The sequence below is a fragment of the Syzygium oleosum genome, unplaced genomic scaffold (assembly GCF_021117445.2).
Source record: "Syzygium oleosum isolate NSW1041296 unplaced genomic scaffold, Sole_v2.1 Sole_v2.12, whole genome shotgun sequence".
NCBI lineage: Eukaryota > Viridiplantae > Streptophyta > Magnoliopsida > Myrtales > Myrtaceae > Syzygium > Syzygium oleosum.
In genome coordinates this window covers 1,737,647-1,975,172 of record NW_026607496.1, presented here as the reverse complement: position 1 = coordinate 1,975,172, position 237,526 = coordinate 1,737,647, and the positions used below count along the sequence as shown (strand labels likewise).

The window sequence follows — 237,526 nt, the reverse complement described above, 5'->3', positions numbered from 1 at the left end:
TTGGCACTTATTCTCCTAATAGTCAAAGCCGAGCTCTTGGCTGTGCTGATACAAGGGGGGAAGAACAGCATTGGTGCCAAAACTTGTGTACGGAGGCCACTTTGGTGCCAAAACTTTCATTTGGATCACTTAAGTGCCAAAAGTTTACGCCGCGATCACTTAAGTGCCAAATCGGAGAAAAACGATCACTTAAGTGCCAACGGCGAGAAATTCGATCAAATTTAATACGTGGCTTTTATATTTAAATTTTAATGACACGTGGCATTTCCATGTGTATAATTCAATTTTTTAAATATTTTTTCTGATTTTCTTCTTTCTTTTCTTGTTTTTTTCTTTTCTTTCTTCTTATTTCCGATGGCGGCGTCCGGCCACCTTCCATGGCCGGCCTCGCCGGCACGCCTTCCTCCGGGCGAGGCCGGCCATGGCCGGTGGCCGGACGCCGGCCATCGGAAATAAGAAGAAAGAAAAGAAAAAAAGAAAAGAAAGGAAAAAAAAAAGAAAAGGAAAAAAAGAAAAGAAATGCCACATCAGCCTCCGGCGAGCCACATCGGCCTCCGGCGAGCCACATCAGCTTGAGAAATTAATAAAAAAATGCCACATCGGATTTCCGGCGAAGTGACACTTAAGAGATCGTTTTTTACAACTTTTAGCACTTAAGTGATCCGATTGAAAGTTTTGGCACCAAAGTGACCTCCGTACATAAGTTTTGGCACCAATGCTGTTCTTTCCCCCTGATACAAGGAATCATTGACAATCCTTTAACCAATTTCATCATCTGCACTCGTCATGATAAACATTAGTACTTAAGATAGTTTTTGTATCATCAAAATTCCATAATGATATTTTTCCAACAAGATTGATCTACAAAAATCTCATCTTTGGAAACCACATAGTCAAGGATTATGATGCTTGGAGAGAAGAATTGACACTTTTCCATCTTGGCGTAAAGCTTTTGTTTTCTCAATACTTCTTAGATTTGTCTTAAGTGAGACAAGTGTTTTTCGTTGCTCTTGCTATAAACGAGGATATCATCAAAGCAGGCAACGACAAAGTGACCCATAAAAGGGCGAAGAACTTCATTCATTAGGCTCATGAAAGTGCTTGGAGCATTAGAAAAACCGAATGGCATAACTAGCCACTCATAGAAGCCTGCTTTGGTTTTGAATGTTGTTTTATGCTAGTTCCCTTCTTTCATACTAATTTGATGATAGCCGCTTCTCAAATCAATCTTTGAAAATATGGTAGAGCCATGCAATTTATCAAACATGTCATCAAGTGTAGGTATGGGTAATTGTACTTAATGGTTATATCGTTGATGGCTGGACCATCCACTCATATTTTGAAAGAACCATCCTTCTTCAGCACAAGTAGCGCTGGAACTGAACAAGGAATCATGTTTTCCCTTAAGTATTTTCTAAAAATTAGCTTATCCACCTGCCTTTGTAACTCTTTCATTTCCTCCCGATTGCATCGATGGGCAACCTTGTTAGGAAGCGACGCGCCAGGAAGTAAGTCGATTTGATGCTCAATTCCATTTTTTTTTTTGTCGGTCCTACTCTATCTCTCACTCACGATACACACTTAGACTTGCACCCCACCTCTTGCAGGGCGTGGGCGTCGAAACCCACATCTTAAACTACACGGCCCCACCCTACCCCCCTGCGAAGGTGGGGATTCGAACTCCCCACCTTTCCATTCAAAGGTGGTAAACCACAAGGTAAATCTTCAAGGAATACATCCCCAAACTCAATAACCAAGGAGCACATCTTAGGACGCAGGGGATTCTCTTCCACACTCTTTTAACTTTTAACCTCGAGTAGGGCAAAAATAGTCTTTTGCTTATAAATGGCTCTCTCAACCCGCATTCCACTCAAGAAAAGACTTTTCCTATTTGTGTTTTCCACCCTAGGTTGACTTTTGTGGATCATGGATGGGCTTAAAGGTGCAAGAGTGATGTATTTCTCCCCCCCTGTGAAAAGAGTAGGTGTTTTTATGGCCATCATGCACAGCCTCCTTATCAAATTGCCAAGGCCTCTCCAACAACAAGTTGCATACATCCATAGGAATATCATCACAAAGAATCTTATCCTGATAACTTTTTTACAATTGAAAACTATATGAGAGCTCGCTTAGTTACCTGGAGATCGCCTCCCTTTCTAAACCATTGAAGCTATTGAAGTAACAAAGCAAAAGGTAAATAATCAAATGGTTGCAGTGCAAAATCTTTTACAAATGAGCATGAAGATAGTATATCAAGCAGAGTATCCACGAGTTGATCATTTGGAGATTTTTAATTTATATACAAGAAATGTTCTGTCTAGATTAAACCGCTATGACTCTTGTTGATCTAGAAAATTGCTCATCTATTAAATCATATGTGAAAATCTATGAGATTTTCGGCTGGCAAGGAACAATTTGACTTTTCCATTTGGAATCTTACTAGAATATCCCGTACTAGAAAGGAGATGGTTATTTTAAGTCTCGATATTCATGAGGAAATGCTTTAGGAAAATCCGCACGCAAGACAAGCAACTTTAACTAACTATTTCGACCGCGTAAGCATTCGCTTTTTTGCTATACTCATTCTCAGTGCGACCTCTAATTGACCTCTATTTGATTGATTCAATCCAACGTCATCTAACCCTAAATGAACTGAATATATAGTGCACTTCTTTTTTCATTGCGACCCATTCCCTGATCTTATGCTCAAATCCATGTCGAAAATTCCGACATCTTCTTTGATCTCGCGCTTAGACCCATGTCGGCCTCGCCTTATGAGAAAACAAGAAGAGAGGAGGAAACGAGGGTCGAATTGGTGACACAAAAGATGCAAGAAAAATTCAAGAACTATCACAATAATGGTATATGGGGACAATAACATGTCCCAATTATGACAACGATGACAAAGAAAATGTGTGACCGTCTCTCATGGGATAAGCTGTCGGTGAAGACGGTGTCACGTATAAGAATGAATGGGTCTGGATATGGTCCGCGATCAGCTTTCATTTTTTAGTGACATAAAGTCTTTTGAAGGTATGGGCTTTATGTGAACCCAACATTTTCACTTTTTTTTCCCATTCTTTTGATGTTCCAAGTTTCTACATCGCTACTTTGATAAATTCATTTGATAGAGAAATGAAGAAAAAAATTTGAACAGTATTAGATTCTTGATATTTATCTTTATGCCATGTAGTAGTAAAAAATCACAACCCTGTTAAGGCAACGACCTTTCTATTAGCATCACATGCACATTCAGTTATGTTCCATTAAACACCTACCATACTCTTTGAAGTGTTGGCGATGATACTATTATTCTCAAGCAGTCCATAATTCACCAAACAACAAATTAGGCAGCAATCCGTTCGTGAATTCCAAACTATATGAATGAGCTAGGGTGTGAAAGCACCCGGAAATCAAGAGAGAATCTTAATCATTAATGAATTGGAAACTACATGTAAGAGCTATCATATGAAAGCACATGGAAATAAAGCGAGATTCTCAATCAGACAAATAGAAGTCTCTTTACTATAGCAGAACTTATTTTTCTCCGAGGTACTCTTCAGTCTGAAAGACAAAATTCCCAACCACCTCCACTTTAAGGTCCAACCAAGTTTGACACATGAAAGCCGGGTGGAGGAAGGGCCACGTTTTGACCAGTTAATGGGTTCCATACAAAAAAAAAATCTTATTGTCAAAAGCGGATAAACAAACGATTCAATGCACGAACCAACTAAATGGACCTTCTCGTGATCTTGGATAAATGAAGTTTTTGAGATTAGATAGTTCACTTCAGGAAAATAACGCATCTGCACTCTCCAAAGGTTGTCCAAGTCACTTAACGATATCGAATTTTCGCAACCCGGTTGATCTCTCGAGATAAGCTTTGATGAAGAGATACTAGAAAGACGAAGATTCCACGATTAACATACACACCTAAATCGAACCAGACGTCTTGCTAGGAGACTCGATAAGATCTCCATTAGAAGGTCCACAGGAAAGCTCTCCACTGTTCTTGTAGAGTTGTTCAAGTATCAAATATCTTTTTAAACTCCATAATTGCTTTGATTTCGATGTACATAGTGATGCATTTTCATTGGGCGTAACGATGCCTTTTGGCTTACCTAAAAGACGTCTTTTTCGCCCTCTGGAATTGTTATATCTTTATAAAAGGTCTTTGTCAATTCAGGGTTACCAAAGGAAAATAATATAATGGATACATGTGGTGTTTTATCTTGAACTAGTCAATGCAAAAAGTAAATGTCTAGGAGATATTTATATGTTTTGCAATATGACAATCTAAAATAACAAAATTTTACGATATCAATTATAATCAATCATGATCAATCAAGGATATGCACAAGGGAGATAATGCACAATCCCGAGAGATAAGGAGTTTAGTGTTATTAATCATGTGCTTAGAATTGCGAAAATAATGAGAAATTTTCTGAACTATATATACTCGATTCACTTTCTCTTGTCCCTAAACCATAATATTCCTGTTATTTTCTTGGCAATTGGCAATTGGACGTCGATTGTCTTACATGGCTCATCAAAATATGTTCGATCATATTCACAGTCGCTTTAATTGGTGTTGGGGCACGCACTACATGCGTGTTTGAAGTTGAGCAATTGTCTATGAAAGGAAAGGGGTAATTACATGCTTGAGAAAGCAAATGAAATTGATAGTTATTAGAATGTGCTAATTATATCCTTCTTCTGTATTTTTATTATTTATTTCGGGAGTAATTTCGGAATAGATCCATGTTCTTTTGTTGGGGGTAATATTTGAAGTAATGAAAAGGAGAGGCAAAAAAATTTGAATATTCAGAATAGATCCATTTTCTTTCATTGTCTTGACATATAGATATCACATATGACTGATTGAAAAATTTTAAAATTTATAAAATGATTAAAAAAACTTGAAAAATTTTGATTTACGTATATCAGCATGTTTACGAATAATTTGGTTAATGAATATCAATTACTTAAGGGATCGAATCCAAATCCAACCAAGTTGGACACGTGATGGCTGGGTTGAGGAAGGGCTATGTTTTCACGAGTTGACGGGTTCCATAGAAAGATCTTTGAGTGGTGAGGAGGATTTTCACTGTCAAAAGTGGATAAACAATTCCATTGCATGAACCAACTAATTTGAAATTTTTGCCATCTTTGACAAATGATGTATCGAGATCAGATAGTTCGTTTTTGCGAGAATGGCGAACCTGTACTTACTCTTGAAACGTTGTCCAAGTCATACTTAAGAAGATCAAATTTGTGCAATTTGATCGGTCTCTCAAGAAAAGCTTTGATGAAAAAGGTACCGGTGAGAAGGGAGTTCCAAGATTTGCATACACACCTAAATCGGACCAAAGATCTTGGGGAGAGCCTCAAGAAGATCTCAATTAGAATGTCGACCAGAAAGCTTGCCATTGATCTTGCACACTTGTTCAAGTGCCTAGCATCTCTTCGAACTTCACGAATCGCTTCTGATTTTAATGTAAATAGTGGTGAACTTCTTTGAATGCGACGATGCCTTTTGACTTTATCTGGCACATCTTTGGCCTTGTTCATTGTTCTATTCCAAGAACAGGACGTTGTAAATTATTTTTGAGATATGTTCACTAGAAGTCCTAAAAGTTATCACGAAAGTACAATTGAGTCCTAAAACTTGCAAAAAGTGCAATCAAGTCATAAACTTGTCAAGTTGGTTCAATCGAATCCTAATGTTAACACCGTCAAACTAGGCTAATAGAAAATGCTAACGTGTCTTATTTTATCATTTTTTGAGACATGTGGTAATGATACGGCATCCAACAAGCGCCAAATCATAAAAAAAATTAAAAAAAAATAAATTAAATTGGATAAAAAAGCAAAAAGTAAAAAAAAAATGAAGAGGCACAACCGGCGGCTATGGCCAAACCCTCGCCGTCGCCGGTGGCAATCGCCACAACCGCCGAAAAGGCCCGGCGAAGGTCGCCTAGGCCTTCCCGAAGCCCAGCGACCCTCGCCGGCCCCGAGCGAGGCCCCGGCGAGGGCCTACAAGCCCCAATCTGGGGGAGGGCGCGACCCTCGCCCCAGATCTGAGCGAGGGTCGCAAGCCCTCACCTAATGTCAGCCACCCCAAGCGAGGCCTCACCGGCCCTCGCCGGCCCCAGGCGAGCCCGACGACCCTCGCTCAAATCTAGGGCGAGGGTCGTGCCCTCCCCCAGATCAGGACTTGTAGGCCCTCGCCAGGGCCTTGCCTGGCACCGGCGAGGGTCGCCAAGCTTCGGGAAGGCCCAGGCGACCTCCACCGGCCCTTCCCGGCGGCCACCGGCGACGGCGAGGGCTTGGCCACAATCGTCGTGGGTCGTCTCCTTCTTCTTTTTAATTATTTAGTTTATTTTTTAAAATTAATTTAAATAAAATTTGAAAATTAAAAGAAGCCACCTAGAAAAGAGAAAATATTAAAATAAGCCACGTCAGCGTTTTTGGTTAATAAGTTTGACAGTATTAACTTTAAGACTCAATCAAACCAACTTGATAAGTTTTAGGACTTGATTGCACTTTTTGCAAGTTTTAGGATTCAATTGCACTTTCGTAACAAGTTTTAAGACTTCTAGTAAACATATCCCATTATTTTTTTTAAATTATGACTATTTACAAATGTTAACGATGTCGCCCAGAGGAGAACTTTGTAAGTTCCGATTTGGGAAAAACCACCAAAAACCCCAAACTTTGTCACTTGTGACACATTTACCCTCGAACTTTTTTTTGTGACACCAAAAACCCCAAACTATGCTATTTGTGACACATTTACCCCAATGTACTTTAGTCCATGGGCATTTTCGTCTTTTTTGCTTTTTCTTTTTTTTTTCCCTTTTTTTTTCCTTTCCGGCGAGGGGGCCCTAGCCGGCCGGGCGAGGGCGGCCCTCGCCGGATCCGGCGAGGGCCACCCTTGCCGGCGCTGAGCCGGGCGGCTCGCCGATCCGGCGAGGCCGCCTCGCCGGCCGTGAGGCCGCCTTGCCCAGCGAGGGTCGCCGCCCGGGCGAGCGAGGCGCCCGCCCGACTCAGCAGGGCGAGCGAGGGCGGCCCTCGCCCGACTCAGCGAGGGCGACCTCGCCCAACTCCAAAGGGCGACCCTCGCCCAACTCAAGCGAGGCGACCTCGCCCAACTCAACGGAGGGCGACCTCGCCCGACGCCGCGAGGGTCGCTCTTGCTCGAGTCCGCGAGGGCCGCCTCCTCGCTGACGCCGCGCGAGGGGGCCTCGCGGAAGGAAAAAAAGGAAAAAAAAAAAAAAAAGCAAAAAGACAAAAATGCCCATGGACTAAAGTACATCAGGTAAATGCACAAATAAGATAGCTTGTTTTTGTGTCACAAAAAAAAGTTCAGTAAATGTGTCACAAGTGATAAAGTTTGGGATTTTTGGTGGTTTTTTCCCTTCCGATTTTATGAAATTACCACGGTTTACAATTGTTTGTGGTGGTCCACTGTAACCAAGACTAGAACATCATAAATTTGGATTTCATTAATTACGACGATTTACAAAGGTTTACAACGATAAGTGGTAACCGAGAATAAATGACACAAACATGGATTTTGTTTAGTTATTGAAATTTCAAAAAGTTACGATGTCTTCCAGATAAGTCAGAAGGCATCGTTACGTCCAATGAAAAAACATCATAATTTACGTCAAGTTAGAAGCAATTATGGAGTTTAAAGACATTAGCCACTTGAACAATTTACAGAAAGAAGGATGAGCATTCTAGTTGACCTTCTAATGGAGATATTCAGGAGTCTCCCAGCAAGACCTTTAGTTCTATTCAGTTACAGATTTTGAAATGTTCTTCTTTTTTTTTTTTTTTGGTCAGAAATATAAACTGCTCATTAATAACTTGTAAATAAAGAACCCACAGGCGGGGTCTCAAAACAGAGCAAATCTCTAAGGGCCTGCGGAGGGCGGGTCAACCAGTTTTCGGTGAGTACTTTTTTCTGTGAGTCTTAGCTACCCAGTCAGCTACACTATTTTTAGCCCTATTACAAAAAATAAGCTTAATATTAGAAAAGCTGGAAACTAGATCACGGGCTTCACTTATCAGTACGTGCTGTTCCCACGGCAGTTTTTCTACAGAATTGACATTTCTCACTAAACCTAGACAATCAGACTCCAGAATAAGTCTTTTCCCCCGCACGTGGAGAGAGGAATTTCAGCGTTTCCACCATAGCTTCGCTTTCTGCTTGTTCGGCGGAGGAGGCGAGGACGATCTTGGCGAAACCATCAATCAGAATTCCAGAAGAGTTGCGGCACACACAGGCAATTGATCCTTCAAACGATCCAAGTTTGTGCGCAGCGTCAATATTCACTTTTGTTTCTCCCCTTTCTGGAGGAACCCATAATTCGTTCTCGTCCTTGTTCGCCGCTGCCCTGTTTTTGTCGAAATTGCTCCATTTGGTGAAGTTTCTGAGCATCTGTAGTCCTCCTTCGACCAGCGACTTCGGATTCGGAAGGCACCTTGTAAATACGAGGCCATTTCTTTCTTTCCAGATTTTCCAGAGCACAACCGTGACCAGTTCAAATTCTGGTTTGTTCTTTCCGCTGGATATGAAATTTAGCATCCATTCATCAATTCTGGAGGTTTGATGCGTAGAGATTTGGATGTTTAGTGCAGGATCATCCCAAACTTCCCTTGTCCACTTGCAGAGAAGGAATAGATGTTCTGGGGTTTCCACATGCGTTCGGCAAATTGGGTAGATGGGATCGGGTACTACCTTCCTTCTATATAAATTTCCTTTGTCGGGAGAGCATTTTGGCATATACTCCAAATAAAATTTCTGATTTTGTGAGGAGTCTCCAATCTCCATATTCTGTTCCAGAGTTGATTTGGTGTTTGATGGGAAGAGGAGGCACGTTCTGTTGATGCTCTGCTTGCATTTTTGCGAAGAGTGTTGTAGCCACTTTTTACAGTGTAGTCCCCTTCTCTTGTCCTAGTCCAGACCAACTTGTCTACATTCACTTGCGGTCTGATACGAACTGTGAGTATTTCATTCACTATCTGTTCCTCGAACAAACTTCGTAAGATTGGTTCCTTCCATGTATTTTCCCTTTGGTTGATCAAATCAGCGACCTTTCTTGGATCTTCAACATTAGCTGGTCCCCCTATGACTCCCCTTTTTAGCCACCTATCTTCCCTGATGTCTATGTTTTTCCCATTCCCTACCGTCCACATGACCGAGCCTTCAATTGTTGTTCTCCCCACTAGTATGCTCAGCCAACCCCAAGATGGTCTAGATCCCTTCTCTGCCTTCCAGAAACTCTTAGTCGGGTAGTAGATTCCTTTTAGGATCTGACTACATAGAGTTGTTGAGTTTTGTGCTAATTTCCAAGCCTATTTCCCAAGCATGGCCTTGTTAAAAGATATTAGATCTCTAAAGCCGAGGCCTCCCATGTCTTTTCTTTGCTTTAGTAGTTCCCATTGAAATGTTCTTCTTAAGAGCACCTTTCATCAAAGCTCTGAGAGATCAACCAGATTGCATAATTCGATCTTATTAACCAAACTGTTGAGCAATAGGTGGTTGCGGAAATTGTCCAATCAGTTATAAACCTATTGTACCGATACCAATCATAGTTCTAAATTTTCGATTTTGCCAATTTGTTTCTAAGCTTTTGTGCGAAATTCCAACGTAATCCTTCAAACTAATTTTCGCCGAAAATTGCTGACATGGCGGTGTACCACGTAAGACGGTTGGTAATAACTGGACCGCTGCATCAGCAATTTCCGACAAAAATTGCCGAATGACTACATTGGAGTTTCGCACAAAGGTTTAGGACTAGATTGATAAAAATTGAAAAATCTAGAGCTAAATTGGCAACCATACAACAGGTTCAAGACTGATCGGGTAATTTTCCCGATTCCAAATGGAACATCCAATTGTTCCTTGCTGGCTGAAAACTTTAGTCAAACTGAACATCTCGAACCAGTCTCTGAAGGAAAAAATTCCACGACCTATAAACGTCCGAGTCATGTTGGCCCCCAACTTAACCATCTATTCACCAGATAATTGCTATCTTCCTTTGGTCAAAGACTCGAGATCACACAATATTATGTTTCTTTTCCAAGTCGCAGAGCCGCAATACAAATAGATTCTTCACACGGTAGAAATGAGTCGCTGCCTCAAGACAAATTCCCCCTATTTACTTTTAAATTAGACCTGTCAAAATGGGTTATAAACCCATTTCTTAACCCATATATCAATAAATGGGTCATAAATGAGCATAAACATAATATGAGTGTTAAATGGATCGTAAATGGATTTACAATTTATTTAAACTCAATTCATCTCTCTCGCCCTCACTCACTCCACATTCTCATCTCAATTTGGGTTCGAGTTTTCCTAGATTTAGTTAAATATATAAGTGTTTTGGTAATATGGGTCGGGTCGGGTCGGGTCGGGTCAGGTATGGGTTGGGTCAGGTATGAGTCATTAGATTTGCATTACATAGAAATGGGTCAAAACGGATTAAATGGATCTATTTGGATCGGATCATTTTCGATCCAACCCATCCATTTGATAAGTCTACTTGAAATCAGAAGCGATTCGCGAAGTTGAAAGAAATGCTATGCGCAAGATCAAATGGAAGGTCTTCCAGATGACATGCTATGGGAGATCTTGAGGCTCCCCGCAAGACCTCTGATGCAATTTAGGTGCATATGCAGATCTTGGAAGTTTCTTATCTCCGAGCCCCTTTTTACGGAAGCTTATCTCGAGAGATCGAACGAGTTGAACAGCTTCGATCTTCTCAAGTATGACCTCAACAACTGTTCGAGAGGACGCCATTCTTCCAGATACGAATCATATGATCTCGATACATCATTTGTCGAAGATAGCAAGAAATTCGAATTAGTTGATTCCTACGGTGGAATTGTTTGTTTATCCACCTTTGACCACAAGAATCCAGACCACTCAAATGATCTTTCTGCGGAATCCATTAACTGGTGACAAGATACCGCTTCCTCGACCCAAACCTGATGTGACTAACTTCGTTGGATTTGGATTAAGTGGTCATCCGGATGATTTTAAAGTAGTTAATGCGAAAATATTGTGAGATTATGTGAGACCACCACATATTGTTCTAAAAGTTTAATTTATTAAATGAATGCGTAATTTAATATTTAATTATTCTAACACTCTCCCTCACGCTTAGTCTGGTCTTTTTGCCTAGTATTAAGTATGGAAATATTTAATTAGATACGCAAATGGAGCCTGGAAATATTTGAACTCGGACCTCCAACTCTAATAGCATGTTAGATTTTGTGGGACCATTGCAAATTTTTCTAAAAGTTTAAGCTTTTGCGGTCATGGCAACTAAACTCAAGGATTGCACTATTACAGGACTTAACCCAACACTTTACGGCACAAGTTAGCAACAGTCATACACCATCTGTGTCCGCATTCCTGAAGGCACACCTTTCTTTCAAGAGAATTTGTGGCATGTTTATCTAAGTGTAAGTGAGCGTGTTATGACGTGGATAAACTGATAGTATTGGAAGAAACCAATTTTGAGTTTATTTTTATTAAGTCATGACTTAAACGTATGGATCTTTATTAAGTAACTGATTAAAAAACTTTACAGTTTCCAATTACATTGATTGTCCTCGTGCTACACACAATCAGTAAGGGTGTGCAAAAGAACCAAGAACCACCCGAACTGACCAAAACCAGAGCGAACCGACCCAGAATCGGCAGTTCCCATGGGGACTAGTCTGGTTCCTGGTTCCAGGCGTGGAACCGCCCACCCGGACCGGACTGGTATATATATATATTTTAAAAAAATTTGCGATTAGGGATGATATTTTCTGAGTGAGCGCGACTGCTGTATGAAAATGGTGACTCTGTAAAGAAGATACAAAGAGGGGGGGAAAGGGCTTGGTTTTTAGTTGGTGCATTTTAACATTATTATTATTATTATTAGATTGATTTTGGTTGGGGGTTTGAAAGTCTCACAACTTGGTTTGATTAGGATTCATTGTTTTCTTTTTGCCCCTTTTTCCACTTTCCTTTACCCCAACGCCAATTGAGGCCACCCCATATTTGTTTTGAATCCGTGTGTATGCAAATTCCGTCATGGGACTGTACGAACCGGTAGATTCCTCCTCCCCCTCTCTTTCTCTCTCTTCATCTTCTGCGAGAGATTCTTGAAGCTGGTCAGATGGGGTGGGGGCCAATCACCCAACACATTCGTTCATTCGTCGAACTTGAGAACCATGATATTAATTGATAAATGAAAATTTGTAGGGATTGGAGACTGGTTCCATGAACCCACCTGAGAACCAGACCGGACCGGTGATCTGGTTCCCAGGTGGTTTCCGATTCCAATTTTTTGGAAGCGGTCCCTAACGGGCAGTTCCCGATTCTAAGGTAGGAACCGCCCACTCAGACCATACTCAACCCTAACAGTCAATGCCTAGAAAAGTTCATTATTCCAAGTCTCGCCTATCTTGCAACAAAAGCACTCCCGCCAAAATTTAGAACGCATCGTGGACAAGGCATCTTGTCGGGCCCACTTGGGTTTAGATCGTGTTCGTTTGCGGAAAAATATTTTTCCGGAAAATATTTTTCGCTTTTCCAGTGTTCGGGCGGAAAATGTTTTCCGTGGGGAAAACATTTTCCTTCCCCACCCCCAAATCCTTCATTGTTTTGAGGAAAATGATTTCCTCTTTTCACAAAGAGGAAATCATTTTCCCTCAAATTGAAGGCAAAATTGCCCATGGGAGGGAAAATATTTTCCGTGGGAGAGGAGTTGATCGCCGGCCACCACCGTTGGCCGCCGTCCGGCGCGGCCGCCGGCCGGCCGCTGCCGCCGCTGTCGCCCGGCCGCGCAGTCGCCGGACGCCACCGCGCCGCCGCCGCCGCAGCTGCCACCGCCGGCCGCTGCGGCCGCCGCGCCGCTGACCGCCGCCGCCGCCGGCGCGCCGCCGCTCCGCCGGTCGCCGGGCCAGCTGATCGCCGGCGCGATGAAAAATATTTTCCAAAACTTTTTAATATTGGTCGCCGAACACCGGAAAATTATGTTCCGGAAAACATTTTCCGAAAATGACTTCGGAAAAATATTTTTCAAAAGGAGAATATTTTCCGCAAATGAACTGTTCTTAGAATGTAAATGAGCGGCCTATGCAAGTCATTTCCTTCTAGTCTGTTCTTTCGTTGATGATGGACCGTCGGAAACGTTCGTTCTTACAAAGAAAATATAATATTTTTAATCAATATGGATGGGCTGGGTATGGCTTTTAGGCCCAACACCAAACCTGATCGTACGTACACAAAAATTGGGCTTGGAATTAAAACACTGAAGAGTTATATGAAAATGAGCTAAGCATTATTTATAGGCACGCGCTAATTTTCAAGTCCTCATCAAGTCCAAAATAAATTTGAATTTTGTAGATTTACAAAGGATTACGATGGCCAAGAAGAAAACGCCGTGAATTTGGATTTTTTTTTCAATTGTAAGGGTTTACAAAGAGTTACGAAGGTTCGTCGTAAACAATGATAAGACGTTATAAGTGTGTACTTTTTCAATTCTCATGCTTTGCGAAGGTTCATAATGGTCCGTCATAATCAAGAGCAAAACATCGTATGATTAGAAAAAATTTTAAATTATGAAGTTCTTACAAATGTTTACAATGTTCTAGTGTAACCAAGAACTCAACATTGTAAATTTGGATCCTTTGAAATTACAAAACGGTTTACCAAGGTTTGCACTATCGAACCGAGAACATAACGTCATTAAACGTCATTAAATTTGAATTTTTTTACAACTATATACAAATCCACTTGTAAAGCATCGTACATTTTACTTTTAGTGTCTCCGACGTCCAATTGCAAATGGGTCGGACATCCAACGATGTGCCGGGATTGAGAACCGGTTGCGACCGGCTCAACTTCCGGCCTAATCTAGCGGCCGACATTCATGGGGGCACGATTCGACATCGTACCACAGAAGTCCCCATTGCATGTGCTACCCAGTCGTGTGCATAAAGGCTTCTCCTCAACAACTAACCTAATCTTTCGAAATCTAGTCATTTGTGGGAATTTTGAAGGTTACACAAGCAAGAAACTTTGGGCAGTTGCATTAGAAGCCACGATGAAACTCACATGCATTTGAGGCTGCTTACTTCATTATATGGAATTATCCCTTTGGCTGCATTAGGTAATGCGGGGAGATGATGTTTGATTAGCTGCTTAAACTATGATTAAGAAAAACATAATCGCGAATTAAAAAGTTCCCCCCCCAAAACCCCACTGCCCCATGTCACAATCCATCCGGTGGCCAAAGATCAAGCCCCAAAGTCGGACCCAACCCCTTCTCTCAAGCAAGACATAAGCAACAAAAACAACAAAAGACACATCGAAGTCCCAAAACAAGAGACGAAGCTTTATAGTATCATTAGTAACCAAATCGTGTGTAAACACAACATCCCAAGAATCCAATGATGACAGCAATTAGGAGGTCGGGATTAGTAGTTTAATCGCGATTATCTCTCCCCACCGTAAACAAACGGACATAACGACATAATCAAACGGAGTACCTAACGAGGATAACCAAAGACCTCGATCCCGCCTTCTAATTTATTCGCTTCGGACAATGACATGTCCGAACTCTCCAAGAGACCAATCAATTCTCGCCTTAATGCGTGGAAAGTAATGATAAAGAATAGGATTAATACTACGAAAAGCTCCAAATTAAGACACCTATAACAAATGTACCCTAGACTAGTTTTTATTATCACCAAAAATCTCAAACCGGTATACATGTAATAAATTTACGCCAAACTAATTTTTTGACCACAAAAAATCACAAACTAATATATTTGTGACAAATTTACTCTTTATTAGTTTCCATTAAATTGAATTAATATCACGAAAAATCACAAATGCTTCAACTGCGACGTGTTTAGACCAAAAAAAAAAAAACTACAATGTGTCATCCAACTAAACAATTTGACGATAAAATTTAACGGAAACTGACGAAAAGTAAATTTGTCGCAGATGTACCAGTTTGGAGTTTTTCGTAATATTAACCCTAAAGAATATTAAGACTAGTGTACCAGATTAATATACGAAACATCACAGTAAATTGCAAGTCGCAGATATACCAGTTTGAAGTTTTTTCGTGGTATTAACCCTAAAGAATATTAAGACTAGTGTACTAGATTAATATACGAAACATCACAGTAAATTGCAAGCGGTTACATAAGTTGGCAAATCGGCATATACCCATCGAATACTAAATAACAATTTGTCACGTCGCCTTATAAATTTAATAAGTATCCCGATAATAGAGAAAATGACACGAATAGTCCCTAAACTCTGAACCCAATGTCATAGAGAGTCGAGTGACTAGATTGAACAAATTCAAAGTTTAGGGACCGGACTGAACATTTAGTAATAATGAAATGGTCATATTGAACGAATCGAAAGTTCGAAAATGCCATTGCGACGGTGCGAAATTCTTTTCGATTGTCCCTCGATAACGATGTCTCGACGATTAATCATGTGTCGATTAATGGAGTAATTATTGGAGCATAGTAGAGCATCAGTGTCACATTTATCATAATTTTTTTTTTTATTTTGTGAGGGGGTTGATATTTACCATTGGAGGAACGATAGGTTGAATTATCAACCCCCCCACATCATTCATCTTCCACCGGCCACCACCACCCATCTCCCTCTCTCTATCTCCCTATCTTCTCCATGTTACAGCTCTGACCCTGACACCAACATCTCTGCAACTCTCTCTGTACAAACTCGGCTTGTCTTTCTCTCCCGGATTTGTTCCTCCCGCCCCACCCCAACACGAAAGCTTCCCCAGAACCTCTTCTTCCCCTCCTTTCGATTCTCTCTCCCTGACAGTTCCCGCTTTTTCTCTCTCTATCCGCACCCACCTCTTTCTCTCTCTAGCACCTTGAGACCCCCACCCCAATCGATCATGCTTCGGAGCTCGCTAGTCCCTCAACCACCCATCACTTCCTCGACCCCGAACCTCCTCCTCCGCCCCTCCTCCTCCTCCCCCTCCTCCACCTCCATGAAGGGGAAGCGCGCCGACCGCGACCGGGACCTCCCCGGCGCCGATACCCCCTCCTCCTCCGCCGACGATCGCCCCCCCTCCAAGCGGCCCAACTTCTCGGGCGCGGACGACGACGCCGCCGCCGGCGCCTCCGCCTCCGGGGAGAAGGCCGCCGAGGAGGCCGACCAGGAGCGGGAGGAGGCGGCGGCGGCGGTGGACGAGGGGGAGTGCGACGGGCTGAGGCTCCTCGGGCTCCTCCTCCAGTGCGCCGAGTGCGTCGCCATGGACAACCTGGACGACGCCAACGACCTCCTCCCGGAGATCTCCGTCCTCTCGTCGCCGTTCGGGTCCTCGCCGGAGCGGGTCGCGGCCTACTTCGCGCACGCGCTGCAGGCGCGCGTGGTCAGCTCGTGCCTCGGGTCCTACGCGCCGCTCGCCGCCCGGGACCTGACCCTCGCCCAGTCGCAGCGGATCTTCCAGGCGCTCCAGGCGTACAACTCCATCTCGCCGCTGGTGAAGTTCTCCCACTTCACCGCCAACCAGGCCATCTTCCAGGCCCTGGACGGCGAGGATCGCGTCCACGTCATCGACCTCGACATAATGCAGGGCCTCCAGTGGCCCGGATTGTTCCACATCCTCGCCTCCCGGACCCGGAAGATCCGGTCCATCCGGATCACCGGGTTCGGGTCCTGCTCCGAGCTGCTCGACTCCACCGGCCGCCGGCTGGCCGACTTCGCGAGCTCCCTCGGCCTGCCCTTCGAGTTCAACCCGGTGGAGGGCAAGATCGGGAGCCTGGCCGACCCGGGCCGCCTCGCCGTCCGCCCGGGGGAGGCCGTGGTGGTGCACTGGATGCACCACTGCCTCTACGACATCACCGGCAGCGACCTGGCCACGCTGCGGCTGCTGACGCTGCTGCGGCCGAAGCTGATCACCACCGTGGAGCAGGACCTCAGCCACGGCGGCAACTTCCTCGGGCGGTTCGTGGAGGCGCTCCACTACTACAGCGCCCTCTTCGACGCGCTCGGCGACGGGCTGGGCGGTGACAGCGTGGAGCGGCACGTGGTGGAGCAGCAGCTGCTGGGGTGCGAGATCAGGAACATCGTGGCCGTCGGCGGGCCGAAGCGGACCGGGGAGGTGAAGGTGGAGCGGTGGGGGGAGGAGCTCCGGCGGGTCGGGTTCCGGCCCGTGTCGCTGGCGGGCAACCCGGCGGCGCAGGCCGGGCTGCTGCTCGGGATGTTCCCGTGGAAGGGCTACACGCTGGTGGAGGAGGGCGGCTGCCTGAAGCTGGGCTGGAAGGACCTCTCGCTGTTGACCGCGTCCGCGTGGCAGCCGTCGGATTGATCTTACCTTTTCCTTCTTCTTGTTTTTTACCCCGAACCCCCGCAAGATCGGACGGCCACGACGGAGTCTCCGCGGGCAATGCTGGAATACGACACGGGCGTTCATTTAAATAAACGAGCGAGCGTCCAACCCCCGTCGATTCCGAAGCTTGTAATAAAGGGCAAGGAAAACCCCGCGAGATTTCGGCTCCGTGATCGGTGATGCGGGCGGCGGTGCATGGACGCTACCGTACGGTCGAGGGCACCCGATAGTTCCTCGGGAGGCTCGAATGGTAGGCGGAATAGCGTACGGACAACGGTGATTCGGAAGCGGGGGATTGGGCCAATCTTGTTCGCTTTTGGTGTTGTAATTCTTTGGAGGAGGAGGAGGGATAGTTTGGCAAATTGTATTTATTTGTCGGGTAAAAAAAAAAAAGAGGAAAGTAAAACCCAATTTTGTGAAAGGCCAAAAGCGTCTTTTTTTATTTTTTATTTATAAATTATTTAATAGCTCCTGAATTTTAGGAATAAAGAATCAAAATTTCTGTTCTTACGTAAAACAAAGAAAGCACACCCCCCCCCCCCCAACTTCCGGGGATTCACAGATTTGGTCCCTTTTCCATATATTTAGGTGGTTAATTTCAAAAAAAAAAAAAAACACCAATTTTAGATCGAGAGACAATTATGGCCCGAATTTTTTTTTTGTCCTGTAAAAATATACCAATTTTAGGTCAAGGGACAATTTTGGCTCGAACCTTTTTTTTGTTCAGTAAAAAAGCACCAACTTTAGGTCGAGGGATAATTCTGGCCCCAACTTTTTTTTATCTCGTAAAAGAGCACCAATTTTCACTTAAATCTCAAATCTTGCTCCCATTGACTTAGAACCATTGATTATCTAACTTAACCATTCCACACTAGCAATAAATCCACATGGATTGCTGACTGGATTTAAAGTAATATTTATTGTCTTATTCTCTAAGCCACAATTTGAAAAATAACGGTGAAACTGTTCGTCTCCTTTACTTCACCGACAAATCAAAAATATCTCCAGATTGAATCTCTCTGGCCAAACGCAATCTGAAACTGACCACAGCCTGTCGACAGACGCCATGAACGAGATTCGCCAAGCTCACCACCATAACCTTCTTTCTCAAACAATGGTGAAAGTCAACGGGGGGCCAGATTTGGGATCATGATGAAAGTCGGTGATTTTTTATGAGACAAAAAAAAATTGAGGCCAGAATTGTCACTCGACCTAAAGTAAGTGTTTTTTTATGGGATAAAAAAAAGTTCGGATCAAAATTGTTTCTTGACATAAAGTTGGTGCTTTTTTTTGGAGTTTGGCCTATATTTAGGGGAGCAATGTGATTGAATTCTCCTTTTTCCTCTCCCTTTTTGTGGGGATTCGTACGATCTTGGAAAAGTAAGGTTGTGCAATCTTTGCTTTCGTCGCAACGGAAGTTCATTATCGAGATTAAACTGGTGCGTGTCCAAGAAATTAGCTATTCAAATTTCAGGTTCGATTGATGGAACGTGTCCGAAGGGAGACAGAGCTTCCGTCTTGATTCGATCGCTCGAGAGTCCACAAACGACACGGGAAAAAAAATAATAATTAATGACTTTATCCTTGGTATGCCCATCGGTGAGCATGATTTCGGGTGTAAGTACTGATGGGATTTGAACATATGACGTCTATGACCCCAAATCGATAAGACAATTGACATTTTCATTCTATACATTTAGTGAACAATTGAGTCTTGGCCCCCTTATATCAGTTATTATTATCAGGCATTTACTCAAAGAATTGACTACCATATGTCAAAATCATCGTTTAGTCCAAACACTTCGAATGTGTCAAGACGTTTCTTCCAAGACGTGCAGGATATTGAGGAGAAACTTCAATTGATTAGCCCTATAAAGTTTGGCCGTGTTCGCAAAGTGCCATTGAAAGAAGACGCAGCGATTGAAGCGGCTTCATTTGTGTCGAGCCTTCAAAAAGACCACTTCTCGATCAATTTCTCTAGTATTTTCGTATCCAAAATAGTGCAAAACAAGACCCTTCTTTGGGTTATTCAAGAAGTGGAATAGTTGCGTTGAGTTTTCTTGATCCGTTCTTAAGAATTTGTCGATTCAATTTTCTAACAGGAGTAGGAATAACAATACAAGTTGGTGACCATATGAAAAGTGGATCTTAGTTATGAATAATATCGCAAAGACCTCGTCCGTCTAATGTTGGAATTGGGGTGTCACAAATTCCCTCTCGAACCATTGACGTCCTCGTCAAGGTTGACACATTTCGTCTAGCAGCACTCCCCTTATTCGATGTTCAACTTGATCCATTCCCACACCTTTACCGTCCTAGAAGCCCATTAGGTTGCACCTTTTTCGAGCTCTCTAGCCTCATCAATCACTTCTCGATTTCATCGAATTTGTTATGGGCCTATTTTGGGAAAAGTACAAAAAAAAAAGTGCTTGACCTACTATATTAATACAAATTTAGTCATAAACATTTCAATCGGTCAATTTAGTTGTAAGCTTTTTTACATTAATATAAATTCATCCGTCAGACCAATTTGAGCTCGCCATGCCATGGCGAGCGGCCGTCGGGCGTCCTCGCGTGGACGTCGATCGTCCTCACGTAGCACGGGGCTGACACAAACATAGATATTATTTAATAATATTTTGAACTTTTTATAATTTTTTTTCTTTTCTTATTATTTTTTCTTTTTTCTTTCTTTTTTTTCCTTCATTTTGCCTAGCAAGGGTCGCCACGACCCTCATGGGCCACTGGGCAAGGGCCAACAAGCCCTTGCCCAAAGCTAGTGGAGCCATGATGGCCCTAGGCAAGGCCATCATAGCCTCATCAGCCGCACCCTCGCCCGGCGACCCTCACCAGCCAAAATAAGAAAAAAAAAAAAAGAAAGAAAAAGTACAAAAAAAAAAGAGAAAAGAAAAAAATTTATTAAAGTATTATTTAAAATGTCTATGTCGGTATCGGCCATATCACGTAAGACGGCAGACATCCACTTCAGTGATTTCCGACCTAAATTGGCTGGATGGACTGAATTAATAGCAATGTGAAAATGTTTATGACTGAATTGGTCAACCGCAAAGGTTTAAGACTTTTTTGATAATTTTCCCTAAGAATTTGTCGATTCAATTTTCTACCAGGAGTAGGAATAACAACACAAGTTGGTGACCATATGAAAAGTGGATCTTAGTTATGAATAATATCGCAAAGACCTCGTCCGTCTAATGTTGGAATTGGGGTGTCACAAATTCCCTCTTGAACCACTGATGTCCTCGTCAAGGTTGACACATTTCGTCTAGCAACACTCCCCTTATTCGATGTTCAACTTGATCCATTCCCACACCTTTACCGTCCTAGAAGCCCATTAGGTTGCACCTTTTCGAGCTCTCTAGCCTCATCAATCACTTCTCGATTTCATCGAATTTGTTATGGGCCTATTTTGGGAAAAGTACAAAAAAAATCATTGACCTCTCAGTATTTGTACAAATTCAGTCATAAACATTTCAATCGGTCAATTTAGTCGTAAGCTTTTTACATTAGTATAAATTCAATCCATCCGACCAATTTAAACAGAAAATCACGCGACGTGGACGTCGATCGTACTACGTGGGCGTGGGTGACACAAACATAGATATTATTTAATAATATTTTGAACTTTTTATAATTTTTTTCTTTTCTTATTATTTTTTTCTTTTTCTTTCTTTTTTTTCCTTCATTTTGCCTAGCAAGGGTCGCCACGACCCTCATGGGCCACTGGGCAAGGGCCAACAAGCCCTTGCCCAAAGCTAGTGGAGCCATGATGGCCCTAGGCAAGGCCATCATAGCCTCATCAGCCGCACCCTCGCCCGGCGACCCTCACCAGCCAAAATAAGAAAGAAAAAAAAAGAAAGAAAGAAGTGCAAAAAAAAAATAGAAAAGAACAAAATTTATTAAAGTATTATTTAAAATGTCTATGTCGATGGCATATCGCGTAAGACGGCAGTCATCCACTCGATTTCCGACCTAAATTGGTGGATGGACAATTAATAGCAATGTGAAAATGTTTATGATTAAATTGGTCCAATTGAAAGGTTAAGATTGAATTTATATCAATACAATAAAAAAAATTTTACTTTTTTGGTGCTTTTCCCAACCTATTTCTCTATGAACCATACATATATTTTGACATCATCTGCAACAACTTAGGCCGTTTTATGTGAGGCAAGTCCTCAAAGTACTCAAATAACCACTAGAGTGAGTGGTTATTTGAGTGTAGATCTTGCTTATGAATAACATTGTAAGATCTCACAAGCATATGATGTGTTACTTGGGATGTCACAAAAGATGTAGTTATCCAAAGCAAATTAAACCTCTGTCCTTCCCTCCTCTTCACGTTATTTATCAAAAAGAAAAATTAAGAAACCCATAAATATTGGACAAAATTAAAAGGAGCGTATAGAGTGACACGAAAGGAAGATAAATAATCCTAGTAACCTCTCAGGAAGAGAAAATATAAGGATTAACACTATGAGCTATTTGGTTGAGAATAGGAGAGTTGAAGGGAAAAGAAAGGAAATGCAATATCTTCTAAAGAAAAAAGAAGACCAACAAAAACGCTAGTTGATCTCAAACCTCTCAAAATCACCTCACTTTTAGAGGGATTTGGGGGATTAAGAAGTTTGCTAAAATAAGCATGTAAAGAAGGTAAATCCCTCCAAACATGCTAATTCATTCAGAGCTCAGCTGCAGGAGTGAGCAAAAGAATCGATTCGGACCCGAACCGGACCGAATTGGTCAGGGGCCGTTCCCAGTTCCAGGCGTGAAACTACCCGCCCGAACTGGATCGAGTATATTAATTCTTATGTATCAAAATCCTAATTACTAGTTAGAGTACCACACTCTCACGCTCTTTCTCGCTACTCGCTCTCGTTGCTCGCAGGTTGCATCCTCGCTCTCCGCTCAGGACACGAATCGCTCCTCTGGCAACCTCACTCGCTCAGAGGGAAATCAAAGCAAGGTTTGGATTTTCGTCAACAATTTCTCGGATTTTTTCTTCCCATCACCCTCAAATCCGCCGTTTGGCCGTCATGGTAAACCCCCCCGTTCGCCCCTATTCTTGGCTGCAGGAACTCGAAGCAAGTTCACATTTGAAGCTTCGTAACCGTTGCTCATCTTCACAAGTGACGCTTCCCGGATCTTGCTTGCGCTAGCTAAATCCATAATTGCTACTAGGAACGCCTCCTGGCAAGATCTCTGTTCGATCTTTATCCGTGACTGAAAATCATGTCTCCGAAGTAGCTGCGACTGGTCTCTCCCGTCTTTCTCTATTTCACGGCCGAAATTTCCGAGTGATATAATGGTCAGCTGTAGCCTCGGTTCCACTCATTAACCATGTAAGAACGAATGTCTTGTTATACTTGGTGTCGTTCTATTTTGGCCGAGAAATCATTTCTCTTCTTTCAGACTATTTCGCTCATGATCGAAGTGTATTTCATAGCTTTCATGCACACCGACTTGTTTCCGTATAAGTTAGGATTCAAAACCGAGTTTGCTAAGGCCTTGTTTTACTCCTCATACAATACACACAGTATGTTTGATGAAATGCCACCTAGAACCGATAATGCGATAATCCTTGAAATGTCACAGCCAGTTCTATGGACCCACCCGAAAACTGGACCGAACCAGTGGTTAGGCTCTTGGGTGGGTTTAGTAACCAGTGAGCGATTCTCATTTTCAAGGTAGGAACCGGCCTAGGAACCAATCACCTCAACTCAGTTGTGAGCTCTTTCTTGTGTTGGAAATCAAAATATAAGAGATAATTATCTAAAAAGTCATAAACTAATTGTACGACGGCCAATTCATTTTAGACTTTTCAATTGAGCCAATTTAGTTCTAAATCTTTCGATGATTTTCCAATGTAGTCCTTCCGGCTGATTTTGTCTGGAGTTCGCTAACTTGGATGCCAATCATCATATGTGACATACCTGGCGCTGACGTGGACGATTTTTGTAATTTTTTCTAGAAAAAAAATCTGATTTTTCCTTTTCTTTTCTTTTCTTTCCTTTCCTTTTTCTTTTTTCCTATTTCCCTCTATTGGTCGTCAAGGCCTTGACGATGACTGGCAAAGGTCCCTGGCAACAAGCGAGGGCTCGCAAGCCCTCGCCAGGGTGATGGCGTCTCGCCTTCCACCTACCATCACCGAGGCCCTACGTCTGGCGGAAGGAAATAGGAAATAAAGAAAAAGGAAAAAAAATTGTAAAAATCGATTCACGTGAGGAGTGTCGGGCCACAACATATAAGATGGTCGATATCCACGTTAGCGAATTCTCGGCCAAGATTGACAAAACCGCCAAAAAATTTTATGATTAAACTGTCCAAATCAAAAAGTTTAGAATGAATTGGCCGTCGTACAGTATGTTTAGGATTTTTTTTGAATAATTTTTTCTAAAATATAATAGTGCTCATGAATCAAATGACCCTTTTAATACAGAAAAATTAATGAAATCATTACTACGGGTGATGGCTCATCAGATGACCTTATCCTTTGGAACAGGCAATAGTTGTACATATATTATGCTTCCAATTATAATTTTCTTTCGTTAAACTAAAGAGCAACACAGGGCGGGGCGGATCCCTTTCCTTAATCACGGACGGCGCCGTGCATGACGTCACCGTGGGATATTCTAAAGTACCCCGGATAACGATGTAGGAACATCCTATTCAAAATAAGCAGGCATACAAGAATTCCATACAAACCTATTTAGTCCATTTAAACCGATGGGCGGGTTCGAATTCATTGCATTTTGCACGACCAAATGGTCGCTTTAACCGTTGCAATCTCGTTTGTGCGGAGCAAGCGGATGGGAAACATTCGCGAAAACATGAACTCAACACGGCGCGATGACAAACGACTCGAAACCCAACACAATTTAAGTCGGTGTCTGAATCCGATTAGATCATCACATGAGCATCTAGCCCTAAACCACTCACAGTGAGGAATTTGAGAGGACTTTGATAAATTCTCTTGGGGTGATTTTAGTTAGTTTCAGCCAGATAGGATGGGGCAGATGGTCCCAGACGGGCACTAGCATCACTGATTAAGCAAAAGGCAACCACCACACAATATCTACTTCCTTTTGAGGTGGGTGTGGGAGTTTGTATGCATGCCTCGGCCACCGAATGGTGTCTCTTACCTCAACTTTATCCAAGAGCCATTTCATGCTTAAAACAAAAACTCTCGTCCATGAGACATATTTGACCGCTTAACTTCGGAATGTCCAAGAGAAGATACAAACTTTTCCATCTAGTGCAAGTGTTACTTTCCTCCATTACAATTCCGTCGGAAATCGCCGTGTAGAAGTTCGTTTTCGGGCTTGTGTCGAACTAAGTTTGACCACATTGGGTATTTGAGGTGTTTGGTTCTTTGGTGATCGCCCTGAAAAGTGAGTTGGGGGTCGACTCCGGACTCGTCGTAAGAAGGTTATTCGATACACCGGTCGAGCTTTAGAAGAAAGGAGATTTGAGAAACCGAAAATGCCACTGAGTAACGATCTTGGTTTTGCAAAATTTCAACACCATACAATAAGCCAGTGGTCATTGCAAAAATCAGACAAGTTTGTGCTGAAATACACGTTAGTTGATGTAATTTGACAAAATTTAGAGTACCCACTTAATTTGGAAAGCATATTCAAATGGATGGCGAAATTTCCAAAATATTAGTTTTATTCTTTTTTTTACTTTTTCTCCATAACTTAACGGATGAAATACTCAAAAAGAACTTAATCACATTCAGGAGAATAATCAGGAAGGGCTACATACAACCAACAGCAATGCATCAATCAAATCCAGGAGAGACCCCTTTCTCTGTGCATTAGGGCGAGGGAAATAAATGAAAAAACAGATTCCCTAACCAGCTTCGACCTTCCGACCAAAAAACAAAAAAAAAAAACCAGCTTCAACGCTACGACTACAAACCATGCGGAAACAGGCTCATCCAGCAACCCGTGCTTACCGAAACAGGCTAAAAACGAAACAATAGAGGAATAAATTCGCAATGAGGAAAACCCAAATATCAAAACTTCAAACCGAGACAGCAAACCTTTCCCGTTTGGCGGGGACGAGTCCGAGCTAGTACCGTTTCCCCAGGATTATCCCGAGGACGACGGAGACGAGGGCGACTCCGAGAATGAACTTGAAGGTCATGGCAGGGGAAGCGTCATGGGCCTGAGCCTGCGTCTGTGAAGAGGTTGAGGCAGCCGGAGAAGAGGATGGTTCGGTCTTTTTCTTGTTCTTCCTTTTGGATGGGGTTGAGACGGGGGATCCAATATCCCTGGACTTTACCTCGACTTCACTACCAGCGGTCTCCTGCAAAAATAAGACGCGATTGTCAGCAAGGAAACCAAACCGAGGTAGTCGGAACACAAACAAATCATTACTGGGACACGGTATGTCAATGCTGACAATCCACACATATTACAAAGAAAGTGCATTGTCGCTCGAGGACGTTATGGAAAGAAGAGGATTTGAGGCCAACTCATATATACTTTCAGTTGCATATGACCCCCTCCTCTTCGGTGTGCAGCAACTTGTTTGAATGCACTTACACTCAGTTTACCGCAGCGTGGCATGAATTTGCACTGAATCGTATTTTTCCTGTTATATTGGATGGCTTCATCCTAAAAAAAATGACTTTTCTTTTCTCGGAAGAAACCGACCTTTTCTAGTAGTTTAGCTTCCGCTTGTCGTAATTTGTGATCGAGCTCGGCGACTTGCTGCTCCAGAGTTACAACCGCTTTGCTTTTCTCTTGAAGTTTTTCAAGGGACTCCTTTAAAGATGCTTCTCGTTCCACGAGTATTTCTGCATCCGCTCGTTCCCTCTGTCCCATTGAATAACACAAACTCCATTTAATACTGGTCCAAATCTCCAGTCAAAAGAGGTACTTTGAAGTATGGCAAAAGACGCCTATTCCTAGCTAACTAGTCTTGCTGGTGGCTTTCTGTGACCTCACGTGAATTAGAAAAAATAAACGGTACTCAGATTTCCTAACCTCTTCAGTAATGGACTTCTCAGCGATCTTCTCTTCAAGTTCCTTGAGACGAGTTTGCAGCGCAGAATTCTCCAGGATCTCAGCCTTAAGATTAACGATTTCACATTTTAAAGTATCTTCACTTGTCTGCTTCTCCTTTACTCGTTCTTCCAGCTGGAACATCAAAGATTCAAGTTCTTTCTTGGAATGGCCATATGTTTCACCAAGCAAGTTCTTCTCTTCCATTAGCGAATTTATCTATAGAATAAAACGAAACAAAACAAAACTTCCGTCACGAAAAACCATTTAAGAAAATTCCTCCCTGGGACCAATTGATATGATATGCTGAGATAAGAACATCAGACCTGAGATTTCAGTGATTGCCCCTCTGTAGTAAGCTGCAGTTCCAACTCTTCCAGTGCTTTTTTTGATGATTGAAGCTGTTCGGAAACTTCATCCTTCTCAGCTACTGCTGCTGAAAATTTCACCTGTAAATCATTGAGTTTACCTTCATAAGCAGCCAATTCCTCAGCAAGCTTTAGGTTGGCCTCAGCTAACCCTTCATTCTCCTTCTGTGCCTGACTTGACTTGGCCTGTAGTTCCTCAACAACATCTTCCGAATGCTTCAACTTCGATAGAGTCTCTTCCAGCTCAACCTTTTGCTTTTCAATAGCTGTAGATACTTCACAAGCTTGTTCTTCAAACGCTTTTATTTGGCCTTCTAGCACAATGAGCTTCTCATTTAACTCTTTAGCTTCTGCATCTTTCTGACTGAACCTGAGTTCAGCTTCTTGCAACTGCTTCTCTGCCCCCACCATGCGAGTTTCGCTAGCTGTATGAAGTTCTATAGCTCTAGAGTGCTGATCTTTCAGGTTGTTAATGTCACTGACATGCGAAACAAGCTGCTGAGCAGTGGCTTCCCTCTCAAAAATTGCTGTATTCAGTAATTCCTGGAGTTCATTCACCCTGTTCTTGAGTTGGACGTTAGTCTCAACCAACAGCTCATTGTCTGAAAGGGATTGTGAAGCCTTATTTTCAGCTTCCACGATCTGCTTTCTGAGTTCCTCAACTGTAACCTCCAAAAGAGCCGCTTTCATCACGCTCTGATCCAATTCTTCCTTCAAAGAGGCTGATTTTCCCGATGCGTCAGCAGCTTGACTTTCATAACCTTTTGCTTGGTCTTCAAGAATTGTCAGTTTCTCAAATAAAGATTTTGCCTCAGAATCTCTACTGGAGAAGCTTGTCATTGCTTCTTGGAGTTTCAGGTCGAAATCCCGAGTTACAGATTGATGCAAGGATTCGAGCTCCGAATGTTTCGATGTAGTTTGTTCCAACAATTTCACTTGTTGCTCCATTTGCTCCTCTGCAAGCCTAAGCTTTTCCAGGACTTCACTCTCTCTAAATCCAGAAGCCTTGAGATCGCTCTCTATGCTCTCTAGCTTCTCCTGTGTCAGACTCAATTCATCCCTCAAAAGCTCTAAAAGATTTTCTGATTCAGCAAGCTTTGTAGCGGAACTGCTTGATGCATCTTCTAACCTTTTCTTCTCCTCTGTAGCCACATTCAAACACTCTATCAGCTCTTTTTCTTTCTCCTGAGCTGTTTGCAGTGCAATTTCCAAGCTTGAAGACCTTGCTTGGAATGCCTCAACTTCTGATGCTAGTTCGGATGCCTTGTCAGAGACTTTCTTGGAATCTGCCTCTGCATCAGCACATTTCTTTTCCAAAGAACTCATCTGTTCTTCAAGCTCCTGAATTCTGTATTTCTCTGTTTCAAGTAACAATTCCAATTCACTTACCTTTTTGCCTGAATCCTCTGCTTTGGAGTGAGAGATCTGAATCAGATCTTCCAACTCAAGGCTACGCTGATGGGTCATTTTGGCACGGTCCTCGTGTTCAGCACATTTTCCCGAAATGCTCTTCAACTCCTCTTCAAGTACGGAATGTCTCGTAGATGAATGGCTCAGGGAAGCTTCTAACTGGTTAATTTTATCCTGGTATTCCTGTATTAAAGTACTTTGTTGTTCCCTTCCCCCCTCCAATTCTCTCAGTGTGGCAGTGAGTTCTGACACCTTAGCAGCAAAGTCTTCCAGTTCTCTCTCTGCATCATTGCTTTTCTGTACTGCCAAATTCAACTGTCCCTCCAGCTCCTTGTTCTTCTGTTCTGCTGCTAGAAAACGCGGCTCTAGCTCTTTCACTTGGGCCTTTGCTTCTTCCGCTGCTGCAGTCGAAGCTTGAACAATACTCTCAAGCTCCACATTCCTCTGTGTAGCTGCTGCTGCTGCATCTACAGAAGCACTATGGAGCTCTTCCAAGGATTTCAACTTCTGCTCAAGTTCTCCATTATTTGACAATGCCTGAGACAGAAGAGAATCTGCTTTGGAGAAGTTGTCTTCTGATAGCTTCAATTTGCTTTCGAGTTCTGCACAGAGATCCTTCATGAGTGCCATATTAGCATTGAGATCGCCCATAGTTACCGCAATAGCTTCTTTCTCGGTGACTACTTTCGCCAACTTTTCTTGCACATCTAAAATCTGTACCTCCTGGGCTTTTAACTGACCTTCAAATGTTCCCCTCATATTCATTTCCTCCTCCAGCTTTAATGTCATCTGCTCCAGTTCTTTAACCTTCGCTTGAAGACCATCCTTCGTAGATTCCAAAGTATCCTGAAGGGTTGTAAGATCTCCCTTCAGCTGAGATTCAGAAGCCTTTATAAGGTCCAACTCCTGCGTCAATTCAGTTATAGTAGCTTCCTTCGAAGAAAGTCTCTGCTCAAGTTCCAGCATTTGTGATTTTGAAAGCGTCAGCTCCTGCTGGACAGCAGAAAGTTCTGCTGTCGTTTTCTCAAGCGCTTCTTCCATTTTTTGATTTTCAGCAATCTTGTCATAGAGGCCCTTCATTTCTTCCTGCAGGGAAGTCATCCGATCCTCCATTTCTTTTGCACTCAGCTTTGCTACCTCTAGAAGTCGTTCGAACTCCAAGGCCCTCTTCGTCTGAGACTCAGCATGTGAACCACTTTCTTTGTGCAGCTCCTCAAACTTGCGTGCTTCGCCTGCTGAGCACTGGAGCTCATGCTCCAACTCTAGCAACCTCTTCCTTGAGTGCTCATGCTCAAGTTGAAGACCATCGAAGTCCTCTTTCACCTTGATCAGCTCCTTGTATTTTGCTTCCTGGGCTTCTAATGCCTGCTGCAAAGTGCCAAGTTCAAGACCATATTTCTCTTCAGCTTCAATAATCTGCTGTTGCAATTTCTTGTGATTATGTTCAAGCTCTCCATACTTCTTTCCACTTATCTCCAACTGCTCCTTTGTTTGTGAGACCTTATCCTTCAACTGAATATTCTCAGATTCGGTATGCTTTAATGCCCCAACCACTCTCTCCAATTCAATCTCTAGCTCTTTCATCTTCTCTTGGGTTTCTAGCAATTCACGGACAGAATTACTTGAACTTCTCTCGAGAGAAGATGTATCATGCCGTGACGAAGCTGATTCCACCATGTGGTGACCGTCCTTCCCTTCGAACGACTCTTTCTCTACTTTGATAAATTCACCGTCCAAGGCAGTTTCCTCCTCCTCTTTTTTCCCTTCCTTGGCAACAGGAGGCACGTCTCCATTTAAAGCCTAGAATAAGATCATCATTATTCATAAAAGTACCACTGAATGCATTCACAAAGGTTCCGGTTCAATTTTCTTTGTTTGCACACCATAAATTAATTTATCTCAACCATTTAGAGCTTTATAGTCTTTCATGATCCTCTCCAAACTAAAAGCTCAGAAGTATTGTGGCAACTGTATCTAAGGGACGGTTTGTCCTTGGCAATTCAGTATTTTAATAGAAAGGGAGGAACGTGTCACTTTAAGATTTGTGTTTTCAAGAGTAATTCACAAAAACCTTTGACTAGGAAACGATAGCAATCACCATATTACCATAAATGAAGTTGCAAAGGGCAATAGCTTTACCCATCTTTAGCTTTTTCTGAGAACAGGTGATCAGAACTACAAAGTTAGCCAAAGTATATAAATCCGCAGAATGTTCGGAAGCTCATCCTAAGTACATGCTAAGTGGAAATGAGAGTGAGTGAGTGACTTGAGAAGCCCATATTAAAGTTGGTAAATTCAACAGCAATATATAGTATAAGGCGTATAGCCAAAAAAGGGTGGGGAGGAATGCAGTCTACTAGCTACCTTAACAAGATCAGCATTGATCTCGCTTGCATCAATGGCTTTCGTGACAGGAACAACTGGACTGGTTGTTGTCTCTTCTTCCATTTCTAAGTGAAGCTAGAAGTACCCTTTTTCGTCCAGAGTGCCTGGCAAATTCATTCCAAGGTTACAATTAGCTATGCAAAACATAATTGGAAAACAAGAATAGCAAACTATGGATTCTAGGAGAACTAATAAAGATCTTATATGACCACGAATGATGGCCTTTGATAATTTTGAACAAACAAAACTTGTTACCATGCGGGACATTTGAACATCAGATTGTGGGAATATTCAGTCGAACTATTTCGTAGGCATTTATACAATCTAGATGAGTTGATGGATTGAAAATTGTACATGCACCAAGTCGTACCGAGTTCAGTAAAGATGAGGTGTTAATATTAGCTTCCATGCAATGCAATGCCATGCTAATATAAAATAAGCAAAAGCACAACGAATAAATAGACATTACATTATTCAACTGGATTGAGAGGAGGGCTGACAATATTTCGTACAAGATGACACAATCAGATGTGAAAACAAATAGGCTTTTACATTTATATTTTCTAAAGATGTTCTAAGAAAATCCAAGAAACAAGATAAAGATATAATGTGAGTCTTTTCGGTCCTTAAGAGGTACCATGTTTTATAATCTTTCACCTTTAGATAAAAATGCGAAAAATCACAACCATCAAATCTCAGCCTAGATGGTTGTGATTTTTTTATTTTCGATCCAACTGTTAAAGATTATAAAGGCATGATACCTCTTAGGGATCATAGAATCAGACAAAATCTCAAAAGTTCTCTGATAAAAAAAAAATACTCGGAAGTTTGTTAAAATAAAAGTTAGAGATCCATCTATCTATTTTTAAGCAGAAGTATACAGTGAGAATGATTAAAAGAATCAGATACACACATATATATAGTATACGTAGATTAATATTCTACTTCATTTTATCTTTCTTTAACAATTTTATCGGTAATTCATTAATAAATACAAAAATTCATAGAAATGACAATTTTCAGATTAAATCCATAAATTGTGACGAACATATATAGTAGAACAATTCTAATAATCTATCGCTCCAGTTTCATAGACAAAAAAAATACGCGTTGAGGTATAATATAACTTGCATTTTTGTATAACAGTAATATAATATAATTTGAATTTTGTACACCTGCATTACTCATAAAAAGATGTACACCTGCATCTGGACAATTGAAATAGAAAATAGAAAGAAATTCATTTGTCTCGAATCCCGTGCTTGTTTCGACTTAACCACATCCCACCAAAATATATAATACGGTTCGAATTTCAACAAAAACTACGAAAAAAATTATATATCAAATAATATATCAAATTTTTACATTTTCTGAAAATTTCACATGTTTTGAATTGAAAGAAAAACCAAAGCATGTTTGTCGCACTAAATAACAAATAAGAATCAATTCAAGATCTGTACTCTAAAAATACTATCTTAAAGAACAGAATGATCTCGGCTCATGCAAAATGCACGGATATTTTAGGCACCAACCATGCCAACCATGATTTGTACAGCGTACCGACAACAGCGACGTGGGATCCAAAGCGGGGTCCCTTCAATTTCACACACCCAAATCAGACACACATGCGCAGACCACGATGACACCTCCTCAAGATTCTTAGCTGCCAGTCTCATGTACTTTAAAACTTTAAAGGGTACACCGCTTTAAGATCTGCAACCATTTTCCATCTCCCATCGAAGCCTTTTCACGTACATATTAAAAATCCAAAGCAATTTACAAGCTTGTAAAAGTTTTCTTATAATACTTGAAAGTACAATTAATTTTGCATTTCGAAAGAAAGTTATGCAAATTTTTGGGCAGAAATCTATGTCCTTCAATAACCCAAAAAGACGACTCTATATCTCATGCAATAAGTTACAATGACCAAATCGAGAGCAAATCATGCTAGATAGCAGATGGTCCATGCTAAATTAACGCTACCCTTTTTCCAGACTTTGACCGACGGCAATGTGCGAGGATACCAACTAGACAGCGAGACTAGAGGTGAAAATACGACAAGAGAAAAAAATGGGAAGCAAGCAAGAATTGCTCTCTCTAAATAGGAATGATACGATTAGCATCAATAGAAAATATCCTGAGATCACATGTTGCATCACTATACTCCAGAACATATTTAATAAAATAAAATAAAAAATTCTTGTGATCGCAGACTACCGCAATCTTGTGATCTACGCATACATGTGAAGGGGGATCTCACGTTGTTACCGCGTCTCCTTCCAATTGAATTACCGCTTTTTTTGGTCACCCATGTTAGAAAGTCATTTGGAAATGAAAACTCCACCGTACAGCGTGAGCTACGCGCCATATATGCGCGACAAAAAAAAAAAAACCAAAAAAGGACCGCGGTTATTTCGAACCTAAGACAGGGCCAAGACAGCGACGTACACCTACCACCTTTCTATTTTCAGCAAGAAGATCCATTCCCTACGGCAAATCGATATATCTTACTATCATTTTAACACAGTAGGAAGGGCTTTGCTACTTATCATGATACCAAAACACCAAATGGATCGAAAGAAATACACGGATGGTAAAGCAGCGCTCTCTTTTGGGGAGAGACTCAGCGACGTGGAAAGCACGACTATGGTTTATGTAAACAAATCATAATTCGACCCCCAAAAAAAAAGTTGGATCATAAGCTCGCAGGGGGGTGGCGTGGTCCCAGGGAAAAAGAGAAGGAATAGTCTAAGTAAAACAAGCCCAGGGGTGGCCATCTGTGCAATTTCACCAGATAAACCAAAGAAAGCACGGTAGGCGGAGCCCACAATCAATGGGGGCAGATTCCCCGGTCTCTCTCTTTTTCTTCAGCCCTTTAGCTTTCTCTTTTTCTCGCTCTTCAATGGATTTCGAGATCTCTTCCACCGCGTGGGGACAGCTCCTTTGATTAATTGACCGATTAGCATCGCTTAACCGAAAGAAAAAGTTACTTCTACTGGAGAACAGCTAATCATCGTCACGGCGGAGGCTCTCCGGGACACGCTCGTCCGACGAGCGCAGAAACCGAAAGTGAGTGGCCGCGGCGGATGATTCCGGAAGTAGATGGATGATCTTCGAGGAGAAGCGAGAAATGGCGCGATGCGATTTAATTAGTGACATGCACCTACTACCACGGCGAGTGACTGGATCAGTGAAAAAGGCCGGAGAAAGAAGAAGATCTCGCGCGAGTGTGAAGATCTCCGAGGACTGAATCTGATTTAAGGGGAATCTGTAGATGCGAAGAAGAAGAAGAAGGAGGAGGAGAAAAGCTTCTGAGACTGAAGGATCGGAATCACCGAGATTGATCGTGCGAAGAAGCAGGGGGAAAACTGATTTGGATTCGCAGGGAGTGGCGAAATCGGACCACGACTTCCCGAAGCGAACCGAGAAGGAGAAGCCCAAAAAAAAAAACCACGGAGCAGAAACTGGAGATGGCGAAACCGGCGGCAGATCAGAATCTAGCCGGATAAGCATGCATACATACATACTATACACACACACACACACACACGAACGCCGGAATGAAGCTTAACGAACTACGATCAGCAATCCGTGTTTTAGAAATCCGGCGATTCCGATCGCGACGGGAGATCACACAGAACGCGACGCGATCATTATCCCCGAAGCGGCCAAGGCTCGAGCAGGACGCGGGGGGGGGGACACCAGCACAGACGGACGACGCTCACCGGCCACCGATCGGCACCGGAACCGCGATCGCGCCACCGGATACGGGGACGATACCAAAAGCTCAGCACACAGTGCGCGACGGCGGCAGAAGAGCAGCAGAACGGTCAAAAAAGGCCAAAGCGGAACGAACGAGAGAGAGAGAGATTGCCTGAGAGAGGGAGGATGCCGTTCGTGTCTCGGCCGGCGGTTTCCGATCGGGGCCGTGCTGCTGCCGCCGCGGAGCAGGGGGGAGAGAGATGATGGTGATGGTGTTGGTGAATGGAATTGAATGGAGAGAGAGAGATGAATAAGAAGGAGGGAGGGGAGGGAGTCCACTGCGTTCGTTCGTTCGTAGTGGCTGTGGGGTCACCCGAGCGGGTCCCACGCCCCCCACAGCCCCATCGGAGGGGAGAGGGGGGCCGGGGTCTCTCTGCGCGCTTGCCGCTCTTTTCCATTTGTTTCCTTCTGCGCTTTTACCCATTTGCCCCCCGGCCGGTGGCGTTTCATCCGCCGTCATTCCACCGCCCCTCTCTTTTACTTTTGGGGGAGAAACCCCCGCCCCGATATTGATATGACACTAGGGTGGCTTACAGGTGAACATTTGACTAAAAATCGATGCGCTGAGTGCTCGATAGTAATTAGTCTCTTTCTCTCTCTCTCTCTCTCGCGCTTTTTGGTGCGTTTGGTTCGACTTTTTCGCAAAATGCCCCTACATAAATTCAAAGGATTTTAGGTTAAATGGGTTCCGCAAAATGCCAATCTGTGTTTTGAGTAGACACTATCCTCGTCGACGATAACATATCCATTCTCGGTGCAATTGATGATTGTGATAGACCTCCTAGACGCGAACCTAGAGATGAAGTCGAACCCGTATATCCATCGCCGCGGTACATATTCCTGATGAACAATGGGAGGTATATCGTGCAGAAGATCAAGGGGTTAAGCAAGATACATGAGCTAATAGGGAACACAAGGTGTCGAAGGAGGTCGTCAAACCTCGGCAATCGCTGCTAAAGGGCTAGAACTGAGTTGCTCGACCCTAGACCTCAACCTTGACCCATAGCGATCCTAGACTCTCGACTTGCGCGATCTTGACTTTAACGATCTTTATCTCAGCGCTGTCAACAACCAGCGAACACAAAATAGTGTATGAGGAAGAAAATGAACAGTATTTTTAGAGGATAAGAGTGGAATACGCGATTATCAGTGAGCACAAGATTTGAAGAATAAAAAGTCATTAAACCCCACAATAGCATTCCAAAGATCCAGCCTACCTTAAGCTTTCAGATTTGCCAATGCTGGCATTTCCCCATAGTAGTTGAACAGAAAATTAACCGGACGCCCTATCTTTTTCCCCAAGGATTTCAGAGGCCCAAAGTTCCTTGACAGTTCTTAGGAAAGCTGAGCCAAATACACTCCTTAGATTTATGCCATTTTAACTGGAAATCCCCAAACTTTCCAATGAACCAGTGACGTGGTGAATGCATGGCCAATTTTCCCCGGGCCATGTTTGTGAAACCCTTGGATTAACCCACCAACCCTAATAGTGCTCTCACTTGAGAATGTTTAACATTGGAGTTACAATACTACTAAGTGTTACTGTTACGTTATGTCGAAAGACCTCTCTTATAAGTTAACTTCAGTTTACATACATAATCAAATAAAAAATCTCACCCTGCTCAGTGCGCAATTCGTTTCATTTATACCCATTTCGTCATCCTAAAAGTCAATCGAGAGCTGCTCTTTGTCCGGATCCTCTCGTCCTAGCAATCATTCTCCGCTTTTGTCGAACCAGGTCGTTCCAGTTAGAAAACAGACTACTCCGAGTCGACGTTCTCAATTTACTCCATGGACTGATGGATGGCGAGGAGGACATGTAGGTCATTGGACAATGATGCCAAAATATGAAAATGTTGGCTTTTTGGTCTCAAAGTGGCGGCCACGGGGCTGCCGACCAAAACCGCCCTTCCCCCCATGCGGCCAGAAAGACAGGTCAGGCGGCGACCGTCTTTGGCTTTGGCTGATAAAGACACTCCCTCTGCCCTTTTTGTAATTTGAGCCATTCCTCTATTTTATCGAACTTTCCAATCGAACCCCCCCCCAAAAATCAAGATTATACATAATTCCATTTTGGCCCCGTTTTAAAACATTTTATATGCATTTACACCCTTGCAGCAACCTGAAACCATCATAACTACATTGGTTTTTGACCCAAAATCCACTGCAATGCCAATTATTCTGAAAATAATTATTTTCGCGGCCGGCGCTGAACTCGTGATTATTCATCCGATCGCCGACTTAGTTATTCTTCTTTTATATACAGTGAATTATGGTAATTCACCAATTGCCAATTGAGATTAAGTAATGTTGGTTTTTGGGTGGGAGTCATCTTGTCTTCTGCTTTTAATTTCTTTTAAAGACGTGCTTTAATTTTTTATTTTTTATTTTTATTTTTTTGAGTTGTTTAATCCTCCATTTAAAGATTCAAGATTCTGGATTCATGTGGGAAGATCATTCATCTAACGTCATCGATTTTATTTTATTTTTTTTAATCTTTTAAAGATTTGCACAAACCTTTTAAGTTATCTTCATCTTTCTTCGTTCCGAAGATAAATTCCCAACAAGGTCCGACACACGTTTCGTGGTCAAAACAGTTCGATTGTGCTCATAATGTCTCCATGATGTGGAGCTATAAAAAAGAAAAATCTAAAATTAAAAGTATCTCTTTCACGCCTGTTTTTCCTAGCTTATTTTATATATAAGATATTTCGAAAAAAAAAAAATAGGGCTATTCCATAAATAAATAAATAAAGCACGAACCTTATCTTGAGTGGCAATTCTAGCCCGAACTTTTTTTGATTTCAATAAAAAGCACCAGCTTTTACTCGAGTCCCAAATCTGGCCCCCGTGATGTAAAATTTTCAAATTGGTCGGGCCAGATTTGAGATTTAAGTGAAAATTAGTTTTTATGAGACAAAACAAACTTTCAGGCCAGAATTGACAATCAAGGTAAAGTTGGTGCTTTTTTTTTTTAATTAGGCCAAAAAAAATAATTAAATTTAGCACCGATTTGCTAACGGTGGCAAAAATGTAATAAAATGGATTATTTTTATTTTTTTTTTTTCCATGTGCTGATTTTTCCCTCTTAAATAGGAGAAAAAGAAATAGAAGTTCTATGCGTCTAAGCATCCTTAAAGAGCAATTTTTAAAAGTAGGTTCTTCTCCTAATCACGTACCAAAGAAATTACATGCGTGCACCCAACGCGTGCCTTTCTTCATGTAGCAAAGGCACTTCTCTAAGGAACCAGTCACTTGAAATAAGCTTCGTTCCGTCCGACGATACACTAACCCTTTTGAGACACTAAACTCGACACATCTTCTCAACGCTCCGACATGTAAATAATTATTGGGTTCCATTTAGTCCTGAACCTATTGTACGGGTGTTAATTCGGTTTTAAATTTTTCGATTTTGCCAATTCAGTCATATACCCTCGCACGAAATTGAAATGTAGTCATTCCGGCCAATTTTCGCCGGAAATCGCTGACGTGGCGGTACAGTCGTCGCCGGTCGTCCTACATGGCACACCGCCATGTCAGCGATTTCGGCGAAAATTGACCGGAAGGACTATAATGGAATTTCATGCAAAAGTTCATGACTAACACGGTAAAATTGAAAATTTTAAAATTGAATTGACTTCTGTATAATATGTTTATGACTAATTGGACAATTTCCCTCGATTTTCTGAACGGACCCCAAAATTCAAGACTCGGGATTTGTAAAGGGTACAGATGGCACACTTGAATGTGATGGTAAGGAAATTTTTCAGTGAAATAGTCACCACTTCTTGAAGAATCTGGATGGGGAACTGTTTTTTTCTTTCAACATTGGCTTTGATGGCGTTGAATGCGTGGCGTTTACAAAACTGCAATGTGTATATATGTCAAGAACCCCTGAATTGAACGTTGAATAATGGACTTGGAATTCGGCTGATCGCTGTGTCAAGGGGCCGGCAATGACTCCTGAGAATAGCCAACCGGGCATTCCGCTCAGCAGCGACGCAACCCGGGATCCGAACCCGAGTCTGTCAACTCTAGACCTAGGGAGTTTGGATTACGAAGAAAGAGGGAAAATGACATAAATGATCTCTAAACTTTGGTCTAATGTTTAATGCGATTGCTGAATTTTAAATTTATCCAATACAATTCCTGAATTTTAACCCAATGTACAATGTGGTCCCTGAACTTTTAATTGTTCAATGTGATCCCTTAACTTTTGGTAAATGTTCAATGTAATCATTGAACTATATTGAAATGTTCAATGTTGTCCCTAATCCATTAAACATTTTCATATAGTCCAGGGATTACATTGAACATATATCAAAAGTCTAGGAACCACATTGAACAAATTAAAAGTTCAGGAACCACATTGAACATTGGGTCAAAGTTTAAGGACCACATTGAACAAATCAAAAGTTCGGGGACCATATTGAATATTGAGCCAAAGCTCGGGAACCATTGGCATCATTATCGCTTGTAATTCGCACATGAATATATCTATGATCTAGTGATATTGTGAGAAATTTTTGTCTAGGGAACAGGTATTATGCTGATTACTCCAGTTTAGGCCTAATTCCAAAAAAAAACACCAACTTTATGTTGAGGGACAATTCTGGCCCGAACTTTTTTTTGTTCCATAAAAAAGCACAAACTTTAGGTCGAGAGACAATTCTGGCCCGAACTTTTTTTTGTCCCGTAAAAAAGTACAAACTTTAGGTTGAGTGACAATTTCGGCCCTATTTTTTTTTTTTTTGTCATTAAAAATCACCAACTTTCATCATGATCCCAAATCAGGCCCCCTGTTGATTTTCACCATTGTTTGAGAAAAAAGGTTATGGTGATGAGCTTGGTGAATCTCGTCCATGGCATTTGTTGATAGGCAGTGGTCAGTTTCAGATTACGTTTGACCAGAGAGATTCAATCTGGAGATATTTTCGACTTGTCAGTGAAGTGAAGGAGATGAACAGTTTTACCGTTATTCTTCAAATTGTGGCTTAGAGAATAAGACAATAAATATTGCTTTAAATCCAGTTAGCAAGCCACGTGGATTTATTGCTAATGTGGAATAGTCAAGTTAGATAATCAATGGTTCTAAGTCAATGGGGTCCATATTTGGGATTTAAGTCAAAGTTAGTGCTTTTTTATGAGACAAAAAAAAGTTGAAGCCAGAATTGTCCCTCGACATAAAGTTGGTGCTTTTTTACTGGACAAAAAAAAGTTCGGGCCAAAATTATCCTTTGACCTAAAGTTTGTACTTTTTTATGAGACAAAAAAAAGTTCGGGCCAAAATTGTCCCTATACCTAAAGTTGGTGCTTTTTTTTTTGGAATTAACCCCTCCGGTTTATTAAAACAAAGTTTTTAAATGAAATATTCGGCATGAATGAAAAGTGGGCCCAGATGGGTTTGGGGGGGGCCCCGCAACAGGGCAGAATGTATAGATCTTGACTGGATCTCTCTCCTCTCTGGTTTTAATGCCCACAAAAATTAAGCTGGGACTGGTAGTTTTAAGGTATGGGGCCCAAGTTCAAAAGGTCAAACCTACTCACATGGTCAACCAAGGGCTCTCCCAAATACCGCCCAAAATGACGCCGCCCTAAACCCCTAAATAAAGCAAAAGTAAAGCGTAGGAATGAGTCCCATTGAATAGACAGGAAAAGTTGCAAAAGAAAAGAGAATTTGCTCACTCGTCCCCAACAACATGTCAAATTATATTTTGTCCCCCTCGCCGCCCTTCGAATACTTTTATGATTAAGCGGAAGACACGATTTTTCGAGTCTGTTACCACCATGGTACCTCAAATTCGTGGTACGGCCGCAACTGAAACTGCAGTCGAGTTGCGGCGATGCGGTTGCCATGGCTCTTATGTTTTTACTTTTTTAGTGATACGTGCTTTAAAACCACGCCCGCCTGAAAACTGGGCTGACGCAAATCTCTTAAAATCTGCTGAAAACCGGAGGCGATACCACTCTGAGGTCCAAATACCGTATAAAAAGGGGAAAATTACCAAAATAGTTCTAAATATATTATAATTATGTCAATTTAATCTTACACCTTTTTTTTGGTCAATTTAATCATAAACCTTTTATATTTGTGCTAATTCAATCCATCCGACCGATTTTGGCTGGTTGGGGCTGACGTGAATGCCGGCCGACACGGACGTAACAATTTTTAAATTTTAAAAAACAATCGAATTTTGATTTATTTTTTTTTTCCTCTCCTTCTTCCCCTGGCTAGTTGCCGGCCACTGGTCTGGCGAGGGTGAGCTCGCCCAACCATGGCGAGGGCGAGGTCGGCCATGGCGAGATCAAGCTCACCTCGCCGTCGCTGGACGAGGTCGTCACCCTCGCCATGGCCAACCTCGCCCGTGATGGTGAGGTCGCCCAGCCATGGCCAGATGTGGGCGAGGTGGAGCTCGCCCACATCTGGCAAGGTCGAGCCTCACCATGGCCATGGGCGAGGTCGGCCATGGCAAGGGCGAGCTCGCCCATCCATTGGCGAGGTCGAGCTCGCCAGTCATGGCTAGTTCAACGACCTCGACCGGTGATGGCGAGGTCGTCACCCTCGCCAAACCAGTAGCCGCCGAACCAGCCGGGGGAGAAGGAAAGCCAAAAAAAAAAACAAGAAAAAAATATAAAAAATTCGAAAAAATCTTTTAAAAATTTTAAAATTGCCACATCAGCGTCGGCCGGCGTCCACGTCAGCGCCGGTCGGCCAAAATTGGACGGATAGACTGAATTGGCACAAATGCAAAAGGTTTAAGACTGAATTAGCAAAAAAAAAGTCTAGGATTAAATTGGCACAATACAATAAGTTTAAGATTGTTTTGGTAATTTCCCCTATAAAAACTACAGCATCCTTTTTCACGGTCAAACCTGTTTCGAAAAGCTTTATCGAACGGTCTCGTGTATGAATCGCCCGCCATTTCCTCCGACTGTGAAACTAAATTGGTTTCTCATTGAATCCACCCCTTCTAGTTCTTGCAATGGAGACAAACGGAATGGACAGAAGCAAACGACAGTCAAATGTGTGATGTTGTAGAGGCAGACGGGCACTCGGGGAAACAATGACAATATCTAAGTCAAATCAAACAAAGATAAACCTCATCACTAAAAGGCGAGTTTAAGTTAAAAGGCTTGCCCTTGAACATCAAGAGATCAAATTCACGAACCGGGGCTGAAGATCATGGATGTCTAATTAGATCTGAATTCGCCGTTAGAAAAATCCATCCTCTTAAACCAGTCTTGCGTTTCGAGTTACTTGGTCTTGCATTATATGATGGATTTCATTCACTGTGGATGTTTGCGAGGAGATTTCCGCGTGATCAAGCAGCGAATGCCGAGATTAGATTACTAAAATGCATCAACTCTCAAATCAAGTAACAAATTGGAAAATCAACGAGAACTCGGCGAAAAGTTATTCAGAGAGCCTCCTTCTATTAGGCAAGTAATAAACTAAGCAAGTCATATCAAACACGGGTCCGTGCACGTGAGCTTTTCCAAACCACCCACAACTGGCCTTCAGCCACATTTTTCTTTCAGAGTTTCACATTCAGAAAACCCCCGCCGATTTAACTCGGGTGTTCACCGAGTTCAGATAATCTCACTCAAAAGCTATATCAACAAAGGTCGATCCAACACCAACTTGATTTCCTGAAAGTACGCATGGACACAAACAAGGCTAGCAAAGATTGCCAGTTCAACCATGTCACTATATTGTGGTTTGTAGAATGCTAGGTGAGGGGGAAAATTAGATATTTGGCATACATTATCTAAAGGTGCCCAGACAAATCAGAATAGGCGATCTGACAGATAATGTGATTAATGCTGAGCCAGTGCAAATGAGAATTTGAAATCATCGCTCGAGAATATGCATATTGGGTACACTTGAAGGAACCAAGCAAATGTTGGTCCTAAAGCTGCAGCAAAAGTCGATTAATGGAGTACCAGTTACATTCACGAGGAATAGCCAACCTACACCTATCAGATGAAAGCAGAAGAAGTTCTCCCATGCCTGGATGGGTTGTTCTCTACATGTACAAACAAGATTAAATAGTAAAGACGACAGTCGCACCTGCTCACCAGAGACAAACATAAAACTTGGCCCTGAATATCTCAATGCTGATGACGTTACAACATGCGGCCGCCAAATAACTTCGGTTTGGACGAGGGTAGAAATATCCCCGAGCACTTCCTCATTAACAAATCTGAACAGAGTAAATACATCATGATGCTAACAGATAAATCTGTCAGTAAATGCACCGGAATGAACTGGTCAGCAGCACAAATTGCAATCATCGTGTGTCCGCAAGCAACTTCAGATTTCTCAGCTCACCAAAACTTAATGTTTGGAGGAGGTACCAAGCATTCAGAGTCAGAATCCTATACTTGATCACCTAATCACTACTTTAAACCAGACCCAGATGGAGGATTCTGATCAAGTCCCCCCGGAATGAACACTGGCAACTGCTTTGAAGCCGCATCCCGCTTAAACCGAGATTCACGTGGTAAATTCAGTGCCACTCTCTCGAAAGCCTCTCTAGAACCTTGACTACCTTCGGCTCTCAAATTATCCCTTACTGGGACGCTCAAAAGTGGACCACCAAAGAAGATAGAATCCCCCGTGTATGTAAGTTTCTCTGCCTGCTGCACTGACGATACTGCCTCAGAAGATGAAGATTCCTGCTGCGGAAGCTGTCTTCCATAACTGCTCTTTTCTACTCTAGGATTTGGCTTTGTCAAGGTCTGATTGGATAATCTATTTCGAGCTTCTGAAGCAGATACAGGGACCGAGATGTATCTACCTGCTTCTTGGTCCCAAACAACTGATGTCCTTTTGACATCTCTAAGAATAGAGTGGGCTGGAGCCGATAGAAGTAATGGGTCAGTGCTACTTCCCTTTTGCACCGTTTTATTATCAAATCCTAGTCCAGGATTTGTTACTGGATTGTTCAGACCAGAATAAGTTGCCCCGGAAGTCACAGGCCGATCAGGAACAATTCCAGGAACTGAAACACCCAAACCATAGCTTTGCGGTAGAGGGCTAAGCGTAACAGTCTCGTGAACATGGCTCGGACTGCTCATGCTACTTGCACTTCGAGTATACAATTCACTCTCTTCCTGGCTACCCTGACTAGGAGCAAACGAGTTCCTAACCTGAGGCATCCTCAGATCGTTTTTAATTTCCTTATTGGCCCCCATGTCGGTGCTCACACTACTTCTCACACTAATGTTTTCACTAGAGCTTAAATCAGTATCATGTAAACGCCGACCATCAACAGGTCGCAATACCGAGGACGATGCCCTAGCTCTGGCTGCTGCTCTCATGGCATCATGAGAATCCAATTTGGCGAGCTTCCATGCGCTAATGCGAACTGGCTTTTTCAGAGCCTTCTGCCCTCTGTCTACAATTCCAGCTGCATCTGGGTCCACAGTTGATGGAACCATCCCAGGCTCCAAGTGAGGTATAACTTCGTCCTGAGCGGTATAATAGCTATGTAAGAACGCAACAACTTTGTCGAAGCTTATTACTGGCATATTGGAAAAAAATGCTTTTCTGCAATCAAAGCGAGACACCCACACAAGGGAAAAACCATGCACATGAAGAAGATGGTATGATATAGCATGCCACCAGCCGAATGGTTGGGAGGTTAACGATGAAAAAACGTTGCCTAAGGAAATCTATGACATCCAATACATAAACAAAAAGAGTAACTTCAACTTGCACAAAAGAGGGAGAATGATGATGAAAGATAGAATCAGCACTTAAAGAGGAAAACAGATCATGAAAAGTGCAAGCATATCAGCGTTTTACCGAGAGGGTAACAAACCCTGTAACTGATCAGTAGGGAAAGGCAAAAGCGCATCACGATAGAGAACATAGGACAAAAAGCACTGGACCTTTGTAAAAACGATTCAGTAAATTATTTCTGTGTCAATTAACTTTGGAGACACTTTCAATTTAGTCACATCTCAGCATTTGTCACTTGTTGGACAGATATTTAATCCGATTGAATATTCTAAAAAGATCGGTTAACTTATTGAAAGTGATCTCAAAGTTGAGTAGTCAGCCATCTAAAGCCCTACAGGGACAGGAATCTGCTGCAAAGGATATGCCATGGCGCTCACTTGGATCATTACGTCAAACTAGAATGCACCAAAGTTAATAAAAACATCATAGACACTGAGGAAATACCTGATAGTCCACAAAAACTCTTGGAGGGGTGCACCATGAACCTTTGTACTGCAAACCAAGAGAACTGCCACCACTGAAGCCAGTTGTAGCAGATCCTGATGGAGAATACAGCACATTAGGAATTTCCTCATCTATGGATGCTGCTGCAGGTGCTTCACTCATGGCCCTCATTGCCACCACATACTCGTAAGTTGTAATTCCCTAGGGAAGAAAATGGACCATCAAGTTTAACAAAGAAAAATAATAATTCAATCTCCTATTTCTTTTAAATTCCAGTAGCTTTCTAAAACAGTGGTTTTGAAACCAAATGGAAATGGCAGGTTTAGTCATGAAGCAGGCTATGCCTGGTCCAGTTGATCCTTAAGAAACAAAATTGGTCAAAACATGGATTGGACTGGCATTCCCTGGTTCAATGGATCAAGCTGAACGGTTTTACCACGTTGAACCGATCCAATCATCTGACTCTTCTAATAAAAGACGAAACAATAATCTAGGAATAATAAGCTGAAGTCCATGTCAGCACACTTTCCTGGGATTGTTCAACCATTGGACCAAACATTTGCTCATGGATTGGTATAAACTTTTTACATATCAGGCAAAATGCAGATCTAAACACTAAAAGAAAAAAAAACGACCAAAAAAATTTCCAACATTCAACCTGTTTGTGATTGGGCATTCTACGCCCATCTCAAAATGGATGGCCACTTCGACCTCAATCTTAGGTGGAGAGTTTAAACATTATGTTGAACTGGTGGCTTCACTAGTTTAAGCGGTACGTGAACCAGTCTCTTGACTGGTTCTGACACTAGTCTAGATTTAATTAGACAGTACATAACCTGCATGTTTAACTTCCCCATGGAGTTAAAACTTAGCTTCTCCAGAACAAGAGACTCTACAGCTACAAACGATCAGGATATCTAAAATAGTTGTTTACGATTACACAGTTTATCTGCTCACCTTCCTAATCAGTATCATGTGGAAGAAGAAAAGTTCACCTAAAGGTACACAAGCCAACACAGACACTGCAGTACAAACAGCCTGCACGCAATATAACAGTCAATTAGATTTAGATTTGATGACTAATGCACTGCAGTACAAACAGCCAGCATGCAATGTAACAGTCCATTACATAGATTTGATGAATAGCCTAAGACATTACTGACAAGAAACATACCACCACTGATGCAAAAGGGATCCGAGAAAAACCATTTCCAAGCCTGTCAACAATTTCAGTCTCCATACTTTTCTTATTAACGAAGCAACGTACAAAGATAGCAATTCCAACTCCCGCCTCAATGACAAGCTGAGACAAGCAATGGCATCGTTAGCAGTTGAGAAACAATTTCTTTAAAATGAATATTCACTGTACTCACCCAAAGCAAACTAAAGGCCATGAGAGATATGAAAGTGACATAATTTCTCCGTCCCACACAATTGTTAAGCCACTACAGCAATGCAATATGGGTTGAGATTAGCCAACAGTAAAAATAGGTGAACTTCTAATCATCAAATAAAGTCAAAACCAATTTAAGTTATATACTGTACCCGACAATGGTGATCAAAACCATCCACACATTTATCACAACTTCTGCAATGTTTGCTGAACTTGCGAACCTGCAGGAAAGAATATATGTCTCATCCAGCAGACCAGATAATGGTGGGACAAACCACTTTACACATACGTAAGAGCATACACAAGTGTGTGGAATTTTTCAGCAGATGGCATAGAAGCAGTTCTCATCCTTCTGCAAAGGATATGATCCATGGTGCCAGTGATAGGAGTGGATACTCATTCAAGATAGAGGCTATCGCATTGACTAGCCAACTGATCAATGATAGCAACATCGGTTAATGGATGGAAGTGGCAGCACTGATGGCTAGCATGGCAGTGGTCTTAGAAGGCAACTAGCTGGCACTAGCGGTGCTAGTGCTAGTGCTTGATGCCAATGATGATGGTTTGGTGGGTAAGTGTGGGCGTCTGTTGGGTGTGTGCTTGTGTATCTGCCTAGTGCGACCATGCTGTGAGGCCGCTACCTCAGGCAGCCTCCAACGTGAGGTCACCCAAGGTCCACAACCTCCATAGGGTTGCTGCATATGAGCATGCGGCCACGCAAGAGAGAGGGAAGGGGAAGGTTTGCAGCTTGAAGAGGAGCGCAATCTCATGCTGGAGCAGTTGACCACAGCAGTTGTCGTAAGGTTCTCAAGAGAGAGAGTGAGATGAGACGGGGAAATGGGGAGCTACACATGAGAGAGACACTCAAGCAGGCGAGGCCGACAATGGGGCAGGCAAGTGGTAGCGGGCGCGGTAGGTGGTGGCTGTCGTGAAGAAGAGATTAGTGTATGGGTGTTCAGGCTTTTATGGTTTGTGGTGACTTAGGAATTATGTTACTATTCTTCGCTAATGGCTTGAAAGCATATTATATGAAAACTCAAGAAATCGCATCTCGCTAGGCTATTATTTTATAGACTCATTTTTCAGATTTGTATCCATTTTCTCTGGCCTGGGTGTTTGAATTAAAAAGTAGGTTCTTGACCCACTTTGCCACATCTATTTTAATTCTTTCTCTACCCCTTCAACTTTGTAACTTATATTCATCCATAATCACAACGGAGTTGTGATCAGGAATAGCACACAAGTATGCACAATGGACGGATAAGAGGTTTTACCAAACCTTCTAAGCTATATAATGAAATGGCTCAGAATAAATTCCAACAAACTTTCTCACTAGAACAGATATCCATACAAAAACTGACTATGCATAAGTGCTCATTAAGGAAACTGTGAAGTAATACCAAAATGAAGCCACACGATTTACCTCAGCATTACACAGTGTGCAAAACAAAGCATCTTCAGCAGTGCCCTCTTGCTCAGTCAAACCATTCTCATTTCGACAATCTTCACGCACAAATAAAGCACACAAAATTCCTCCAGTTCTACAACCAGATTTCCTCGCGATGGGGGTGGGATTCGAAGAAGTATCTACTCTCTCCACATCTCCATCCAAGACTTTCTTACTAGTATAAGTTGGCGCTATGGAACTTTTGGAAACTGATGATGGAGAGGAAAGCACACCAGCACCAACTTCATCAAGATTTCCAGAAGGGTCCATTGCAGACAACCCATTATTCTGGTTAGTTTTAGTTCTGGACTGTGGGTCAAATCTTGACATAATGCCAGGATCTGCAGGGTTAATTGCAGTACACCGGACATAAAGAATGAAAACAAGAAGTGCCTGCAATGCCAGCGGGGAAAAACAAGACATATACCTTTGTGAGAACTAAATAACACTTGCAAAGAACTAAATGAAGCAAAATATAATGTACTGGCTATGATAGCAACTACTCAACAGTCCGGTCTTCTCATTGAAAGACCAAAAACAAAAATCCTGAACTCCAAAAGCAAATTAAGAACAGCCCATAAAGGAGGGGTAGAAATATCCAAATAAACTAATATAAAATCACATCAAAAAAATAAAGATAATGAAGATGGGACAAGAAAGCCTCAAAATATAGAGAGAAGAGTTTTACATACCACAGGTGTGTAACTGCCAATCAAGATGTATTCCCACACACGTCCTCCAAGGAAAGGTGCAAAAAAAGCATAGAAGGCGATAACCAGTAAGCAGAACACAGTAATTGCGACAACCTACATAGTGAAAATTCAAGCTCTTAGAATATCATGTCTCAACCATAATATATAAAAGAGCAATCTAGGTGCCAGAGTAAGTTTGGCAATGATGAATGCTTTACAATAGAAAAAGACTAGAGGACCACCAAAGATCTCAATTAACAAGGCCAACTAGAGACAATTTCAAGACATCTAGAAAGTTGTGTTAGATGTTTTAACATATATTTTACCCGAGAGATTGATAAAACATTGTCAAATAACTCAAGGTTCTTTGCCAAGCTGTTGAGACCAGCATACAATTTCATACCCAGCCGTCCTCTCACAAGTCACCACCGCATCTCGGTCTGGTGGCATAGGAGAGAGAAGGGAGGGGTGGTCAATCCCTGGAAATAGCACAGGGCCTGTGGTACTCCAAAAATCTAACCAATCAATAAACAATAACCAGCGCTCCTCTCTAAGAAAGAAAATTTCTTTAACATAAAATCGAGCGGTAATGTGGGCGACAGATATCCAAGCCCCAGCACGAGCATAAAAGAGCAACGGTGGAATCCCCAAAAGAACAAAAGAATGAACGTTGACCAAAAAAATACCACTGCGAATAAAAGACCTCACGCTCCAAAAGAAAATCAAGCATCCGGAAGTAGAACCAAAAGCAGATTGGCAAATCGAAGAGATGCAAGAATCTATCTCATTCCCTCTAGCTACACTTTTTACATATCTTGTTACTTATATATCAAGTTGTCTTGGAGATGGACATGAAATTGTCCAACTCCTTGTCTCGTCACTTTTTGTATAGTTAGCACACAAAAGTTTCCCTAAACGACCAATAAAGGACGACTTTCTCATCCATGTGAGCTATTAAGAGAAATGGTAGTTTGTATTTTTTAGATGGTTATGAGTAACATCCTTTAGAACAAGGAAAGTTGCATATTATTGATTGATGTATGGATCCAATTTACCAAAAACTGTCCCCCCGCAGATCATATAGCTTTGTTTTCTCATATCAGCAAATTTTTTATTTAAAAAAAAAATCATAGAGACTAGAAGATTCCACAATCTCATACTCGCCTGTTTTCGTGTTTCTCAAACTACGAACGAAAGCTCATCTCACCAATTTCTCACAAGCAAACCAACGAAAGCTTCACAGCTCACGGCACTTCTTTCACCCCCAAGAGTTGCCTATGTGAGCTTTAGATATCTGAGTTAGCCAGACTAAAGTTCACAGAAGGTAATTCTCCAAGAACGCATCTTCTTATTTACACACAACTATATCCGAGGAAGCACTAAGCAGGCGGGGATGGGCGATCAAAGGCGGCGATGAGGCAATCAAAATCAGCGGGCAGCAAAGAATCCTTGTGCCCTTTCCTTAGCTATTTCCCACTTCCTTTTCAGCAAGAGCAACACAGACGGCCCATCAGAACCGCGCTAACCGTACTTCAACTTAGAAATTGCAGAAATTCCACCGATGGGTGCTCCATTCGTATGTCCACAAACCCAGTTTCACCACCCCCCCCGGGAGCACGCTCTAAAGGCAGACGAACCACAAACCGGAAACAGCTCGTCGAAATCTACGAACACCACGCGGGACCTCACTCCCTCTCCCATAATGCCTCAGAAAGCAGACACTTCAAAAAAAAAGAGGAGGAGGGGGGGCAAAAAGCGCGCGGGAGGAAGCGAATCACAGTCCAGCTCACACGAACGAGCAAGGAACTTCACCAGAAACGACAATGCGATGGAAGAGAGCCAGCCGGGGGCCAATCAATACCTGCAGAGTGTGGGCGGGCAGCTGCCATCCGTGCTTCCTCGCCATTTCCGCAAGACACAAAAAATCTCCGCCGAACGAACGAACGAACGAACCGAGAACCCTAACACGCCCACCGCGAGCCCCGCCACCGAGCGAGAGAGAGACACACACACACACACACAGAAAGAGAGCTCCTTTACCGAGTCAAAGCCATAATGACCCCTTCGTTGACGGGATAATGCCGTCCGCTCCGGCCACTGAGCAAGCGCCCGCTACTGCAACGCGACGAGGTCCGCCGGCACTACGGCCGTGACGAAGGAGGAGGAGAGGAGCTGCGGATTCATGGAATCAAGAAAGGAGGGGAGCGGTGGAGATGCGGAGTGAGAAGGAAGGAGATGAGAGAGAGAGGGGAGGGGGGACAGCTTTTCTGCGCAAAGTTGCGAGTGACCGAGAAAAAGAAAAGAAGAAGCAAAAAAAAATATATAGGGTTAATTATAAAAGTTTATATATGAATAAAAATATATATATAGATATAAATAAAAACGAACGTTAAGTGGGGGGAAGTTATAGGGTACGGTCTATGTACAGATGAGATGTGTACGAGTATTAGGTGAGCAGGTAAAGTTGTGGGGGTGAGTTATTAATTGTGGCGGGGGTGGGGCTTTTGGTGGGTCCCACTTTTGTCGTTTTATTTGTCTTTCCTTGACGACCTATTTGATCACAAAAATTCGGAAAAAAGAAAAATTTTAGATTAACACCACGAAAAACTCTAAATCGGAACATATGTACCCCAAACTAAATTCAAACTGATTTATCTGTGATAAATTTATCATATGTTAGTTTCCGTTAAATTGCTAATTTTGATGACACGTGGCAGTTAAAGAGTGTACCGGTTTGAGATTTTTTGTGGTAGTAATCCAATTTAACGGAAAATAATGGTAGCTAGATTTGTCACGAACGTACCAGTTTTGGGTTTTTTGTGGTAATTTGATCTAAATTCGTCATAGATCTATTAATTTGGGGTTTTTCGTGGTATTAACCCAAAAAAATATGATCATAAACCATTTGAGAAAATGACACGAATAATCCTTTAATTTTTGCTCAATGTGCAATGCCGTCTCTGAACTCTTAATTTGTTCAACGTGGCATTTGAATTTTAACCCAAAGTGCTGAACTTTTAATTTGTTCAATGTATATCCTGAACTTTTAATATATATTCAATTTAGTTCTCAGACTATTCGATATTTCAAATATTATTGAAAATTCTCGTATGGGCTAAGAACTAGTAGTTCAAGAATTTGGAGATAAAATTGCAAGTTGAGCTAAAGTTCAAAAATTAAATTGAACAAATTAAGTGTTCAAGATCGACTAGTTGAGGGACTATTGTGTAATTGTCGTAAACCATTTTCCTTGTCGGTGATTCCGCATATTCCAAAATCCCGTGGGCTCTTTCGCAAATAATAATGTTTCGGGGCATCTCCAGTGTTCATTTTCGAAGAAACGATGAGCACCGTTGGATCAAGCGAGTGGAATTCTAACGGGCAAGTGGCGTTCAGGATTTTGAGTAAGATTTTCAGCAAAAATGATGACTTTGGACTACTAATTTTATGGAAATTAGACCTATGTTGGGAAATTATTACATCCATAATTGAGAAATTAGAAATCAATGCGGAAGAAAAAAATACTGATCATATTCCTATTTTGTTGAGATTTTCATAAGTTGTCGACTAATTTCGGAAAGTTCTAAATTACTTTTACGTTATGAAATTACTAAGAAATCTTGAAAAATTATGAAGTTTGTCACGGGAGCAAACTTTCCATCATAATCGTTAAAGTAATCTTCTTGTGTAGCGAAGTAGCTTTTAATATGTTTGAGTAACTTATAATAATGGAAAGTAACAGATCACACGCGGTCAGTAACTTCCTATTTATTAGTAATATCCATATATGATCGGTAATTTTATTTTAAGTAGAAATAATTTGAAAGGTTGTAGAGAGAATTTTGAAGTTTAAACTAATAAAGTGACTGCTTCTGTGCTTATATATACTATAATCATCACAGCACAAAAAGAACATACTTCATGGTAGTCTGTCCAGAGATGAACACATCCCTTGTCATTCATGCCCCAACCATGCCCAATGTATGGGCTATAGATCAAATGCATATGGACACTGTATGGGCTATAGACCAAATGCATTTGATCTTATAGCTAGCCGAAACCCGGATCATCCGCAACACGTGAGTTCGACCATAGATGCACGAGATCCGGAATTGTTGTAGAAAAACACCCACATAATCGACCTCCATGTCGTCGCATACAAACTCGAATGGCTACTTGTTTCTACCTTGAAAACATGAGGGCACAACCGCACAATTTATTCGTCATGGAACAAAATATCCACACTGACTTTAGCCCAAGTACCATCATATCCGCAGTAAACATACTTTACCCTGACTACACATAAATTTTGAGTTAAAATGTGTAATTTTCTAGATAAGAGTATTCCATTCTGATCCATTGGGGACATCCCATTTTCTAACAATAGCAGCTGAACAGTTGTAGCTTACATTTGCTTGTCGACACACTAGAATCGACTGCGCATACTATTTAGCCTGAACTTGGCCTTCCAACTCCAAACCATCTTGTTCCCCTTGCAACTATTATAGACCGTGGCAGAGTCGATTTCAATGGTAAGAAAGGCCCATCGTTTCCAGCAGCCAGTGATGCTGCTAACTAAATTGCTTGACAATTAGGCCCTGCCTCTGCAACATTAGCACATCACTGACCCTCTTTAGAGCCTCCAACCAAAGCGTCACCTACTGATATCTGCTTGCCTTCCTAATCAGTACATGCTTGAAAAAGACCAACCCGCCACATGGTCTTCTCTTATCAGTACATGCTTGAAGAAAACTAACCTGCATATTCTTCAGAGTCAAGTCAAAACTGATTCAAGTTTGAAATACCCGACAATGTTGCTAAAAATCATCCACACTTGTGTCACAACTTCTGCTATGCTCGCTGAACTTGCAACCTGCAACATAGAGTATATAGCTCAGCCAGCAAATTAAGTAATGACGTGACAAATCATAATATCCACAAAGCTTGAAGGCCATGAACTTTAAACAGATGGAATGTAGGCAGGTCATCCTATCCTTTTTGCAACGGAGCATATATCCCATGTGCCAGTGATAGTGATTGTTACTTACTGGCTAAAGGTTGAGGCCTTTGCATAGTAGCATCTTCAATTGATAGTAGTGGTGATACCAACTGCTAGCCGTGGTAGTCATTGGTTGTAGAAGGAAGTTAGCTGGAATTGCTCACCTGTTACCAACATCATTGCTCAGTAAGTATAATGAGGAGGAAACTAGTATTAATGAGAAAACAAAACCATTCAACTGCATCAGTAAGAAGGATGTGCGATGGTTTCTGCGAGCTTCTAGTAACAATTGTACCCCTAAGGACTTCGTCCTGCCTTAAAACTGTGTTCGAGGACTTACAGTATTGTGATTACTTTTCACTTATCACCAAGTTTCTGAACGTGCGTCTATCCCTCCGAGACTAGAAGAAGCATCTGCAATCCAAAAGTCTCTCGTCACCCCTTCCCCCAGCAGCTCATCACTTTCATGATCACCGTCAAAATGACTATCCCAATCAGGATCTTCGGACTCAAATAAATTCTCAAAACCATCATCATAAAATTCCCCATAGTCCCTGTATGCCTCCTCGGATTTCATGATAAAATTACTATTGTCATCATTGTTCATTTCACTCTTTCTCCTTTCTCTTCTGATCCTCTTCCCTTCCATAACAAGGTCCATCAGTCGATCCTTAATAACTAAAGACTGGTCCTTCTCCAAAAGTGCACCATTGTCATCAAATCCTTCAACTAGAAAGACCGAATCCCTCTGCCCTTTCAAGCTAACATAGAACAGTTCTCGATGCCTTATAATCATAGATCTCAACTTATTAGGGAGAGCAAAATCCTTCCTGAAATGAGTTAAATGGTCTACTAAAGTCCTCTTTTCAACTGTCATGCCCAAAATCTCACGTACAACACTACATGCTCTCTTCTCTGCCTCAATGGATTCTTTCCTTAGCTCTGATGCAACAGTGGTATAGGGGCATACATCTGGCAACTCCCTGAACCTGATCAAGAAGTCCTGATGGCGTCTCTTCAAATTCAGCCCTTTCTGGAGTTTTAAGCGCTTGAATTTCAATGGCCGATCGACTATGAGCTCACGAGAATCAACTTCTGTGAATGATAGTGGTCTAGCCAACTCTGGATTCCACGAGACGAGCTCAAGAGCACGGCCATAGGATGTATCAACAGTCTTAAATTTATCTGGATGCTCATTGCAAAGGCGAGAACGAAAATTTGGAGGTAGACCCAGATCAGGGGCAAGGTGAGCCAGTTTGGATAAAACAAGGCGATGGTGAGAAGAGAGCATAAGAAGTTTCTGCAGTTTGGCAGCCAGGACATTGGATAGAGCTGACTTGAGATTGGATTCTTGGGCTGCGAGAGCAAATGCAGCTGGCGTGAGACGAACACAGAGCTGCAAGCACGACTTCGTTGCATTAAATGGTGTGGGTGGTGTAGGGATGGTAAAGAGCTCAAAAATAGTTGGATATCGATGTATCATAGAGAGAATAGAGCGAGAATCTGAGAGTGAAAGGTAGGACCGGCATTTGGAAAGAATATGAAGCGGGATGAAGTGTTTGGGTTTAGAGAGGAGCAGTGTTTTCAGTTTCAGAACAAAGCGAATTTTGTTTTGCCTCACCACATGCTTGTCCAATGAAGGATTCTTAACGATCTTCAGCGATGAACGGCAAGGACAACTGTACGCATATTGTTTATCAGTGTGCCTGAAAAGTAAATGATGCCTCGCAAATTTCAAAGGAGAAATTGGAGGAAGGAAGTTGGACTTGAATCCTGGGATGAGCCGATCTTTTTGGGTTGAGACAGGGAGAGAACATTCCATGATTACATCTGATAATGTTTCGATTTATAGGTATTTAACCTCCTGTAGTATTAGAAGCAAACATGAGATTACGACATCGACCCACCCTCCTGCCAATTTCAGCTGGACTTTAGGCAAAAATATATAAACGAGTTCTCCTGAGCCAGTTAAAGCAAAATGATAGCCCTTGATTAGAGCCATCAAGAGCAATGCCAATAAGCCAAATATTAAAAAGAAACGCGAGGATCAGACCTGAATAAAAGCAACAGACATCAACTATGTGACAAACAGAACACTGGAAGAGTCTGTGATATTAAAAGCCTTATTACTTGGCCTGAACATTAAAAGAAAAGGGGATGCAAAGAGTTTCCAAGTGAAAACTCAGAAACCATAGACATCCATCACCACTAAAGGTTAGTGTGGGGAATCAGGATCCAAATAGTCTATATCAGCGCAATTTAACAATGCAAATGAATTTATGCGTCCAAAACACCAGAAGAAACAAGAGACAGCTTTGGTCACAGAAGCTAGATTACAATGATTACAAATAATCATTAGGCATATGTGCATAGCATTAGATGAATTTCATGCAAACTAATTTTGGCATGTCTCCTTTATTTCCTCCTGTGACAACCTTTTTGCTAATTTATATCGTCCGATATTTTTTAAATAAGGCAAATTATATATATCCTTTGCCTGGTATAACTAAATTACACCCTAAAAATCATCAACCCAATGCACCAAACTGCACAAATTTTCATCGAACAAAAATTGCATGCACAAAAGGCCATCACTTATCTGTGCAAGGGCCTGTATGCGCTTAAGCAACCGTCCTTAAGCACATTAGTGATGCAAGTTAATTGATATACATTCCTCATAATGGAACTAATATGGTCTGTAATTTTTCTTGAACTTTTGTGATGTAATCTATGAAAAGCTTGCTCCATAGAGATAACCATACCCTCTATACACAGGCTACCTAAAAGAAATGCAAAATGTCATTCTAGTCATCCATAGATATGTCATTTTTTACAATTATATGGAAAGGATCATGTAGATGGGCATGATCTAAACTCGAGAATAATTTGGAATATAACGTTTTTCTACATCCAGATAATTACTAGACGAGGGATGAGGTAAATTGTTAGACTTCTGTGACAGCCGTAAGTTACAGCTTTTAGAATAGATAATGTGCTGCTTTTAACTGTAAGACCATATATTTAAATGAATATGAATACTCTCTCACTCGAGTTCCTTCTTCTTCTTCTTCTTCTTTTCTTCCTAACTCAAGTTCTTTGTTTACTTTAATTCTATAGCATCCTCGTCAGCTTCTAATCTTTTTCTCCTCGGTTGTCAAATTCAAGTGCTACCTTAGTCCTAGTTCTTGGGTCCTGACACATTCATATATTCCACCAGCAAGTCATAACCATTTCTAATGATTTTATACCTTAGTCATTATCTTCACACCATTGGCCACTGTTACGAAATCGCCCGATACACCATATCAACCGTGTGATTCTAGTTGAGATGCAGACGTTTCCATCCATCTCTCACGGGGAAATCAGTACAGCAAGGGTAATATTTGCACAGTTCAAGAGGGAACCACCACAAGGAATCCCATATCTTTCCGCCTAGCCAGAAGTGCTTGGGATTAATCACCCATTTTGCAGTATCATACCCAATTCCCACAAATTTCTTAAGAAACAAATCGAGAGACCGTATACTTTCTTTATCACAGACTCAACCTCACAAGGAAAACTAAACATATCTGGAGAGGCTACCTGCGGAGATTAAGCAACCCAAAACTCGACATGCAGCATCAGAACATTCGCTACCAGTGAATGCTGTTTCGTTTCCCATCGCTATTCCATCTTCAAAAGGCGACAACAACAGAGAAAATTCAAAGAGGTACGAATCTACAAGCAGCCACACAACTCCAATCCCAAGATTCGTGCACGAAAGCACGCGTACCCACGTAAGAGAAGAGGAAAACAAAAGCCGTGATTTTTGAAGACGGAATCAGCAAGAACCAAAGAACGAAGAAGACGGGTCATGCCGCTTCTCTGCTCACCTTGCGGTTCTGGGCCTTGCCGCACGAAATTGAGCTGTTTACGAAGGCGGAGAGTCGAAGAGCGAAGCTGAGATACGGGAGGTTGAAGAAGAGGGGCGAAATTCCAAAGCTCGTCTTATGGATGAATAAAACGGAGGGAGATATAGTTTGATGGCTAGAGAGAGAGTTTTTGTCTTTTTTTTTTTTCTGAAAGATTATGCTTTGTTTGAGTGGGGAAAATAATGATCGGTCCTTAAATATATCGAGATTACGTGCCTTTTTCAATCAAATTCTTAAATTTTCATTATAAAGTTTTAGAATTCACGTGAATTTTCTAATCAATTCCGTTCAATCCGAGCTGACGTGGCCGTCGGACCATAGGGGAGTAAAAGGTCAAAAAGTTGTACCTCCAAGAAGTAAAGCCACTATTGACTTGATCTTTCCCCTTGGCAAGGAACCAGTCATAGTAATTTTTTTTGGATTAATGACATCATTGGTCCATGAACTTTGGCTCGATATGTAATATGGTCCTTAAACTTTAAATTTATTCAATTTAGTACATGAACTTTACTTCAACGTGCAATGTAATATTTGGACTTTTAATTTGTTCAATATAGTCTTTCAACTTTTTATACGTATTCAATTTAGTCAACGAACTATATGAAGACGTTCGATATTGTCCTTCCATTAATTAAAGCTCAGGGACAACATCGAACATTTTCCTATAGTCTATGGACTAAATTGAACATATACCAAAAATCCATAGACCATATTAAAAATTTTAAAAGTTCAAAGACAACATTACATATTAGGCTAAAGTTCATGGACCATTTGCCTAAGTGCAAAAGATATCACGAAAATGCCTTTTTCAGGTGGTGCGGCTGTGTCAAATTTATATAATTTCAAGGGTTGGTTAAAAAAATAAAAAATTCCAAGAGCTAATTGAAAAAACAACAAAAGTCGGAGATTTAAAATAAAAAGTAAAAACAAAAGTTCAAATAAAGGCCCTTTTTTTTGGAATATTTTTCAGGTACCGGCACTACATTTCCAATGGCCATATTTCCATTATAATTTTCGCCCGTAGGCAAAAACAGGAAGCTTCTTTTTTGGTGGTCTTCCATCAATGTTGATGCGTTGATTGTCGAGCAAGTGGATCAAATTATATGCTTATAATTTATAATACAATAAATTATCAGCATGGGTTTTGTTTTCGACATATTATAGAAAACTTAAAATTTATTAAAACCGCTTTCTCAACTCTTTTACATTTAACTTAAATAAACGCAAATACCAACATAGGAGTCATGATTTGGTATACATTCAAATCCAATTTCATCATAACGCATTTTCGTCCGCTTTCTATACTTTTTTCCTCATTACATATGGTATGAATTTAAATGCATGCAACTACAACGTAGTTCCATACATTTAACATATCTGATCATGTACTTCTTCCCGTATTTCACTGTTGAGAGTAGCCTCGTCACGTGTGCCGAAGGGATTGAGCGATTATTTCGAGAACGAAAACGGGTGTGCAAACCGTTAATTATTTAATACAAAAATAAATTTCGGAAAGTCAAAAAAGCGAGACAAAAGCTATTATACTTCAAATTATGAGATTATCAACTAATATTTCCAAGGGTTATTATAACGAAAAACTCCAAACTGGTACACCCATGACAAATTTATCAAAAACTAATTTTTTGACCACAAAAAATTCAAAACTGGTACACCTGTGACAAACTTATCCTCCGTTAGTTTCTGTTAAATTTTACTGTCAAATTGCTTAGTTAAATGACACGTGACAGTTGACGAATGTACCAGATTAGGGTTTTACCCTTCATTTGTCCTATATGTACGAATTTGTGATTTTTTTTTTGTATTAGTTCAATTTAATAGAGGAGAAATTTGTCATAAATGTACCAGCTTGGGGTTTTTGGTGATCACAAAATTATTTTAGGGTAAATTTGTTATAAATGTACTAATTTAAGATTTTTTATGATCAAAAAATTTGATCGGAGTAAATTTATTGCCGGTACATCTATTTCTAAATCCACGACCAAAAAGAAAAAAAAACTAATATACCTAAATCAAAACCGGGAAAAATAATATCGGCGCGGGAAATTCCCGCTCACAGCTGGCACGCGCCCGTGGGTGAGGGGGCGGCCCTCGGCACGCGCGGGGCGTGCGAGTGCGACCAAAACGCGAGTGGCGAAGGGGGAAGGGGGAGAGAGAGAGAGCCTAGAGAGAGAAAATCGGATGGCAATGGCGAAGGAGCCCTAACGGCGGCAAGTGCGATCAGTGCCCCCTGGCCCTCCTTCCTCCACACCCCACTCGCTCCACCCCGTCGCGTGAGGCGGCCCCTCCCCTCCCCCCCACCCCACTCTCAGAAGTCAGATCCCACGCTCCCTCCCAGAGATTGGAGCTCCAATCGCCGCTTCCGCCTTCCTTCCAGCTCGTCGATGCTCGTAAGCCCAACTTCGCTCTCTCTCTCTCTCTCTCTCTCTCTCTCTATTGCCGATTCTTTTTTCCCCCGCAGTGGATTCCGCAATTTGACGACGACGATCGCGATGGGTCGTCGACGATCGCGCGCGTCGCCATTGATGGACGAACGTAGCTGTAGCGGTGTTGGAACTTGGGAAGTGGCTTTGAATTTGGGTTGGTTGGTGGGTGTGGGGTGGGGTGGGTGCTTGTTGGTGTGTGTGTGTGTGTGTCTTATGTGTAGTATGTAGCGCGCGTAATCGCGGGGGTCGAAGCTTCGCTGGCCCCCCCGGAGCTCGCGTCGGGGCGCGCGCGCGCGCTTCGGGCTCTTTGGGTCGGCGAGTTCTCGGGGCTCGCTCAGCTCTCTCTCTCTCTCTCTCTGGCTCCCGAGGCTTACGTGGGTGACTGTATCGAGTAAGGATTTTTTGGCCGACGCGAGCGGAATTCCGCTGGTTTCTCGAGTTTTTGAGGAGGTCGATTCGGTGGGCTTTGGGTTCTTGCTCCTCCCGGCGTTTTGCTTCTCGTCGGCTTTCGATCGTTTGCCCACTTGTCAATCTCTGGTTTCCTTTTTCTTGTCTTCCTCCAATCCTGCAACAGTCGTGCCTTCAGGATAGGTCGAAGATCGTAATGGGAAAGCTCGGGCATTGGTTTCGGCAAATTAAAATGGTGATGATCATGTTCATTGGCATTTGTAGGGGGGAAATGGGGGGTATTTTCTTTTGTCAGGAAATTCGGAGAACTGGGAGTGAGGCGAAATGGTGGGTTTTGATTCTGGGATGTGTGTAGTGTTCTTCTTCCAACATAATCGACTAGCTCCGAATTCTCTCCTTTTGGGGACGTGCTTCTCTACTTTTTCTTTACAAGTTTTCGGTTTATCATGTGGGAATAAGTATTTCGCTATTTAGAAGCCAATCTTCGATTTGCCTAAGTGAAGCTGGAAATATGTTTGAAAGAGAACCTGCCTCATCTAATTTTGCAAAACAGTAGTAGTGTCATTTGTCCCTTTTTTTTATTTTTTTTTATTTAGAAAGAGATGTATAGGAGCTCATCATTGTAATTGAGAATTGCAAAATGGGCTTATTGTCCATTTTTGCCCATACTAAATGGAGAAATCCACTCCGACCACAAAAAAAAAAAAAAACGAAAGAGAATTCTACCCCAACTGCTGCTGGATGCTCGCTGCAGAACCATTGGATGAACATGAGATAGCCCTGAGCATGCGCAATTTCAACTGGGCTTGACTGCATTTCTAAGTAATGACTTCCTGTCTGAGCTGAGTACAGTGCTCTCATACCAGATTCCATATATCAGACAAGGAACCATTGTATTTATTTTTTGTCATTTCCTTCTTTTTCCTTTATGTTATTCTTTTGGATTCAGAAGGATCATATGCATGTCCCGTTCTTTTTCAAGGTGGTTAAAGATATGAGTCCATTTTCTTTATATTGTGGTCATCCTATGAGATGGGCTGTTGTTTGCTTCTGAAGCTGTGTAATTCCATCACCCTATGCTGATTCTTATGCCACTCTCATGTGAATGCTTGCAATGCAGGCAATAAATGGTTTGAAAATGTGAATGCACTTTGATTGGATCATATAAGAGGTCGATATTGGCAAGAGCATTTGTTATTGATATGGGGCTTGTGTGGTTTGTCATGTCCTTTGTATGCTCTAACTCGAATCAACATGGTTCATATTTTAAGTTGCTTGAACGCCCACTTTTTCTCCACTTTTCAGGTACCGAAGAATAGCATATTCTTGAAGTTTATTGTTTAAAGTCATGGACATTGATCTCAGGCTACCTTCCGGTGGACATGAGAAGGAAGAAGGAGAGCCGCATGGTATTGACAGCATGCTGAATGGCGATGAAAAATTGCAAAATGGCGATATAGTAACTACAACTCTGGCAGATCTTGGAGATGTGTCCCATGCTCCAGATGGAGGTGTTTTGAATCCCCCCACAGCAGATATGATGGAGGTGAAAGAGTATATGAACCTTGAACCGCTTTCAGGTATGGAGTTTGAATCGCATGGAGAAGCCTATTCTTTTTATCAGGAGTACGCTCGGTCTATGGGTTTCAACACTGCAATACAAAACAGCCGTCGTTCGAAAACGTCTAGAGAATTTATTGATGCAAAATTCGCGTGTTCTAGATATGGGACAAAAAGAGAATATGAAAAGTCTTTTAATCGGCCTCGGGCCCGCCAAAGCAAGCAAGATCCAGAAAATGCAACTGGTCGACGAGCTTGTGCTAAGACGGATTGCAAAGCAAGTATGCACGTGAAGAGAAGGTCGGACGGAAAATGGGTTATACATAGCTTTGTTAAGGAGCATAACCATGAACTTTTACCAGCCCAAGCTATCAGCGAACAGACGAGAAAGATGTATGCTGCAATGGCTAGACAGTTTGCTGAATATAAAAATGTGGTTGGTCAGAAGAATGACATGAAAAATCCCTTCGAGAAAGGTCGTAATTTTCTATTAGAAGCTGGAGATGCAAGGATCTTGCTCGAGTTTTTCTCACAGATGCAATGCTCAAATTCAAATTTCTTTCATGCGGTGGACCTGGCTGATGATCAGCGCGTGAGAAGTTTGCTTTGGGTTGATGCGAAGAGTAGGCATGACTACAGTAGTTTCAATGACGTAATCTCCTTCGATACGAGTTACATTAGAAGCAAGTACAAGATGCCTCTTGCCTTATTTGTTGGTGTGAACCAGCACTATCAGTTCATGTTGCTTGGTTGTGCATTATTGTCGGATGAAAGTGCTGCTACATACTCTTGGCTCATGCAAACTTGGTTGAAAGCCGTTGGTGGTCAGCATCCGAAAGTAATAATCACCGATCAAGACACAACCATTAAAACAGTCATTTCAGACGTTTTCCCTAATGCTCGTCATTGCTTCTGTTTGTGGCAAATATGGGGGAAACTTTCTGAAAATCTCGGTCATGTGATAAAAAGGCATGATAATTTTATGGCGAAATTTGAAAAATGTGTCAATAGGTCTTGGACAGAGGTAGAATTCGAGAAAAGGTGGTCTAAGATTATAACCAGATGTGAATTAAGAGACGACGAATGGATGCGCTCATTGTATGAGGATCGCAGGCATTGGGTGCCTACCTTTCTGAAGGATGCTTTCTTTGCTGGAATGTGTAGCATTCAGCGAGCTGATAGTGTAAATGCCTTCTTTGATAAGTATGTGCATAAGAAGACCACCGTGCAAGAGTTTGTGAAACAGTATGAAGCAATTCTGCAAGATAGGTATGAAGAGGAAAGCAAAGGAGAGTCTGATACATGGAGTAAGCAACCTGTACTGAAATCTCCATCTCCGTTTGAGAAGAGTGTTTCGGGATCATACACACATGCGGTTCTTAAGAAGTTTCAAGTTGAGGTTCTGGGTGCAGTTGCTTGTCGTCCCAAAGAGGAAAGACAAGATGAGACTGGCATGACTTTCAGAGTTCAAGATTTTGAGAAGGACCAAGAGTTCATTGTCATGTGGAACGAGATGAAGTCAGAAATTTCTTGTATATGCAGGTTGTTTGAGTCCAAGGGTTATCTGTGTCGACATGCGCTGATTGTTCTACAAATGCGTGGTCTTTCTGCAATTCCATCTTTTTATATTTTGAGGAGATGGACCAAAGATGCAAGGAACAGGCTTTTGATGACAGAGGAATCTGAACAGGTTCAATCGAGAGTACAGAGGTACAATGATTTATGCCAGCGGGCAATGAGATTGAGTGAAGAGGGATCGATGTCCCAGGAGGCTTACAGTCTAGCATTCCATGCAATTGAGGAAGCTTTTGGAAACTGCATTAATCAAAACACTATTAGTAAGAGTCTTGCTGAAGCTGGGACATCAGCAACTCATGGTCTATTGTGTGCAGAAGATGACAACCAAGGCAGAGGAACGAGCAAAACAAATAAAAAGAAGAACCCGACCAAGAAAAGAAAGGTTGGTTGTCAATGCGATCGGTATTGCTTCTTACTGGCATTCTTCCTATCTGATTATGACACCAATTCCTTTCTTTTACAGGTGACCTCTGAGCCAGATATAATGACAATTGGGACACAAGAAAGCTTGCAGCAAATGGTTTGTCCCCGTTCTTCCTCTCGGAGTGATAATCTTTGATCAATCTACTACTTTTGGCCAAGGGGTCCTTTATTTAGACGACTTGCTAAATGCTGTAAAACTTTCGCTAGTATATGCCGAATGGAAAAATGCTGGATGTTCATGTTGTTGAGTTGAGTGCTTCTTTTCTTTCTTTTTTATAGGAGAAACTAAACTCAAGAGCAGTGACCCTTGATAGCTACTATGGCACTCAGCAGAGCGTTCCAGGAATGGTAGGAGGTGTTCTTTATCCTTGCATATGGGGTGCTATTAATTCATTGTATAGCTAATTTTGTGCTGGAACTTTCTTTTAGGTACAACTTAATTTAATGGCACCTACTCGTGATAATTACTATGGGAGTCAGCAGACGATTCAAGGGCTGGTATGTCATGAAGAAAGCGGACAAATATATTATAAATTGTTACCGTGCAGTTTGGGTTATTAACGTAGCTTCTGGATTCCACCGTTGTAGGGGCAACTCAACTCAATAGCACCAAGTCATGATGGATACTACACTCCTCAGCAGAGCATGCATGGGCTGGTAAAGTATCATTGGCTTAGAATAGTTTACGAGGTTCGATAGATCTCTTGCATAACTATTTTATGTGATTATTCTTGCAGGGACAGATGGACTTCTTCAGATCCCCAGGCGGTTTTACTTATAGTATCCGGGTGAGTTTGCCAGATCTAGTCGGATATGGTCGTGTCATTTAAATGGAAACACTTTTATGATGGGTTTTCTGCTCCTCCATTGTACCAGGATGATTCCAATGTCAGAGCAGCGCAGTTGCATGAGGATGCATCGAGACATGCTTAACATCTATTAGATAACAGAGGTGAGAACATGCAGTACATAGATCTTAACTTTTGTTGGATCCTTGTCAATATATGACTTCCATATTTGTGTTCGACAGGAAACAGAAGCTGTAGTCCGCCAAAGGGCGGCAGGTGAACTTATATCTCAAATGGAAGTAATACATAAGTCTCCAATTGTAGTGTTTGTAAGATAGCAGATAGGCTAATGATTTTCATCACCATAGATCGGCTGTTGTATTATTTATGGAATCCTGAGGAAAGTCGAGATATGCTGAGGTAGGGTCATCGTCAGTTGTACAGGCTGTTGTTCTTGTGTATCTTGGATTGTATCCAGGTAAAATAGATAGGATTTCTTGAGAATCAGTCAGTAAATTCTCCATTTGTTCAGTCTCATCTATATTGTCAAAGTTTGCCAGCATGGTTCCTCTCTCTCTCTCTCAATTTTTTTAAACCTCGAATCTCTTAGTTCACAGCCATGCTATGAATTTGGACGTGCATTTAGATTGTCTTCAGGCTGAGATTTTCTGCAGAACAGTAAGTCCTCCTAAGAATTGTGAACTTACAACTCCAGTTGATTGATGGCGGCTTATGGATCATTTTGGGATTGCGTCCATTATCTCAAGCATTTATCGAGCTAATCAATTGGCTTGGCACGAGTAATTTATGCTTTTTGGGAGACATTGATTTACTTGGGTCTTGGAGGATTAGCATGGCAAATTGATGGTTGTCCACTCTACACCCTATGCATTGCAGAATGGAGGGGTATATTGGTGGGGAGTACCGGCAGGCTTTTCCACTTCCAGGGGGAATAAAATTGGCAATCTTGGTATTCTTCTCATGCGACCATAACTTGCAAAGGAGTCGAATGGTTTTATAATGTGCAGTGATGAGTACTTACAAAGGAGCAATCTCAGGAATACTACTAGATTGGTCTATTAAATTGGTCCTAATGATTTGCGTGTAAATTGCTCCGGGTCAGGGCTGCCTGTACAGGGAACTCAATCGATTTATAGGTTTTGGGCTTCTAGGTTGTTAGGTCTTCATGCTCGTGTCCCCGAGTTATCAACTAAAAAAGAAGTAAAAATACATGACTATAATATGTTGCATTCTTTAGCAAACCATTTCTATGTATTCAACATCTGTCAGGGCTGATGATTAATGTATTCTGTTATGCTTGTATCACGTCTTATATCTGTCAACCTTGAACATGATCAGTTCGATAACCTGTCGTAATTTTGAAAAGCCAAACACGATAGATTATCAAATAAGCTCATGTATTATGAAAATGACCTTATTTTATGAAAATGAGCTCTCGGACAAACTGATTAGATGTTTCATAAACGTGCATGCATGTATTTAAACATGTCATATTAATATGATTGACAAGTTAATATATTTCAGTTAAACTGGACCAAATCACACGACTATAAAAATGTCATTTTAATATTGATAGCGAGTTAAAAGAATAGACATGCATGTTTATTAATCGTATTAAAGAAACATGTTTATCACACTAACAGAATTGAGTTTGACACAAACACTCTCAACTGAGGTGACGTTTAAATACGCGGTATAAAATATGATTTGCTCTATTTTGTATAGAAAAATATAACTTTTCCTCTATGTATTACTTAGGACATATTCGATTCGAACCATTTTATTTCTTGCCAAAAATGAACAATAACTCAAGAATAACAAATATATTCAAAATATTGGTTGGTTCAGTTCAGTTTGGGCTTGTCCGGTCCGGTAATACCCCCTTCGGTGTTCCTCGTCTTACAAAAGGCCCATTCGGTTTGGTAGGCTCGCCCTCATTGCCCCTAAAAGCATTTCCTTTTCATGTTCTTCATATATTTATTCTGTTCAAATCATTTCCTTAGAGATTTAAAAGGTTAGGTATAGATTTGGTCCTTATAATTTTAATGGCGGTGCAATTTGGCTCTTTAGCTTTTTTTGGATAGAATTGACTGAGTGGTAGAGTCGCGGAAACACATCTTTATTTCTATTTTGGACCTTAGCTCCACGGAACAATGTGTTACTATTGAAACACGAAAGAGTTTTTGTTCAATGAAGTCCTCTAACTTTTTATAATTGTGTGACTTGGTCTTCTAAGTTATATTTTGTGCAATTAAATCCTCTAATTTTCTCGGCAATCGATTTAACCGATCTCTGTCAAGTTAATTAATGATGTCGCATTTCTTATGTAATAGAAAATGACACGTGATGCTAATTTGACGTCAAATCAGCAGAAAATAAAGTGGAAAAACAAGAAAACAAGAAGCAATTTTTTGATTTGACAGTGTTAGTAACAAAAGCACCTAATTATGCAAATAAAAAACAGTCACCAGATTTGATTGCACAAAATAAAACTTTGAGGTTTTTATTGGACAAATCTAGAAAGTTAGAGGACTTGATTGCATAAAATAAAATTTAAAGGACCAAATTACAAAACTTCCAAAATCTAGGGGACTAAAATCTGCCTTGGACCATATTTAAAGCTCTCCGCAGTGAGCCCTAGTTTTTGCCCCGCGCTCTCGTCGCCAGTGAAGGACCCGCAGGGAAGCTGAAGTTGCCGCCGACCCGTGTCTAATCTCTCTCCGTTCAGTTCTTGCCCTGTGTATGCCTCTCTCTCTCTCTCTCTGTAGCCAGTTCTACGAATTCAAACGATGGTTTATTCGCATGGTGAAACCGTTCTTGTGCATACTAAAAGTTTCAGCTTTGGCTCGTAATGAACCACATGGAAGCTCGCCATCGTAATCTGCTGAAAGTTTCTGGTGGTTATCATAGTTTGAGCTTACTGGGTATTCATTGTTTTGCGTGGATGCTTAGCTTTCGGTTTCTGGAACGTTGATGGTGGACTTATGCCAATCTGGGTCTTTTTCCATTGATTCTGCTCCGATATCTGCAGGTTTCATCGAGCCACGATGTATCTTCAGTTCTACATAAACGATAATGGTGACAAAGTGTACACCACAAAGGTACTGTCTTATTATTTGTTCTAGATATTGAACTGTCGTGTTCATACATGGGTTGTTTGTGGTTCCTGAAATGGTGGTAATGCTACTAATCTCGCTCCTACTGGTTGGATTCATCTGGACGCTGTACTTAGGAAAATAGACGTCGAGTTTAATGCGACACCGTAGTTTTTGCCTGCTACTTCGCTGAATAGATTAGGAAAAAGAGCTCAGCTTTATAATTCTTTGTCTACTGCTTCGCCAAATCAAATAGGTAAAAGAGCTTTTCCTTAGAGTCCCTGTGCAATTGTCTGGGGATTTCGGTATTGGTAATGCCTTGCAGTGATTAAAGGAAAATTATTGTTGAATATTACAATGGTTGGTTCAACTCTCTTACAGCATTCCATAGAATTGGGTAGGGGCATCGGTTTTTTAAATTGTAACATGCGATTGTCCTGCCAGAGAGTGATTTTCGTCCTGTAATTAGACAATTAATTACAAGAATCCAACTTTTTCGCTTTATAAAGTGCATGCTTTGACTAATAATTGATTTTTGTATAGCAGCCAGTGCCCACTTGGGTCCTCTCTCATGAAAATTAACCTTTCACTGGTTAAAAAATGAAATCTTCTGCTTGTACAGTTTATCATATACTCTTCGAACTATTTTACCGATCCATGTTCTGAAATGGCTGTTTGATTGTATGCAGAAAGAAACTCCCTTGGGTCTCGCTACACAATCTGCTCATCCGGGTAAGACCTCACCTCATTTGATCTTTTATTTGCTTTTCTTGAGTTAGGTATTTGGTTGTTATATTTGTTTGGTCCTGGTGGGATTATTGCACTGGACTGAGATGGTTTTTGATAGAATGTAAGGCTGTTACAGTTTTTTAAGTTATCTTCTTTCTCTACCACTGTTAAAGAACATTATTGCCCTTGTGGGAATAGTTGGATTTCCATTTGTTATCTATCCATACATTCTTCTCGTGTGTGGGCTCTGTTGAATCCTGTCTTCATAGTCCATCTTGGCAAAGCTAAAAAGTCTAATGGCAATGATTAGCTTTGAATGCTAGTGGACTTAGATCAAATGTCGCTCTTAACTATCCTGCACTTCCTTCCTCCAATGGAGCTGCAGTTCAGTGGAGATGAAACATATATGTTTCAACCACCTGGTGTTCTTAGTCTATATAATTTGAATCATGCCTCACATATTGCAGCTAATTGTTTGCTGCAGAATATGTTTAATAAGGTTTCTACAGCATAGGGTGTTTTTGTTTATTTATTTATGTTTCGATCATGTTCTTTCCGCAGCTCGCTTCTCGCCTGATGACAAATACTCAAGGCAAAGAGTTCTTCTAAAGAAGCGATTTGGATTGTTGCCGACCCAACAACCGCCTCAGAAATACTAAATGGGGGATATCGTATAGGTGTTCTTTTCCTGCGAAACTAAGATTCCATGTAATAGATTTGGTTAAAGGGTTGAAACTTTTCTAGCACTGTGTGTCCGCACTCGCGTCCCTGTTGCACGTTCCTTAGATTGAGTACTTCACAAAACTCAAGTCTGTCGGATATCCATCTAATGCAGTGCTTTAATAGGACACACAGGAATCTGGGGTAACTATCTTGTAAACTGGAACAGAGCTTCTGTATAAGCTTCATTGTGTTTCAGCATTCTCATCTTTGTCGTTCGTGTATTTCAGCTCTTCGCGTTTTCATGATCATATCATGTGACATCCTAGCTGAGCTGGTTCGTTCTGTTTTCTTCTGTCGGCTCTAGCCCATTTGAGGCTCCGTCCAGAACTGGCTGTTCACTGACCCTTTTTAAAGAAAGAACGTCGTCGGTGCTCGACTCGGTTTTACTTCGCCTTTTGAGATGTTTGCGAATGCGAGTGTGATTTTCTCATTGAAATCCGAAGAGGTTAGCCGGGAAGCAGAAACAACGTGAGGGTATGAGAGGTTCGGTTCTGTTTTCTTGCGGATTTAGGTAATTTCAGCTTGGACGATGGGGTTTAGTTTTTCCCTCGGATGCAAACGTCAAGACTCAAAACACTTGCCGAAGGGCACTAGAACAAATATCGATTGTTTATCGAACATCTTTGAAGTGCTTTCGGGGTACAACATTTTGGGTCGAAAGGTATGTCAGGATACATTGGTGTAAAACGCATTGAGGACGGTGGATTGATCCCTCGAGTGATCATGGGAAACACCTCTTAGGTACGGCATTTTTGTGGGTTCTCACGTTGCTATAGTTACCAAATAATATAAAAACACCTTAGGACTAGTTTAAGGATCAAATCGAACTGATTAAAGTTCAAAAAACAACATCAAAGATTGAACAAAACTTTCAAGTATCCAGTTAAACTAACTGATATATCGAAGACACTATTGACGGTGTCGTTATTCTTAACGCGGTCAACTTTTTTCACTCATCAATCAGATCAATCGAAAGTTCGGAAACCTACATGGACCAATTCAACGTGTAGGGATCGTATTACACTTTAAATAAAATCCAAAGACTAATGCTATCATTTGTCCTCATCGCAATCAAACTTTATCACTCAATCACTTTATCCCCTTAATTTACAATCCTAGGTACGCACATCTTTTTTTCCGCTTAATTTATAATGAAGTATCATGATCGACGATACATTTACAGAAGTCGTGTTAACCCGTGATTCAATTCACTTGTTAAGTATATTTAGTTCGTGGTAATCCAACCCTCAAAATAGTGATTGGGCAAGGCATAGCATTAAAAATAATCGTTGTATTAAAAATTACAATATTATTATCATCATCATTATCATCATCATTGTTATTATTATTATTATTATTTTAGTAAGTGCTGTTGGCACTCATCTCACTAACAAAAATGCATTTAAACAGAAAAAGAGGAAAGTTCACTCTTCCTTCCCACTCCCTCCTTTCTTCCTTCTCAGTCAGTCACCTGCTTCTCCTCTCCTCTCCTCTGCTCTCTCTTCTTCTTCGTCGTCGTCGTCGTCGTCGTCGGTTCAGGACCAACAATCATCAGATCAGACCTGAAGCTTCCGAATTCACCTGCGCAGCCCCAGCTCCGGAACTGAACGATCGCCACTTCGGACGAGGTCTCATGCTATGGCTTCCTCTCTCTTCTGGGTAATCTCCTTTCGGTGCCCCGCTTTCTTCATTCGCTCGGCTCCATGCCCGTCTGGTTCACGTTTCTGGGTCCTCGAGGCTTCGCCCTCGCCCCTCATTCGACCCTCTTTATTGTGTTCGTCCTTGATTCGATGGGATCGGTTGGTAATCCGAGTATTACATTGGGTTGGGACTGCCGCCTCGTGGGTTTTCAAATGGCTCGCGGCTGTGTTCGTCCGTGTCTCAGGCGTCTGATCATCACTTGAGCCAGGGCGGCGCTAGGGCGGAGTTTGTCAGCCGGGGGGAGCGGCTAATGGCATGATGGCGCAAAATGCGTTCATGTAATATAACCTCAATTATCCACGAGGCATACATGAGATAGGGAGAATATGAACAATGGGAGATTATACGTGTAGTCCCAGAGGCTATTGTCTCAATGGTGTCTGCTTTCTTTGAAGATAAAAGAAAAAAGAACGCTAAAGATTTGAACTTTGGACAGGTCGAAAAGTGTCTCTGAAGGCTGTTCTGTTACGTGGCGATAAAGATAACCAAACTTTAGGAAACATAATAGTGTTCCTCATAATACAAGTAGGAAAAATAACTAATAATCAGACTTCTGCATACATGAAAGATTTATATCCATAATTCGCGTCTTTTCTCCGTATTCATGATTAATGGGGCGTAAAAATATCAACTAGGGTCAGGAGGAATTACGTGATAACAACCTCTTACGGTGATTGACATGTTTCCGTGCTTGGAAAGTGTTGTACCGTGACCATCATTTCTTTTTCTATGCCAACTTAAATTTTCTTAGCAAAGTGACTGCAGATTGTTCCTCAACTAATATGCTTCTGTTTGAAATGAGCAGAGTAAATTTAGTTTCTTCCCAAAGTCTGTTAATCATTTACATGAAGATTTGCAACAGTGCACAATGATGTGAGAAAGTATATATATCCAATTCCAATGAGTAAAGAAATACTTTACATTATCGGAGGTACTATTGTTGTATGAGACTTGGATTTTATTTGAATGTAATCTGACCTTGTTAACTTGTAAGGTGAACATGGGTTTAAAGTCATCACGTTACATTGTCCAATGGGGTCAAAGAACAAGTCTATTGGCAATTTTTTAACACAAAAACGATATATTAATTGGAGAATGTTGAAAATGCAGCGGGGGCACTTGCACCCACTGATCATATGGTAGCGCCGTCCCTGACTTGAGCTCTTGGACTGAAGGCTTTGGTGGTTGGTTTTCTAGTGAATTCTCTTTTCTGTATTCGACTCTGAGCGTTACTGTTTAATCGGTCATTGGCTTACAATTGTATGGGTCAGGTCAATCATGTGAAAAAATTTTGTTCAATTTTCGTCAGAGTCTGCGGAAAAATCAACACACACACAAATGATTGATTGAGTTATTTAGTCCTTTAAGTTGATTAAAAGGAATGTAGTGGCTCAGATTGACCTGGCTTGTGGACTATGGTGGATTGGAATACCCATTTTTTTCATCATTCCATAAAAGTTAAAGTTTCTTGAAAGATCCTCGAACGACCAACACTGAATTGATACGTGCATACTAAGTTTGTCTTGAAGTATGTTCAACCTTGGTAGTGTGAATTCTAACCCACAAAAACTAGAATCTTTGGTCATTGCCATATGATTATTCATGAAATATGCTTTCTGGATTTGTCATCTGTAGACAGTTTACGTCTTTGTTTTGCCTGAAGTTTGCGAAAAATTCTTCCCATGTTCTTGCAGGAATCTAAGAGTTCATAAATTAGTACATGGAGATTGATCTTGAATTTCCTTCAGATGGAATAAAGAAGTTAGACTCTGACAAAAATGCAGATTTGGATGTTGCAGAGTCTTCCAGCAAAATGCTTGCTGAGGAAGAGGATGTAAATTCTCTTGATGGTAGTGAAAATATTCTGGTAGCAACCCAGTGTGACGGCGGGGAAAATGTAAATTCTCTTGATGGGAGTGAAACTAGCTGGGGAAATGTAAATTCTCTTAATGGGAGTGGAGATATTATGGTAGCCCCCCAGTACAACAGCGAGGAAAATGGTGTTTGTATTATGAATCAGGCGGAGACAAACTCCATTGTTGATGTTCATCATAGATCGTCGAGTACGGAGCCTTGGATTGGTTTAGAATTTCAAACGAAGGAAGCAGCATACTCTTTCTACAGAGAGTATGCTCGCTCTGTTGGATTTGGCATCACAATAAAAGCTAGTCGTCGCTCTAAGAAATCTGGGAAGTTTATTGATGTAAAGATAGCCTGTTCTAGGTTTGGAAGCAAGCGCGAGTCCAGTTCAACTGTCCATCCACGCCCCTGTATAAAGACGAACTGCAAAGCCGGAATGAATATGAAGAGGAGGGAAGATGGCATATGGATTATATATAGTGTTGTTAAGGAGCATAACCATGACATTGTCCCAGATGACTTCTATAATTCCCTCTGTGGCAGGACCAAGCAAGCTAATGCTTTAGCCTATCAAAAGAAAGGTCTACAAGCTGTCCTAAATGAGGAAGATACACAAGTGATGCTGGAATATTTCATGAGCATGCAGCAGGAGAATCCCAATTTCTTCTATGCAATAGATTTGGGACGTGACAAATGCTTGAGAAGTGTGTTCTGGGTTGATGCTAAAGGTAGGCATGATTATGCCAGTTTCTGTGACGTGGTCTTCTTTGATGTCTTCTATTTTAAAGAAAATTACAGTATTCCTTTTCTTCCTATTGTTGGAGTCAATCACCATGCTCAGTACTTACTGCTTGGATGTGCATTAATTGGGGACGAAGGGAAATCGTCTTATAGTTGGGTAATGCGGGCATGGCTCAATGCAATGGGTCATCAAGCTCCTAAAGTTATCATAACGGATCAAGACAAACAACTGAAAGAAGCTGTGGCAGATGTATTTCCGGATATACGCCATTGTTTTTGCTTGTGGCACATTTTCAGAAATGTTCCTCTAACTTTGGCACATGTTTTAGATAAATATGATAAATTCATGGATAAGTTTAACAAGTGCGTGTATCTGTCTTGGACAGATGAACAGTTTGAAAAGAGATGGCAGAAACTGATTCATAAGTTTGAAATAGGGGAGGATGAATGGGTTCGCTCATTATATAAAGATCGTAAAAAGTGGGTCCCAATTTACATGCAGGATGCCTTTTTAGCTGGAATGTCCACAGCTGATCGAACTAGAAGCATGACAGCTTTTCTTGATAGGTATTTAAATAGGGGACTTTCTTTGAAGGATTTTTTGAAGCAATACAAGGTGTACTTGCAAGAAATGTATGAAAGGGAGGCTGTAGCGGATGCCGAATCACGGTGCAAGTCACCTGTATTAAGGTCTGCCTCAACATTTGAGAAGCAAATGTCAACAATCTATACTAATGCAGTTTTTAAGCAATTTCAGGACGAGGTTCTGGGAGTTGAGTTGTGTCATCTGCAAAGAGAAAACGGAAATGAACCAGCTGCAATCTTTCAAGTTGAAGATTTTAGGGAAAGTCAAAATTTTGTTGTTTCTTGGAAGGAAGCTGACTCAGAAATTTTTTGTTCATGTAAACTATTTGAATACAGAGGTTTCCTTTGTAGACATGCAATGCTTGCTCTTCAAACATCTGGCATTTCTAGCATCCCATGTCAATATATTTTAAAGCGCTGGACTAAGAATGCAAAGATCAGGGAAACTGACGCTGAAAAATCAAGCGAATTGCTTGCTTCCAGAATGCAGCGGTTTAATGATCTTTGTAAGCGAGCAATTAAACTGGGGGAACAGGGGTCTTTATCTCAGGAAGCTTATGATATTGCATTTCAGGCCTTAGAGGAAGTGTCGAGATGGTATTCGAGGCTTAATTCTAGGTGGAGTGTTTCGGAGCCTGGCTTAGTTACCGTTCACCAAAATGCTGAAGCCCCGGAAGAGAATCATGGGAACGTGGTCAAGTCACTTAAGAGAAAGAAAATTAGTAAGAAAAGAAAGGTCAGTTTAGGCTTAGTACTTGACACTTTGAGTGGCAGATGTGTTGCAGCAACTGTCGCCTGATCCAGCCCTTGACCATGACTTTATTCATGTTGCAGGTGGTGCATTTTGAGCAAGGAGGTGCAACTATTAGGACTCAAGATAACTTACATGATATGGTTAGGCTTATTCATTTTAGTTCATTCCGTTATTATGAGTGCTAGCTTGTTCATGGAGAGATGGGGTAACTCAACTAGCTTTGTGCTTAAACTGTAGGAACAAGCAAGTTCGAGAACAGAAGACCAGGATAACCATTGGATTTCCCAACAGGGCATGCAAAACACGGTATCCAGTTTAGAAAGTGTTAATAGACACAATTTCAAGATTATCCTGTGGTTATGGTCTCTCTCATTTCGTTGTCTTTCAATTGTGTAGGAATCAAATTTCAGAACAGCTAGTCTAGATGGCCATGATGAGGCTCATCAAATTATGCAAGGAGTGGTATGGAATCTTATCATCTTTGATAAACGGATTTTGCCTGTCATGGATGGTGGTATTGAGCTCATGTGTTTTACTACATGCGGGGACAACTAGATTCAGCATGTCCCATTCGCAATGGTTATTATGGCAATTTACAGGGTGGCCTGGTTTGTGTGTTACATGCTTGCCTTCTGTCCTTAACTTCTAACGCATAGTTTTCTGTGATACTTTTGGCCACATCTTCTGGTCTTTGATCCTGACCTTGATCTTATTAGGGACATCTACATTCAGTGTCGTCGCGAGTTTTTCACTGTGGGACCCAACAAAGTTTGCAGGAACTGGTACAGAATCTAATTAACCAATGTCTCGATGAGTAGATTTTCTTTCAACAATTAAATTGATGGAGGAAGTTTGTTGATTTCAGGGACAGGTTGGTTTTAGAGCACAAGAAATTCCTGGGTGTTTCACCGTCCAGAGTGATTTCCAAAACACTGTATGCATCTTAACAACTAAATTTGTGCTTTTTCTTTTTGACTTTCTGATTGTATTGGACCGTAAGCTTGGCCCTGTGCAGGGACAGCCTGTCGGTTCGATGCACTTGCAGTTTCGGGGCATTGCATTGAAGAACTTGCAGGATAAGAAATTGCATAGGTGAATTTACCTATTGACCTTCCCGTGTATTCAGTGAAGTTGAGAATGGCAAGAGCATTCTCAATTAGCTACCAACATATATAAGGAAAAAAAGGAGCTCCCAACCTCATGTATATTCACTTTTCTGCAGATTAGCTGAGCATAGTGACAAATTGCCACAAATTATGTATACTCAATTTAGCTGAGCATAGGTGACGACTCACAAGACGTGTAAAGGGATCTTTTTTCGTATCTTAAGGATGTTCTCTCTCTCTCTCTCTCTCTCTCTCTCTTTCTCTCTCTCTCTCTCTCTCTCACGCGCGCATGTTGGTAGTCGTTGTGGCAACCTTCCTTTTCTCTTTTCTGTCATAATCATTCAATCTAGATTCGTGTTGCAAATTGGAATCTCTGTCATCATCTCTCAGTTCAGTGTTGTAGTTGCCAAATCGAGCTAAGAATTGTCAATCGGATACTTAATTTGCTGCAGTGAATCGTATTGGCAATATCTGGTAAAGTGCCTGAAATAACGGTCAGCTCTCCGCTGAAAAAAACGTAAAATATATTGTAAAAGTGAAATTTCAATGGCCACCGGGTTCCCGAATTTTTTTTTTCCAAATGAAGCCGTTCAATTTTTTTTGGTAGCAAACCAATTCTGTCCATGCAACCCACAGACGTCCAAGTTGACGCACGCAACAAGTGCTCATTATGTTTTTCTGCATTTGACTTGCTATTCAAGTCTCATATAACATAAATTCATAGAGAAGTCATTGTTATACAGCACCAGATTCTTGCATCTGATCTCAACTCTAGATAGGGAAAGAGGGGTTTTGCCGGTTGAATCTGTACCGTGCTGGTGAACTCGAGTCTGTGAAAAGAAAACGAATATCTGTCTATCAATAGCAAGATAAAAGATGGAAAGAACAACCCGAGAAAAGGCTGACTTGCCCAACCTTTTGATAGCTTGTAGTGCATTTTGATGATCAGATTTGCGGTTGATCAGATCTCTTCCTCAATTTGCACCACAACCCGTTCTTTGTGTGGATTGTTGCGCCAGTAACAAGTTCCACAGAGTTGGCCGATCCTTTCAGCTCCACATCAAATTTCTGGAGCAGCATAGCCAATGCCACTGTCGACTCCGTCAGGGCAAATTGGTCTCCGACACACTTCCTAGGCCCACCACCAAATGGCAAGAACGCAAAATCCGAGATGATCTGATCATCACAATACACAATTTACATTTGACAGAGGACGTGAGCCATTCTTTTGGCTGAGTAGAATGAGACAAAGTGCTTGAAGCGTGGAGATTCCAATTTAGAAGGTAACCTCGTTCGGATATAGCGCTCCAGGACTCCGAGACGGATCAAAGCCCGCCCAGCCTTCAACCCCCTCATTCTTTCTTCGTGTCAGGAACCTCTCCGGTTCAAATTCATTGGGCCGATCCCAAAAATATGGAGATCGATGAAGGTTATACACCTGAATAATTTAATTTAAAGGTCAAAAGGTTATGCTCACCAGAATGAGCAGAAACGAAAGGGCTAGACATATTTTTAGCTTCACAAAAGTGGCAGTACAAACTGATAAGAACTAATATACAAGCAATGCAATTACTCACAGAAATGAAGATATCTGTGCCAGCAGGAATCGGATAGCCATTTTCGTCACCTCTATAACCTCCTGAAAGACAAAGTTGACAGCAAAATGTAGAATTCTAGTTCATAAATAAGATGAGGACTAGCATAGAAAAAATGATAACAGAAGTCTAACAATGTCTTCATTCCTCGTTGACATGCTGCTACTACAGTGATGCATAGATGAAACACTTTTGTCCCATGGAATAATGCCAACTCAGCTAGAATTGAAGAAACACTTTTGTCCCATGAAATAACTTCACTTGGTCAACTGGATACTCCCTATTGGTTATTACGTGGACTTTCTCTAACAAAAATCATAAGACGTGGGACTTCCCAGGATAGCCCTTTAGCTCATACAGAGAAGAGAACTTGCAGTTAGGCAACTCATCGCAAACCATGTTTATCATTAATTTTAAGGATGACCTACTGGAAAACCATCAAAAGTGGTTCCTTCAAGATGAATTTGAGATGGTAATGCCTGCAGATCAACACGACCCACTCAGACAAGCATCAATTAAGACATAAATTTGTTGAGACTGAGAGTTTTCAAATACATTCTCTCTTATTTGATCCACAAGTGGCTTAATATCTCCTATCACAAGCAGTCATCTCAACCACTGATAGCATTTTTTTCCTGTTATCTGCGATTGCACTGAAATGATCACTGAACTATAGGAGGAGATTAAGCGACAACCGCGCTTTTTATTCCAATGAAGCATCGGTAAAAATTATCGAGTGTAAAACTTAATTAGCAATCATGTTTACGATTTAGTAGCTAGTATCACCTGGCAATCGATCTGATTTGAGGGCACGCCTAATAAGCAAAGGCGGTTGAGGATACAAACGAAGTGCCTCCACAACTATTAGTCTAATGTACCTGAAAGAATGGAAAAGGCATATGGATTTTGAATATCAAGAAAGATATACATAGGCAAGATACAAAACCAATCAATGGAATCGAGGATTAGTGTAGAGAAACCTTCCCATTATTGCATACAGTTCATAAACATGCATGAGCTTGCTACTAACATACTTAGATTTTGATAAGAGAAAACAAAAGCACTTCCAGGAGAACTTTCTTTTCCATGGTCTTTCTGGGGATGTAAATAACAACACTAAGACGAGAAGTTGCAGCTACAGAGCATACAAAAACCATCATTGGAAAAGATCGAGGGTAAATTCTGCAAACAATCTCCCTATCTCTCTCTCTTTCTCTACATTGCAACAGAAATAAACATCTTATAACAAATGCAATCAATTTGAGTTAGCTTTGAGTAGTAAAAGCAGAGAAATTTTATTTTTGGTTGGAAAAGCAGAGAAATTAATATACAGCTTTTTAAGTGCTTCTCACACATGGTGCTGAAAAATTCTCTTAACACAAGATTAACATATACAGATTACTGTCTGCAGAAGTAGCACCAATCACTTCCATTTAGTTAATCCTTGTCTTCAAGAATGAGATTAGGGAACAACGGCTCTGGTTCTGAGCTAAGAATTATTTCCCTTAAAGAGAGAAAAATCTCTAAAAGATGGGCATGGGTCAACTTCGACATCATATATCACTACAGTATTCGCAAATGTATTGATAAACAAGGAAGATCATACATGACTTACTCCAACTTCTTTAGAGATTCAAAAGTTGGCCTCTTTTGACCAAGCACTGAATCAATCTCTACTTGTGCTTTTCTCATTTTCGATGGGTTCTGCATTCAGAAAACTAAAGTCAATAATTCAAATGACAGCTTTAGGCAAGTAAATTTCAAGCAGCACAGACATGTCAAACTCATTCCAACACAATACAAGATTGAAATTGCTCCACAAAGAAGTTGGTGAATGGAAACATACTTGAGCAAGTAAGAAAACAGCCCAGGTAAGAACAGCAGCTGTTGTTTCATGGCCAGCGATGAGCATAGTCATAAGATCGTCCCTCAACTGTTAAAACGAGTTGTTCAGAAAAAGCCAAAGGCGCATGTCTGAACTAAATGTGTGACTCAGGTGATGAGTTTCAGAAGCATAGATGCATTACTATGATAATTTTTTAGAAGCATATGACCCAGTGTAGGCATGAGCAACTTGCATCCACTACGTGTGAGCATACCTCTAACCAGGGATGGATACAGAACTAATATCCTGGGCTTCAGACTTTGCAAGAGATATTAGTTCAGTGTTTAATCACCCTTTAGAGATATGGGCATCTAAAATGATCAGATAGAAACAGTCTCTGAAAATTAAGAGTGGTGAAAGCAAAGAGAAATACGATACTAATAAAGTGCAACTGAACCGAGCGGTATTCTTCAGTTTTATTGGTTAATCGGGCTGGTTGGTTGAGAAAAAAGGAAATTGATTGATTTGGTCTGGTTTCAGAATCACCCCTTCTCAAAAGTAAGCCAAAAAAGATCAACTAAAGACATCCTTACAAATTTTCTCTATATAATTTACTTATGCTTAAATTTATACAAGCACTTATATGCTCGTAGATCTTCAGGTTGAAAAGATGTTTTACATGGAATCGCAGATATTTTATTACCTGAAATTACTTGAAAAATATTACTCAAAATTGTGGACCCAAGACTAATCAGATCAATTGGAATTAAGGACCCTTTAAATATGGCACTAATGGTCAAATAAAAAACGAGACAAATCTTGGCATGACAACGATTTAAAAAAAAACCAAGATGGACAGCGAACAACTCGAGGCACTGTGCGCAGTGTGATATCACATTGTTCGAGGAACCCAATAGCAATTTACTATTAACCCCTGGGGAAACTTCAACTACCTGAAGCTTTGAAAGATTATGAAGTCATAGTTTACCTGGCGATCATCTACATCCACTCCGCGCATATCAACTAGAAAACGTAAAAGACTGGCGTCCTGCAAACTTCAAAAATACATTGCCTGGATTTAATAATTTATATGCTCATTGAATTATGCAAACAACTCTTAAATTGAAAGGAAAAAAGAATTAAAACATGTCTACCCACTTCGAGATTTAAGTAATCCCTCTGTTGCAGCTTTTCAACATCTGTTTCCTGCAGGTTAGTTCCATTAAAGATAATCATCACAATGGTTTAACTTGAAAGTAAGAGAATTAAACAGCAAGGATTCACACAGGCTGCTCCTACTTCACAAAGGTTTGATTCATTTGCATTTTGCAATCCAGGCCTCCGCAAATGGAGTTCTTGCTGCTAATTTTCTCAAAGGGAGGGCGGATTAACTTTCATAGATTACCGCATCCGAGAATACATCTTCAAAATTATTGCGAAAGCCGTCAACAGAGTAAACTCGAGCACTGTGACCAATTACATGAGAATAACTCAACCACCAGCGTTTTAATTGCATCTACTTTTCTATGAATATACGCAGGTTTTATCACGATAACATGAACATCAAAATACTTGAACTTAGGTTGGTCCTTGCTGTTTATGGAGCCTTTATCTGTACTATGACCTAATCATCAGTTACTTTCTTCCAACTCCTGATGTTTTTAATATTGACATCTGCTATCCTGAGCCCTTCCGCTAGAGTGATGGAAAGCTTCTTTCCCTCAATCAAACATAAACTATGTCCAGGTGGAGGTTTTCATTGCCAAGAGAACAAGCTGTACGTATTTTTGAATCTCAACAGCTATATAATATGCACTCTATATAGCGGGTACACTCACCTGTCTGGTCTCCTTTGCATTTTTTATGAGTCCATCAAGACAGTCATTGATAACCTTGATATCTTTCCGGAATTTCCGCTGCCTAGGCACAATCCATGAAGCTAAAGGGACCTTCCAATAAGGGATATAAAAGGTAGATCTATGCTCTGCTTCAAAAAGAGTACCATACACCGCCTACACCAAAATGACAAAAGGTATAGTCGTGTAGCTGACAAAGTGAGATTGGCATCGTGAACTGATAATTTTAAATCATGTCTTTAAGATCCAGAAAACTACCTGTCAATTCTAGGGACATGAATTGTAATAAGAGAATACTGTAAAATGAGATGTTTCAAGCAATGTTGGATGAGACCCGATCAATGTGAAAGTACTTTCCATTAAAATAACTGCTGCAAAACATCGCCACTAAAATACCACCATATCTTAGTCTTTTGCACATATGGTGCAGACGAAAGTCTTAAGTATTTTGTCATAAAGGTTCACAACATAAAAAACAACTATGCACAATATAACATGTGTCATTCAATTATTGCTCCAAGTAAAGAAGATATGTTACTGATGCAAACATAGGAGACAATCCCTATAATTCCTCCTTGTGGAGGAAATATAACTTGAGGTGATCCAATAAACTTACTAAGTGGTCATATGTGAACAGCTGATTAGTAAAGGTTCTTCTACCTCTGTAATACTTGATAGTGTTATTTCTCAACGCCATAGTCAAGTCAAGTCAGCCAGAGCATATCAATCCGATATTACTTGCAGTTATTTGTAAGTTCACAAGTTATAACAGAATGGGTTTATTCAGAAGAACCCTCACTTTTTAGTGAAATTCAATGGATATACCCTGGTTTCCAAAATCTCCTCCACACCCATTGTCAGAGGTCAACCCCTTTTTCAAGAGGCTCGCCTCCTTGTGTCTCAAAACTAAAGGGGTTGACACACTCAAAAAGGGTTCAAGCCTTTACCTTTGATGGTGGTTTACGAAGGATTTTTGGAAAAGTAGGAGGTGCTCATTGAATTTCACTGTATGACACAAGGAGGGGCGGTTTTATTTTTGGAGGGGGCGTTGTGTCAATGAAATTTACTGAAAATTTTGGTCTTTGATAAATCCAAGCGAAAATTCATACGTTCATGCTGAAGCAAACTCAATGCGTCATTATTCTGATATTGTGGTCTGTTGTAAACAGATGCGGAAGAACAAACACAGAACACAGGGATTTACGTGGTTCGATCACAACGTGATCTACGTCCACGGGCGAGGCAAGACAAAATTCCACTATAATCAAAGAGAGTACAGCTTTTGAAGTCGAAAACGACAAAAGCTCACGGCTCACAAAACTCTCGAAAACAAAATTCTCTCGGTGTCTCAATGAGAAAACCTAGCCGCGGTATAAATAGTGCTTCCAAAATTTCCTGGGGCATGGCCCCGAACCCCGAGACATTTGTTCATTGCTTCACTCGGCGGACCGCCATAGAGATTTGTTCACTTGCTACGAGTTGGGCCAAAGGCCCAACTCCGCGTCGCGAACTAAATCTCAATTTTCGGGTCGAACAAAAATATGTCAGGTCGGGTGTTGAACCGGACCGAGAACATAAAATTCAAGACATATTTAACATGGTCCTATGTTGAGCCTTTTTCCTTTAAATGACGGCAGTAAATCAAAACCACACAAGGAACCAAAATTCTAACTGACAAACTTTTGAAGCCTTAAGTTTTTATAGATTTTTTAACTGCAATAGAACTGAGAACAGTATACACGAGAAGGAAGCATCATTAAGAGATTAAACAAAATGAATGCCACTAAAGGAAGAAGACGAGTCACAACTCATCAAACCTTGATGACGGGTGACCCTTTTGTGACTGAACCGAAGTCATAATTGAAGACGCCAAGGCCTATAATATCAAGAGCCAAACTCGAAAACTCTGCTTCAAGATCCAGCTCAATTTTCCCCTCTCCATGTTCATTTGTGCCTTCGGAAAGCTTCTCAAATTTCTGGATGGTCCTCTCCGAACATTTTGTGAACACTTGGGTCATAGTTTCCAAGTATAACGAATGAAACCCAGGAGCAATAACTGTAGTTTTCAAGACAAGTTACGCTAAATTTTAGACAAGACCACATACACTTGCATTACCCATGAATCAAAACAAGAACATTGATAGTTTGTTGATGACCAAGGCAACAAAAGTGATTAAATATACATTAATTGAAATAGACCGAGCACCACACTTCATTACAATAACACTTGATAATTCATGATGTTAGAAAGTCCAACCCAAAAGCTTAAGCTTTTAGAGGGAGACCACATGAATATAAAGAGCATTTGGGACCCGTTGTCAATCGATGTGGGATGATTCTTCAACACATGATTAATATATTCTCATCACACTCTAATAGCTTAAGTTTATTGAATAGCAGGCAATGGTCCAGCCATATTTAACAACAAATAGCTAATGATAGGATGAATGACAAAGAACAGGAAAATAAGATGAAGTATCAACAATGAGGATTTGACAATAAATAGCTTGTTATAAAACAAAAGGTACAGTGCTAAAGGGAATTAATTGAGGTACTAGCATCCAACTTACCATTGTCAACGGAGCAACTCTAATCCAACAAAAGGAATTCTGCTTTGAATCTTAAAGATACTTTCTGAAATCGATGACATTGATGCAAAACAAAATAAGCCATAATAATATTTCTTCCATTGATCTCCTAGACACCCATTTGAAGGAAAAGTACGCAGTTATGATTGTTAAGCCATGACTAAAGCAAGGGTCTGGATCGAGTTGATCATTGTATACTTGTTTTTTCTAAAACAGTTGTGAGCATGCCTCTCAAGATAATGTATACAATGTATTACTTGTAAGCAGGCCAATAACTTTTTCTAAGAAAACATTTAGAATTACATACGAACTACTTCATGTGGAGGAAAGTGCATCATGCTCAAGTTTAAACTAAAATTGATAGGCAGATACTCCAGATTGGTCTAGACCCATGTCCAAAACTGAAAATGGCATAATCTGAACTTGCTCACCTCTTCTCCTTTGCTTCCAAGTGTCAAGGTCGGCAGGTATAAGTCCTTTTCCCATTATTGGCTCTAAAATATCAGCTAGAACTCCCTATATAGCACAAAACACTTGCTTGTGAACCGCTGGAATGGATACTAAGCTATGACGAAACTTTCAAATTGAAGTATGTAGCCTATACTGATCATCCAAAATTTGTAGACTCCATTCTCTTTCTCAAACTTGTGACAGAACTCTTACTTTAGCATATACTCAATCACCAAATTGTCTCTAGATCTAGTTATCCAATCATTTTCACTACCAGATTATCTCAATTACAAAATTGGAAAACTTCACTATTTTATTTTTCAAGCACAAGCAAATAAATGGTACAAGATGAACCTTGACAGGTCATGGGAGCATCCAACTTCATTACCTTATCGTACGAAAACGCATTCTCTCTAAGGATGTGCCTTGCAACTATGGGATCGGATACAACTACAAATGCTTTTGGTCCAAAAGCAAGTTTATAAACAGCTCCGTGCTGCACAGTGAATAAAGTGAGACTAAGTGCCTTCACAACCAGTGCAAGATAGAAGATAAAGTAACTATTGTAATTTTCTTTTTGACATGATTGGCATTATAAAAAATTGCAGGGATATAACAACCGAGAAGGTAGTTCAATTGAACTATGAACCGTCTACACATTTATAAAGACTGGCAAGCAGCAACACGTAATAGTGAACTCCCAAGAAGCCTGGTAGTTTGTTTCAACATCCTTGTCAGACCGCCATAAGTTAATTGGATGTCAACCATCAGCCTTATTGACAAGCAGAAAATAAGAAAATCGACAAAGAACTTCAACGATTTGCATACATACCTCTAAGAACCAATCATACAGTGAGAAGAAGAAAGGCTTGCCAAACAAATCTGTCACTGCACCTTCAGCTATTGGCATCGATCCCGGACTTCCCCCACTCAACAAATTAGTAAGAAGATTGCTGGCATTGTCGAGAAGATTCCTTTTTGTTCTAGGTTCATCTGTACTTGTTGACTGACATCTGTCATTAAAAGTTTTGATAATAAACATTCAAAGTGAAGCTACAATCAATCATGCAATGCTAGCAGAAGCACAAAAAACTGGAACCATTTCTGGTGATTTGGTAATTTAAAATTAGCTTCAGCATGAGAAAAAGTGCAGCTTTCCTACTCCAATAAGTTCGTTTAAACCAAAAGAAGACTCCATACTCTAAATGTAAAATGACCAGAAAGAATTACAGACATTTCTATTAGAGACCAATAGGACTACGCTACAGTTTCCATTTCACCATTTTCACTCCAAGATTCTGCCTCAAAGGAAATCTGTGGGGGTGCTTTCTTAAGATATAAATCAAATTAGTATTAACCTAAGTCCAAAAAAACCCAAGCATTCTTATTGTATCTCTCAACGCAGTTATCCATTCGCTGAATTCAAACTCTCTCAAACAGAACACTCCCTAGACCGTACATTAGCCCATAGCCAAACTTATAAAAACCCAGTTTTCTCTCTCTTTCAGTTTTCTTGCAAGAAGGCAGGGAGGAATTGGGTCTCCATCACCTAAAGCTTCACCACTTTTAGAAACTATACGATTTGTTTTCTTGAAGGTTTCACTTCAGCATGAAAATTTCAACATTCAGTATCATTATGCCAAGACTCAAAAGGCTAAATAACATTCAGAAACTAATCGACGGTTCTTGCATTCGCCCAGAACTTCAAACATTGAACTTCGCAACCTCCACTGAGCTGAAAATCTTCACGATGAATCACCCATCACCGCAGGCCACGGAAGAGCTTCTCCACAGCCAAAACAAGCGCATAACCAGACGAGAAAACAAACGAGAAGAAACGGAAGTTATCTGTTGGTTTGGCATAAGCAGTATTCAAAAAATACCGGACACGAGGCCCTCTTGGCCTAGCAGCGTAAGAGCGAGAGCGATGCGATCTGGAGGCACCCATGAGCCCAAAATCGCTCCTTTTGAAGCCGTCGTCGAAGACGGCAACGGAGAGCGACTGCTGCGAGAGAGGGATGGTAGCCATCGATGGCAAGCTTCGTTTTTCAAGAAGTGAGTGACCAGCTCAGTGCCAACACTGGCCATAAAAGAAACCAAGATAAAGAGGGCAACGTTCGCCATATTTCGGTGGAAACATTTGCTGTTTTTTTGACGAACTTTTCATTATTAGATTACCTTATCTGTCTGGTTTAAATTTGATGCTACAATCGCGTTTTTCCTTCAATGGTGGGTCGGTGCGCCTACCACTATCAAAAGATTGAATATCAAAAAATATAAAAAAAAAATTTAATACCACGAAAATTTCCAAACGTGTACGATTCTATTTTCGATCTCAGAAATTAAAAAGGATGAGTTAGGACTTTGATGTATAGCTAGCTTTGGATTTTCGGTTTGCATTGGGGTGGGGCAAAGTGTCAAGATAGCCTAATGGGAAATGATGTGCACGTTAAATCTGTAGGTTAATACCATGAAAAACTATAAACTGGTATACCTATAATAATTTTATTCCAAATTAATTTTTTTAACCAAAAAAACCTCCCAACTAGTACACATGTGATAAATTTATCCTAAATTAATTTTTTGACCACCAAAAATCCAAAACTGGTATGTTTGTGACAAATTTGTCCTTAGTTAAATTGAATTAATACCACGAAAAATAAAAAATTAGTACACTTATGACAAACGAAGGGTAAAACCTCAAATTAGTACACTCGCCAACTACCAGGTGTCATCCACATCAGAAATTTGACGGTAAAATTTAACGAAAACTAACGGAGGGTAAAATAGTCACATGTATGCCAGTTTGGGGTTTTTAAAAGTCAAGAAATTAATTTGGGGTAAATTTGTTACAGATATACCAGTTTGGGGTTTTCCGTGATATTAACCCTAACTTAATATTCTCTCGTGGGTGGTCTCTGTGTTTGCCGAGGCTGAAATAAGTTTTTGATGGCCTGCTCTAAAGGTTTGAGACCAGACCATGGGACTTCCCCGACCATTCCATGTTTGGTTTCTTGGACTTCTGTAACTTCCACAAGAGCTGGAACCGTCTGCTCATTTGTGGGTTGCCTCTGCATAAAGGAGTTGCAGCTGAGAGTGAGCTTGAGGCGAGGGGAATGCTGGAATCGCCATATCGGTGACATAGAAGTGGAAGTCGATTCGTCAATGTCGGTAAACTTTCGGAGTTTGGCCTATCATTCTTCTCCTCTGATGTGAAATGTTCTGCTGCGAACACGGGGGGCATTAGCTGAGAGGTTCGAGCAGTGCAGCCCGCGGCATGTTCTTGGAGAAGCTGATGTGTGCGCAGACGGAACTTGCTCGTTTTGGGAGGAAGCAAGAAGCTGATGCTGATGATGTATTCAGATCTATTCTTGATTTTGTACACCGGGTCTTTAATTCTGACCTTTGACGTATGGTATTCTGGTTAGAAGGGCTGAATGTAGCCCAAACACCTAGTTTGTATTTTAGATATGTTGTATCAAAGTATGTTTTTCTATGGAAAAAAAAGAACATTTTAGGATCATATTCATAGAAAAAGCCTATTACATGAATACATGGGCGATCAATTTTAGGGTGGATGGTTCGCGATTTTTAGATGAATCGAGCCGACCGGTTTCAAAAGCTGGCTAACGAATCAGGCCTACCTTTCAAGATAACAAACTTTAAATAATAATAATAATAATAATAATAGGAAAACATACCATGTGAAGAATTTGTGATATAAGATGGATTTTTTTTAGGTCTGAAAAGCCAATCTCCAACGTATCTTTATTTTTGTGTTAGACAACGTAAGAAGAAAAAAGAAAGAAGCAAAAAACCGATTAAAAAAACCGGTCCTCGGTTGAACCTGCTCGGTTGCTCACTTGTAAGTAAATGAAATTATTCTTAACCCTAATCCTCTTTGATTTTTCTTTTTATTTTTCTGTTAATTTCTCCGAGCGACTGAGACAGTGAGACTCGCCTCTCTCCCGTCTTTGCCTCTCTCGCCTCCCTCCAACGTCAGCCTTTGGAACGAGCGCACGGCAGCCATTTCCCCCGTCGCCGTCCAAGCAACAACCTCCTCTTCGCCGTCGCAGGAGCGCCGGCAGTTTACACTCCTTCTCCCCCGCCGACGACTCGTTGCGCCCGACTCTCTCGAGGGTCGTCGCCGTCGAGCCTCACCTTCACCGAACCGGGTTCGTTCTCTCTCCCTCTCTATCTCCATGGATTCGGTAGATTCTTCGCAGTTTATAGGCGAACGATCCCGGGTGTTGTCATTCGATTCAGTTCGGCGATGCGCGGTTCGTGAAACGTTTCACACCGCCATTGCCCCTTGACGACGGAGACGGGGGGCTACAGATTCCCGCTTCTTTCGTTGTTATTGTTGGCGTAAGAAGAGAAGTTTCTGATTCTTGCTGTTGGGTTTTTTTGTGTAATGGTGAGAGGAAGATGGGTATTTAGTTTTACCGGCTGAGCTGGTGAATGTATTTTCGTTGAGTTTGTTTGGGCAAGCGAATGTCGTAATGGCATACATGGAGAAAGAAAGAGAGAATTGATAGATGCAGGTCATAGGTATGATGGATTCTTATTGACTTACTTGTTGTTTGAGTATTATGATTTAGATTGTTGATTAAGGATGAGTTGAAGGTGTGGTGATGTGAACCAAGTAACTTGAGCTCAATGAGACTGTAATGACAAAACAGTAGTTGCACAGAGAGAGAGAGAGAGAGAGAGAGAGGTACTAGGGGAAGAACAAAGGAAGGAAAAGATAAATTTTGAGTGAGGGGACATACGTTCCTACTGGTAGTTGGCGGATTCTACATCGTTCAGTAATATACATCTCTTTCTACATTATTCTCCCTCTGCGATCCAAGTGTATTGGCACCTCCTTGGTGCCTCTTTAATGAATTTATCTTTCATACCAAAAAGAAGGGGGTCATTTATATTTTCTCTGTATGATTCATATGAAACTGGTGCTTCTGCATCGTTATTTCCATCGCATCCTGCTCTTTGCTTCTGATGCTACCGGCTTGTACTCCAAACTATTCAACAGTCATAGTTAAACAGTTTACTGCAGCGAAGCTTCATTTCTGACAAGTTACTGACCATAAATCTGGAACTTGTGTCTATAACTGCAGTTCTGCTGGCATGAAGCTTTGATAGCTTTCTCTATCGTCTTAGTCAGCAGCTGAAAAGAAGAGGAGAGGGAGAATATGAGCGCCCGTAGGTTATCCCAGCAAGTAGCAATCTCTTGGTCCAGTCTTATCTTCAAGCCGGGCCTTGCCAAGAGATCAGTACACACTAAACCCTTCCTGTACTCCGATACTTGCTATTCCTCTAGCAGAAAACTCCCTTTCTGTCATCTTCCCAAATGCCATTTCTTCACTTCCCAAGAGGCGGCATCGAGAGCTGTTCACGAACTATTGGCGGAGGTGGAGAAGGAGAAGCAGAGAGAGAGAGAGGCTAGGAGGAGGGCTGGCCTTGATACCAAAGACATTGATGCAGAAGATGAAGAAGACTACATGGGCGTAGGCCCGCTTATCCAAAAGCTCGAGAAGGAGAAGCTGAAGGGCGATGCCTCTGCTGATCTCGATTTTTTTGAGGAGCCCACTGACTCAGAATCCGACGACGACGACGAGCGATTCAGTCCAAACAATCTCAAGAAGAGGTTCGAGCAATTTGAGAAGAAGTGCAAGCGCCACGAGGAGTTGCTCAAGAATTTTGTTGAGTCTGGTACTTGCATTTTGCTTTATTTTATTCCTCTATCTCTTACATGGTTTCAATTCCCTGGTGATTTTTGGCGCTAGTTGAAGGTATGTAGAGTTTTTATCGTCATACTGAGTTGGTACAAAACAGTCTTACCATTCCGATGCAAGAATTTATTTCTGTTGAATTTGTCTTAGTGGGACCAGTGGGATTGATTTAGATTTGCTAAACGGTTATACTTGTTAGTTTAATGTCCACTGCAGTTTGGATTGCTGAAGTTTTCAAGCTTTTATGTTTGGGCTCGAGCAATTAGAAGTTCCTGCGACGAATGCGATTTCTATCGTACTGCTGTATCAATCTTTGTTTCTGTGTGCTTTGTAACAGATACACTTGATGATGCATATAAATGGATGAACAGAATCGATAGGTTTGAGGATAAACATTTCAGGCTTCGTCCAGAGTATCGAGTCATTGGTGAATTGATGAACCGTTTGAAAGTAGCAGAAGGGAAGGAAAAGTTTATTCTTCAGCAGAAACTAAATAGGGCTATGAGATTGGTAGATTGGAAGGAGGCTTATGATCCTAATAATCCTGCCAATTACGGAGTCATTCAACATGGACAAGTGGGTCCCTCAGCTGATCTTTTAGATCGGGCTGGCTTTGAGAGAGAGAGGCAAGTTATACAAGGGGTTGATGATGACGAGGATGAGGAATTTGATGACATGAAAGAGAAGGATGACATGTTGATAGAGAAAATTAATGAAATTGATAAGATGCTTGAAGAGAAGCTGGCACAGTTGGATCATACATTTGGAAAGAAAGGAAAGGGGCTAGAGGAGGAGATCAGGGACCTCGCGGAGGAAAGAAATGCTTTAACTGAAAAGAAGAGAAGGCCTCTTTACAGGAAAGTAAGTAATGGTGGCATTTTCTGCTTTAATTCATGCATAACAGTTGTCTTCTTAGACGAACTAGGATCTCTGGTCTGTGCCGTTTTGTCTTAATGTACTCTTGCAAATAGCAGACTACTATTGGCTGCCATAGGGCATTGGTTTTTTTTCTACAATGTGGTGACAAGTTGACAACTACTGTAGCCTCTGCTATTGGAACAACTTTCAAAGATTCTTGAGTCCTAAATATATTTGCATCTTATTATATGACTTCATTGCCTGTACAATCTACAGAAAGGTAAGACGAAAAAGGCAACCTCATGGAACTTAATCTCTTTAGTGTGTAGAATTCTTTTGCCTCAGACATTAATAGTTTGAGTACATGCCATTATTCTGGCTCAAAGGCTTTTTACCCTTTGAAATCATTTGACTCAATAATAAATAATGATGAAGTTCTGTTATTGATGGCAGGGGTTTGATGTGAAATTGATAGATGTGAATCGGACTTGTAAAGTTACAAAGGTATCATCTGCTTTAGAGCTAAGTAAGTGCTTCGATTCCTTTATTGATATGGAGTGGCTTGAATGAAATTTGTGGCCCTATTCTCAGGGTGGGCAAGTGATCAAGTACACTGCTATGTTGGCATGTGGAAACTACCATGGTGTTGTTGGTTTTGCAAAAGCGAAGGGCCCTGCCGTTCCTATTGCTCTCCAAAAGGTACACTATTGGTTGATTGCAGTTCGAACTCTTGCATGTTTTATCTAGTTAGCTTAGGATTGTTTTTTGAACATTGTCGTTCTTAATGATTGTGGAATTCAAAAGGTTACTCCTTATTTTGCTAAGAGGAATTTGAATTTCAAGGGTTGAATTCATCAACAAAGTATTTGCTGATTGAACAGACACTGGATAGAAATGTCCTGCATAATCTAGAAATACATGGTGTGACTTTGTTTTTGGTGGTAGGGGCATTTCCTGGTTACTCTATGTATGCTTGCTTGAACGTAGGTTCACGTGAAGGCTCTAAAACTACTGTGTTGAAGAGAAATGCTGCTTTAGTTTAATTGTGTCAGATGTTTAATTATCTTGAAAATTTGGGATGGATAAGAAGTCCTTTTCATTTATCTTATGATTTTGTTTGGATCAATCAGGCATACGAAAAATGCTTCCAGAATCTTCATTATGTGGAAAGACATGAAGAGCATACAATTGCACATGCTGTACAGACCAATTACAAAAAAACCAAGGTTTTAAATTTACTCTTACATTGTACTGGGTTTTAAGTACTGTACTTAAATGGTCAAAGATCCTGCGCTTCCCTTGGTTTTTTTTTTTAAATCTATCTGAAGATGGTTGCTTGGTTAGGTATATCTCTGGCCAGCTTCAACCAGGACTGGTATGAAAGCTGGAAGAACTGTTCAAACAATTTTGAATTTAGCCGGTTTCAAGAACGTGAAATCTAAGGTAACAGATCGTGTTACAAATGACAGTTGAAGTGCTTATTCAGTTGTAAGCTCTGTTGTAAACATAAACTCTCTATAGGTCATCGGCTCAAGGAATCCTCATAATACCGTTAAAGCTCTTTTCAAAGCTTTGAATGCGGTAAGTATACCCTGCCTCTTTTACCGGATGGTATTTTTCCTTAATCTTCTCAACATGATGATATGCATAACGATTTAATGTCACAACAGATTGAAACTCCAAAAGACGTTCAAGAAAAGCTTGGCCGGACAGTTGTGGAGAAGTACTTGCTATGAAGTCTCCGACAGCTCCAGTAAACTTTCTTGGATTTTGCAGGCTTCAACTAATTTTCCCTTAGCGTGCTAAAGAAGTTTGGCCGGTGCCGGATCAGTTGTGAGCTAGTTACTGAGAAGTCTTTGCATCTCTAGGCAGTATGTTTTCTTGGGTTTTGGTAGGGTTCGACTATTTTCACCCCTTTGCTCGCTTGACGCATTAGCTGTTCTGAAAGTTTGGCAAAAATTCGAGTTTTTTTCACTGGATGAGTTCAGGCAATGATGGATGTGGTCTTCAGCTATGTTTCTGGATATACCTTGGATTACACAAACAGTGTATTAGTTTAGTTTAACCGAAAATAAGGTACCCGTTTAGATACTTTGACGTCTAAATTTGATTTTAATTTTCCCTGTATCATCCCAACCAATGTCCTGCTGTAAGCTTGAGTTGCATCTTGCATTTGCATCCCTTTAGGTTTTGAATTCTTCTCGGTCTGTTTTTTCTGCTCTTTGATGAATTTGCTACTCGCTGTGCCTCATCATGACCATACGAGGGTGGAAAGCATCAGATAGCCAATATACATACCTGCAAAACATCAGATCATAACGTTTGAGATGAGCCCTTAGCCTGTGGCCTATCGCCTGTCATCACCGATGCTCGGCGATTGGCGGAGGATGAAGAAAGTAAAAAATCGTCCACGTCAGCGTCGGTAATGTCACGACGTGACACGGTCGGTGTCCATATCGGCGATTGTCGTCCAAAATCTGCCGAGGTTTACGACCATCCTTTGATAATTTTTCCCGTGTGTAAAATGTACGCGGCCAATTTGAAATGCGTCGAGAGCCCATTATTCTGCCCGGCGATATCTTGTTTAACATCAAGGTAATCTACAGACAATCGTTTGATTCCCATCGATACAACAGTCGATGACCGACCAATCTCTACTGGGTATGGAGAGCCTAATCGCTCAGCCAATTCGCGGCGATGTCGGTCACACGAGGCAAGCGAATGGCGCCTCGCGCTCGTGCGCGCGCGCGTGCGCGATGTGGGGAAACGGGAAGCACAAGTATCGGCCATCCACATGTCGACCCCAATTTAGTAGAGAAAAAACGAAAGGAAAAAAAAAGCCCAAAAAATAAAAAGGAAGAAAAAAAAACAGAGGAGAAAATTCAAAGCCGAAGGAAAAGGGAAGAGAAGAAGACCCGTTCAACGCTCCAAGCCTCGGGATTCTGAGGTCTTGATGGTTATTTGAAGCGATCTTCGATCGTCGCGGCGATGGCGAACCAGGCGCAAGCAGAGAACGATCCCACCGATCCCATGCCTGCGAGCAAGCCCGTCCGCGTCTACGCCGACGGCATCTACGATCTCTTCCACTTCGGCCACGCCCGCGCCCTCGAGCAAGCCAAGAAATCGTTCGTCCCCGCTTCCCCGTTTCCCTTTTTAATCGCGTTTTTGCCTTAAAGCCTCGATTTTGTTTGATGGGTCTTCGTTTTTTCGCTTCAAATCCTCGATTTTGTTTGATGGGTCTCCGTTTTCTTGCTTCAAATCCTCGATTTTGTTTGATGGGTCTTCGTTTCTTGCCGTATGGCGTGGTGTTGCGGTTTGATTCGCGGCCGCCTCTTCCTCCATTTCCTTAGCGATGTTGATTTCGTGCGGTCGATGCTTGTGAGGTTTGATTGGCTTTCGGGGTTGAGTTTTGCTGGGTGTTGCGCGTTGTGTGGGACTGTCGTCGAAGTAGCTGCTCCGGCTATGTCCTGTGCCTTTTGCTTGATCTGGTATTCGATGCGGGAAATGGGTTATCCCAGTGCTGATTGTTTTTCTGTTTGGCCGTAGGTTCCCAAATACTTATTTGCTCGTCGGATGTTGCAACGATGAGATCACCCACAAGTTCAAAGGCAAGACCGTGATGACAGAAGAGGAGCGCTACGAATCGCTTCGTCATTGCAAGTATGTTGCTTGATCCCTTTGTCCTAAAGCTCGCTCTTCTGTCGATCGCTTGTTATTTGGCGCTCTGTTCTATTAGATGATGAAGCCAAAGATGGGGTTATAATAAAGAAGGTTCTGAGCAGTCTGCATCACAGTTCTGATTCGAAAGAAATCTAACAGAAGGCACCGCGCAGCTATTCATTTATATTTGTACGATCGTGACGATGAGCTTCATTCTCATCATCCATGACTTTCTGATACCTTCGCTCGTTCTAAATATTCCTTATAGAACGGGAAACGCAAACTATTTACTTGTCGATCTATTTACTTTGTCAGATGGGTAGATGAAGTTATTCCTGACGCTCCTTGGGTGGTGACGAAAGAATTTCTTGACAAGCACAACATCGATTTCGTAGCCCATGATGCTCTTCCGTAAGACTACTAAACCAAATACTTGATTTTGTGATGAATGAAGTATACTGGATGATGATGTCAGAGATGAAAAGGCTATGTTTCTGGTGGAATTGTGAGGGCTCTTATTGTAAAAGAGAATGAGTGATATAAACATGAGGGAAAGAAGTGTCCTGTGTTCTAACCTGGACGGCAGTAACCTACTTGCAATGTTGTTGGATAAGAATCGATAAATAGCTAAGTAAGAGTAAATAATGGGAATGCTGTTTGCCTTCTGCTATCTTATGATCCTGTAAGAAGCTAATTACTTGTCGTCCAGGAACAATTAGTATGACACTATCCCTGAATTTTCATTGCTTACCAAATAGTTTGTGCCTCACCGTGAAGCAGTGAAAAACAGTATCCTCGAATTACGTGCTGAAGTACAAGAGATCCATCTTCCTTGTGTGTTATCCAGGCATAACATTCCAGCTGACTCTATAACTTCCGGATGGTTAGTCATTATCCACATTTGTTTGTGGGAAAACTGATTCGAATCCCAGAAAATATAGATGCGATTTCTTGAAGGAAACTCCATATAGTACTCTCCTTATCAGGTAGTGAATACAAATACTAAGTTAGATGCAGTTATTAAATCCCTAAACAATGTTCTTGAGCTATTGAGGATGTGTAGAGGACGGTACTTTTTGTTGTTGTCACACAGTAAGTTCTGTGCTGTTGAAATCTCTCCCATGTCAGGTAGCAGAAAAAGTTTTAGATAGTAGGATGTAGTTTGCCTACCACTTGTAGTGTCTCCATGGGCGTTAGTATGAATTAGGAAATATTGCTGACATTTGACTTGATTCAAGTGCCAAAGGAGATGTAAACAAATTGCTCTAGGCCTTTCACCTGAAAAGAAAAGATAATTTAGTGTTTTCTCATGACTGCGGTAAACGAGTATAATAAGTCATCCTAATACATACATTCCTTAAGGTCTCACCCGTAGGCAGTGCCTATAGATGCATTTCATGTTGTGTTGTCTGTTTTATAAAGGGTACCGCAAATCTTTTTTAGTTCCCATGCACCTATGGTATTAAAATTGCCTGAAACTCTAGAAAGTTGAAAGGTTTTAAGTTGACTTGACAAATATGAAGAAATAAGAGCTGACTTTATGAAAAAATGACCATAATTTTGGCTAGCTATTCCATGGAGGGTGAACTCTATCATCTGATCCAATTCACAAATATGTGAAGGATATCTCTTATGACATTTGGATCAAATGGATGACATGCTAATTGCGGATTACTTGGTGTCCTGGCTGGCACAATCACGTTATGTTAATTCGCTAAAATCCCTTCTCTGGTTCGGGTTGGCAATCAGTCATGCCCACATGCCTGCAAATCCTCATTCATCTATATCTAGTCAGTATACTCAATAGATGGTCGAGTCTGGATGAGCTTGTGCTACGTTTTTAGACAACACCCGAAAGACTGCGCGCCGCCCTGCCCGGTCTTGGGCCTAAAATTTCATACACATATCCATTTATTTAAATCAGGGACTTGTCCAGGCCCCACCCAACTAGCCATGCAACCAGAAATGGTAGATATGTTTGCTTCTAAGATTGAAAGGTCATTTTTAATCTTTCTTCAATATGATAATAACTTAGTCAGCTAAACTTATTGTAAGACATGTTGCCCTTATATACTTTTTCATGAAAATTGCATAGTTATGCTGACACCAGTGGAGCTGGAAACGACGTATATGAATTTGTACGTAAGAGATCTTCTGCTTCTTGTGTTTGCTGTATTTTTTTTCTCCGATTTTCTTAGCAAGAGTTTTACAGGTCAAAGCTATTGGGAAATTCAAAGAAACCAAGCGCACTGAAGGGATTTCTACATCAGACATCATAATGAGGATCGTCAAAGACTACAACCAATATGTGATTCGGAACTTGGACAGGGGTTATTCAAGAAAAGATCTTGGTGTTAGCTTTGTGAAGGCATGACCCTTTTCTTTCATATGAATATGGTCTTTCCGATGTCATGATGTAGCTCCAAATTATTATCTGTGGTTAGGCATTTCTGTGTTTTTGACATTTCACATAGCAATGAATAATCTCTCCGTCATTCAGCGACTTTAGATTTTCGTGCAATGATGTGAGCAGGAAAAGCGACTGCGGGTGAATATGAGACTAAAGAAGCTACATGAAAAAGTGAGGGAACATCAAGAGAGGGTAAGTAGGAGATCAAGCTCTAGTTTGTTTCATTCTTTTGCCCTTAGTTTCTGACGTATTTCACTGTTTATTTTGAATTTCATTTTCCAATCAGTTTATTTGTCTTACTTATATGTGAACTCAGAGTGAAACAGTCTTTCTTGAATTTCCCCATGGGCGAATAACAATTTTTTTTTTCTGAAAAGGAAAATGCCCAACATCGGCGATTACTTACATTTTGTTTCCCCACACGTGTATGATGTTTTTGTGCGTTCTTCATATGTTAGATTCAAACCGTGGCAAAAACTGCTGGCATGCATAGGAATGAGTGGGTTGAAAATGCTGATCGCTGGGTTGCTGGATTTCTCGAAATGTTTGAAGAAGGTTGCCATAAGATGGTAAGTAATCTCAACTTTCGTAGCTTTAATGATTTAATGTGCATTAGTTTTCACTCGCAACTTCTGTATTTCGCTAGGGCACAGCCATCAAGGATCGGATCCAAGAGAGCTTAAGGAGTCAGCTATTGGCTGCAGACCTGTTGCAGAATGGGAAGGACGAAGACGACGACACCGACGAAGACGACGAGTACTTTGATGACTATGGACAGGAAGAGTATTATGATAACAACGAATATTATGAAGAGAAAGCGCAGGAAGTGCAGAAAAAGAGCTAAGCATTTTGACTGCGAGTGCTGGGTATTTTTCGTATTAAGCTTTTGTGTGCTAATATTTTCCATGGAGTGCTATATAGCAAGTGCAAGGTCATATACAGTTAGATGTTTTTGGTGTACACTGTTCTTTTTGTTTAGTTTTATGAATTGAAGCTTTTACATATTTATTATTCTTTTACCATCTTGAATAGCATATTGTGAGCATATGAATTCCTATCTTTTCTTCCTCAATTTCCAAAGACTCCTTTGCCTTTAGGTTAGGCTTTCCCTCTCCATTGCTTATGCAACTCTTAGGGAAGATATAATGGTCCTGTAGGCTTCATTTGTTTCGCGTATCCTCATTTTCTGGTGTTTGGTTGGCTTAAGAAAATGAGTCAACGGAAAATGTTTTTCTAGTCAACGGAAAATCTACGCTTAATTAAGGAATCTTTGAAAAATTGGAAAACATTTTGTAAAATATGAACATGTGTCGGTGCTTGGATCCGAAACTCTACATTCGGGCATGAAAATCCCAAAGTTGGTTCCCGGTCCTCTTCATTCGGGATCAAGTCTCTGGCGCCTAGGCCCGGGTCCATTTAGTCCAAGCCTGGGACCTCGGTACCTCGGTGCCAACTCCCGGGTCCATTGAGGCTGGGCTCGAAGCCCTGGTGACCATGCATGTCCTGGCACTTGGGCTCGGGACCATAAATGTTGTGCTTGGGTCCCTAGTGCTCGAGCTTTAGTCCCCGACACTCGAGCTCGGATGCATGAAGGCAAATTGTGGGTCTTTGGCGCTCGGGTTAGGGTCCTTAGTTGATGAAACATTTGTTCTTATAAAAATATTTTAAAAAAATCGATATTATTATTATTATTATTATTATTATTATTCTTTATTATTCCTTTTCCTTTTTCCTCGGTCGATGGTTGGCCACGGCACTAGTCAGTGGCCGACCATTGCGATAGTTAGTGATCGGCCATAGGTGAGGGGCGGGCTCACCGATTTGGCAAGGTCGAGCTCGCCTAAGGCCGGGGAGCTTGAGCTTGAGCTTGAGCTTGAAGCCTCGCTAGAGGTGGGCGGGCGAGGCCTCTAGCTCGGCGATGAGGCTCGGCTCGGCTTGGCGGAATCGGCTCGGCTACGGCTCGGCCTCGGCTCGGCTCGGCTCGGGCGAGGCTCGAGTCTCGTCCATGGCGAGGCTCGAGCTCGTCCATGGCCGGCGACCGGCCAAAGAAAAAGCAAAAAGAAAAAGAAAAGAAAAGAAAATGAAAAAAAAGAATTTAAAATTCGATTATTTTAAAAGAAAAAAAGAAATAAATAAAAAGAAAAATCATTAAAAGGACATCACAGATGAAAATCAAATAAGATTTTCCATACAAAATGTCGTAAAGCATTTTCTAGTTTATTTTCGTATTTCAGCCAAATACCGAAAAAGTCATTTTCTTGAAAAATGACTTTCTAGAAACATCAGAACGAATGTAGCCGTAACGTGGGCGAGGCTTCAGAGCAAAGTGGTGTAGAAAAGATTTTTATTTTTTAGATACTAATTATATAGAAGATGATTGTCTGTTATTAATTGGCATTTATGATCGTTGGTAAACCCTGTTGTCGGTATTAAGATGCGCCGACGTTGTTGTCTTGTCTCTCACGGGTTGGTGTCCGCCCATGTTGCATCTATAATAATGGTGCGTGGATCTGTCCGTACATATTCCCCGTTATAGAAACAGGAGTTGAGATTTGTGGGACGATTCTATGATTGGATCGCGAACTCCTTGGCCGATGTTCAATTTGGCCTCGGGACTTCAATTTTTGTTCAATTTGATCCTCGAATTTCGCGAATCGGACTGGCTTTTGATCACGGGACTTCAATTTTGTTCAAATCAATTCTTGAATTTCGAGGATTGAGCTGGTTTTTTTTGTCCCGATTCCCGTGTTCGGTCCTACCAGATCATCGAATCCTCGATAGATTGGGATCTTGACAAGAGATAGTGCTGCAACATCAAGATGGCTATTGACAACCTACCGGTTCTAAATTTCAAACTTAGGAGAAGTTTGTCGATATTCCATTGAAAATATCACCATTTCGATATCTTCCGTAGGATATTTTTCTGTTGTAATGTGGCGGTCTTTCTGGATTCAAGTCGCGAAAATTTTAAATGCGAAATAAGTGTGAATTTTATTCAAACGCATTAGCTTGACTATGATCATAGGCTGAACATGGAGACAACATCGGACGTGGAACTTACGGAAGACTTTTCGATGGGAAATATCATAGTCCTGTGTAGAAGAATACGAGATCGGGCCCGTTTGATACGTGCTCTTTTAGATTAAGAGAGAATAAACTTCGACCCCCGAAAATGTACAAACATTTCAGGAAATTACCGATTATAAAGTTGTCGATGTTACTGTTGATCAATGAAAGTTGCAATATGTGATGATAATTACTCACTAGTAGGTTCTTAAATTTACGAACTGTTGGGTGATGTTGCAATTATTGAGGCAAGCTACTAAGATTGGGGAGAAATAGTTAGGATAGGTTCAGGTTGTTTACGATTTTTCTTTTATAGAGATACGAATGTTAGAATATCCAAACTTACGAACCTTTGAGGTAAATTAGGACTGAATTGGGATCTGGATAATAGGTTTATGATTTCTTTTTTGATAATTTTCCCAAATTGTACGTATAAAGAATGCTTACCGATCCATTATTCGCAAGGACTTCTCGGAATATCACAGCTGCTGAGGATCACCTGCGATAATTTGAAGTATATTACCTATGCGATTGCTCAATTATTGAGCGTTAACATTTTCCACGTCATGGACTCTACAATCAAATTACGATCCGTAGAAAGAAATTACTAACCACAAGCGCATATGAAACTTCGGCAATCACAAACTAATTGTGATCTATGGATTACGTTATCGCACGTAGGCGCGATCGACGTGATGATCATTTCGAATACATTTTAACAAATTCATAAAAAAAAATAAAATTAAACGGGAAATATCTTCCTTGTTTTTTTGGTCAGTGTGACACGAGAAGCAAGCTTTACACTGATCCTGCCCATATTCTTGCTTTTGCCTAACTTCAGGCCTAATTGTCAACGCATATGTCCCATCGATCGAGGCCGATGGGCACCCCAAGTTGACCAAATTTTTGCGACTAATTTGAACTGACCCCATTGCAACACTCTTAGCACATATCTTCCCCATGAGGCCATGATATTTTCATACGTTGTCAAGCTTTAGACATAAGATATACTTTTCGCCGCCCGAAAAATCGAAATACTTATTGCGATTTCATTAATTGTAATTCGAATGTCAACTTTCGCACACCGGATTAAATCTTATCCGTAATGTGATCGGAAAGCGCACGATCCAACCTCGCCCTTAGGCGGTAGGGGCATCACGTGTCGCTGACTCGGGGGTCAGGTGTCCTCGTTGAACTTCGGAGTTTCTTTGGTTAAATTTGTATTTCCCACGAAAAGAGCTAATATAGTTAATGGGTTTCCGGATTTTAACCCAAAATCTTTTAATCCTTCTATTTCAGTCACTATCCTATGCATAGATTATGGGAAAAGCACCAAAAAGTCCTAAACTTATTGTATTGGTACAAATTCAGTCCTAAATCTTTCAATTGGACTAATTTAGTACTAAACCTTTTGGCATTGGTTATCAATTCAGTCCATCCGGTCAATTTAGGTCAGAAATCGCTTGCGTGGACGTTGGCCGTCCTACATGGCACGGCCGATGCTCAGGTGGACAATTTAAAATAATTTTTTGAATTTTTGAATATTTTTTCTTTTTTTTCCCTTCCTTCTACGTGGCCGGTCCTCTTGACCGGTGACTGGCCACAGGCCAGGGCCAACAAGGGTGTCACGGCCCTCGCCTTATTTTTGAATATTTTTTCTTTTTTCCCTTCCTTCTACGTGGCCGGTCGCCATGACTGGTGACTGGCCACAGGCGAGGGCCAACGACGGTGTCGCGGCCCTTGTCGGCCAAAGGGGAGGGTCGCCCTCGCCGACGAGGGCAAGGGTTGGACCCTTGCGGCCTAGCGAGGGCGATCCTCACCCAAGCCGCGAGGTTCTAACCCTCGCCATATTTGGTAATGGCCGCCCTTGCCCAGACCGCGAGGGTCTAGCCTTCACCCTCGCTGTCGAGGGCGACCCTCCCCTATAGCTGACGAGGGCCACGACTCCCTCGCTTGTGGCCGGTTGCCGGCCATGGCTAGGTACTGGCCACAGCCCAAGCAAGGAGAAGGAAGGAAAAAAAAAATATATATATATATTAAAAAATTCAAAAAAAATATTAAAAAATTTTACGTCAGTGCTGGCTGTGCCACGTTGGATGGCTAGCATCCACGTCAGCGATTTTTGGCTTAAATTAGCCGGATGAACTGAATTGGTACCAATGTGAAAAGATTTAGGACTGAATTGGTCCAATTGAAATGTTTATAACTAAATTGGTACCAATGTAATAGATTTACGACTTTTTTTTTTGTACTTTTCCTAATAAATTATAGTTTATATGGCCCAAAGTCAGAGAAAAGAAGGGATCTAAAATAATATTAAAAAAACAAAAAAAGGTCAGATCGATATTATGTAGAGAAGTTATATTAATCTTACTTATAATAGAATGACTGGCCATCCAGATGTTTACACAATGAAATGGTAATATCTTCCGGTGTTTCGCTCAATTGCGAAAATGTTAGTTTTCTTTCTCAAACCGACATGCACCATTTGTAAGGTATGAGGGCTACACATGCTGTATCACCAAATTTCAAAAAAGTTTTGTCGGATTATAGAAAAAGGAAGATTTTATTTAAAAAATTTGGATAGAGCAAAGGCAATGCCCCGCATGCCATTATTTAGGTCCCATTGACCAAAAATAAATCAGTTTGGTTCATTTGGAAAATCGGTATCCGTTCATTTCAAGTTTGCAGACTTTCACCATCAAAATCTTATGCAATGATCTCATGATCATTTGTCAAAGTTTTTACTTTTCCAACTTCTTTGATTAATGATGATCGAGAATAAAGAGAGATCCCGTGATGTCACGACACATGCGTGCGTGCGCTCATTTACATAATTTGTCGAGGGAGGGATCAACCTAATTATTATCGATAATGAAAATATTTTCATCATCCATTAAAGTATTTAGATGTAAATTATTATCGATAATGAAAATATTTTTTATCGACTAATTATTTTAAACGGTAAAAACGATCATTTTTGAAAAAATATATATTTTAAATTATTTATTTTATGTGGAATAAACTGACCGAAAGCAAATTGCATGGGAGTAGGGGCGGCATCATTGGAATGAGCATCTGAACCCATGACATAAGACACAGCATCATCAGATCCTTCCGTACATGTCTCCTTAAATTACTCATTTTGCACAGCTTGGATTACGCATCAGAAGTTCGATTTGTCTAAAACATGATTTGGCCGGGACTCTTCCTCCTCTCTTCCGGCTTTGAACCCAATTTAGCTCCACCATTCTTTTTTCTTGAAGTAAATGGAAAAAAATTTCTTCTCTTTTTTGTGCCGCCGGACTACACCCGCCACCTCGTTCCGATTGCAGATGGGGGCAATTCGCATGCGGAACGAGACCGCTCCCTCACTGACCGACCGCAAGTGGCCGGCGGACCGAGCAGGAACCGAACACGAGACGTCACGCTTTTTTTTTTTTTAAAAGCAATTCCCGATCGTCACGATGCTCGTCGAATCCCCCTCGAGATTCGAGCTGAAAACACTTTGCTTCGCTAATTAGATTAGTCGAAACTGGCGGCGGGGGGATAGAAGTGTTGACCGGCCACAGTGCAGATGCGTCCGCACACGAACCGTTGACATTCATCAGGTTTAAGCCACGGCACTGGAATGTCGACATTGTTTCGACACTCGGAAACTGTCGCCGCTTGTTAACTTCCCCAGAAAATTTTTCAAAACCCTCTTCGCGTCGCGAGCTCCCACGTTCTCCTGTCCCTCCCCTCCGACAGAGAAAAGAATCGCCTCCGTCGCGGATAGATATAATAATGCAATTCTGAACCCCGTAACGATCGATGCGACAACTTAAATGCGAACAGAAGAGAGAGTTCAAAATTGAAAACCAGTCTGTCAATGTCAAAACTGGCAAAGAGAGTGTCCTCATGCTAAGCTCCGTTAGGCCGGCCAGCACCTGGTCTCAGATTCCTTTCATGGCAGGCTGAGTCAACGCCTGATCCCCTTATTTAGCTCGCGGACGTGTCTGGAGCCTTACTAGGCTTCTCGTTTTCACTCTTGCCAAGCAAGAACGGTTGCTTTTCTTGATTTCGGGGGATCGAATTGCGATGGCGAACGAGCCGAGCCACGGTCGTCGTAGTTCGCGTCGGTTCCTGGTGCTGTGCGTGCTCGTCCTTCTCCCCTCGCTCGTCCTCGGAGATTGCACGTGCGACAGCACTGGCGCGGGGCGCAACAAGGAGGAGGCTCTCAAGTACAAAGTGGGCGCGCTGGTGGCTATCCTCTTCGCGAGCGCGGTCGGTGTGTGCATCCCGTTGCTCGCCAAGGTCATCCCGGCCCTTCGCCCCGACAAGGACCTGTTCTTCCTAGTCAAGGCGTTCGCGGCCGGCGTGATCCTCTCGACGGGCCTCATCCACGTCCTCCCCGACGCCTTTGACAGCCTGACATCGCCGTGCCTCAACAACAACCCTTGGGGCAAGTTTCCCTTCGCGGGGTTCGTGGCGATGGTCTCAGCGATCATGACGCTGATGGTGGACACCTACGCAACCTCCTACTACACGAGGCTACACTTCAGCAAGGCTCGGCCGGAGGGCGAGGGGGACGAGGAGCACGCCGCTGGTGGAGATCACGCCGGACATGTACACGCGCACACCCATACTGCTCACGGGCACGCCCACGGCTCGGCCTATCAGAATCAAGAACCGGGCACGTCGGAACTCCTTCGCCATAGAGTCGTATCGCAGGTAACGTTAATCTTTCCAAGTTCATTCAAATGGTTCTAAGGTCAACGGGACTCTATAACAGTTGCTGCTCCATTAGCTCTTAATTTGGATTCTCTTCAACTCTTCGCACGGAGGATCTGAATGCAAATCTTTGCGTTTTTGTGGGGGGTGAAATTATAAATAAACAGGTCTTGGAGCTGGGGATCGTGGTGCACTCGGTGATCATAGGGATTTCCCTGGGGACTTCCGGGAGTACAAGCACGGTGAAGACGCTGATGGCTGCTTTGACTTTCCATCAGTTCTTTGAAGGCATGGGACTCGGTGGTTGCATCACTCAGGTAAATAAAGTCATCTCATTTCATTCATTGGGACCTTATGAGTTCCTAAATTGCCATGATAATGTCTCGAGATTTTAATTATTTCGAGTAGCCAAATTTAACTCGGGCTTTATTCGCTGGCAAGAGACCCACTTGTTTCAGTGAGCGGCATCGAGATGTCGGGGTAAGTGCGCAGTAATTAACTCGTACACGGTCGACTAATTTGGTAATGCACGCAGCCGCATTAGTTGATGAGGTTTGTGGAATCAAACACGACATAACATTTGATAGAGGCAATCTTACCTTTTTTTATAGGTTTTATACGTTATTTCAATGAGTTACGGGCAAAACGGGGCTCATTTGATACCACATCGGAGAAGGAAATATTGCACTTTATCTCCCGTAAAGGAGAAAAGTACAAAAAAGAGAGAGTCATTAGCCTATTGAATTTATGCCAATTCGGTCTTAAAGCGTTCAATTACGCCAATTCAGCCAAAATCTTTTGACAACTTGCCAATTAAGTTATAAACCTTTTAATTGTGTCAATTTAGTCATAAACCGTTTTAATGATTTGCCAATTTAGTCTTAAACCTTTTAACGATTTGCCAATTTATTCATTCTTATTTGAAAAAATAAGGGCGCACTTCGTGCCCTTATTGAGATTTTCCCTAAATCTTTTGATAATTTGCCAATTAAGTTCTAAACCTTTCAATTGTGTTAATTTAGTCCAAAACCTTTTAATGATTGCCAATTTAGTCCTAAACAATTTTTTTTTCTTAATTTTTTATAATTTTTTCTTTTCTCTTTTTTCTTAATTTTTTTAATAATTTTTTCTTACCTTTTTCCTCTAGCCAGTCGCCGGGCCTCAGTGATGGTCGGCGAGGTCGACCCAGCGACATCGAGGTCAACCTTGTCGGCTCTCGTTCTAGCCCGTTGCTGGCCATCGTTGAGGTCCGATGACCGTCTAGAGGAAGAAGGGCAGACAAAAAAAAAAAGAAAAATTTCAAAAAATTATTTAAAAATTGCAAAAATTGTCCACTTTAGTGCCGGCTGTACTATGTAGGACGGCCGGTGCTGACTAGATCGTCATGTCAAGGATTTCCAATCAAAATTGCAAAAATTATCCACGTCAGCATCAACCGTCGTAAGCCGTGCCACGTAGGACAGCGACGACTGGTGCTAACTAGACCACCACGTTAGTGATTTTTGGCCAAAATGACTAAATTGATAAATTGTTAAAAGTTTTAGGAGTAAATTGACAAACTATTAAAATGTTTAGGACTAAATTAACATAATTGAAAGGTTTATGACTAAATTAGCAAGTTAACAAAGGTTTATGATTGAATTTGAACGATTGAAATGTTTAAAACTGAATTAACATAAGTGCAATAGATATAGGATTTTTTTGGTACTTTTCCCCCAAAAAGGCATGCAAACGGCACATGCCAACGGAAAAAGGTTAGTCGTGTTGCTAAGTGTAACAAAATGCAAATTCGAGAGAGTGAGGGGGAGTTTGTGAAATGCATCTTTTCAATTTTGGAATTTTAAACATGCACCGAAATTAAGGGAGGTAAAATAAAATTTTCCGTAAAAAAGAATGATTTACGATTGAAAAATAATTAAGTGACAGTCTTTAATCATTGTGAGACTAACAGAATGTTTTGCATGCACCATTATGGCCTACTAAAGCACCTCCGATCACATCAAGTTGAGACCATTCAATCAAATAATTCGCTTTTTTTAATGATTTATATTGTTGGACGATGTCGATTACCTTCGGCCTCCGTTAACTTGAGATCAGGTGCTGATCGGCCCTGGCACATGAATTATTATTATTATTATTATTCAGTAATGAATTGTAATTGTCATTATTTACACATTAATTAATCGCTTTTTCGTCTTCCCTACTTTGCAAGGCCAAGTTCAAGTCAAGAGCCATAATAATAATGGCCCTCTTCTTCTCCCTCACCACGCCGCTCGGGATCGCCATCGGCATCGGGATATCCGACACGTACGACGAGAACAGCCCGAAGGCGCTGATCATCGAGGGCGTCTTCGACGCCGCGTCCGCCGGCATCCTGGTCTACATGGCGCTCGTCGACCTGCTCGCGGTGGACTTCATGAGCGCCAAGGTGCAGGGCAACGGGAGGCTCCTGCTGTCGTGCAATTTCTTCCTCCTGTTCGGCGCTGGGTGTATGGCCTTCTTGGCCAAATGGGCATGAACGAGTCTCAAACGATTTTTGTTCTGCAAAATGTGTTTAATAAGAAGGGCGTTCAATTCTTTTCTTTTAAGGGTTTCACAAAAACACCTAAATTTTGTTCATTGTGACATATTTACTTCGAATCTTTTTTCTTGTTACATCAAAAACCCCGAACTTGTACTCGTGTGACATATTTATCCTTTCCGTCAAATGATTTTCTAGCCAAAACAATGCATCTTTTCTTTCACTTAACTCACGTGGACGTTATGCCAACATTATTTACCTTTTGCCGTACATATACACAAATTTTTAACGGTGTTCATTGATGGGATCTTGACGGAGAGTAAATGTGTCGCACATGCACAGGTTTGAGATTTTTGGTATCTCAGAAAAAGTATAAGTGTATCATAGTGGGCATAGTTTGAGATATGTGGTCACTTTTTTCCTTTTTTTTTTTATTTCTGAATTTGGTGCATTGGATTTTCTTGCTCCCATAACTGTTCTTGTTTTCTGTTTCAAATGAATCTTTCGCTTTTGAACAGAATAAAGGTGGAATTTTGTGTTTTTTTTTTTTGGTAACCGAGGTGTCCGGGCCAGCTTGCGCGCACCTCGACTATTCCTCGGGGGAGACTAGCACAACAACCCACCGCCATGGCCCCCCACTTAAATCACAAGTGTTCAGCTGGGGAATCGAACTTGGGACCACTGCGCCTAACCACACAATCCCAAGTACGCCCTAACCAACTGAGCTACCCATATAAACTACAGAGGACTTGATAAAAGTTAATAAATTTGTAATTGTTGTCGTCATACGACATAGAGAAGTTGTGTAAAATCAAGTACGCCCTAACCAACTGAGCTACCCATGTAAACTACAGAGGACTTGATAAAAGTTAATAAATTTGTAATTGTCGTCGTCATACGACATAGAGAAGTTGTGTAAAATCAACTGCATGATTGTGATATTGAAAGACTATAATAAAATTCTTCCAATGATGTACCTACTAGAAATAGTTAAGAGGGAAGGACGTACATAGTAAAATACTACATCATTGTTGGACGTGAAGAACTTTGCCAATTAAAATACTACGGATCGCCCCAAGAGGACGAAACAATAATAATAATAAAAAATACGGAATATGCCCGTTATTTTTTCGCTTTCCGTTAAAAAAGTATCTTATTATATACCATCCATACAACAATCGCATTGGGAGAGTACGCTTAACGCGTGCGACGTCCGCGAAAGTCCCACATCGAAAGGCCGCTGCCGGGGAAACTGGTATTTAAAGAAGGGAGTGACGGGAAGAGGGCACGACCTTACTTGAACAGGATCTGTTCTATAGGCTCGTACCTCTGTGTCCTTGAGACCAAAGGAGACAGGAACCAAAGTCTGGTGGATGAACCGTGGCCGTGTGACCAGAGCGTGATTAACAGCCCCGATGGGTCCCCTTGGATCCCTCAGGGTTGTAGAGGATCGTTCTCGGTCGGAGTCTCCGGCCGGGGTGGTCACACGGCGGTCTGACAGACTCATCTTTTCTTTCTATTTTCCTTTTAAGCTGTTAAGCAAGAAGTCCAACTCGATCATCATCGCGCAGGACGTGTTGAATACGGCCCAGAGAGCTGAGGCGAGTTGGGGCCCGAGTCGGACTCGGCAAGTACGTGGACCTTACTGGGGTTAAGTCTCGCAAATGGGACTGACCCGAGGGAGATGAAAGAAACGGAAGCAAGCCACGGCCATTGAGTCAGGCAAGCAATCGCCTCGGGTCGTCGATGTCGGTTTGAGACTCGTGTGGCAGCTTCATGATCAGGAGGGTGATCGATAGGCAGGGTGATGATTCTCATAGATGTCGATGCCGATGTCGAAGGTCTTTAGTTCTTGGTCGTCTGATGCCACTCCACGTTACTTGGGGATGTTTATGATGTGGGGGGTTTCGGTGTTCTTACATGCAAGAAGATGGTCGCCCAGGTGGTGGATGAACATTTCAAGAACGGCATGGTTGATCATTGTATTCCCTTTTTCTTCTTTAATAGATATTCGTTCCGATGAGTTATTGTCAATCTGCATTTTTCTTACTGCAAAAATCCAAAATGGAATTCATTTATTGGAGGTCAAGATGGATTATAGTCACAAAAAAATCGACATGGATAACAGTCGCAAGAACACTAGAAGACAGGACACGAGCGAAAGAAAAAACTATAGAATTTATGTATATTTCGATGTATATATTACTAAAGAATACATCAATCAATGTATAGTCTTTATTATAAATAGACCGGTCTTGATCAGTGAACATAATTTTCGAAGCCTTCTTTCCCATAGACTTAAAAAATGCCTCAAATAACCAAATCAATGATTTTGCAGTCTTGTCCAATAAAAATGCACAACTGAACATAATACTTTTCGATGGTGATTAATCCCAACGAAAGGTGCACATATCATGTTATATTTGTTGGTGCGATACGTGGTAACAAACACCATCACATCACCGAAACAGTCGTATCAAATTTGGATAAGCTATCTCTCCAAAATGAATTTGTCAATCTACCATCTTGATTTACCTGTACAACGTAGGATAATATTGGGTTTTGCATCTACACACACTGAAAATGATTTATAAGACTTTAACCAGCTCTCTCATTTATACCATTAAATCTTTTCATCTGCAAATAATTTTGATAATCATGCATGTTGAAACCCAAGTTTTTGTTTCCTCCTGCTTCATTTGCCAAAAACTTATATGTTGTAGCCCCCCAATGCCAGTTTTTATCATGTCAATTAAAACACCCTTACAAGTATCAGATATGATTCTTCCACATCTAATTAAATACTTTTGATCTTCTAGAATGCATGACTATGCTCATAAATATACTCTATGATTTCATAGACACCAATGACAACCTTAAATTCAATACGAGAAAGATAGCCACATTTAACTTCAAATCTCTCATATATCTTTTCTTGATCAGATGAGCTAACATAATGCGCTTCACAATTGCATAGAAAAGACCATTGGATTATTTCCCCTTTATTATTTCTAAACAGATTTCATCTCCTCACTCCAAATCCTTTGCCGATTGCATAGGCCACATACTTATGATATGCTTCAAGTTCATTTGAAAAGACCATTCCTACTGCAAATTCGTAATTTTTTCCATATCAAGATGGGAAATTTCATGTTGCAACTAAATGAGCAGAAGTAATTAACGTTGTGCTTTTACAAGCAAAATAACATCTCGTCCGCTATTAAAGAAAGAAAAATATGTTTCACACAGTATGAGTGAAGAATTACGTCAAATTTAGCCATCCGACAAATTTACACGTGCAAATTTGCGCCCAAATTGATACCAAATTGGAATTAAAATGACACCAAAACAGTCTCGACCATCAAGGTTCAAAGTTAATTCCAACAGATTTATGTTCAGTAATGACCCTACTTGATGAGAAATAGATGTTTATCAATTGTTACGGATGTCCATACTCGTGTTTACGCTCACAAAACTATAATAACAAAACAACTAAGACCAAAACAGCCTTGGTTTCATACAGAATTGAATCTTGCCGGTCTAAGTAAACAATATTGAAATGATTTTAAAAGGCAAAAGAACACTACAAGTGCCATAACTTGTGTACGGCGCTACTTTAGTGCCATAACTTTTTTGGATCACTTTAGTGCTAAAATTTTGAAAACGATCACTTAAGTGCTAAAATTTTTGAAAAACGATCACTTAAGTGCCAACTCCGGTGCCGTACACAATTTTTCGCCGGAAATCTGACGTGGCATTTTTTTTATTAATTTCTGAAGCGGCGTGGCTCGCCGGAGTCTCGCCGAGATTGGCACTTAAGTAATCGTTTTTCAAAAATTTTAGCACTTAAATGATCGTTTTCAAAAATTTTAGCACCGAAGTGATCCAAAAAAAGTTATGACACTTAAGTGATTGTTTTTCCTCCGACTTGGCACCAAAGTGATCCGAAAAAAGTTATGGCACCAAAGTGAGCGCCGTACACAAGTTATGCACTTATAGTATCCTTTTGCCGATTTTAAAAGCATAATACGCTGATGAGGAGGCTTTTCTTATTAACAGAATCAACCATGAGACCTAAAGTACATACAAGCTCAATCAACTCTCGACAATCATCTCAAGGTACTTTACACAAATTGCGAACGACGGGATTTCAGCACATTCAGCAAACGTCGGTTTTATCACTTTCCCTCCCCCGCTTCTCTATCTCCTAATCAAGATCCCATGAGAACAAGTTATTGTAAAAAATGGTTTTCATTCCAGATAAGAAGAAATTGCAACCTATAATTAGAATGGACATGTAGTCCATGATAGCGCTGGCAGAAACATACGTTTATCGAACAAATTACCCCAAATCGTGCCAATTATTCATTCAATCAGCAGCATAAATCACTAAAAACGATCCCAATTCAAACAGAAAAAACATGTACACACAAATTGTACTGTTGATTTGGGATTTCTGGATTGTCCGCAAATTTATGTCCCAAAATTTATAAACGAATGCGAAAACTACACACATTTTGGAGTAAATTAAAAAATATGTACCTTTCGAGATCTCTTCTTTGATTTCCAAGTAAAGAAACGAAAACCAAGCTGGGCAGAAAACTTGAGGGAGAGATGAACGTCAATTTGGAAATATTAAATGGAGGCGATGGCGGAGGCAATGGACGAGGCGGCGGTGGCGTGGTTCGTCAGACGAGAGAGCAGATTCGTCACTGTAAAGAAAAAAAATACCCTTCAAAATATACCCCCAAATTTATATTCAAATGCAAAAATACACACATTTTGGAGTAAATCGGAAAATCTGTACCTTTCAACGTGGAGGCGGCGGCGTGGTAGAGAGCAGAGCGTTGTTGCGTGAGTCGGGAGGGGAAGAGAGAGAGAGAGAGAGGCTAGAACGTCGTCGAAGAAGGCTTTAGAGAGAAAGATGGAGAAGAAGAGATGAGCGGCGATTTGGCGACGGCGGACGCAATGGACAATCCGGAGGCGGTGGCGTGGTTCGTCGGACGAGAGCTCAGTCGTGAGTGGGGAGGGAGAGAGAGCAGAGTCGTCACGTGAGCTGGAGGGAGAGAGAGCATAGAGCGCGAAGAGCGAAGAGCGAAGAGAGAGATCGTGGAGTAGAGAGACGCCCACGAGAATTTAAAATTTTTCTGTCAGGTGGGCTTGCGAGCGGCACATATCACAAGGTGAATGGACTAGGTTTTTTATTGAGTTGGCATCAGAGTTGTACCTAAGACGTACAAAGTACAAACTGAGACTACCATTAGAGCAAGTACCTGTTAAGGAATGCGCCTTTAAGCGGTGACTGAGTTAGTAAGATCAACATGATAAGAAAGCTATTCCCTAAATTTCACAGCACGAGATCTGACCTTCCGCCGGAGTACATTCCCCGACTCAAAGCCTTCTCTCCTAATTTTAAGGAGCTGCTTTGCGGAATCCTCCAAAGTCGCAAAGATCTGTCGGACCAAAAACCACCTGCCCGACACGCACTGACCGGTGCCGTCTTCCCCATAATGTGTGTCCAACAAAAATCATCCCACGGACGTTGACGTGTATCCCGACCGACCAACTTTTGCCTTTGAGGTTTAGAGTTCCTCAGCCGGCTGAGACGGTCGTGCGGAACATGAGCGCAAGCTTTTCCATATTTGATCTGGCGCATGAGTTGCTGCACTTTGTTGGTGGTGAAATGTATAAACTGCCAGCTTCTTGCTTTTCCTAGGAACTGTCGTTGCGTACGTGTCCTGTTGCAGAGACTTGTCTCTTCTATCTGGCATGCTTTTCCATTTGATCTGATGCATGAGTTGTTGCGGTTCGTCGTTTGTTTTATGTAAAAACTGCCAGCTTCTTGCTTTTCCTAGTGATTGCTGTTGGGTACGTGTCTTGTTGCAGAAACTTGTCTGTTCTACTTGGAGTAGACTTGTCTGTGTCAAGTGTTTCTTACCACTAGCACTTACAGAAACATCGGACAATCGACACACCCACCGAACGCCTCCTCGCTTTTAGCCTCATGGGTCGAGAGAAAAGAAAAGGAAAGGATGGATGGGGAGTGAGGAACAAGCAAGTGATATTCAGAGAATTCAGTCGTGAAAGGCTTCTTCCCTAAAGAGCAGTCGGACATGGAGTTGAATGTGGAAGCTCCATCCCACCGCTGACGGCTCGAAGGTAGTGCTGGTGAAGAATCTCTACCTATCCTGCGATCCTTACATGAGGAGTCGAATGTGGAAGCTTCCGCCCACCGCTCAAAGCACCGTCGCCTCCTTCCAACCAGGTTTGGCGAGCCCAGCTCAATTCATTTTTCGTTTGAAATAAGAAACAAGAATGCTTGGGAATTGAGCCGGGCTATCCGATATTACTTTCTTTTATATATCTGGAAAATGAACAACGCTAGGAAAGAAGACTGTCTTCTTCCGATATCTAATTGGAAACTAAATGTTGTCTATAAAACTACCGCAGGAAATAGATCTAATCCAGTTAATGCCGTTTGAAATGGCATTTCGCCTTTTACTTAATCTAAAAATGTTTTATTATATTCCATCCATACGACAATCGCATCGGGAGAGTGCGCTTAAACACGCGCGACTGTTCGCGAAAGACCCACATCGAAAGGCCGCTCCTGGGAAAACTGGTATTTAAAGAAGGGAGTGAGGGGAGTAGGGCACGACCTTACTTGAACAGGATCTGTTCTATAGGCTCGTACCTCTGTATCCTTGAGACATAAGGAGACAGGAACCAAAGTCTGGTGGATGAACCGAGGCCGTGTGACCAGAGCGTGATTAACATCTCTGATGGGTCCCTTTGGATCCATAGGAGTCGTAGAGGATCGTTCTCAGCTGGAGTCTTCGGCGGCTGGGGTGGTCACACGGCGGTCTGACAGACTCCTCCTCTTTTATCGTTTTTTTTTTAAAATCTTTATCCTGCAGCCTCTGGAGATGGAGCATCGGTCCAGGAAAGCCGGACTCAACGTGAAGCACATGTTGAGGCCAGCCCGGTGAGCGAAGGTGAGTTGTGGGACCTCAGTAGGAGTCGGCGAGTACGCTGTAGCCTTCGTTGTAGAGGTTGCGGACCTTGGTGGGGTTGGTCTCGAAAATGGGATGGAACCCAAGGGAGATGATCAAAACAAAAGCAGGCACAGCCATCGAGTTGGCGAGCGATCGCATCCGGTCGTGAATGTCGGGCTGAGACCCGAGCGGCAGCTTCATGATCAGGAGGGTGATCGGTGGGCGAGGTGGTCGCGTTCAAGCAAGAGCTTGGCCATCTCGACCGTCGATTAAGAGATGGCCCGGGCCCCCGGCCCGGTGACGGGACGAACACGAGTTCTGCCTTGACCATGATTAGTTTTTGATACCACTCCACGTTTCTTCACGATGACGTATTTCCTTTTCCCAACAACTTCCTATAATTTGAATCTGGGATTATTCCCATTCACTGAGAGGTGCAAGAACACGGAAATCTCTTTCGGGCTATGTACACTTTTATAAATTGATTATTTATGAACATTTTCTATATCTATTGTGATTTTTGCAAATAACAGACATTTACATAATGAACAGCTGATGGCCAAACCCAAATTGATCTTTTCCCCTTATAACATATTAACATGGATTATGGTCACAAGATCACTATAACACACACACTCCAAGTAATCGAAGATTCAAAATACTAACTCATAAAACCAAGTAAAGAAAAGTAGTCAAACTACCAGTCAACCGGTCTCCTTATCTAAACGAAGGCTCATTGTCTCCGGACATCCTCGATGAAGCCAGCCAAAGACAAGTAAGAGGAGCAACCCTCCATCAAAGCCTTCCTACTCTTCTCACTGGCCTCCTTCACCTTCTTCCTCCTCTCCTCGGCCTCCTCGCCCTCCATTAACTTCCTTATCCCTTCCTCTATCTCGTCTGCCGTCACGGCGTTGCTCCCTTTGGCGAAATCTCTTCGATAATCCATCTTGATCTCTGACACGAGGCCGAACTCCACCACCAGCTCGAACGTTTTTTTGTGTTTTTTTTTCTGGGGGGGGGGGGGGGGGGAGGGGCGCCCCACCCCATGCTCTATGGGGTCTGGTTCTGCACTCCCCAGCGAACCCTACCCGGTCGGGGGGGGGGCTGGTTGTGCGTGGTGGGGGGCCCCCCGTTCCCCCTTCTGCCCCCGCCCGGTTTTCTCGGGCACCCCCCGGGGGGGGGGTCTTTTCCTGTTTTTTTTTGGGGGGGTTTTTTTTTTTTTTTTTTGGGGGGGTGTGGGGGGGGGACGAGGGGGGGGGCGCCCCCCCCCCCGTTCGGGGGGGGTGTATTTTTTTTGGGCCTCTCCTCCTCCCCCACCCCCCCCCCCGCACAAAAAAACCCAAAAAACCACCCCCGGGGGGCCTCCGGTTTTTTTGAGCCCCTCCAAAATCTCGAAACCCCCCCGACTATTATCACCTTCCGGCCCCTTTTTACTCTCAACCCTGAAGTTCACTATGGGACCTACGGGGTACACCGCGGGCACTCCGGAGTAGCCGGCCGACTTCTTTCATGAATATTTCGGAGGGCAAGAGTTTGGCCGCGGGCAGCGGGTTCCTGAAGCACAGGAAGTCCAGCTCGGCGTCTGAGTCCTCAAGCCCGGTCAGGTCCATGTGGTGCTCATCTTGGAGTGACTGGAGGTGCATCATCAAGCCGAGACCTGCAGCACTTGACGTGAAGAACACGTAGGAAGGGATGCCGAGCTCGCTGGCCACTTCGATCAACGTGGTGCAGAACATGTCAACGACGAGCCCAGCGAGCTGTGGGGAGCCGCATGCATGGAGGTCAGCCACGGCTTCTCGGACGTCAGCATCGTGGCTCTGCGAGCAACTCGATGCGGGAGTCAGCCTCCGAGTCGAAGGGCAACTTCATAATAAGGATGGTGATGGAGAGCCAATCATCGCGGTCCACAAGCTTGACGATCTCCACCGTCGACACCTGGTGGCCGAGGCCCGGCGATGGGATGAACATGAGCTCAGATTTAGTACTCATCGCAACGATGATGCCTTCGAAATTTCTTCTTTTCCTTGCCGAGTTGGCTCGGATGCGAAGGATGACAAGGTGGAGGCTCTGATACACCTGAATACGCGAGTCTTTACTTGGTGGGACTGAAAGCAGACAAAAAGATGCGGATGGATCACTAGGACGAGGTGACGACGTCATGTTGCCCGAGTCGCCGTTAGTTTGACTCGAGTCTGTGGGATACTTTGGATTCACATTCATTCGCTACACTCAAGAAGTTGTTCCAAGGAGAAAATATGGGGCAGTTCATATGATGTTACATCATGACAAATTCAGAAGTTATTGCACGGTATATATATAGACACACACACACACACCCTACAATATCTTGTCAAATGAGAAGTTATTGTATAATGGCTGCGTTTGGAATTAGCTTTGCCAAGGGGGCTTTGGATGGGCTAAATTTTGGTGTTTGGCAAGATTTTTTAGAAATCCCATTGAGCTAAAGTTGGCCTTCAAAAGGCCAAAAGCCCAAGGCAACCTTGGAGGTGCCTTGGCATTTGGGCATTCTCGGCAAGCAACAATGCCGGCACGCCGAACCATATGCTCTCTAGGATGGAGTTCCACCCGCAGTGCGAAACGAACCCTCCGATGGCTGGGTGGCCTAGGATCGTGACCTGTGGGGCCCACCCGATCACTCTGCCGACCCCGGCTGTCCTGTCCAGGAACCCCACGGGTAGGACCTCTGCAGGATCTGCATAGTCAGGGGGGCTTCTAGTTTGCCCTTTGCAGGTGGCTGCCGTATGGACCACAGGGAGTGGCGCCCACTCCGCTCCAATGCGCGGGCAATCTCTTTTGCCTGGGCCTCGTCAAAGCTCCCAAAGCTCCCGAAGCACAAGAACACCGCTGACGCGTCCGGCTGCTGTTCGAGCCACTCCAAAATCTCGAAACCCCGCCGACTATTATCACCTTCCGGCCCCTTTTTACTCTCAACCCTGAAGTTCACTATGGGACCTACGGGGTACACCGCGGGCACTCCGAGGACCACTAGGGCCTCCACCGCACGCGGTTCCAGCTCGGTGAATGTATTTGCTAAGATGGCCCTGGTTTCCCTAATCCTCAGGGCATGGCTCAGGAGTAGCCGGCCGACTTCTTTCATGAATATTTCGGAGGGCAAGAGTTTGGCCGCGGGCAGCGGGTTCCTGAAGCACAGGAAGTCCAGCTCGGCGTCTGAGTCCTCAAGCCCGGTCAGGTCCATGTGGTGCTCATCTTGGAGTGACTGGAGGTGCATCATCAAGCCGAGACCTGCAGCACTTGACGTGAAGAACACGTAGGAAGGGATGCCGAGCTCGCTGGCCACTTCGATCAACGTGGTGCAGAACATGTCAACGACGAGCCCAGCGAGCTGTGGGGAGCCGCATGCATGGAGGTCAGCCACGGCTTCTCGGACGTCAGCATCGTGGCTCTCAATGAAGTGATTGAGGAAGGCCACTGGGGACGTATCCGGGGAGGGGTTTCGCCGAGGGAGGATCACAAAACGGACACCTGCAGCGATGGAGGCTGCGAGCAACTCGATGCGGGAGTCAGCCTCCGAGTCGAAGGGCAACTTCATAATAAGGATGGTGATGGAGAGCCAATCATCGCGGTCCACAAGCTTGACGATCTCCACCGTCGACACCCGGTGGCCGAGGCCCGGCGATGGGATGAACATGAGCTCAGATTTAGTACTCATCGCAACGATGATGCCTTCGAAATTTCTTCTTTTCCTTGCCGAGTTGGCTCGGATGCGAAGGATGACAAGGTGGAGGCTCTGATACACCTGAATACGCGAGTCTTTACTTGGTGGGACTGAAAGCAGACAAAAAGATGCGGATGGATCACTAGGACGAGGTGACGACGTCATGTTGCCCGAGTCGCCGTTAGTTTGACTCGAGTCTGTTGGATTCTAAGTTAAGATAGGGGGTTTATTGCTTGCCATCGGTTTATTCCCCGAAAAATGCTTAATGGATCCCACGTGAAACTAACAAAATTTTAAAATCGGGATACTTTGGATTCACATTCATTCGCTACACTCAAGAAGTTGTTCCAAGGAGAAAATATGGGGCAGTTCATATGATGTTACATCATGACAAATTCAGAAGTTATTGCACGGTCTGTAAGTCATTTAGACTCAAAACATCTAAGTCATAAATTATGCGAGCGTTATGTAGAGTCTGCATAATCAACAATTTAGATGAGCTATATATATATAGACACACACACACACACCCTACAATATCTTGTCAAATGAGAAGTTATTGTATAATGGCTGCGTTTGGAATTAGCTTTGCCAAGGGGGCTTTGGATGGGCTAAATTTTGGTGTTTGGCAAGATTTTTTAGAAATCCCATTGAGCCAAAGTTGGCCTTCAAAAGGCCAAAAGCCCAAGGCAACCTTGGAGGTGCCTTGGCATTTGGGCATTCTCGGCAAGCAACAATGCCGAATAAGTGAAAAAAATTTTCTTTCGAAACTATCCTTATCTTTTTTTTGATTTTCCGGTTTTGGCCTCGTCTGTACTGTTCATATTCTTCTTCGCTGAGACCTCAGCAGCATGGCTGTGAGGCGACGGCGACCGGCCGGAGGGGGGCCGGCATGGTCGCGCAACCTAGCGACCTTCGCTTGGGTTTGCACGACCTCCGCGAGGGGCCACGCAACCCAGGCGAGGGCCGCCTGAGGTCGCGCGACCTAGATGACCCTCGAGGGCAGCCGACGACCTAGATCTGGCGCCGCGCGGCGGTCGTCTGAGGCCGAACGACCTCAGGCAGCCTCTGGCGACGTCCACCGACGAGGGCTGCTTGGGGTCAAGCGACTCCCGACGAGGGTCGCGAAACCCAGGCGAGGCCATTGGCGACCTAGATCTGACGCCGCGCGGCCGTCGTTTGAGGCTGCGCGGCCGTCGTTTGAGGCCGAACGGCCTCAGATGACGGCCTCCGGCGCCAGATCTAGGTTGCCGGCGGCCGCCCATCCTTTGCCGGCCGGCGAAGGATTTCAACTTTCCTTTAATAAAAAATGAAAAATTTGCTTTGCAAGTATAATTTTTCCAAACACTATTTTACCCAAAGTTACTTTGCAAGGGACTTTTAAGTTACAACTTACCAAACACAATTTGCATTTTGAAAAACTTTTTTAACTTAGGCTGTGTTCGTTTGCGGAAAAATATTTTTCTGGAAAACATTTTCCGCGTTTTCCGTGAGAAAACATTTTCCTTCCCCACCCCCAAATCCTTCATTGTTTTGAGGAAAATGATTTCCTCTTTTCACAAAGAGGAAATCATTTTCCCTCAAAGTGAAGGCAAAATTGCCCATGGGAGGGAAAATGTTTTCCGTGGGAGAGGAAGTTGATCGCCGGTCACCGCCGTTGGCCGCTCGCCGCCGATCGCGGCCATAGCCGCTGCCGGGTTGTCGGCCGCAACCGCCGCCGCGTCGCCGGGCCGCCGGCGTGGCCTCCGTCTCGCCCGGCCGGGACCGCCGGGACGCCGCCTTCGGCCGGATGATACCACCGCCCGGGCGGCCTACTGCTGCCGCCGCCGGACGCCGCCGCCGACGCCGCCGCCGCCGCCCGGGCCAGCTGGCCGGGCGCGCCGCTGGCCGCCGCCAGCCGCCCGGCTGGCCGCTCCGCCGCCCGCCGTGTCGCCGCCGCCTCGGCCGCCACGCCACCCGCCGGTCGCCGCCGCGGCCGCCGGTCGCCGGCTGCCGCCACAGCCGGCCGCCCGCCGGCCACCGCCGCGCGGTCGCCCGCCGGCGGCCGCCGGTCTCCGGCGAAAAATATTTTCCGAAACTTTTTCATATTGATCGCCGAACACCGGAAAATTATGTTCCGGGAAAACATTTTCCAGGAAAATGACTTCCGGAAAAATATTTTCCAAAAGGAGAATATTTTCCGCCAAACGAACGGAGCCTTAAAGTCCTTTGCATTTTCCCAAAAACTTTCCCCCAAAGTGTTTCCAAACGCAGCCAATGTCTATCTCTTGATTAGACCTATCAAAATGGTCATAAACCCATTTCTTAGCCAATATTTGATGAGTTGAGTTATTATATGTGTTTGCTATATTCAGTAAATTGGTCATGAATAGGTTTAGAATGATAAAGTCTAAAATAATACGGGTATTAAATTGGTTCTAATTTATTTAAATTCAACTCACCTCTATGATTCTCTCTTGCCTTTACTCGATTTCGCTATCGCTTATTTCGTGCTCTCTGATGGGTTATATCCGAAATAGAATCAGAATAATCACACAGATAATAGAAAAATTGACACACGAGTTTACCCAGATTCACCCCAGAATAGGGCTACGTCCTGCAAATGGATTCCACTATGATATTTAGGTTTTACAACCACAACAATTCGTTACAATGATCTCTCATACGAGTACAATATATATAGGACTTAAAATGGGCCCAAAGCCCAAGCCTATCTAAATCCCTTTGATCCCACAACAAACAGGTTAGCAAACCCGATGTTGTTTCGGGGGCGCTACCCTCGAGCCCCTGTCCACCCCCTGCTCGTTGTCCGGGCAGCGGGACCCCTGACATTCCGTGCGTAGGGGTCACATGTCGTCAGTTTATACTTCGATTTTCCGAAGCTCATGTGGGCATGCCTGGTATGAGAAATAAGGGTCCCCGAAGTATTCGCCAACTCCAACATTCTCATCTTAGTTTGGATACGAGTTTTTTTATACTAGATTAAAAATCAAAGTGTTATAGCAATATGGGTCAGATTAAGTATATATCACTAAATTTGTATTACATAGAAATTTGTCAAAACGGGTTAAAATGAGTCAATTTGTGTCGGGCTAATTTCGACCTGACCCAAATCCAGCCTGATTCACCCGTTTGACAGGTCTGTTTTTGACCGACGATTATCATGATAAGTTCTAGTGATCCTTTTTGAGATGTGGCCGTGAATGGCCCCCTTCGGTGTTGATGTCAACACCTAATATGCGAGAAGGAAAAGCGCTAATTGGACCTCGGTACGTAACCGGCTCTGGTAAAGGAAAATTACATTTCCTACTCTATCTTTGAAGACAGCTGGAATCTTTCAAGGTGCAAGCGTTGGTCAAAAGAAAACAATAGAAGAAGGAAAGCAAAGTTCAACTTGTCAACTTGGACTTTGGCTTGAGAATTTCCCTTTCACTTTGGTGTGAAGGACACGAAAATAAGTCGCCAGATGCAAAAGGCGAGCTTCATGAGGAGAGAGACGCGCAGCCCAAGTCGACATAGAGAGAGAGAGAGAGAGAGAGAGAGAGAGAGAGAGAGAGAGAGAGAGAGAGAGAGAGAGAGAGAGAGAGAGAGAGAGAGAGAGTTGCTCCGCTATGAGTGCGAGAGCTAAAGTATTAGCAAGTATTGCTTTGAGAGTTTTGTGCGTGGTGAGAGAAATTATATAGGAATACTTGAGTGAGATTTTTATGTATTGTATTTTGGTATAACGAGTGGGTCTTGAGTAATATATTACAATTCTCTCGTGTTACCACCAAAATACTTCCGCACATTACGCATTCTACATTCGGTATATATATGCCCTTAACTATGAAGAATGTGATTGAGTAGAATAAATAACTTTGTATGCGTCGCGACACTCCAAAACTTATTTTATGCAATCGTTTTGTCGTTTTTTTAATTCTTAAAATGTGTATCAAAATACCCACGCATCAATGTTCAAGCAAATAAAAAATAAACAAATCAATTATCGAACAAATAAAGTATGGGAAAAGAAAAATAACTCGAGCCATGGAAGTAACATTATACAACACCTTGCCCGAGCAGGTATGCTTAAGCTTAAGAACGAGAAATCTAACTAAATCTAAAAATGCTGGGAAAGCCAGCGTCTCGTACATGAGGAATCAATACAGACCTGTTACGCTTAAATCTAACTAGTCGCCTGTTTAGGACTAGGGTCATTGACCCATTTCTTATCCTATTGATGGGTTAAGTTGTTATATAGGTTATTTATATTCTGTAAATGGGTTATAAATGGATTTGGAATGGTAAAACCCAAAAGAATATGAATGTTAAATGAGTTCACAACCTACTTAAACTCAACCTACCTTGATGACGCCCTTATTCAATCTCACACTCGTTTACTCCTTGCTCTCACCTCATTTTGGGTATGGATTTTCCTCAATTGGATTAAATATTAAAGTATTTTAGCAATATGAGTCGATGTAGGTATGGGTTGAGTATGAGTTGGATCGGGCATGGGTTACTAGATTTGTAAAGAAAGAAAAAAATTAATAAAATATTCGAAATGTTAATTATTATTTAAAATTGTCAATTTTAGCGCCGATCGTGCCATGTAGGACGGTTGGTATCTACGTTAGCGATTTCAGGCCAAAATTGGCCGGATGGATTCAATCGGTAAAATGTTAAAATGTTCAGGACTCAATTAGCATAATTAAAATATTTATGCCTGTATTGACAAAAGTGTAATAAGTTACGACTTTTTGGTCGATTTTCCCCTCTTGAATATCATGTCCTTTGTTAAATTATATATGGAGTTTGTGTCCGTGTGAGAAATATCAAGAAATCTATTTAATTAATTGGATTAGGATCAATAGATGATGTAGTTTCCTCAACTGGTTTCCATCGGAGGGGCCAAGGCTATTCGGCTTATTAGGTTTAGGTCAAAAGGAGATGTGTGGTTGTTTGACTCTTATATGTAGCCGCACAGGAGGGAAATAAAAGCTCCCCGAAGAAAGCCACTGCATGACAAAATAAGGGCTCATATATTCTATAATTATATATTTATTGTGGGGGTGAAAAGGTCTTTGTCGAGGAAGGAAAACAAAATTAAATGGGATAAGTGCACTTAGGAAGTGCAATCAACTCCTAAAATTTATCAAGCTAATGCAATCAAGTCCTAATTTTGTTAGCAATTTTCGCGGTTGTCAAGATGGAGTTAATAGAAGGATTTGATTGCACAAATTTGACAAGTTTGAGACTTGATTGCTATGACTCAATTGTACTTTCGTGATAAATTTTAGAAATTGATTGTACTTTTTGAAAGTTTTAGGATTTAGTAATACCTTCGTGATAAGTTTTAGAATTTCTAATACAATTATTTCAAGTAAAATATAGGTGTTTTAACTTTTGCCTCTCTCCTCCTTTTCTCGTGAAAACAACTAGTGGGTTCTCCAGCAGAACACACACTTGAGCCGCAAGGGAACGCTCCAACAAGGAGTAGCATTGAACACACGTTGGATTTTGTGCCGTGAATTTACATCACAATTGAGTTATTTATTTATAAACATTAGGAGATTATGCTTAATCTATGTATGAGAAATACTCTCGAGTATGTGAGCAATTTTAACTCTGATTGTTCGATTATTAATGGATTATTTGTTACTGGCTATTCTCATTGAGTAAGTACAAACAGTTGGACCAAAACACGTAAAACTCTAATGCCCTTTATTATTTATTGTTTATTTTCTCAAGATTTCAATTTAATTTAATTGCAAAATCTTGTCATTTTTCGCGGTAATATGACAACATCCTTAAACTCGAGCATGTTAGATTCTGCCTTTAATTCTGTCTACTGCGTCCCATCAATCTTACGAGATGTTGGCCTTAACGGGATTCTCTCAGCCAATCGTTAAATGCAGCCTTCTTCGTAAAACCGTCACACCTGATGGGCAAGGAGGGGGCGATTAGCACGTCTTATAGTGTTTTATTCGGTCCATGAATCCGTAGGTCCATTGTGTTCCGCATGGGGTCAAATCGAATTTACATTTTCCACTGAAGTTTAATTTTGCTAATTTGCTATATTCCGAAATGCTTTTCACACTCATCTTCTATCACAAGGGAAGCAAGAACAGAGGACCCTAACTTACAGAATCAGGAATGGGAACAGCAAAGGACGCAAGAGAAGAAGTACAACAAACCTTTGGGGGAGGTGAAAGCAAGAGCAATATGGAGTTTCATTTATACTTGAAGATCAAAGAAGTGCAAGTTCACGAAAATCTATCACGTGAAATTTTAGCAATGAGGTCTTTTTGGACACATTCTATATCTGTCGTTGCCTTGCAGATTATAGCTCGTGGGCCGAACCCAAATGACTGGTTCCACTAAAAACACGTCAAGGGTCGACAAAAATCAACATGGATTATGGACTCCTATAGCCACAGAAACCCTTAAACACACGCACTCCAAGTAATCATACAATCAAAATACCAACAGTACTCAGAATACCTTCCAACCCGTCTCCCAGCTAAATGAAGACTCATTGACTCCAGACATCCTCGATGAAGCGAGCCAAAGACAAGGAAGAAGAGCCACCCTCCGTCAAAGCCTTCCTACTCTTCTCGCTCACCTCCTTCACCTTCTTCCTCCTCTCCCCAGCCTCCTCGCCCTCCATTAGCTTCCTTATCCCTCCCTCTATTTCGTCTGCCGTCACGACGAGGTCACTCCCTTTACTGAGATCTCTCCGATAATCCATCTTGATCTCCGCCGCGAGGCCGAGCTCCACCACTAGCTGGAACGCGTTGAACTGTTGCTCCGCGTACTGGGGCCACGCGGCGATCGGCACGCCGAACCATATGCTCTCCAGGGTGGAGTTCCACCCGCAGTGCGACACGAACCCTCCGATGGCCGAGTGGGCCAGGACCGCGACCTGCGGGGCCCACCCGATCACTCGCCCAACCCCGGCTGTCCTGTTTAGGAAGCCCTCGGGTAGGACCTCTGCAGGATCTGCGTAGTCACATGGGGCTTCCAGCTTGCCCTTAGCAGGCGGCCGCCGTAGGGACCACAGGAAGCGGTACCCGCTCTGCTCCAGTGCGTGGGCAATCTCTTTTGCTTGGTGCTCTTCGAAAGTCCCCTTGCTCCCGAAGCACAGGAACACCACCGATCCGTCTGGCTGCTGGTCGAGCCAGTTCAGGATCTCGAAACCCTTTTTGCTCTCGACCTTGATGTTCAGTATGGGGCCCACGGGGTACACCGCGGGCGCTCCAAGGCCGGCCAAGGCCTCTATCGCGCGTGGTTCCAGCTCGGCAAGTGTGTTTACCAAAATTCCCTTGGTTTCCCTAAACCTCTGTGCGCAACGCAATAATAGCTGGCAATCTTCTTCCATAAACACTTCCAAGGGCAAGAACTTGGCGGCGGGCAGCGGGTTAGCAAAGCACGGGAAGTCCAACTCGGTGTCAGAGCCCTTGAGCCTGGTCAGGTCCATGTGTTGCTCGTCTTGGAGAGACTGGAGGTGCAGCATGATTCCGAGGAACGCCGCGCCCGACGTGAAGAACATGTATGAAGGGACATCGAACTCGACGGCCACGTCGATCATCGAGGTGCAAAACATGTCAACGACGAGCCCTGCGAGCCGCGGCGAGCCGCAGGCAGAGATCTTGGCGACGGCTTCTTGGACGTCAGATTTGTGGCTCTCCATGAGGTGATGGATGAAGGCCAGTGGGGACGTCCTCGGGGACAGGTTTCGTCGAGGGAGGAGGACGAAGCGGATGCGGGCAGCGACGGAGGCGACGAGCGACTCGATGTGAGAATCGATCTCGGAGTCGAAGGGGAACTTCACGATAAGGATGGTGACGGAGAGCCGATTGTCGCGGTCGACGAGGAGCTTGGCCATTTCCACCATCGAAGCAAGGTGGCCGGCGCCCGGACATGGGACGAACACGAGCTCGGATGTAGTACTCATGATGACGATGATGCCTTCGAAAATTCTTCCTTTCCTTACTGAGTTCACTGCGAAGATGATAACGAGGTAGTGGATACGAACGAAGCACGCAAAAAGATGTGGATAGATCAATGGGACAAGGTGAGGGAGTGACGACGTGGTGCTTATTGTGGTCTGCGTCGTCGTCTAGTTTGACTCGGGTGTGTTGTACTCTAAGTTTGGTTATTGCTCGCAGTGGGTCTACTCAACGAGAAATTCTAAAATTACCCCGACGCACATCAACTGATGCATGCAATTAAATCAACGTGAAAATAACCGGAGAAAGAAACAAGGAATAATTAAAAAAATCAGAGATTTACTTAATTTGATTTGAATATTGATATCTACTTCACGGAAAAAATCAATGATAAATAATCGTTACAATCACTTAACAAGCTCGAATGTTTTCCACGTTCAGTCAAATCCACGATATTTAGCCTCGTAGAGAATTACCTCACCGTTTGAAACACTCATGTTTCAACAACGAAAATATCACAATTTGGGTGTAGCATCCTTTAGCAAAACCCACGTTTTTTTGCATTTTTCCTTTCCCTCACAAACCCTCTGACCGTACTATTATATATATATATATATATAATATATGAGTCTTTTACTGTACGAAGGATATCAATAATTGACCAATCAAACCCTTGAGTTTCTCCGGTTATAAGTTCACTTCTTTATTTGACCCCACCGCCCAAGTAAGTCCAAGATCATCATTTGAAAGAAAGGCAAGAGAAATCAAAATCGAATTAGGACTCTTTCTCTTACGCCTCACCGAACATGGATCAGTCTACATTATCCAATCCGGTTGGCTCTCCTACACTATTCAAACTCGAGACATTAATGAAAAATGTTAGCGGGTTCATAATATTTAAAATTGGCCTCATATGCATATGATGCGCTCGAGAATCTGTTCCATGTTGAAAATATCGAGTGATTTGTAACTTTATATGATGTTACATCATTGATAGATTAAGAAGTTATTATATAATCTGTGGATTATTTAGACCAATATCGACAGAAGGATGAAGGTAGGATAAGATAAAGACATTAAGGATTGGCGTATTGAGTAGAAAAGACAGCCTTGTATCCTTATATCTTATTACTTGAAGATGTGATCTCTAAGATTCCGAACAAGGGCTTGTACATTTCATGTGGACAAATTTACCGGGAATTTGAAAAGGCGGAAAGGTTTAAGGACGTGGAGGAGTTGTTGACACTTAATTATTGCCTATAAATATCTCTCATGGTTAACAAAAAAAAAATCGTATCGCAGAATTTTGTGGTCATGCTCTATACTGGAGTCACTATGTTTATGGTTAACTTGTCGGCATCGAATAAAGACAGGTCTGACTGTGAATTATACACAAATTGGCCTGACGTGTGAATTATTGATAACATGTGCGATGCGGATGTGGTGTTAAATTTCGGAAAGAAACCGACACAAGATAAAGAATCTGGCCAAAACAGAAAGGAACGGAGAGAAACCTTGACAAGAATTCTTCGATTTGTTTTTTTTTGTTGGTCGTAACAAGAATTCTTCGATTGAAAGGTGGATTTTCACAGTTGGATTGGGCAAGATCTTCTTGGCCATGTGGGATAGATTCGCGGTCGAATATGAGGGGCATATATGGGGCCCGAGGAAGACAAAACAGGAGAAAAAACAAAGAAGAATAGAACTCACTGTATAAAACAACATGGGCAGCACACTCGAGAGAATAAAAAACCGAAAGAAGTGTGCATTCACGAAAGAATCTGGTCGAGCAAGATGCAGAGGTGTGATCGGTGGAAGAACTGAGAAGTCATCAGTTTGTTTCGCGAAAAATGTGAAAATGGATGATTCGGAGTACATTTTCCTAAAAATGATTACTTGTATCACTTACAAAACTAAATGAGGGAAAAATATTTTCATCATTTACGAAAATATTTAGACATAAATTATTATTGATAATAAAAATATTTTTCATTGGCTAGTTACGTCAAGCGATACAAGCGATTCTTTTTTTGGAAAGACGATCGTTTATATCGGTTGAAATAAATAGTCGACCATAAATATTTTCATTATCGACAAAAAATTATGTCTCAATATTTTCGTGGACGATGAAATTTTTTTTGTTTGTTCATATCATTTTTAGGAAAATGTTAATCAAATCATTTATTTTCCGCGAAATAAACGCACTCTTAACGGATGAGCTCTTGTTGCCGCGTCGTTCGCCGGAGTTCATCGGAGCATTCGATGGAAATTGGTCGGCATTCGTGGTGTTTATTGTGCTGAGAACTTGAACTTTTGTTCCCATCTTTCGACTAAATCAATTGTGTGAGCCTACTGATGTTTTACTTCAGTGTCATCCGAGTATTGATCCCTCAATGCCCTCACAATCCGATTTGAAAACACGGAGCAACTTGTCTTGAATATGGTCTAATCCGAACCAATTCACATTGCGTTTGGTTTTAGTTTGATGTTTTCTCGTGAATATCTTGCAATTGATGTCATAACGTGCGCCGTTTAAATTTATATTGATGTTGATAGTTAGTTCATAAATTATTATGTAAAAATATTATTAATCTATCACATCACTACATTGATTGAACTTGTATATCGTAATTAGTATCTTCCTTTGGTGAATAAATCGGTCGGGAAGTAACAACCACTAGCATCCGCATGAATTGTATCATGTTAAGTGAGATTACATTCTTTGAATTATTTGTGCAGTCTTAAACATCATGTCCTAAAATTCGAGCATTTTAAATTTTACCTCTAGTTATTTCTATTGCATTTCATTAATCTTATCATAAGATGGCTACATGTAATTCACTCTGCCAAACATTAAATGCGGCCTTCCTCGTAAAACCGGTCTCATCTGATGGGCAGGGACGGGCGATTAGCACATCTCATATTATTTTAGTGTAAATGAATTTGCAGGCCGCCGGTTTCCTCAATAAAAAAGGTGAAAATCCTTTGCGTTCCATATGGGGTCAAATCAAATTTACATTCCTCAAGTGTGAAGGTTCAATTTTGTCAACTCCCAAATGCTTTTCACACTACACTCTCTAAAGCAGGAATGAGAATAGCACCGGAGGCAGAGAGTTAAAGGATAACACCAAGCTTGGAGGTGAAAGCAAGAGCAAATTGGAATCCATTTATACTTGGAGATCAAGGAGGAATGCTTGCCGGTCCATTAATTCTTTTTGGACACTTTCTATATCTTGTCTTTACCTTTGCATGGTTCCACATAAAACACGTCAAAGGGTCCACAAGAATGAACATGGTTTATAGTCACAAAAACACTAGAACAGTCCTTAAGGATTGGAGCGCTGAAAAACACACCAAGTAATCATAGAATCAAAATAACAACAGTACTCAAAATACCAGGAGGCTCATTGACTCCAGACATCCTCAATGAAGCGACCCAAAGACGAATAAAAAGAGCCACCCTCCATCAAAGCCTTCCTTCTCTTCTCGCTCACCTCCTTCATCTTCATCCTCCTCTCCCCGGCCGGCCCTTTGCCCTCCATTAACTTCCTTATCCCTCCCTCTATTTCATTTGCCGTCACGACGGCGTCACTCCCTTTGATGAGATCTCTCCGATAATCCATCTTGAACTCCACCGCGAGGCCGAGCTCCACCATTAGCTGGAACATGTCGAACTACTGTTCCGCGTACTAGGGCCACATGGCGATTGACACGCCGAACCATATGCTCTCGAGGGTGGAGTTCCACCCGCAATGCGACATAAACCCTCCGATAGATGGGCCAGGACTGCGACCTGCGGGGCCCACCCAATCACTCTCCTGACTCTGGCCGTCCTATTGAGGAACCCTTCGGGCAAGACCTCTGCGAGATCCATGTAGCCACGGGAGGCTTCCAGTTTTCCCTTTGCCGGCGGCCACCGTAGGGATCACAAGAAGAAGTACTTGCTCCGCTCCAACGCACAAGCAATCTCTTTCGCTTGGTCCTCATTGAAGCTCCCGTGGCTCCCGAAGCACAGGAACACCACTGACGCATCAGGCTGCTGGTCGAGCCAGTCCGGGATATCAAAACCGTTTTTGCTCTCGACCTTGATTTTCAGTATGGGGCCCATGGGGTACACCGTGGGCGCTCTCCCCCGGCGAGCCGTGGGGAGCCGCACGCGTGGAGGTCAGCCACGGCTTCTCGGACATCAGCTTTGTGGCTCTCAATGAAGTGACTGAGGAAGGCCACTGAGGACGTATCCGGGGAGGGGCTTCGCCGACGGAGGATCACGAAGCGGATACCTGCAGCGACGGTGGCTGCGAACGACTCGACGCGGGAGTCGGCTTCTGAGTCGAAGGGCAACTTCATGACGAGGATGGTGACGGATTGCGAAAATTCAAATCGGCATTAGCATAAATATTACAAACAATACAGAATTGTAAAGAAACGAAATTGCAATAACAAAGTCGGAATCGATACAAATGAATACCGAGGCTTGTGTTTGACACGATTTCCTTAAAACAGATTCGTTCCCTCCAGACGCGATCGAGGTTTCGTGAACGTCTGTCTCCCGGATACAACGGTTGACAGCGAAGAATAGAGCACGGCACTTCCAAGCTTCCGGCGAACTTGAACAAACTCGAAATGAACACTACCGAAAAACAGTGCAAATGCAGAGAGAGTGTAAAACCTGAGGAAGAATGATTTCGATAAAAAAATAGAACGCAGGGAGAGCATTTCGGGAATAATAACGGCGATTAAATGCAGTCGTTATAAAATCAATACGAATAACGGACGATTAAATCTGCCGTTATAAAATCAATACGAATAACGGATCGTGTACGCGGGATGTGCGCTCGCGCCCAAGTTTCCATCAATTTATCCCATATTTCCAACAAGCCGATCATTGCGGTCCACAAGGAGCTTGGCGATCTCCACCGTTGACACCAGGTGGTCAAGGCCCGGCGATGGGATGAACACGAGATCAGATTTAGTACTCATCACGACGTGGATGCCTTCGAAATTTCTCCTTTTCCTTGCCGAGTTGGCTCGGATGCGAGGGATAACAAGGTGGAGGCTCTTATAGACCTGAATATGCGAGTCTTTAGTTAGTGGGACTGAAGGGAAGCACACAAAAAGATGCGGATAGATCACTACTAGGACGAGGTGACGACGTCATGCTAGTTGTTGCCTGAGTCGCCGTTAGTTTGACTCGAGTCTGTTGGCTTCTAAGTTAAGATAAGGGGTTTTTTCTTGCCGCCGGTTTATTCCACAAAAATGCTTAATGGATCCCACGTGACACCAACAAAATTTAAAAATTTGGGATAAATATACTATGAGTATCACAATATTTGCAAGATGCTCACTTGAGCATCATACTTTTTTTTTCGCTCACTTGAGTGTCGCAAATTTAAAAAATCAATCATTTGAGTGTCATCAGCGATTTACTTTGTCGGAAAAGCCATCGTGGCATTCATTTATAATACATCATCCGATGTTGCGTGTCGAAAAACTAAAGTCAGCACTTGAGAAGGCAAAGGATGTTGCTTGAGTGTCTGATTGAAGGACAACAAAAGTTCCAACAATCAACAATTTAAATGAGCTCAACTTATATAGTTTATAGACCATACAATATCTATTCAATTGAGAAGTTATTGTATGATGTCTATTTCTCGAGTCGACATGTTAAAATGGTTCATAAATCTACTTCTTAACTTATATTTGATGAGTTGTGTTATTATATTGGTTAATTATATTAAGTAAATAGTTCATAAATAGGTTTAGAATTATAAAGCCTAAAATAATGAGTATTAAATGGGTTTTAATTTACTTAAACCCAATCCATCTCTATGACTCTCTCTTTACTTTCTTTTGCTCTTACTTAATCTCCCTATCGTTTACTCCTTGCTCTCACCTCAGTTTGGATATATTGATTGAGTTGGGTCAGGTATAAGTAATACATAGATTTGTATTATATGAAAATTGGTTAAAACAAGTTAAATGAGTTAATTTGCATCGGACTATTTTCGATCCAACTCAAATCCAATCTGATTCATCCGTTTAACAGGACTGCTCTTAATCAATGATCATTATGACAACTTTTGGTGATCCATTTTGAGATGTGGCCGTGGATACCCCCCTTCGGTGTTGGTGTCAACCCCTAATATGAGAGAGAAAAGTACTAATTGGACTTTGGTCCTTAAACCGGCTCTGGTACAGGAAAATTAACTTACCGACTCTATCTTTGAAGACAGCTGGAATCATTCAAGGTGCAGGCTGTTGGTCAAAAGAACGTCAAAAGAAATCAATAGAAGAAGGAAAGCAAAGTTCAACTTGTCAACTTGGACTTTGGCCTGAGAAAAAAAGTCACGGCAACTTCCCTTTCACATCGAAGTCGATTGGACTACAAGAGGCGGTGGAACACCTATAAATAATAAAATTAATATAACGAAAAACTCTAAATTAAAACACTTAAGATAAATTTATCAAAAATTAATTTTTTAACTACAAAAAATCCAAAATTAGTACATCCATGATAACTTTATTCAAAATTAATTTTTTAACCACCAAAAATCCCAAACTGGTACATTTGTGATAAATTTACCCTCTATTAATTTATATTAAATCGGATTAATATCACGAAAAATGACAAACTGGTACACCTGTGGCAAACGGAGGGTAAAACCCAAAGTAGTACACTCGTCAACTATCGCGGGTCATCCAACTAAGCAATTTGATGATAAAATTTAACGAAAATTAATGAAGGGTAAATTTATCCTAGGTGTACCGATTTGGGATTTTTGGTAATAAAAAAATTAGCTTGTGATAAATTTGTCACAAAATAAATCAGTTTTGAGTTTTTTGTAGTATTAACCCTGAAAAATAAGGCTTAGCAATATTAAGATAATTCGCCAGATGCAAAAGGTGAGCTTTCGTAAGGAGAGAGGTAGCGCAGCCTAAGTAGACATAGAGAGAGAGAGAGAGAGAGAGAGAGTTGCTCCTCTATGAGTGTGAGAGTTAAAGTATTAGCAAATATTGCTTTGAGTGTTTTCTGTGTGACGAGAGAAATTATATTAGTAATAGTCGAGTGAGATTTTTATGTACTGTATTTTGGTAAAACGAGTGCGTCTCGAGTTGTTTATTATAATTCTCTCGTGTTATCACCATATCGCTTTTGCATATTGCGCATTTTACATTCGGTATAAGCCCTTGACTATGAAGAATGTTATAGAGTAGACTATATAACTTTGTATGCGTCGCGACCCTCCAAAACTTATTTCATGCAATCTTTTTGTCTTTTTTTTTTATTCTTAAAACGTGTATCTAAATACCCACGCATCAGTGCTTAGGCCAATAAAAAATAAACAAATCGATTATCGAGCAAATAAAGTATGGGAAAAGAAAATAACTTGAGCTATGTGGGTAACATTATACAACGCCTTGCTCGAACAGGTACGCTTAACGTAAGAGTGAGCAATTAACTCGAATTATCTAACTAAATCTAAAAATGCTAGGAAAACCAGCTTCTTGTACATGAGGAATCGATAAGAGTAGTTACGCTTAAATCTAATTAGTCGTATGCTTGGAACTAGGGTCATAGATCTATTTTTTAACCCATATTTAATGGGCTGAGTTGTTATGCGAGTTATTTATATCCTGCAAATGGGTTATAAATGGGTTTTGAATGGTAAAGCCTAAGAGAATATGGGTGTTAAATGGGTTCACAACTTACTTAGACCTAACACACTTTAATATACATATGCGTCTTCATTATAATTGTTGCGGAAGCAAGCGATCGAACAATAAAATTGACAAAATAAGAAAATAAATCGGACGCCAGATTAACGTGGTTCGATCGTAGTGACCTATGTCCACGGGGAGAGCAGCACGAAATTCCACTATAAATCAAGTGATACAACGGAGATTACAACTGCACTCGAGTCACTCAAACACTCTCGGTATTTCCCAAGCCCCAATTACATCCAATAACTCACGTAGTGTTTAGCCCCACAATTTCTTATGAAATAATCTCTCAATCTCACAAAGGAATTACACAAATTTTTACCACAAGATTTAATTGCTACAAATACTTGGATATCTTCATAGTGTAATTCACTAGTAGAAGCTCCTCTTTGATGATCTTCACAATTAACATCCCCTTCTTATTTATAGGCAAGAATTGGATCCAAATTAGGAAACCTCTTTTTAGGAAACCTTCTCCAATTACGAAACATTTTCAACTAGAAAACCATTCAATTAGAAAACTTATTCAAAATAAAAAATCTACTTGAATTAGGAAGCTTTTCTTTTTCGGGCTCAAAATCGAGACATAATTTTAACAATCTCTATCTTGGCTCGACATTTGAGCTAAATCACAATCGCTTCGTCACAACTTCGCTACCACTCTCCCATAGCCCTAATGGGCTCAACCACCATAGATGTCTTTTAAGCTTTGCCATAACCGTGGACCTCATCAAAACACTAACTACACCTGCATCTTTAACTACTTCACAATGATTTTCCGATATAACCTCCTCAACCGCAGATAAAGCAAAACTATTGTTGCATCCATATTTATCAGGAGATCGAATACACACCTTGTCAAATTTAGTATTTACAACAACTGTTGGCTTAACAGGCTCCATCTCGCTACAAGCACCTTCTATGTGGATTATTTCGCTAGTATCCGCTACCTCAAAAGTTTCTTATTGCAACTCCACCTCAAGCTGAACACCGTTACATCCGTATGAACACTGCTATTAACACTCTTGGAGACTCGTCAAGTATAACTTCTTTGCTGATAACAAGTGAATTTAATTTCGAGCACCACAACCGATAGCCCCGCTCACCTTGTGCATAACCTTGGAACATGCACTTTCTTGCCCTTCCATCAAGCTTACCATCACTAACTCGAACATAAAATGGGCAACCAAATATTCTAATATCAGAATAATCAGCAACGTTACCTGACGACACTTCTTTAGGAATCCGACATCTAATCGCAGTCAATGGGGATCTATTCTTCAAGTAGCTCGCCGCACTAAGCGTATCCGCTATGCATCTCCTAGCCATACAAGCACTAGAGAGCATTTTATGGGCCATCTCTAGTAATGTTCTGCTTATTAATTTTGCAACATGTCGTGATTTACTGACACTAGTGTGGTGTCTCACTATGCCGTCCTTCATGCAGAATTCATTTAACAGCTCCGAGCAAAACTCCATGCTACTGTCAGTCCGCACCTACTTGATCGTTTTACCAGTCTCCTTTTCGATCAAACATCTCAACTGTCTGATCCTCACAATAGCATCAAACTTGTGCCTAAGTACAAACACCCATGTCTTCCTTGAGTAGTCATCCACAACTGTTAGCATAAATCTAGTACTCTTCCTTGAAGGAAACTGCGACAATCTGCGAACATCCAAGTGAATTAATTTTGCAGTATCTGTAGTTTCTTTGACAATCTAACTGAACTGCACTTTCCGCCATTGATTTAAATCACAACACCTGCATATATTCAGTTTATCAGCAACATAACCACATAACAGATTTCTTTCACTTAGAACTTTGAGGCTTCTCTCGCTAATGTGCCTCAAATGCATATGCCACAATTCAGACTATCAAACTGATTCATCCGACGTCTCCGCAGTGAATTCTATCACCATCTCACCTTGAAGTTTATACAGGCCATTATGCTTGATTTCTTTCATTATCACCAAGGCACCTCGAACAACCTTCAGAATTCCACATTTTGAAGAATACACACACCCAGCTGAATTTAAGGCACTCAAGGAAATCATATTTTTCTTCAACTTTGGAACATACCTTACTCCAGTTAATGTCCACACAATACCATTATGTATTCTGATTCTAACATCACCAACACCCACAATATTGCACTCAACATTGTCCCCAACTGCACTTTACTACTAGCCATGCACTGATAAGTAGTAAACCAATTCCTATTTGGTGTAGTGTGAAAAGAATCCATAATCCATCCATCAAACGATGAATAATTAGTGACAGACAAGACAAAAGCATTATCCGAATTACTGGTTGCTATAGCTGCAATATCATCCGCAGACTCAACTTTAATTCTCTTACCTTTCTCATTTTTCAGTTTAAGGCAATCCCTTCTAAGATGCCCCCTCTTGTCACAATTCCAACAAACAACATTACTAGCCTTAGACTGACTTTGTCTATTCATGTTTATACCACTTCTGCTAACACATGTACTAGTTTTTCCTCTATTTTCACCTACTAAAGCAGATGATACATGTTTATCAAATTCTCTTCTACAGATGTCCTCACTCAGAATTAAATCTCGAACACCATCAAATGTCAAACTTGTTGACCTAGAGGAATTACTAACAGCAAGAACAATAGTATTTCAACTATCAGATAATGAGGTTAATATAATCAAAGCACATACCTCATCTTCAAAGTCAATATCAACTGAATTTAATTGACTAACGATCACATTGAATTCATTGATATGATCAGCAACTGACACACCTTTGCTCATCTTCAAATTAAATAGACATCGTATCAAATAGACATTGTTAATCGCAGAGGGCTTCTCGTACATGTCCGACAGGTCTTCTATCAAACCCACGGTGATTTTCTCTTTCATGATGTTAAACGTGATGTTATGAGTCAACGTCAGCCGAATAACATCCAAAACTCGTCTATCTAGCAATTCCCAGTCAGCTTGCTTCATCGTCTCTAACTTCTCCCTAGATAAGGGCAAGTGCAGTTTCATCTTATAGAGATGATCCTCAATTTGCATCTTCCAGAAACCAAAATCCGTCCCATCAAATCTGTCCATTCTCACTTTTCCTTCTTCTGCCGACATTGATTCGCTTCAATTTAGCCAAGCCTAGCTCTGATACCAATTGTTACGGAAGCAAGCGATCGAACAATAAAATTGAAATAAGAAAATAAACCGGACACCAAATTTACATGGTTCCTACGTCCACGGAGAGAGCATCACGAAATTCCACTATTGATCAAACGATACAACGGAGATTACAATCACACTCGAGTCACTTAAACACTTTTGGTGTTTCCTAAGCTCTAATTACACCCAATAACTCACGTAGTGTTTAGCCCTACAATTCATCACGAAATAATTTCTCAATCTCACAAAGGAATTACACAAATTCTTACCATAAAATTTAATTGCTACAAACACTTGGATATCTTCAAAGTGTAATTCACTAGCAGAAGCTTCTCTTTGATGATCTTCACAAATAACATCCCCTTCTTATTTAAAGGCAAGAATTGGATTCAAATTAGGAAAGCTCTTTTTAGAAAACCTTCCCCAATTAGGAAACTTTTTCCAACTAGGAAATCATTCAATTAAGAAACCTATTCAAAATAGGAAACCTACTTGAATTACGAAACTTTCATTTTCGGGCTCAAAATCGAGACATAATTTTAACAATAATAACATCAGTAGGTACTAACTTGTTATAACATTTAAGCAAAACATAATGAAATACATGGTCCTGGGAAGAAGGTCAGGTCAACTAGCGCCACTACTCCTACATTAGCCCAAAAGCTAGTCACCATCTAACTCAAGAGTTGATGGCCTCAGGCATCGTCTTGTCCCCTCCAATGTCATATCCAAGGGATCATCCTCCAAACTGAAAAATAAAGAAATGAGCCGAAGCTCAATAAATGAAATCTCTAGTTTTAAGTTAGAACAATCATCTTATCACTTCACTTGGTATCAACAAACAACGAGTGCATAAAAAAACCAATAAAATTTCATAAATTATCCACTCAAATGCAAACAAATGACATATTGTTTCATGATGCATAAATGCCACATAGTATATCACCCATACAAACTTGTGAAATCATGATTGTCACTGGCTAGGACCATCTCGATTCACGAGGCATCGTCACCACCAATTCATCGGGGACGAAATCATTCCTACCCTTTGCCATGCCTCAACCCATTCATCATGGGTGTCCCTTACATTAGCGAGAATAAATATACCACTGTACATTCGTATGATAATAACTATTTTTTAACATCATACCATGACTATAAAAATCATGTCATATCATAGTTATAAAAATCATGTCATACCATGACTACACGAGTCATGTCAACATAGGATATCATATCATCTCAATCTTGTAGAGAACCATCATACACGGTAGAACATCTGCCGAACTCTAGAGTCTTATCCTCAGACTCATACAAGGGAATTCGCTCGATAGCGAATAAGTAATGGCAAATTTATTAATCACATCATTCGCATGCAATTCATAGCAATTGCCATGTTCATCACAATAATCTGCCATTTTCTATTCAATTAATGATAAACAATCATTTACATGCACTTCAATGCACATACTCTTCTTTCCTTCTTATTTGGTTAGACATTTATCAACCTAATGAACTCCATTAGTTACTCAATCAAATAAAGGAACAACATGTGGTTGTACTCAATAAATGGATATACTCAAAAGACAAGTGAATATGTTTAGATTCAGAGAGTAAAATCTACTCGGGTTCATAAGTAAGTATATTCAAATTCAGAAAGTAAAATCTACTCGGGTACAGAAGTAAGTATGTCCAGATTCTGAAAGTAAAATCTACTCGAGTACAGAAGTAAGTATATCCAGATTCGGAAAGTAAAATCTATTCGGGTTCAGAAGTAAGTATGTTCAGATTCGGAGAGTAAAATCTACTCGAGATTAGAAGTAAATCTACTCAAGCTCACAAGTAAATATATTCAGATTCAAAAAATAAAATCTACTCGGGTTCAGAAGCAAATATGTTCAGACTCAGAAAGTAAAATCCACTCGGGTTCAGAAGTAAGTATGTCCAGATTTCGAAAGTAAAATCTACTCGGGTTCAGAAGTAAGTAAGTCCAAATTTAGAAAGTAAATTTTACTCGGATTCAGAAGTAAGTATGTCAATATTCGGAAAGTAAAATCTATTTAGGTTCAGAAGTAAGTATGTTTAGATTCAAAGAGTAAAATCTACTTGGGTTCATAAGCCAGTGTGTTCATACAAGAAAGTAAAATCTACTTGGTTTTAGGAGTAAATGTACTCACGTTCAAATTCATCATTTTTACTTACCAAATATACCACACTTTAAGAAAGCCAATCACACACCTTTTCAACATGTACGAAACCAGCAAAATGAATCAAACAATCACCATATCCAATATATTATAGCACATCAAAATGGCATATCTCAACCAACTAGCTTAAAAGTGTTAGGTAGATTGAACTAATTTAACGTCTAGAGTCTTCACTTACCTCTAACAAAACTTGAATAACCCAAAGCTTAACCGACCTTGTAATTCTTGGATGATGTTACTTTGAATCCTAGGTTCGGAAAGTGATGAAAGTAAAGGATATATTCTTTGAAAGTCTGAAGGTGAAGAAGCATTACGGCAAAAGTGAAAATGAGTTTTATATTACTAAAGTTGTGGTGGTGACTAGAGAGAATTCATATTCAGAAGGGAGATTGCATGTAAATCACATGTGGCCATGTCTCCCGTAGTGGATGGCCAAACGGAAGAAGAATTTGATGATAATGCCTTATGGTGATGACATTTGGTCTTTAGGTGTCAAGAGTATTCCTTTGAGTGAGACACTTGGCCTTGCATATGTTCTTAAATGGCCAAGTGTGTTTAATGTGTCAAAGAGCATGGAAGCATTTCATCCAAGAAAAACAAGTGGCCTTTGATGCTTTAAGAATAAAACAAGTGGCTTCTTAGGTGGCTTAATAAAAAAGATGACTCAAGGATTAGTGATAAAGTTTGAGTACAGAGGAGGCACATGGCCATGCAATTATAAAATGCCACGTGTTGTGTTTGTGTCCTAACCAAAGGAATTTGTGAATAATCACAATAATAACAATATTCTTCCACCTTTGGGGCCATTAATGTAAGTAATAAACTTTTAGTACTAATTAACTAAATTTTAAACAAATAATACCACTTATCAACAACTAAGACGACGTAAATTGATTAACATCGATCTACTATTAATGTATACATCAACATTTATAAATTTTAATTTTCAATATGTTGAACTCGGAATGATTACGTTTGAGAAAATTCATCCTCCGCACCTCACAAAATTTACGATTCGATTAAGATTTCCACATATTCACCCAAATTCTAAGATAAATAATACTTATCTTTATAATCTACGATTTTTTGGATGATTTTTCTCTCTTAAATATCATGTCATTTGTTAAATTATGGCTCGAGTTTGAGTCCGTATGAGAAATATCAAGAAATCCATTTTCTTAATTGGATTAGTATCCATCAGATGATGTAGTTTCCTCGACTGGTTTCCATCGAAGGGGCAAAGGTTATTTGGCTTATTAGGTTTTGGTCAAAGGAGATATGTGGTAGTTGGACTCCCATATGTAGCCGCACACGAGGGAATTAAAAGCTCCCCAAAGAAAGCCACTGCAAGACAAAATAAGGGCTCGTGTATTCAATAAATATATATTTATTACGGGTTGAAAAGGTCTTTGTCGAGGAAAGAAAACAATGTAAAAAAGATTAGTGAATTGGAAGTCCTAAAACTTATCATGAAAGTGCAATTGAGTCTTAAATCTTTTCAAAAAGTGTAATCAAGTCCTTAAATCTGTGCAATTGAGTCATAAACTATCAAAAAGTGTAATTAAGTTCTAAAACTTGTTAATCTGGTGCAATCAAGTCCTAAAACTTGTTATTATTTCCGTTTGTCAAGTTAGACAGAATAAATATAAGGAGTAGATTGCACCAACTTGACAAGCTTGATGAATTGATTGCACTTTTGGATAGTTTAAGAACTAAACTGAACTTTTGTGACAAGTTTTAGAATTTAATTGCACTTTTTAAAAGTTTTAGGACTCAATTCACTATTGTGACAAGTTTTAGGACTTCCATTACACTTATCCCAAATTAAACATAGATTTATTAACTTTGCCTCTCTCGTTCTTTTCTTTTGAAAACAACCAATGGGTTCTCCAATAGAACGCACACTTTGAGCCGCACGAGGGAACGGTCCAACAAGGAGCATTGGACACACGGTGGATTTTGTGCTATGAATTTACATCATCATTGAGTTATTTTTTTATAAACATTGTTGGATTATGCTTAATCTAAGTATGAGAAACACTCGAAAGTTGTCCGATTATCAATGAATTATTTGCTGTTGGGTCTTCCTGTTGAGTAAGTATCAACACTTGGACCGTAGCACGTAAATCTCTGATGTCCATTATTGTTCATCATTTATTTTTCTAGTGATTTCACGTTGATTTAATTTCAAGATCCTAGATAATATTACAACATCCTTAAACTCGAGCATGTTAGATTTTGCCTTTAGTTTTGTCTATTGCGTCCCATCAATCCTACGAGATGTTGGCCTTAATGGGATTCACTCTACCAACCGTTAAATGCAGCCTTCCTCGTAAAATCGTCTCACCTGATGGGCGAGGAGGGGCCGATTACCACGTCTTATAGTGTTTTACTCGGTCCATGAATCCGTGAGTCCTTTGCGTTCCGCACAGGGTCAAATCAAATTTACATCTTCGACTAAAGTTCAATTTCGCTAAATTCGCTGCTCCGAAACGCTTTTCACACTCATCCTCTTCATCACACACTAAGGAAGAACAGAGAGCCCTAACTTTCAGAAGCACGAAGGAGAACAGCAATGGACGCAAGAGAACAAGGACAACAAACCAGGGAGACGAAAAGGCAGGAGCAAAATGGAGTTTTATTTATACTTGGAGATCGAGGAGGTGCAAGTACACGAAAATCTATCATATGGAAATTTATGGATGATGTCTTTTTGAACCCATTCTATATCTGTTGTTACCTTTGCAGATTACAGCTCGTGGGCCAAAGCCAAATGACTGGTTCCACTTAAAAACACGTCAAGGGTAGACGAAAATCAGCATGGATTATGGATTATAGCCACACAAACCCTAAAACACACGCACTCCAAGTAATCATAGAATCAAAATACGAACAGTACCCAGAATACCAGCCAACCCGTCTCCTTGCTAAATGAATGCTCATTGACTCCATACATCCTCGATGAAGCGAGCCAAAGAGGAGTAAGAAGAGCCACCCTCCGTCAAAGCCTTCCTGCTCTTCTCGCTCAACTCCTTCACCTTCTTCCTCCTCTCCCCAGCCTCCTCGCCCTCCATTAGCTTCCTTATCCCTCCCTCTATTTCGTCTGCCATCACAACGAGGTCACTCTCTTTGGCGAGATCTCTCTGATAATCGATCTTGATCTCTGCCGCGAGGCCGAGCTCCACCACTAGCTGGAACGCGTTGAATTGTTGCTCTGCGTACTGGGGCCACACGGCGATCGGGACACCAAACCATATGCTTTCTAGGGTGGAGTTCCACCCGCAGTGCGACACGAACCCTCCAATGGCCGGGTGGGCTAGAACTGTGACCTGCGGGGCCCACCCGATCACTCTCCCGACCCCGGCAGTCCTGTTGAGGAACCCCTCGGGCAGGACCTCTGCAAGATCCGCGTAGTCATGGGGGTCTTCCATCTTGCCCTTCACTGGCGGCTTCCGTAGGGACCACAGGAAGCGGTACCCGCTCCGCTCCAACGCGTGGGCAATCTCTTTTGCTTGGCGCTCGTCGAAGCTCCCCTTGCTCCCGAAGCATAGGAACACCACTGACCCGTTTGGCTGTTGGTCGAGCCAATCCAGGATCTCGAAACCCTTTTTGCTCTCTGCCTTGATGTTTAGTATGGGGCCCACGGGGTACACCTTGGGTGCTCCAAGGTCGGCCAGGGCCTCCACCGCACGCGGTTCCAGCTCGGCAAATGTATTTACCAAAATTCCCTTCGTTTCCCTAAACCTCCGGTAGCAACTCATGAGCATCCGGCAATCTTCTTCCGTAGACTCTACTACCAAGGGCAAGAACTTGGCGACAGGCAGCGGGTTAGCGATGCACGGGAAGTCCAGCTCGGCGTCAGAGCCCTTGAGCCTGGTCAGGTCCATGTGTTGCTCGTCTTGGAGAGACTGGAGGTGCAGCATGATTCCGAGGAACGCCGCGCCCGATGTGAAGAACATGTAGGAAGGGACGCCGAACTCGACGGCCACGTCGATCATCGAGGTGCAAAACATGTCAACGACGAACCCTGCGAGCCGTGGCGTGTTGCAGGCAGAGATCTCGGCAACGGCCTCTCGAACGTCAGGTTTGTGGCTCTCCATGAAGTGATGGATGAAGGCAATACGGGACGTCCTTGGGGGCATGTTTCGCCGAGGGAGGAGGACGAAGCGGATGCGGGCAGTGGTGGAGGCGACGAGCGACTCGACGAGGGTATCGATCTTGGAGTCGAAAGGGAACTTCATGATGAGGACTGTGATAGAGAGCTGATTGTCGCGGTCGATGAGGAACTTGGCCATCTTCACTGTCGACACCACGTGGCCGACGCCCGAACTTGGGATGAACACGAGCTCAGATTTAGCACTCATGATGACGATGATGCCTTCGAAAATTCTTCTTGTCCTTACTGAGTTCACGCGGTTGCGAAGATGATAACGAGGCAGTGGGTATGAAGGAAGCACGCAAAGAGATGCAAATAGATCAACGGGACAAGGTGACGAAGTTGTACTGATTGTGGTCTGCGTCGCTGTATAGTATGACTCGCGTCTGTTGGATTCTAAGCTCAGTTGTTGCTCGCCGTCAGTTTACTCCACGTGAAATTCTAAAATCACCTCGGCACACGTCAACCTAAGGGTCACAGGTTGATCGATCTAGCGTTCTCTTACCCGTGCGACCTTAGGATTTTCTTCCCAAGTCAGCCTTTCCCACACTCACTTATAAGATGTTAGAGAGAGAAATTCTAGAGAGAGAATGAGATGTACAAATAAGGGGAGGAGACCCCTTTATATATAAGTATAGGACTGACTGTATCCATAGATCCCTCCTCGATCTAACGGTGGAGATCATACCTCCCCAAGTACCATGTACCTCCATTTATTACAAGAGAGTACAATTACAGTATAGCCCATCCCTAAGAGTATTCTAGAATATTCGAGAGAACCCTGAGAGTTAGAATCCTCGACGTCCGCCCGCTCATTCATGGATTGGTCACGGTCCTTCGTTCAGAATCCTCGTGAACGATCCAATTCTCAAGGCTATGACATTCTCCCCCACCTATTCGGGCGACGCCCTCATCGCGCATCTTCGGCATGAAATGCATCGATTTGTTTCTTGAACTGCAAAAGAGCTTCTTCGGGCTCCCAACTAACTTCACTCTCCGGAAGACCTTTCCATCGGATCAAATATTCTCGCTTTGACACACGATACCGCTTTCGTATGATTGGATCAACCATTATGAAGTCGACATCTCGATCATATGAAGTTTTTGCTCCAAGTGGCGCCTGTGGCGACTCCCCTCAATTCGCGTCTTCTTCATCTACATGGAAATGTTTAAGCATACTAACGTGGAATATCGGATGTACCTTGAGTTTTGGCGGAAGTTCCAATTTGTATGCGACCTTCCCGACTCGATGCAACACTCAGAACGGCCCTTCCTAGCGACGGCCCGTTGTACACATCTCTATACTGAAGACTAAGTGTAACTTGTGATGCCCCAGAACGTCACGCGTGACACGTGTCTTTGCCAATTTTATCTTTTAATTTATAAATAGCACTCGGAAGCGCAACTAAATTTTTTTCATCATCCCCAACATGAAATCGCACAAGTTTAATAATATATATATATATATATATATATATATATATATATATGCGTCCTCTACTCCCACATTAGCCCAGAAGCGAGTCACATCCAACTCAAGAGTTGATGGCCTCAGGCATCATCTTGTCCCTTTCCATCGTCGTATCCAGGGGATCATTCTACAAATTGAAAAATAAAGGAATGAGCCGAAACCCAATAAATGAAATCTCTAGTTTTGAGTTAGAACAATCATCTCACCACTTCACCTAGTATCAATAAATAATGACTGCACCCGAAAACCACTAACATTTCATAAAATTATCCCCACTCAAATGCAAACACATGACATATTGTTTCATGATGCATAGATGTCTGATGGTAGATCACCTATACACACATGTGAAATCATATTTGTTATTGGTTAGGACCATCTCGATTCACGAGATATCTCGACTAACGAGGCATTGTCACAACTTGTGGGGGACGGAATCATTCGTACCATTTGCCATGCTCAGCCCATTCATGACGGGTATCCTCTACTTTAGCGACGATAAATACACCACTATACATTCGCATGATAATGGCTATTTTTTAACATCATACCATGACTATAAAAAGTCATGTCATCCCATAGTTATAAAAACAATGTCATATCCGGACTATAAAAGTCATGTCATGTCATGACTGCACGAGTCATGTCATCATATGATATCATATCATCTCAACCATGTAGAGAATCGTTACACACGGCAGAACATCTAGCAAACTCCCGAATTCATACTCATACAAGAGAATTCGTTCGATGGCGAATAGGCCATGGCAAAGGTCTTAATCACATCATTTGCATGCAATTCATAACAATCGCCATGTTCATCATAGTAATCTGCCATTTTCTATGCAAATAATGATAAATAATCATTTACATGCACTTTAATACACGTACTCTTCTTCCCTTCTTATTTGGTTACACATTTATCAACATAATGAACTACATTAGTCACTCAATCAAATAAATGAACAACATGTGGTCGTACTCAATAAATGGATATACTCATAAGACGAGTGAATACTTTCAAATTCAGAGAGTAAAATCTATTTGGATTCAAAAGTAAGTATGTTCAAATTCAGAAAGTAAAATCTATTCGGTTTTAGAAGTAGGTATGTCTAGATTTTGAAAGTAAAATCTACTCGGGTTCAGAAGTAAGTACATCCAAATTTCGAAAGTAAAATTTACTCGAGTTCAAAAGTAAGTATGTCCAAATTCGGAAAGTAAAATCTTCTTGGGTTCAGAAGTAAGTATGTCCAGATTCGAAAAGTAAAATCTAATTGGATTAAAAAATGAGTATGTCCAGATTCGGAAAGTAAAATCTATTCGGGTTCAGAAGTAAGTTTGTTCAGATTCAGAGAGTAAAATCTACTCGGGTCCGGAAATCAGTATGTTCAAACTCAGAAAGTAAAATCTACTCGGTTTCGTAATTCTTGGAAGATGGAACTTTGAATCCTAGGTTCGGAAAGTGATGAAAGTAGAGGATATTTTCTTTGAAAGTTTGAAGGTGAAGAAGCATTACGGAAAAAGTGAAAAATGAGTTTTATATTACTAAAGTTAAGGTGGTGACTAGAGAGAATTCATATTCAGATGGTAGATTGCATGTAAATGACATATGGCCATGTCTCACGTACTTCATGGCCAGATTGGAGAAGTATTTGATGATAATGCCTTATTGTTGACACCTAAATTTTGGTACACCATTTAGTGATTAATTGCATGAAAAATTAGGGATTAAATTTTAACCCCTAAACAAAAATATCAAAATCGCATAGCATATAGTTTAGGATCATATAATTTAATTGCATTCCACATTGGACGGGCGGCGGTGAGTAAGCTGAAAATTCATCGCATAAACCGAGCTCGGACACCAAGCATAACTCGGCTCACCTAGGGGATAGGGGCCGAAGATCATGAGTCCAAAAGGCCTTGATTATCTTAATTTGAGCTTAAATTAGCTCATTAAGTTTAATTAAAGAAAAGCCTAAATTAATTCAGCCCATTTAGAATTAAATAAAAATTAAAGGATGAAGCCTAAGCCAAAACCTATTAGGTGTTGAAAGCCCGGCTAATTAACCTAGGGTTGCGATATAAATATGTGATTATACTCCTTAATCAAGGAGGCTCTCATAATTCTCAAATCAGAATTTTTTGGAGAGAGAGAAAGATTGACGGTCCCACGGCGGTTTCTCCTGTGCTTGGCAACCATCCATCATCTCCGCGCCAACACTTCCATCGTTCGAGAGAATTGGCCATTGAAGACCCATTGCCAAAGCAATAAAATCTAGTCAACACTAGACATGGTCAAGCGCACACAGAAATTCACAAAGTGAGAGCAAGTGCAGGGAAAAGTCAAAAGTTGGAGTTTTCTTCACTGTTGCATTGTCTGCCACTCACACCAACGCCATCACTTGGGTCTTGCTGATTCTTGTGCTCTAAATCAGCGGCATCTTACGCTCCAAAACTTCAATTCAGTCCGTGCCATTGCGATTCAGTGTTCCAGCGATTCTTTCAGCAAAATCAGTAAATAGGCGGGCCAGTCCTTGCCTTGCGTCGCTCGATCCAATTTCTCCAGTGTTTGCTTGTTGTTCAACCAAGTCGACGGTCCAGCACAAGCGTAGCCGCACGTCGGACATATCCAGGCGACATCGCAGTAGCCTTCACTCTAGATCAGTGTGTTCCTCGGCTAGGCAAACCACCCCAGCGAGTTCATAGCAAGCATTCCAGCAAGCTCGACTCAACAATTCTTTCCATTGTCTCCCTGCCGTGCCATAGCCGATCCATTATCGAGCTGAGGTTTGCCAAGCATCCCAAGCTGTGATCGAGAATCACGACGACTAGCTTCACCGTTGCCCGCCCGTCTATCGCTGGTCACCCACTGACGACCGGTCCCGATCCGCAATCCCGACGATTCAAATTTGGAAATATCCGTCAAATTAGGTATGATTGATATCCAATATTTTTTCAGAATATTTTAAATTCCTAGTTTAGGTGTTTTAAATATTATGTGAATATTTGATGGATTGCTAGATCTTAGGGATAATGTTTGCTCTATCCGCAATATTCTAAAACAGGAAAAATTGTCAAATCAGTCCTAAACCTATTGTACGGCGGCCAATTCAGTCCTAAACCTTTTAAATTCTTGCCAATTGAGTCCTTCCGGCCAATTTTGGCCGGCCGGCGCTGACTTGGCCGCCGGCCGGCGCCAGCCGTCCGGTCAACGCTGACGTGGCAATTTTTAATTATTTTTTTAATCTTTTTTTTTTCTTTTTCTTCTTTTTTTTTTCTGGTTTCTCCCCTCTGGCCGGTCCGGCCACTGGCGGCTGGCCAGAGGGGAGGGCCGGCGAGGCCTCTGGCAAAGCTCGCCCCGCCGGCCACCGGCGAGGCTCGGCGAGGTGAGGTCGAGCTTCGCCGTCGCTTGGGTCGCGACGGCGAGGGCAAGGCTCGGCGAGGCGAGGTCGAGCCTCGCCGTCGTGACCGGGACGGGCGGGCTCGAGGCCTCGCCGAGCCTCGCCGATCCGGCGAGGCTCAACCTCGCCTCGCGACCCGGCGACGGTGAGGCTCGACTTGCGCCGCTGCTGGGTCGCACGGCGAGGCTCGGGAGGCGAGGTCGAGCCGCCGTCGCGACCCGCGACGGCGAGGCTCAACCTCGCCCTCCGAGCCTCTCCGTCGCCCGGGTCGTGACGGCGAGGTCGAGCCTCGCCGATCGGGCGAGGTTCGACCTCGCCTCGCCGAGCCTCGCCCAACCAGGGCCGGCGGGCGAGCCGCGAGGCCTCGCCCTCCTCTCAGGCCGGCCGGACCGCGAGAAAACTAGAAAAAAAAAGAAGAAAAAGAAAAAAAAATATTAAAAAATTGAAAAAAATAATTAAAATTTGCCACGTCAGCGTTGATCGGACGGCCGGCGGCCACGTCAGCGCCGGCCGGCCAAAATTGGCCGGAAGGACTCAATTGGCAAGAATTTAAAAGGTTTAGGACTGAATTTGCAAACTTAAAAGGTTTAGGATTGAATTGGCCGCCGTACAATAGGTTTAGAACTGATTTGATAATTTTCCCTTCTAAAACACTCGAAATTAGGAATTACTCCTAATTTGGCAACGTATCTGTACGACTATCTGACCTTATCCCTAAGGTACGATATGCGGAGATATGGAAATCGTTATCTCATCCATAACTACTTGGATGCGATAATTGATTTTATCTGCTTTCCAAATTTAAATAATCGGCTCTCCGTCGATATCTATAACCCTATAGATATGACCATTAGCTCGATTCTCTTTCCTAATTCAAGTTTGATAAGAAGAATCTTGCGGATTGCGTGGATTGTTTGAATGAGGTTGTTTTCTTTGTTTGATTGCTTTTTTTTTTTTAAATAAAGAAAATCCAAAAATATGTTAGTTACCTTACCAAAAAAAAATGTTAGTTAGGATTTAAATTATAAGTTTTGCATGTTTAGGGAATCCTAAATGTATCTAGAAGATAGGATAATTATTTAATTTAAATTAGGACTTAAGATAATTTATTTCCTAGTTTAAATTAGGTGTTATTCTAATCCTAAAAGATTATTTAGGTTATTTTAAGATTCCGAATTTCCATGAAAATCCCAAAAAAGAATGAGTTACTTTAGGATAGATTAGGATAGATTATATTCTTAATTTGAGTAATTTTTAATTTCGAATATCATTCAAAAAATACCAAAAAAAAAATATCATTTTCCGTCTTTAGAATTAGGTCACATTGTCGCATGCCATATAATTTGCAAGTTAGGTTGCATTAATCACATGCCGATTTTTGCACGTCATTGCATATGGGTTAGTATGCATTTTAATAAAGCGCAAACCCTAAAAAATGTCTTGAGTGCCTTGCTTTGCTAATTAGAAATCATATTAGGATTGAGTAAGTGTTGACACTCGGACCGAAGCACGTACATCTTTGGTATCCTTTATTGTTCATCGTTTATTTTTCAAGTGATTTCATGTTGATTAATTTCAAGATTCTATCAGTTTCCGCGATAATATTACAACATCCTTAAACTCAAGCATGTTAGATTTTGCCTTCAGTTTTGTCTATTGCGTCCCATCAATCCTATGAGATGTTGGCCTTAATGGGATTCGCTCTGCCAACCGTTAAATGCAGCCTTCCTCGTAAAATTGTCTCACCTGATGGGCAAGGAGGGGCTGATTACCGCGTCTTATAGTGTTTTACTCGGTTCATGAATCCGTGGGTCCTTTACTTTCCGCACGGGGTCAAATCAAATTTACATCTTCGACGAAAGTTCAATTTTGCTAAATTTGCTACTCCGAAATGCTTTTCACACTCATCCTCTCCATCACACGCTACGGAAGAACCGAGAGCCCTAACTTTCAGAAGCACGAATGAGAACAGCAATGGACGCAAGAGAACAAGGACAACAAACCAGGGAGAGGTGAAGGCATGAGCATAATGGAGTTTTGTTTATATCTGGAGATCGAGGAGGTGCAAAGTACACGAAAATCTACCATATGGAAATTTGTGAATGATGTCTTTTTGAACCCATTCTATATCTGTCGTTGCATTTGCAAGTTACAACTCGTGGGCCAAACCCAAATGATTGGTTCCACTTAAAACTCGTCAAGGGTCGACGAAAATCAACATGGATTATGGATTATAGCCACACAAACCCTAAAACACACGCACTCCAAGTAATTGTAGAATCCAAATACCAACAGTACTCAAAATACCAACCAACCCGTCTCGTAGCTAAATGAAGGCTTATTGACTCGAGACATCCTCGATGAAGCGAGCCAAAGACGAGTAAGAAGAGCCACCCTCCGTCAAAGCCTTTCTACCCTTCTCGCTCACCTGCTTCACCTTTTTCCTCCTCTCCCTAGCGAACTTGGCCTGCATTGGCTTCCTTATCCCTCCCTCTATTTCGTCTGCCGTCACAACGAGGTCACTCCCTTTGTCGTGATCTCTCCGATAATCCATCTTAATCTCCGCTGCCAAGCTGAGCTCCACCACCAGCTGGAATGCGTTGAACTGTTGCTCCGCGTATTGAGGCCACGCGGTGACCGACACACCGAACCATATGCTCTCTAGGCTGGAGTTCTACCTGCAGTGCGACACGAACCCTCTGATGGCTCGGTGGGCTAGGATGGCAACCTATGGGGCCCACCCGATCACTCTCCCAACCTCAGCCGTCCTGTTGAGGAACACCTCGGGCAGGACCTCTGCGAGATCCGCGTAGTCATGGGGGGCATCCATCTTGCCCTTTGCCGGCCGCGGCTGTTGGGACCACAGGAAGCGATTCCCGCTCTAATGCACAAGCAATCTCTTTTGCCTGGTGCTCGTCGAAGCTCCCCTTGCTCCTGAAGCACAGGAACACCACTGACGTGTCTGGCTGCCGGTCGAGCCACTCCAGGGTCTCGAGACCCTTTTTGCTCTCAACCTTGATGTTCAGTATGGGGCCCACATGGTAAACCGCGGGCACTCCAAGGCCGGCCAGGGCCTCCACCGCGCGTGGTTCCAACTCGGCGAATGTATTTACCAAAATTCCCTTGATTTCCCTAAACCTCAGGGCGTGGCCCAAGAATATTTGGCAGTCTTCTTTTATAAACACTTCCAAGAGCAAGAACTTGGCGGTGAGCAGTGGACTAACGAAGCATGAGATGTCCAGCTTGGTGTCAGAGCCCTTGAGCCTGGTCAGGTCCATGCGTTGCTCGTCTTGGAGAGACTGAGGGTGCAGCATGATTCTGAGGCACGCCGTGCTCGACGTGAAGAACATGTAGGAAGGGATGCCGAACTCGAGTGCCACATTGATCATCGATGTGCAAGACATGTCAACGACGAGCCCTGCAAGCCATGGCGTGCCACAGGCAGAGATCTTGGCTACGGCTTCTCGTAAGTCGGATTTGAGGCTCTCCATGAAGTAATGGAGGAAGGCCAGTGGGGACGTCCTCGGGGGTGGGTTTCGCCAAGGGAGGAGGACAAAGCGGATGCGGGCAGCAGCGGAGGCAACGAGCAACTCGACGGGGGTATCGATCTCGGAGTCAAAGGGGAACTTCATGATGAGGATAGTATTGGAGAGTAGATCATCGGAGTCGAAGAGAAGCTTGGCCCCTCATATGCATTTGATGCACTCGAGAAGCTATTTCAAGTTGAAAATATCGAGTGGTTTATAACTTTATATGATGTCACATCATTGGTAGATCGATAAGTTATTATATAATCTGTAGATTATTTAGACCAATATCGACAGAAAGAGGAACATAGGATATGATAAGACACTAAGAATTAGCGGATTAAGTAGAAAAAGACAGTCTTGTATCCTTATATCTTATCACTTGAAGATGTGATCTCTAAGATTCCGAACAAGGGCTTGAACATTTCATGTGGACAAATTATCGCCTAAAGATCTCACATGATTAACAAAAAAATATCGATATAACAGGATTTTGAAATCACCTTCTATATACTGTATATTTCCAAGTTTTAGATACTAGAGTCATTATGTTTATGGATAATGTCCGCATCAAATAAACACGTGTCCAATTGTGAATTGTATTCAAATTGGCCCGGCATGCGAAATCAGCTGGAATTTCGAAACCGAGGAAAGATAAGAATATTCAGCTAGTAGAAAATAGGGAATGCGAATCTGGGCAAAACAGAAAGGAACGGAGAGAAACCTTGACAAGAATTCTTCGATCGAAAGGTGGATTTTCACGGTTCGATTGGGCAAGAAATTCTTGGCCATATGGGACAGATTCATGGTTGAATAAGAGGGGCGTATATGGGGCCCGAGGAAGACGAAACAGGAGAAAAAACAAAGAAGAATAGGGTGAACTCATGGAATAAAACAACATGGGCAGCACACTCGAGAGAGAATAAGAAAGCAAGAGAAGTGTGCGTTCACCGAAGAATCTGGTCGAGCAAGATAGACAGGTGCGATCGGTGGAAGCGGCGAAAACAGAAGTTCACCGAAATGAGGAAACGTTGGAATTTGGTACCTGTTAAGATTACATTTATTTAACGAAAAATGAATGATTTGAGAACACATTTTCCTAAAAATGATTGCTTTACAAAAATAAATGAAGAAAAAATATTTTCATCATCCACGAAAATGTTTAGACATAAATTATTATCAATAATGAAAATATTTTTCAATGACTAGTTATGTTAGGCGATACAAGCGATCTTTTTTTTGAAAAAAGGATCATTTATATCGGTCGAAATAAATAGTAAACCAGAAATGTTTTTATTATCGATAACAATTTATGTCTCAATATTTTCGTGGACAATCAATTCTTTTTGTTTGTTCATATCATTTTTAGTAAAATGTTTACCAAATCATTCATTTCTCCGCTAAATAAACTCACCCTTAATGGGCGAGCTCTTGTTGCCACATCGTTCGCCGGAGTTCATCGGAGCATTCAACGGAAACGGGTCGGCATCCGTGGAGTTTATCGTGCTTAGAAGTAAGAACCTGAACTTTTGTTCCCCTCTCAACTAAATCGATTGTGTGAGCCTACTAATGTTTTACTTCAGTTTCATCCGAGTATTGATCCCTCAATGCCCTCACAATCCGAATCGAAAACACGGAGCAACTTGTCTTGAATATGGTCTAATCCGAACCAATTCACATCGCGTTTGGTTTTAGTTTGATGTTTTCTCGTGAATAGCTTATAATTGATGTCATAATGTGCGCTGTTTAAATTTATATCAATGTTGATAAATTATTACGTAATTTGAATTGGTTTACATAATTTTAGTTCGTACTCGCTTTCATAGTAGATATAGAATCCATGTTTTTTGTTTATCTATATTTGCATCATATAACGTGTTTTATTCATGCCAGTGTCATTATTTTTCAAATTCCAGCATGCATTGCATCTTACATCTGCTGATACCGTTTTCCTGCAATACTTTAGGAGTTCCTTGTTCTTAATTATTTTCAGCATTAAATTTTAGTTTTATTCTCACCATGGATGTTTAGATAGTTTTTTTTTTTGCAAAAAATATAAAACAGGATAATAAAATAAAATAAAAATTTGAATTGCTTTTAGATATTTCTTGCATTACATGTATAGGATTAGTTTAGTTTTCGTTTTTATATTATCAGTTTTATTTTTGTCAATTTTAGAATGCATCCATCATCACTTAGATTAAGAAATTTATATTTGACGCACGTCGAATTTCATTTATACTTCACGGTGTCCTGTCCTAGAAGAAGAAGATGTACAATGGTACCCGACATGGCTCGGGTATTTTCTTGTGCATTATTTGTTTTATTATTGATTGACTTAATTTATAATGTTTGAGCATTTATTCATGGATTCTTAGATGAATATTAGGGAATAAAATTGAAAATATTACATGAAATGTTTTTTCACAAAAGAGAAAGAGGTATTAACAACAAGCATTACATGAACCGACCTTAATCAAGCCCTCCGGAGGAAGGACTTTTTCTCCCTTTGGCCCTATCTTAAAGGATATTTTTCACCTCTGGTTCGCAAATGTAAGGTGGGTGGGCTCCTGCATCTTACTTAGACTCCTAACCAGTCTAGATTAGGAGAGGGGCGATATTTGATTAAAAATAAAATGAAATAATTAATGAAAAATCAAGTTGCGATCAGTAGGGTTTTAGAGAGTTCGTACGAAGTGTAAGCACCACCTCATAAGAAGGTTTTCTTGCCCTATTCGCAATCCGTCAAACTCTCTCGAGATTCATTTCAGGAGGGTCAAGATAGAAGCATGTGTAAATTAGGTTAGAGAAGTTATGTGCCGGAGATTTGATGTAGTCTTGAGTTGTTAATATCTCTTAATTGGTTCATAATGCATTAAATTGAACAAAAAGGCTTAGGACTCAATTGGCAAAACGTGAAAATGTTTAGGATTCAATTGGCACAATTGAGAGTTTTATGACTGAATTGACACAAATGCAATAAGTTTATAACTTTTTTTTGGTAATTTTTCCTTTCAAATTACTATATCTACTTAATAGATTGATTGACAATTATTATTTTTGCTAATCCAATTCTCAATTACCAGAATATCTTAGTGTGAGTGTTACAGCAAATGTATTGTCATCGTATATAAATTCAACCGCAATTTTCGACGAATTTCAATAAACTTACCATGAGAACCATGTTATGTTTAAAGTGAAATAAAATTTTACAAAACAATGAAGAATCTTACTGTAAAATGGTTAAGATAGTTATTTCATAATTTGAACGATTGTTCTTAATATAAATTCATCAAATGTTCAAACGTCACTTTCTCTGTCGTTGTACTTAACATTTAAGTTTACTTGATGTGATGAATCACGAGATGTCTCCATCACTATAGGGGACATCAAATTAAGGATTGAAGAAATTTCTTGGTCCCCAATTTATCCCCCATTCTATAAAGTCAAAAGAATACCATGCGCATTGATGAACCAATTTTCAAAAGGAATTTAGTAAAATATAATATTAGATCTATTAAAAATGACATAAAAATTTTATTGATCTGTCACATCACTACAAAGATTGAACTTGTATAACGATATTAGTATTGTATAACGATATTAGTATTTTCCTTTGGTGAATAAATCGGTAGGGAGGTAACAACCACTAGAACAGTCTACATGGATTGGTGTCCCAGGTACGCTGGAACATACGCCATGTAATCATAGAATCAAAATAACAACAGTACTCAAAATACCAGGAGGCTTATTGACTCCAGACATCCTCGATGAAGTGAGCCAAAGACAAGTAAGAAGAGCCACCCTCCATCAAAGCCTGCTTACTTTTTTCGCTCACCTCCTTCACCTTCTTCCTTCTCTCCCCGGCCTCCTCACCCTCCATTAACTTCCTTATCCCTCCGTCTATTTCGTCCGCCGTCACGAAGACGTTACTCCCTTTGGTGAGATCTTTTCGAAAATCCATCTTGATCTCTGCTGCGAGGCCGAGCTCCACCACCAGCTCGAACGCGTTGAATTGTTGCTCTGCATACTGGGGCCACGCGACCATCGGTACGCCGAACCATATGCTCTCTAGGGTGGAGTTCCACCCGCAGTGTGACACGAACCCTCCGATAGCCCGGTGGGCCAGGACCGCGACCTGTGGGGCCCACCCGATCACTCTCCCGACACTAGTCGTCCTCCCAATGAACCCCTTGGGCAGGACCTCCGCAGGATCCGCGTAGTCATAGGGGGCCTCTAGCTTGCCCTTCGTCGGTGGCCGCCGTAGGGACCACAGGAAGCGGTACCCGCTCCGCTCCAATGCACAGGCAATCTCTTTCACCTGGTCCTCCTCGAAGCTCCCATAGCTCCCGAAGCACAGGAACACCACTGACGCATCAGGCTGCTCGTCGAGCCAGTCCTGGATCTCAAAATCCTTTTTGCTCTCGACCTTGATGTTCAGTATGGGGCCAACGGGGTACACCCTGGGCGCTCCAAGGCCGGCCAGGGCCTCCACCGCGCGTGGTTCCAACTCGGCGAATGTATTTACCAAAATTCCCTTGGTTTCCCTAAACCTCTGGGCGTGGCCCAAGAATATCCGGCAGTCTTCTTTCGTAAACACTTCTGAGGGCAAGAATTTGGCGGCGGGCAGCGGATTAGCGAAGCACGGGAAGTCCAGCTCGGCATCAGAGCCCTTGAGCCTTGTCAGGTCCATGTGCTGCTCGTCTTGGAGAGACTGGAGGTACAGCATCAATCCGACGAGCGCCATGCCCGATGGGATGAACACGTACGAAGGGATGCCAAACTCGACGGCCACGTCGACCATCGAGGTGCAGAACATGTCGACGACGAGCCCCTTGAGCCGTGCTGAGCTGGAGGCGGAGAGGTCACGGACGGCTTCTTGGATGTCGGCTTTGTGGCTCTCCATGAACTGTTTGAAGAAGGCCATCGCGGACGCTTCCGGGGAGGGGTTTTGCCGAGGGAGGAGGACGAAGCGGATGCGGGCGGCAACGGAAGTGGTCAACGACTCGACATGGGAGTCGATCTTGGAGTCGAAGGGAAACTTCATGATAAGGACTGTAACGGAGAGCCGATTGTCTCGGTCGACGAGGAGCTTGGCCATCTCCACCATCGACACCAGGTGGCCGAGGATGGGCGGTGGGATGAACACGAGCTCGGATTTAGAACTCATGATGACGATGATGCCTTCGAAATTTTCTTCTTTTTTCCTTACTGAGTTGAATGGTTTGCGGAGATGATAACAAGGTGGCGGAGGCTCTTGTGGACCGCAATTTGTGAATGAGAGCTGCTAGAATGACCGTCTGACAGTGTGACGGTCAAAAGCTAGCCACAAAATTTTCCTTTCTCACACGCAAGCGTGTGGAAATTCTCAAGCAAATGACAAGTCTCTTTCTCTCTCATGAAAATGTGTGGTTGAGGTTTGACCTTCCATTTTCCAAGATGACTATGTGAATCTATAGTTAGTGGGAATAAAGGAAACGCACAAACTGACAAAAGGATGCAGATAGATCAATAGGACGAAGTGATGACGTCATGCAATATAATTATGTGAATATTATGGTAGAGTTTACGTAATGAACAACGTAAAAGAGCTCATTCCATAAAATTTATAGACCAGATAATATTCTTTCAAATGAGAAGCTATTGCATGATATTTACCTTTCAATTAATCACTGTCCCGACAGTATTATTGGTATTCCTTTTTGAGGTGTGCCCGTGAATTCCCGCTTGGGTGTATGCTCTTAACAATGAAGAATTGTCATGGGTCCCTACATGACCTGGAGCGACGTTTGATAGCTTGTATTACCAAATAGAATTGTGATGCAGCCCAACTTCAAGATCAACTCGTTCAGCCAAGAAGATCGGCTCGTATTCAAGACAAACAAATCGACAAGAGTCTTACCGATAAGATCGATAAGAGAAAAGCCTCATTTTTGGCTTTGTCAGTTTATCGACAAGAGTCTTACTTAAAAGTTCGATAAGCGAAAAGCCTCATATTTGACTTTGTCATTTTCCATGCATCGAAGCTTGCATTAAGACTCCTCGAGATGGCCACTAGCATTGAAAATATTGTATATTTAATAGTTCCTAATTTCTAAGTGTTTCTAAAAAAAAAAAATTCTAAGTGTTTCTAGTTTCTATGTACTTTAATAGCTTGTGGTTTCTAGGTTTAGACTTTTGCTTTTTTTTTCTGTTTTTGTATAAAAGGGCTTCAAGTCCATGCAAATAGACAGACTGAATGTGATTAATGAGATTTGCCTATTGCAATTCCCTTGAACCTTGAAGAGTTCAAACCCCTTGAAAACCTAGAAGAGTTTTCACTCCGTCCTTGAAGAGTCGGAGCTTTTCAAGTCTACATCCTTGAAGAGTTGCAGCCATCAATCTAGAAGAATTGATGCCCTTTCAACTTCCTTGGAGGCCTAGAAGAGCATCCTTGAAGTTCCTATCTTTTCCCGCATCTTGACCAGTCACGACCGTCTACTTTCCTTCTGAATTTGACAACTCTGCAGTGCTTATTTGAGAAAGCTCAAAACATAAAAGTTGTAGATCCAGGAGCCCTTGTTCTTTTGGCTTTGGAATCAGGTCATTCCAATTGATTTGACAGAGTTATGCTCATTTTCCTAAACTAGCGCAGAACTGAAATTTCTGCTCGATTTTGCGACGGAGTTTCCGTGTGTGCAAGTCACTCTTCCGATCCTGTTGTTCGAGTAGTCGACCTTGGGGCTACGTCATTTGGTATTAGAGCCTTGGAGGAGAGGACAATGCCTCCAAGACAAGCAAGACGTCGAGGTGGCAGGACCATTCCATTAGGCGAAGTGTATACACTTGCGGCGAACTTGCAACAACGAATTGATGACTTAACCCGAGAAGTTCAACATCTGAGGGTTGAAGCAAACAATCCTCCGCCTCGTTCTAGAACCGGAGAATCCAATGGTGATTCTTCTTCTTCAAAAAGTGTGCAATCTTTTCCCCAAAGGACGAATGCTCCACATAGCGCACAAGAGGTTCGGGAACCAGATTGGGAAAAGGAAATCAAGAGAGATATTCCAGAATTTTCAGGTACCGATTCTACTGATGAAATTGTCGATTGGTTGACACTTGTGAATGAAGATTTCGAGCATAGGAATGTCTCGGATGATTGTCAAGTTGGCATAATTGTTATGCGACTCTGAGGCAAGGCTATAGCTTGGTAGAGACGTGAGAAACAAACCCGCCAATCTATTGGCAAGGCTCCAATCACTTCGCGGAGAAAAATGGAGGACAAGATTCGAAAGTACTTCCTTCCCAAAGGATACAAGAGAGAGCTCTATCAGTGGTATCAAAATCTGAGGCAAGGTACGCGAACGGTAGACCAATACACCAACGAATTCAATGAGCTAGTGATTCGCAACAAGATTCAAGACCCAAAAGAGGTGCTTGTAAACAAGTACTTGAATGGTCTGCAGCTGTATATCCAAGATGCCTTGGAAGTTCTTGACATTTGGGATTTAGGAGATGCACATCAGTGGGCACTCAAAGTGGAGCGTTTTCGCTCTAGGAGGCAACAACCTTCTACCTTACCAAATAGGACAACCCGGACTACCACCAACACCGCCAAAGTTGCTAAACCTACGGCACAATCTACTAGTAAGCCTTCTTCTCAATCCAACATTTCAAAACAACCATCTATAACTGGTATGCATTGTTATTCTTGTGGGGAGATAGGTCATCGTGATAGTAATTGTCAAAACAATAAGAATCGACCAGCCGGTAAAGCTTTATTGGTGGATAATGAGTCTGATGAAAATTTGAATGAACCACGTGATGAAGAATCAAAAGATGATGAAGTTGCTGCGGATGATGAACAAATAATACATACTGATTCCTGAGAGCTTCTAATGGTGAGAAAGATTTTCCTCACTCCTAAAAGATGACACCGGAGATAGGTAGCTACGCACCAATATTTTTCATTCAGCCTGCACCATTTCAAGGAAGGTATGTTAATTAATTATTAACTCTGGTTGTTGTGAAAATGTGATTTCTAACGTGGCGGCAAGCAAGCTAAAATTGAAGTTGAAAGTGCACCCCACACCGTACAAAATGTTGTGGTTGAAGAAAGGTTCCGAGGTAACCGTTTCCAAACGATGCTTTGTCAATTTTTCCATCGGCTCTACCTATTTTGATAAAATATGGTGCGATGTTCTTCCTATGGATGCTAGTCATGTTATTCTTGGCCGACCATGGCAATTTGATAGGAAGAATACTCGTGATGGCTATCATAATACGTATTCTTTTATGTATGGAGGAAAGAAAATTACTTTGGCGCCTAGTAAGGAACCTCTTAAGACTCCTTTGGTTGAGAATTCCTTATCCCCTACTTTGCTCATAATGAAATATGTAAAGGGTGCCATGAAAGATGTTAGTATCGTGTAGGCAAAATGACACTATAAGTGCCATAAGTTGTGTACGGCGCTCACTTTAGTGCCAAAAGTTTTCGCCGGCTCACTTAAATGCCAAATCGGAGGCAAAACGATCACTTAAGTGCCAAAAGTTTTTTTGGATCACTTCAGTACTAAAATTTTTGAAAAACGATCACTTAAGTGCTAAAATTTTTAAAAAAATGATCACTTAAGTGCTAACTCCAGTGAGCCACGTTAGCTTCAGAAATTAATAAAAAAAATGCCACGTCAGATTTCCGACGAAAAATTATGTACAGTACCGGAGTTGACACTTAAGTGATCGTTTTTCAAAAATTTTAGCACATAAGTGATTGTTTTTCAAAAATTTTAGCACTGAAGTGATCAAAAAAATTTTTTTTGCACCAAAGTGACCGCCGTACATAACTTATGGCACTTGTAGTGTTTTTTTGCCGTATTGTGTATGTTTTGTTTAACAAAACAGGTGTGGAGAATGTAATTGTACCTCCCATACCCCATCAAGCTCAGTCTTTGTTAGAAGAATTTAAAGATGTCTTTTTGATTGATTTACCACCTGGTCTTCCTCCTATGAGAGATATTCAGCATCAAATTGACTTGATGCCTAGAGCTTCACTACCCAATCTCGCTCATTACCGAATGAGTCCGGTTGAACATGAAGAATTGCAGCGACAAGTTATGGAACTCTTGAACAAGGGTTTTATAAGGGAGAGTCTCAGCTCACGTGCCATTCCAGCCCTCTTGGTGCCGAAGAAAAATGGCACTTGGAGAATGTGTGTCGACAATAGGGCGATCAACAAGATCACCATCAAGTACCGCTTTCCTATTCCTTGTCTTGATGATCTTTTGGATCAACTTTTGGGTGCAACCATCTTCTTAAAGCTAGATTTAAAGAGCGGTTATCATCAAATCATAATCAAACCCGAAGATGAATGGAAGACCGCATTTAAAACCAAGGATGGATTGTTTGAGTGGCTAGTTATGCCATTCGAATTATCTAATGCACCATCGACTTTCATGAGGTTTATGACTCAAGTTTTGAAGCCATTTCTTGGGAAATTTGTTGTCATTTATTTTGATGATATTCTGATTTTTAGTAAGTCTACTAATGAGCACTTGCAGCACCTTCGAGAAGTAATACAAGTGTTACGGCAAGAGTGCTTGTATGCAGCCCCCGACAAGTGCTACTTCATGGTGTCGCAAATCCTATTCTTGGGATTTCATATCTCAAAAGAAGGGATTTCGGTTGATGATGCCAATATCAAGGTGATAAAAGAATGGCCAACTCCAACGAATGTGCACGAAGTTCGAAGCTTTCATGGTTTAGCTTCTTTCTATCGGCTGTTCATTGCGCATTTTAGCACTATTGCAGCCCCACTCACCTCTTGCATGAAGAAAGGAGTTTTTGAGTGGACAAGTGCAGCCCAAAGAAGTTTTGAACATCTCAAAGAAAAGTTATGTGCGGCACCGGTCCTTGCATTGCCAAACTTTGATCTTGTCTTTGAGGTACATTGTGATGCATCAGGTACTGGCATAGGAGGAGTTCTAAGTCAAGGAGGTCGACCTATTGCCTTCTTTAGTGAGAAATGGAATGGTGCAAAACTTCGTTATAGCAATTATGATTTGGAATTTTATGCACTATTCCTGACACTTGAGCATTGGAGGCAATATCTTATTCATTGAGAGTTTATTTTATACACTGACCATGAAGCTCTCAAGTATATTTCAGGGCAGCAAAAGGTTAATTCCAAGCGTGCCAAATGAGTTGAATATGTTCAAGAATTCACGTTCATTATCAAGCATAAGGCGGGAGTTCAAAATCAAGTTGCCGATGCTCTTAGTTGAAAGAAGAGTTTACTCCATACTATGCATTCTACTGTTCTTGGATTTGACTCTTTTCAAGAGTTGTATCCAGAAGATCCCTATTTCTCCAAAATCATTCTAGATGCATAAGACAAGAAGCTTGCTGATTTTACTCTATATGATGGTTCTCTTTTCAAAGGAAATCGTCTATGTGTGCCGGATTATTCTCTTCAACAAAGGGTGATCGATGAAATTCATCATGATGGACATTTTGGGCACGATAAGACTATGCAACTTGTCTCAGCCAAATACTTTTGGCCCCATATGAAATGAGATGTATATCGACGTGTCATGAGGTGTCGACGATGCTAAGTAGGAAAGGGACAAGCTACCAATGCTGGTCTCTATTTGCCTTTGCCAATACCACAAGCCCCTTGGGAAGATATCTCTATGGACTTTGTCCTCGGACTACCGGGTACACTTAGAGGTATAGATTCAATCTTTGTGGTTGTAGATAGATTTTCTAAGATGGCACATTTCATTCCTTATCGCAAAACTATGGATGCTTCACGAATTGCTGAATTATTCTTCAAAGAAGTCTACAAATTGCATGGCCTTCCTAAAACAATTACTTCTGATCGGGACACCAAGTTTCTTAGTCACTTTTGGCTACAATTATGGAAGAACATTGGTACTAAGCTACAATATAGTACTGTGTTTCACCCCTAAATAAATAGACAAACTAAAGTTGTTAATCGATCCTCAGGAAATCTGTTAAGGACTTTGATTGATGATAATCCCTGCTTGGGAGACACGATTGTCACTTGGAGAATTTGCCTATAATTGTTCGGTGAACCGTACCACTGGATATAGTCCCTTTGTGATTGTGTATGGTCGACAACCGAAGACTGCTCTTGATCTTGTACCTATTCCTTTTGCTGAAAAGGCGATTGATAAGGTGGATGCTACCGTTTCTCAAATGAGGCTAGTTCATGAAGATGTGCGCCAACGGTTGGAGAACAAGGTTGAGTCCTATAAAAAGGATGTCGATAAGCGTTGACGCGTAATCATCTTTGAATCATGAGACTTTGTTTGGGCTTATTTGCCACTGGAGCGTCATCCCATCGGAACCTACAACAAGCTTACTAATCGAAAGCTTGGTCCGCTTGAAGTTCTTGAGCGTATCAATCCTAATGCATATTGACTAAAGTTGCCTTCTCATATGAAGATACATGACATGTTCAATATTTGGCATTTAACACCTTATGTGGGTGATTCTTCGTCTGATGATGATTCGAATTCGGGGTCGAATTCTTTTAAAGAAGGGGGGAATGATGCAGCCCAACTTCAAGATCAACTCGTTCGGCCAAGAAGATCAGCTTGTATTCAAGACAGACAAATTGATAAGAGTCTTACCGATAAGATCGATAAGAGAAAAGCCTCATCTTTGGCTTTATCAGTTTATCAACAAGAGTCTTACCGATAAGTTTGATAAGCGAAAAGCCTCATCTTTGACTTTGTCATTTTCCATGCATCAAAGCTTGCATCAAGGCTCCTCGAGACGGCCACTAGCATTGAAAATATTGTACATTTAATAGTTCGTAGTTTCTAAGTGTTTCTAGTTTCTATGTACTTTAATAGCTTATGGTTTCTAGGTTTAGACTTTTGCTCTTCTTCTGTTTTTGTATAAAAGGGCTTCAAGTCCATGCAAACAGACAGACTGAATGTGATTAACGGAATTTGCCTAGTGCAATTCCCTTGAATCTCGAAGAGTTCAAACCCCTTGAAAACCTAGACGAGTTTTCACTTCGTCCTTGAAGAGTCGGAGCTTTTCAAGTCTGCATTCTTGAAGAGTTTCAGCCATCAATCTAGAAGAATTGATGCCCTATCAACTTCTTTGGAGGCCTAGAAGAGCATCATTGAAGTTCCTATCCTTTCCCGCATCCTGACCAATCACAACCGTCCACTTTCCTTCTGAATTCGACAACTCTGCGGTGCTTATTTGAGAAAGCTCAAAACATAAAAGTTGTAGATCCAGGAGTCCTTGTTCTTTTGGCTTTGGAATCAGGTCATTCCGATCAGATTTAATAGAGTTATGCCCATTTTTCTAAACTAGCGCAGAACTTAAATTTCTGCTCGATTTTGCAACGGAGTTTCTGTGTGTGCAAGTCACTCTCCCGATCCTGTTGTTCGAGTAGTCGACATTGGGGCTACGTCAAATTGGCAGATTGAGTTGAAAGGATAGCCTTTTATCCTATTTCTTGTTACTTGAAGATGTGATCTCCAAGATGCCAAACAAGAGAGCTTGGACATTTCATGTGGACAAACGTACCACGAATTTGAAATGTTGGAAAGGTTTGAGGATGTTGAGGAGCTGTTGACACCTTATTTTCATTTGAAGATCTCTCACGCACTAGATAAAAATGAGGGTTTAAACTTCATCTAAAATGACAGAATTTAATCCCTAGACAAAAATATGGATATCACATAATTTTGTGGTCACATTGATCATTGCATTTAGATACTATAGACAATTTGTTTAGGGATAACATTTCCTCATCTAATGAAATATAGATCAAGTCGGGAATTGCATTCCAATTGATTCGACATGCGAAATGAGATTGAATTTGGAAGAAGGGGGCCCTAACCTCATTTGAATTTTCAAGACTGAGTCCACGCGAGCCCGGCCTCCATTCGAAATTCGGCCACTCTCAATTTTGTTCTTGCTTGGCCAGATGAGCACATGTGCTATGCATGTGTGTGTTAAATTAAATATAAAACAAAAACTAACACAAGATAAGAACAGTTAGTACAAGATACGAAATGTGAATTGAACCCCAAGAATTCTCGGTTGAATCGTGGTTTTCAAGGCTGAATTGGGCAAGATGTTCTGGGCTATACGGGGTATATTCACGGTTAAATCCGAGGGGCATATATACGGCCTGAGAAAGATAAAGCAGGAACAATAAAACACAAAGGGAACGCTCGATCACATATAGACAAATAGAAGCAGGGCGACAAGTAATGACAAGAAATGTGTGCCGTGGTGGAAAAATATGGGTACGTGTACAAACCGGTTATGGTAAAACCTTTAGAAACATGTATGGATTCGGATAAAGGATCTCCCGAATATTGGGTAGCTGTTGTTAAATCAGGTAGAATATTTTATGAAATGGGCGGAGTAACAGAAAATATAGCTAGAAGACTTTTTAAAGCACATGCTGAAACAAGTAAAATCAAAGGGCATTACTTGAATGTTGACGTAGGTACGTGCGAAGAAATGATAAAAAGGGTTATATTTGCTAAAGAATTGGGAATTCCTACTGTCATGCATGACAACTTAATAGGGGGGATTCAATGAAAATACTGGCTTGGCTCATTATTGCTGAGATAATGGTCTACTTCTTCACATTCATCGTGCAATGCATGCAATTATTGATAGACAGAAAAATCATGGTATAAACTTTCAACGGAGAATCAGTTTCGAAATGTTCAACAAAGAAGAATATGGTGAACTCAGCACACTGACGCGCGCAGCAAAGTGAGAATAAGAAGCAAAAAAAAAAAAGTACATGTTCAGTGAAGAATCTGGTCGAACGCGATCCAGAGAGGCGATTGGTTGAAGCAGTGAAATAAAAGTTGCGAGAGGAGGCCATGGGTGATGGCAGGCATAAGTATACAGTATCATAGTATGAAGTTAATAGCCAATGGTGGAAGCTATGTCTAGTTGCGGCTACATTATAACGAAACGGAGATTTGACTTGAGATATGATGATGCAGAAGGAAAAAAAATGTCATGAAATTATATATGTCAGTTGAGATGAGTGAAATTTGTGTATCTTACTTGCTTTGAACTACAAGGCCAAGTCCCTTTATATAGGGAAAGAATGAACAGTAAACCTAAATGAATGAACAGTAAACCTAAATTACATATTATGTTTAACATCCCCCCGCAAACTCAAGATGAGTTGAAACAAGTCAACTGGAGTTTGGAGAGAAGATCTAAGAAGCGCCCAGGTGGATGTGTCTTTGTGAAGATATCGGCAATCTGATTAGCTGATGAAGTAAAGACAAGTCGTAGAGTGCCACGAAGAACATGAGAGCGGATGAAGTGACAATCTATCTCAATGTGTTTGGTGCGTTCGTGGAAAACATCATTATGTGCAATTTGGATAGCACTGCGATTGTCGCAATGAAGGATTGTCCCACTATGATGACGGACTCCCATATCTTCCAGTAGCCATCGCAACCATAATAACTCCGATGTGGTATCAGCAAGAGCTCGATATTCAGCTTCTGTACTAGAACGAGCAATAGTGGATTGTTTCTTGCTACGCCAGGAGATAAGTGAAGTGCCCAAGAAAAAACAATAACCCGTAGTGGAACGACGATCTTGAGGGTCACCGGCCCAGTCAGCATCTGAATAGGCAGTCAACTCCAATGTCGAATGAGCAGAAAAGTGAAGGCCATGAAATAACGTACTTTGACATAGCGAAGAATACGAAGAACTGCAGCAAAGTGAGTTGTACGAGGCGCCGTCATGTACTCGGGCCGACAATATGAACAAAGATGAGCGATGTCGTGGCGAGTAACAGTGAGATATATAAGATCGCCAACTAGCCGTCGATAGAGGTAGGGTTTTGGAGAGGAGTCCCATCACCGGCATCAAATTTGGCATTGATCTCAAGAGGGGTCGTAACGACCTTGGTGTCCGTGAGTCCCGCTCGAGAAAGAAGATCGGTGGCATATTTGGCTTGTGAAAGATAATATCCGGATGTGTCTGAAGTAACCTCCAAGCCTAAAAAATAACTAAGTTGTCCGAGATCCTTCATCTCGAACTGTTGACCAAGATAATGCTTGAGTTTTGAAATTCCGGGACGATCATCTCCAGTAATAACCATATCATCGACATATAGAAGCAGGAGAATAGATCCACGAGAAGTATGTTGAACAAAACGAGCGTGGTCATGGGGACTAGATTTAAAGCCAAGAGATGCCATGGTGGAGCTAAACTTGGAATACCATGCACAAGGAGATTGTTTCAATCCATATAATGCACGACGTAATCGACACACTTGGTGGGAAGAATGAGTGTAGCCAGGAGGAGGTACCATATAAACTTCCTCGGTGAGATCGCCATTTAGGAATGCATTTTTGACATCCATCCTAAATGCGGCCAACGCTAATGTAAGATGGCAAAGAAGAAGATCGCGAATGTAAGTAAGACGTGCAACGGGGGCAAAAGTCTCTTCATAGTCAATGCCATATTCCCGAGTGAAGCCTTTTGCAACGAGCGAGCTTTATAGCGGTCCACACATTTTGCTTTTGTCTTAATCTTGTACACCCATTTACAACCGACATCGGACTTACCAGGAGGCAGAGCAACTAAATCCCAAGTATGAGATTTGTCTAAAGCTTGTAACTCATCGACCATTGCCTTCTGCCAAAGAGGGTTAGTATTAGCTTCTCTGTATGTGCGAGGTTCATGAAGGGAAGCTATTGTAGAATAACAATGGTAATCTCGGCCAAATGAAGGTTGACTTACTCGGTGGGGCGACGATCGAGGATGAAGGAATGACCGCCGGTGGAGAATCACGGGAGGTGCAGACACGTCAGAAGTGGCCAAAGTAGGGTCACCAGAATGTCCTGCTTCAAGATGAGAGAAATGTACATCTGGAATGGAAAAGTCAGATGTGGATGGAGGTGTAGTGTCTTCTGGAAATAAGTCCACGGAAGGATTGGTAAAGAAAGGAACATGAGTAGAGGGGTCGAAGGGATGAATAGAGGAGAACATCTTGTGTTCCCAAAACGTGACATGACGAGACACACGAAGACGATTGGAAGCGGGATCCCAACATCTATACCCTTTATGCTCAATGCCATATCCAAGGAAGCAGCATACATGGGCACGAGGTTCTAATTTCGTGCGCTCATGTGGATGAAGGTGCACAAAACAGGCACTACCAAAAACACGTAGAAGAGTGTAATTTGAGACACTACCATACAAACGCTCGTAAGGAGAGATGTGACCTATAATAGGTGATGGAGTACGATTTATAGTGTAAACAGCGCAGGACAAGCTTCCCCAAAACCGTTCGACAAGAGGCAGAGATGAAAAAGAGTGCGTACAACATCTAAGATATGCCTATGCTTACGTTCACTCTACCATTTTGTTGAGAGGTGCCAGTGGCAAGAGCGATGAATGATAGTACCATTTTGAGAAAGAATCCGAAGAAATTCTATATCTCTATATTCCATAGCATTATCAAGATTTAAAATCTTAATATCTCGTGAAAATTGGGTTTTAACCATAGCAACGAAATCACGATAAATACGAGAAAGTTCGTAACGATTTTTCATAAGATAAACCCAAGTATACCGAGAATGGTCATCCACAAAAATGACAAAATAGCGAGAGCCACCCATGGTGGGAGTGGGGAAGGTCCCCATATATCGCAGTGAATGAGATCAAAAGGAGCATGAGACACGTAATCACTAGTCCTAAACGGTAAAGCATGATGTTTTCCCAACTTACAAGGCAGATAATCAAAATGTTTAGTGTCAACGTAACTTAAATGACCACTCGAAATTAAAGAGCTTAACCTAGAAAAGGAAGCATGACCTAACCTAGAATGCCAAGTTTCAGAGGACACTGTGGCAGCACAAGCAGCAAAAGAGGTCGGAATATTTAGGGAAACAAGCTCAAAGAGACGCCCCACTTTACGGCCTGTCCCAAGTGTCTGTCCCGTCCGAGGATCCTACACACGACAACCATAAGAAGAGAAGTGAATATCAAGACCAAGTTCACACAATTGGCCGACATAGATCAAGTTAAGTGAGAGTTTAGGAACAAGGAATGTGTTAGTTAAAGATAATGTAGATGTGGAAATGTTTCCTGTATGACTAACTCTCATATGTGAATTATCGAAGAAGAATATGAGGTGCATGTAAAGCGGAGGATTTAGACCGAAATAAGGCGTAGTTTGATGTCATGTGATTGCAACAAGCGTAATCAAAGAACCAAGAATCGAAATACCGGAGTAGTAGACATAGTAGAAGTGCTAGGAATAGGAGGAGTAAAGGTACCGATTCTCGAGAATGGTGCGAAGATCCTCTAGAGACACTAAGCTGCGCGGACGATCCATGGGAAGAAGCTTCTACAGTGGTAGCATTGGCAGATGGACCGACAGAGGGACCTCGTGAGGGACCTCGGCTACGAGGCTGAGTGGTCGATCCTGTGGATTGCATAGGTCGTAGCCGATAACAATTTGATGCCATATGACCATGTCGCGACAATGTTTGCAAAATGGACGGCGCATGGAGGAAGAACTCGGCGGCAAGTACCGCATCCGTGGGCATGGATATAGGCACAAGACAGACGTTGCGCTTTCAAGGTAGCTAGCCGAGTCTCCTCATTCAAGAACTGATACAACCTGTCTCAATAGAGGAAAGGGATCTCTATGTAGAATGGAAGCTCTCACAGTTCAAACTCATCATTTAGAGCCATCAAAAATTGCATGACACGAATACGATCACGATGTTCAGCAACTTTGCGAATGTTACTATCCCCTTCCAAGCGTGGTTCACACAAGGTCAACTGATCCCAAATAGCATGCATAGATGATAGAAAATCATTAATGGACTGACCTTGCTCCTGACGCATGTGATATAAAGTCCCTAACAACCGATATTGATGGGCAACATCTGAACTAGAATAACGACGATCAAGAAGGTCCCAAGCTTCCTTGGTCAGTATTAAAAGGCCAAACCTGGAGTCGAATAGATGGGATCGAAGTGTTTGAAACCATGTGAGAATCGATGATTTCTACTATCCCATTCATCCAAACGATCCACAAATTGATCATCGCTTTCTTCAAGAATTCTAGTAGGTTCCCTAATTTGTCCAAGGACATAACGCCAAAGCCGGCCCTTTTAAGAAACTTGATATCTCTTGAGACCATAAAGTATAATTGGAACCATTCAAAATAGTCCGAATTGGCATTGAGACTTCCATTCTATCCATTCTATCCATGAAAGGCACTTTACTACTATAGAATCAACGGAATGTAGTATACTGAAGCGCGATATGGGAAAATAACACCAAAACCAGCTCAGATGTCTAATACCTCAAGAACCGGTTGGAAAGCACCAAAACTCGGTCGAAATGGTCAAACCGGCCGAAAAAAACCGGTATGGTCAACGCAGTCAACGCCGGTCAACGAGAGGTCAACGACCGTGGCGGTGACGTGGCGGTGACGTCACCGGGAGCGTGGTCCGTGCTCGTGTAGGCGTGGGCCGCGGCTCGTGCAGCCAGCGCGTGCCGGCACGTCCCAGCGCTGCGTGCCACGGCCAAAGGCAGGGCTTGCGCGCTGATCTCACGCGCAAGGCTTGAGCGGCGCGCGTGAGGCGCGCGTTCGACTGAGGAATGCGGCGAAATTTGACCGGCCGACTCGACCGAGGGCGGCGAGTTGTGGGTTGGTGTTGGTTTTTGAAAAACACGGTGGAGATGTCCAAAACACCGGTGAACAACTGGTGAACGGCGGTGGACTTCCCGAGTCGAAGGCGCAGGCTGGCGCGGGGCGGCGCAGGCGCGGCGGCGGCCCGGCGGCCGTTGATGATGAAATTTCCGGATGTGGGTCGCCCGAGGGCGGCGAGTCCGCTGTGGTCTCAAGCCCGAAATGAGCAGGAAGTATGCCGAGCGTATACGAAAACTTTGGTCTTGTTGGAGAACCGGACGGCGCGCCGGCAATGGGCGTTGTGGCGAGCAGAGACGAAAAGACTTCGGTCTTGTCGGAGAACCGGGACGGCGCGGCCGGTGCGGGGCCGGCCGTGGCGGCCACGGGGTGGCGGACTCAATGGGCGCTCCTCGTGTAATAACGGCTCGATACCAAGTTGAGATGAGTGAAATTTGTGTATCTTACTTGCTTTGAACTACAAGGCCAAGTCCCTTTATATAGAGAAAGAATGAACAGTAAACCTAAATGAATGAACAGTAAACCTAAATTACATATTATGTTTAACTCGGACAAATTTGACCTCACTTTTCAAATGTCCAAAAAAAGAGTACAAACTCTCACCGGAAAAATATAGCCATTATATCTTTTCGATCCAATCAATGCTTTTGTGACGCTCGATGTGGCTAACGACGTTAGGGAAACGCATAGGGTGGCATTTTTATAATTATGAAGATATCAAATCAATGATTTCAAAATCAAAAGAACATAATTGTCAAAAACTGAGAAGAACCCATGTACGATCTCCGGCTGCTGGTTCCCCCTCTCCGATCGCGTCCCCTTCATGAATGATGTCGTCGCGTCCCCTCGACTCTATGGAGGCCAGACATGGGGCCTGCTTAAGTTTCTTTCCTTTTTTTTTTCTGAATGATTTTTTTTTTCTTTTGATATGAGATCATTTATTTTATTCTTTTTATTTTTTAACGATACAAAAAGCCACATGGTGCGCCAGCTCAGCGTCATTAGCCATGTCGATTGTCCACTGAGGATTCTTTGGGTAGAAAAATAACTGTGGCCATTTTTGTTCCTCAAGTGAGAGTTTGTAATTTTTTTTAAGCACTTGACAAGTGAGTGAGACGCATCACGATCTAAAAATGAAGCTCATATTAGTTGAGAGGCGGCAAAGATGTGGTTAAGGAATACAAATCCTTAGACTCCGAATCGCATAAAGGTCTCAAGATTGTGATTTGTGACTCATCCAGAGAACACACCTTCCTTATGAAACGAAACCTAGTAAAGGAAATTCAACATAGCTTTCACTCAACTTGGCACTCCAAACGTTAGGATAGTTCCACTAGGAAAGTCTAGCCACATAGCTTCCTCTTCAAGTAGGATTGGTTCTGGTTCGGGCGCATATAATGGATGGTCTAACGGAAAACCTATCGGAACAGGATGTGGCAGTGGTAAGATGGTCGGGTCGACGTCAAAAGGGCCAAACCAACGCCCCTCATAGTACGTCTCGCAGTGCATGATCTCCTGTTCCAGCGGATCAGATTCTTCAATGGTGAGTACATATGCGCGACGGTAGGAAGGTATCCACGGTGAAAGGACTAGCAGTTTTATTGTAATTCTAGATTCTTACCATAACACCACTTTTTTTGGATCTCTTCCATGGGAATTAGCACTAGTAGTTTTGTTGGGAACTCACTTGTGATGATTTGAGAGGGTTAAAAACTAATGATTTGTTTATTTTTGAGATAAGAGCACTGAAAGTCCTAAAATTTATCACGAAAGTACAATTGAGTCCTAAAACATACAAAAAATGTAATCAAGTCCCAAAACCTATCAAATTGGTACAATCAAGTTTTTATATTAACCCTGTCCATTAGACAAATGGAAAATGCTGAAGTAGTTTTTCTTTTTTCTTTTTTATTTATATTTTCTCTCTTCTACGAGGCATTGACCTTACTAAAACATGAAATATAAAACTAAAACGACATCATTTTGGCCTAAATCCTAATTTTTAAACCAAAATCTTAATTATATTATATTAAAAATGTATATATTTAAAAAAAAACACAAAAAAGGGGCAAGGCAAGGGCGGTTGGCCCTTGCCGCCACTGCCCAACCGTCGCCGAAAAGCGTTGGAAGGAGCTCGAGAAGGGCCAACGGGGGTTGTTGGGGCCTCGACAAGGGCCGGCACCCCTCATCAACCATAGGCAAGGGCCCAGCGACCCTCGCTCCGTTGTCGTGGCCCTTGGCCAAACCACATCGAGGGCACCTCGCATCGACTAGCGACCCTCGTCTAGATTTGGGTAGAGGGCCGTGACCCTCGCCTGCGATTGGCAAGGGCTAATCCCCAGCAACCCCCGTTGGCCCTTTCTGACGACGGTGGGGTAGCAGTAGCGAGGGCTTGCATCCTTGCCCTTGCCTCTTTTTTTTTTTAAATACGTTTTATATTTTATTTAATTAAGATTTTGGTTAAATATTTGGATTGAGGCCAAAATAGGCTTTTTTGTTTTATATTTCATGTTTTAGTAAGGTCAATGCAACATAGGAAAGAGAATATTAAAAAAAGCCACATCAACATTTTCCTTGGTCTAATTGGACAGAGTTAGTGAAAAGACTCGATTATACTAATTTAACAATTTTAAAGACTTATTTGCACTTTTTGTAAAATTTAGGATTCAGTTACACTTTCTTGACAAATTTTAGGACTTCCAGTGCACTTATCCCTTTATTTTTTTTAATCTTACGACAATTTAGACATTCTTTATAGCTCTTCTCGCATTTATTAATCTTTAAAAAGCTTTTTTTCTATTATGAAGTTTCAAATTGTCATTATCTTGAATCACAATAACATAGATAAAAGGGATAAATACACCAAAAGAGCTAAAATTATCGCAATTGAGTCCTAAATTTTTTAAAAAGTTCAATCAAGTCCTAAAACTATGTAATTAAATCTTTCTGTTAACTTCGTCCAATTTAATGAATAGAAAATGCTACCGTGGTTTTGCTTAGTACTTTTTTTTAAAGACAAGTGGCACCAATATGGTGTCTACCAAACCCCACATCAAAAAAAATTAAAAAAGATAAAAGATAAAAATTAAAAAAGGGAAAAGAGGATAAAAGAAAAAAAAAGATGGAAATTAAAAAAAAACTAAAGAAAGAGGCAAGACAATGCCAGTCGCCGCTAGACCAAGCTCAAGCAGCCATAGCTGCGAGCTCGTATCAATCTTGAGAACTCAACCCCCGTCAAAATCCACAATTAGGAAAAACATGCTTGTAACAGAGTTCTATGAAGAACTCAAAAGTATCGATCTCCATCCATTCCTCAATGCAAAATTGCAATTCTTCTTTCCCACTAGTTCTTCTTCCATTGTCAAGACCCTTTTTTGCTTAATACGGATAGGAACTTTCTCTTATAACCAGCAATTCCCCTCAGCTTTTTGTCGTTTTCTTTTGATTTCTCAAGAATTCATGCACCTGCATTTCACTTTTCGCTGAACATTTCTTCCCGCTTTCCATGATCTTTTTCAAATATTATTATTCGATTCTGTGTTCGATTTATTTATGTCAAGAGCTTTGTTATACCGATGGACCCAATTCGTATTTGCGGGCTGCATCTTACGGCAATTGCAATTTTAACCATGGGGGATGACATAAATAGTCTCTGAACTTTGGCCCGATGTATAATGTGGTCCCTTAACATTTAATTTGTTCCATGTGGTCCCTCAACTTTAGTCCAATGTGCAATGTTGTCCCTGAACTCTCAATTCGTTCAATGTAGTCCATGAATTTTTTATACATGTTCAATTTAGTTCCTGGGCTATAAGTAAATGTTTAATGATGTCTCAGAACTTGAATTAATTGAAAAATAAGATTAAACATTATCATATAGTTTACGGACTAACTTGAACATATACCAAAAATCTAGAGATCATATTGAATAAATTGAAAGTTCAGTGACATCAGTGCACATTCGGGTAAAGTTCATGGACCATATTACACATTGAACCAATGTTTAGAAATTATTTGTCATTATCCCAAAAAAATAGGTTTTTTAGATGATGTTGAGTGTCAATGTACGAATTTGGTGCAAAAGGTCAATGGGCCCGTTTGGTTCAACTTTCGAAATGCTATTTGGGGGAATGCAAATACCTTTATATTAAAGTCTCTTGGGGAAATGCAAGTGGCGTTTGGTAAAAAATCATTTGTAAAGCTACTTTGGCTTAAGTAGTGTTTGGTAAATTTTTTTTCGCAAAAGGGCTTTGGGAATTATCTTTTTTATTTAAAAAAAAAAACCTACTCTACCCTTCGCTGGAGCTGGCGAAGGCCTACAGCCACTGGCGAGCTAGATCTGGCGCCGGCAGCCGTTGCCCAAGGTCGGGCGAGCCCCGACGAGCTACATCTGCCGCCGGCGGTCGTCGCCTGAGGCTAGGTGACCCTCGGCGAGACCCAGGCACCGGCCGCCTGTGGTCGCGCGACCCAGGTGGCAGATGGCCTCGCGCGACCTAGGCGGCAGATGGCCTCGCGTGACTTAGGCCGGTGGCACCTGGGCGGTCGCGCGGCCTCAAGCAGCTGTTGGTTGGGTCGTGCGACCTTGTCGGCCTCTCGCTGACCAGATCCGGTGTCGGCTGCCCTCACCGGCCTCACTCGTCGGCCGCCTCACAAAGAAGATGAATAGTATCAAGAGGGAGAAAATTGGAATAAGCCAAAATAAATGAGGATAGTTTGGGGACAAAAAATTTGGGTTCAACATTTGTGGAATGCCGAAAGCCCAAAACTAGTTTAGCATTTTGAGAAGGGGCATTCGAGGCCGAAAGCCCCTTCCCAAAGCTGAACCAAACAAGGCCAATGTACAGATTCGGTGTAGAAGTTGTTGGATGACAAGGCATGCTCAGTGCCCAGTTACTCCGGATGTTCGAGGCCATACCAAAGATGCATATCTTGATCTCGAATCGGCCCTCATGGCGTCCGAGAAAGAAATAGCTTGCCACACTCCTAAGGATGATGCATTGGATAGCAGGGTCATTGATGGTCGTGACGATGTGCTCATACCCTGTCGAAAGCAAAAGCGTACGGATGAACGGCGAAGCAGCGTCCCCCGTCGGCTTTGTGCCGCCCCCGTCGACCGATGGTTGTCGTGGCAGAATTCGTGGGAGGGACCTTTGCCCATGTTGTAGGACAAGGAGATGTTCCAATCAAATTTAGCAATATTTGCTGGAGGTGATTTTGCTCGAGAAGGCTGAGGATCTTCTAGCCGAAATGTCAAAGGCGAAGGGATTGCGGGACGCCTCCTCCTGGCGATTGCAATTTTAATCATGCTTACCTCTTTTTTCTTTTTATTATTTCTATTTTACCTTTTACAATTCTTTTTTTTTCTTTTATCCTCATTTTCTTTTCTTCTAATTTTTTTTTATCCTTTCTTCTTTTTCTATTTAAATTTTCAACCTTTTTTTTTTTTCTAATTTGGAAATTGGTGGCACCACATCAGCGCCATGTATCTTGAGAAAGTAATAAATAAAGCCAAGTCAGTACTTAAATTAGACAGAGTTAACGGAGGGACTTGATTGTACCAATTTAACAAACTTTAAGATTTAATTGCATTTTTTGAAAGTTACAAAATTCAATTGCACTTTTACGATAAGTTTTAAAACTTTTAGTGCACTTATACCTAGATGATACGATAAACTGTCAAATTTGTGCCTAGTCCCTCTAATTTTCACGGAATAGCTGACACTTCCAATCTAAATGCAATATTATAACTTGCTCTTATGTTTGAAGTAAGCAAGACGTTTAAGTTTAATAATGTCTCTTTTCACTATTCAGCTTGAATTTAAGTATTTTTTTTATATTAATTAACTTGATACTTGCTTCCAAATTGCTTTGCCATGTGTCCAAATAAAATTCTCAGGGGAACCATGTTTTTATTTCTAAGGCGAATTAAAATTTTGCCAAACAATGAAGAAAATTGTAATGTAAAAATGGGTAAGGTTAGTCAACAACACATCACATCCTTCGTCTTCATAATAAACAATCACGAGATGTCTCCATCACTGTAAGGAAAAGCAAATCAAGGACGAAGAAATTTTCTTGATGCCCAAGTCACGATCTTGCCATGCGTAAACAAAACTGCTCCACCTAGTTTGATCGCAGCTACACGCCATCATCCCTCCTTGATCTCCAAGGAAAAACATTTTGCCCCCATTTCTTAAAGTGAAAAAGAATAGCATGTGCATTGACGAATCAAATTTTTTTGCAAAGAATTTACGAAGAGACAAAATTAGATATATTAAGAATTATGTATAAATATATCATTAATTTGTCATATCATTAAATATATTAAATTTGTATATCGATATCAATGTAACCTTTTGTGAATAATACCGTCGGAAAGTAACAGTCACTAGCATTGCCCACTCCCATGTGTATTACCCCGTGGGTGTTTTGCACTAGCCTTTAGATGCGAGTTGTAGTACAGCCGGAGTTATCCGACGCCCGACACGAACCGAACCATTGCCATAGGCCGATCGGGGTTTCTCGAATCCGAGACACGATGAAGGTTTGATTTGAACTTGGGAGAAAGAGACCCGCGGGAGAGTAAGCCTTCTCCAGGTAGTTTAATCACCAGTTGTATACCGGTGTGCGCATATAATCAACAATTGACGCCGCGAATGAAATGCTTATCCACCACGCGGGGGACCACATGGTGACTCCTATAAGTAAACTCAGACCTTCCTCCATCATGAACGTCTCCACAACCAATCCCGAATCAACTTTAATCAGAAGGCACCACCGAGGAAAAAGACCTCCATATCCATCGGAATCATCAGCATGGTCAAAGCGGAGCTCGTGTTCGTTCCGTCACCGGGCTTGGGCCACCTGGTGTCGACGGTGGAGATGGCGAAGCTCCTGGTCGACCGAGACCCCCGCGTGTCCGTCACCCTCCTGATCATTAAGCTGCCGTACGCATCTCACTCCGGCATCGATGACCGGATGCGATCGCTCGCCGACTCGATGGCTGCCCGCTTCCGGTTCGTTCATCTTCCCGAAATCGGCCTGATCTCGGAGACCAACCCCATCAAAAACCGCGATCTGTGCATCGAGAGCTCCAAGCCTCACGTAAAAGAAGCTATCAGGCGGCTCACTGAGTCCGGCTCGGGCCCCGACTCGCCTCGGCTCGCGGGGCTTGTCGTCGACATGTTCTGCACGACGATGATCGACGTGGCGAACGAGCTCCGGGTCCCCTCGTACATGTTCTTCACGTCGAACGCGGCCTTTCTGGGCCTGATGCTCCATCTCCAGAGGCTGCGGGATGAGCACGGAATTGACTCGACCGAGTTCAAGGACTCGGACACCGAATTGTACTTCCCATACTTCACGAACCCACTGCCTGCCAAGGTCTTGCCCGCCATATATCTGGTCAAGGAGGTCGCCCCGGCTTTTATTGGCCACGCCAGGAGGTTCCGGGAAACCAAGGGCATTTTCGTAAACACGTTCGCCGAGCTCGAAACGCATGCGTTGAAGTCCTTGGTTGACGACACAATCCCACCGGTTTATCCAGTTGGACCCATATTGAACCTCGCGAGGTCGACCGGTGGCACAGGACCGTCCAATGGTTTGGAGATCATGAAGTGGCTCGACGATCAACCACAGTCGTCTGTGGTGTTCCTGTGCTTTGGAAGTCGGGGTAGCTTCGACCCGGACGCCGTGAGAGAGTTCGCCACCGCACTCGAGCGTTGTGGGCACCGGTTCCTGTGGTCCCTACGCCAGCCACCACCCAAGGGCAAGGTAGGACCACCGCGAGATTACACAAATCCCGAGGAGATTCTACCCGAAGGGTTCCTCGATCGGACGGTCGAGATAGGGAAAGTGATCGGGTGGGCCCCACAGGTGGACATCCTGTCCCACCCGGCAGTCGGGGGGTTCGTGTCTCATTGCGGTTGGAACTCCACGCTAGAGAGCTTATGGTTCGGCGTGCCAATTGCAGGATTGCCCCTGTATGCGGAGCAACAATTCAATGCTTTTGAGACGGTGGTGGAGTTGGATCTCGCCGTGGAGATTAAGATGGACTATAGGAGTGATGTTTTGATAAAGAGCGAGACAACAGTGACTGCTGAAGAGATAGAGAGGGGAATACGACGCGTGATGGAGGCGGATAGCGAAAAGAGGAAGAAGGTAAAGGAGATGAGCGAGAAGAGCCGGAAGGCCTTGGATGAGGGCGGTTCGTCGTGCTCATCCCTCCGCCGTTTGATCGACGATATCTTCAATAATATGCCCCCGGTAAGAGCTGTATCTTAAGATGAAATTTCGCGTGCCGTGGACGCAATCGCTTGATGTGTCCAAAGGATTTCTCTTGAGTTTGGATGGTCATTGTATCTCTATCCTTATTTGGATTCAGTGCCACCGTATAATAAATTCGAAGGCAGCATTGTAATGGATGTTCCTGGTGAATATGGCTTCTGTAAAGCAGTTCCTTATATGTATACTTGCAATTTGCAACATTGGGAAGACCCAAATTTGCGAGGTTTTGGTTAATTTTCTGCCATGTCAATTAGATCAAATAAAAATCTTTTGACGATAAAAGTCTAACTTGTCGCTAAAGCAATAACCACCGATGCATTTGAAAAGAAAAAATTTTCCTTACTAATTGCGAATGAAGGATGCAGAGAAAAAAGTACACCAGACGAGAAAAAGTTACTATTTACTCGGACGAAGCATGACCGGCAATAGTGCTGTCGTGTGGGAAGGATGGGATAAGACATGGTTGAGAAATGATGAGATGCTGAATGAGGACATATTCTTGCAAATCTAGTATTCGGTGCGTTTTTCGGACGGAATGAGGTCAAAATATAAGATACGGATTAAAAGTTATGCGACGAGATATTATGCTCTCGAGGGTGGAGTTCCGTCCACAGTGCGACACGAATCCCCCGATCGCCGGGTGGGCCAGGACCGCAGCCTGCGGGGTCCACCCAATCACTTTCCCGATGCTAGAAGTCCGGTCCAGGAACCCCTCAGGCAGGATCTTTGTGGAGTCCTCGTAGTCACGCAGGTACCAATTTTTGCCGTTCGGCGGTGGCAACCGTAGGAACCACAGGAAGTGGTGCCCACTCCGCTCCAGTGCGCAGGCCATCTCCTTCACCTGATCGTCGCTGAAGCTACCCCTGCTCCCAAAGCATAGGAAAACCACCGATGAAGGTGGTTGCTCATCGAGCCACTCCATGATGTCATCGCCTCCGCGGCCACCCTTCTTTTTAGTTTCACTCTTCAGATTTAGTATCGGCCCCACGGGGTACACTGCGGGCGCCCCGAGGTCCACCAAGGACCTCACTGCATGCAAATTGAGCTCGTCGAACGTATTTATGACAATGCCCTTGGTTGCTCTCATCCTCTTGGCGTGCTCCAGGAACATTCCGACTGCGTCCTTCATCAGCACCAGGGTGGGTAAGACCTTGGCTGGCAATGGATTCATGAAACTCGGGAAGTCCAGCTCACCAGCCGAGTCCTTGAATTCGGTTATGTCCACGTGGTGCTCGTCTTGGAGCGACTGGAGGTGCAGCATCAAGCCGAGGAACGCGGAGCTCGATGAGAAGAAGACATAGGACGGGAGTCCGAACTCATCCGCCAAGTCGATCACGGTGGTGCAAAACATGTCAAGAACGAACCCTGGGAGCCACCCGGTTGAGCCGGCCGATTTGGCAAGCTTGGTCACGATCTGCTTGACGTGGGGATTGTTGCATTCGATAACGTGTTCGATGAAATTGCCTGAGGAGATCTCGGCCTCAGTGTTCTCATGCGGGAGGTGGACGAAGTGGATGCGGGCGGCGGCCACGGAGGTAGCAGGTGAGTTTGTGTATGAGTCAACGTCGGAGTCGAACGGAAGCTTCATAATGAGGACAGTAACAGAGAGGCGCGGGTCACGATCGACGAGGAGCTTGGCCATCTCGACCATCGAGACGAGATGGCCCATGCCAGTGTTGGAGTTGGCGAATACTTCGGGGACCCTTGTTTCTCACACCGGGTACGCCCACGTGAGCTTAGGGAAACTGAAGTGTTGTCCGACGACATGTGACCCATGCGTGCGGAATGCGGGGGTTCGGGCGGCGCCCTCACACGGTGCCTGCCGCTGGCCAATGGGCGGGGATTCGGGGCGCGCCCCGACGGGGTTCCGTTGCCGGTCGGCCGGGATTTGCCGCCCCCGCTCGCCGGTGAGCGGAGCGGGGGCTCGGGGGCGCGCCCAAACTCAACGGGTTTGGGCTGGCCCGTATAGTGCGAGATTAAGAGATTTCATATAGGTTTAGGTTTTGGGCCCGTTTGGGGCATATATATATTTTGCTCGTTTTCCGATCATTGTAACGAGTTGAGTGGTGTAAACCTAAAAACATAGTGAAATCTCTTTGCGAGACGTAACCCTAATCGAGGGTGAACCTGGGTAAATTCGTGCATCGTCTATTTTCTCTGTTTTCTGCGTGATCGTTCTGTCTCGGTTCTCGACACATCCCTTCAATTGGTATCAGAGCCGGAGTTGTTCGAGGAATTAGGGTTTATTCGAGATGTCAGGAGGATCACGAATTGAGATAGAAAAATTCGATGGGACGCGATTTGATCTGTGGAAGATGAAGATGGAGGATCTTCTCTGTGATCGAGATCTCTGGTCGGCAATCGAAACGGAAAGGCCTGTTGCTGCGCAACCTGGTGTCGTGATAGGCAAGGAAGCGGTGACGGATGGGGATTCAACTTCCAAACCGGCAGATCCGAAGGAGATTGAAGACTGGAATCGGATTGATCGGAGAGCAAAGGGTTTGATTCGGCTTTGTCTCGCACTCGATTCGACAAACGTGATGGGGAACCTACGGCCGGGGACCTATGGCGAAACCGGAGTCGCCGTATCAAAGTAAGTCGTTGGTTAATAAGCTGTTTTTGAGGAAAAAGCTGTATAATCTTCGGATGCATGAGGGCGACTCGTTTTCTGCACATCTGTATAACTTTAACACATTGATTAGTCAACTCGTATCAACCGGTGTTAAGTTCCAAGATGATGATAAGGCAATAACACTGCTCTGTTCACTGCCGGATTCATGGGATAACCTGATTGTGGTGATCGGTGGTGGGGATAAGGAATTATCGTATGAAAGTGTGTGTTCTGCCTTGTTATCGGAGGAGACACGAAGAAAGGGATCGGGAAATTCCGGTAAAGAGGCATTGTCGGCCAGGGGAAGGCCAGCAGAGAAGACTCTGAATCCGAGAGGATCCAGATCCAAATCTCGTGGGCGATCGAAGAGTAGGGAGAGGAGGGTACACGTCTTTGGAAATGTCAAGAATGGGGCCATGTGAAGCGGAATCGTAAAAACAAGCCGCTTTTAAGAAAGAAGCTGAATCATCCTCGGGTAAAAAGGAGGTCGATGCAGGAGATATGTATTTGGCTGCTGCGTGTATGGCGCAGTCAGACAAGGATATATGGTTGATCGATACCGGTGCTTCATACCACATGACGCCTCATAGACACTGGTTTTGTGAATATGAGCAATATAATGGTGGGGATGTCATGCTCGGAGATGATACTGCAGTTCAAATTGTCGGGCGTGGCAGGGTGAAGCTGAGGATGAGTAATGGCACGGTGAAGACTATTCCAGACGTGATGCACATACCCTTGATGAGTAGAAATTTGTTATCAGTCGGTACGATGGCTGATTCGGGGGTTATTTTTAGCTATGATAAGGATTCGTGCAAGATGACTCGAGGTTCTATTGTGATTGCACGAGGAGTCCGTTACGGGACATTATACAAGCTGCTCGGGGAAATAGTGACCGTTGGTAGCGGGTTTGTTTCTGAAGAGGCCAAGGAAGATGGACATGATACGTCCATGTTGTGGCATCGGAGGTTAGGGCATATCGGTGAAAAGGGACTTGTCTACCTTAGCTTCAAGTCGATGGTAGAAGGAATTCCAAAATGCTCTATGGGTTTCGGGTTCCGTGAACACTGTCTCCATGGAAAATGGAACCGAGTTAGCTTCCAACACACTGGTACAAGAGCAACTGAGGTTCTCGAGCTGATTCACAGCGATGTCTTTGGACCTACTCCGACTCCATCTATTGGAGGATCCAGGTACTATGTATCGTTCATAGATGATTTTTCGAGATATAGTTGGATTTATTTTATTAAAAGTAAATCAGATGTATTCGAGAAATTTCGAGAATTTAAGGTTTTGGTTGAAAACCAATTGGGCAGGAAAATCAAGGTCCTTCGTACAGATAACGGAGGTGAATTCTGTTCGGATAAGTTCGAGCAATTTTGTGTGGATAATGGTATTGCAAGGCAGAAGACGACTCCATATACGCCTCAACAGAATGGGGTAGCCGAAAGATTAAATCGGTCACTCATAGAAAAGGCAAGATGCATGCTGAGTTGGGCAGGTTTGGGGACAGAATTTTGGGCAGAAGCTGTAGCCACGGCCAGTTATTTGAAGAACCGGTCACCGACCTCATCAGTGAAGGATCGTACACCATATGAGGCAGTGTTTGGGAAGAAGCCGAATCTGTCGCATGTTCGGGTGTTCGGGTGTGACGCATATGTTCATGTACCCAAGGAGAAGCGGGGTAAGCTTGACAACAAGTCTGAGAAGAACATATTTGTCGGATACAAGGAAGGGGTCAAGGGCTATAAGCTGTGGAATCCAGAATCAAAGACCATTGTATACAGCAGGGATGTTGTCTTTCGTGAATCACAACCCCAGGCTGGCACACAGAAAGGTGATGAGCCCAAGAAAGTGGTAGTGCTTGAAGAAAGTCCTAAAACTGAAACTGTGGAGATGGTTCCACAAGGCACGCTAGTAGAGTCTGATTCTGAATCGGAGCAAGGGGACTCGGTTAATGAAGTCGAGGATGCATATTCAGATGAAGACCTGGATACAGATAGCATGCTGGCTCTCAGGAGATCGACGCGGGAAAGAAAGGTACCACTTCGATACTCACTTAGTGCTTTAAGTACGTTTCATGCTTTGAGCATTACCGGAGATGATCCTAGTTCTGTAAAAGAGGCGAGATCTATGGATGATGCGAATCAGTGGGAGCTCGCAATGATAGATGAGATGCAGTCGCTTGATAAAAATGAAACATGGAGCTTGTGTAAATTGCCTAAGGATAGAAAGGCAATTGGGTGTAAATGGGTGTTCAAGCGAAAGCTGAAACCGGATGGGACTGTAGAGAAGTACAAGGCTAGGCTTGTAGCCAAGGGGTACTCTCAGATTGAGGGAGTTGATTATGACGAGATTTTCTCTCCCGTGGCGAAGTTGACCTCGATACGGTTTGTTCTGTCTATAGCAGCTGCATATGATCTTGAGGTAGAACAGATGGATGTAAAGACGGCATTCCTTCATGGGAACTTGGAGGAGGAGATATATATGAGGCAACCAGAAGGCTTTGAAGTAAGAGGAAAGGAGAATTTGGTGTGCAAATTGAAAAAGTCTTTATATGGGCTGGAAGCATCACCGAGGATGTGGTACCGTAAGTTTGACACGTACATGCTCCAAATTAATTTTGTGCTGTCAAATTCTGACCATTGCGTTTATGTGAAGAGAACTGGCGATCAGTTTGTCATTCTCACGCTATATGTGGATGATATGTTGTTGATCGGGAATAATGTGAAGATGGTGAATTCTGTGAAGAGTTTGCTGGCCAAAAAGTTCGAAATGAAAGACTTGGGGCCTGCAAATTTTATTTTGGGCATGCAGATTAGGAGGGACCGTGAGAAACGGAAGCTGTGGCTAGGGCAGGAGAAATACATAAAAGAAATATTGAAGAAATTCAATATGATAGACTGCAAGCCTGTTGGTACCCCTATACCTTTAGGGACCAAGCTATCTGCGGAACAATGTCCAAAAAACGGATGAAGAAGCTGAAGAGATGGCCCGAATTCCATACGCGAGTGCAGTGGGTAGCTTGATGTATGCTATGGTGTGCACGCGTCCGGATATAGCCCAAGCAGTGGGAGTCTTGAGTCGATACATGTCTAACCCAGGTAGAGAACACTGGAATGCGATCAAAAGAGTTTTCAGGTATCTTCGTGGAACTTTGAATTTTTCTTTATGTTTTGAAGGTACAGGGAATGGAAACATGTTTGATATCGTAGGCCATGTAGATGCTGATTGGGGTGGAGATATTGATAGTAGACGGTCCACTAGCGGATATGTTTTCACATTGTTTGGTGCTGCATTGAGTTGGATGAGCAGGAGGCAAAGCGTGGTAGCGCTTTCTTCTACTGAGGCTGAGTATATGGCTCTTACTCATGCTGGAAAAGAGGCCGTATGGTTACGGCGGTTGTGCTTGGAGCTCGGTTTTGAGCAAGGTGCCATAGAGGTGAGATGTGATAATCAAGGGGCTATTTATTTAGCTAAGAATCCAGCATTTCACTCACGCACAAAGCACATTGATATACAATATCATTTCATCCGAGAAAAGGTAGAGAAGAAAGAGGTTCGGCTTGTAAAGGTCGACACGGTAGAAAATAGTTCTGACTTCCTTACTAAAGCCGTCACAGGTGCGAAGTTTGAATGGTGCTCTACTGCGATTGGATTGAAGAAGAATGATATTGGAAAGGCCCTCATTTGCACGAAGTATTCACCAAGTGGGAGAATGTTGGAGTTGGCGAATACTTCGGGGACCCTTGTTTCTCACACCGGAGTACGCCCCACGTGAGCTAGGGAAACGAAGTGTTGTCCGACGACATGTGACCCATGCGTGCGGAATGCGGGGTTCGGGGCAGCGCCCCGACACGGGTGCCCTGGCCCGGTCGTGGAGCGGGTTCGGGGCGCGCCTCGACGGGGTTCCGCCGCCTTCGGCCAATGGATTTTCGCCCCGCTCGCCGGTGAGCGGGGCGGGGCTCGGGGGCGCCCACAAACCTCAACGGGTTTGGGCTGGCCCGTATAGTGCGAGATTAAGAGATTTCATATAGGTTTAGGTTTTGGGCCCGTTTGGGGCATATATATATTTTGCTCGTTTTTTCTGATCATTGTAACGAGTTAAGTGGCTGTAAACCTAAAAACATAGTGAAATCTCTTTGCAGGACGTAACCCTAATCGAGGGTGAACCTTGGGTAAATTCGTGCATCGTCTATTTTCTCTCGTTTTCATGGTGATCGTTACGTCTCGGTTCCCGACACATCCCTTCAAATGAGGATGTGGACGAATATGAGCTTCGGCATGGGTCATCCCAAAGTAGCTGACTATTTCCAGGACTCAAGTAAGTGTTTTGGAGTACTGTGGTTTGGAAGGACGATGATGAGGCTCGAGGCATTTTATGTTGGCTGGTAACTTCGTGTTGTGAAGTGGGGAAGATTCTTGGTTGAGAAGAGTCATTCTTTTATTTGCTTTGTTTGATTTTTATCTATATTCTATTTGGTGAGACATTTGTGGTTCAATGCATGTGCGCCTTATGCTAGTTGTGAATTTTTCGTCATTGCGGGACGTTTCCTGGGCAGTGTTCTACTGAGGAAGGTGGATGAAGCGCATGCGGGCAGTGACGGACGCGGCGGTCGACTCTATCCGAGAGTCAATCTCAGAGCCGAACGGGAACTTCATGATGAGGACGGTGATAGAGACCCGATCGTCACGGCCGACAAGGAGATTGGCTGTCTACGACATCGACAGGAAATGCCCGATGGCCGGCGATGGGATGAACACGAGCTCGAATTCAGTTCTCATGATGGCGATGATGTGTTCGATTTTTTAACCCTTACTGAGTTAACTCGTTTGAAGTAGGATGAGAGGTTTCTATGCACGTCATGTGTGCGAGTGTTTTACTTATTGTGAAGGGAGCAGAGAACTAGTTGCGGAGACGAAGGCTGCTTTCCTATTCTTGATATGAGTCCCCTTCTCAAGAGCGGGACGGATTTTATGAGAAGACTTGCCGAGTGTCGGGTGAATTGCGGCCTCTTAGCGGACCGGTGCATCCCGAACACGGTTGTTCTGATCAGGGTGGTCTCGGCTTATGAATATGTCAACCTAAACATACGAGTTTTAGTATCTCTAGCATTAGTTGAACGATAATAGAAAACTGACAAGCATTCATGTTTATCCTTGATACCTAAGCCATTCAATTCCCGGAAATTTGATATGGCTTCTCTGCAAATCACACGCGCGCGCAAGAAATCAAGACATCTCCTTGGGATACCAAGGTCAGAGGCTCAAACTATTTCAACATCCCAAACTGTACGTGTGGTAAAACATGTCGATCACTACTAAGGCAATTTGCACGATACTATATTCGTTCCAAATCCCAAATTGTCTTCGTTCACAGGTTCAGGTCATCGATAGGAAAAAAGCTGGGTAACCATCACTAAAATTGTTCATACCCAGAAAATGGTTTAGCCTGTTGACATTTCACAAAACAATTCAAACTCATTCGACTGTGGGTATATTTAAATTCGATTAAAATTATGAAAATTTTCAAGTTTAATGTACGTTGAATTATATATTGGATAGAAAATCATGTTTGAAGTGTCAGACGGACCAACCGATTTAGGCGGAGGATCAAGGAATGTTAGGTTACTCGGAGACATCAAGGTTAGAAGTGAGCAAGATGGACCGCGTAAACCAGGATCGGACTGACCGGTTTGGTCCGGTTCTCGGGAATATTGATCCGGTTCTCGGTTCCTAAAAGTGGAATCGATTTCTGGGAGGTCCGGTTCTCGGTTCGAGGGTGGGAACCGGATCGATAAATATATGTATTTTTCTAATTTTTTCATATATATTTATTTACTTTTTAAAATTTTTGAAAAAAAAAAAAAGCCTAGTCTAATTTCCTCAATTCTCACTTGCCTTTACCAATAAGTGATTGGTCCCATTAAAATCGGTCCACGGTCCCAAGACTAGTTGATCCGATCCCCAGTCCTAAAAACTGAGAATCGATCCTCCCGATTTGATTTTTAGTTTTTGAATTGGACCGGATCAGATCGGGAATCGCTTGACCTAATCAAGGTGATGTGCTCCATACACGAGGAAGACTTGTCAACGAGAGAGACAGAGATATTTTCAAAAGCAATGCACAAAGTGCGAGAAGAAAAGGACAAAGGGAATAGTTGCATCCACACACCAATGCAACCAGACAAGGACAATGGACTGTTCTAATCCACAAATTCGATTAACAAAACATTATCAATAGACTTAAATATATTAAAATAATTAAATATTAAATCAAATTTTCATTTAATAATTTAAATTTTTAAAAAGTTATCAGTGATTCCATAAATTCTCACATGATATCTGAATAAAGTGTCCTGAGTTTGAGTCTTTCCAAGCCCTTATTGATATCCCCAATTACATATTTTCACGTTCAGTACTAGGTAAAAAGACCAGACTAAATGTAAAGGAGAGTACTAAAATAATTAAATAGTAAACAACGCATTCATCAAGTAGTTTAAGCTTAAACACTCGACAAATTCGACACTCTACTGTGTTCATGTTAGGCAAATATTTCACAAAAGAATATTCGCACCATTCATGCACTCTGATTGATTGTAATCATCCAACTGCTCATGAATCAAGCCTATGCTAAAATGAATTTTTTCATACTGCTCTAGAATTAAAATGAGGCTTGTTTAAGAGATGCAATTGATATTCTCAACCATTCAAATTGAGCGCGTATTTTAAAATGAAACATGATAGCATATAGTGCTAGTGCAAATAAAAATTTATACAAACACTCTAATCAAACCTTGATTTGTGAGGATTTTAACTAGCAAATCTCTTAGTAACCATCAGTTCAAGAGTGGATAAGGTCGCTTGGTGAAAAAATATTTTTTTACGCTAACGATGTATTCTAAATTTTCAAGATAACCTGACTTTTATGAGCACAAATTGATGTAGTACAATGAAAGCAACATTTTTTTATTCAACATGCATACACCGGAAATGCTAGGGTTGATCAAGGCACATTATTCCAGATGTCCTCAATCAAACGACCCAAAGATAAGTAAGAAGAGCCACCCTCAACCAATGCCTTCTGACTCTTCTCACTCACCTCTTTCACCTTCTTTCGCCTCTCGCCGCCGACGTCCTCCATTAACTTCCTTATTCCGCCCTCTATTTCCTCTGCCGTCACCACAAAGTCGCTCTCCATCCTGAAATCCCTCCTGTAGTCCATCTTGATCTCCACCGCGAGGCCCAGCTCCACCACCAGCTCGAATGCATTGAACTGTTGCTCCGCGTATAGGGGCCATGTGGCCACTGCCACACCAAACCATATGCTCTCAAGGGTGGAGTTCCATCCGCAGTGCGACACGAACCCCCCAATCGCTGGGTGTGCAAGGACTGCAGCCTGCGGGGCCCACCCAATCACTTTCCCGATGCCAGCCGTCCGATCCAAGAACCCCTCGGGCAAGGCCTCTGCGGGGTCAGTGTAGTCACGCGGACACTCGATCTTGCCCTTTGGTGGCGGTCGCCGTAGGGACCACAGAAATGGGTGCCCGCTCCGCTCCAGCGCGCAGGCCATTTCCTTCACCTGGTTCTCGCGGAAGCTCCCCCAACTCCCGAAGCACAAGAAAACCACCGATGAAGGCGGTTGCTCGTCGAGCCACTCCATGATGCCATCGCCTCGGCGGTCACCGTCAGCCTTCTTTTTAGTCTCCCCCTTCAGATTGAGTATGGGCCCCACGGGGTACACCACGGGCGCCCCGAGGCCCACCAAGGACCCCAGTGCATGTGGTTCAAGCTCGTCGAACGTATTAATGATAATTCCCTTCATCGCTCTTATCCTCTTGGCGTGCTCCATGAATGGTTGGACCGCCTCTTTCGTCAGAACCACGGACGGTAAGACCTTGGCTGGCAGCGGGTTTACGAAACTCGGGAAGTCCAGCTCGGCGACCGAGTCCTTGAATTCGGTTATGTCCACGTGTTGCTCGTCTTGGAGCGACTGGACGTGCAGCATCAGGCCGAGGAATGCCGCGCTCGACGTGAAGAAGACGTAGGAGGGTACTCCGAACTCGTCAGCCAGGTCGTTCATGGTGGTGCAGAACATGTCGATAACGAACCCCGCAAGCCGCCAGGTCGGGCCGGTCGAGTCAGCAAGGTCGGCAACAGCCTGCTTGACGTGGGGCTTGTTGCTTTCCATAAAGTGGGTGAGGAAATTGCCTGAGGAGATCTCGGTGTCTGTGTTCACACGCGGGAGGTGGACGAAGCGGATGCGGGCGGCGGCCACAGAGGAGGCCAGTGAGTTTATGTACAAGTCGACTTCGGAGTCGATCGGAAGCTTCATGATGAGGACGGTGACAAAGAGGCGGGGGTCACGGTCAACGAGGAGCTTGGCCATCTCGACCATCGATACGAGATGGCCCATGCCAGGGGCCGGGACGAGCACGAGCTCGGCACAGGTCATCGCGATGTAGCTGATTGTCTCCCGGGGCTCAAGTGAGAGCTTCGAAGTTTTGGGGCTGGAAAAGGCGGTGATGAAGCTCGAGCCTTCTTGTGTTGATTATTACTTTGTGTTGGGTTTGTGAGGTGGGGAAGGTTCCTGGTTAAATACATATTCTCGCGGCAATTTTGTCATTCTTTAAATGCATGGAACTAAAGAAGAAGAGAAAGCAAAGAGATGCTTGGGCAGCAAGAAGGGAAATGACGTCATGGCTTTGCTGGTTGCGGTAGATTCGAGGAAAGGCGTAGTTTGACTCCAGACAGTACTTGGCAAGACTCGATCCGTCGCGGACCGGATCAATCTCGATCGTTTATTGTTACGCTCACTGCGTGAATTCCACTCCAACATCTCTATGTATAAATTTCTCATCCGTCAAGGGTCACTACTTTCGGTTTAGGAAATCAATTTGTAATATGCCGTTTTAGCTTTCCGTAAGAATGTGTCCCGAGTTTGAACCCGTTAAAAGAAACCCCACCCGATTAAAAATGCGCGGAGCCCGACCACGACCACGTGAAAGTGAGAAGAAACAAAAAGAATAAAAGAAAAAAAAGGAGGAGGAAAGTCCCCGATTGGACTTTGTTTCCCATTCCCGCTTGGTGCGGCCTCCAGCGATCCAACTTTAAGCTTCTTTCGGCGGTGGGATGAATATACATATTCTCTAGGTTTCGTTACATATGTCTTCCTGGTTGAGGAAGAGGACACAAATCTAAGCCAATCTTGATGTGTGCCGCGAGTGTTGAGGTATGGATTTGTGGATTTCTTCATTAGATTAAGAATTTGTTTCGCGAAAAAGTATGCGAGACTAAACACTTTGTGAGTTATTTGGTGTAATTAGTGATTGTAAAATACCGAGAAAGTTTGATTGATTCGAGTGCGGTTATAATCTCCGTTTTATCGCTTGATTGGAATCCTTTGCTACTCTCCCCGTAGAGTGGGACCCATCGTCTAAATCTCGTTAAATTCATTCTTTAGAGGCATATGCAAGATTACGCTATTTATTTAGAAATTGAAGGTGTGAAAATTATATATTTAGTGTTTACTTTATCAAAAGTATGGGTCACTTTTCTTCTGCACCACAAATAATTTTATGAATAACAAAAAGCCCACCAGCCAAAAGAAATAGCTCTCCGCCAAAAAAAGAAAGAAAGAAAGAAAGAAAAGGCGCATATGACAAAGAAGGGTGACGGAAAGTATCATATTTTTTGAACCAATGGACTCGAAAACATTAATAATAGCGACGACGACAGGGACAAGTGCCCAACAAACAAATAGGGGTGAGCGGTTCTCGGTCCGGTCCGATCCAACCTAAGAATTGGGAACCGGATCGGGAGGACCAGTTCCCAGTTTCTAGGACCGGGGACTGGACCGTCTAATCTTGGGACCGTGGACTGGACCGGATCGTCGGTCCGGTTCCAATGGGACCAATTGGTAAAGGTAAGAGGGAACCGGGAAGCATTTTCGGAACCAATATATGAAAGCATTTTTGGGTTGGTCCCATTGGAACCGTATAAAAATGAACTATCAAATGCTTCTTTTGTTATTTAAATATATATTTAAAAAGTAAATAAATATATATATATATGAAAAAATTAGAAGAATATATATATTTATCGGTCCGGTTCGGTTCCCACCCTAGAACCGGGAACCGGACCGCCCGGAAACCGGTTCCACTTTTAGGAACAGGGAACCGGACCGATATTCCCAAGAACCAAACCAAACTGGTCGGTTTGGTCCGATCCTAATTTGGGCGGTCTATCTTGCTCACCCCTACAAACAAAGGCTGTGCATTATCATGTCAATCTCCTTCAAATGCATTGAATGTTTTTGGTTGTTTCGCTCTCATGAATGTTATGTTGCATTTGAATCACTCTCTTTGTTGCAAGCGACCTATTCACAAGTAGGTATTGTACAGTATTGTTGAACCGTTAAATTACACATTGAGAAAAAGGGTCCACTAATTGACAAATCTCAATATGACATAACTAATTGTGCATTATTCTCCGGAAAAACTACCAAAAAAGTCATAAACCTATTGCACTTGTGCCAATTCAATCCCAAACCTTTCAATTTGGCCAATGTAGTAAAAAAACTTTTGACGATTTGTCAATTTAGTCGTAAACCTTTTAACGGTTTGCCAATGTAGTCATTATAGCCAATTTTGAATGGAAATTGCTGATGCGGAGATCTAGCCAACTCTAGGCATCCTACGTGGTACAACCAGCACCGACATGAACAAATTTTTTTAGTTTTTTTTTAAATTTTTCTGAATTTTTTATTATTTTTTTCTTTACTTTTTTTTCCCTAACCCTAGATCGGTGAGGTCATTGATCAATCCTGGTCGGCCACGGGTGAGGGCCAACCCTTGAACAGATCCAGGCGAGGGCTACGACACCATCATTGACCAATGGGCGAGGGTCACGGCCCTCGCTTGAATTTGGGCGGGGGGCCGATGCCCTTGCCTAGGCAAGGATGCGGAGGCCATTGCTCGTGGCTGGCGAGGACCGTGACATCGCCTAGACTAGGCGAGGGTTGGCTAGCAATTGCCGGCCCAAGGTTACATAAAAAAAGAAAAAGGAAAAGAAGAAAAAAAGATAATAAAAAATTCTGAAAATTACAAAAATTATCGATGTTAGCGCTAGCCATGCCATGTAACATGGCTAGTGCAGACTAGACAGTCATGCCAACGATTTCCGGCCAAATTAGCCGGAATGACTAAATTGGCACAATTGAAAGGTTAATGAGTGAATTAACACATTGCAAGAAGGTTTATGATTAAATTGACAAAATTGAAAAGTTTAGTACAGAATTAGCACTAGTGTAATATGTTTGTGACATTTTTGGTAATTTTCCCTTATTGTCTCTTAGAAATTTTAGGACTGCAGAGGATGTACAGGTGATTTCTGGATTTGACCTTCCATGTAACAGTAGGAAAATCGTTCTTCAATGAAGGTCGCCAGCCTTAAACAAGAAGCTAAAGTGTACTTTTTTTTTACGAGAAACTAATGGCGCGAATGATAGCCATTATGTTTCTGTCCAGAACTAGTTTTCTTTTCCCGGAAACAGGTTTGGAACAGAAACCCATTTGGTAACGTAATTCTATTTTTCTATTTTTGGAACAACTTTTTGTTCGAGATCTGGTTTTGGAACAAAAATCAGAACAAAAAAAAGTAGGTTTTCTGTTTCTAGATGAGAAATGAAAACCATTTCTAAAAGAACCTGTCTTCTCTCTTCAAAACACATATCTTCCTAAATTCGGCCTCGGTCTGACCTGGTCATAATAGTCCGAACCGGTTCGGTCCGGTTCATCCCCGGCGGGAAAATAAAAAAAATTATAAAAAAAATTAGAAAAATGAAAAAAAAGGAAAACTCAGAAAAATCAGAAAAAAATCAAAAAATTCAGAAAATTCATAAAAAAATTAGAAAATTCAGAAAATTCCTAAAAATCTCAAATTTTTTTTCCAGAAAATCCATAAAAATTGAAAAATTCCAGAAAAATTCATAAAAATTTCCAGAAAATAAAAAAGTTAGATTTCGGGAAAATAGGAAATTTGGTGAATTTTAAAAAAAAAAAAAAATCAAAAAATCAAAAATTTCAAAACTTCACAGAATGACTTAAAATACCTGCGGCCACCCGCTTCGAGTGAAATTTAAATTTTTTGAGGTGCCCAAGTGATATTTTTGAAGAGTCCTTAGTTTAGGGATTTAAAAGGGGTTTTAACCCCTAAAATAAAAGGGGTTTAACCCCCAAAAGGGGTCTTTACCCCTAAAAAACCCTAAAAAACAACACAATCCATTGAATGAATAAGCCTTTAAGGCTTTACTAGAGTTTGGGTGTTTTGATTGATTTTTATTTTAGAGACAATTTCTAAAACAATGGATTTCTATTTCGGGAGATAGAAATTTGTGTTGTTATCAAACGGGTTTATGTTCCATGAAATAGAAATTTTATGCTGTTATCAAATGGGTTTCTGTTCTAGAAATAGAAATTTTTGATCGTTATCAAACGGGTTTCTTTCCTCAGAAACTCATCTTGGGAACAGAAATAGAAAATTCTATTTCTGTTCCAGGAATTATTTTTGGAACAGAATGGTTATCATTCGCGCCCTAAAGTATACTTTAGCTTTGCTTTGTCCATTAGGACTCTTCGATGCTGGAGCAAGTAAAGAAGCTAAGAGTTTTAGCCAAAAAATAAAAAGAAGGAGAGAGAGAGAGAGAGAGAGAGAGAGAGAGAGAGAGAGAGAGAGAGAGAGAGAGAGAGAGAGAGAGAGAGATATGGCCAGAAAAGAACATCATCACGAACAGTAGGGGTGTCAAAACCAAACAATAAACCCGAACCAGAACGCGAACCGACCCGACCCGATCCGAAATTTTGGGTATTTTCGGGTCGGGTCAACTTCATGTTTGGGTATTAGCTAAGCAAATGGGTATCTCAATGGTTTCGGTTCGGTTCGTGTTTAGAACACGAACCGAACTGAAACACATATATTTTTATTTTTATTTTTTATTTTTAGAACCGAAACACATTTCACTTTGTAGCACTGTCGTTCAACTTCGTCCTCCTCCATAACGTGAAATCGCCCGCCGTCGTCAACTTCGTCCTCCTCGGCGACTCTGCCTCCGTCCTCCTCATCTACTCTGCCGCCGTCATCCGGTCCAAAGAGCTCACAAGTCACCATAGTCCGTCTCGAAGTGGTGTCACTAGATCAACGATTCAACCGGCAAAATTTCAAGTCTTCATTTGCATTTGTGTCTTTGGTAGATAACTTGATAAGTACATCAAGCAAAGATGCATACTTGCATCAAATCCGATAACTTTTAAGCAAATGATGGGACATCATGATGTAATTCCCGGGCAAATCCATGACAGAATCGGTAAAAAGCATGGTTTCGGAGCATCCTGACCCCCATTAAGCAGAAACGTGAGAATGGAGACGAGAGGCAATCAGAATCCCCGAATTCAGAGGCAATCAAAGGCGACGAAAACCGGGATACATGGGAAGCGTCAATTTAGATAAAACAAACAATAAGCACCAACCTTCGAATCAATTGTAACATCGTCAAATATTAGCTTGAACCCAAAAAGACCCGAAACCCGACCCGGCCCTGCCCGACCCGGTTTTTGCGTTTCGGATCATGTTCGGTTTGGGTCAAGAGTCCACATATCTTTTATGATTCGGGTTGAGTCGGGTAGCGTGGAGATTGGACCCAACTCGACCCATTGACACCCATAGGTGTAACTTAACCTTAATTTATAATAAAAATCTAAAATACGAACCCAAACCGACCTGACCCGAACCGGCCCGACCTGATCGTGCGACTATATCATGTTTAGGTCTTGTTTCGGGTTGGGCAAAGTACACATAATCATTGTTTTGGGTTGGGTCGGGTATCATGAAAATCCGACCCGACCCATTGACATCCTTGACGAATAGATGATACAGTGACATTAACGCAAAAAACGACTCCAAAGCATTCTAATCAAATATGAGAAAATAGTACTTTTACAGTTTATTTTCCGGTTCCGAGGAATCTGAATTACCGTACCAAAAGTACTTACCGTTTCCTTTGCACACTCATTCGCATTTTAGAGTACAAAAGTGAGGAGGCATCATCAGTCCGTATACACTAGGCCAAAAGAAAAGGTTTCAACATTAAACTCCAAGCTGATTTAACTCTTGAGGCAAAAATAGCTTGGAGTTAAAATACCAACTTGAGCAACAAACTCATCTGACCGCAAAATTGAGAACTAATGGCGGTGCATCACATGTCGATGAGATGTCACACCTCAACTATGTGAGTATAAAGGAAGTGACACGACCATCCTCCTAGCTAAAGGATGCAGCTTCATGCACATAATTAACATTTACATGTTATGAAAATATATATTCATCTATATATATTGATAAAACAACAAGCTGGTAACGTAACAAATACCTTTTAGAATATTATATACAACTATCTTAATTTATGCTAAAATTCAACTCCCAAAAATTTCCCCTAATACCGCTCTCATCCTATTCGCCGCTCGCTGTAGATAGCAGTGGCAAAATGGGTGGGTTGGGTTGGGTTTGGGTGGATCATAAATGAGTTCGACCCAAATCCACCCATTTAACTCATATTGATCAATTTATTTGTTAAACAAATTATATGACCCATATCCAACCCAATCCAGATCCAACGCAAACCCACCCACATAACTCACTCAAAAAAATAGAGAATAAGCCCATCATATCTCCAAAATCAAATAAATGGAAATAAAAAAAAATCTGCAAAATAAAAGAAATTCAAATTGCTCCAAGCTCAACCTAACGGAAACACCGTCCTCGTGCAATCCCCCAGCGATCGCTCCTCCCTCACTGTCGATGGCGAATATGTGGCTGGAGGCTGGAGCTAAGTTGGAGCAACAACAAAGTGGCTGCGGTCAAGGACAAGCCACTCCAGTTGCCTAGAACCAGGTCGGTCTTTGCGGCGGCGAAGTGGGGAGGTTGAGGACTCTACGATCGCCATTGGTGAAGCTCAATCCTACTAGTCTCGGGCGTTGACGTTGACGCCGGTCTCGAGGAGGTACTTGAGGCGGTCGATATCGCCGGCGTGAGAGGCCTCTAAGATGTCGCCGTTTGGGATCCTCTTGAGGATGATGGAGCAACCAAAGTTAGAGGGGTCGAGGTCAACGCCGTCCATGTTGGGGTCGAGCGTCCAAGAAGAGCGTCGAAGGAGGTGTTCATTTTTTCTTGGGTGGATGTTAATGGTGGTATTTGGATATGAGGAGAGAGAAGGAAGATGAGGAGGCAAAGGAGGAGGGAGAATTTGGACTTTTGGGGTTAGGTAGGATTATAAGAGGAATGGGCTGTAAAATGAAAATAGATTTGAAATGGGTGTATTCCCAACCCATTTAGACCCATATTTAATTAGGCATTTGTTTCTTGGATCCATTTAAACCCGTTTTTAACATTTTAGCCAACCCATTTATGACCTGACCTAAAGAAAGTGAGTTAAAGAATGGGTTTTGGACCCATTTTGACACATTTAGCTGTAAACCTAAAAAGTATTACGATGAATTGTCGAAGCTAACCAACACTCAATTAGTAATGCAAATTTCTTTTAAGCAGATAGAGTATATACTATGCACATTTATAGAAGGCACTAGAGAAATATATATTGAAATCTAGGCTCCGTTCGTTTGGCGGAAAATATTCTCCAGGAAAATATTTTCTGGGTTTTCCGGTGTTCGGGGGGCGGAAAATGTTTTCCGTGGGAAAATATTTTCCTTCCCCCCTCACAAAATAGCCTAAGTCTATGGAAAATGACTTCTGCTTCTTCAAAAGCGGAAATCATTTTCCGGAGCTTCTTCTTCTTCTTTTTCACTAAGGCCGCCGGCCGCCGACTGCAGGCCGCCGACCGCCGGCCGCCGACCGCAGCCGCCGACCGCCGGCCGCCGCCGGACGCCGCCAAACGCCGCGGACGCCGAACATTGGCTGTTGGTCGCCGGCCGCAGCCGCTGCTGCCGCCGGTCGCCGCCCGCCGGTCGCCGCCCGCCGGCCACCGGACGCCGGCAAAAAATATTTTCCGAAACTTTTTCATATTGGTCGCCGAACACCGGAAAATTATGTTCCGGGAAAATATTTTCCAGGAAAATGACTTCCGGGAAAATATTTTCCAAAAGGAGAATATTTTCCGCCAAACGAACGGAGCCCTAATGTATAATATACGTAAAAGATCAAAGATGAGTTATATTACTTTACAAAACTTTATACATATAAAAATACTCATTCAATTATGAATATCAAAGCAAACATCACTTGTTTGGGTTATGAAATGGAATTAAATTTACCAATTGTCAAGCTAATAATTTAGGTTTTAAATGGAAAAGAAAGACTTATGTCCAATTAAATGCATTTACTCGAAAGAAACCAGGGGTAGACTATCTAATTTGCTTCTTTTAATAACAAAAACAATTTTTTTCGACCCAAATAAAATTAACAATAGTCCAAATAGCTAAGCAGTTGATCTCATTGCCAACAAAATGAGGTTTGAAATGTTTATTAACTTTGAAGCATGATGTGATAGTACAATTTCATTAAATCATGTTAAAGAATGACCCGATTTAGATGACTTCTTTGCAAACCACACACACACGAAATCAAGACATCTCCTCTGGAAGTTTCAGTTGTGTTTGTCTTGGGATGCCAAGTTTGGCCAAAGGGTCAAACCATGTCAACATCCCGGTCATATAGTATACTAAAAGAACACTAAATGATATAGTCAAGATAAGCATTGGGCAAAGTCGTTTTCCATCCTTAGCATTACATCCAAGGTCACTTTAGTTTACTAAGACACTCAATGAAATTGTCAAGATAAGCATGAAGGAAAGTCGCTTTCAATCCTTAGCGTTAGATCCTCGGTCACTCGGAGTAGTTGGTAACGTAAGTTTGCCTGGTATTTTCAAAGGAGAATCAACCCTAACATGATTCACGCCTCGATGATGCGAGTGAGGACTAATGCTCATAAATAAGGCGAATTCACGATACTATATTCATACAAAGTCCCAAATTATCTTCGTTCAAGTTTAGGTCATAATTTGGAAAAAAGGCTAGGAAATTGTCATTTCGGTTCACTAAAATTGTTCTTGTGCCCATAAAATAGCTTAGTCTGCCGACATATCAAAAAGTAATTCAAACTCATTCGGACCATGAATAATATATTGGATGGAAAATCATGAATGGAGTATCGGACCAACCAACCAATTTATTAGTCGGAGGATAAAAAATATTAGGTTATTCGGAGATATCAATGTGATGTGTATGAAATTTTGTGAGACTACTGTCAATTGTTCTAAAAATTTATGTTATCAGATGAATATGTTGTTTATTTTTAAATATTCTAACTCATGATCTCTTACTCTGACATCATATAAGATTTTGTGGGACTATCACCAACTATTTTAAAAATTAAACTGTTAAATACAGATGTGATTTATTATTTAAATATTCTGAACATGTACTGTACATGAGCAAGACTTATCTTAGAGAGAGAGAGAGAGAGAGAGAGAGAGAGAGAGAGAGATGTCGGACTCTCTAGATAGATTTCGTTCGCTTTAAGACTAGAACTTCTATCACGATTCACGAGCAATGCACAAAGTGCTACATGAAAAGGACAAAGGGAATAGTTTAGTATCGTTCGAGAATGAGGCCTGCATAAGAGACCGAATTGATATTCTCAACCATTCCAAGTGAACAAGTTTTTTGAAATGAAACATTAGAGCATACTCTGCTCATGTAAATAAAACTTTATGCAAACAGTTTAATCACACTTAGATTTAAGGATTTTAAATATCGAATCTCTCACTAATCATCAAATCAAAAGTGAATAAGGTGCTTATGATGTTTTTTTTACACTGGCGGTATGTGCTAGATTTCCACGATAAGCTTACTTTTATGAGTACAAAATGATCTATTACAATGAAAGCAACCTTGTTTTATTCAACTTGCGTAAACCAGAAATTCTAAATATTCCAACCATTGTAGTCCCTTACATTAAGGCATATTATTCAAGATGTCCTCAATCAAACGACCCAAAGACAAGTAAGAAGAGCCGCCCTCAACCAATGCCTTCCTACTTTTCTCACTCACCTCCTTCACCTGTGACATCCTGAATTTCATCCATTTGGGATTTATGAAATATTTTGTTTTATGGATGTACTCGTAGTTAGTTCTCGCTCGGAACTGATCATTCCTGGGATACTAACCATTAGGGAAAGGCTAACTGGAGATTTAAATTCGTGCGACTAAGAGAAAATTCGATCGTGAATTGATTTTCGATCATAAAATCGCCGAGGTGACATTTTGAGCCATTGTAGGCCAATCCAAGGATAGCTAGGGGTCAGTTCGCCACTGTCATAGTAGTGGATCGCGGGTGATTCTGCTGGACCACGAAATGAATTGACGAACGATCCTGAACCTATACCAAATGATTGTGCCCCTTGGATCTAGTGATTGATCCTCGCGATTTAAATGACAACCGAAGTCGTCACGAGCTGAATGAATCTGCACGTGACTTGATTTATTATCAGTCACAGGTCGAATATGCGAATTTCCCCAAAAAGCCACCCGTTAGTTTGATAAACGCTCGAGTTGCGTTTAATAAAATTTAATTATGTAATTGAGCCCAATTTGGACATCGGAAAATTTGGAAGTCACAACGGGACGTTAGGACGACGTTGTGGTTGGGACATGCAATTTTGGAATGTCCCAAATCCTTCAGAAAAATTCAATTTCGGCAAGAAAATGGAAAAGTGACCGTTTTACCCGTAGAAAGTTATAAAGGGCATGTTTTAAGAGGGAGGGGAATTTTAGTCATTTTGCCCTAACTTTTTGATTGGACATTTTTGCTCTTGGAATTTTATGAAATTCCCAAATTGCCCTTGGATATTTTGGGTAAGATTCGATCTCGGCCGTCGGTTCCAAGATAAGATCGAATCTGGGCCGTCGATTTGGATTGAGAGACAAGGGCATGATTGTCATTTGCCACTTTGGTCAAAAGTTCACTCTTTAGTCCAAGACCTCACTCTCTCTCTCCTCACTCTCTCTCCATCTCTCTCGGCCATCTCCCTCTCCCCCTCACTGAACCGGCCGCCTCTCCCCTTGCGGTCGCCGCCGCCGTACGACCACCGCCCGTACGCCGACCGCCGCACCACCGTCGCCACCCCCACGCCGTCCCTCTCGATTTTCCCTCTCCCCCTTCCTCGTGGCCGTGAGTTGGGCGGCCAAGGAAGCCGCGTCGCCGCTCGCCGTGGTCGTCCGCCCAAGCCGCCAAGCCGCGCCACCGATTGCCGCCGCTTTCCGCTCTAGCCGCGTTAGTCTAAAGTTTGGTAAGTCGCGCTCTAAACCCTATTTAGGATGTCGGGTAACGAAGGATAAATTAGGGTGGATTCGGGTTTATTTAGGCGCGAATTTATACGATTTTAAGGAGCGGAATTATGTAGCGGGCCTTAGGAATTAAATTGGGAATTTTGGTGGAAATTTTGAGGTCAAAAGTGGGCTGTGATTGGCTGATCTAAGTGCTGTGATGCTCGGTTCGGTTCGCAAATTGGATACTTAGATCCGGCTCTGAATTTCGTGAAAATGTCGTGAAGGGCCGGAATTGATTTGACGCAGTTTGGACATGGAAAAATGCCAATTTGTATGTTGGTGGTGTGTTTGTGATGTGGTTGAATTGTAGTGGTGAATTTGGGTGCATTAATGTGCAATTGATTGATTTAAAAATGCTTGTTGTGTGCACGCTCGGACCAGATCGAATTAATTGTCAAATTGGCCATGTCGAATGCTTAGTGAGCACGAAAAATGTATGTGAATTGTTGCGTGCACGGGCCACGTATGATGGGCCAACTGATTGGCAAGTGAGTGTTGAGCATGTAAATGAGAAAAAGATTGTGTACGACGTGGCATGTGTGATTGTAGAAATCCCTGAGGCGGTATCACTACGCGGTGATGTTTCCGTCCTGAGGCGGTACTACTACGCGGGACGATGCCCGGTATTACTGGAGGACAGCCAACCTGAGGCGGTATCATTATGCGGGTTGTGTCGTAGGTGGTAGGTGTTGAGCCTGAGGCGGTACCACTACGCGGGCGAGATACACGGCCTGAGGCTATCATTACGCGGGCCCTGGAGTGTTGTGATGAGTTGGTCGCAGTGAACCTGAGGCGGTACCATTACGCGGGTCATTGGCGAGTGATGTGGGAAAGAATGTGATGAGGCAAGCGGGAATGCGTGAAATGCGATTTGAATATGCATGTGATTGCATATGGTGTGATTATGACTAACGTGCAGGTTGCATGCAGGATAGGCCAGGTAAGAATGAATGATGTGCCTGCTATGTGATGACTGGGTGTATGTGATTGTGCTTTGTGATTATCTAGAGGTACGTGATAGCCTAGGTGGGGTTTATGGGTGTACTTACTGAGATGTAATCTCATGGTTGTTTCAACCAATATTTTCAGAACCCCGACCTGAGCCATGAATCCGCCACCGCCGCCGCCTGAGCGTTTTGGAGTTCCGATGCACACCGAGCATAATGTAGTCGAGTTTCCTATAGATGACCAGACGACCTGGATTAAGCATACAACTATAGTATTTGTAGATATAGGATTACCCATGTGGGAGCCCCATACATACACCGCGAGGTTCTTCCGGGACGGGGTAGATGAGTTCAGTCCCGTCCGAGGTTTTGACGTCCCCTTTGATGGAGTTGGGGACTGGGACCCATCTGCTATACCACCTCCGGATGGCTAGTTGACTAGCTTGGAGACTAGTCTAGCGTAGTCAGGACTGCATCCTGCGTCAGCAGCGCCGGGGTCTTCGGGGGCCGAGGAGGAACCAGAGCCCGAAGGATCGCAAGCGAAGTACGATCCGATGGATGTGGATCTTGAGCCGATCCCAGAGGAAGAACCAGAAGGAGGGGGGCCCGAGGCGGAACCTGAGAACGAGCCTGCTGAGCCAGAAGAAGAACCGGTGTATATTCCCTCGTATGAGCAGTGGATTGACCCTGAGTTTGTACTAGAGTACGGGTCTGATGAGGAGATCGAGTCGGAGGAGCAGGTCGAGGCCCCAGCGGAGTAGGGTGACATAAATCACCCGATTGAGATTGAGGCTGAGCCGGAGTCCTCAGAAGAATAGACCGTCCAGGGGGATTTAGGTTCAGAGGACGAAGAAGCGGACTCGGAATGGACGCCGAGCAAAGGACGTAGGGGCTAGCGTAGGGGTGGAAATTGGACTTTTGGAGGTGTACCATTTTTTAGGATAGAACATCCAGGTCATCTGTCTTTTTTGATATCGGTGGTTGTAGTAAGGTGTGCACATGTATATTGGTGGTTCATAGTTTGGGGTGTTTGTATATGTGGTGGTTTTGTAAATTGTGAATATTGTATAAGTTGGAATGAGAAATGAATATGTGTATTCTCCCTGTTCTCCCCAGTTTTAAATTGTCCGGGTATTTGTGGTCTCCGCTGATTGTTTAAAATCTCTGAAAATTATAAGTGAGGTCGGCGATACCCTGGGATGTCGTATTAATCGACCAAGATGGATGTCATGCGCTCGATGGGGTTCGGGGTGTGACATCCTTGTTTGAATTGGTATCAGAGCATGGTCAGCTCGATCTAAACTGGTCGAAGTTGGAGTGATAAGGAGCAGAGACCCTGGGTAGTATTTTAGGGAGATTTTAGTGAGTTATAGGACGGAATAAGCTACACGTGCCTCCAGATTATTTGTTGTGACTGATTGAGTGACTTGATTGTGGTGATTCTTGAATTGCAGGTGTGTCTGGACCTGAGGTAAGTGTTCAGACCCTATTGATTATGGCATTGTGCTTGTAGGAATGGATTGCCTGCTGAGTGAATTTTTGCGTTAATTCACTGCCTAGGACTAGACTGATCTAGTTGGCCTAGGTTACTAATTCCTGAGTGGAATTATAGCAGGTAGGAGAGTGATAGGAAGCTGATACAATGAGCAGCGAAGGAAGAGGTGTGGGAAGAGTCCCAAGAAGGGGCGCAGGAAGAGGAACAAGAGGTGGAGGTCGTGCTCGAGCTAGAGCTGTAGAGGACCTCGGAATGGGTGTTAGAGCGATAGAAAACCCTGGAATCGATGTTGGAGCTGCAGTGGACCCTAGAGTCGATGTTAGACCTGCAGAGGATCCTAGAATGGAAGCGGTCATGAGGACCCTAGAGCAGATTGGTAATGTAATAGAACAGCAGACTCAAGAACGAGCTGCTACGATTGCCCGAGCTGCCGAGGCCGCTGCTGCTAATAATAATAATGGAAATCAAGGGCAGGGGCCAGTTAATGTGACTAGACCAATGCACCAACTAGTCGAGCAGTTTATGAAGCTAAAACCGCTTAAGTTTTCTGGGAAAGGTGACCCTGAGGCTGCACCTCGATGGGTAGAGGAACTTGAGAAAGCCTTTGAGGTGTTAGAGTGCACCGATAATGAGAAAGTAACCCTGGTAGTATACCAGTTGCAGGATAATGCGAATGATTGGTGGAAGGCCACCAGGGATAGGGTGTTTCCGGAAGGTATAGCTCGGAATTGGGCTGTTTTTATTGAGAGTTTTTATGAAAAGTATTTCTCGGCCAGTGCTAGGGAAAGAAAGCTAGCAGAGTTTATGAGACTCCGCTAAGGTCAGATGACGGTAGATCAATATGAGGCGGAATTTGCTAGATTGTCTAAGTTTGCGCCAAGAATGATAGAGCATCCCGATGACAAGGCGCGAAGGTTTCGAGATGGATTGAAAACTGATATCCGTAGCCAGTTGTTACTAGTGAATCTGAGGACATACGAGGAAATATTTGATAGAGCTCAAGTTCTAGAGCGAGATCAGGTGGATAGGCTGCCGCTTTTGGGTTGAGATTTGTCCAGGGTAGGGACAATCGCAATTTTGGGAAGAGGCCGATGTCGAGTAATAGACGTTTGGTCCCTCCTATTAGAAGGAATATCGGGAAGCCGGCCAGTAATCAGAATGGTCCATGTAGGGTATGTGGGGAAAGGCATGGAAATGGACCTTGTCCGACCCGGGACGGAGCATGTTTTGGGTGTGGCGGATTTGGTCATCATGTGAGGTATTGCCCCAATCTCAGGCAGAATAGGCCACCTGCGTTGCCGCCACCTCGGAACGGGAATCAGACTGGAGCGGCCTAGACAGCAAATCAGAATAGGCCACAGGCACAAGGACGAGTGTATGCCATGGCCAGAAGAGAGGCTGAGAACGCGCCAAGGGTTGTCACAGGTACGATTTCTCTGTGCAACCATGCTGCATATGCTTTATTTGACCCTGGGGCGTCACATTCTTTCATATCGAAGCAGTTTGTTGAGTTGATTGGAATAGAACCGCAATTGCTTGATGTTGTGTTATGCGTGACGACTCCCTTGAATGATAAGATGTTAGTATCAATGGGGTGTCCAGACTGTAAGATTGTGATTGGGGATAGGGAGGAAATGATTGATTTAGCGGTTCTAGCCATGTACGATTTCGATGTGATAGTGGGAATGGACTGGCTGTCTAAGCAGAGGGCCGTAATGGATTGCAGTAGCAGGGTGATCCAATTTAATCATGTTGGACATCCGGAATTCAAATTTGTGGGAAGTCGAGGAGGACCCTCAATTCCATGGATTTCGTCACTGGAAATGACGAAGTGGTTGAGTGAAGGGTGTCAAGGATTTCTAGCGGCTGTAGTTGATTCAACGGCTGAAGAGCCGAGGCTTGAGGATATAATGGTAGTGTGTGAGTATCCTGATGTGTTTCCTCAGGAGTTGCCAGGATTGCCGTCGGAAAGAGAAGTAGAGTTTGTAATCGAGTTGGCACCTGGAACTGAGCCAATCTCGAAGGCACCTTATAGAATGTCATTGTCGGAATTAAAGGAGTTAAAGGTGCAGATGCAAGAATTGTTAGACAAGGGATTTATTCATCCGAGTACGTCTCCGTGGGGAGCGCCGGTTTTATTTGTGAGAAAGAAAGATGGATCGTTGAGGTTATGCATCGATTATAGGCAGCTGAATCAGGTGATGATAAAAAATAAATATCCCTTACCGAGGATTGATGATTTATTTGATCAGTTACAAGGGGTTTCGGTATTCTCTAAAATTGATTTGAGAACGGGATATCATCAGTTGAGAATTAGGAAGGAGGACATACCAAATACAGCATTTAGGACGAGATATGGACATTACGAATTCACGGTAATGCCCTTTGGATTGACGAACGCCCCTGCTGCCTTTATGGATCTAATGAATCGGGTGTTTAAGGAATTCTTAGATCAGTTCGTGATCGTTTTTATAGATGACATATTGGTATATTCGAATAGCCTAGAGGAGCATAAATTTCATTTGAGTCGAGTGTTGCAGACTTTAAGAGAAAACGCACTGTATGCTAAGTTTAGCAAGTGCGAATTTTGGCTCAGTCGAGTAGTATTTCTCGGTCATGTGATTTCTGGGGAAGGAATTTCAGTGGACCCATCGAAAATTGAGGCAGTAATGAAATGGCCTAGACCGACGACGGTAACAGAGGTTAGAAGTTTCCTGGGTCTGGCAGGATATTATCGTCGTTTCGTGGAAGGGTTTTCGGCAATAGGGACGCCGTTGACCCATTTGTTGAAAAAGGAAACGAGGTTTGAATGGACCGACAAATGTGAAAGGAATTTTCAGGAATTAAAGCATAGATTGACAACGGCGCCGGTATTGACTATTCCATCAGGACCAGGAGGATACGAAATTTATAGTGATGCGTCGTTAAAAGGATTGGGGTGCGTACTCATGCAAAATGGACAAGTAGTGGCCTACGCGTCAAGGCAGTTAAGACCGCATGAGTTGAATTATCCGACGCATGACTTGGAATTAGCCGCAATAGTAATCGCCCTGAAGATTTGGCGACATTATTTATGCGGAGAGAAATTTCAGATCTATACAGACCATCAGAGCCTCAAATATTTGTTTTCTCAAAAGGAGTTAAACATGAGGCAGTGTCGGTGGATGGAGTTGCTGAAAGACTACGACTGTGATATATTATATCATCCCGGGAAGGCCAACCGGGTAGCCGATGCTTTGAGTCCGAAGTCGAGCATCGCCCATTTGATGGTCAAATAATGGACATTGTTAGCAAAAGTGCGATACTCGGAGTTTAGATTTGAAGTAAGTCAAGTCTCGAGCTTGCTGGCTACGCTTAGGATTGAACCGAAGATCCAGGCTAAGATTAAGACCTTGCAGTCTGTGGATAAGGAAATCCAAAAGATTCTAGAGATGGAGGAGGCCAAGAGAAAGCCGGACTTCCAGATATCCGAAGATGGGATACTGAAGTTCCGTGGACGTTTATGTGTGCCTGATGATGCGGAGCTTAAGGAAGAAATTTTAACAGAAGTGCATCGTAGCAGTTATAGTATCCACCCAGGCAGTACTAAAATGTATCAGAATTTGAGACAGTACTATTGGTGGAATGGTATGAAGGCAGATATCGCTAAGCACGTAGCTAAGTGCCTGACGTGTCAGCAAGTGAAAGCGTAACACTGTAAGCCTGGAGGATTGTTGCGACCATTGGAAATCCCAGAATGGAAATGGGAGCATATAACTATGGACTTTGTGATGGGGTTGCCAAGGAGCCAAAGAGGCCGTGATACTATTTGGGTGATTGTCGACAGGTTGACCAAGTCGGCACACTTTTTGGCTGTGCGAAAGGATTTCGCGTTAGACCGGTATGCTGAATTGTATGTGCAGCAGATAGTTCGATTGCATGGGGTGCCAGTGACTATTACCTCAGATCGTGATCCTAGATTTACCGCCAATTTTTGGAAAAGTCTGCAGACGGCATTAGGATCCAAGTTGCAGTTTAGCACAGCTTACCATCCTCAGACAGATGGCCAGTCTGAAAGGACAATTTAGACTTTAGAGGATATGCTTCGGGCATGTGTGCTGGATTTTCAGGGTAAGTGGGAAGAGCAACTGCCCTTAGTGGAATTCGCTTATAATAATAGTTTTCAGCAGAGCATATGAATGGCGCCCTTTGAAGCGCTTTATGGCAGGGCTTGTAGGACGCCCATGTGCTGGGACGAGGTAGGAGAAAGAAGTATAACTGGGCCAGAGTTAGTCGAACAATCGATTGAGGCGGTTAAGGTAATTCGTGGAAGGCTGAAAACAGCTCAAAGCCGTCAGAAAAGTTATGCAGACAAAAGGCGAAGGCCTTTAGAGTTTCAAGTGGGGGATCACGTATTTCTTAAGGTGTCGCCCATGAGAGGACTATCCAGGTTCGGTAAGAAAGGGAAGCTGAGTCCGCGGTACGTGAGACCTTTTGAGGTTTTAGAAAAGATCAGGGATTTAGCGTATCGCCTTGCGCTTCCACCGAATTTGTCGCAAGTGCATAATGTGTTCCACGTATCAATGTTGAGGAAATATGAACCGGACCCAACTCATGTGTTAAATTATGAGGAGATAGAAGTTGATGACAAGGTGTCCTATGTTGAGAGACCGGTAAGAATCGAAGATCGGAAGGAGCGAGTTTTGAGAAACAAGATGATCCCGATGGTCAAGGTTATTTGGGAGCACCACGGGACTGAAGGCGCAACTTGGGAAAGTGAAGAGATGATGCAACGTCAATACCCCCAGTTGTTTGAATAGTGGTAGGATTTGTAAATTTCGAGGACGAAATTTTCGTAAAGGGGGAAAAGTTGTGACATCCTGAATTTCATCCATTTGGGATATATGAAATATTTAGTTTTATGGATGTACTCGTAGTTAGTTCTTGCCCGGAACTGATCATTCCTAGGATACTAATCATTAGGGAAAGGCTAACTGGAGATTTAAATTCGTGCGACTAAGAGAAAATTCGATCGTGAATTGATTTTCGATTATAAAATCGCCGAGGTGACATTTTGAGCCATTGTAGGCCAATCGAAGGATAGCTAAGGGTCAGTTCGCCACGGTCATAGTAGTGGATCGCGGGTGATTCCACTGGACCACGAAATGAATTGACGAACGATCCTGAACCTATACCAAACGATTGTGCCCCTCGGATCTAGTGATTGATCCTCGCGATTTAAATGACAACCGAAGTCGTCACGAGCTGAATGAATCTGCACGTGACTTGATTTATTATCAGTCACAGGTCGAATATGCGAATTTCCCCAAAAAGCCACCCGTTAGTTTGAGAAACGCTCGAGTTGCGTTTAATAAAATTTAATTATGTAATTGAGCCCAATTTGGACATCGGAAAATTTGGAAGTCACAACGGGACATTAGGACGATGTTGCGGTTGGGACGTGCAATTTTGGAATGTCCCGAATCCTTCAGAAAAATTCAATTTCGGCAAGAAAATGGAAAAGTGACCGTTTTACCCTTAGAAAGTTATAAAGGGCATGTTTTAAGAGGGAGGGGAATTTTGGTCATTTTGCCCTAACTTTTTTGTTGGACATTTTTGCCCTTGGAATTTTATGAAATTCCCAAATTGCCCTTGGATATTTTGGGTAAGATTCGATCTCGGCCGTCAGTTCCAAGATAAGATCGAATCTGGGCCGTCGATTTGGATTGAGAGACAAGGGCATGATTGTCATTTGCCACTTTGGTCAAAAGTTCACTATTTAGTCCAAGACCTCACTCTCTCTCCATCTCTCTCGGCCATCTCCCTCTCCCCCTCACCGAACCGGCCGCCTCTCCCCTTGCCGTCGCCACCGCCGTACGGCCACCGCCTGTACGCCGACCGCCGCACCACCGTCGCCACCCCCACGCCGTCCCTCTCGGTTTTCCCTCTCCCCCCTCCTCGTGACCGTGAGTTGGGCAGCCAAGGAAGCCGCGCCGCCACTCGCCGTAGCCGTCCGCCCAAGCCTTCAAGCCGCGCCGCCGATTGCCGCCGCTTTCCGCTCTAGCCGCGTTAGTCTAGAGTTTGGTAAGTTGCGCTCTAAACCCTATTTAGGACGTCGGGTAACGAAGGATAAATTAGGGTGGATTCGGGTTTATTTAGGCGCGGATTTATACGATTTTAAGGAGCGGAATTATGTGGCGGGCCTTAGAAATTAAATTGGGAATTTTGGTGGAAATTTTGAGGTCAAAAGTGGACTGTGATTGGCTGATCTAAGTGCTGTGATGCTCGGTTCGGTTCGTAAATTGGATACTTAGATTCGGCTCTGAATTTCGAGAAAATATCGTGAAGGGCCGGAATTGATTTGATGCAGTTTGGATATGGAAAAATGCCAATTTGTATGTTGGTGGTGTGTTTGTGATGTGGTTGAATTGTAGTGGTGAAATTGAGTGCATTAATGTGCAATTGATTGGTTTAAAAATGCTTGTTGTGTGCACGCTCAGGCCAGATCGAATTAATTGTCAAATTGGCCATGTCGAATGCTTAGTGAGCACGAAAAATGTATGTGAATTGTTGCGTGCACGGGCCACGTGTGATGGGCCAACTGATTGGCAAGTGAGTGTTGAGCATGTAAATGAGAAAAAGATTGTGTACGACGTGGCATGTGTGATTGTAGAAATCCCTGAGGCGGTATCACTACGTGGGGATATTTTCGTCCCGAGGCGGTACTACTACGCGGGACGATGCCCGATATTACCGGAGGACAGCCAACCTGAGGCGGTACCATTATGCGGGTTGTGTCGTAGGTGGTAGGTGTTGAGCCTGAGGCGGTACCACTATGCGGGCGAGATACACGGCCTGAGGCTATCATTACGCGGGCCCTGGAGTGTTGTGATGAGTTGGTCGCAGTGAACCTGAGGCGGTACCATTACGCGGGTCACTGGCGAGTGATGTGGGAAAGAATGTAACGAGGCAAGCGGGAATGCGTGAAATGTGATTTGAATATGCATGTGATTGCATATGGTGTGATTATGACTAACGTGCAGGTTGCACGCAGGATAGGCCAGGTAAGAATGATTGATGTGCCTGCTATGTGATGACTGGGTGTATGTGATTGTGCTTTGTGATTGTCTGGAGGTACGTGATAGCCTAGGTGGATTTTAGGGGTGTACTTACTGAGATGTAATCTCATGGTTGTTTCAATCAATATTTTCAGGACCCCGACCTGAGCCATGAATCCGCCACCGCCGCCGCCTGAACGTTTTGGAGTTCCGATGCACACCGAGCATAATGTAGTCGAGTTTCCTATAGATGACCAGACGACCTGGATTAAGCATACAACTGTAGTATTTGTAGATATAGGATTACCCCTGTGGGAGCCCCCTACATACACCGCGTGGTTCTTCCGGGACGGGGTAGATGAGTTAGGTCCCGTCCGAGGTTTTGACGTCCCCTTTGATGGAGTTGGGGACTGGGACCCATCTGCTATACCACCTCCGGATGGCGAGTTGACTAGCTTGGAGACTAGTCTAGCGCAGTCAGGACTGCATCTTGCGTCAGCAGAGCCGGGGTCTTCGGGGGCCGAGCAAGAACTAGAGCCCGAAGGATCGCAAGCGGAGTACGATCCGATGGATGTGGATCTTGAGCCGATCCCAGAGGAAGAACCAGAAGGAGGGGGGCCCGAGGCGGAACCTGAGAACGAGCCTGCTGAGCCAGAAGAAGAACCGGTGTATATTCCCTCGTATGAGCAGTGGATTGACCCTGAGTTTGTACTAGAGTACGGGTCTGATGAGGAGACCGAGTCGGAGGAGCAGGTCGAGGCCCCAGCGGAGTCAGGTGACATAAATCACCCGATTGAGATTGAGGCTGAGCCGGAGTCCTCAGAGGAACAGACCGTCCAGGGGGATTCAGGTTCAGAGGACGAAGAAGCGGACTCGGAATGGATGCCGAGCAAAGGACGTAGGGGCTAGCGTAGGGGTGGAAATTGGACTTTTGGAGGTGTACCATTTTTTAGGATAGAACATCCAGGTCATTTGTCCTTTTTGATATCGGTGGTTGTAGTAAGGTATGCACATGTATATTGGTGGTTCATAGTTTGGGGTGTTTGTATATGTGGTGGTTTTGTAAATTGTGAATATTGTATAAGTTGGAATGAGAAATGAATATGTGTATTCTCCCTGTTCTCCCCAGTTTTAAATTGTTCGGGTATTTGTGATCTCCGCTGATTGTTTAAAATCTCTGAAAATTATAAGTGAGGTCGGCGATACCCTGGGATGTCGTATTAATCAACCAAGAAGAGTGTCATGCGCTCGATGGGGTTCGGGGTGTGACATCACCTTCTTCCGCCTCTCGCCACCGACGTCCTCTATTAACTTCCTTATTCCGCCCTCTATTTCCTCTGCCATCACCACAAAGTCGCTCTCCATCGTGAAATCCCTCCTGTAGTCCATCCTGATCTCCACTGCGAGGCCCAGCTCCACCACCAGCTCGAACGCATTGAACTGTTGCTCCACGTATAGGGGCCATGTGGCCATTGCCACACCAAACCATATGCTCTCAAGGGTGGAGTTCCATTCGCAGTGCGACACGAACCCCCAATCGCCGGGTGTGCCAGGATCGCAGCTGCGGGGCCCCCAATCACTTTCCCAACAAGCGTCCGATCCAAGAACCCCTCGGGCAAGAGCTCATGGGTCCGTGTAATCACTCGGAAACATCTTGCCCTTTGGTGGCGGTCGCCGTAGGGACCACGAGAAATGGGTGCCCGCTCCGCTCCATACAGGCCATTTCCTTCACTGGTTCTCACGGAAGCTCCCCACGCTCCCGAAGCACAAGAAAACCACCGATGAAGGCGGTTGCTCGTCGAGCCACTCCATGATGCCATCGCCTCGGCGGCCACCGTCAGCCTTCTCTTTAGTCTCCCCCTTCATATCGAGTATGGGCCCCACGGGGTACACTGCAGGCGCCCCGAGGCCCGCCAAGGACCCCAGTGCATGTGATTCAAGCTCGTCGAACGTATTGATGATAATTCCCTTCATCGCTCTTATGCTCTTGGCATTCCCTTCATCGCTCGTCGAACGTATTGTTGTGGTTGGAAAAGATGGTGATGAAGCTCGAGGCTTCTTGTGTTGCTTATGACTTGGGTTGGGTTTGTGAGGTGGGGAAGACTCCTGGTTAAATACGTCTTCTCGCGGCATTTTTGTCATTCTTTAATTTGCGTTGTTTGATTTTATTAATTCCATCTGGCGAGACATTTTTTATTCTTTATTTGTATGGAACTAGAAAGAAGATAAAGTAGAGAGATGCTTGGACAGCAAGAAGGGAAAAGGCGTCATGGCTTTGCTGGTTGCGGTCAACTTGAGGCGTTGTTCGACTCCGGACAGTACTTAGCGAAAAAGGGACCGAAGGATTTTTCAACAACCATCATATTATTGGCAAGACTCGATCCATTGTAGAACGGGTCAATCTCGATCGACTATGACTCCAACATCTATGTATAATTTCTCATCAATCTAAGGTGATTGCGTTTGGTTTAGGAAATTAATTTGTAAAATGCCGTTTTAACTTTTTGTTAGAATTTTGACCCAAAAAAAAAAAATTTCATTAGAATATGTCACGAGTTTGAAACCGATAAGAATGTGCCGGTTGGACTTTGCTTCCCGTTCCCACACCGTGGGATAAATATACCTATTCACAAGGGTTTGTTTCATATATCTCCTTGGTTGAGAAGGAAGAGGGCACAAATCGAAGCCCGTTGTCGATGTGTGCCGCGAGTGTTCCAAGTGGCATGACAGCCGGACATCCAACTTGGAGCTTGTGGCTTGGTGGCGATCGTGAATTGCACCCAAGAGATGAGTGGTCAAGCCAATAAATCTTTAAATAAGATTTATAAATTTTTTTGTGAGATTGATAGATTGTTTCGTGAGAAATTATGTGAGGCTAAATATTGTATGAGTTGTTAGGTGTAATTAGGAGCTGGAAAACACAAAGAGTATTTGAGTGTGCACTACAAAAAAAGCCGGGTTTTGCCACGAATTTTGCCACAAAAAATTTCTACAAAATTCGTGGCAAAATGAATTTGCGACGAAATTGGCGACGGAAAAAAATTCGTCGCTAATAGGCCGTCGCAAAATTTTGCCACGGAAAATTCCAATTTTCGTGGCTAATTTGCGACGAAAAAATTCGTCGCAAAATTCGTCGCTAATTATCCGTGGCAAAATTCGTGGCTAATTTTGCAACGAAAAATAATTCGTCGCAAAATTCGTCGGTAAATATTCGTGGCAAAATTCGTGGCTAATTTGCCACGAATAATATTCGTGGCAAATATCCGTCGCTAATTTGCCACGAATAATATTCGTGGCCAATATCCGTCGCTAATTTGCCACGAATATTTTTCGTGGCAAATATCCGTGGCGAATTTTCCACGAGATCTATTCGTGGCAAAAGTCGTCGCTATTATTATTTTTTGGTCGCCAAATTGCGACGAAAAATTTTCATGGCAAAAAGTCGTTGCTAATTATCATGTGGCTAATAAATTTTTTTTTTCGACTAGTTTATTCGTGGCTAATTTTCCGTGGCTAAAATTCGTGGCTAAATTCGTGGGTAATTTGCCACTGGAATTATTCGTGGCAAAATTCGTGGCTAAAATTCGTGGCTAATTTGCCACTGGAATTATTCGTGGCAAAATTCGTGGCTAATTTGCCAGGAAATTTTTTTTTTTATCAGTATTTTGCCACGAAAAATTTTGACTATTGCGGCCGACATTATTCGAAAACAAATTTGGCGACGAATTTTAATGAATACTTTAGCGACGAATGTTGTTTAGGAACGATTTCGATTTGAAATCTGATTAACATTGATAGAAAATCACAGTCAAGACAAGAACAAACCCCAAAAAGAAAGAAATGAAACAATGTTCTAAATTAGCGAGTTCGCAAACTGTTGTGGCAAACTATTGATCTTGCCAAGAAGTTCTTTCACGTTGTGGCAAACTGTTGCGGCAAACTATTGATTTCCAAGAATCGAAGTCCTGTCCATCTGCAGCGCAAACATCACAATATCAAACTCCTAACCCCTGTTAATTTTTTCACATCTATTCAACAGCAGAAGCACAAAGATATAAGTACCTCTTGGAAATTTAAACTAGCAAGGATCATCATCATCATCAGCATCAGCATCAGCATCATCATCATCATCATCATTAGGAATCTCACTATCATCATCATTGTGGCCATCGCCTACTGGATTAGTAGGAGGTACAGGAGGACCGCCGTCATTAGCTTCGAGGTTGAGGTGTTGCATGATCAATTGCAAACGTTGGTTCACTCCTTTCATTTCTTCGTCCTTCTGTACAAGTAATTGTTTCATTTATTCGTCTTTCTGTACAAGTAACTGTTTCATTTCTTCATCCTTCTGTACCAGTAATTGTTTCAAGCGGTTCAATTCTTGGTCCGTTCGCTCCTCGTGTTGTGCCCTTAAAAAAGCCGCACTGGAGGATGAAGTTGCAGCAACCGGCATTCTGTACATCCTTGACAAGGATCCCATCCCAAATATTTGACCTCTTCTCATTCCACCCGATGCCTTCATCCATAATGCCATACTGTCAACCGATGGCTCGGACGCAGCAGCACTATCACCATCACCATCACCATCACCATCACCATCACCACTAGCAGCAGCCGTGCTCATTACAAGTTCATCATATTTGTCCTACATTAACAATATTAATAAAAATAAAAAAAAACTTCATATATATAAATACAAAATATAACCTTACATACCTTAATAACTTTTGCTCGATTGCCGGTCCATGTCTTATCTTTTTTCTGAAAGGTGCGTTCAAATGTAGCCATAAATGTTGGTTCCGTCCCCAATTCATCTGCCTACAAAATATAAACATAAATGAAATGAGTAATTATTGATTTAACTTTACAACATGTTTAAAAGATTTACCATTCTTTTTCTATGCTCCCCGATATTAATAGAGCCCCCAGCATATGTGGCAGACCCTTCACTAGAACTAGAAGCTCGATTCTTCTTATTAATTTCACTGATTTGCTGATGCTTTTCGGTGTCCCAAATTCTTTTGATTTCTGCCCAATTGTCAGCTGTAATAAAATCCGACTTTTCTTGTCTTCTCTTTGCTCTATTCATCACATTTCGCATGTGATCACCGGCTTTCTTCTTAAAAATTCTTTTAACTTCTTTCTCTTCTGCTTCATCCCACCTGAACTTCCGCTGCAAGCATTCAATAGAAAAATAATTGTACGCTCAGTATGTTAAATCGAACTTAGTTTGTAAGGAAATAAAAGGACAAAACTTACCTTGAACTCATTCCACCACAATTCTTTTACTTCTTTTGGAGCAGTGGTCCAACTACTAAACTGCCCCATCCAATAGTTATCGATTATTTTATTAAGTCTCCTCACAACACGCGTAGAATCCATGAATCTGCAAACAGGTTATAACTTATTTCAACATACGTAGCATCCGTAAAGCATACAGACAATTCAGTTGACATCCATAATAATTCACATATATTTAAAAAAATGAAATACTTACTAATCTCCAAATGGGGCTATCATGAAGCGGGTATCTTCTTCATAATTCGAGTGTTGCGTTGAAGAAGAAGGTGGAACCGAAGGCGATGGAACTGAAGTAAATTCAGTTCGCATTTGAGGGTCGGAGGAAGGGCCAATGTGTCCATGTACTAGTTGAGGGTTAGATAAAAGGGCAGGGGCAGGGGAAGCGGAAAGGGATGGGGATGAGGACGAGGAAGAGGAAAGGCCTGATCTTCTTTGTGAAGCATCATCACGACGCATGTGACCTCCACGTTTATACTAAAAGGTGCAAGGTTAGACAAAAATAAAGAAAATTATGAACATATATTAAGGACACATAATGACGTACGTCGTGAAGCTTACCATTTTGTTATTGAGAGCAAGAGAGATGGCCCCTGAAAAAAAAGGAAGCTGTCCGGAAATGTCTACGAGCTAAATTTCGGGTCCTACAACGGTAAAAAAGGAAGAACTCATCTAGCTGGTCAGGGTCATCAAATTTTCAGTTAATTTCTGTAATTCGACTTGTTTTAAAATTTAATTGCATGTTTTGAAAGCCTTAGAACTTAATAAGTTACACTTTCACAACAAATTTTATGATGCAAGTAAATCACTAAGTTCTGTTCAAAATGAATATATCAATAAATTTTTACCTCGAAGGGAGCCACTCCAGAAAACGCAAATGTCACGGAAATAGTTTTACCCCGATGGCCAAAGCTTCAACCTAGGCCAAAAAAGGTTTGGAAATAGTTTTCAAACCTAGATAATGATAAAATGACTCCGAAACGAAAAAAAAAGCCCAAATGTCGCGGAAAACACTATTCACCAGAATCAATTTTTGGCAAAAAACCCATCTAAACGACTCCAAAAAGCCAAAAAATGGCTTGCGTCACAGCCATGGGCGGTGAATTTCGATCAGCGGGCCGTTTCCACTTGACCGACCAAATTTCAGCTCATTCCGACAACATTTCACCTTATTTCGACCAAATTTCAAACGAATTTCAACTAAATTTCAACTAAATTTCAACCTAAATCCGACCAAATTGATTATGTTTTGTTCTGTTTCATGGGCGAACGAAACAGATTGGGTCTGTTTCGCCCACGAACAGAATCAAATTCGTGGGCGAAACAGAAACAGAACCATTCTGTTTCGCCCACGAACAGAATCAAATTCGTGGGCGAAACAGAATGGTTCTGTTTCTGTTTCGCCCACGAATTTGATTCTGTTCGTGGGCGAAACAGACCCAACAATAATTACACACAGAAGCCAACACAACACCCAACACAGAAGCGCCCACGAAAGCCAACACAGAAGCAGAAGCCGAAGCACAGAAGCGCCCACGAAAGCCAACACAGAAGCAGAAGCCGAAGCACAGAAGCGCCCACGAAACTGGTTTGTTTCGCACACGAATAGAACCAAATTCGTGGGCGAAACAGTACCTCTGCTTCGTCCACGAACGTAACGGCGGCGTAACGAAGCGTACCCAACACGTAAGCGAAGGGACCCAACACGAAGCCGGCCAACACGGGCACGTACGCGCACCCAACTCGGGGCCGGCCAACACGAAGCAGAAGCACAGAAGCTTAGCAGAAGCAGAAGTGCAGAAGCAGAAGCACAGAAGCAGAAGCATAGAAGCAGAAGCACAGAGCAGAAGCAGACCCAAACGTAGACCCAACACATACATTGAACAGAAGCATAAGCAGACGCAAACGCCTAGAAATAACGGCGAAAAGCAGACCCAACAGAAGCATACCGAACAGAAGCAGACCGAACACTCTCAGACGCCGCCGAAGAACCCAACAGAAGCAGACCGCGCGCTGGGTGTCCTCGCTTCCCAGCGTCCGCCGCCGAAGAATGCCAAGAATCGCGCCGAAGAACGCCAAGAATCGCGCCGAAGAACGCCGAAGAACTGCAACAGAGACAGAGAAAGAGGGAGAAGACAGAGACAGACAAGAGACAGAGACAGAGATAGGTTCGATCGTGAGAACAGAAAAGAAGAACCCTAATTTGTACCCGCTCATGAAGACGACGCCGTTTGGTGAATTTTCGCTGAAATTAGCCACGGATTTAAAATCGTGGCTAAAATCGTGGCAAATTTGCCACGATTTTAGGATTCGTGGCTAAAATCGTGGCAAATTAGCCACGAATATTATTTCGTGGCTAATTTGCCACGGATTTAGCCACGATTTCCAATCCGTGGCTAATTTGCCACGATTTTAGCCACGAATTGTTATTATATCGCGGCAAATTCGAACCGAAATATAAAATTGTCGCGGTAATTTTGGGGTCTTTTTCAAATTCGTGGCTAAATCCGTGGCAAATTTGCCACGGATTTTAGCCACGGATTTCCTAAAAAAGAATACAATATAATTTTTTTTAAAAAAATCCGTGGCAAATTTGCTATGGATTTTAGCCATGAATTTCCTAAAAAAGAATAAATTAGAAATTTTTTTTTAAAAAAAATCCGTGGCTAAAATCCGTGGCAAATTTGCCACGGATTTTTGCCACGGATTTCCTAAAAAAGAATACAATAGAAATTTTTTTTAAAAAAAATCCGTGGCAAAAATCCGTGGCAAATTTGCCACGGATTTTAGCCACGAATTTCCTAAAAAAGAATACAATATAATTTTTTTTTTAAAAAAAAATATTTGCCACGGATTTCCTAAAAAAGAATACAATCGAATTTTTTTAAAAAAAATCCGTGGCTAAAAACCATGGCAAATTTGCCACGGATTTTAGCCACGAATTTCCTAAAAAAGAATAAATTAGGAATTTTTTTTTAAAAAAAAAATCCGTGGCTAAAATCCGTGGCAAATTTGCCACGGATTTTTGCCACGGATTTCCTAAAAAAGAATACAATAGCAATTTTTTTTAAAAAAAATCCGTGGCAAAAATCCGTGGCAAATTTGCCACGGATTTTAGCCACGAATTTCCTAAAAAAGAATACAATATAATTTTTTTTAAAAAAAAAATATTTGCCACGGATTTCCTAAAAAAGAATACAATCGAATTTTTTTTAAAAAAAATCCGTGGCTAAAAACCGTGGCAAATTTGCCACGGATTTTAGCCACGAATTTCCTAAAAAGAATAAATTAGGAATTTTTTTAAAAAAAAATCCGTGGCTAAAATCCGTGGCAAATTTGCCACGGATTTTTGCCACGGATTTCCTAAAAAGAATACAATAGCAATTTTTTAAAAAAATCCGTGGCAAAAATCCGTGGCAAATTTGCCACGGATTTTCCTAAAAAAGAATACAATATAATTTTTTTTTAAAAAAAAATCCGTGGCAAAAATCCGTGGCAAATTTGCCACGGATTTTAGCCACGAATTTCCTAAAAAAGAATACAATATAATTTTTTTTTAAAAAAAAATCCGTGGCTAAAAACCGTGGCAAATTTGCCACGGATTTTAGCCACGAATTTCCTAAAAAAGAATAAATTAGGATTTTTTTTAAAAAAAATCCGTGGCTAAAATCCGTGGCAAATTTGCCACGGATTTTTGCCACGGATTTCCTAAAAAAGAATACAATAGAAATTTTTTTTAAAAAAAATCCGTGGCAAATTTGCCATGGATTTTAGCCACGAATTTCCTAAAAAAGAATAAATTAGAAATTTTTTTAAAAAAAAAATCCGTGGCTAAAATCCGTGGCAAATTTGCCACGGATTTTTGCCACGGATTTCCCAAAAAAGAATACAATAGAATTTTTTTTAAAAAAAAATTCCGTGGCTAAAATCCGTGGCAAATTTGCCACGGATTTTTGCCACGAATTTTACTAAAAAAGAATAAATTAGAATTTTTTTTTTAAAAAAAATCCGTGGCTAAAATCCGTGGCAAATTTGCCACAGATTTTTGCCACGGATTTCCTAAAAAAAAAGCCTAAATCATGCGTACGGCCTTTATTTACGAAATCCGTGGTAAATTGCCACGGATTTTTGCCACGAATTTCCTAAAATTAATTTTTGGCTTTTCATGAAAAATTACTTGGCCTTGTGAGTGGGATTTTTTCATGAAATTCGTGGCTAAATTTCGTGGCAAATTTTCCACTGATTTTAGCCACGAATTTCATTTCTACTATCCCACACTCGCGTAATTTTTTTTTTTTCCGGACAATGACGTTTCATTAACAATAATAGCAATAATAATATTCAACAACAATTACAATAATAATAATAATAATAATAACTACCACAACAACAACAACAACAACAACAATACTAATAATTACGGCAACAACAACAATAATAAATATGACAACAACAATAAACTTTGTCATAATAATAATAATAATAATAATAATAATTACGACATAATTAGTAAAAAGTCTCAAAAATCTAAATCTTCGTCTTCACCTTCGTCTTCATCTTGATCTTAATCTTCTTGTTCAGCATCATCGTCATCGTCGTCGTCATCGTCGTCATCATCATCGTCATCATCATCGTCATCATCGTCGTCGTCATCATCATCATCATCATCATCATCATCCTCTGTCTGAAAATCAGCTTCTGCAATACCTTCTAGATCTACATCTATCATTGCTCCACATGGATCTCGTAGAGTAGGAATGTTATATTCCTCAGTTTGAACCGCATTATAAACTTCCTCTTGTTGATATGCTGTATCCTTCCAGTGTTCCTCGATTTTTCTTCGTGCTTTGGTTTTACATACAGCCCACCAATCAGCTTTGTCACGTTTCAAACTAGGATATGATGCATAATATACTTGAATTGCTTGTTGTGCCAACACAAATGGTTCATATTTCTTATACCTTTTCTTGTGATTTATTTCAACCAAATTAAACTTCGTATGTACCTTCGTTCCTTTGACGGGGTCGAACCACATGCACTTAAATAACACAACCCGCATTGATGGTCCGGGGTACTTTATCTCGATGATTTCATCCAACAAGCCATAAAAATCATCTTTTGAACTACCACAATTGGATGACCGAACACACACACCACTATTCATTGTGGCTTTTTCCATTCCATATTCTCGAGTGTGAAAATTGTACCCGTTTATGAAATATGCTGTCCAACTTCGTATGCTTGACTGTGAACCCCATGACAGATAATATAGTAATCCTTGCTCTTCAACTTGATCATGATTACTGTGAACCTAAGATTACACACGCAAAGTCAATAATATATATTTAAATGATGTATAAAATATTAATAACTTGGTTTTGGTCTATAGGCAACTTACATATGTTTTGAACCATGCTGCAAATTGTTCATCGCACAAACGGTCGAACTCATTTGGTGGTAGTCCATACATTGAATTTTGAAAAATCCTATTAACAATTTACATTTAAATATTAGTAAATATTTGACACGCAATACATATATTTGCAAAAGTATACACTTACTGGAAGTATGGCTCCACTTCTGGATAGTTCAGTAAAATATAGGTATGGGCGGCCTGCCGTTCTTCGCCTGTTAAGCAATGAAACTGACATGCGCCGCTTGGTTGACCGAGATAATTGAAAATAGAGAATGATTTGCAATTGGGATCGATGGGACCCTCATCATTTCTTCCTGCTCTCCGCCTCTTGCACTGCACGTGCGGCTCAAAATAGTATGATGCAAATGTTGTCACTTCTTCCACAATATATGCATTACAAATTGAAGCTTCAACACATGCCTTATTCTTCACTTTTTTCTTCAAATGATATAAGAACCTTGTTGCAATAGAAAGAAGTTTATCAGAACATAATATATAATAAAGTATTTTGAATTTTATTTTGAAAAAAATTTTACCTCTCAAATGGATACATCCATCGAAATTGGACGGGACCTGCAACTTTAGCCTCATAAGGCAAGTGAACTAGGAGATGCTCCATTGAATCAAAAAACGCTGGAGGAAATATCCTTTCTAAATTGCAAAGAATAATTGGAATGTCTCTCCAGTTTCTCCATGTGTGATACTTTTAACACTGTTGAGCAAATATCATGGAGGAAATTACTTAACTCTGTAATGGCGCCCCATACAAAGTTTGGTAGAAGTTCCTTCAAAACTATTGGAATTAGTCTTTCCATAAATATGTGACAATCATGACTCTTTAATCCTGTCAACTTGCATTCGTTCAAATCAACACATCTCCCGATGTTCGAAGCATATCCATCAGGAAACCGCACAGATTTCAACCATTGACAAATGACTCGTCTCTGCTCCTTATCCAATGTATAAACTGCTTTTGGTTTTGGTCCCCTGCTGCTTGCATCCACATCTAATGTTGGCCGATCACAAATATCTCTCATATCTTTTCTTGCATTTAAGTTGTCTTTTGTTTTTCCCGTGACATCCATCACAGTATTTATGACATTGTCGAAAACATTCTTTTCAATGTGCATAACGTCAAGATTATGATGAATAAGATGAGCTTTCCAATATGGTAGATCCCAAAATATACTGCGTTTAGTCCACTTATGTGCACTTCCGTACGCAATAGTTGTGCCATGAGGGTTTTCAACAACAGTTGGAAAGTCCTGCACTCGCTCCCATATTTGATCACCAGTCAACCTCAATGGTGGAGGAGTTCTTTCAATCCTATTCTTGATGAACTCTTTTTTATTCCTTCTGAATGTATGATTCATCGGCAAAAATTGTCTGTGACAGTCAAAATAGCAAGGCTTCTTACCATGTCTTAATCTGAATGACTTCGACATCTCCAAACATATCGGACATCCTAAGATCCCAGCTGTACTCCATCCAGATAACATTCCATAAGCTGGAAAGTCATTTATCGTCCAAAGAAGAGCAGCCTTCATTACAAATGTTTGATTAGTAGAAACATCATACGTAACGACACCTTCATTCCATAGCCGTTGTAACTCTTCAATCAATGGTTGCATATAAACATCTATCAACTTTTTCGGATTTTGCGGCCCGGTCACGATCAATGTCAAAAACATATAAGGTGTCTTCATGCACATACCGGGTGGAAGATTGTACGGAGTTAAGATAACTGGCCAACATGAATAACTTTTCCCTGATTTTCCAAATGGGGCAAATCCATCAGCACAGAGACCTAACCTAATATTTCGAGGCTCTATCGCAAATTCAGGGTATGTTCTATCAAAATGTTTCCATGCCTCTGCATTTGAAGGATGACACATTAGACCCTCTTCTGTTTCATGATTTGCATGCCAAGTCATGTGTTCAGCAGTGGCTTGAGACGCATAAAGCCTTTGTAATCTGGGGATTAAGGGCAGATAAAACATTTGCTTGCATGGTCTACGCTTCTGATTACGACCTTGCCTCCTGTTCCTGTTAATCTTGTATCTAGGTTGGCTACAGAATTTGCAAGATTCTGCATTTTCATCATCTCTCCAATATAACATACAACCCCTACTACATACATCAATCCTTTCAACTGGAAGACCTAAGTTATCCACTAACTTCTTCATATCGTAAAAATCACTTGGCATTATGTTATCAGGAGGCATTGCTTCTCGCATTACTTCAACAAAAGAGTTAAAGCAATTCTCAGACACATTATGCTCTGCCTTGATATTTAACAATCTTGCTGTCGCTGATAACTGAGTATGATTGTCACAACCTGCCCATAAAGGTTCATCTGCTGCTTTCAACACTTCCCAGAACTGATTAGATGGAAACGTTTCATTACACACATTCTCATCAAAACCTGTTACTCCTATCTCTTCAAATTGTTCAAGTCTTGGAGTAAAACTAGTACTTGCGTGGTTTGGATCTGAATTATGACCAGCCGCATCAATCACCATCCTCTGGTATGGGTTCATTTGGTCATAATAGCTACATTCTTCCTTAACTGAAAATTAGTTACTTATTCGATATCCTTCATCAGATATAAATGGTTCACCATGACAAGTCCAATTATAGTAGTTCGGAGTAAACCTAAATCTACAAAGATGTTCTCTAACTGTATCACATACATGAAATTTACCATTACTGCACTTTCTACACGGACACCTTAACTTATTTCCATCCATCAACTCATATTTACTACTAGCAAAGTCCAAAAATAGTTCCAACCCAGTACGAAACTCATCGGTCAATCCTCGACGTCCAGGTAAGTTCTTATTATACATCCAAGCCCTGTCTCTTTGCATTGTCTATATAAAAAAAAACAAAATCTCGTAAAATATTAATGCCAAAAAATTTTCGATATTAAAACCATAAAATTCTAAAAATTAAAATTTTATTTTTGCCTAAACAATTATTTTGAAATTGAAAAAATTAAAACAATTGACTTACCCAAGTATTTGACTGAAATCTTTGTAGTACAAAGTGCTCAATTTGATGAGAATTGCAACGTTCACTTCATCCGCGAGACTTTCAAACGAATACGTACCTACAAAAAAAAATTGACTTCAGATTTTATCTTTTTTATAATAATTTTTTTTCCCCAATTTTTTTTAATAATTTTTTTTTCGAATTTTTTTCCCAAATTTTTTTTTCCTTCATTTTTTTTCTCCGGTCGCCGGTCCGGCGACCGGCCGGCGAGTTGGACCTCGCCGGCCATGGCCAGATCTGGACCTCGCCGGCCAGATCTGGACCTCGCGGCGAGGTCCAGCGGCCGCCGCTCGACCTCCTCGCCGCGAGGTCCAGCGGCGGCCATGGCCGCTCGACCTCGCCGCGAGGTCCAGCGCGGCCATGGCCGCTCGACCTCGCCGCGAGGTCCAGCGCCGGGCCATGGCCGCTCGACCTCGCGGCGAGGTCCGGCCGCCGGCCATGGCCGCTCGACCTCACCGCGAGGTCGAGCGGCGGCCATGGCGCGACCTCGGCCTCACGATCGCTGGCGGCGAGGTCGAGCTGGCGGCCATGGCCGCCGCGAGGTTCGGCGGCCATGGCGAGGCCCAAGCTCGACCTCGGCGCCCGGATCCGGGCGCCGAGGCCCAAGCTCGACCTCGCCGCCCGGATCCGGGCGCCGAGGTCGAGCGGCCATGGCCGCCGCTCGACCTCGCGGCGAGGACGAGAGCCATGGCCGCCGCCGGACCTCGCCGCGAGGTCCAAGCCGGCCCCATGGCGAGGCCGCTCGGCCTCGCCCGGATCTGGGCGAGGTCCAGGCCCCGCCCATGGCCGGCGAGCCTCGCCGGCCGCCGTCGCCGATCGCGGTTGCCGGACCGGCGACTGGCGACGAAGTCAGAAAAAAAAAAGAGAAAAAAAAACTCAATAAAATAACAAAAATTTAAAAATAGTTTTGCCCAAATTAATCACACCACTTACCAGTAGAAAAGGTTCACCGAGATAGATTTTTGCGCGTGCGGAGAGATTTATCGAGAGGAAGGGATAACAGCGAATAGAGAGAGGAAGGGAGAACAGCTAATAGGGATAAGAGGAATTAGCAGAGAGAGAGAAATTGGGTCTACAAGTAGAGGAAAATTAGCGACGAATAACAATTCATCGCTAATTCCGTCATAAAATAACCACGAATTTTTTTCGTGGTAAATTTAATCGCAAATTAGCGACGGCATTTATTTTTCGTCGCAAATTAGAAACGGAAAAACATTCGTCGGCAATTTCGTCGCAAATTAGCCACTAATTTTTTTTCGTGGCAAATTCCGTCGCAAATTAGCCACGAATTATTTTTCGTGGCAAATTCCGTCGCAAATTAGCCATGAATTTTTTTCGTGGGAAAATCCGTAGCAAATTTTCCACGAATTTTTTTTCGCTGTAAATTTCGTCGCAAATTTGCGACGATTTTTAATCCGTGGCAGATTCCGTCGCAAATTAGCCACGAATTTTTTTTCGTCGCAAAATTCGTCGGAAATTTGCGACGAATTATTTTTCGTGGCTAATTTGCGACGGAAAATATATTCGTCGCAAATTGCGTCGCAATTAGCCACGAAAAATAATTCGTCGCAAATTTCCGTGGCTAAACCCTTGTTTTTTTGTAGTGGTGGTTGTAATCTCCAATATATCATTTGATTTATAGTGGAATCTTATACTGCTCTCCCCGTTGAGTAAGTCCCCCCTGACCAAATAATATAAATCCGAATCCAATTTATTTTCTAATTTTGTTTATTCTATTATTCAATCGCTTGTTTTTCGTAGCACTTTTTATGAAGATCGTTGATTGAAGACGAAAATTCTTTTATGGATGCTTGAATTAAGTTGCTTTCTGTTTATATCATCTTACAATTTGTCATGTCACTAGATCGATTATATTTAATGAATTATGAATTGATGGACACCAAATATTACTCGTGACTTTTTGTCAAGTCACTAGATCGATTTTATTTAATGCATTATGAATCAATGTACACCAAATGCTACTTGTGACTTTTTGTCAAGACGAGACGAATATAAAATTGGTTAGGTCTGACGATTTGTTCCTTCCTTTATCTGCAATGTTTTTCTCATCCCTTGACAAATAACCGCATCACGAGCAATATTTTAAGAATGCCAAAAGTTTATTAAAATTAGAATGACGCAATACGTTATAGTTAATAAACATAATGATTCAAAGTGATTTTACCATGAGTTCTATCAGAAAGGTCTATATGAACGTTAAATGTACCAGTCATTTGCCCGTGCAATGCACCTGCCCGTATTTCGTTCATGTACTTTAACATAATAGACATTGGGACCGCTACATGACTATCGTGCGAATGCAAGATTACTCTATTAATTTAGGAACCTAAGGTGTGCAAATTATAAAATTATTCAGCACTTTATCAAAAGTATGGGTCACTTTTCTTCTGCATAAAGAGAATTTCATGATTGACAAAGAGCCCACCAACGAAATAAATCGCTCTTTTCGACCAAAAAGAAAAAACTAGAAACCATGACGGAAACATTATCGATAGCAACCACGACGGGAACAGGTGCACAAAAAGAAAGGTTGTGCATTGTCATGTCCATCTCTTCAAAAGGGTTGAATTGTCTTCGGTTGTTGTTATGGGGTGGGTGCATTTCAATCACTCTCTCTGCTGCAAATGACCTATTCACAAGTGGGCATTGGACGACACATTGAGAGAAAAGGTTCTAGTAGTCGACAAATCTTGACTATTGGACGACACAATAAACGGTGCATTGTTCTATCTTCGAAATTTCTCGACTGCAAAAGAGGCACCGGTAATCAATTTGATTTGACGTTCCATGTAGTAGTTGTAAAAATGGTCTTAAATTAAGTTCGCGAGCCTTAAACAAGTAACTAATGGGTAGACTCGTTAAATGGGTGAATCGAATCGAAAAAGGTCCGATTCAAATTAATCCATTTTAATGCAATACAATTTTAGAGACCTCGACCCAACTCAACTCCACCTACTAAAATACATCCTTATTTAACCCAATCTATGCAAATGTATAGCAGTCATTTAATCCACTTTAAGCTATTCATGTGACTTATGTTACTTTAAGACCTTTGTTGGCATCTAATTGTTGTAATACGAGTTCAGCCACTTGATCAGGTTTCGAAAGTTGACACCCTTCCTGTCCCATGAGTTTAGGGTGGATTAGGCGATAAACTTGACCTTCCTACCCCCTAGGTTCAGGGTAGATGGGATTTTTATGCCCTTTGTAAACTCTTCACTGGTGGTGGGATCACTAAATTATTTCCGCTGTTCAATTCATTAAGAGTTGGTTGAACATACCTGGAAGCCGCCGTGTTTGGTTGAATTGGTATGGATTGATTGAATGTCTCGGGCCCGAAGATGACATCATTGATCGTTGGCATTGACGACCATCGACCTAATCGCATAAAAAATATGTCTTGCTATGTGATTCATCATCTTATTTTGCTGTTCCTCGAACGGCTTCTTCATGGTAGCTACCAAAGTAAGGTTTGGTACTAATTCCCTCGTCTGCTCTTCCATAAAGTGCTGCGGGATTTCGATGTTGTCCCCTTGGCTTAACTCTGTTGCTGGAGCGGTTGAGGTCTCGAACTGCGTAGTCGTATCATTGGGGTTGTTGCCTGCAGCATGATTTGACTATGGATGATTCCTTTTTTTTGGCATTGTTCTTTCTCAAATCAACCACACTTGTCTCATTGAGCGTGTCAAAAAGATGTTTCGTCAGAATTTGATCGATGAAAAAGCCTAAGAACATAAATAATGCGGAATCTATTAGTGGTGCGTTTCTGGATCAATTGGACAAGCAAAAGTCCAATTGGACAAGCAAAACGGTGATGCGACTAGAACTGGTGGACCCGGTCGACGACATCGGATCGAGCTCAAATTTGGTCTGTTGAAGTGAAATGGTGTTCTGAACACAACTCACTGTTTATGGCTGTGACCTATGATGGATTTTAGCGAATCGGGATCGTTTCGATGGTTTTTTCATTATTTTAATTTTTTTTTCTAAGTTATTTTTTTAGGGGCAGTTTTGTAATTTTGATATTTGACGCTTTATAATCTTAGGAGGGTTAGGTTTGGGGATATATAAGCTTGTTTAAGGGTTTTCTTTTAGGACAAAACATTATTATCAATACTGAACTGAAATTCGAGATTTTTCTCTCTAAGCAAGGTTTTGCTTGAATTATTGCTGAACGCTGCATCAGGTGGTATCAGAGCCTATGGCGATTGGCGGTGGTCTTCGTGATGATGATCAGGAGACTGGAGCCCCAACCCTTGGGGACGACGCGCTGCAATAATTGTAGCAGCGTTTAATGGAACGCTTGGATCAACGATTCGATCAAAGTCTTCGTCGTTTCGAAGAACGATTTGATGAGTTAATAGAACGATTTGAAGGTCTCGGCGTTGATGTGAACCGAAATCGGCGGAACGACAGAAGGCCGGGTGCAGATCTTGCTTGCGGTGATCCTGTTGATAGGCCTGTTCTTGTCCGCAGGCAGAATAATCCTCTGTTTTCAGAGAGTTCAGAAGAAGAAGAAACCGAATTTTTTGATGAGGAACGTGCTGATTATGGTGGCAGAAATCATCACGTAGGATTTCAAAGAAGATACGATAGGAGAGATGGGCGACGGCGCTACGATGATCGTGAAGGTAACAAATTTAATTGAAAGTCGATATTTCTTATTTTAATGGTAATCTGGGCATAGAAGAATTTCTGGATTGGATTGCTGATATAAATAGATTTTTCGATTATATGGAGACCCCTGGTAAGAAAAGGGTGTGATTAGTGGCCTGTAGATTAAAAGGGTGTGCGTCTGTATGGTGGGAGAGATTGTAGAATAATAGGGAGCAAGAAGGGAAAGAGAGAGTTCGAACTTGGGCTAGAATGAGGAGGATGCTGAAACAGGAGTTCCTTCCACCCGACTATGAGCAGATTATGTTCCAACAGTACCAACATTGCCAGTAGGGCAATCGGACTATACATGAGTATACGGCCGAATTTATGAGATTGGCGGAGCGGAATAATCTATCGGAGATGGAGGGACAGCAGGTGGCCAGATATCTCGATGGGTTGAAACTTTTCATTCGAGATAAAATTGGAGTGCAGTTTCTGCGAAATTTAACTGAAGCCAAGAATATGGCGATGAAGGCAGAATTGATGCAGCAAGATAGGGGGAAAAGAGATTACAAAAATTATCGAGGTAGTAGTTCGATAGAGAGGAGCGGCTTCAACAATCGCTATAATTTGGAGCGAAGTCAAGAAGATAAGTCGATAGAAAAGCGTCCTATGAATGAGCCGAGGGATAAGGGAACGCAAGCATAGAAAACTGCAAACCCTAACCCTTATGCTAAACCAGCCGCGATAAAGTGTTACAGGTGTAATCAGCTTGGGCATCGATCTAATGAATGCCCTTAGAGAAAGACCGTAAACGTGACAGCGAGAGAAGAGGAGGAAGATGGATATTGTTGTGAGTCAGATGGTGAGGACGATGATTTTGAAGATGAAGAAGATGAGCAAGTAAACTGTGTGGTGCGCAGGATGATGTTGGCCCCAAAACAGGAAGATGATTTGCAGCGCCATCAGTTATTCCGAACCAGGTGCACCATTCTGGGAAAGATCTTTGCTGTGGTTATTGATAGTGGAAGCATGAAGAATATCATTGGGAAGGAGGTAATGAAGAAGCTGGGAATACCCGTGGAGAAGCATCGTAATCCCTATATGTTAGGACGGATTAAATCTGGAGCGGAAAGTATTCAGGTAACTGAGCAACGTAAAATTCCATTCTCCATTGGAAAATATCATGATGAGCTGTATTGTGATGTGGTAGACATGGATATATGTCATGTGTTGTTTGGGAGGCCGTGGCAATTTGATGTAGATGTTCAGCATTCTGAAAGGAGCAATCAGTATAACCTTGTGAAGGATGGAGCGAAATATACATTGCTACCACTGAAGAACAAAGGAAAACAAGCTTCTGAAAATAATTTCCTTATCTTTACAAGGAAATTTGAAGCTGAGGTTAAGGAGACCCAACAGATTCACGTGCTAGTCGTGAAACAAGCAATCGAGACTGAGGCTGAATTACAAGTGGAGTAGTAGCCCGAATCAGTTAAACCTTTATTGAAGGAGTTTAGTGAGCTGATGCATGTGGAGATTCCATATGGGTTGCCGCCTATATGTGATATTCAGCACCATATAGACTTAATTCCTGGTGCTAGTCTGCCAAATTTACCGCACTACAGGATGAGTCCTAAGGAGAGTGAGATTCTGAAAGAGAAGGTAGATGAGTTGTTGCGAAAGGGGCACATTCAGAATAGCATGAACCCATGTGCTGTTCCGGCTTTGCTAACTCCTAAGAAAGATGGGAGTTGGAGGATGTGTGTAGACAGCAGAGCCATCAACAAAATAACCGTAGGCTACAAGTTTCCAATTCTGAGATTGGATGACATGCTGGATAGGTTGCACGGTGCTAAGTGGTTCTTGAAGCTGGATTTGAAGAATGGGTACCATCAGATTCGGATTCGACCCGGAGACGAGTGGAAGACATCTTTCAAAACAAAGGAGGGGTTGTACGAATGGTTGGTGATGCCGTTCGGACTTTCCAATGCTCCAAGTACTTTCATGAGACTTATGAATCAGGTTTTAAAATCTTTTATTGGAAAATTTGTTGTAGTTTATTTTGATGATATCCTGATTTATAGTAAGATTGAGGAGGATCATCCAATGCACTTAAGGGAGGTGTTGATAGCTTTGCAGATTAATAAGCTATATGTTAATCTTGAGAAGTGCAGTTTTTTAACTAATAAGTTGTTATTCTTGGGGTTTATTATTACTGCTGAAGGAATAGAGGTAGATGAGGCGAAGGTAATAGCAATCAGAGAGTGGCCGACTCCTAAAAGAGTTTCTGACGTTAGGAGTTTTCATGGGTTGGTTACTTTCTATCGGCGATTTATTAAGAATTCCAGTACTATCGCAGCCCCAATTACTGAATGTATGAAGAAAGGCAAATTTCTATGGGGAGAGGAAGCCGAGAATAGTTTTGCTATTTTGAAGGAGAAGTTATGTATTGCACCTGTTCTTGCCTTACCTGATTTTGATAAACTGTTTGAAGTGGACTGTGATGCCAGTGGAGTGGGTATAGGAGCTGTTTTATCTCAAGAGCGTAGACCAATTTGCTATTTTAGTGAGAAGCTTAGCGACGCAAGGCAGAAATGAAGAACTTATGATAAAGAATTCTATTTCGTCGTAAGAGCTTTGAAGACTTGGGAGCATTATCTGATTGGGAAAGAATTCGTCCTTTATTCTGATCATGAAGCTTTGAAGTATCTAAATAGTCAAAAGAGGATTAGCAAAGATATATATGCGCGATGGTGTCAATTTTTGCAAAAATTTCCTTTCAGATTACAGCACAAGTTAGGTGTGCATAATGTTGTAGCAAATGCATTGAGTAGGAGAGCTGGCTTGTTGATTACATTAAGCCAAGATATCTTGGGGTTCGAGCAGCTAAAAGACCGTTATACAAATGATGATGACTTTGGGCAAATTTGGGAGTCATGTGCTGCTGGTCAACCAGTGTAAAAATTTTATGTACAGGATGGTTATCTGATGCGTGGCAATCAGCTTCGCCTTCCTCGGACATCTTACGAGAGAAGGTAATTCGGGATTTACATGATAGTGGACTAGCTGCACATCTGGATCATGATAAAACTATTGCTGCAGTCCGGGAGCGATTTTACTGGCCCTAGTTGCGTAAAGATGTCAGCAGGTACGTACAAAAATGTTATGTTTGCCAAACTGCTAAGGGGCAATCTAATAATACAAGTCTGTATATGCCTTTACTTGTTCCTGACAATATATAGGAAGATATGTGCATAGATTTTGTGCTTGGTTTACCACGGACACAAAGAGGCGTGGATTCTGTTTTCGTTGTGGTTGACAGATTTTCCAAGATGGCGCACTTCATTCCTTACAGGAAGACTTCTGATGCAGTAAGTGTGGCTAGATTATTCTTTAAGGAAGTGGTTCGTTTGCATGGTATGCCTAAGTCTATTATCTCAGATAGGGATAACAAATTTCTCGGGCATTTTTGGCGGACTTTATGGAAGCTGTTTGATTCATCTTTGAATTTCAGTAGCACGGCTCACTCGCAGACTGATGGGCAAACATAGGTGGTTAATAGAACTCTGGGAAACTTGATTCGAAGCATTTGTGGAGATAAGCCGAAGCAATAGGATGTTGCTTTATCATAGGCAGAGTTTACTTATAATAATGCAGTTCATAGTTCTATTGGCAGGTCGCTTTTTTCTGTTGTTTATACAAAGACGCCTCAGCATGCTCTGGATTTGATACAGTTGCCTAAGCAAGCGGAAAAGAGTATAGCAGTAGATCATATAGCTAAACAGATTGTGGACGTGCATCGTGAAGTCCAACAGAAGCTGGAGGAAGCTAATCAGAAGAATAAAGCTGCAGCAGATAAACACAGGCGGAAGCAAGTATTTGCAGTAGGTGATTAGGTCATGGTTTTTCTTCGTAAAGAGCGATTACCAGTTGGATCTTACAGCAAATTGCAGCAAAAGAAGTATGGACCTTACGCTGTCAGCAAGAAGATCAACGATAACGCTTATGTCATAGACCTTCCACATAGTATGGGCATATCCAACAATTTCAATGTTGCTGATTTATCACCGTTTCATGAGTCGACAAAGCCATTATATCCAGATTCTGATTTTAACTCGAGGACGGGTTCTTTTCAAGTGGAGGAGAATGATGCAAAATCTATTAGTGGTGTGTTTCTGGACCGATTGGATAGGCAGAAGTCCAAACGGAAGGCGAAATGGTGATTCAACTAGAACCGGCGGACCCGACCGACGACATCGGATCGAGCTCAAATACGGTCGATTGAAGCGAAACGGCGTTCTGAACACAACTCACCTCCTATGGCTATGACCTATAATAGATTTTAGTGATTCGGGATCGTTTAGATGGGTTTTTCCATTTTTTTAATATTTTTTTCTAAGTTATTTTTTTAGGGGCAGTTTTGTAATTTTGATATTTGACGCTTTATAATCCTAGTAGGGTTAGGTTTGGGGATATATAAGCTTGTTTAAAGGTTTTCTTTTAGGACATAACATTATTATTAATACTAAACTAAAATTCGAGATTTTTCTCTCTAAGCAAAGTTTTGCTTGAATTATTCGCTAAACGCTGCGTCAATAAAGGTACAACGCTGGAATTCAATCGCCGACGAAGCATCAAGGAACTATAGCAAAGATACATGCCGAAATTTAATCGATGACACGAATATGAAAACTATAACTACAGTGGGGGAATTGAAAGATGATTTAAAAATAACATATTTTTTTGTTTGTGAGCACAGGTGGGAGAGCTATGAAGAGTACGATATGGCTATTTAAAGCCGACTATCGACGGTTACCAATGGAAGTTACAAACAATTACCGAACGGTTTTATTGACTCCACTAACTTGATGGTTTCATTGACTCCACTATCTTGATGATTTCTTCGGCTCCACTATCTTAACAGTTACTTTATTCCACTACGTTGACGGTCACTTATTTGACGGTTGCATCCGAGATTGTTGACTACACATTTTATCGATTCCTTCAAGTTGTCAATTCACCAAGTTTTCAATTCTTCAATATGTCGATAATTCTATTCATAAATGACCAAACTCTACTCTCATTGATTAAGTCTCTCACATGTCAATAATAACTAAAAATTGGTCATTTTTTTGGTGCAAACAGTTAGCTTTGACGATTTGTCCCTCCCTATCTCTGCAATGCTTTTCTCATCCCTTGACAAATGACTTCTATATAATAAGAGCTATAGTTTAAGAATATTGAAAGTCTATGAAGATCAGTATATTAAACGACACAATAAGTTATAATTAATATACAGAATGATTCGAAGCGATTTTACCATAACTTAATGCATGAGTTTCTTCAGAAAGGTTTATATTAACATTAATTGTATCATCTTTTTCGCAATCCTAGTTTTTCTCTTTATAAATCCTCATGTACTAGTCATTTGCCCATGCAATGCACCGTTCGATATTTTGTTCACACACCCTAATATCATAGACATTCATTGTATGACTGTTATATGATTATAATTGTATATAGGGTATACTAGACGCTGTTTCTACACAGGCAAATGCAAGAATATTCTAGTAAGTAACAAACCTTAAGTGTGCAAATCATATATTTAGTGTGTACATTATCAATGCAAGACGGAAACTTTCACTTTTTTTGAACCAACGGACTCGGAAACATCACTGATGGCGACGACGACAAGAACAAGCGCACAAAAACAAAGGCTGTGCATCGTCATGTCAAATTGTCAATCTCTTTCAAATGGGTCTAGTGCTTTCGGTTGTTTTGGCGTTATCCAAAGTATACAAATAGGTCACGTATTTAACATTTGACATCTTATGGATAATTTGTTGCGTTTCAATCTCTCTCTATTGCAAGCGACCTATCCACAGGTGGGCTTTGTACTGTACACTTATAGCATCAATTGTCAATCGTTTGATGACAACATTGAGAGAAAATGGTCTACTAATTGATAAATCTCAACCATTGGATAACACAAGCGACGGTACATTGTTCCATCTTACAAATTTCCCGACCGCCAAAAAAATAACTATCCATGTAACAGTCGGAAAATCGGTCTTCAATCATTAAGATCGCGAGCCTTACACGAGGAACTTAAGGGTACTCTCGGTCTGTCCATTATGATTCTCCGATGATTGAGCAAGTAAACAAGGTAAGAGAGAGACATGGGTCGGTTCTCAAGCCTACAAAGCTCCATGTCTGATAATCTTCCCGATGATGTTTATTCGTTTATTAACAAAATGTCGATGCACTTTTTAATTTAGTTTGGGGTAAATTTATTACATGTGTATCAGTTTGAAGTTTTTCGTAATTAAAAAATTAGTTTGAGATAAATTTATCGTAATTATACCAGTTTGTGATTTTTCGTGATATTAACTCAAAGATAAAACATCATGGACAGCAGTCATAAACACGCGTGAACACACGTGACAAGTACTTAGAAATTCAGGCCAGACAATAATCGCGCGAGTCAAATCAAGGCAAATTATTCAAGATGAGAAGAGTTTAAAGTTCTCAAGATGATGATGATGTCTTGGACTTTTCTATCCTTACTGAGTTAACTCGTTCAAATTAGGCTGAGGATGATGCTCGTCACATGCGTGATTTCTTGACCAAAAAAAAAAAAAGAAATGCGCGATTTCTTTTGCTCATTGCGAATGAATGATGCGGAGAAAAAAGTAGCCCTGACGAGAAAAAAGTTGCTAATTTACTCGGACGTAGCTTGAGCGCTCGATTGTGCTGTCGTGGGGGAAAGGATAGGATACTAAGATTGGACAAGACATGATTGAGAAAATCTAATGTAGCCCAAAACATGATGAGATGTTGAATGAGGACATATATTGTTGCGAAAGTAAGTGATCGAACAGTAAAATATACAGATTAAAAAAAAATTGGACACTAGATTTACGTAGTTCGATTGTAGTGGCCTACGTATACGGAAAGAGTAGCAACGAATATCGCAATAGATCAAGTGGTACAACGGAGATTACAACCACACTCGAATCACTCAAACACTCTAAGTGTTTCCTAAGCCCCAATTTCACCTAATAAATCATGTAATGTTTAGCCCCATAATTCCTCACGAAATAATCTCACAATCTCACAAAGAAATTATACACAAATTTTACTGCAAGATTTAATCGCTACAAATACTCGAATATATTCAAAGTGTAATTTACTAGCAGAAGCTCCTCTTTGATGATATTCACAAATAACATCTTCTTATTTATAGGCAAAAATTGGATCCAAATTAGGAAACCTCTTTTTAGAAAAACTTCTCCAATTAAGAAACCTTCAATTCAATTAGGAAACCTATTCAAAATAGGAAACCTAATTGAATTAGGAAACTTTTTTTTTTCAGGTTCAAAATCGAGACATAATTTTAACAATCTTGACATTGACTCGACGTTTGAGCTAAGTCACAATCGTTTCGTCAGAACTTTACTACTACTTTCCCACAACCCCCAATGGGCTCAACCGCCACATACATCTTTCAAGTCCAAGCCGCGCTTGAATTTCGCTATAATCGTGGACCTCATGAGAAAACCAACTCCACATGCACCTTTAACCACTCCATAAAGATTTTCCGACACAACCTCCTTAACTGCAGATAAAGCAAAACATCATCGTACATGTACCTAGCCAATATCAGCAGTTATAGCAACCGTTGGTTCTATAGGCTCCACCTCACTGCAAGCACCATTTATGTCGATTATTTCGCTAGTACCTGCTACCTTAAGAATTTCTGGTTGCAACTCCACCTCAAGCTGAACACCGTTTAGATCCGTATGAACACTGCTATTAACACTCCTCCCAGAAGTACTAGAGACTAGTCAAACGTAACTTCTTTGCTGACAACAGGTGAATTTAATTCCGGGCACCACAACTTATAGTCCCGCTCACCTTGTGCATAACCTAGGAACATACACTTTCTTGCCCTTTCATCGAGCTTACCATCACTAACTCGAATATAACATGGACAACCAAATATTCTAATAACAGAATAATCAGCAACGTTGCCTGACCACACTTCTTCGGGAGTTCGATATCTAATTGCAGTCGATGGAGATCTATTCATCGGGTAGCTCGCTGTACTAAGCGCATCCACCAGGAATTTCCTAACCATACCAGCACTAGAGATCATTTTATGGGCCGTCTCTAATAATATTTTACTCATCAACCTTGCAATATGTTGTGGTTCATTAGCACTAGTGCGGTGTCTCACTATACCTTCCCTCATGCAGAATTCATTTAACAGCTCCAAGCAAAACTTCATACTATTGTCAGTCTGCACCTGCTTGATCGTTTTACTAGTCTCATTTTCGATCAAAGCTCTCAACTGCCTGATTCTAACAACAACATCAAACTTGTGCCTAAGCACAAACACCTAGTTCTTCCTCGAGTAGTCATCCACAACTATTATTATAAATATGGCACTCTTCTTCGAAGGAAACCGTGACAACTTGCGAACATCTAAGTAAATTAATTATGCAATATTTGTGGTTTCTTTGACAATCGCATTGAACTACACTTTTCGCTGTTGATTTAAATCACAACACCTGCATACATTCAATTCGTCAGCAACATAACCACATAACAAGTTCCTTTCACTTAGAACCTTCAGGCTTTTCTCGCTAATGTGCCCTAAACTCATATGCCACAATTCAGACTCTTGAACAGATGCATCCAACATCTCCGCGGTGAATTCCGTCACTATATCACCTTGAAGCTCATACATGCCGTTGTGCTTGATTTCTTTCATTATCACCAAGGCACCTCGAATAACCTTTAGAACTCCACATTCCGAAGAATATCGATACCAAGCTAAATCCAGGGCACTCAAGAAAATTAGATTTTTCTTCATCTCCGGAACATGCCTCACTTCAGTCAATGTCCACACAATACCATCATAAATTCTTATTCTAATATCACCCAACACCTATAACATCGCACTTCGCGTTGTTCCTCAATTGTACTTTACTACTATCCATGTATTGATACGTAGTAAATCGGTTTCTGTTTGGTGTAACATAAAAAGAACAACCAGAATCCATAATTCATCTGCCAAAGGATAAATCATCAGTAACAGATAAGACATAATCAGCACTATCCGAATTACTATTTGCTATAGCTGCAACATCATCCGCAAACTCAATTTTAATTTCTTTACCCTTGTTATTTTTCAGCTTAAAGCAATCCCTTCTAAGATGCTCCCTTTTGCCACAACTCCAATATACAGCACCACTAGTCCTAGACTGACTTCGTTTATTCATGTTTATACTACTTCTGCTAACATGAGTGTTAGTTCTTCCTCTTCTTTCACATACTAAAGCAGTAAACACATGTTCATCACATTCTCTACTTTGGATGTCCTCGCTCAAAATTAAATCTCGAACACCATCAAGAGTCAAGCTTGTTGACCCAGAGGAATTACTAACATCAGTAATAGTAGTATTCCAACTATGAGGCAATGGGGATAATAGAATCAAAGCACATACCTCATCTTCAAAGTCGATATCAACTGGACTCAATTGACTAACGATCACATCGAATTCATTGATATGATCTGCAAATGATGCACCTTCACTCATCTTCAAGTTAAACAAAT

The 237,526-nt window shown here is 42.1% G+C and overlaps 18 protein-coding genes, 2 non-coding genes and 4 pseudogenes across 36 annotated transcripts; 10 read left to right on the top strand and 14 right to left on the bottom strand.

Annotated features, from left to right (window-relative positions):
* The first annotated feature begins 15,656 nt into the window (after positions 1-15,656).
* On the top strand, positions 15,657-17,800 carry LOC115677235 (scarecrow-like protein 23). Its single transcript, XM_030600366.2, has one exon. It carries the CDS (start codon positions 15,966-15,968, stop codon positions 17,382-17,384), a length of 1,419 nt encoding a protein of 472 aa, XP_030456226.1. The 5' UTR covers positions 15,657-15,965; the 3' UTR covers positions 17,385-17,800.
* A 7,336-nt stretch (positions 17,801-25,136) lies between these two features.
* On the bottom strand, positions 25,137-34,493 carry LOC115677047 (uncharacterized). 2 transcript variants are annotated; one of them, XM_056316790.1, is made up of 6 exons: positions 34,475-34,493; positions 30,580-30,704; positions 26,764-30,015; positions 26,420-26,656; positions 26,087-26,248; positions 25,137-25,736 (listed from the first exon to the last, which is right to left on the bottom strand). In XM_056316790.1, the coding sequence occupies exons 2-6, from the start codon at positions 30,661-30,663 to the stop codon at positions 25,500-25,502; spliced, it is 3,972 nt and encodes a 1,323-aa protein (XP_056172765.1). In that variant the 5' UTR covers positions 30,664-30,704; positions 34,475-34,493; the 3' UTR covers positions 25,137-25,499. The 2 variants fall into 2 exon arrangements, with proteins under 2 accessions (XP_056172765.1, XP_030455951.2); XM_030600091.2 differs by lacking the exon at positions 34,475-34,493 and having other exon boundaries at positions 30,580-30,752.
* A 7,708-nt stretch (positions 34,494-42,201) lies between these two features.
* LOC115677132 (probable protein S-acyltransferase 19) lies at positions 42,202-50,347 on the bottom strand. Its single transcript, XM_030600201.2, has 9 exons — positions 49,948-50,347; positions 48,087-48,200; positions 47,371-47,787; positions 46,100-46,168; positions 45,928-45,999; positions 45,729-45,857; positions 45,512-45,592; positions 44,555-44,755; positions 42,202-43,836 (listed from the first exon to the last, which is right to left on the bottom strand). The coding sequence occupies exons 1-9, from the start codon at positions 49,990-49,992 to the stop codon at positions 42,763-42,765; spliced, it is 2,202 nt and encodes a 733-aa protein (XP_030456061.2). The 5' UTR covers positions 49,993-50,347; the 3' UTR covers positions 42,202-42,762.
* A 1,926-nt stretch (positions 50,348-52,273) lies between these two features.
* LOC115677189 (protein WHAT'S THIS FACTOR 1, chloroplastic) lies at positions 52,274-57,055 on the bottom strand. 12 transcript variants are annotated; one of them, XM_056316532.1, is made up of 5 exons: positions 56,958-57,046; positions 56,668-56,757; positions 53,426-54,996; positions 53,135-53,249; positions 52,274-52,959 (listed from the first exon to the last, which is right to left on the bottom strand). In XM_056316532.1, exon 3 carries the CDS (start codon positions 54,905-54,907, stop codon positions 53,450-53,452), a length of 1,458 nt encoding a protein of 485 aa, XP_056172507.1. In that variant the 5' UTR covers positions 54,908-54,996; positions 56,668-56,757; positions 56,958-57,046; the 3' UTR covers positions 52,274-52,959; positions 53,135-53,249; positions 53,426-53,449. The 12 variants fall into 12 exon arrangements, with proteins under 12 accessions (XP_056172507.1, XP_056172500.1, XP_056172505.1 ...); XM_056316525.1 differs by having other exon boundaries at positions 53,426-54,949; XM_056316530.1 differs by having other exon boundaries at positions 56,917-57,000.
* Positions 57,056-59,251: 2,196 nt separating this feature from the next.
* On the top strand, positions 59,252-64,759 carry LOC115677136 (protein FAR-RED ELONGATED HYPOCOTYL 3). Of its 3 annotated transcripts, none has more exons than XM_030600213.2 (9): positions 59,252-59,404; positions 61,154-63,368; positions 63,450-63,506; positions 63,689-63,757; positions 63,839-63,907; positions 63,998-64,066; positions 64,147-64,197; positions 64,286-64,361; positions 64,440-64,759. In XM_030600213.2, the coding sequence occupies exons 2-8, from the start codon at positions 61,197-61,199 to the stop codon at positions 64,340-64,342; spliced, it is 2,544 nt and encodes an 847-aa protein (XP_030456073.2). In that variant the 5' UTR covers positions 59,252-59,404; positions 61,154-61,196; the 3' UTR covers positions 64,343-64,361; positions 64,440-64,759. The 3 variants fall into 3 exon arrangements, with proteins under 3 accessions (XP_030456073.2, XP_030456074.2, XP_056172430.1); XM_030600214.2 differs by lacking the exon at positions 59,252-59,404 and adding an exon at positions 59,812-60,670; XM_056316455.1 differs by lacking the exon at positions 59,252-59,404 and adding an exon at positions 59,812-60,741.
* Positions 64,760-66,821: 2,062 nt separating this feature from the next.
* Positions 66,822-68,963, top strand: LOC115677138 (H/ACA ribonucleoprotein complex subunit 3-like protein). Its single transcript, XM_056316268.1, has 4 exons — positions 66,822-66,956; positions 67,250-67,319; positions 68,003-68,045; positions 68,604-68,963. Exons 2-4 carry the CDS (start codon positions 67,266-67,268, stop codon positions 68,699-68,701), a joined length of 195 nt encoding a protein of 64 aa, XP_056172243.1. The 5' UTR covers positions 66,822-66,956; positions 67,250-67,265; the 3' UTR covers positions 68,702-68,963.
* Positions 68,964-70,194: 1,231 nt separating this feature from the next.
* LOC115677135 (protein FAR1-RELATED SEQUENCE 2-like) lies at positions 70,195-75,749 on the top strand. Of its 2 annotated transcripts, XM_030600205.2 has the most exons (8): positions 70,195-70,424; positions 72,161-74,388; positions 74,487-74,546; positions 74,644-74,712; positions 74,803-74,868; positions 75,123-75,188; positions 75,272-75,340; positions 75,422-75,749. In XM_030600205.2, exons 2-8 carry the CDS (start codon positions 72,187-72,189, stop codon positions 75,500-75,502), a joined length of 2,613 nt encoding a protein of 870 aa, XP_030456065.2. In that variant the 5' UTR covers positions 70,195-70,424; positions 72,161-72,186; the 3' UTR covers positions 75,503-75,749. The 2 variants fall into 2 exon arrangements, with proteins under 2 accessions (XP_030456065.2, XP_056172386.1); XM_056316411.1 differs by having other exon boundaries at positions 75,272-75,749.
* A 299-nt stretch (positions 75,750-76,048) lies between these two features.
* LOC115677137 (cytochrome P450 97B2, chloroplastic) lies at positions 76,049-85,982 on the bottom strand. Its single transcript, XM_030600215.2, has 14 exons — positions 85,710-85,982; positions 84,659-84,839; positions 84,215-84,322; positions 83,808-83,892; positions 82,606-82,844; positions 80,771-80,944; positions 80,091-80,138; positions 79,921-79,980; positions 78,954-79,040; positions 78,723-78,811; positions 77,894-77,985; positions 77,090-77,151; positions 76,801-76,950; positions 76,049-76,688 (listed from the first exon to the last, which is right to left on the bottom strand). Exons 1-14 carry the CDS (start codon positions 85,853-85,855, stop codon positions 76,458-76,460), a joined length of 1,752 nt encoding a protein of 583 aa, XP_030456075.2. The 5' UTR covers positions 85,856-85,982; the 3' UTR covers positions 76,049-76,457.
* Positions 85,983-87,791: 1,809 nt separating this feature from the next.
* LOC115677118 (uncharacterized) lies at positions 87,792-92,507 on the top strand. The gene is made up of 9 exons (XM_030600183.2): positions 87,792-88,001; positions 88,944-89,538; positions 89,896-90,419; positions 90,870-90,920; positions 91,008-91,115; positions 91,547-91,642; positions 91,761-91,859; positions 91,938-91,997; positions 92,087-92,507. The coding sequence occupies exons 2-9, from the start codon at positions 89,019-89,021 to the stop codon at positions 92,150-92,152; spliced, it is 1,524 nt and encodes a 507-aa protein (XP_030456043.2). The 5' UTR covers positions 87,792-88,001; positions 88,944-89,018; the 3' UTR covers positions 92,153-92,507.
* A 793-nt stretch (positions 92,508-93,300) lies between these two features.
* LOC115677120 (choline-phosphate cytidylyltransferase 2) lies at positions 93,301-99,486 on the top strand. Of its 2 annotated transcripts, XM_056316419.1 has the most exons (9): positions 93,301-93,541; positions 93,963-94,076; positions 94,392-94,487; positions 96,172-96,214; positions 96,289-96,444; positions 96,610-96,678; positions 96,945-97,055; positions 97,133-97,352; positions 99,249-99,486. In XM_056316419.1, the coding sequence occupies exons 1-8, from the start codon at positions 93,405-93,407 to the stop codon at positions 97,328-97,330; spliced, it is 924 nt and encodes a 307-aa protein (XP_056172394.1). In that variant the 5' UTR covers positions 93,301-93,404; the 3' UTR covers positions 97,331-97,352; positions 99,249-99,486. The 2 variants fall into 2 exon arrangements, with proteins under 2 accessions (XP_056172394.1, XP_030456046.1); XM_030600186.2 differs by lacking the exon at positions 99,249-99,486 and having other exon boundaries at positions 93,304-93,541; positions 97,133-97,558.
* A 3,894-nt stretch (positions 99,487-103,380) lies between these two features.
* Positions 103,381-106,796, top strand: LOC115677119 (zinc transporter 5-like). The gene is made up of 3 exons (XM_030600185.2): positions 103,381-104,265; positions 104,433-104,582; positions 106,478-106,796. The coding sequence occupies exons 1-3, from the start codon at positions 103,633-103,635 to the stop codon at positions 106,781-106,783; spliced, it is 1,089 nt and encodes a 362-aa protein (XP_030456045.2). The 5' UTR covers positions 103,381-103,632; the 3' UTR covers positions 106,784-106,796.
* A 1,277-nt stretch (positions 106,797-108,073) lies between these two features.
* On the top strand, positions 108,074-108,290 carry LOC115677250 (small nucleolar RNA U3). Its single transcript, XR_004005259.2, has one exon. It is a non-coding gene; the product is annotated as a small nucleolar RNA U3 (small nucleolar RNA).
* A 5,150-nt stretch (positions 108,291-113,440) lies between these two features.
* On the top strand, positions 113,441-113,660 carry LOC115677247 (small nucleolar RNA U3). The gene has a single exon (XR_004005256.2). It is a non-coding gene; the product is annotated as a small nucleolar RNA U3 (small nucleolar RNA).
* Positions 113,661-114,146: 486 nt separating this feature from the next.
* LOC115677205 (anthocyanidin 3-O-glucosyltransferase 2-like) lies at positions 114,147-117,505 on the bottom strand (annotated as a pseudogene).
* Positions 117,506-123,514: 6,009 nt separating this feature from the next.
* LOC115677214 (anthocyanidin 3-O-glucosyltransferase 2-like) lies at positions 123,515-142,857 on the bottom strand. Its single transcript, XM_030600336.2, has 2 exons — positions 141,234-142,857; positions 123,515-123,792 (listed from the first exon to the last, which is right to left on the bottom strand). Exon 1 carries the CDS (start codon positions 142,855-142,857, stop codon positions 141,433-141,435), a length of 1,425 nt encoding a protein of 474 aa, XP_030456196.2. The 3' UTR covers positions 123,515-123,792; positions 141,234-141,432.
* Positions 123,856-125,586, bottom strand: LOC115677215 (anthocyanidin 3-O-glucosyltransferase 2-like). Its single transcript, XM_030600337.2, has one exon. The coding sequence runs from the start codon at positions 125,412-125,414 to the stop codon at positions 123,993-123,995; it is 1,422 nt and encodes a 473-aa protein (XP_030456197.2). The 5' UTR covers positions 125,415-125,586; the 3' UTR covers positions 123,856-123,992.
* Positions 128,552-130,655, bottom strand: LOC115677028 (UDP-glycosyltransferase 71A16-like; annotated as a pseudogene).
* A 6,948-nt stretch (positions 142,858-149,805) lies between the features above and the next one.
* LOC115663379 (anthocyanidin 3-O-glucosyltransferase 2-like) lies at positions 149,806-152,511 on the bottom strand (annotated as a pseudogene).
* Positions 152,512-154,701: 2,190 nt separating this feature from the next.
* Positions 154,702-156,347, bottom strand: LOC115663380 (anthocyanidin 3-O-glucosyltransferase 2-like). The gene has a single exon (XM_030585389.2). The coding sequence runs from the start codon at positions 156,219-156,221 to the stop codon at positions 154,800-154,802; it is 1,422 nt and encodes a 473-aa protein (XP_030441249.2). The 5' UTR covers positions 156,222-156,347; the 3' UTR covers positions 154,702-154,799.
* Positions 156,348-176,452: 20,105 nt separating this feature from the next.
* LOC115677230 (anthocyanidin 3-O-glucosyltransferase 6-like) lies at positions 176,453-178,262 on the top strand. The gene has a single exon (XM_030600361.2). It carries the CDS (start codon positions 176,559-176,561, stop codon positions 178,023-178,025), a length of 1,467 nt encoding a protein of 488 aa, XP_030456221.2. The 5' UTR covers positions 176,453-176,558; the 3' UTR covers positions 178,026-178,262.
* Positions 178,263-178,569: 307 nt separating this feature from the next.
* On the bottom strand, positions 178,570-179,697 carry LOC130139509 (putative UDP-glucose flavonoid 3-O-glucosyltransferase 3). The gene has a single exon (XM_056316653.1). The coding sequence runs from the start codon at positions 179,695-179,697 to the stop codon at positions 178,570-178,572; it is 1,128 nt and encodes a 375-aa protein (XP_056172628.1).
* Positions 179,698-187,584: 7,887 nt separating this feature from the next.
* On the bottom strand, positions 187,585-189,296 carry LOC115664579 (anthocyanidin 3-O-glucosyltransferase 2-like). The gene has a single exon (XM_030586499.2). It carries the CDS (start codon positions 189,092-189,094, stop codon positions 187,646-187,648), a length of 1,449 nt encoding a protein of 482 aa, XP_030442359.2. The 5' UTR covers positions 189,095-189,296; the 3' UTR covers positions 187,585-187,645.
* Positions 189,297-198,583: 9,287 nt separating this feature from the next.
* On the bottom strand, positions 198,584-211,649 carry LOC115677027 (UDP-glycosyltransferase 71A15-like; annotated as a pseudogene).
* A 1,720-nt stretch (positions 211,650-213,369) lies between these two features.
* LOC130139508 (uncharacterized) lies at positions 213,370-226,669 on the bottom strand. The gene is made up of 7 exons (XM_056316651.1): positions 226,587-226,669; positions 216,764-216,919; positions 214,776-214,902; positions 214,405-214,689; positions 214,233-214,334; positions 213,838-214,161; positions 213,370-213,456 (listed from the first exon to the last, which is right to left on the bottom strand). The coding sequence occupies exons 1-7, from the start codon at positions 226,667-226,669 to the stop codon at positions 213,370-213,372; spliced, it is 1,164 nt and encodes a 387-aa protein (XP_056172626.1).
* Positions 226,670-237,526: the final 10,857 nt, after the last annotated feature.

Bases quoted from the DNA above. Each gene is read 5' to 3' on its own strand.
- LOC115677235 (XM_030600366.2), top strand. From the start codon at position 15,966: ATGCTTCGGAGCTCGCTAGTCCCTCAACCACCCATCACTTCCTCGACC.
- LOC115677047 (XM_056316790.1), bottom strand. From the start codon at position 30,663: ATGGAAGAAGAGACAACAACCAGTCCAGTTGTTCCTGTCACGAAAGCC. The intron at 26,249-26,419 runs GTTAGGAAATCT...TCAATGGGACAG, and splicing joins AGAAGTCCATTACTGAAGAG to AGGGAACGAGCGGATGCAGA. The intron at 25,737-26,086 runs GTCGGTTTCTTC...TTATTTTTGCAG, and splicing joins AAGCTAAACTACTAGAAAAG to GAGACCGCTGGTAGTGAAGT.
- LOC115677132 (XM_030600201.2), bottom strand. From the start codon at position 49,992: ATGGCGAGGAAGCACGGATGGCAGCTGCCCGCCCACACTCTGCAG. The intron at 48,201-49,947 runs GTATTGATTGGC...TTCACTATGTAG, and splicing joins TGCCCGCCCACACTCTGCAG to GTTGTCGCAATTACTGTGTT. The intron at 47,788-48,086 runs GTATGTAAAACT...CTGGCATTGCAG, and splicing joins TTGGCAGTTACACACCTGTG to GCACTTCTTGTTTTCATTCT.
- LOC115677189 (XM_056316535.1), bottom strand. From the start codon at position 54,907: ATGGAATGTTCTCTCCCTGTCTCAACCCAAAAAGATCGGCTCATCCCA.
- LOC115677136 (XM_030600213.2), top strand. From the start codon at position 61,197: ATGGACATTGATCTCAGGCTACCTTCCGGTGGACATGAGAAGGAAGAA. The intron at 63,369-63,449 runs GTTGGTTGTCAA...TTTCTTTTACAG, and splicing joins ACCCGACCAAGAAAAGAAAG to GTGACCTCTGAGCCAGATAT. The intron at 63,507-63,688 runs GTTTGTCCCCGT...TCTTTTTTATAG, and splicing joins AAGAAAGCTTGCAGCAAATG to GAGAAACTAAACTCAAGAGC.
- LOC115677138 (XM_056316268.1), top strand. From the start codon at position 67,266: ATGTATCTTCAGTTCTACATAAACGATAATGGTGACAAAGTGTACACC. The intron at 67,320-68,002 runs GTACTGTCTTAT...GATTGTATGCAG, and splicing joins ACAAAGTGTACACCACAAAG to AAAGAAACTCCCTTGGGTCT. The intron at 68,046-68,603 runs GTAAGACCTCAC...TTCTTTCCGCAG, and splicing joins TACACAATCTGCTCATCCGG to CTCGCTTCTCGCCTGATGAC.
- LOC115677135 (XM_056316411.1), top strand. From the start codon at position 72,187: ATGGAGATTGATCTTGAATTTCCTTCAGATGGAATAAAGAAGTTAGAC. The intron at 74,389-74,486 runs GTCAGTTTAGGC...TTCATGTTGCAG, and splicing joins AAATTAGTAAGAAAAGAAAG to GTGGTGCATTTTGAGCAAGG. The intron at 74,713-74,802 runs GTATCCAGTTTA...TCAATTGTGTAG, and splicing joins AACAGGGCATGCAAAACACG to GAATCAAATTTCAGAACAGC.
- LOC115677137 (XM_030600215.2), bottom strand. From the start codon at position 85,855: ATGGCTACCATCCCTCTCTCGCAGCAGTCGCTCTCCGTTGCCGTCTTC. The intron at 80,139-80,770 runs GTGAGTGTACCC...ACTAACCTGCAG, and splicing joins ATGCAAAGGAGACCAGACAG to GAAACAGATGTTGAAAAGCT. The intron at 79,981-80,090 runs GTGGGTAGACAT...TGAAGTTTGCAG, and splicing joins GGGATTACTTAAATCTCGAA to GACGCCAGTCTTTTACGTTT.
- LOC115677118 (XM_030600183.2), top strand. From the start codon at position 89,019: ATGAGCGCCCGTAGGTTATCCCAGCAAGTAGCAATCTCTTGGTCCAGT. The intron at 90,420-90,869 runs GTAAGTAATGGT...TATTGATGGCAG, and splicing joins GAAGGCCTCTTTACAGGAAA to GGGTTTGATGTGAAATTGAT. The intron at 91,860-91,937 runs GTAACAGATCGT...AACTCTCTATAG, and splicing joins TCAAGAACGTGAAATCTAAG to GTCATCGGCTCAAGGAATCC.
- LOC115677120 (XM_056316419.1), top strand. From the start codon at position 93,405: ATGGCGAACCAGGCGCAAGCAGAGAACGATCCCACCGATCCCATGCCT. The intron at 96,445-96,609 runs GCATGACCCTTT...TGATGTGAGCAG, and splicing joins TTGGTGTTAGCTTTGTGAAG to GAAAAGCGACTGCGGGTGAA. The intron at 97,056-97,132 runs GTAAGTAATCTC...GTATTTCGCTAG, and splicing joins AAGAAGGTTGCCATAAGATG to GGCACAGCCATCAAGGATCG.
- LOC115677119 (XM_030600185.2), top strand. From the start codon at position 103,633: ATGGCGAACGAGCCGAGCCACGGTCGTCGTAGTTCGCGTCGGTTCCTG. The intron at 104,266-104,432 runs GTAACGTTAATC...ATAAATAAACAG, and splicing joins GCCATAGAGTCGTATCGCAG to GTCTTGGAGCTGGGGATCGT. The intron at 104,583-106,477 runs GTAAATAAAGTC...CTACTTTGCAAG, and splicing joins TCGGTGGTTGCATCACTCAG to GCCAAGTTCAAGTCAAGAGC.
- LOC115677215 (XM_030600337.2), bottom strand. From the start codon at position 125,414: ATGAGTACTACATCCGAGCTCGTGTTCGTCCCATGTCCGGGCGCCGGC.
- LOC115677214 (XM_030600336.2), bottom strand. From the start codon at position 142,857: ATGAGTGCTAAATCTGAGCTCGTGTTCATCCCAAGTTCGGGCGTCGGC.
- LOC115663380 (XM_030585389.2), bottom strand. From the start codon at position 156,221: ATGAGTTCTAAATCCGAGCTCGTGTTCATCCCACCGCCCATCCTCGGC.
- LOC115677230 (XM_030600361.2), top strand. From the start codon at position 176,559: ATGGTCAAAGCGGAGCTCGTGTTCGTTCCGTCACCGGGCTTGGGCCAC.
- LOC130139509 (XM_056316653.1), bottom strand. From the start codon at position 179,697: ATGGGCCATCTCGTCTCGATGGTCGAGATGGCCAAGCTCCTCGTCGAT.
- LOC115664579 (XM_030586499.2), bottom strand. From the start codon at position 189,094: ATGACCTGTGCCGAGCTCGTGCTCGTCCCGGCCCCTGGCATGGGCCAT.
- LOC130139508 (XM_056316651.1), bottom strand. From the start codon at position 226,669: ATGCCAACGATCAATGATGTCATCTTCGGGCCCGAGACATTCAATCAA. The intron at 214,903-216,763 runs GTATGCTTCTGT...ACCTGTTTGCAG, and splicing joins GTTCGGTCTGCTTCTGTTCG to ATTCATGGATTCTACGCGTG. The intron at 214,690-214,775 runs GTAAGTTTTGTC...GAATGCTTGCAG, and splicing joins TGTGGTGGAATGAGTTCAAG to CGGAAGTTCAGGTGGGATGA.